General features: G+C 40.9%; 1 protein-coding gene across 14 annotated transcripts; it reads left to right on the top strand.

Annotated features, from left to right (window-relative positions):
• Positions 1-104,571: 104,571 nt before the first annotated feature.
• On the top strand, positions 104,572-225,887 carry RHOBTB1 (Rho related BTB domain containing 1). 14 transcript variants are annotated; one of them, XM_082721639.1, is made up of 13 exons: positions 104,861-105,086; positions 120,238-120,339; positions 163,197-163,247; positions 163,648-163,783; positions 187,760-187,961; positions 188,320-188,423; positions 205,851-206,036; positions 209,051-210,030; positions 211,654-211,772; positions 217,339-217,489; positions 220,417-220,505; positions 223,011-223,116; positions 223,673-225,887. In XM_082721639.1, exons 5-13 carry the CDS (start codon positions 187,770-187,772, stop codon positions 223,840-223,842), a joined length of 2,097 nt encoding a protein of 698 aa, XP_082577765.1. In that variant the 5' UTR covers positions 104,861-105,086; positions 120,238-120,339; positions 163,197-163,247; positions 163,648-163,783; positions 187,760-187,769; the 3' UTR covers positions 223,843-225,887. The 14 variants fall into 14 exon arrangements, with proteins under 14 accessions (XP_082577760.1, XP_082577770.1, XP_082577765.1 ...); XM_082721634.1 differs by lacking the exons at positions 104,861-105,086; positions 163,648-163,783 and adding an exon at positions 104,572-104,688; XM_082721644.1 differs by lacking the exon at positions 163,648-163,783 and having other exon boundaries at positions 104,858-105,086.
• Positions 225,888-288,358: the final 62,471 nt, after the last annotated feature.

Below are 288,358 nucleotides of genomic sequence, written 5' to 3'. Positions count from 1 at the left end.
TTTTAACTAACAATGGTAAAGAGTCCCCAGTGACCCAGGCAATAGAAAACACTAAGACACAAAGGGCTGCTTTAAACCTCACTTCTTCCAGTCTCAGCGGGAGTGTGTGGAGGAGTTTGGAATGGATCTGCACCAAAAAGCTAAGAATCTGGAAGCCAAGCAGCCCCTTCCCTAGGAGGCTGCCTGTTCCAGACATTCCTAAACACTGGTCCAGGCTGACCTGCCAACTTCCACCACTTTGCATACTTGGAAAACGAGCTCCTTTCCTCAGTCCCTTCCGCTTTGCCTCCTTTTTCACCTGGAGTCCACAGTCAAAAATCTAGATACTATAATTGTGACATTTTGAAGCGTGGTATCTTGAAGGGCATGCAGCTCCAAAGAAGCCATCCTATCCTTGGCTGGCTGTAAACAAATTCAGAATCCATACAACGATGCAAAACATTTATTTTCTGTTCTTATTATGTCCTTGTCACAAGGATGTCCAGAAGTCTCCATTCCTTGGGTCTCTTTCCTTTCTTTTCAACCTCTCAGCTTGAAAGTCTTGGTTCAGTCTGTTCTGTCCAAGACCAGAGAAATAGTTCCTCTCCCACTCTTCCCGGCAAGGTGAGGTTGAGCATGGTTACATTCTTTAGATCGGATAAGATAACCCAAGTCCAATCTCACTAATATGGAGAGCATGTCATGGCATGACCTCATAGGTTGTTATGCTAAAACAACTCTTCACACCAGCATAAGAACGGGGAGAAACCAAGGTGATAAAGGGACAGAAAGTGCCATCCTGCAACAAAAGTTTGCCTACCCACGATAATCTGGGATGGGAGACAATTTATCTCTACAACATAACCCTCTATGTCACACACAGCTTTACACCCACTTTTCCAGACCACTAAGAATTATTGCTGCTTCCCAATAAATGTGTCAAGAGTTGTCTACCAGTGACAGAGTTATGATTTAAGGTTAAGGCTTAATTCTGAAAAGGTCTGAAAACTGCGAAGTATGATAAAATAGATTAGTACTCCAATTTTTCACTCTTTCCCTATCAAAATATTATCTATCCATACCCTTCACCATGTGATTCTGCAATGCCACCTAGCAGAATATGCAAAATACATGCCACTCATCTTTCAACTTGGCTATGTGACTGCCTTTGGCCAATGGAATGTGAGCAGAAGAGACGGTGTGCCGGTTCTAAAAAGAGACCGTAAGAGGCATTGTTTGCCCCCGTAACCTTCAGCCCCTACCATGAGAACAACATATCCCATATTGAGGCTCTTCCTTTAGCTTGGGTCCAAGAATGAGAAACACATGGACCTGAGTCAAATGAAACAACTCAAACTAAACCAAACCTGGCCAAACTCAGCCAAGCCCAGCAGAGCCACGGGCAAACTGCAGCCTTCACGTAACACATGCAATAGATAAAATATCTCTTGTAGTAAAGCTACTGCAATTTAAGGCTTCTTGGTTGCTTGATACTCAATAGGTTCTGATTTGATTTTTGTAGACTGAAAATTTAAATGAATGCATGAATGAGTGAATGAATGACTGAATGAATGGTAAATTGTACAATCCAACTGGATAAGAGCAATCATAAAGCAATTTTGAAATAATTTTCAGATTAATAAACATGCATTTTTCTAAAGTGTACCATGTAAAACAGTTTTGCTCAAGATATTAAAATGTATTTCTTGAGAAAACTGTTATGCAGTTAAATAGGTCTAGAAAATCCTGCATAAAATACATCCCTTTAGAGATTCGTAATGCAAACTAACAACTAGAGGCTCTCAGAAGTCATGTGATAAAGAACCCTATTTAGCTTAATTTCGTACGCCCTAAAATTAATTGACCATCCACTCTTTCCCCTAATGGAATACCTATTAATAGTCCAGTTTTTTTCAGAACATGGTCTGTGTCTTGGCTTGGGCTGCCATAACAAAAATAGCACAGACTGGGTAGTTTCACCAACAGGAATTTATTTTCTGACAGTTCTGGAAGCCAGAAGACTGGTATCAAGGGGCCAACAATGGTCAAGTTTCTGATAGGACTGTCCTCCTGGTTTGCAGATGGCTGCCTTCTCACTTTGTCCACACTTGTCAGGGAGAGAGAGAGAGAGAGAAGGGGGGACCTATTCCTCTTCTTATAAGGCCACCAATCCTATTGGATTAGGGCACCACCTTCATGACTTCATCGAATGGTACATACCTCTAAAAGCCTTCTCTCAAAATGCAGCTCTATTGGAAGTTTCATCACCGTAGGTCTCTTGGGGAAGACATAATTCAGTCTGTAACAGTTTGGGAAGTACTGGTAAAATAAGGAGTGTTAATAGGAATGTAGCAAGGTGAGTTCAGTCCGTGTTGGTAGAAATAAATACTTTACTGAAGAGGTAGGACTGAAATTCGTCGGGGACCCAGAGGGAACTTAGCAAGTTACTAGAAGGATCTATAAAATGGTCCATTTTAAGCAGACACCCCTGTTAAATTTCAGAAGTCTGAGCAATTTGCTGGCCCAGGCATGTATACAACTTTAGATATTTTACAACCCCCACAAGAGGAAGAAATGTTTTTCTCCTCCCCTGGCAACAGCCCGGTTAATGAGTCTGTCACAAGTCAGCCAATGAGAAGCCATGACATTCCAAACCAACCCCCGCTTCATTACAGTGGACTTGCAGTTTATGACAGCCTTCACACTCTCCCTCTTTCCTCTATAAAAGAGCCTTCCTCTCGTTTGTTCTCTGATGTGCCTGTGGTTTTGCTACAGCTGCTTGCCCCACACTGCAATTTTCTGCTATTCCCAAATAAACCCACTTTTGGTGGAAAAATAACCAAGAGTTTAATTGGAAGATCAACAGTTTGTTTCCTTATTTATTTGTTTGTTTTAAGTTTCAGGAGATCATCTAGCACAAACTAACCTAATGTGATATAAATATGTACAAGGCTGAAAATGTAAATGCTCCTAGGAACCAGCATGGCAAATTACAAATGGGGAAAATCAGCCAAGTGTCAATGATAGGGAGGGGTGGGAATCATTACAAACTGGGGAATGCAGGCCCCATCTCTAGAATTCTAGTGAGCATTACCTCCTAGATACAAAAACTGAGTGCTGGCACATCTCCTCACTTTCCAAGTAAAACTGGAAATCTGGGCTTTTATGTAAACTCTCTAACTTTGAAATGTTGGCAACTAACTAAACATTTCTCAATCCTCTCCATATAGATACAATTATACTCCTCCATCTACACACACACACCCACACACACACAACTGTACACATATGTACACACACTTGCAGGACAAGTTCAGCCCAGAGGTCACCAGTTCTTAACCTGCGACAGATGCAATACATACGTATTGAATGAAGATATCAAAACTCTTTCTTTCCCTTCAGTTGAGGGACAGATACCAGAGAAGTCCTGATATTGGAGACCAGCAGCTGAGCTGGCCAGAATGGTACAGCATTAATTTTTATCTTTGTGCTATAAAAAGGAATGGCCACTATAATTTATAGAAATGTCTGAGAGAAGCTGCCATCAAATCTCTCTTCTCTGTTAAACAGATACTCCACAAAGGACCCTCGTCCAGATGTCATTATACATGGACTGGACTTCAGATGGCATGGACTTTCATGGCCTCGTTCAATGTCAAATTGAAAACAGTACTATTCTTTCCATACTCTTGATGGATAATACTTTGAGATGATGACATTAAGTCATGCATAAAAAGTTATACACACGGGACGCCTGGGTGGCTCAGTTGGTTGGATGACTGCCTTCGGCTCAGATCATGATCCCGGAGTCCCAGGATCGGGTCCCACATTGGGCTCCCAGCTCCATGGGGAGTCTGCTTCTCCCTCTGACTTTCTCCTCGCTCATGCTCTCTCTCGCTGTCTCTCTCTCTCTCAAATAAATAAATAAAATCTTTTTTAAAAAAAAGTTATACACACAATATTGTGTCATTAAGACTTAATTGCAGGATGCGTTTCATATCAATCCATACCTCTCACAGCTAACGATGGGTTCTGTCTCTTTCCTTTATTTTTTTTTTAATCCAGAATGGTTTAATCTGATGAGAGCATACCTTAATTGGGGAAAGAAAACTTCTACCAAATTTTGGAGGACACATTAAATTCTGATTTTTCTCTGCAAACTTTTGTTTCCTATACTCCCTGTCCCGTTGCTATCCCTCAACACCTCTTCCACCCCAAGAGAAAGCAAGATTTGAGGCATTGACAAAGTGCCTTCTGTTCACTTCTTAAAGAATTGACCTTCGGAAGGTCTTCCTAGTTCCTCTTCACTAGGAAGCTCCTCATCTCCTACTGGATGCCTGACCCTCTCTCCTCCACATCCTCTAGCTCTCTATGCCTACCTTGGCAAGGGACTTGCCCTAAGCTAAGCTGATCGGATTGTTGTAATTGAGAGTGGGATCTAAGAAACAGGCTGAGTTCTCCTAAATAGAGGAGATGTAAGATGGATATCTAAGGAGGGACTGTCAGTCAGATGACACAGCCTCAGCGCCAGAAGAGTGATACAGAGATATAGAGTAAAATGTGGAGGCAGGGAGAAAGTTCCAGGGACTAGGGCTCATGTTTCTTTCTTTCTTTTTTTTTTTTTTTAAGATCTTATTTATTTATTTGAGAGATAGTGAGAGGGAGCATGAAAGAGGAGAAGGTCAGAGGGAGAAGCAGACTCCCCATGGAGCTGGGAGCCCAATGCGGAACCTGATCCTGGGACTCCAGGATCATGACCTAAGCCGAAGGCAGTTGCTTAACCAACTGAACTACCCAGGTGCCCAAGGCTCATGTTTCTAATTGTGTCCTAAGGCCTGTAAGCTTGCCTGCCTTTCGGCTCCTTGAGACACCCCTGTGCCCTCATCATAAACACTCCCCTACTTCTGTTTTTAAACCAATTCGTCTCTTATTAGGGCCCTGATGAAGTCAACAGGAGGTCTAATTGCAAACCTTACCAACTTAATCCAGGATATTATACAATTTACAAACTGAACAACTCCCTTTTCAATTCAAAGGTGGCTAATTGGAAATCAAATGTATGGGACACCTTAAAAGGCCTCTTCCCAAATTCAGTTAAATTTTTATGGACAAAGTGAGCAGAAATACAACTGAATGTTTAATTGAAACAGGGGCCTCCTTGCTTCAAGCCTTTCTATTTCATACACAACACATTCAAATGCAGAGCTGCCATATCTCCTGATTTTTCCAGAGAAGTTAAGAGTCTGCAGCTAAAAGGCAGATAGAATGTTTTGCCCATCTTCTCCTGGATCAGCCAAAATGGGAAACCAGGGAGTCAGATGGGACTTGTTCCATGTAAGACCATCGTGGATTGCTACTGTACCCAAATCTGATACCATAAATTTGCTATGATTTATTCTGTATAAGAGGGTCCTGCCTTGGTTTCTTTTCATAAGGCCTCAACCCCACCCCCAACTCAACTGTAGCTTTAGATTTTTACTTTTAATTTCACCCAACTTTACTCTTAGCTTTATAATGACTTTAACTGTTCAATATTTAATGAACCAATTAATTAAATAACATTTATTATGCTGTAGGACAATGGTTCTCATATTTTAGTCTGCATCAGAATTACCAAGGGAGCTTGTTAAAAACTCCAGGCACCCACCAATCCAGAGATTCTGATTCAATAAGTCGGAGATGCAGGGAGCAGGAATTTCCTGCTACATCTGGTCTTGGTGACCAGTTGACTACATTTTGGGAGGCCTAGGCATACAGGATCTTAGGACACCATATGATTTGTACGCAGTAAAGACTGGCAACAGAGCACAAATGCCTAGGCCATTACGTACTAGCTGTGTGATTTGGGGCAAGGGATTAAATACTGAGACTCAGTTTCCTCATCTGCAAAATTAGAACAATAATAATAGTAATACTGGAGTCACAAGGTTGTTGTGGACAATGAGTGAGGTGACACAGGTGAAATCGAATGTCACGCTACCCTACCTGGGCCTCTGGCTGATTCCAGATGCCTCTTCCTCCTCCCAGAGACACTGGGCAAAAGGGTCAGCCTCTGCCAAAAGAATCTCGGGAAATTCTAGAAAAGTAGATATACCCCGCAGTCCATCCATGTCCTGGAGAAGAAAAGGGCATCAGTCTGAGGTAAAATGGGTGTGATGTGAGATATCCACCCCCCAGTCAACTCAAGGGTAAAAGACTGTGTGATGGGAAGAGAAACAAGAATGGTCACTATGACTGACGTAACCAAAAGTAAATAAATAAATAAGTCCTGCTGGGACAAGTGACTCTTTGCCACCTAAACGGTCCCATAGGTAGGACCATTTAACTGTGTGTACACAGATTTCACTGTCCTATTTATAGAAAAAAATGGGTCGCTGCTGGCCACTGACCTTTGCCAGCACAGGGTGACCACCTTAAATCAAGAGCTTGCTGTAACACAGCTGAGCTTAGCAATTTTAATGAGAAATCTGGTCCTGCTGGATTACTGTTCCTGGACCACATCTTGTCAGCAATTCCTCAGGAAATTATTCAACCATCCCCAATTGCAAAGAAACAGATGGCGTACTGGGAAAAAAATATATATATATTCTGAAATGTATGCGCTGGTAAAAAGCAAATTTAAGGACACAAAGGCCAAGGATGACACGAATACTAAAAGTACTTTTTCCTCAGAAAAATGGACTTGCGGATATTTTTGTTTTTCCTGTCCTTTTAAACTGTAAACTACACCAGTCATCAGCATGTGTGCTCAATGGAGAGATGTGCTTGAATTTTTAGAGCCGTTTAACAGAGACAGCTTGTTTTAATACTACGGAATAATACTGATCAAACGCTCTCATGGAAGATCAAGTTTTAAAATTGGTATTAATGCCCTGCTTTCATTCCTCTAATCTCCTATAACCAAAACTCCAGGATCACACTCTATTATGCCAACTGCCCATGAAGAAATGCGGAATTATTATTAAAAATTATTATGGCACCTGAGAAAATAGCAGTGTAACCCTCATGAATATTAAATCTCTTCATAATGATCAGTGTCATTACCATGAATACTAAATGTTACGAATTCATTGCAAATTGTGCTTAGTGTGAAAACTTGGCCTGTAACCAGAAAGTCTGAATTATACTTGGCAAATGCCTGAACCGATTTAAGTTATAAAAAGCAGGAAAGGGAAAACGTTGGACCTTCAGTCTCAGAAGCCAAAGGGTGTTAGGAATCTTGCAAAAGGAAAGCAAGTTGCCGTTTTCAAATATTTCATGTGACTGTTAGGATCTTCTTCAGAGTCCCCATATATGCTTAATTATATGCCCGCAAAGAAAAGTCAGAGAGAAGCGAGGAAGGAGAGACTAGTGCCTTTCGTTGTTCATCAGTCTGTGGTGGCTCCTAGATGGCACTAACTGCAAAGGTTAGTACTGCAGCATGTCACGGGAGTGATTCTGACCTTAGAAGACATTTGTGAGAAATAATCATGCTACGACAGAGCCTGCAGTTTTGAAAACTACGCCCACGTGTAGTCCTTGCATTTCCCACTGACGTGTTCTGCTTCAGTAACAGAAAGCCACATCTATACGAAAACAAACGTAAGGAGTGCTTTTTATGGTTAACTGATCACAAGCCCTCAGCCATGTGTTTTTATATTTGCATGACATTCAGGCAAATAAAGTGGAATGATTGATTCTCAAGACATTCCGAAAGCGAAATAACAGACGGAGTTTTAGGCAAAAAGATCCTAATGAAAATCTGATGGGAAAGTGGATCTTTCTCAGGGGGATTCTGACTGAAAACTTTGGGGGCAATTTATAATGAACCGAAGCCTACGTTTCATGAGCATGCCTTAATAGGGTCACTTACAACTATGTTCACTGAGAAGGTCTCCCCCCATTCTTGCTGAGTGATCAAAAATCACAGAAACCGGGCTTTAAGATTTCACATCAAAGCCAGGAAGCTCAAATCAAAATTCTCTTCTTGGGAAATAAGTTTTTAAATCCACAGATATTTAGTACCCTTCAAAACTAAGAGCATGTTCAACATCGGTTTTAAGTACTGTAATTTTACCCCAAAACCAGTTTACGATCCATCTGAAATTTCCTTTAAAAGATCCTTAAGATTTAAAGAAAGTTCTGATTGTAATTTTCTAAAACAATTCTCTCACCGTCTTCAACAATAATTCTTTAAGGTGATGAAGAGTACAGGACAGATGCTAATTTTGCCTCTGGGAATTTCAATGAAGTTATAGGATGGCACAGAAACTCAGAACAGCAGGATTTAACTAAACAGAACATCAATCAGTAAGGAACAGTATGGTATGCCTGGAATCCATTCAGAATGTCCTCCGGGCAGATTCCAAGATGTTTTTCCCCCTCTAAATTTAAAGTGTCGTAAGTAATGTCTTACATTCTTCCACTAATTTCTTAAATTATATAATCACGGCCAACCAAGTGGCTCCTGAGTATTATTCAGCTAATGATCCACTGGTAAAAAATTATTGGGCTCTTTAGAATAATTACTTTGTATTCTTGAATTCATCCGGTTCCTTTAGTCCTCCGACTCTCCTTGGTTTCAACAATACTTTCTCAGTAGTGTCAGAAGTCTTCAGAGTCTGAGGGAGTCAGATTAGAAGTACAGATAAAAATTCTTTATATGTTCCCAGAGAATCATGAATAATATTTCTAAGTTCAAAAATAGACCTTACTTACTTAATGAGGCAAGCAAACGGAGTGAAATCTTAAAGCAATACCATGAAGAGAGAAAATTTTCAATATTCCAGCTTAAATGAAGTCAAATGAGAGAGCATGATAAAATGGAAAAAAAAAAAGTTTGATTCTGGATCTTTCACGTAAAGTGAATGATTACTTCGTCTCTGGGTCTTCATCGGTAAAATGGCGAAAACTATACATCTTGCAGGGTTATTGTTAGGATTAAATGAAAGATTTTTTTTTTAAAGATTTTATTTATTTATTGGAGAGTGCAAGAGAGAATGCATGAGAGTAGGGGAGAAGAGGGAGAAGCAGACTCTACCTGAGCAGGGAGCCTGAAGTGGGACTTGATCCCACGACTCTGGGATCATGACCTGAGCCGAAGGCAAACGCTTAACCGACTGAGTATCCAGGCATCCCAATGAAGGAGATTTTTAAAGCATGTAGCACTGTGAGCAACACCAAAATATGTTTTCGTAAACACTTATTTCCCCAGGACTGGAATTCTCCTCACAAGTGTGATGTCTACAGAGACCTGAGGCAGAGCCAGCCATTTTCATTAAATCTCTTATTCATAAAGCCCACTCATTAAATAATAGCTTCTCTTCCTCGTCAGAGATTGCAGATTACAAGCAACAGATGCTCACTCAAAACAGCTCAAAGAAAGGAGGACAGCTGAAGGATATGGGGAAGCTCAAATGTTGTCAGTGACCAAGGCAGCTAGTCTGCTTCTCTGAGCCTCTCTCGGAGGCCTACTGGCCTCTTTGTGCTTCTCTCTGCTTGCTGCCTTCCCTCACCTGCTTTCTCTCTGAGGGCAAGATTTCTCTGCCTATTAAGGCACATGGCTGAAAACGCACCCCATCTCAGGCCTGCTGCTACGTGATGTCCGCGTTCAAGCACCTACCACCCTGTGAATACCCACTGTCTTTGACAACAGACTCTCACCACAGAAAATGCGGTCCGTCTCTGGGAAATTGGGTTTTTCTTTGGTACAAGAGGCTATGGCAGGAATGGGAAGCAGGAGAAGCAACTGCACCATGAAGCCCATGGCCCATCCTCTCAGCAAATACTATTAACTAGGGACAGTTCTAAAAGAAGGAAGAATGCACAAGGCAGGCACCTCAGAGCAGATCTACTCAATCATCTCAACAAGATGTCACTTTCTTATTTATCAAGAGGCTGGAGGCCTCAGTGAGACTGCAGCCCAGGACTGTTGGTCAGTGGGCAACTATAGTTGTCATGTCTCTCAAAAACTAGCATTATGAGCAATCTAGAAATGGCCTGTGAATTCAGGACCTGAGCAACCATGGAAATTCTCAACCACTTCCAGAATTAGAATATGGTGCCAAGTTTCTTGTCTTTGCTATTTCTTCTCCCACACATTGTAAATACCTCTAGTCACCCCCACACATATACCACACACACTCGCCCCACAACGGTCTACTGAAAAATCCTTACCTATCCTTCTTGCATGTGTCCTCTTCTCCCTCTCTTCTTTTTTCCCATCTACTTTCCTTTACAATATCCTCTATCCTTCTTTCATTTCTGAGTCCTTTAGCCCTCATTTCCAGAACAAAGTTTGGACCTGTACAGAATAGGTCATATAGTGGCGGCCAAGTTTTATAGAAAGATACCTGATGGGTATCAATATGTTTGACACTTGAAGCAAGAAATGTCACCTTCCTTTATTTGTTCTAAATCGATTCTGCTCTGATACTGATAAGGGAGCAGAAGGCAACCTGAGGACAAAGCACAAGCAGATACCCAGCAATCCCTACACCCCAAGTCCTGGGTGGGATACCTGTGACATTCTTCCAAGAAGCTCCCAACTATCTTAACGTTAATGCATTGCTAGAGGGAAAAACAACTTTAGCTTGACAATGGCAAGGCCTCCAGTATCTTGTAGGTCATCTTTAGCATATGAAAGTTCTTTTGAAACCTCCCTGTTTCCCTACCCCCAACTCCCAAGTATTTTATCAGCCAGCTCTCAGAATGCCCAGGTTGCAGCTTTTTCTGCCCAGGGGTCCTGTCCCCGATGTTTTAATAAAACCACCATTTTGCACCAAAACCATCTCAAGAATTCTTTCTTGGTCATCAGCTCTGGACCTCACCCCACTGAACCTCACCAGTATTCTTAAAACTACACCAATATTAAGGCCCCCGCTTTCCAGAGTGTTGATAAACTGAATCTCCGACATATTTACAGACGCCCTCCCTCTCTCTGGAGGATTATTAAATAATCCCAAAGAGTGTATCCAATCCTCAACATTGGAGAAAGAGGCCTCTGTCTTCAGACCATGGTGACTATCTTTGAGATGCTCAGTATCCAAGACACACACACAGATACACACACACACTAATACACCCAGGCCCTCTGAAGGCAAGTGTTTCCCCTTCCTCTTGCCGAAGCTCAGCCATGGGATCTTTTGCTATGGCTGGAAACTAGTGTGTAGCTTTTTCAGGCATTTATACTATCATTCCTGTCTGAGGTACAGCTATCTTGGGACGAGAGTGAGGAAATCCGCCTCTCTCCCTCCAAGGTCAAACCACATCTCCTTCAGCTCAAGGATGCCCCCTCCCTTTCAAACAGTCCATTCCCTTAGTGAGTCCAGATTTTCAAAAAACAAAGAATTGGTAACCTCCCCCTGAGGCCAATAACTGTCCAACTTCTGGGACTCCCAGCTTGCTTGCTTTATGGAAGGTAGACAAGAGAAAAACACCTCTCATTTATTTTCTGACTCTCTCATAGCCGTGAAAACAAGACAGATATTAATACCACTTGCTTTTGCAACTCCCTATAAGGGAAACTCTTTAAATGACTGCTTGAGGCCTCTTCCCAAGCTGTTGATTCCAGGGTCATTCTCCCAGAAGCTGAAGGCGAGCATTTCGACTCCCTGTTTGTTATAAAAGGAGTCATGGAAAGGAGAGAGTTCAGACAGCGGTGCTCTCGAGCAGCTAGAATACAGAGGTGACCACACAGACTTCATTTGTGACTAAGTAGTAACAGTACTTGTTACAACTAGCTGTTCTGAGAACTAAATGGGATGACACTTGCAAGTGTAACTCACAGGATAGGGTGCCTAAAAGCCAAGCGGGTGGTACTGAAACGCGTCACACGGGAAGTTTCTCCCACTGTATCATGAGGGAGCCACCTTCAGATTGGACTCTTACCAGTCAGTAAGTCTTCTTGTAAAACAGAGTTTAAAACATCCCTTCTTGAAGAGTAACAGCTTGCAAAGAGTGCTCATCGGAGCAGGGAGAAAAACAAAAAACCAAACAAACAAACAAAAAAAAAAACCAAGGTGAAGACAAAAGACAGAGACCATTCAAGTTACCTCCACAGTTCACCAGTAAAACCGGCAGCCAGCATTTTGCAAAGCAGATTGTCCATCTGGCCCCCCTTCCCCATCTCTCAGCAGAGCCAATAAGGGGTCCAGAAGCACCCCCAGGCCCGAGTCTGGGAGCCCAGGTCACACAAGGAAGTCTGCGAACTGATCTGATGTTGCCATACCTGAAGCAAAAGGAAACTTTTCTGTGTAAAGATAGGTTTCGGAAGCAAGAAAAAATCCCAAAAGGGAAGTCCCTGGAGGTGACAGGGAAGAACTAATGGCAAAGAGATGGCCTAGAGCCTGAAATATGCACCGCCAGGCAAGGCCGAGAATGTGGAACTAGGAGATGCTCCGGAGCCAGCCTGAGGGAGGTAAGGGTCCCTTTACTAGGAGGGTCCAGAGGTGAGCGTGGAGGACAGAGAGCAGGGAGGGTAGTGCTACGTGGGCTCCACAGACAAATGCAAACCGTTCGGTGATCTCAGCCATTTTAGAACGACTGATAAAATACAGCTAACATTTTTCTGCGCTGGGCAATACTTGAAGCATCTTGCACACTTACACATTTAATCTCACAAGACCCTGTGAGGCAGTTCTTTGTTGTCTCCATTTTATAGATGCAGAAACTGAGGCCTCAGAACTCGCCAAGAAGACACGGCTGAGAAGTGGTCGAGCTGGAATCCAAATCAAATAGAGGGGGTCTGTCTTCAGAGTTCAAACACGCATGTGGCTCTGAGGACATGCCAGGCACCCTGGAGGGTGACCTCATACTGAAAGCTCCCTACTACGTGCATACTATGGTAAATCAAGTACCAGTCTGCAGATATTCATACAAAAAACACACTGCTCCGACCAAACTGGTGGGATATGTAAGAACATTCAGCAGTTAGTTGTACGAGCCCTGAAGCAGGAAACAAATCGCAGGTCAGCCCAGACTCCGTGCTTCTAGAGAAGAGACTCACCCCTAAAGAGGACACACCCTGGACCAGCACAGGGCTTTTGGCTCAATCACGCTCATTCAGGATTATGACCGACAACTTGGTGAGGAGGAATCTGAGACTCAGATCAGCCCCACTGCAGAGCTCTTATTTAATAACCTACTATACAGAAAGGCAAGTTTCATCTGATATGTTCAACACAGACACATGTATACAGACACATATGTAAGGTTAAACACCACATTCTTACAGAATTCAATATGAGTTCTGAACCTCTTTTTAAAAAATAACAATACCCTGGGGTGCCTGGGTGGCTCAGCGGGTTAAGCCTCTGCCTTTGGCTCAGGTCAGGATCCCAGAGTCCTGGAATCAAGTCCCACATCGGGCTCCTTGCTCAGCGGGGAGCCTGCTTCTCCACTGGCCTCTTGCTCCCTCTGCTTGTGCTCTCTCTCTCTCTCTCTGACAAATAAATAAATAAAATCTTTTAAGAAATTAAATAACACCAAAAAAAAGTTAAAAATACAACTACCCTATGATCCAGCAATCACACTACTAGGTATTTACCCAAAGAATACAAAAATACTAATTCAAAGTTTTACATGCACCCTGATGTTTAGAGCAGCATTATCCACAACAGCCAAATCATGGGAACAGCTCACATGTGCATTAATTAATGAATGGAAAAAGAAGAACATTACTCAGCCATAAAAAAGAATGAAATCTCGCCATTTGCGACAACACAAATGAAGCCAGAGAGTATATTGCTTAGTGAAGTCACTCAGTCGGGGGTAGACAAATACGATAGGATTTCCCTCATAGGTAGAATTTAAGAAACAAAAGAAACGAACAAAGGAGGAAAAAGAGAGGGAGGCAAACCAGGAAAGAGACTGTTAACTGCAGAAAACAAATTGATGGTTACCAGAGGGTAGAGAGTGGGGGGATGGGTGAAACACGTGAGGGGGATTAAGGAGGGCACTTGCTGTGATGCCCACTGGTGTTGCATGGCAACTATCCTGGACACCTGAAACTAATATTACACTGTATGCTATCTAACTGGAACTTCAATAAAAACTAAAACAACAATAACAACACATATGCACACTTCTAGCACAGTGTCTGAATCTGGTAGGAAGTAAGCAAATTAACATCTGTTGGGAGCTGAATTCCGTATTAAGAGTAACTTCAGGAAAAAAAAAAAAAAGAAGAACCACCTTAGGCCCTTCACTCTGATTTAAACTCTTCATGCCACAGAAGCATTATGTATTTAATCCAAGTCTAAATTTTCTTTGAAGATCAAGAGCGAACCCTCCAACGGGCAAATATTTAATGAGAAGAGGAACACTAATGAAATTTAGATATTCTAAGAAGAAATAGTTCTGTGTTAAGGGACAGTTTAAAAACAGCGGAGGTGAGAGACTAGCACACCTGAACAGGAGTCCACATCTGGCACCCCAGCCCGAGAACACCTTGCAAAGTAAGCCATACTGCGGCCAGACAGACTGAGGACCACACAGGCGATACGGTGACAGACCAGGAGAGCCATTATTGGTGTCACTAGGAGACCTGAGCATTGCCGAGACAGAACTGGGGTATTCTGCCTGGATGGGTGTGCACAGACCTTCATGCTGTCAAGAATGCACAGAAGAAGGAAAACCAGAGATCAGAGAAATAGAGTGATGTTCAGAAAAATGGAAATGGAAGAACATCTCCAAGGCAGAGTAGTGATGTGCCCTGAAAGCTCAAACTTTGGGTTTTCAGACTCAAGTTCCAAAAGGATATGGGCCATCCTTTCAGGTGAGCTGATGGTGAATAATTATATCCTGTCTACACTTCTCAAATTAGATGAATTTTAAAATATTAGGCTGACAGGCACATTTCCTAGCAATCATAATTCAATATTTTGATGAAGAATTTCTCTGTACTTCACTAGTGCTTTGCTGGCTCATCTTTCTTATGTGGTTTGGACTCAAGGGAAAGGAAGCTAATGCTGAAATGCATTATTTGACCTACCAAGTAGCCGTGTAAAGAACTTTGGTCAATCGTAAAAATAAGATTTTTTTCTTACCTTTCTTTTGTTAAATAAAATGAGAGGCCTCTCAAGGAGGCAAATGGCTTCAGATGGCCACTTGTCTGTAGAATCCAGGCAGGGTAGCCAAACAAGCTAGTTCCAGATCTGGGTTTGAGGCCATCATTGCGTTGCCATGATGTGAATCCTGATCACATCGCCGAACTACAAATGATGTCCTTGGCAAACCTCCTGACTTCTCTAAGCATCTCCTTCCCCCTTTGTAAAACAAGTAAAGTTATTTTGTGGGGGGTTGGGGAGATTCTAAACCTAAACATATCTACGTGCAGTTTCCACTGATTCCAGAAGATTTAACTGGAGATCACATGGCCAAACCTGCCAATGAACACACCTTAAGGTGAAAACTGTACCCATCGACTCTAATGTCAGCACTGGAAGATGAAAAGGAGGGTTTGCTTTAAGAATAATTTGTTTTGGGACACCTGGGTGGTTCAGTCCATTTACCATCTGCCTTGTGCTCAGGTCATGATCCCAGGGTCCTGGGATTGAGCCCCTCATGGGGCTTCCTGCTCAGCAGGAAATCTCCTTCTCTCTCTCTCCCTCTGCTCCTCCCCTGCTTGTGCTCTCTCCCTCTCTAATAAGTAAATAAAATCTTTAAAAAAAGAAGAATCTGTTTTTCTTGGCATTTATTTATTACTTAATTTTTAAAATCCAATCTTCTAATTCCCACAACTGGGATACCAAAATAATATCTCCTATTTTGAAAATGGTAAAGTGCACAAAAAACCTGTATAAAAATTCTATGCACACCCAGGCCTCATAGGAACAGACATATGACAAAAATCTGCTTGTATCTAACAAACCCTCATTTCATTCAAACAACTGGATATTGCTCTCTTAAGAGTTTGATTGTTGGATTTAAGTGGCGCATCTGAAAGAATGAGGTTGTTAATTGGATTTAGAATGAATTCTATGAATAAATAAATATATAGCATTAATATTTTATTAATAATTATTAAGATATGTTGGGAAGACATATATTATACTAGATAACTTACTAATATATGTAAAGTATCCAGTACAATGTTGTCATAAAGCAAACACTCAGAAAATGATAACTGGCCTTAGTAAATACCCTGTGGAAAATAAAAGTATAGTTAAACTGGCAAAGTGCTGGCATGCTCTTTTGGAACATACCTTGGAACATGTCTTTTATAAACTTCAGCACCTGACATTCTAGAAGAAATAATTTTATTTCAGTGCGGGGGGGGGCGGTGTTTAACTTTTAAATGATTATTAGAAAATCCACTTATGTCAACTGTGGATATTTTTCAATCCCTAATAATCTTTTTAGGCAACTCTGATTTTTTTTTTTTTTAATATTTCAGTCAGCATATATACTAGTGTATTCTCTTTGGTTGATTTCAACAACCTATTAAAAACACCCAAATCTATTATTCTGTTCCTAAAAACATCATTCCTACATTTTTATGACTATGACTCTATTTTTGCTATAGAGCATACACCTCAATTGTCAGCTATTGCTTTCTGAATGCATCAGCTGGATAGAATTCATGGCTGCAAATTTCTAAATCACAATCCTTCACCTTTCAATAAATCTCTTGACTCACTTAATGAAAAATTATATCCTCCTCTTCTAGGACAATACATGGAAGCTTAATGTCATATGAAATCTTTGTATCTATTAAATCTTGTTTTGTATTCATCTCGCTAGAATATTGATAGCCTGTGGTCCTTCTGAACTTAGAGCCTAGAAAATGTCTTAGTTAAAAGTACAGTGGTGGCTTACATTTCCATATGGCATCTGCATTTATCTCCTCTCCCTTCTGAGACACCATCATACCGATAGTGAAAAAAAATCAGATAAACCCACAACAACAAAGAGAATGACAACGTAATCACCAACGAGCAAGAGATCTCAAAATTTCCGTAAGACAAAAAACAGATGGATGAGTCTGAGGACTAAAGGAGAAAGATGGAGAAAACCACAAGCAAGAATACTAATGAAGTAGACTGCAGTCAATAAGAGAAAACAGATTTTCCTTGGAATACTCAGAAACATCAGGTATGGCGGAGGACAAATTTAAAGAATAGGCTTGAAAGGAAGATTAACAGAGAGTCTACAGGTGGAATAGTCAAGACTCCTCCTCTCCCCTGCTCCCACCGGAACACAACAAAGTGAGATATTTATCTCCCAGGGGGAAACAGGCACCCTCTGGATATGCTGAATAAGTTATCTGTGAAGAGGTGGGGCAGTCAGTAGAGGAACCAACACCCCAGAGCAAATCCCTCATCCTCCAAGCATTCAGGAGTCCCAATGCCTTGTTTTTGCTTTTCTAGCCCCTTACCATTATTGTCTCAGTCCCCTTCACCAAGTTCCATCCACATACACAAGGGCTCACAGGCCTGTTTTTAATCCCACCCATGATGGCATTTAAGAATGGCTGAAACACGCAACATAAAGACAATAGGCAAAAATGACTGAAGATGAACCAGGATAATTCAGCGAAAGAGGACAAGAGGAAGGCAAAGAGAGAACAAAACTATGTCTAGTTGGTGTTCCCACAGAAGACTGAGATGGTATCGCAACCATAAACCAAGAAAAAGATGATATGAAAACAGTACAAAGACAAAAACAAACAAGCAAAAAACCCTCAGAAACCAAAAATTGTCACATTAAAAAAAGCTGACAAACACATTGTAATATTAAATCAAGCAACTCTCTCAGAGGGTAGGACAAAGACATTGAGAGAGAAGACATTGTTACACACTGACTAAATAATAAACATTTTTATTTATCTTCAATTCTTATAAATCAACTTGTAGACAAACTGCAGAATACTTTGCTATAACTGTCGATCAGAATTTATGGATTCTCAACCCACCAGGGTAAAAGGAAAGTTTGTAACTAACCAAGGATAAAATGGGATGAAGAGAGGTAGAGGAAAGCATGGGAACACTGGTTCCTTCACGGTGGGCAGTCAGTGAATATTCTCCATGATGATGCAACAAGAAACAGTAGCTAATTATTGTTGGGAGTCGGAAAACCCACCTACAAAGGAACTAGGAATGATTTTGGATAGAAGTGGGGAGAAAGATATAGAGGCCAGTATTATTAAGTTAGTTCTTTGTATATTGTAATACAGTACCAATAAACTAAGAAATTCATAAATTAAATAAATTAAGAAACAGCAATATGAGCAATTTTATATGAAGAAATAGAGAAAAAAATACATGAATGGACAAAAGCAAAAACAATGATCAGTAGTTGCCTCTAACAAGTGGGACTGGAGTAAGGAAACTATCAGAGACCAAGAATTATTCCTTTTCATTCTAAGTGTTTCTATAGTATGTGACATTTTAAACCATAAGCATTAAATAAAATGCACACATTAATTTTAATGCAGTGTTAGAAAAGCATAACAGCTTCTATCTACCTCAATTTCAAACCATTTGAGAGGCTGCCCTTTTGGATTTCTTCGGTGGATGCTCAACATTCCCAGCATTTCAGCATTGTGGGGGTCATTTTCTAGCCATTTTTGTATAAGACCATATTTACCCATTTGATAATGCAATCTATCTCCAAATTAAAGACAAGTAGTAGAGAGGATGAGCAGAAATAATCTCATCTGATCTACAGAATCAGATATGCTCAGGAAGGATTTCAGTTTTTATTTAGCCTTTGAAAATATGCTGAGTTCATTACAAATGAAGTAAACTCTTGATCATTTAGAATCCTTAACCAGAATTGCTACTTTGCTGAATTTTATCCAAGAGGAGAAAGGAAACAAACATGTACACATCTCTCTCCAGCTCTGATCTAGCAGAAAAATTTACTTCCCAGTATAGATTCATATCAATTTCCCTGGACTCACCAAGGTTCAGATAGGTAACATGTAGAACTAGAAGGCATTTTTTCCCGCTTCTTTGTACTTTTTAATATTGTCCCAATTTTGCAAAATGTAGACATATTACTTTCAGTAGCCGAAAAGAAAACAAAAGCTCTCGGGTAGTTGGTGGAGAGCTAGGAAGGAAAACTTGAAAGACCTCAACTATCAAATAAAGGGAGATATATTTCAATACATTTCAGTTCCATAGGATGTACTAATGAGGCAAAGAAAGTGATTTTGATTTTTACTTGCATGGTGAGACAGCTTCCTAAAAGAAGTTCTGGTCAAGGAGCTTGTGTCAACCTTCCCCTTCACTGAGCTTGGAAAGTGCTAAAATCTCTCTTGTCATAATTTTCCTCCCCATTTTCACACAGTTCCATGTCACCAGATTCATTTTTTTTTTATTTCATTGTGTGTACTGGGTTTATTTGTTTATACATTATAAAGGTAATTCATGCTCCATGCAGAAATATTAGAAAATAGTGAAAAGCACATTCAATTTTGCAATCTGCTTAGCAATTTATTGTGATGATTCTTACTTCGGGAAATAAATTTCTCCCAAAATTGATCAGCGGTTACAAAATTTCCTGGTACCTGTTTTATACTTTTCTTACTCTTTTATTGTTGGATATTCAAGTGTTGCCAGTTCCTGACTATGCTCAATAATGCACTGGTGAATATCTTTATACATACATTTTTGTACACAGCTCTGAGACTTACTTCAGAGAATATGAAATTACTAGAACAAAGGCTATATTTTTAAGTTCTTCATGAAATGTATAACTTAAAATCTTTTTAATTCATTACATTCATATTAATCCCCATCTTTGTTTTTAATCTGCATCATCTCATCCTTTCAGGATATGTCCTTATTAAATATATAAATATCAATTTTGAAATTGATACCTAGAAAAAAAGACTGCAAGAAAATACACCAAAAATACTGGAAGTAAATATACCAAAATGTCTGTATTTGACTCTGCATAATGACATTATGGGTGATTTTGTTATTTACCCTTCACAGAATTTCTCAAACTTTCTCTATAATCACATATTCCTTCTTTAATTTAAATTTGTCAACATTTATTGGTGAGGATGCAGAGAAAGGGGAACCCTCTTGCACTGTTGGTGGGAATGTAAGCTGGTTCAGCACCCTGGAAAACAGTATGGAAATTCCTCAAGAAGTTGAAAACAGAGCTACCCTACAACCCAGCAATTGCACTACTAGGTATCTACCCCAAGCATATCAATGTAGTGATCTGAAGGTGCACTTGCACCCCAACATTTATAGCAGCAATGTCCACAATAGCCAAAATTTGGAAAAAGCCCAGACTCATTTATTGATGATGGATAAAGATGATGTGGTGTGTGTGTATATATAATGGAGTATTACTCGGCCATCAAAAAATGAAATCTTGTTGATATGGACAGAACTAGAGGGTATTATGCTAAGCAAAATATGCCTGTGAGAGAAAGATAATTATCATATGATCTCACTCATATGTGAAATTTAAGAAACAAAACAGAGGATCATAAGGGAAAGGAGGGAAAAATAAAACAACATGAAATCAGAGAGGGAGACAAACCATAAGAGACTCTTAATCATAGGAAATAAATTGAGGGTTGCTGGAGAGAGGGCTGTGGAGGGAAGGGGTAACTGAGTGATGGGCATTAAGGAGAACACATGATGCAATGAGCACTGGGTGTTATGTAAGACCGATGAATCATTGAACTCTACCTCTGAAACTAATAATACACTACATGTTATTAGTTTAATTTAAATTTAAAAAATAATAAATTTCTCAAAATTTAAAATCTAAAATATCAGCAGTCATGTGTATAGTTTATACAGTGTCAATCTGATTCCATACCTAACTTCCTCTTTTAGCTTACTCTAAACTGCCCGTGGACCTTTGAGAGGATTACGTTCAGTTTTTTGAAATTGATACTTTTAATTCTCAGTTGAAAAAGTGGAAGCCTCCTCATCCAAATGGAACCAATCCATAGGCTTGGCTCTGTCAATCAGATTTTCTAATTCCAACATAGAGATTATCAATAGTAATTGGTAGGTTCTGGAGCATAAACATCATATAGGAAAGGGACCATGCTAAGTGAAATAAGTCAGTCAGAGAAAAACAAATACTATATGATCTAATTTAAATGTAGAATGTATTAAAAAAAAAAAAAAAAGAAACTAGTATTTAAAGAAAAAATTGGTGGTTTCCAGAAGCAGGAGGGATAGGGACAAAATTGTGAAAGGATCAAAAAGTACAAGCTTCCAGCCATGAAACAAATAAATCATGGGGACATAACGCACACCATGGTGACTAACACTGTCCTGCATATTTGAAAGTTGCTAAGGAAGTAAATCTTAAAAATTGTCATCATAAGAAAAAAAATTCTGTAACTAGGTGCAGTGACAGATGTTGGACTTAGTATGGTGACCATTTCATAATATCTACTAATCATCAGGTGTTGTGTACCTGAAACTAATATGCTATATGTCAGTTACATCTCAATTGTTTTCAAAAATCATAAAGCACAAGTCATAGAGTCAGAGTCAAATCCTCAGCCGAACAAAGCCTTCCACAGGCCGCAGATAGGGGACAGCAACACCCAGAAAAAGACAGAGGATGCCAATCTGCAGGGAGAAATGGAGGTATGTGCTTGGAAAGGCAGAAACACAAGGCTGTGTGTCCTCAGAAAGATACACAGAGAGATACCGCCATCTCCGATTTCTGGATCTCAGTCCTGTCCCCACAAATCCTGGGACAATTTCTTTTCCATCATGTATATTTAGGAGCTAGCCATTGTAGTCTTACCCCCCCCCCCCAAAAAAAGGGGAAAAAAAAGAAATAAATATATATAACAATAAACATATAAATAATAAAAAATGTATCTACATGAGTTTTTGTTCTTTGGGCCCACAGCCTGACTTGAGCACCATAAGACAATAACTTCATATTAAGTTTGGTGTGAGAACAATGACATTCTAAACCTGAAGGAGCAAAAGGGACTCCATGTGCCTCATTTCAGCCTCAATTTGGACAAATATTTATACGTGGCAGGTTTAGCATAAAATCTGAATCCTTATCTTCCTTTGAAAATGTTCCATAGCTCCAGCATCAGAGTGCCCCGCATTTCTGTGAGGCCTGAACTGGCTGGAGTTGCAGAGCTGCTGACCCCGTTAGACCCGCCCCCTGCGGCTCACATCTGGTGCCCCTGGGGATGCCCCTGCTTGGGCACCTTTCCTGGCCCGCCCTGTTCCTTTCCCCTACTGTGTTGGCCCCCATAGGAGTAAAAGTTCCTGACCCCCTATTCTAAAAGATCTACTCTGAATTTCTCCCTCTCCTTTGCCTGCTTCTGAAGGTCTGATTCCTGGGTTCTTTATACGAGTGCAGGCAAGGCTCTCTCCCTTTCCTGCGCCCCCACCCAAGCATCCCTTTTTAACTCAAGTTAATCGGTTGTCTTTAAAGGGTAATGCTGGTGCCTGAGGAACGAGGCATTTCATCTGCCTCAGCAGTACATCTGTAGCAAAGGATAAAAGCTAGAAAAATCAAAACTTCCTCATTTCTCCAGAAAACCTTTTTTTTTTCTAAATTAGACATATCCATTTTAGAAAAAAAAATTTTTTTCTGCAGATTCTTTGACACCACATCATTATCCCAAACCAAACACAAGCCATGAGGCTGAAGGATCTGATGAAGGATCTGATCTAAACATTAAAATTATTCATCTCCAATTATGAAATTGCCTGGTTTACAGGCCGATTAGATGGTGTGCATTTGGGAGCCCTGAAAAACTGTTTTGAAGAAGCAAACAAGGCATCATGGTATTTTGCCCTTTGGATAGCAACGCATGCAAGCTCAGAGCACCTGCTGGTTCCCAAGGCTTCTTTCCCCTTTCACGTGCCTTGGAATAACTCAGGGGCAGTAAGGATAACCACGTGGGGCCACAAAGGAGATAGTAATCTCCAAAGTCTTAAAAATGTGAGGTCCTCAGCTTTTGCTAAAAAACAGAGGAAATGTTTTTGGTAAGAGTGGATGCTTCTGGAAGACTCTTTGTAAAGAAGCAGAATGTTTTCTTTCACCCTTAATTTTTTTAAAGTTTTTCACCTGAACCATTAGCATCTTTCAAATGAGCCCAATCCCTGGCACGCTAACACATTTGACAAAATGAAGTCTTCGTTCATGAGACCGGAATGAGTTTTTCCAATTTACTTGAGTATAGGAGATTAAACCCGGAATGGAACGAATTCCAGGCTAATGAAGAATATCCCACCTTTTCCAAGACGAGGCTTGTAGGAGGCAGGAGGACAAGGAATCAACTATGCCACTGCTTCCATTTATCAAGATAACATCTTTCTTGGCAGAAACATTCCGAATTGTGAATTTCAAACACTAACTCAAATTAAAGGTGCAGCCAAGCTTTAACCACGGTCAGTATTACTCAAACTTTAACCACGTTATTTTCATTCTTAATAATAATAATAAATAAAATGGAATAATAGTAAGTAGAACTGAATACATAATAATAAAATAGGATAGATAACATTTATCCAATTCATCCCTCTCTAAAGTCTCCATTGGACACAAGGAAACACTGGTGAGCTGATTCAGCATGAACTGCCATTCTCCGGCAAGAATACTGAATGTTAACAAGCCTGACTTGGGATTACAATTAAAGGTTCATCTAAAAGGCACTGCACAAGAATCTGGAGGGAATCGGACCCTTTCACTGCACTGTAATGTCAGTCTACAACCACCTTAACATGATACACTGAATATGAAATGCCTGCTTGTATTCATCACTACGGAGATTTGCAAAGAACTTTTGATTATAACCCCATTTGAGGAAACACAGATTTGTTACTAGGTATTTGTTTCATTTTTAGCCAACTGAGAAATAAGGGACTCCAGCAGACAAGGAATAATAGTTAGGAGCCCCCTGGTATGACCCTGTGATCCCGGCCGGGTTCCAACTTTAGATATCCAAGAAACCTCTGGGCCTCGGTTCAGGTCTCCACTGAGGTCCAAACCCCAAAACCTCAGCCTCAGCCCACAAAGAAAGACATATCTATCCTCAGGAGGGAGCGCTTGTGACAAAATGTTAGGTATACTTTATTAACAGTAATGACTCCAGTGATGAGAAGGTGATTAAGCCAGTTCCTGATTTGCTAGAAAATAATCTTAGCTGACAGAACAAAGTGGTTTTTTTTTTTAAATATAGCCACCACTGTTTCTTCCCTAGCCATACTCCTTCGTCTATGAAATATCAGATCTCAGAGGGAAATTAAATTATAAAATGCCATTAGGTCTCATATGTCTCATTCAACAAATACAATCAGAGGGTACTAAGATACAGGTGAATGAATTTTCCAAATCACTTGAACTTGATGACATTAAGCATCAACCTTTTAAAAGCTTACCAGGTAGATATATAAATTATGTGTAATACAAATGTATATAAATTATAATTTTACAGTGTAATGTATATTAAAATATTTACGTATTAATTATATCAGTCACTTTTTTTGCCTTCTAAAACAAAAGGTATTGAACATGGGTGCTTCTTGATAACACAGGTCCCTAATCAGGAACTTGTGTGTATATGATAATCGTAGTATCCTAATATTGCCATGTACTTTGATTTGGCTTTAAAAATTTTTTTTTAACTTCAGCTGTTTGGTATCATTGCAGGGTATAGTCTTTCTCATCTACCCAAAATCTTTCTTGTACTAATTCCTTATTTCTAATTCACTACAGACAAATGGATTAGATTCTTGGAAGAGTGAATGTGTGTGTGTGTGTGTGTGTGTTATGATGGTAAACCAGCTTTTAAAGACTCTCCCAAGACAACAGTGCAGCACTTCAAGTTTCTGGAAACTACAGCCACATTTCTGACTTCTCAGAGCTCTCTTTCCTTGGTTCTTAGCTAAGCTCGCAGAGTCTATGTGGCTGGTTAGGTCATATGCTGATAAATGAAGTATTAATGAAGCATGGTATTATATAAATTCTTTTCAATTGAATATTTAAGAAAACATTTCAAATTTCAAGACTGGCTTACTTCCATCCCAAATTATGTAACCTTGAAGTGTAATGTAAATAAAATATTATTGAGTTTAAAGCTTAATATAACACTTAAAAAGCAAGGTATTAATCTGGGATCACAAATGTTTGGGGAGAGATAAAAAGGCCTCATATTAACACACACTCTTCTAATGACTCTTCAAAGAATTAAACCAGTCAGGCACTTCGAAGTCCCAGGTTGAACTTGTTGGCTTGTCCAAGCACACCAGGGCCCCAGCTGGAGATTCTGCTTCCAAAAGTCAAGGGAAGAGCAATACCTCCTTTGTTTTTAAACTTCCTTAGTTAATGGGGTACGAGGGTTGAAAACCACAAGGATCTAACCCCTCCAGGTTAGATCCCCTGCAAAAGCCCTTTCCTCTTACTAGATTACTATTTCTCCCCTTTCTCTCCTCTTCACCCCCCAACTCTGCTGTCCTCTTCTTCGTCTGTTTCTCGTCTCTCCTCCACCTTAGGCTTTGCAGAACTCCAGTGCTCTCTTCAACAACTCTTGGGTCTTTTTTTTTTTTTTTTAAGACACTAATATATCTTCTAAATTTACTTTGCTCAAAAGTAGTATCTCTCCAGGCGCCTGCATGTCTCAGTTCCTTGAGGATCTGACTCTTGGTTTCAGCACAGGTCTGATCTCTGGGTTGTGAGATCGAGCCCACACAGGACGGGGTGCTCAACTGGTAGTTTTACTTAAGATTCTCTCCCTCTCCCCACCGTCCACTTGTGAGCTCTCCCTTTCAAATAAATAAATCTTAAAAAAAAAAAAAAGGGGAGTATCTCCCAACTTCTGTGCTTTCCCGTCGTTCTTTATTTCCTCCTGCCTCATGTTATAGTTAACTATTTTTTACCTGCCTATATTCCCACTAAATTCTAAATTGGTTGAGGACAAAGATTATTTCCTATTCACCTGGATATCTTCCATAATGCCTAGTGAACCGTGGGCATTACCCCCCAATACACATACATATAATGTATATTTAATTAAATTGATGTTATTTATACACAATAAGAAAGAAAATATACTATATTTCTATGTGTTATTTTCAAAGCACTTCTATATCCATGGTCTTAATTTAAACATATAGGAACTCAATGGTTTAAATGAATCCAAAATGACCATTTATTATTTTACCTGCCCAACTTTCATTTACTTTTCTTCGGATACCAGTACTCAGATTTTTCCTGATGAATGATTCCTACACTTCTTTTATTCCAAATGATAAAAGGGTACTAACTCCTGCCCTGGTTCCACACATGGTCATGTGATAGACAGGTGGCCTGTTAGGACACAACATTCCCCAGACTCTGCTGATTGAATCAGGGATGAGTATGTGATGAAAGGAAGGGAGGGAGGAAGGAAGGAAGGAAGAAGAGGGAAGGAAGAAAGGAAAGAAGGGAGTGAGGAAGAATAAGAAAGGAAGTGGAAAAAACTGAATTCTGGGACTTCCATGAAATTGTTAAAAAAACAGCTCATTTCTGATGAAATTGCTGTGACATTAGGATGTAAATTAACTTAGCATTACAAGGGAAGAACCAAAAGGGAGGACAGCAAAATTGAGAGAAAAAGACAAAAAAAAAAAAAAAAACACCTCTTAATGACATCATTTGAACTCCTGGATCCAGCCATTCATTTTGGTAAGTGAATCAATGAAAAAGACTTTTGTACAGCAAAACAATCAACAAAATGTAATTACAGAATGGAAAAAAAATTTGCAAACTATACATATGAAAGGGGGTTGATACCCAAAATACAAAGAACTACAACTCAACAACAATCAATAAGTAAAATAACTCTATTAAAAAACAGGCAAAGGACCTGAATGGACATTTTTCTAATGAAGACATACAAATGGCTGGCTGTTACACAAAAAGGTGCTCAACATCAACAATCATCAGAGAAGTGCAAATCAAAATCACAAGAAGATATCACCTCACACCCGTTAAAATGGCTATTATCAAAAAGACAAAAGATAACAAGTGTTGGCAAGGGTGTGGAGAAAAATCTTCATACGCTATTGGTGGGAATGTAAATTGGTACAGTCATTATGGAAAACAGTATGGTGCCTCCTCAAAAGTTAAAAATAGAACTACCATATGATCTAACATTCCCACTTCTGGATATAAACCCAAAGGAAATGAAAACAGGATATTAAAGAGATATCTACTCTCCCCTGTTTACTGCATCATTATTCACAGTGGGTAAGATATGGGAACAACCCAAGTTTCCATCTATGAAAGAATGAATAAAGAAGAGGGATGTGTATCACACATGCACACACACACGTATTTATATGACTATTACTCAGCCATAAAATAGGGAGGGAAACCTGCCATTTATGACAGCATGGATGAACTTGGAATGCATTATGCTAAGTGAAACACACCAGACACAGAGAGATAAATACTGTGTAATCTCATATATAGGCAAAATCTACAAAAGTAGAACTCATAGCAGAATGATGGTTGACAGAAACCAGGGGAGATGTCAGTCAAAGGATACAAACTTTCCATTAGAATAAGTTCTGGGGAATCTAATATACACCATGGTGACTACAGTAACTAATACTGTACTTGAAATTTGCTAAGAGTAGTAAATGTTGCTAAGAGTAGTAAATGGTCTCACCAAACACGAACAAACAAATGATAGCTATGTGAGGTGATGGACATCTGAATTTACATGACTATGGTAAGCACTTCACAAGGTGTATGTATATTAAATCATCACCTTGTGCCTCTTATAGCCACATTGTACAACCTAAACACATAAAATTTGTATTTGTCATAATACTTTAGTAAAGCTGGAGGTGAAAAAAAAAAGCCACTTAAATAGGTTTCTCAAAAAAAAAAAAAAAAAAAAAGGTTCTGTTCACCCAAAGATTATTAATATCACTGGGAGTTAAGGTTGTTACATGAGCCATCTCTCACTCACGGAAGTTGAGATGGAGAAGGTTTGGGGGACCATGCTAGTTCTCCCTCTACCATCATGTTCCCCGTACCATTACTCTTCCTCAACACAGCATCATAAAACACCAACATTCCTACAGCAACGGTTAGGGAGAATAAGAAAACAACTTCCAAATTAACTTAGCCAATGGTTTTTTTCTTTTTTAAATACATTTTTGCTACAAATATATTCTACACAGTCGAAATAAATTGACCAAACACTGACATCTTTCACAATGTTACTTATCCACAGTATGGGTGAATATAATTACCCATTGTTCCCCATACTACTTTTTTTCCCTCATATTAACAAATTGTTTTGGTCTTTCCTTCCCAATTCAGGTGAATCACTATGCCATGTGACAAAAACAGAAATTACTCAAGCAGAATACAATTGTTAAATGAACAAGGACAAAGAAATGAAACAGATCAAAATCTATGTGGCCTAAGTAATTCAACAGCAGATGGTTCTAGAAATTCGGGCAGCCCTCAGTAGTTAAGAGTTTTAGATCTTAGCCCTAGGCAGGAGGAGGCTTGCTTCAGCTGCTTCAATAACACCTACCCACAGGGCGCCTGGGTGGCACAGTCAGTTAAACAGCTGCTTCATCTTGGGTCATGGGATTGAGCCCCACGTCAGGCCCCACATAAGGCTCTCTGCTCAGTGGAGAGCTGCTTTTCCCTCTCCCTCTTCATGCTGCTCTGCCTACTTGTGCTCTCTCTGTGTCAAATAAATAAATAAAATCTTTAAAAAAATAATAATACCTACCCATTATCAGCCCAGTTTATTGGTCAGTGGATCATCACTTGGCTTCTTCCATGAAGGGGAACTTAACAAAACAAAGAGAAAGGAAATAAACCTGGAGGCTCACATGAAGTGTTTGGCTAGTAGCTGCCGCAGCTGATAGGAATAGCATCTGTCTGTCTACTGGATAAAAGGTCAAGGTCAATCTTCTCAATATCCACAAGTGAAGTTGAAAAGGTCATGAAGCTTTGGGGATTAATTTTGTTTTGTTTTCCATTTGTCCATAATACACACAAACATACACACAGAGTCATTCTACATTATTTGCAGATTTTGTGTTTGCAAATTTGTCTGCTTACAAAAATTCATTTGTGACCCCAAAATCCATATCAGGGTGCTTGGTAAACATTTGCAGATGTGCACAGAGTAGACAAAAAATGTCAGCCATGCATGTTCTCACGCCAGGTAAACAAGATGATGCCCTGCCTTCTTACTGCAGCTGTCACGCTATAAAACAAGTGTCCTTTTCACGGTCTATTTAGTGGCACATTTTTCACATTTTTGTGAGGTTTTCTGGATGAATTTACTGTTTAAAATGACCCCCACGTGGAACACTGAAGTGTTGTCCAGCTTTCCCAAACACAGGAGGTTTTAATACAGCTTATGGAGAAATGTGTGTGGTGAGCTTTGTTCAGGTAAGCGGGATCATACTGTTGGATGTGAATTTAATGTTAATGAATCAAGAATACATGCTAAATAACCTGTCCCATAAAACAAGGTTATGTATTGATCCGTTAACAACAATGTTGTGACCAGGGCCTCATAGGAGTCTCATCCCATATTTTCCCTAGAGGCAATGGTTCAGTGACTTTACAAAACCTAACTAGCGCAAATAACGAGACTTGGCTGTACAAACATAGACAATAGGTAGATAGATTACTGTGGATGTACAAACACCTTTCATTGACATTGTGTACAGACAGACCTCCGTTCAAATAGTCATTTCTTAGGGGAAGGGCTGCATTACCCTTCCCATAGTCAAATGGACGGTCCAGAGGTCAAGCTGCGGTGAGAACATTCAGGGCCTGCTCCCTCCAGTTCCAGCAGATAGAAAGGCTATAAACACCTCGTGCAGGACCATCTTGCAGTGGACAGAAGAGACCAAAGAACTGACTTTGATCACTTAATCCCGGCTTTCCTCATGAGTTCCAGTAATGATATTCATGGAGGAACCATGGCAACAGGTTTCCTGAGAAACAGCAAAACAAGGTACAAGTACTAACCACCACCGTGCTCCCTTTCTCGGAACCTGGGTATAACCTTAGAATCTGCCCACCACGGGAGGCAATTATGGTGGCAGTCTTCGTGTCTGCTCCCTACCTCCCAAGGATAAGCAAGTCATTGATGTTTCTATCAAAATCTAACAGGTTGTAGTCGTGGTGACGAGTTCCATGGTCAGCGTTGCAGCCACACACATCACATATCTTCCAGGTAAAGCATGATGCAGGACAGTTGGAGAAAACACAGGAAAGTGCAAGGGAAGGCTAGTGCCTCTGAAAATCTTCTAAGGATAACAGGACCTTAATTAATTTGACATTTATATGAACTGATTCAGAGTTCCCATTGAAATCATGGAATGAGCAGTGGCAGGTCCAATGCCATGGCTCAGGCAAAAAGTATTAGCAGAGAAGCCTTTCGAAATAGAGTGGACTATTTTACTTTCTGTTTATTTACTTCTCTTTCAGTGGCTCTTGAATTAATAGCTCTTGAATTAAATGGAAGGTACCTTGTTATTGGCTGATCTCACCCTAACCTAACTGCCTGGCCTTAGGCGAAATCACATGGATCTTACTACTTTTTGTAGTATATTCCTTTAAAAAAAAAAAAAGATTTATTGATTTATTTATTTGAGAGTGAGAATGAGAGAGCGAGAGCATCAGATGGGGGAAGGTCCAAGAGAGAAAAAGACTCCCACTAAGCAGGGAGCCTGACGGGGGCTCGCTCCATCCGGGGACTGCAGGATCATGAAGGCCGTCACCCACCAGCTGTGCACCCAGATGCCCTGAAGTATATTCCATAATGACTTTTTCCAACTTGCTTAGGAAATCTGTTTTCTGCTAACAGAAAACAGATCTAGTCAACAGGTGGCCCCTGGATGTGGTATGGATACAGCAGAAGGGTTGCACAAGGAAAAGAGGGAGACAGAGGAAGAGAGTTGGAAGTAGAGAGACAAGCACCAGGGCTTAATTAGGCCCCTGCAATATTGTACCTAGTAGAAAATTGTAGCAACCAGAACATCTGGGTAAATATTGCATACTGAACCTATACATTTACACTTATTCCCTCCCTAATGACAAATTAGAAACACACAAGCCCAGCAATTCACAAGTTTCACTCATACTCACCAACTTTAAAACCAGTCTGTGTTCCCCTGTCCGCACTAGGAAGAGAAAAACTAAGGTAACCAGAATCATAAGAAAATTCTGTACATGAAAGTGGAAAAACACATTAAAAAAGACAAAGATGAGGGGTGCCTGGGTGGCTCAGGTTATGGTCCTAGGGTCCTGGGATCAAGCCCTGCATCAGGCTCTCTACTCAGCAGGGAGCCTGCTTCCCCCTCTCTCTCTCAGTCTATGTCTCTGCCTGCCAAATAAATAAATAAAGTCTTAAAAAAAAAGACAAAGATGAAAAGTGACAAAAATATTATCAGAAGATAACTTATAAAACTATCATGACAGTATCAGTGATAAAACTAGATATTGCATCCATCAAAGTACAGGGCACCACAAAAAGAAAAACCATTTAGAGAAATAAAAGAATGCCTGGAAATGAAAACTATGAGAGCAACAGTGGAAAGAATTCAACTCAAGGGTCAGGAGAGAAACTTAAGGAAATTTCCTAGAAAGTAGACAAAAAGGGCAAAAAAAAAAAAAAAAAAAAAAACCATGGAAAAAGAAGAGAAAACATCAGAAAATAAGAGAAATTGTCTAGAAGCTCCAGAAAGAAACTGCACAGACAAAAAAATAGAAGGGAAGAAATTATCAAATTAGTAATGTATGCCAAATTCATAAAACTGAAAGATGAACGCTTCCAGATTTAATGGGCTAATCTAGTACCCCAGGTAATAAAGAAGACAAATCAAAGACCCATCAATACATCAGCAAAAAAAAAAATAAATAAATAAAGCCTGTCATAGAGAAGAAATCAGGAATTGGATTATCATCAGAAGGCTCAGCATTGAGGGGGAGGAGTCAAGATGGCAGAGAAGTAGCAGGCTGAGACTACTTCAGCTAGCAGGAGATCAGCTAGATAGCTTATCTAAAGATTGCAAACACCTGCAAATCCATCAGCAGATCGAAGAGAAGAAGAACAGCAATTCTGGAAACAGAAAAACAACCACTTTCTGAAAGGTAGGACTGGCGGAGACGTGAATCCAAAGCAACTGGAAGATAGACCCCGGGGGCAGGGGCCGGCTCCCGGCAAGCAGCGAAGCAACAGAGCAGGACTTTTAAAATCAGGACTTTTAAAAGTCTGTTCCGCTGAGGGACATCGCTCCAGAGGCTAAATTGGGGCAAAGCCCACGCGGGGTCAGCGTGGCCTCAGGTCCCGCAGGGTCACAGAAGGATCGGGGGTGTCTGAGTGTCACAGAGCTTGTGGGTATTGGAACGGGAAAAATGGCTACAGAGACAGAGCCAACAGTAAGCTCACAGCTCGGTGTTACCTTGAACCAGCCACAGGCTCAGTGAGCTTTTTACAGTAACAGTCACCTTACAGGCAATACAACGGCACTAAATTCATATCTCTCAATAGTTACCCTGAATGTTAATGGGCTAAATGCCCCTGTCAAAAGACACAGGGTATCAGAATGGATAAAAAAAACAAAACCCATCTATATGTTGCCTCCAAGAAACTCATTTTAAGCCCGAAGACACCTCCAGATTTAAAGTGAGGGGGTGGAAAAGAATTTACCATGCTAATGGACATCAGAAGAAAGCAGGAGTGGCCATCCTTATATCAGATCAATTAGATTTTAAGCCAAAGACTATAATAAGAGATGAGGAAGGACACTATATCATACTCAAAGGGTCTGTCCAACAAGAAGATCTAACAATTTTAAATATCTATGCCCCCAATGTGGGAGCGGCCAACTATATAAACCAATTAATAACAAAATCAAAGAAACACATCAACAATAATACAATAATAGTAGGGGACTTTAACACTCCCCTCACTGAAATGGACAGATCATCCAAGCAAAAGATCAGCAAGGAAATAAAGGCCTTAAACGACACACTGGACCAGATGGACATCACAGATATATTCAGAACATTTCATCCCAGAGCAACAGAATACACATTCTTCTCTAGTGCACATGGAACATTCTCCAGAATAGATCACATCCTCGGTCCTAAATCAGGACTCAACCGGTATCAAAAGATTGGGATCATTCCCTGCATATTTTCAGACCACAATGCTCTAAAGATAGAACTCAACCACAAAAGGAAGTTTGGAAAGAATCCAAATACATGGAGACTAAACAGCATCCTTCTAAAGAATGAATGGGTCAACCGGGAAATTAAAGAAGAATTGGAAAAAAATCATGGAAACAAATGATAATGAAAATACAACGGTTCAAAATCTGTGGGACACAACAAAGGCAGTCCTGAGAGGAAAATATATAGTGGTACAAGCCTTTCTCAAGAAACAAGAAAGGTCTCAAATACACAACCTAACCCTACACCTAAAGGAGCTGGAGAAAGAACAAGAAAGAAACCCTAAGCCCAGCAGGAGAAGAGAAATCATAAAGATCAGAGCAGAAATCAATGAAATAGAAACCAAAAAAACAATAGAACAAATCAACGAAACTAGGAGCTGGTTCTTTGAAAGAATTAATAAAATTGATAAACCCCTGGCCCGACTTATCAAAAAGAAAAGAGAAAGGACCCAAATAAATAAAATCATGAATGAAAGAGGAGAGATCACAACTAACACCAAAGAAATACAAACTATTATAAGAACATACTATGAGCAACTCTACGCCAACAAATTTGACAATCTGGAAGAAATGGATGCATTCCTAGAAACATATAAACTACCACAACTGAACCAGGAAGAAATAGAAAGCCTGAACAGACCCATAACCAGTAAGGAGATTGAAACAGTCATTAAAAATCTCCAAACAAACAAAAGCCCAGGGCCAGACAGCTTCCCGGGGGAATTCTACCAAACATTTAAAGAAGAACTAATTCCTATTCTCCTGAAACTGTTCCAAAAAATAGAAATGGAAGGAAAACTTCCAAACTCATTTTATGAGGCCAGCATCACCTTGATCCCAAAACCAGGCAAGGATCCCACCAAAAAAGAGAGCTATAGACCAATATCCTTGATGAACACAGATGCGAAAATACTCAACAAAATACTAGCCAATAGGATTCAACAGTACATTAAAAAGATTATTCATCACGACCAAGTGGGATTTATTCCAGGGCTGCAAGGTTGGTTCAACATCCGCAAATCAGTCAATGTGATACAACACATCAATAAAAGAAAGAACAAGAACCATATGATACTCTCAATAGATGCTGAAAAAGCATTTGACAAAGTACAGCATCCCTTCCTAATCAAAACTCTTCAAAGTGTAGGGATAGAGGGCACATACCTCAATATCATCAAAGCCATCTATGAAAAACCCACCGCAAATCTCATTCTCAATGGAGAAAAACTGAAAGCTTTTCTGCTAAGGTCAGGAACATGGCAGGGATGTCCATTATCACCACTGCTATTCAACATAGTACTAGAGGTCCTAGCCTCAGCAATCAGACAACACAAGAAAATTAAAGGCATCCAAATCGGCAAAGAAGAAGTCAAATTATCACTCTTCACAGATGATATGATACTATATGTGGAAAACCCAAAAGACTCCACTCCAAAACTGCTAGAACTTGTACAGGAATTCAGTAAAGTGTCAGGACATAAAATCAATGCACAGAAATCAGTTGGATTTCTCTACACCAATAACAAGACAGAAGAAAGAGAAATTAAGGAGTCAATCCCATTTACAAATGCACCCAAAACCATAAGATACCTAGGAATAAACCTAACCAAAGAGGCACAGAATCTATACTCAGAAAACTATAAAGTACTCGTGAAAGAAATTGAGGAAGACACAAAGAAATGGAAAAATGTTCCATGCTCCTGGATTGGAAGAATAAATATTGTGAAAATGTCTATGCTACCTAAAGCAATCTACACATTTAATGCAATTCCTATCAGAGTACCATCCATCTTTTTCAAAGAACTAGAACAAATAATTCTAAAATTTATATGGAACCAGAAAAGACCTCGAATAGCCAAAGGGATATTGAAAAAGAAAGCCAACGTTGGTGGCATCACAATTCCGGACTTCAAGCTCTATTACAAAGCTGTCATCATCAAGACAGCATGGTACTGGCACAAAAACAGACACATAGATCAATGCAACAGAATAGAGAGCCCACAAATAGACCCTCAACTCTATGGTCAACTAATCTTCGACAAAGCAGGAAAGAATGTCCAATGGAAAAAAGACAGCCTCTTCAATAAATGGTGCTGGGAAAATTGGACAGCCACATGCAGAAAAATGAAATTGGACCGTTTCCTTACAACACACATGAAAATAGACTCAAAATGGATGAAGGACCTCAATGTGCGAAAGGAATCCATCAAAATCCTTGAGGAGAACACAGGCAGCAACCTCTTCGACCTCAGCCGCAGCAACATCTTCCTAGGAACAATGCCAAAGGCAAGGGAAGCAAGGGCAAAAATGAACTATTGGGATTTCATCAAGATCAAAAGCTTTTGCACAGCAAAGGAAACAGTTAACAAAATCAAAAGACAACTGACAGAATGGGAGAAGATATTTGCAAATGACATATCAGATAAAGGACTAGTGTCCAAAATCTATAAAGAAGTTAGCAAACTCAACACCCAAAGAACAAATAATCCAATCAAGAAATGGGCAGAGGACATGAACAGACATTTCTGCAAAGAAGACATCCAGATGGCCAACAGACACATGAAAAAGTGCTCCATATCACTCGGCATCAGGGAAATACAAATCAAAACCACAATGAGATATCACCTCACACCAGTCAGAATGGCTAAAATCAACAAGTCAGGAAATGACAGATGCTGGCGAGGATGCGGAGAAAGGGGAACCCTCCTACACTGTTGGTGGGAATGCAAGCTGGTGCAACCACTCTGGAAAACAGCATGGAGGTTCCTCAAAATGTTGAAAATAGAACTGCCCTATGACCCAGCAATTGCACTACTGGGTATTTACCCTAAAGATACAAACGTAGTGATCCAAAGGGACACGTGCACCCAAATGTTTATAGCAGCAATGTCCACAATAGCCAAACTATGGAAAGAACCTAGATGTCCATCAACAGATGAATGGATCAAGAAGATGTGGTATATATACACAATGGAATACTACGCAGCCATCAAAAGAAATGAAATCTTGCCATTTGCGACAACATGGATGGAACTAGAGCATATCATGCTTAGCGAAATAAGTCAAGCAGAGAAAGACAACTATCATATGATCTCCCTGATATGAGGAAGTGGTGAACCAACATGGGGGCTTAAGTGGGTAGAAGAAGAATCAATGAAACAAGATGGAATTGGGAGGGAGACAAACTATAAGTGACTCTTAATCTCACAAAACAAACTGAGGGTTGCTGGGGGGGGGGGGGGTTGGGAGAAGGGGGTAGGATTATGGACATTGGGGAGGGTGTGTGCTTTGGTGAGTGCTGTGAAGTGTGTAAACCTGTTGATTCACAGACCTGTACCCCTGGGGATAAAAATATATGTTTATAAAAAATAAAAAATTAAAAAAAAAAAAAGAAGGCTCAGCATCAACACCAGAAGACAAAATTCAAAAAAACAATAACGTCTTCAAGATTCAGGGTGAGGAATAATTTCCCAAATTCTACACTGTTCCAAATTATCAATTAAATGTGATCATATAAGGACTTTCTAAGTCTGAAAGTCCTCAAGAAATTTACCTGCTGTGGCCCATGCTCTAGAAAGTACAGGATAAAAAACATTCTCCACCAGAATGAAGAGATAGACCAAGAAAGACATGGAAATAAGGAAATTCACGATCCCACAAAAAAGCAAAGCAAAATGTGTCCTCGCATGGTAAAAAAGGGAAGTCCAGAGTGACCCTTGGGTCCAGGCCCACAACGGCAGCAAAAGCAAACAGGGCTCTCCAGAAGTTCCCTCTCCAAAAAGAGTAATTAAAACTGACATATTGCCTAATATGTTTCAATGTATTTAGAGTTATTTAGATGGGATAGTTAATAATACTATATTATATAGCTGAAAGTTGCTAAGAGGGGCGCCTGGGTGGCTCAGCCAGTTAAGCGTCCAACTCTTGATTTCAGCTGAGGTCATGATCTCAGAGTCATGGGATGGAGGCCTGTTTGGGGCTCCACAGTCAGGAGGGAGCCTGCTTGAGATTCTTTCTCTCCCTCTTTACCCCCCAACACTCGTGCATGTACGTACATACTTGCTTTCTTTCTCAAATCTTTTAAAGAAAAGAAAAGCTGCTAAGAGGGGTGCCTGGGTGGCTAAGTGGGTTAAACTTCCACCTTCAGTTTGGGTCATGGTCTCAGGGTCCCAGGATTGAGCCCCGCATCAGGCTTTCTGCTCAGCAGGGAGCCTGCTTCCCCCCTCTCTCTCTGCCTGCCTCTTTGCCTACTTGTGATCTCTCTCTCTCTCTAACAAATAAAATCTTTAAAAATAAAAAAAAAGAAAGGAAGAAAAGCTGCTAAGAAAGTGAATCCTAAGCGTTCTCACTACAAAAAAAGAAATGGTGATTATGTGACGTGATGAAGGTGTTAGCTGATGATATGACAGTAATCATTTTGCCATTTATAAGTACATCAAAGCATTATACACTTTAAACTTATATAATAGACTGTCAATTATATCTCAATAAAGCTTGAACATTTTTTTAAAAGAATCTTTAAAGACAAGAAAAAAGAGAGAGTTCTGTATGTGACAGAGTTTGGGGATATTTTCATTCATAAAATAAAGGACTAGACCAGCAGATCTCTAAATCCTTTCCAGCTCAAACAACCTATGATCTCTAACCTATGATCCCAAATTCTTTAAAGATGAAAATCTGTATTTTAGAGCCAAGGTCAATGATATATGGTTCATGCACTTACCCGGGAAATAAGCCAAACAGTAAGAGTTAGAAAAACATTTTATTTATATCAGGATTTTAAAAGTTGGCTATTTACCCAAGCAAGCTGTGCTTCCTCCAGTCAAGCCACAGCCCACCTCCTTGCCCTCTTCCAGGCACAAATGTATAACCATGGCCCCCAGAGAAGAAGCTAGATACAGGTGATGAGAAATGCCCTTCTAATATTGGCACCTTTCACAGACAGGCCACTGGTCTGCAAACTAAGAGAATTTAAGGATTAAGAAGACACTTCAGCATAAGACTCACATTAGCCAACTTATCTTTGCATTTGCTAATAACCAAGAATAAAATCTTATAAGTTCTTTAAAGTGTTCTACATAACTGAGAATAAATGCATATTTACTGTGAAATCTTTCTTTTCTCTTTGTTCTCCATACAATCCTAGGGATCATGCTGGTCCTACATTTCTTGTTCAGTAGAAGTGAATTTCCAACCTGCACGATGCATATAAAAGCAAGAGACAAAGAAACTTTTCATTATTTTTTCCTGGTTCCTGGTTTCTCTACCCCTCTAGCCATTACCCTTAGCTGTATCTTCCCATGGCCCCCCACTGCCTGATCCTAACTGCTACACTTCCTCCAACTCCCTATCATCTTTGGTGGGTCTCTGTCCTCAGATACCTTTTCCTTCCAAGATGATTTACAACCCTACTGTTCCTGAAGCCAGACCACAGAGGAAGAACCTATGAAGTCTTGGGACAAGGACAATGGCTGAGGAAACCCATTGAAACCTGCCGAAACCCACTCAGCTATTTCAGAAAATTGGGATAAAAGCTGAGAGTCAGTTCTGGGCTTCCCCTCTTCCTTTACTCAGAATCACCTCCATGATATCACGTGAAACCTGAGGAATCAGGTAACCCAGGAGTAAAGCAGTCAAAAGGTAAATAAATGACCCCATGTGCCTTGGCCTTGGGGAGATATTCATCTAAAAGTTTGCAAGACTTTGCATTCACATTAGAGCTTTATCTATATTTTTTAAAGATTTTATTTATTTATTTGACAGAGAGAGAGCAAGCATAAACAGGGGAGACCAGTGGCCTGTCCGTGAAAGGTGCCAATACTAGAAAGGTATTTCCTGTCACCTGAGAAGCAGGCTCTTCATTGAGCAGGGAGCCCAACTCCAGGCTTGATCCTAGGACCCTAGGATCATGACCTGAGCTGACGGCAGACATTTAACTGACTGAGCCACCCAGATGCCCCTAAAGCTCTATATTTTTAAATCTGGCTGAACTGGGATTCTAAACATTTGGGGCACCATCTACCCTAATTGTTTACAGCACATTAAGGGACAACTCAATGGCCGTAAAGTGTTCATGCTGACAACAGAGGGTACAATTTACTACGCTGGAGGAACCTAATTCTTCTAGACCAATATACCTGTGGACACAAAGCTTACATGAAGAAATAGTTAAAGTCCTTAACAGAGACTGCAAATTCACCTGCCTGGAGGAGTCAGGCAGTAACCTCAATGACTGGCCACAGGCAGGCACAGGAGAGTGGAGAACCATGGGGAACCAGAGTGAGCAGGTCCAGTCCAATGTGCAGCAAATACTTTGTTCCAACCAATTGCTATCATGCAACAGCATATGCCTCTTGTCACCCTATATTTTGTTCTTAAACCATACAATGTCCCAACTTTTGAAACACTATAAAGGAAAAAGAAAAATCTGTACACTTAAACCAACCAGATCCCCCCACTTATAGGGAGTCATGCAATTGTTATCTTTGCCAACCAAATGGCTCCTCGAGAAGAGAACAGGATCGGGACGGTTTAGATAGCCCTCTGGGAGACAGTTCCAAATTTCAAGGACCTCAAACGCGACTTCTAGCTGCACTTTGCTCTCATCAACGTCAGCAGGAGTTAAGAATTTATCAGATCAATTATATCAAGATTTTCAAATGGAGGTCTTCTTTTTATCTCTGCTGGATCAAACATTTATTTTATAATCCTTGGAAATATGGATGCGAGCCTAAACAAAGGATCCTGAATTTTTCTATGTAAGAAAATACTTGTACTAAATGAGGCCAAAAGAGACTATTTGTACATTGACAAAAGATCAGTTTTCTGTGGCTGGCATTAAAACTTTTGACATCAAATTAGGTAAAAGTGTCAGGAGGTGTTCTTAAAAGCTTGACTGCTTGGAAAGGATTTAGGGATACGAGTGTGCAGCTGGGTGTCAGGATGTTACTGATGTTTGTCTTCAGCCAGTGTTTGGCAGACACTGCTCCATAGGATAGGATTGTCCAGTCCCTTCATTTATCTCGAATTTTAAAATTAAATTAGTATTTTTAGTGGGGCACATGGATTAGAGGAGATCATGAGAAAAAGAAATAGGCTGGCAAGAGATAAAATTCAAATACCAAGCAACATCTTAAATTCAATTGCCTTGAAATAACCTAACAACAAGGTTAGAAAAGTTTAAACGTTTAAAGGGTCAAAGACTCAGAATCCTACAGCATCTCTAATTAGCCAAGTTCAGTTCACAGAAGGAAGCTATGCTCTCAAGATTAAATCCAGCTGACAATCCTGACCACTTCCCACTTAACCAGTACACCTGACTGAGCCATGGACGCCTTTCCTCTGCAAAACATCTGACTGATTTTACCCTGGGCAATTACCACTAGTAGGTTATTTTCTAGAAGGCCCACACATTCGTTTTATGTTCACTTTGAGTTCCCTACATTTTTCTCAAGTCAGTTTATGCCAGTTCCCTTGCTAGTTTGCAATTACATAATTTAATTAAATGTTACACAAACTGGTAAAATAGGAGTGGGGAGAGTTTGGGGTTTCTATGAAAACCTAGTTGAATGCTTTAGAAAGAGTTGATAAAGGCAAGACAATTATTATGGGTAAAATATTTGCGAAAGAGTGTGAAATATCTGGAAAAATCCAGACAGATTCTGCATTCAGACCACTTCAGAACTCCAGCTTCTAGCTCTGTTTTTAGTAAGCCGAAAGCAGGAGACATGGGAGACAATGCATTGGGATGGGCTGGATGCCAGGATGCGGAGTGAGCTCTCCTCAGTGCACTTACACTCGAAAGAGAGGCCCTTACTCATCATAATATTAGGGAACAACATGAATATATTTAAAATACATATATATTGTTTTCATGAGTCTCTTTTTTTTCTTTAATTTTCCTATTTGAGTCTAGTTGACACACAATGTTACATTAGTTTCAGGTGCACAACATAGTGATTCAGCATCTCTGTATGTTACCCTATTCTCACACAAGTGTAGCTACCATCTGTCACCACACAACAATGTTGTAATACCATTGGCCATATTCCCTATGCTGTATCTCTTATTCCCATGACTTGTTCACTCCCTAACTGAAGCCTATCTCTCCTGCTCCCCTTCACCCATTTTGCCCATCCGCTCCAGCAACCATCAGTTTGTTCTCTGTATTCATGGGTCTGATTCTGCTTTTTGTTTTGTTGTTCATTCATTTGCCTTTTTAGATTTCACATATGACTGAAATTATATGGTATTTCTCTTTCTCAATCTGACTTATTGCATTAGCATTACTTATGTCCTTTTTCAAATGGCATTATCTCATCCTTATTAAGGCTGTGTAATATTCGTGTGTGTGTGTGTGTGTGTGTGTACTGCATCCCTCTTATCCATTTCATCTATCCATAGACACTGAAGTTGTTCCCGTATCTTGGCTATTTTAAACAATGTTGAAATAAACATAGAGTATATCATTTTGGATTGGTGTTTTATTTTCTTTGGGTAAATACCTAGTAGTGGAATTATTAGATCATATAGTAAATCTGTTTTTAATTTTTTGAGAACCTCCCTACTCTTTTCCATAGTGGCTACACCAATTTACATTCCCACTAACAGTGAGGAGGAGTCCTTTTCCTCCAAATCCTCTCTAACATTTACATCTTTTTTATTCTAGTTATTCCAGTGGTTTTGATTTGCATTTCCCTGATAATTAGTGGTGTTAACTAATCACTAATCATGAATATCTTTTCAATTTACTGAAATATTTATTGGTCAGTGTCAGTCACATCAGATAATAGGGCTTTTACTATGGTCATTTCAAGCAAACATTATGTTCACTATGAACAAGGTAACACTTCTACCAAAATTTATGACATCTGTAGCCTTTGAGTTTTAAACTACTGTCAGGAGAGAAGTTTTCTCCTTAGGCTAACATCCTAGCATAACAACCATTTATAAAGTTAGCATTCCAGTGGACCAAAATCAAAGTAATACCTATGGAAACTCCCCACTATGAAGTTGCTTTTTTCTCCTTGATTTCATTAAAATGTATATGTTTGTTTCATAATTAAGACAAAGTCATAAAATCATTTTATATTATCTAAAATGAATTATGCTCTGTAAATCTGTGAAATATTCCTGCCTAAGCCAAAATTTTGAGAAGTAATAATCATTAGTAATTTCATGTGCCAGCCGTACTAATAAAGGTAGACATACCATTTACATTCATACAGTTATTTTTCACAGCACTTTATAACTGAGAAAATTAAGTGACAGAGATAATAAATAAGTTGCCTGCGTTAACTGTACATAATAATATGAAAGGCAATAGTCAGAATTTGGCCTCTGGTCTCTTAAGCTCCAAAACTGGAGCATCAACACAATGCTATCAAGAGCCCCCAAATTATATCAGTTTGATGCTACTCAACTTAAGGCTCCCAGAGTCATTAGAACACGTAGATTTTATCTTTTTTCAATGGCTCCATGTAATCTTTTTAAGTCACTGGTTATAACATGCAGTTACATAATTTAAAAGTACTAGATGGCCCTGCACAAAACTTACTTGGAACAGAAAAGTACACATACATATTACTAAGAAGAAAATATTTCAGAAAAAAAAAAAAAAGAAAGTACTTCAAAGAAAAGATATAAAAGGAATACTTTGGGGATTTTTAACTCATTCATACAAATACCTACTCTGGATTTATAACCAGCACTGAGAATGCAGAGGTGCCTAGGACAGTATGATTGTCCTCAAGGAGCTCATGGTCCCAGTGAGGAAGAGATTATTAAGCAGTTGTAATATGATAGCATAGGAGTTCTAACAGAGATCCATCCTAAACACTGCAGAAGCCAGAGGTGATGAAAACCCTCAACAAATGTCTGGAAGGAACATATCTCAATATAACAAAGGCTATGGATGACAAGCCCACAACTAACATCATATACAACAGTGAAATGTTGTAATCTATTCCTCTAAGATTAGGAACAAAACAAGGATACCCACTCTCATCATTCTTATTCAACAGAGTACTGGAAGTTCGTATGAAAACAATCAAGCAAGATAAAGAAATAAAAGGCATCCAGCACAAAAATAGACATATAGATCAATGGAACAGAATAGAGAGCCCAGAAATAAAACCACACTTAATGGTCACTTAATCTATGACAGAGGAGGAAAGAATATGCAGTGGGGAAAAGACAGTCTCATCAACAAATGGTGCTGGGAAAACTGGACAGACACATGTAAAAGAATGAAATTGGACCACTTTTCTACACTAAACACAAAAATAAAATCAAAATGGATTAAGGACCTAAAATGTGAGATGTGAAATCATAAAACTCCTAGGAGAAAACACAGGCAGTAATTTCTTTGACATCAGCTACAGAAACATTTTTCTAGATTTGTCTCCTCAAGCAAGGGAAACAAAAGCAAAAATAAACTTCAGGATGATACCAAAATAAAAAGCTTTTTGCACAACGAAGGAAACCATCAACAAAATGACAAGACAACCTACTGAATGGAAGAAGATATTTGCAAATGATATCTCCAACAAGAGACTAATATCCAAAATATATAAAAAACTTATACAACTTGACACCAAATAATAGTAATGATAATAACAATCTGTAAAAATGGAAAGAAAACCTGAATAGACATTTTTTCAAAGAAAGACATACACATGGCCAACAAACAAGAAAAAATGCTCAGCATCATTAATCATCAGGGAAATGGAAATCAAAACCACAATATATCACATTATACCTGTCAGAATAACTAGAATCAAAAAGACAAGAAACAAGTACTGAGAATGTGAAGAAAAAGGAACCATCATGCACTGTTGGTAGGAATGCAAGCTAGTACAACCACCGTGGAAGACAATATGGAAGTTCTACAAAAACTTAAAAATAGAGGGGCACCCGGGTCCATTAAGCATCTGCCTTTGGCTCAGGTCATGATCCTGGAGTCCTTGGATCAAGACCCACACTGGGCTCCTTGCTCAGCAAGGAGTCTGTTTCTCCCTCTCCCTCTGTCCACACCCCCTGTTTGTGCTCTTTTTCTCTTTCAAATAAATAAAACCTTTAAAAAATATATGATCCAGTAATTCCACTACTAGATATTTTCCAACAAAAGCAAAAACACTAATTTGAAAAGATATATGCACCCCTACATTTATTTATTTCAGCATTATTTATAATAGCTAAGATATGGAAGTCCAAGAGTCCATGGACTGATGAATGAATAAAGAAGAGATGATATATATATATATTTATATATTATATATTTGATATATTTTTATATATTTAATTTAAATTAATTTTTATATACTTTATATATAATTATAATATATAGGTATGTGTAACATATATATATAATGGAATATTATTCAGCCATAAAAAAGAATGAAATCTTGCCATTGCAACAACATAGATGAATCTACAGAGTATCATGCGGTCAAATAAGTCAGAGAAAGACAATACTATATGATTCCACATATATGTGGAATTAAGAAACAAAACAAATGAACAAACAAACAAAAAATGACAAAGGGGGGCACTTGGGTGGCTCAGTGGGTTAAAGCCTCTGCCTTCAGTTCGGGTCATGATTCCAGGGTCCTGGGATGGAGCCCCACATTGGGCTCTCTGCTCAGCAGGGAGCCTACTTCCCCATCCCTCCCTCTGCCTGCCTCTCTGCCTACTTGTGATCTCTGTCTGTCCAAAAAAAAAAAAAAAAAAAAGTGATAAAGAGAAACCAGACTCTTAAATACAGAGAACAAGCTGGTGGTTGCCAGAGGAAAGGTAGATGGGGGGATGGGTGGAAAACGAGAAGGGAATTAAGAGTACACTTATTATAATGAACACTGATTAGTGTATAGAATTGTTAAATCATTATATTTTAAACCTGAATCTAATATAACACTGGTGTGTATATCAATTATACCTCAGTTTAAAAAACAAACAAAAAAATGCATCCAAGTTGGGAAGGAAGAAATAAAATCTCTTTATTTGTAGATGATATGATCTTAGAGATATGATATATAATCTTAAAGATATGATTTTTTAAATGATTTTTTTATTTATTTATTTGACAGACAGAGATCACCAATAGGCAGAGAGGCAGGCAGAGAGGCGGGGAGGGGGAAGCAGCCTCTCCGCCAAGCAGAGAGCCCGATGCAGGACCCGATCCCAGGACCCTGGGATCATAACCTGAGCCGAAGGCAGAGGTTTTAACCCACTGAGCCACCCAGGGCCCCTAAAGATATGATCTTAAAGATCCTAAAGACTCCACCAAACAAACTCTGAGCACTAATCAATGAATTTAGTAAACTTTCAGGATATAAAAGTCAACATACTGAAATCAGTTGTACTTCTATCTACTAACAATGAAGTATCTGAAAAAGAAAATCCCATTCATAACTGCAGCAAAAACATTAAGCAATTAGAAATGAATTTAAGGAGGTGAAAGATCTGTGCATTGAAAACTACAAATCTATAGATTCAATGAAATCCCTATTAAGATGTTAATGAGATTTTTCTCAGAAATAGAGAAAACAGTACTAAAATTTGTATGGAACCACAGAAGACCACAAATAGCCAAAGAAATCTTAAAAAAAGAACAAAGATGGGGGCGCTACACTTCCTGATTTCAAACTATATTACAAAGCTATAATAATCAAAACACCATTTGATACTGGCATAAAAGTAGACACGTAGATGAGTGAAACACAATAGAGAGCCCAGAATAAAATCCCAGCATAGATGACTAATTAATATTCTACAAGGAAGCTAAGAATACCCAATAGAAAAAGGATAGTCTCTTCAACAAATTGTGCTGGGAAAAGAAGAATGAAATTGGGTTCCCATTTTACACCACTCACAAAAATTAATTCAAAATAAATTAAGGACTTAAACATAAGACCTGAAGCTGTAAAACTTCAAGGAGAAAACATAGGGGGAAGCTCCTTGATATTAGTCTTGGCAATGATTTTTTGGATCTGACACCAAAAACACAAGCAACAAGGCAAAAATAAGCAATACTACATAAAACTAAAAAACTTCTGCACAGCAAAAGAAATAATCAACAAAATGAAAAGGCAGCCTGAGGGATAAGAGAAAACATTTTCAAATCATATATCTGAAACTATATAAAGAACTCACATAACTCAGTAACAACAACAACAACAACAACAAAAACAACAACAACAAAAAAAAACAAAACAAAAAAAAACAAGCAATCCGGTTTAAAAATGGGCAGAGGAACTGAACAGACAGTTTTTCAAAGTAGACATAAAAATAGTCAACAGGTACATGAAAAGATGCCCAACTAGGATGCCCTAACCCTCAGTGAAATTCAAATCAAAAGTATAATGAGATACCATCTCACATATATTAGAAGGGCTATCATCCAAGGACAAGAGACAAGAAGTGTTGGCAAGGAAGTGGAGAGAGGGGAACTCTTGTACACTCTTGGTGGGGATGTAAATTGGTACAACTATAGAAAAAACATGGAGTTTCCTCAAAAAATTAAAAATAAAACTACCATATGATCCAGTCCCCCTTCTGGGCCTATATCCAAAGAAAACGAAAACAGGATAGTAAAGAGATATCTGCACTCCATATTTATTGCAGCATTTTCACAATAGTCAAGATATGAAAACAACCTCACTGCCCACCAAAGGTAAAGGAGATATGGTATATATACATATAAACAATGAAACATTATTTGGCCATTACAGAGAATAAAATCCTACCATTTGCAACAACATAGGTACATCTTGAGGGCAGTATAGTAAATGAAATAGGTCAGATAGACAAAGACGATTACTGTACGATATCACTTATATGTGGAATCTAAAGAAGCCTAACTCATAGGTACAAATAAAAATGGTGGTTACCAGAGGCTTGTAGGCGTGAGGATGGGGAGATGTTGGTCAAAGAGTATAAACTTCCAGTTATAAGATAAATATACCCTGGGGATCTAATGCACAGTATTGGATTTATAGATAAGAATACTCTACTATATACTTGAGAGTTACTAAGAGATAGATCTTAAATAGTCTCACCACAAAAAAAGAAATGGTAATTATGCAATGTGATGGATGTGTTAGCTAACACTATGGTAATAATCATATTGTAACATGTAAGTGTATCAAATCAACATATTGTACACCTTAAACTTAGACAATGTTATAATGAGATATACAATATTTACTGAAATATCAATTACAGGGCACTTGGGTGGCTCAGTCAGTTCCCCATCTGACTCTTAATCTCAGTGCAGGTCTTGAGCTCAGGGTTATGAGTTCAAGTCCCATGTTGGGCTCCACAATGGATATGTAGCTTACTTAAAAAAAAAAAAAAAAAAATATATATATATATATATATATATATATATATATATATGCACACACACATACATATATATATGCATAATATATATATTTGTGTAAATATATGTATGTATATTTGTGTGTGTATATATCTCACTTATATCTCAATAAATCTGAAAAAGAAATACAAAGAGGTGATAAATTTGCCAGGGAGTACACCACAGAAGAGTATTTTGTCACTGACCCTCTGCAATTGCTGGCACGTGGTACTAATAAAAATCAGATGACTTTTAGTTAGTTTTGTTTTGTGTTAAACTGCATTTCTGCCTATACTTGGGTGAACAGTTCCCACAACCATGACATTCCCACCCTGGCATGCCCCTGTGAATTTGAGCTAGGTCTTGCTAAACAGAGAAGACAGGGAAGGTCATTCAAAACAGAGACAGTCCTTTAGTTGAACAAGCCTGGTGGTATGAAGAAACAGGCAGGGCACGAAATTTGATATACCTAAGCACAGGGTACAAAGAACCAGGCTGATACAAAGACAATCTAAAGTCAAACCAGAACCGGAGCTGACTGGCTCAGGACACCAGACTTTAACCTACAGGCAATGGGAAGACTGGGTGATCTGATGTCCTAAGTTCCAATCCTAACTCAACCATTTAGCTACTACTTGATCCCAACACATGAACCTCTCATATTAAGGGAATCACAAAATGCCTACTTTAAACAGTTGTTAAGTGGACTGAAGGTGATGATGGATTTAATGCCCTGTATGGTATGATGCTCACTGAAGGAGTTTAAACAGAAGAATGACATGATTAAATCTGTCCCTGACAACAGTGTGGAGTCAGGGAGATGAATAAGGAACTCCTGTGCAACTGTAGGTAAAAGAAGGAGAAGATAATCTATTCCAAGTATCAATTGTAGTATTCGAAGCAGGAAATACGTTCTAGAGATATTTAGAGGAGGGGGAGGAACTAAATATATATCTCACTTGAAAATGTGAGATAAATGTGAAATGTGAGGTAAATGTGAAAAAAGGCTACGTGGATACATTCAGCATTTTATGAGCCCACCAACCAAAGCAATGATTCACATTATAGATAGATAGATAGATAGATAGATAGATAGATAGATAGATATAATGATTTCTTTCATTCTGTACACTTATTTATATCTCCCTCATAATTTAAAAAAAATGCATTTTGATTAAGAAGCCTCCGGGTCAGGAGTCAAGTACACCAAGTTCAGTTCTGACTCAGTCTTAGCTGCCTCTATGACCTGTGTCTCAACTTCCTCATTCAGAAACATGAAGAAAATATTCATTCTACCTAGTCACTGGATTTTTAAAAAGAAAGAAGAATATTATTGCCAACAATATTTCTAGTTTCATAATAGGTATTGAATTAATAAGAATGCAATTCTCTGTGGTTATATACAATGTTACTGTGGGGACCACTCTCTATGCTATTTTAGTAACTCTCCTGTAAGTCTGAAATTATTTCAAAATAAAAGTTAAAACAGTTATAAGGATGTGAATGTACTTGCAACCCATGTGTGAATCAAAATAGCTGTTCTCAGAGATGCAGTCTGTGGAGACATGGGGACTATTCAAGCTGAGTTTCAGGGATGTTCCCTGGCGGATTGAATGGCTGCCCAGGGACACACGGACTCTTAGAAGCTCCCTGTTGGCAGTATTCTGAAATCTGCTCTTGCCAAACCTTTCTTTTCATGTAAGAATGACAGCAAACAGCCAAATTAAATGGGAAATCTTGGGCATACTTGAAAGATGCCTTTGGAAAACGCCTGTGAGTAGCCATTTGTCATGGCCACCAAGCCCTGGAGATGCCGGGAGAGGACCAGGGGGCGTCACACCTCAGCTCATCTCCGAGAGCCTTGCTCACTTGTTCTTTCACACAAGATCAGAAGGTCTGTGCACAGTTCTTCTTGGAACCCAAGGCTCTAGCACAGGAGAGATGAGCATTTTTTTGGAAAGAAAAATTATGCCAGCCGCTATTAGCAGTTTCCCTTTCCCGTCGAGTGAAAGAGTTTTTCTTTTAAAGGTTTTCATTAGTAGGAGACATTAATGGGAAAATAAGGTTTGCCTGTGTGTCCTGCATGCTGGGTCCATTGGTATGAGCACAGAAAACTTAATAAAAGCCACCACTGCGGGCGCCTGGGTGGCTCAGTGGGTTAAGCCACTGCCTTCGGCTCAGGTCATGATCTCAGGATCCTGGGATCGAGCCCCGCATCGGGCTCTCTGCTCGGCAGGGAGCCTGCTTCCCTTCCTCTCTCTCTGCCTGCCTCTCTGCCTACTTGTGATCTCTCTCTGTCAAATAAATAAATAAAATCTTAAAAAAAAAAAAAAAAGCCACCACTGCATGGTCTACTCTCCTAACCAAAGAACCACCTTACTGATAAGGAAGCAGAAGTTGAGGAAAATGAGGTATCTTGCTAAGAGTCTCTCCTCTTAAACTTAGAAAAGTCTACTTAACTTCAGAACACCCATTCCTATCTAACAATATAGAGCAAGTAGCCGTGGATGGATCCAGGTAGAACTCTAAACAAGAAATAAATATGCACGAACAGCCATCATCAAAATGGACTTTCATTGCCCTGAAACTACTCTGGGGAGCCTAACCTAAAATCACCCACCCCCCCATCCAACCACAAGAAAAATAAATCTCCCACAAAGCAGAGCCCCTCCAAGCACGCATAATCACTGGATTATAATTCTCCTCACATACACACGTGCAAAGAAAGGTCTTTCGAATGGAGCAAATAATCCATTAAATACTCAATTAAAGCCATTTCCAGAATGTACAAGAATGTGATTTAGGTCACACACACGATGTCAGAAATACGGGTTGAATCTCATCAATCAATGAAGCGGAAGAAAATAAGATTGAAACCAGTTGTTTGGCTTCATGTAGCTAAAACAACTGTGCGATTAACTAAATTTTTCTCTTTCTAACTGGTTGTCATGGTATTGTACAGATAGAATCTTAGACTGAGCCTGCAGACAATAACGAATTTGTGACATTCTTCCTTGACCCTTATATTGCAATTATATTAGGGCTGTCATTCTCCTATGGCATAGAATCACAATACCGTCTCTTAAAAGTCTCAGCTATTTGGGGATGGGAAAGCCAAGGAGTTGGTGGAAGGCTATATTTTTAATCGTTTTAAAAGATGGTTTTATTATTTTCAAATATTGTACACATTCAAAATCTGATACACATGAGTACTAAAAATAAATTCAATTAAGACAATGAGAAAATGGTAAAAGTCTGCACTGCACAGTAATGTATCAAAAACATGCAGTTATTTCGGTGTACAAACATCAGTTGCTTTGCACTGGGATAAAGGCACTTTCACACAGTGAGAACCTCAATAATGCCAATAGCCATTAATATTTAGTGGACATTCGTGCTCGCTTCGGCAGCACATATACTAAAATATTTAGTGGACATTCAGAACAATCCAGAAGTTTTACATGTGTTTTCTCATTAAACCTCCTCATGACCATTTAAGATAGGGTCTAAGATGATCCCAACTTTACAAGCTTAAGAAGACTAAGTGCCTTGCACACAGCTAGCAAGGGGTGGGGCCCCCACCCATGAGACTCCAAGATCTGAAACTTAATTCACCTTGCACAGCCTCCGAGTACACACTCTACCCTGCCAGATGTCCAAAACGGATTCCTTCGGTTGCATTTCTTATCCATGTTTAGTCCCTGTTTCCAATGTCACTGAGACCCAAGAGCTCCTTTCAGATAAAGAATAAAGGGCCACTGCCACATTATTTACAGTAGCCAAACAGAGAAGCAACCCAAGTGCCCATCGGATGTGGAATATATATGCAATGGAATATTACCCAGCCATCAAAGAAAGAATGGAATCTTGCCACTTGTGACAACATGGATGGACCTAGAGGGCATTATGCCAAGTGAAATAAGTCAGAAAAAGAAAAATACCATATGACTTCACTTGTACGTGGAATCTAGAAAAGCCAACACAGATGAACAAACAAAGCAAGACAGAAACCCACTCATAGATACAGAAAACAAGCTGTTGGTTACCAGAAAGGAGAGGGGTTGAGGGCTGGGGAAATCAGCGAAGGGCATTAAGAGGTACAAGCTTCCACTTATAAAGTAAATCATGGAGAAGTAATGTACAACATAGGGAATACAGTCAATAATATTGTAATAACTTTGTATGGCTACAGATGGCAGCTAGACTTATCGTGGGGATCACTTCATAATATCTAAAACATCAAATCACTAGGACGTACACCTTAAAGTAAAAGAATAGCATATGTCAATCATACATCAGTTAAAAAAAAAAAGCTATGAAAAAGAAGCAGTTAACAATTTCAAAATGTAAAAACAACACTTGGAATCTAAAGCAACTAACAGAAACGCCCAACTCTCAAATAAAGACATTTTTATTTCAGCAGTAAAATACAGGATTTCAATCTACTTCCACCACTTTTAAGAGATCTATTTCTCCCTGATTTGTGGACCCCTTAAAATGAAGTCTTTAAAACAAAGAATAATGATTCTTCCCTGAGCCAAGGAAATTAGTGCTCCTTGGATCCACATTCAATCTGACCTTTTCTATGACATATTTTGGTTAGTGCCTTGGAGATGTACACAGCGGTTTTGGAAGTCTCTCTTCGGTCTCACTCCCTAGATGCTGCCCTGAGAAGATGGCAGCGACACCATGTGTGCCAGTGCTCTAGAGAGAGAAACAGATACTCAAAGAGAATTAAATCAGCAAACACACCACCGCCAGGGATTCTGTATCATCTGCCCCTAGAGGTTCAAAAGTGGAAGACTGACAAAGTATGCACCATACAATGTTGGCAGAAGCAACAACTCATTAACTTAGAACACAATCCCTAATGTTCATGACTTTAAAATAAAAGGAAAGGGCAATAATTTTTCATCTATAATGGGTCTGATAGATCACAGCCCTGATTTCCCCTCCCCACAGGATTATTAAGGAGAAAGTCAATATGAATATACAACAGAGTTGTGTCCTGCTTTCTTTCTTTCTTTCTTTCTTTTTGGCTAACTGGTCTTGGCTCCTAATTCCCAGCAGAATCAATTAACAATGCATAATTTTAATAGAATGCTTGAAAGTACAGAACTGGTGCTGTAAAAATTAATTGTCTTGAGCTGATTTCCTGTAGACACCATTAATCAATATTATGCCATCCCACAAGCAGCTGCTAGCCTTCTTCCCAGTGATTTGAGAGAGGAAGGTGTGTGAATAAGGTGACCACAAGTTCTGCAAGTGTGTAGGTGACATTTGAATTTTTCACATCCTGGAAGGTAAAATCCTGGAAAGAAAATGAATAGTTTTGTTTCTTAAGCTGAAGCTGAAGTTCTTAAGAAGATTTCAGAGTTATCTAGATTAAGTGATTTAATTAAGCAGGTACGAATGAAGATTTCTTGTTACAATGGTACCTAAAATTTCACCTCTTGTTTTGAAGCCCAAACTCTGGAAATTACACCCACTTATGTCAAGGACTATTGCATATAATCATTTGGTGTGTCCAGAAAGAAAATGATGCAGTTTAGATCACGGAGTGTGTTTTTAAATCTCTGGATCCACATGAATATTTGAAAACAGCATTCACTTTAGAATGACAGGAGTCCAGGCCTGGCTGTACCACCTCTTACAACATTGAGTAGGACAGTGTGGAAACTAACACTCCCCATCTTGGTATCAAGGTTGGAGTCATCTATAATGGGAGAGAGTAAGGGAATCTCTAAAGGTCCAGGTCTAAAGTTCCGTGATTTAAAAGCAAAAGCCTGGGGCACCCGGGTGGCTCAGTCAGCTAAGAGTCTGCCTTGAGCTTCTGTCATGATCCTGGAGTCCTGGGATGGAGCCCTGCACCCAACTCCCCACTCAGCAGGAAGTCTGTTCTCCCTCTCCCCCTACTCCTCCCCTACTCCCCCTTCCCTCCCTCAACTCACTCTCTCTCTCCAATTAAATATATATATATATATATATATATATATATATATATATATATCTTTAAAAGCAAAAACATAAATAAATAAATAAATAAAGATAAAAGCAAAAGCTTGGAGTAATTCACACAAAGATGGAAAACCACACATATTCTTCAATGAATCCTGACTCTCCTGGCATGCTCAGTTATCTAGGCCAATGTTGTCCAGTCCTGCAGCCGTGAGGCATGTGTGACTATGGAGCACCTGAGATGCACTGTAAGTGTGCAGCACACATCTGATTAGAAAGACTTAGTATGAAAAAAAAAGTGCAAAATACATCAGTAATTTTATATTTATTATGTATGGATACAATAATATTTGGGATATACTGGCTTAAATAAAATACATTATTAAAATTAATTTTACTCATCTCTTATTCCTGTTTCTAATGTGGCTACAAGAAGACGTTAGGTTGTTTATGTGCCTTACACTCTGTAAGTGGACAGCCCTCGGCTAGGTCCCGGCAGCTTAGCAGCTAGCAAAACGGACACATCCCCGGACGTATGGAACCTGCTCTCTAATGGAGGCAAGAGATAATAAACAAGCATAATTAATTTTCATAACAGTGCTGCGAAGATAATAAAACAAAAAATTGTGCCTAAATATTTTTCTTTAGATAAAGTGGTCAGGAAAATCTGTAAACCTGGGGGACATTTAACCTAAGACCTAAATGGTTAAGACATGAGAACTTGTCACAGATCTGTGAGAAGAATGGTCCTGGAAGAGGGAACAGCAAGCCCCAAAATCCTGAAGTGAAGCAGACTTGAGATGTGTGCTTTCACTAGACGCTGAAATACTTACCTTTATTTTTTTAAGCTCTATTTATATATTTGAGAGTAAAAGAGACAGAGCAGGGGGCAGGAGCAGAGGGATGGGGGAGAGAATTTCAAGCAGACTCCCTGCTGAGTGCGGATCCTGATTTGGGGCTCAATCTCACAACCCTGGGATGATGACCTGAGCCAAAACCAGGAGTTGGATGCCTAACTGACTGAGCCACCCAGGCGCCCCTGAAATATCATTCGGGCTCTAAAGTGGATTTATCTGGTACCAGGCATTGTTTTAGGAACTATCACAAATATCACTCCATTTCATCTTCTCGATGACTCTATATAAAACTATGACACAGTGACAATGGCGCAAATGAAGACACTAAAGCGCAGAGAGCGTGAGGGCCCTGCCCAAGGACTTCCAGCATGAAAGACAGTGGGGGACCAAAGCGCCCATCTTCATGCCTCAAATCCGCAGCTCTTTCAGTACAGTGTCCTCTGTCACCGTCACCCAAAGTACACAGCACAAGCAAAACAGATTTTCCAGCAAATGTGTGATGTCTCTGCTACCCTGCTCCAGCTGGTCTTTATTACTCAGTGGCTCATGGAAGGAGGAGTGAGTTTGGAGAAATGCAATCACCGCCATCAAGTGTTTGACAAGCCTCAAGTTTGCCCGCAGGCAGCACGTGTTGGTGTTTAGAAGGGGAGGAAGGCTTCATCCCTTCCCCCTTCTCCTCTTTTCCTCTTCATTACTGAGTGTTCGTTTTACTCATTACATTCTTTAATGGCTTAGCAAGCATTTTTGTTCCTGGTTCAGAGGACCTCAGAGAGATGGTGGAATAGTGCAGATCCACAAGTCGGAGGAACCTGGGTTTGCGTCATCTCCACCTCACCTCTTAGAGGCTGTGTGATCCTAAACTATGCAATCTCAGCCTTCTCTAAATCTCCATTTCTTCATATGGAAAAATGGCATTAAAGTACCTGCTGATAGGGTTGCGAAGGTTAAATGAGATGATGTGGAGCAAGTATCCACCCCAGGAGCTAAGGGCAGCCCCTCACAGAATGCTCTACACTTGCAGGTGTGAACTCACTTTAAAAGAGGCTACATTGCACTCGTCCTGGAAAGCTGAGGCACGGGGAGTTTGATCCTACTAAAGTCCTTGGGCATCCAGGGGTTAAATGAAGATGACCCTTTATCCTTTATTCTGTGATAGAACTGATATGTTTCTATAAACTAGAATCTCCTCACCTTGGGGCCCAACCAAATCTATTCTCTGTTTGGCATCATGGGGGCAATGGTAAAATTAGAAAGCATTCATTAGTCACTGAAACCTTTTCCTGTGACTAAAGAATAACTCCTTTTAGGAACTGACACATCCCCAAGTATATATAATCCTCAACTAAAGAAACTTCTGAAAGATTTATTTGAGATTCTGAAGGGAATGCCCTAATACTTTCAAATATCACTAGCTTCAAGCCTTTGTACTGCAGCTCTTTTTCCAAAAAGAGTACACAGCTTGAAGGTCTTCAGTGACGTCCTCTTCAGGTTATGACGCAGATGGCTAAGCCTGACTCCTGGGAAAGCGCTCCCTGCTTCACATGGATCTTAACCCGAGAAATTAGAGAAGAGGTTTGTGAACCATGAACTTATTGGGAGAGATGGTGGGCACCAAAGGGCACAGAGATATAACCTTAAACAATTTTATACCTACACACTGATGAAACACAAACAGTATCCCTACTTGGTACTGATTCTGTTTCTGGGACTTTGTCCTAGTTGCAATGATAACCAACAAAATTCAAATAAGTTCAGGGTGAGAAGCAGGATGTTTTCTCTCTTGTCTAATTGTGCAAGTTGTCCCAATGAGCAGATTTTTCTGTTAGGGAAGTGTCTGAACTTGTTCAGTCCCAAAGACATCCGCTCCATCCAAAATGTCTGACATAACCTTCTGTCCACCTAACAAACCACTTTTCTTATTTCTTTTTAATGCTAAATCATAATCTGTCAATTACCCACATACAGTTTTCCATAATAATTCCAAACTTTTCTGCAAGCACTAAATTTGGTGTAGAGTTTGAAAGGGATTAAGAGGTATTTTATTTATTTGCAGTGAAATGGGCTAGAGAAGTCCTTCAACATCAGGAGATGCTGTGGAAAGGGACTGTAACTTCCTACCACCCATGCCTTTGTCTCATCTGCCTGGGGGTTGAATTATGTAGACCACAACTGTGTAGAGTGAACTTCAAGAAAGTGTTGGTGTCTCCTTCCCTGAATACTGCTCTGCCTCCTTTTATAGATGCCTCAGAATGAAAGTAAGAGGGCATTTGTCCCAATTCCTTCTTTCTGGAGCTCTGTAAACTCTCTTGTAGAAAACTCTTGGGGCACCTGAGTGGCTCAGTGGGTTAAAGCCTCTGCCTTCAGTTCAGGTCATGATCCCAGGGTCCTGGGATCAAGCACCACATCTGGCTCTCTGCTCAGTGGGGAGTCTGCTTCCTCCTCTCTCTCTCTCTCTCTCTCTCTCTCTGCCTGCCTCTCCACCTACTTGAGATCTCTGTCAAATAAATATATAAAATTCTTTTTTTTAAAAGATTTTATTTATTTATTTGAGAGAGATTTATTGAGAGAGATCACAAGCAGGCAGAGAGGCAGACAGAGAGAGAGGAGGAAGCAGGCTCCCTGCTGAGCAGAGAGCCTGATGCGGGGCTTGATCTGAGGACTCGGAGTTCATGACCTGAGCCAAAGGCAGCGGCTTAACCCGCTGAGCCACCCAGGTGCCCCAATATATAAAATTCTTAAGAAAGAAAGAAAACTTCTAAGCATTATTTTAGCTCTTATGCACAGATCTAGAAACTCATACTTAGAAAGTATGTCAAAGACCTAGTACCAATATGGACCAATATGTCCGTAGTATAAATTTTTCTCATGAAGTGACAGAGATTTCTGGGACTGTTTTGGAAGACCCGTTTGTTTCTCAGCAGAGATCTGTTTCATGCTAAGGAATATATAGAAACTCAGTTCACTCCAAATTTGACCTTATATTCTAGGTAGAACATCTAACCTAAACTTGCAGTTTTCAACTCGACGATACCAAAGGACATGGACTTCCCATTTCTTTCCGAAGGCAGTTGTTCTTCCAGTTTATATGTCTACCTTGTTTCCCATTCCTTCTTATACCTCAATACAATTGGCTTTCCAAGTTGAGAGGTATGATTGAGAGGTCATTTACCTAAAATGTCCTATCAGAGTTATCCCAAGAAGGATGGAGATCTGGGACACACAGGAAGTGTAGACCATTAACGTTGACAGTCTGGCTGCCAGCCAACAATTGATTTCCCACCATCCTCCAACTTTATATCCAGGTAAAATACCTTTGAATTATTTTTGAGAAAGCCAGTGGGGGCAGGAGGCAGTGAAGAGGAGATAGGATATAATTCAGAAACAGAAAGAATCATCTAGTCCAACCTCATCATTTTATCACGAAGGAAATGAGGCACAGGTTAATGATGATTTGTCCAATGACACTGTGTTTGTAAGGCCAGAGCTTAGGAACATACTCCACGTCTCATGACTTCCAGGCTAATGTTCTTTTCCACTATCCAATTTACCAACCCCAGGAATAGCTCTGACTCTTATCCTAAGACTATCCTCCAGCTGTCCATAACAAAAATTTGGAAGACTCAGCATTGTGAACTGAAAGGACCTTTGATGTCAGACCTGGGGTAATGTTCATCTGTGGGTAACTTCCTGGGAAATTAATAGCAACTTCTCTGAGTCCCCGTTTTCTTATTGGTCAAGTGATACCTTTCGTGCCTGTCTGAACTGTGAAAAATCAAAGGACACAGGGAATGTGAAATTGCTATGAAAAGTGCTAAGCATAATGATTCTCCAGTTCAACTGACCTAACAGACAGAGCACTGGATGCCTGAGGAAACAGATACAATACCTGTAAAAAGTCTCCACATTCTAACAGATCTGGAGCTAAAACAAAACCTCTTCCCAGGAGCCCTGGAATGGGAGGAAAAAACAGAAAGAGAAAGGAAGAGGGGGGAACATTTCCCCCCTCTTCCTTTCCTATTCCTATTATGGTGTTATATATGACCAGCTGTCCTGGTTGTCATGATTTTAGCACTGAAAGACGCATGTCCTGGGAAGCCCTCAGTCTCAGGCAAACCTGGATAGTTGGTCACCCTGAAATATAATACTTCAAAAAAAAAAAAAACTAAAATGGGATCACATTTTATTTAATTATAGGAAATTTAAAATGTTTCAGTTAAAATTTTTTCAGTAGCCAGCTATGAACTTTACATTACCCCTCTTCACTGAGGTCAGAAAAGGTAAACCTAAGTAAAGGCTGAAAAACATATTTTTCTGCCTCTGATGGCCAATGGTTTTTTATAGAACATTGTACACAGCAGAAAAACAACAGCAAGATAAAATGGGTGGGTAAAGAGGTAAGATTAAAAAAAAATTAGAAAACGTCAAAAAACATAATTTTATAACTCTTCTGCTCTATCCAACCAACTAGTGCCTTGCATTCTCCCTGTCTGCATGGAAACGTTGAGAAGCTTGTCAAAAAGATGGTTCAAGATGGAAGCGTAGGAAGATCCCGAACTCACCTCCTCCTGGAGACACAAAAACATCTACAGTTAAACGATTCCCTATAATAAAACATATATTCCTTATAATAAAACAATTTCCTATTTAAAAAAAAAAAAACTGAAAACCAGATGAACAGCTCCTCCACAACAAAGGGCAAAAGGGCCAAATCAAAAGGTAGGAGAGACAGAGATGTAGTCTCACCAAAAACCTTACCCCCAGCATGGCAACCCACAATCAGGAGGAATCTCACAAATACAAACCTTCTCCCTGAGGAGCAAAGGGTTTGTGCCCCATAACATGCACCCCAGACCTTGGGACCTGCACCACAGAGACAAGCCCCCAAAAACATCTGGCTTTGAAAACCAGCAGGGCTTATATCCAGGAGATGCCATAGGGCTGTAGCAAACAGAGATTCCTCTCTTAAAAGACTGATGAATAGACTCATTTACCCTAGGACCATCATAAAATCAGCAGTTTGAAAAGAACCTAGACCATATGGAGCTTCATTTGCTAAGCTTAAAGCATCTGCCAGGGGCCGAGAATCTGTTGGGTTTCTCTCTGGGGCAGAGGTGCTGGCAGACACCACTTTAAAATTCTCTACCTTACCAGTGCTTGCAACTAGCAGTACCATTTTTGACTCTCCCTCGAACCTGTTGGTGCTGGAGCACATACTCACCCACACCCACCCACCGCCCATACTACGCCCGCGGGTCCACCAAAGCCACCCAGCAAGTACCCCACCTTTGCACTGCTCCTACAGGGCTGCCAAAATCAGTGGGCACACACAGCCCACAGGGATATCCTTGAGATCCCGGCTCTGATGGCCAGTGAGGGCTACATTTCTGGGTCCCATGGGTCTGAAACAATCAGAGAGATAGTTCTTGGCAGAGTACCACCTGCAGGGCACTACACAGACAGCAGTAAAACCCACTCTCAGTCTTCCCGTGAAAAAGAATGAGTTACTTATCCTAGAGCTTCAGCCTGGTGCCAGACTTCAGTTTAACATGCGTCTAGAGGTTATGGAAGTGCTGTCAGGGAACATAGGCTAAGGGATACTATTTTTGTGCTCTCCCTAGGCCTCACTAGAGTTCACTGGTACTTCCCAGAAAGGAGCTCATACACTCATCAGGAACCATGATTTTTGCAAATGTCACCAAGGGGACACCCTCCAGATCATATGGCCTGGAGATCCAACAGAGTTTAGTTGTGTTCCCACAGGACTATATATATTTGCCTACCTTGAAAGCTGCTGCCTGAGAGACTAATGTCCAAACAGCCTGAAAGCAGATGCTGATTGAAGGACCTTCAACAACCGGGACCTACCAAGAATAAATCAGGCACCTTAGAAAATCACAAAGGTTCAAGAGAGATAACCAAGAGCTATGCCAAGGTTTTTTTTTTTTTTTTTTAAGATTTTATTTATTTATTTGACAGACAGATATCACAAGTAGACAGAGAGGCAGGCAGAGAGAGAGAGAGAGGGAAGCAGGCTTCCTGTGGAGCAGAGAGCCCGATGCGGGGCTCGATCCCAGGACCCTGAGATCATGACCTGAGCCGAAGGCAGCAGCCCAAACCACTGAGCCACCCAGGCGCCCCAATGCCAAGGTTTAAAGATAAAGTTCATCTCCTATATGAGGCCACCCCTTCAAGACTTGGAGAGATAGGTGTTTCACAGTATATACAGAAACAAACACAGAGAATCATGCAAAAGGAAGAAAGAGAAGACTATGTTCTAAATAAAAGAATTAGAGAAAACCTCAAGAAAAAAACCTTAAATGAAATAGAGATAAGTACCTAATAAAGAATTCAAAGTAACGGTGTTAAAGATGCTCACTGAACTTGGGAGAAGAGCAGATGACTACAATGAGAAAGAGACTTCAACAAACTTCAACAAAGAGAGAAAATAAAGGAAAGACCAAATGGAAGTCACAAAACTGAAGAATACAAAAACTGAACTGAAAAACACAGTAAAGGGGTTCAATAGCAGACTAAATGAAGAAGAAGAAAGAATCAGTGATCTGGAAGATAGAACAGTGGAACTAAACCAAACAGAACAGTAGAAAAGAAAAAAGAATGTTTTATGAAAAAGTAAAGCTAGCCTAAGACAACATCAAGTGGAATGACATTTGCATGACAGGAGTTCCAGAAAGAGGAAAGAGTGAGAAGGGGGCACAAAATTATTTGAGGAAAAATGACTGAAATTTTTGCTAACCTGGGGAATCCAAGAAGCCCAGAAAGTTCCAAAGAAGTTGTACCCAAAGAGACCCACACCAAGGCAAATTATAATTAAAATGTCAAAAGTTAAAAAGAGAATCTTAAAAGCAGCAAAAGAGGGCACCTGGGTGGCTCAGTGGGTTAAAGCCTCTGCCTTTGGCTCAGGTCATGATCTCAGGGTCTCTGAGATTAAGTCCCACATCAGGCTCTCTGCTCATTGGGGAGCCTCCTTCCCCCTCTCTTTATGCCTGCCTCTCTGCCTGCTTGTGATCTCTCTCTCCATCAAATAAATAAATAAAGTCTTAAAAAAAAAAGATACTATTGGAAGTCCCAGCCAGAATAATTAGGTAGAAAAAAGAAAGAAAAGATATCCAAAGTGAAAAGAAAGAAGTAATACTCTCCCTATTTGTGGGCAACACGATTTGATTTTATTTTTTTTTTAAGATTTCATTTCTTTATTTGAGAAACTGAGAGCGTGAGTTGGGGGAGGAGCAGAGGAACAAGCAAACTTCTCACAGAGCAGGAAGCCAGACACAGGGCTCGAGCCCAGGACCCCAAGATCATGACCTAACCTGAATTCAGATCCTTAACCACTGAGCCACCCAGGTGCCCTGGCAACATGATTTTAAATATAGAAAATTCTAAAGATGTGACAAAAAAAAAAAAAAAAAAAAAAAAACCCTGTTAGAACTAACAAATTCTGGGACACCTGGGTGGCTCAGTGGGCTAAGCCTCTGCCTTCAGCTCAGGTCATGGTCTCAGGGTCCTGGGATTGAGCCCCACATTGGGCTCTCTGCTCAGCAGGGAGCCTGCTTCCCCCTCTTTCTCTGCCTGCCTCTCTGCCTACTTGTGATCTTTCTCTCTGTCAAATAAATAAATAAAATATTTTTTTAAAAAAAGAACTAACAAACTCAGTAAAGTTACAAGGTAAAAAATCAATGTACAAACGAACTGTCAGGAAGAGATGGTAAGAAAACAATCCTGTTCACAATTGCATCAAAAGGAATAAAATACCTAGGAAAAAAATTTAACCAAGGAAGTGAAAGGCCTGTATGCTGAAAACTGTAAGACATTTATGAAAGAAACTGAAAAAGACAGAAATAAATGGAAAAACACTCCATGCTCATGGGTTGGAAGAGTTAATATTATTAAAATACCCATATTACCCTAAGCCATCTATAGATTCAATGTAATCCTTATCAAAATCCCAATGGCACATTCTACAGAAAAAGAACAAATAAACCTAAAATTTATGTGAAACCACAAAAGATCTCAAATAGCCAAAACAATCTTCAGAAAAAAGAACAAAAGCTGACGGCATCATGCCCCTGATTTCAAAATATATTACAAAGCTATACTAATCAAAACAGAATAGTATTAGCATAAAAAGAGACACACATATCAATGAAACAAAGGCCAGAAATAAATCCACACTTACATAGTCTATTAATTTATGACAAAGGAGGCAAGAATATACAAATGGGTAAAGGACAGTCTCTTCAATAAATGCTAGGAAAAGTTGATGGCCACATGCAAAGGAATAAAATTGGACTGCTATCTTACACCATATATTAAAAACTTACTCCAAATGGACTAAAGACTTGAATATAAGACCGGAAACCATAAAACTTAAGTGATAAGCTACCTAAGGTCAGCCTTGGTATTTTTTTTAACCTGATTCCAAAGGCAAAGGCAACAAAAGCAAAAAGAAACAAATGGGACTATACAACATAAAAGCTTCTGCCCAGTGAAGGAAAGCATCAAAAAAAAAAAAATGAAAAGACTGCCTACTAAATGGGTGAAGATATTTGCAAATCAAATATATCATATATCCAAAATATATAAAGAACTCATACAACTCAATAACAAAAAAACAAACAGTATGATTTTAAAATGGGCAGAGGATCTGGACATTTGCCAAAGGAGACATACAGATGGCCAAAAAGTACATGAAAAGATGCTCAACATCACTCATCAGGAAATGCAAATCAAAACCACAATAAGATATCACCCCACACCAGTTAGGGCAGCTATTGTCAAAAAGACAAGAAATAAGTGTTGGCAGGGTGTGGAGAAAAAGGAACACTCCTGTACTGTTGGTGGGAATGAAATCTGATGTCACCACTAAAGAAAACAATATGAAGATTCCTCAAAAAATTAAAAGTAGAACGAACACATTTTCCAGCAAATCCACTTCTAGAGACTTACCAAAGAAAACAAAAACACTATGAAAAGATATATGTACCCCTATGTTCACTACAGAATTATTTATAATAGCCAAAATTTAGAAATAACCTAAGTGTCTATCGATGGATGAATGAATAAAGATGGGGGGGTAGATGGAATTACTACTAAGCCATAAAAAAGAATGAAATCTCGCCATTTCTTTCCTGAATGGATCTTGAGGATATTAATGCTAAATGAAAGAAGTCATACAGAAAAAGACAATCAAGGTATGATTTTTCTTATATGTGGAGCTAAACATAAAAACAAAACAAAATAAAACTCATAGACACAGAGAACTGATTGGTGGTTTCCAGATAGAAGAGAGTTTGAAGGGTGGATGAACCGGTTGAAGGAGATCGAGATACCATCTTCCAGCTATAAAATACATAAGTCATGGGGATTTAATGTACAACATGTTGGTTATAATAAGTAACAGTGTATCACATATTTGAAGGTTGTTAAGAATAGATCTTGAAAGTTCTCCTCATAAGAAAAAAAGATTTATAACTCTGTATGGTGACATATGGTAACAAGATTTATTGTGATGTTCATTTTGCAATGTATAGAAATATAGAATCATTATGTTGTACACCCAAAACTAATATATTTTTATATGTCAAGTATACTTTGACTTTTAAAAAGAAATTTTAGAAGTTTTAAAGAAGTTTGTCAAAGCTTAGTATCCAATATGTTACTTTATCTCACATTTTGCTCCCGTTTTTCTAAAAACTACAAAGAAATGCAGTCACTGGTTCCTGACAACGTGGAATATCACTGAGATCTCTATCTATTGTTTAAAAAAAATGCAAAACAGTAAAAGGCATTGTTTCAACTCTTATTTATTCCAATTAGCTTTTCTGGTCAAGGCCCTTTAGAGTGTGCATTCCCTTGGCCAAGACTGGAAAGAATGTCATATTCAATATTCTAAACTATTCATCCCCAATTCTGAATTCGGATCAGACAGTCTGCCTGAATATACACCCATTCTGAAACCTAGTCCAAAAAAAGGTTATTTTGTGGGGGGGAAGAATAACTTCTGTAGGACCGTGTGCAGAAAGATACCGAGATAAGCGCAAGGCTTTGGAAAACTTCTGGTGTGCAACCACATTCAGAGATTTCACCAAAATATTTATTCTGGTTCTTCCGTCTCTTTAGAGCAGATTTTTGACCATATGGCTTCAGGACATTTTCTCTATCTTCTCTTTCTCCCTCACCATCTTGTTTTCCAGTTCTGCAAGCACAGACATGTAAGAAAATGGCATGGGGTTTTCTTCTCTCAAAATATGGGGAAAATAAAATATGCTAACAAGTGGTACTCTTTAAAGGACTTACATAAAAAACCTTGCAAGGAACTCAATTGACATACAACGTACAGCAAGCCCCTGAGATTTCTTCCAGCATTATTCTTTCCACAATCCTTTTAGATCACATACAATTATGCCTACATGGAGCTAAAAATAGTTTTAAATTCTGATGAGGTATAAAAGCAAGATAAAATGACAGGCATGGTACACTTAGTAAAAATAATCAATAGTACCTCATATATCTATCCTTTCAAATCTCCTTGAGAAGAATAGTCTATATATACCAGAGTGGATTATTGGCAGGGGGAGGATAAGAGCATCTATCCATGATGAATTCAGAAGATGATAAGAAGACATTGTCTTTAAAAATAAATCCAGTAGCCTGCACACTGCACATCTCATCATCAGGCATATCTTTATGATATGCCTTGGGGGGGGGGGAGGTGTTCTGTTATGTTTATTTTTTAAAATATTGTAGCTATGGTTTGTTTCTCTGTGTGAAATCCCCATGTGCCTTCGGGGTCTGGGTAGATACACAATCTCATATTAACAGTAGTGATGGGAGCACTTCTTAAGTACAAAGTCCTATTTTACAAAGGTGAACTTAATAATCTGAATTACTATCAAGATACAGGGCGCCTGGGTGGCTCAGTGGGTTAAGCCTCTGCCTTCAGTTCAGGTCATGATCTCAGGGTCCTGGGATTGAGCCCCACATCAGTCAGTGAGGAGCCTGCTTCCCTCTCTCTCTCTCTCTCTCTGCCTGCCTCTCTGCCTGCTTGTGATCTCTGTCAAATAAATAAATAAAATCTTAAAAAAAAATAGTAGATACAATTCTTATACTTATCATACAGATGAGGGAACTGGGCACAGAGAGGGTAAGAGACCTGCCCAAAGTCACAGAGTTGGGAGGTACTGGAACCAAGATTCACACCCAGCGAATTTGGCCATGTTTTTCACCATGCCTCTTGGGTCTCTCAGCCATTTGCTGCCCATATTACAGACACCTGCTGTTTTCCAGTCCCTCAGAGGTTCTTGCCACGGCAGTACCTTTGCACATGTTCTCTTTATCCACAGAACTCTCCCCTGCTGGCGCCTTTTCCTCGTTACCCTCTGAGCCTAAACGCTGTGTGCTTAGGAGGTCTTCCCAGCAGCCCCTCTATGGTTAAGTGTCTCTTCTCCCTCATTCTCTCTTTCTGTTTCTTGCTTATATCTTTCTAGCATTCATCACAATTTGTAATTATTTTCTTTCTTGTTTCTGTCAGACAGCCCCACTGGAACATTCTCTCCTGAAAAGCACTGCCTATCCTGATCCTTGTAGTTTCCCCTGCACTAAGCACCGTAACTGCCTCGTAGTCAAAATCAATAAATATTTGCTGAATAAATGAATATTTTAAAACTCTCTACATAATCTGAACTAACCACCTAACTTGAGTTCTGGGGCTAACATGAAGCTATGTCCAAGTGTAGGTTTAGGAAAAGAGGTTCTGGGTCAGGATTATTTAGAGGGCCTCTTGCATAGTCCATGAATATGGGGCCAAACTCAAGACTTTTTGGACATCTGATCCCTGCAAGTGGCGAGGTCACGTTACAGCACAGCACTCTGAGTCAGCTGCCAAAGTCTTCCTGGACACGCACCAGGCAACTGGTAAATTCAAATCCAGAAGTAAAGGCTTGGCTGGAGGGGAGCCAATCCATGGCCCTGGTCCTCTTGTGCTGCTTACAGATGGATGTTTTTGTCTTCAAGTCTAACTTTTATACAAAGCCTATTTAAGAGTAGGGTGCTACATAGACAGTGAGGTCCCCAATTATTTCTGTCCCCCTCAGAATGATGAGTAGACTAGAAAGTCTCACTTCTCAAAGTATTACTACACAACTATCTATCTGAACTCTCAATCTGAATAGCCCCTAGTCCAGGGTCAGTTTGCTCTCAGCATCCTGCTAAGCCATGTCGTCCCTTTGCCTGTGTAGAAGTTGGTCTAGCCCCAAAAGAGCACAGTGACTATATCAGTCACGATCATGGCAAGAAACAGAGGGAACATTCAACTGGGGAATTTGAAGAGAATTTAAGTAAAGGAATTGTTTGCAGAAATAAGGTCAGGGCCTAAGGAAACAAACAAACAAACAAACAAAAAATGTATAGTGCAATACTCTAGGACCAGCAACAGTGAGTGCTTTTAGCATCCCTAGCCATAAAAGGGCAAGAGAAACCAGCAGTTCCAAGACAAGATTCCAGAACAGCTAGCTTGGAAGGAGATATATGGCATATGCCAGCTGACCAGGAGTTGTGGCCTTCAGAGGGAGGCAGACAGCCTACAGCAATGATGGCAAGGAAGAAGCAGGAGAATAAATACTCACACCTACTCCTACTCACACCAACCACTGATCCAACCGAACTGGGACCCAGAGTTTCTGAGAAGTCACATGACCAAACATTATGACCATGAAAATATCCCCCCATTCCCCTAAAAACCTTACAGTCTGCACAAAGTGGTTCTTCATGGTACAGACTTTGAAAAAAGCTGGATAAGAGGACTTCTGCTATCTCTTCCAGCTCTAGCTTTCTGCAGCTCTGACCAGTAATGAGTGGGAAGGCATAGGACATACGTGTCTAAAAGCCAAGTAATGGCGCTGTCACCTTGTGTTAACCAACATTACTCGTGGTAGTACTGCTAAAGTCCTGGGCTACTGGATTAACAACTGGTGGGGGGTAAGGGAGGGGGTCTTTTGGATAAAATAGTGGAAATTCATCCAAATTTCTTTTTTAAATGAGGCTGGAGGTTACTGAGAATTCACTAGAACCTTTTAATTGCCTTCCCAGAATCATGATTGTGACAAGGGGTTCATACCAGATGCACCTAAATATAATGAGACTAATTTGTAAGTGTTCCCATAATGCACTAACTCTGAAGGAGCTCGCTGTCAGGGGAAAGTTTCTTCTGACCTCAGCTAATGACCTCCTTACATTGTAAAGCCTGGAGAATGATAGATCTTGTAATTTTATCCCTGTTAATTTAACTGCAGATGCTATTCTCGGGCAACTTGGTGATCACAAGATTTGAAATATTGATAAGAGTCTATAGGACGGCAGTAAAGAAATAACGGTTTTTAACAGACTGTGAAGGAACTTACAGCTTGTTAAAGAAAACTGGCTGCGGCTCAAAAATGCATGGGAAACCGACAGAGTGGGAAGCATTTAAGATAGAGTCAAGGAAGTAAACCATAAAATTTATATTTATGAAGCCAGCAATGCCAGATGAGCAACAGGACCCAAGGTGGCTGAGTGTGGAAGGGAAGACATATATACGCCAGCAGAGAAGCAAAGAATATTAGAAAAATTAAAATTCACACGTAAACTAGGATACTTCACCACCTCACGTTTGCAGCTAAGAACTGCAGAGAGCGCTCCTTACTACTCCTCACTTGGAGGTAGCTCTGCCTGGGATGGTGATGGACCGCCCAGCACCCAGGCCATCCCAACGCCTGGGAAAGGTATTTCCTGGCGACCCCTGTAAGTCTCCTGGACCCTGCTCCCCTCGTTTCTCCACTACCCGGCTCCTGGGATATCTGTATATCAGAACTCCCAGTTGCTCTGTTAGGAAATTCAATTGCACAACCCACGGACCTGTGAAAGATAACAGTCTTTGTGAGAAGGCCTCGGAGTATAAGGAATGCTTTTCGTGCCGAATACATTTCTTTCAGGCATTGCCATGGGATGTTATTGTTTTGTTCAAGCTGTAACCTGCCCCTAATATACAGGGGAATTTTAACACCCAGGCAAGAGGGGAAAATGGTTGACAATTATCAGTTAAATTCCTTGCCGTTCTACTGAGATACAAAGTGTTATCTCTACCTCAGAAATGAAGAAACCAAAACAAAGAGGTTTCAGCAATGTGACCAGCCAGATGAGCTGTGGGCAGTTTGCAGCCAAGAGGGAGAAAACCTGAACATTCCCATTCCTTCTGAAGCCTTTACCCCTAGAACCAAGAAGGGGAACGAAGGAAGCAGAAACGGTCCCTTGAACTTCTCTCCCATCTCACTTTACTCACCGTGATTGACTGTCCTGGGCAGGAAAGAACAAGAAAGGGAAGTGTAAGAGGAATTATAAAATAAGTGTGGAGGAGAGGGGGAAGAGAGAGTTGGCATAAAAGTAAAGTGGCCCACTGGTGGATATAGAGCCCCAAATCTGTGCTGAGGAGCTCCCTGAGGAGGTGGTTCTGATCTGCTGGAAAGCGAAGAGATAGAACGAGCTCTCCTGAGGTGGAGTATCTCCCGAGGTTGAGCGTTATTAACACAAAGGCAGCACTATTGGACTAAAAGTCAAATGGGGCCAGGTTCTCATCCCGATTCTGCTCCTCTCAAGGTCTGTGTGGCCGTGAGCACAATGTCTGAAACATCTCCTGGATCTGGGGTCCTTTGCCGAAGAATGGAAGTCTCCCCCCGCTTCTATCTCTGAACCCCCAGGCTCTGCACCTCACTGAAATATATTTAAACCGAATAGCTAAGCAGAATTGAGCTCTCAGAGTCTCCCTCCATGCAGCTGACATAGGTTTCTGTGAGCCAGAAGCTACCCTTAGCAGCAGAAGCCCCCTGGATCTTAACCAGCATTTCTCATTTTGCTAAGTTCTCTGAAATAACTGAGTTCCTGTCTGTCATGAATTTGGGGCCACAAATTGCTTGCAAGGGACCCAGAATGAAAGTGTTCATACACTCCCTAAAAAATCAGGACAGAAAGCTGTAACATCGAAGAATCCTCAGAAGCCCCAAAATCCTCCACCGCTGTAATGGAGTCCAAGCATCTACTCCAAGTACCAGGACTCACCATAAATACAGTTCATAGACTATTTTTGTCCGTCTCTTTTCTGAAAGTTCTGACTGTCTTAGATTCAGTATTAAAGCTTTCCTTTGTTCCCTTGGAAAAGACACTGCCTGACAAGCACAGAGAAAAGTATAGTGACATGTTTTTATAGAACATATCACCAAAGCCTTATTACAAAGCTTGAAGCATTAGGTTTTTGAATATATATTTTAAATAAATAGAAAAGTAATGATGGGCTCCCAACAATTGTAAAATTAGAGGTTCCAACATTATTCTAACAGATGGCATCCTGCTTTGTGTTATCGTGTTCGAGTTAGCAACAGTCTTCATTATACAGAGATATTCTTCATTGTGCGATCCTCATAATAGGGATTAAGGAAAGGATATAAATGCAGTAATTTAGCAGATCTTATTGTTGGAAAGTGCTCATTTACTTCTAACTTGCAGCATGACTCTGTTGCTTAAAAAATGTTTTCCTGCTGTTTTGTAGCAGCAGGGCGAACACAACACATTGTTGTTAAGGTTGTTGATTCTAACTAGCTTTCATTAGGTATAAAAACCCATAAAGAATCAATAAATACTTTGTGTTTTTCTAAAGAGCATTCAAGGGTGGGTACTGTTAATGTGCTCATTGTGTCCAAACAGTATTAGCCCAAGAGAAATAATGAGTAAAAACATGAATAGAAAGTGGAAAATACTCTGTTAGTAATGCTTTCCATGCAATAAAGCATTCCAAGTCAATAATGTGCTTACTACTTACAGACCAGCACAATATTAAAGAAAAATCCCTTACATAACTGGCCATCTCTGTTTAATGGGATTTTCTGCACAAATATTACACAGTCCCTGAAGGCGCTATTAGCCGTTCATGGCAACTGTCCATCTTGATCCTATTCCTCTAAGCAAGACTTACCCATCCCCACACGAGGATAGTAACCAATTAAAAAAAAAAAAAAATGCCATGGCTTCTTCAGCTCTATCTCAGCATTGTCTATTCGCCCTGACAGGCTGATTACAATGCAATGAACACGTTAGGTGCTCAATAAATGCTTCATGTGTAGGAATGAATCCTCTCTAATAACTGTAGCCAAAATTGCTTCCTTCTGGTAAAGTTGGGCTCATAATAATACTACTTGTAGACAGTGGACTTAGACAATAAATTCATTGTTTATTATTCTAATCATTTTTAAGATCATAGGTCCTTTTGAGAAAATGATGAAAATAATGAACTCTCTGCCTAGAAAAATTTACACACACACAGATTTGATTTTACATAAAATTTTATGTGGGTCCATAAAACTTTTATTGCATAACCGATTCCAGGTTAAGGATCCCTGGCCTTCCAAAGCAACAAAATGATCCTGGAAATATTCGTGAGCAATATTGAGCGAAAGATGACAAAATTCTTTGCAATGTTACATGATTCACCTTTTAAGGACATCTTTATCTAGATCTTATTGGGCATTCTCATTTGGAGGCTAATCTGATTGTTTGCATCTCAAAAGAATTTTCAAATCTACCGAAGACAGTAAGTGTCCTGAAGCCAGGGGAGTCCTTATCCTTGAATCCACAGTCCCTGCCACAGAGCTAACCTTTGGTAAGTGTTTGATTTGTGTGTTGGATGAATATATGGTTCTCTTGCCATTTCTATAAATAGCTATGCTTCATTTAAGTGTTTGCAGTTAGGTCATTAAATGCTTGCATAGACGTGCAAAAAGCCTCTGTCAATTGAAGATTACTCAGAAAAGGAGATAAAGCATATCTCAAATTGTAATGTGAGTCAATGGGAAAAGTGATTTACTTTACAAAAATGAAATTTACACAAAACTAGTGCATAAATAAAGATCTCCTCTCTCTCTCTCTCATGAATAATTTGAGTCACCTAGTATAATTTATAGCCTTTGTCATGAAACCAATTTAAAGCCCTATTCCAATTTTAGTATGTCTTCTGTTGAAGCTAGCACAAATCCTGATGTGGGAAACTTGTCTGAATTGCATAAATTTTTTTCTGGAATAACGGATGTGAGCGCTTTAAACACTGGGCATTTTGTTTTGTTTTGCTTTGCTTTTTTAGCTCTGTGCTGAGACAGATTTTGAAATTTGCTACATCATTGTCACAGAGAATTCTCTTTATGTGAAGATTATATGTAGCTAGTGGCTCCAACTAAAGAAGTTAATAAGGTATTGAGGGGAGTGACTCTACTTTTCTGGAAATATTAGAAAATTCCAACCTCCCGATTTGGAGGAAAATATTCATGAGCAAGGATTTTTCTTACCCCAAGCAGGCAAACCTTATTACAAACTCCTTTATCAATAAGCCTCTCAGCTTTGAGGTACCGAACTGATTACCCGGGAATTTAGTTTCCTTTAAGTATTAATTAGTTTGCCAGGACTGCTATAACACAATATCACAGACTGGGGGGCTTAAACAACAAAAATAAATTCTGTTAGATGAGACTTCAACATATAATTTTAGGGGAGAGGCACAGTTTGGCCCATAATACTCTGAAATCCAGGAATCTGACTACTTGCCTCCACAGACCACCTCTGATTAAACCTATTGTCCCATATCAGGTCTAGAATTCAATGACTTCTTTCTGATCCCAGGGTCCATGGTGTCTCTGAAGCTATTAAATAATTACTTCCACTTACTTTTCTACCACTGCCTAAGGAACCAGGAGCCACAAAAGAGAGTTCTGTGTAGAATTCTGAGTGACTTGCTTCTTCTACTCATCTCTAAGTGCTGTGTGTGTGTGTGTTCTTCTTTTTTTTTTTTTTAAGATTTTACTTATTTATTTGACAGAGAGAGATCACAAGTAGGCAGAGAGGCAGGCAGAGAGAGAGAGAGAGGAGGAAGCAGACTTCCGCTGAGCAGAGAGCCCGATGTGGGACTCGATCCCAGGACCCTGAGATCATGACCTGAGCTGAAGGCAGAGGCTCAACCCACTGAGCCACCCAGGCGCCCGTGTTCTTCTTGATATAGACAGACAATGGACCTCCAGTTCCTTGTTTGCATTTAAGCAACAATAACTCAGTCACAACTTCACTGACATTGGCTGTGGCAACATTATTCTTGGTCTCCTCAGGCAAGAAAACAAAAGCAAGAGTAAACTCTTGGACTTCATGAAAATAAAAAGCTTCTGCACAGCAAAGAAAATAATCAACAAAACAAAAAGATAACCTACTGAATGGGAGAAGATATTTGCAAATGATACATCTGATTAGGGGTTAATATCCAAAATATATAAAGAACTTCTACAACTCAACACCAAAATCATCATCATCATCATCATCATCATCATCCAATTAAAAACTGGCAGAAGACATGAACAGATCTTTCTCAAAAGAAGGCATAACAGACAAATGAAAAGATGCTCAACATCATTCATCAGCAAGGAAATGCAAATCAAAACCACAATGAGATATCACCTCACACTTGTCAGCATGGCTAAAATAAAAAACAGAAGAAACAACAATGTTGTTAAGGATGTGGAGAAAAAAGAACACCTTCCTACTATTGGAGGAATGCAATTTTGTGAAGCCACTCCAGAGAACAGTACAGAAGTTCCTCAAAAAATTAAAAATAAAACTACCTTATGATCCAGTAATCACACCACTGGGTTTTTACCCAAAGAACACAAAAACATTAATTTGAAAGGATATATGCACTTCTATGTTTATTGCAGCATTATTTACAAAAGCCAAATTATGGGAGCCACCTAAGCGTCCATGGGTAGACAAATTGATAAAGAAAATGTCACACACACACACACACACACACACACACACAGAGGAATATTACTCAGCCACGAAAAAGAGTGAGAGCTTGCCATTTGCAACAACATGGATAAACTAGAAGGCATAATTCTAAGTAAAATAAATCAATCAGAAAAAGACAAATACCATATGATTCCACTCATATGTGGAATTTAAGAAACAAAACAAATGAACAAAATAAAATGAGAGAACAAAAAAAAAAAAAAACAGACTCAACTGTGCAGAACAAATTGGTGGTTATCAGAGGGAAGGTAGGTGGAGGGGTGGGTTAAATAGGTCAGGGGATTAAGGAGTATACTTACCATGATAAGCACTGAGTAATGTATAAGATCATTGAATCACTATATCATAAACCTGAAACTAATACAATACTCTATGTGAATTACACTAGAATTTTTAAAAATAATAATTAAAAATTAGTTAACAATAATTCCACTTACATTTGGGTAGAACTCTACATTAAGAAGATAACTGTGGAAGAAAATCCAACAAAAGCAACTGAAAAGCTATAGCCAAACCGAAGGGAAGAGAACTGTGAGAAAACAATGTTAAAGGAAGAAGGAAAAAGGATATTCAAAGGTTGCACGGGCTCCTTGAAGGATGTTCACCATAAAAAGGACATAGAGTTTGGAAATTAAGAAATCATTAAAAAATCCTAAGAATAGTTTCAGTGGAGCAGAATGGAATGTAGGAAGCCAAATATAGTTGTTTGAGAATTTAATAAGCAGTAGTTAGTCAGCATAGTGAACACCAAACAATATTTTCAAGATACAGAGAGAAATAAGATAGTATGTGGCTCAAAGGCTGGCCAGTAGAACATGAAGTACCAAGAAAAAAGTGTAAAAATGGGTGAAAGTGGTCATAGGTTCAGGATGGGGAGGAAACTTGAAGAAACTGAGAATTAGATTAAGAGAGAATATAACAAATAAAGAAAAAGAATATCCAAGGGATAAAGCACAGACCAGGAAACACTGAGACATTGTGTGGAAGACTCAGTAAAGAAGAAAGCACACATTCCTCCTTCCAAGGGCACATCAAAAAGAGAGCAACTGTCAGCATGGTGAGACCTTTCCTGAGGTTGATAATACCAGGCAATTTTAAGGGTTCCCATTCAATGACCATTTGATAGGACACACAACATGTTTCAGATGGCAGCAAGGAAAAGGAGGCCTTTTGGTAACTAGACTCATCTTCAAAACATCATCTTGCTAAAAAATTAATTAAGCAAAGAGACAATTCACCAAATTTATCAGCTTGTTTATGATTTCTTTCTCTTAACTGTAAGTCTACAAACTTAGCACCAGATAAGATTTTTCAGATTTTTGAAGATTTTTTTTGAAAAGTTTTTGTTGACTGATTTTCATTTTGTTCTTTATGCTACCATTTTAAGGAATATTTAAATCAGTCAAAAGCAAAGTGTCACAGAGTGCTTTCAGAAAAGTTTATTGAAATACCAGTAATCAAAACTTCAGTGTTTCCTATGGGGTTTTAGATTATACTGATTCTAACATACCTTACTCATCCTTTGCTTTGCCCACTGTCTGTCCTATTTGAGAGCCTTTTTCCAAAATATCAAGTAGGACCCCCACTGTCATTATTATAGCAATTAGTAACCAAAATTTAATAGGTGATATAGTTGATCTTATTGCTTCACAGTTACTTTCCATCCTAAAGAAAGTACAGTATCTCCAAGAAGCAAAGGATCAATGAAACCTCTCAGCTATTGCATAAAACTCACCATAAATAATTGCCCATTGTATTTGTGCATCCAATTCCATCACTAACATTCCTGCTGTGGCCTTCGAAAGCTAGAATTGTTTAAAGTATATGTCCATCACTAAGTGCATAGCTGTGCTATTTGGGCTCTTTATGATGGCTGGAAGATGCGAGTTTGGGATTTACCCCCAGGGTACTGGGGACGACCAAGGATAGCATCAGCTACAACATCACTGGGGTACCTGTGATTCTAAGACTGCGAAGTGTAATCGGCTCCACAGAAAGCTGCGACATCAGCTCACTGGAGCCCAGGAAAAGACCTGAGCTGGAGTGACCACCTGGGGGCACTTTTAACTAACATATTATTTCATCTCTCCATCACAATTTTGTATTTAGATTTAACATGCCTCAAATCTGAAGTCCAAATCACTCAGTCCTTTCTAGCCTCAGCCTCACTTTCTTCACATCTCTGAAGAGTTTCAAGCTTTTCTTTTTCTGCAAGTCATGCTTCTGGAGGCTTTACAGAGGAGCATAAACATTCACTTCCTAAATGAGTGCCAAGACAAATTTTGTTTGGGCCTAAAGTACATTTCTCATCAATGGATTATATATGCATATTTATAGAGTCCTTTGGGAACGGAAGAGGGTAGCTCTTGACCCACCCATTTCCATCATGGGCGTCATAAGAAATCTGGTGCATGGCTTCAGACCAGCATGCTGGGCTACCACACTCATGAAGTCAGCCCCCAAGTATGCAGACAGGACAGTTCTCCATAGTGCTCAGAAGCTGGAATAAGGCTTCCCAAGTTCAAGTTCTGGTCACTGATATGTTCGTATAACTTATTACTTAATATCATACATGTTGTTTCATCTCTTTTTGTCTTTGTTTTATCTTTCATGAAATCAGGTGAGAAATAGATGAGTTTGTGTATGTATTTTATATATATATACATATATATGTATGTGTGTATATATATATATATATATACACACACACACACACACACACACACATATGCACATTTGGCACTTCCTATATGTTCATGTTAGTGGTTTTCTCCACCCTGGAAAAGTCCCTAGATCACAGCTGAACGTCACACACTTTATTTTGTAAGTTCTTCCCTTCTTGTTTTTCACAAGGCAAACCTAAAAAGTTGAACTTAAATTTAATGCTAATACTTCTCTGACAAAATTTATTCATTCATTCAAGAAATATTTATTGAGGACATACCATATGTCATGCTTTGTAGAACGATAATTAAATGTAATGAAAAGAAGACAGTGTGGTCTCTACCCTCAAAGAGTTTACAGTCTAGCAGGGAGGACCTCAAACAATAAATAAAGCACAATGAGAGTGCTCGTGATGGGTAAAAGGAAGGAAAAGAACTGGTGTAAAACAGACATAAAATTCAAAGCTTCCATCAGTTTATGCCTGTGCTTACAGTCCGTGGCACCCAGAATAGCTGTTGGGCAAGAACAGAGGTACTTTTTTCTTTTCTGGACTAACAGATCCCCTCACAGAAATTAATCATGTCCAGAGTCAGTCCCCTTTACTAAACCTGTGTATGTCGAGGTAGCTATAGCAAGATGCACCTACCTCACGGGAGAGAATCAGCTATTAAGCAGTAAAATCTTTCTCTAAAAGAAAAGGCACAAGTAGAGAAAGAAGAGGGTGATATGTTGTGAAAAGGAGAGGGCAGAAAATGAGGAAAGATTAGAAAATACTCCTCCTACCCTATGCTCAGTCTTCTCCGCCCTGAAGCCACACTTTTGTGTTGTTTCTACAGCCTCACAAGCAGCCAGGAAGGCAGAAGAGTGGACTTCAAAGAGTCCTGGGCTCCTCCACACCACTGACTCCCCTTCAGTGGGGGCTTCACAGAACTCACGAGTCAGGGGAAGTTCGGATGCCTCGGAGAAGGTCATGAAGGCCCAAAGGAAACACCGATTTGCACTACAGGACTGGTGACCAACTGTCCCCGTTTGCCTGGGACTGAGGGGGTCCCAGGGTAGGAGACTTCCGATGCTAAAACTGGGACATTCCCAAGCTAACCAGGATGGTTGGCCACCCTAACAGTGGAGAGTCCCCCAAAACCAGGTATCTGCTTTCCACTGTGGAGCCCCTAGGAATGAAGGGTGGTGGTTAGATATGGAGGATCTCTGGGGTCAGACAACACATGCTCAAAACCAGATCCCATTTACAAGCTGTGGAACCTCGGGCAATTCACCCTTCCTCTCTGAGTCTCAATTTCCTCAACTTCAATGCAGTGACACAGTTGATAGGTCCCTGTAAGGATTAAATTTAAAAAAAAAAAAAAAAAAAAAAAGGATGGAAAGCTTTCTACACACTTCCTGGCATACTGTCAGCATTAGTTACTAAGTTTACTACTTGGTAGATCCTCAACAAATATTTGTTGAATGAACATATAATTGCATATGCTTTGACAATTCTATCATGTTTCTGACAGTTACAAAATGTTTTTTTTTCTTTAGAATTTGGGTATCATGGAGTAATGAATAGGACACCTCCCCCCCACTGCCCACAGATCCATCTCAGACCATTCCACACGACAGCTTTCCTTACACATTTCCACAATTCTTCTGAATCCGGTCATATTCCCTTGGAGTCTCTACATCCCACCAAGGCATGTCTTAAGCAGAAGGACCCTTGTCCTAGCAACAGATGAGTTGCATTCTCTCCAACCCTTCCTCACCTTCAACCCACTTCCTCAAGAGCACTGGTCTACTTTGTAATCATTACTACTGTTAACATGGGAAATATTTGGTTGACTCAGCTGGGATCCAAAGAGTGAACGGGATAGAAAGAAGACCGGAGGGGACGACTCACACTCTTTTGAGGATGTGGGGAAATGTATGGCCAGGAGCCAAGTCACATCTAATCTGTCAGGAGAGAGAAGTTGAGTTTCATCAGCAAGCAGGTTGGCCCTGAACCAAACCAAAAAGATCAATATGCCAAGGGGTTTGCTGTAAAAATGAAGCAGCCAACATGTATTATATGAACAGTTAAGTCTACCAAGGAAGGATTTTAGCTTCCAAAGTAAAAGATTTCTGGATTCCTAGGAAAATGTAGGAAGTAGAAAAGGAAAGATTTAGAAAAGCACAGAAAATACATTAAAATACTACCCATGTTTTTCAGTTCTTCTCATGTTCTTCGCATGTTAAAATTATACCACAATTCTATAACCCCACCCAAATTCTGATACCACCCTACGGAATCTCGTCCTCCCACATTCACACATACCCCTATCCCATGAACGTCACTGGTGTTGTGATCTGTGCAATTTGTGTCTCCTCCAACAGGAGTGATGCCAGTGGGAAATCGTGACTGGGAATCCATGACTGGTAGGCAGAGCACCAGACTAGGAGACCAGAAGTCATAATCTCAGCTCAATCCATTTGTCACTACGGCAAATCATTCCCTTCTTTGTTCCTGAGCTGCTCCAACTCTGAGAGGATCATGGTCATCTCTGTCCATTTCTCCAGTGGAGGGAACTCCTAGAGAGGAATGAGATCAAATGCACGGAGACACTGTTCAAAAGAGGAGAACAATTGCATACCTTATATTATTCATAATAAAAATTGGATTCATTAAGTCTGCTTAGAAGCCTTTGTCAAAAGGCCAGGGAAAGGTAATTCCTCTGTAATAATGCCAGGCCTTTGTACCAGCGAGGCTTTGGAAATGTGAAGGTATTTTTAAGCAATAGGAGGCGACTTCATAATTATTCTCTACTAAATATTTTCAAGAGCCTTGTTCAAGTCAGCTTTAACTTTATTTAAATAATCAGCTGGAGCTTTAAAACAGGTATTAATTTAAAAACTCCCTTTGTACAGCAGATATTATATAAGCTTATTCTTCCTTTATAAAGCATTTGGAGCACATTGGGAGAAACAAGTGGTTTCTGATTATAAAGCATATTGAAAAATACAACCATCATCAGATAGTCTATGTTGGATAAATAACACTCAATCACAGAAGTCAGCCAACAACTGTGGATACAAATATATTTTTTGAGTCATGCTGGCTATTAATCAGTGCTAACACCAATGAACAGAATGAAAAATTTCACCCCAAACTGACTGTTGAAGTGTTGCCCAGACTACTGCCCATTCATTCTCCATACAATTAGTCACATTGCTAGCTTCGATAAGGGTGTTTGCTTTCCTCTATCTTTTCTGGTTTGTTGTGTACTGAACAGCATTCTGTGGGGAGAGGAGAACTTCATTGCTTTCAATTCTGCCTGCGATTTGAAACTTGGCTGACATGAACATCACACCTGGAATAATAGGCGGGGCTGAACTCTAAGTCTTTTATGAGCCTATCAGTCCCGGTATATCGAGTAAACATTGTCGTCACTAAAAAACACACACTGTTTTCTGAATCACTGCGTCTGATAGCATTCTTTTGGAAGAATGTCAGCAGTAAGGGGTCAATATCTTAACCTTACAGAACCAAAGCCCAACTCACCATGTGACTGTGCTACTTAGACGTGCTACCTGTTTCTGTTCAAGTTCCTGACTGGTTGCTCCCTTCTGTGAGTGTTAGACACCAGACAGAATTAGCAATCCATGAGTGGTTGTTGGGGGAGTGCCTTTGCACAAGCTGAGTACTGATTTTATCCATGTAGATTTGGATGTGGATCCTCTTTGAGATGACATACTTTTCCTACACTTGAAGAGATTATGTGGGGAAGTCAAAACAAACGCTTGGAAAATTAAATGACCATGCAAAATGTAATAATGTGGCTGAAGTGCAAGACATGTCAAAACACAGCAACCGAGTAGATGCTAAAGGAATGATATTAAGACCAATGGGTTAGGTGGCTCAACCATCTGCCTTTGGCTCAGGTCCTGATCCCGGAGTCCTGGGATCGAGCCCCATGTCAGGCTCCTTGCTTAGAGGGAAACCTGTTTCTACTTCTTCTCCCCTCCTTGCCTCCCGCTCATGCTGTCTTTCTCACCTTCTCCATCTCTCTCAAATAAATGAATAAAATATTTAAGATTTTTTCTCTAAAAAAAAGACTAGTGGTTTAGAAACAGCGCTCTAGAAATCCCTAAGTATCCTGCTGAGGGGAGCGCTCAAGGCCGCAGCAGACAAGAAGAGAAGCTCCCTCCCAGCCCAGCCTACATTCCCACTTCTACCTCTACCAGAGTAACTCTTGTGTTTTTGGTTTTTGGTTTCCGTCTTTTTTTTTTTTTTTTTTTACTTTGTATAGTGGATCTTCACATATAATTTCACATCAAGAAAGGATCTTAGGGGCGCCTGGGTGGCTCAGTGGGTTAAGCCGCTGCCTTCGGCTCGGGTCATGATCTCAGGGTCCTGGGATCAGGTCCCGCATCGGGCTCTCTGCTCAGCAGGAAGCCTGCTTCCTTCTCTCTCTCTCTCTCTGCCTGCCTCTCAGTGTACTTGTAATTTCTCTCTGTCAAATAAATAAATAAAATCTTTAAAAAAAAAAAAAAGAAAAAGAAAGGATCTTAAATTTATATTTTTAAAAAGCCACTGAAATATTTTTAAATATTTTAAATATTTAAATATTTTAAATAAATTTTTAAATTTCAAAATCCCGTAGTGTAATCACTGTGACCTAGTGTGACGTCAATAGTTTACTTGGTGGGAGAGGACTGAAGACCTACCAGAAGTAGAAGATTTGGAGACTCAGGTTTCCAGGTTAGTGGTTATATAAAAACACTAAGATGCTTAAACAAGTGGCAGTCGCAGGAGCTGGTGAGAAGACAGCACCAATTGCCCACAGGCCATAGAGCAAGACAGCGAGGAGGGTGATTTCAGAAGCATCATCTTGGAGAGGAGCCATATCAAAATCCCTCCAGACAGTCATCATTTCATAGGGAGAATCCATGTACACAGATACAAGACAGATAACAGAAAGCTCAGAGGAGAGGAGGAGGTTTCCCAGTGAAGGGGCAGAGACTTGAAGGGCTGGACAGGGAGCCAATGTGGGTGGAGCTCCTGGCCCAGCTAAGGCAAACACCGGAGCTAGATCAGTTTCAGAAACCAAGAGCGAGAGTCGTGGCTTGCCAAGAAACACTGGAAACGCAAAATACGAGGACTGAGCCTCCTCTCCCCAAAATCCTTCACTCTTGAACGGAGTAGGCAACAGAGGAAGTTCTAGAAGATGCCCTGACACCACTTCTGTCTTCAGCCGACCTTTGGACCTAGCAACCAGGGAGCATCAGTTCTGCTCTTCTGACTAAAGAGACAGAGCTGCAGGAAGCCAGATGCGCTCCTCAGCACTTACAGCTAACGATGGCAGAAGCGGTGTGTATTATCTGAACACAAGTAATGTGTTTTTCTGAATTACACACATAGAGCAAAATAATATACAAACACATGCTAAGTGTTCTTGGGCTACAAACACAAAACATGGATCATTTAAGCATAAAAAATGATTAGAGGAATCCGGGAGTGTCTTGTAGAATTCAAAACGAGGAACAAGTCTTGGAGAGGACAGACTGGGGCTGAGACGTGGAGAATCTCAGCAGCAGAAGCCCAAGAGCCCCCTCCAGAGGGGCTGCCTTTAAAAAGGGTACAGCTTGCTTCCCTAACTGCATGACTCTAGTCACAGTTCTGCAGAGCCACCAGAAAGAATGACTAGCTGTCACCAGGGAGTTTTAACCCATCATGCAATAAACCTAGGGCAAGAAGAAAGGGGAAGTAAAGCTGGAGGCACTCTGTGAGCCTCGACACCTCCACAGCGTGTGGCCACCATTACTCACCGGTCATTACTCACTGGCCTAGGAGTCATGGAAGAAGCCACCTGTGGGGGAGTTCTGGCATCCAATGAACTCGGTCAATCAAATATAGTGGTCATGATGACCATGATTTTGAAGAACAGAAATAAAGCCAGTTCCTCTGCTCTAGACTGTTAAGACTGTTTATTGAAATGAATGCTCCTCCCATGGGTACTTATAACATGACCGTGATTCCCCCTTTACCGTACATGCTATTATAATTACCTATTTACCTTTTTTTTTTTTTTTTGGTCCCTGAACTGGAAGCATCTTGAATATAAAGGCTGTTTCCTGCTGCTCCTGTTTGCATCTCTAATGCAACTGTACCAGTTAGGAGATCGATAAACGTTTCTTACACACACATACGGAAATCGTGCCTGTCAGACCCTGGAAGGACGTAGCTATTGGTCCGGAAAGGGGCTTTTTGAGTAAAATAATAGTAGAACACTGGAAGATGAGACCTTGTGCTAAGATTCATGCCATGACTGTGGCTGAAAGACTAATTAGAAACCAGTCAATACAAAAACTGTGTGGGAAGCAGACCTCCACAACACAGGCTGAAGCGAACTAGCCCTTGGAGGTGGTCCTGGTCCTTATCCATCCTGGTTCCTAAGGCAAAGCTTGACTGATCTTACCAAAGGTTAGAGCTTTGTTCTATGTCATATGTGGAGTCCTCTTTTTCTTCTAAACATTTGTCCTAAAATTGGAGAATTAAATGGAGACGTGCTTTGTGATCCCCCCTGAGCTTCATCCTCTACCCCAAGACAGAGATTTAATATTTTCTTTTCTGTATAACCCATCACATCCCTAAACCATTTACATAAAGCCAGATTTCAGGCAATTTGATAACGTCTTCTACTTCTCAAGGGGGTTTCTTCCACTCTAGATGGAGAAACTTTCCTCTTCAAAGTCAAGAATCATATTAATCATACCCCACCACAGGTGGAATTCAATAATAGCAAAACCATCTCTAGCCTGGCTACCACTGAGGCCCACTGGAAACCATGGCTTCTTTGAAGAATGTTGCCAATACAGCTGACCCTTCCCCAAATACTAGCAAATATCCTGGTCATCAGTGATCATCCTTAGGGTTAACAGATCGTCTCACCCCATGGATCATACTCATACACTCAGAATTGTTTTAAGATAAAAGAACATGGGTCATAACACTACAAGCTCTTTATGCAACTTCTTAACAATACTCTTCATGCGAATTAATTGCCAGATCTTTGGAATATGATCAAAATCAAAGTCCCCTAGTGGCCAGGTTGAAGGTCCACAGCTGATGCAGGAAACAGAGAGCCAGAAGAAATTTCATCTGTCTTGGCAGGGACACACAAAGAGGGAATGGGGGTCAGAAGGCAGACAGCTTCTACCATAACATTAGCATCAAATAAAAGGATGAGGATATTATTAACTGTAGAATAAATACATAAAATGTAACAATATTTGAAGCCAAATAGTAGCTCTGTCCTTTAAGAAAGCATTATATTGCTTTCTTGGGAAGCATATTATCTAAAATTACAATAATTCAGATTGCTTTAGGTTTTTTCTCAGAAACATTTTGTTAAAAGATTGCCTTACATCATATTTGAAAAACATAAGCAGACTTTTACCAAATATAGAAACAAGGATCATAAACTGAAAATAGAAGCCAGAAGACAGACTCAGTGGAAACTAAAAGAATATTAACATTGCATTACACTTGGCAGTGAAGAAATGAAATATATAGTGATTTACTACCTTTACAAAAGAATAAAGAATTAGGTGAAACACTATTCAGGCTATCTGAAATCGTAAGACATGTTTTGGCAATAAGTAAGGAAGAAGATTTATTTAACTTTGGAGAGGGCTGGCAGAAAGGGACTAAAATGAGAAACAATAATATCACATATTAACTTTGTTCTTAAACATCTACATTTAATGTATCAACTTTGGCTGTTGTTATATGCCTTGGCAATTCAATAAAGTTACTGGAATGGAAAATTGAAAATTTTTATTGTGATATTTCCAATTTCTCCACTAGTGGAATAGTTTAATAGTAAGCCACTGCATATGTTTTCAGCATTCTCATTAAAATGAGTGAGCTATCATTTTTCTTTCTATTCCTAGTTATCAGCAACTTTATTTACCAGTGCATATTAAGTAGAACACAAAGCTCAGCTAACCATTTGCAGTTATACTCTGTGAACAGGCAAGTATTACCTACTGGAAAAGCATAAAGTTTTAGAGCTGTAAGGAATCCTAAGTGGTTTCATATTTCATGTTTCATAGTATCAACGAGGAAACTGAGGCTCAGAATGGTTATGTAACTTGTCCTAAGTCCACAGCTCGTCCATGGCTGAATAGATGCCATCCTCCTAAAATCTCCCATGACAGTAGACTAGCCCAGAATACAAACATTATTTCAACAGTAACCACTGAACATAGGCCTACACAGTCCTATGTGACAAAAAAGAAAAAGAAAGAGAAATGGCCAAAGAAGAGCCTTAATTTATTAAAAGTCTACTTCAGCCTTATCATAAGGAATTCCAGATTGCCAAGGAATCAGATTCCATTTATATTCATCCTTCCTTGGGAATGAATATTTTCCTTTTGGCTTTTATGAATGTGCCCCCAGTTTTTCCATGTTTTGATGTTTTCTAAAATGTCTCTGTGTTCACATCAGAGTCGAGTGGAGTCCTGATGACTCCCTAATTTGTAAGGTGATCTCTTCCTAAAGCTGCATTAATTCCTTTGTTGGTCTTTGCAGAATAAATCTACTTCTAATCCAGTACCTGCAATTAAGCTGCTCGTATAACCATTTATTCCCTTTTAAACAACAATTTGGGCATGTTTTCTTTGGCTCAGGCACTACATAAAACATTTATGTTAACTATTAACCCTCCTGAGGCAACGGACTTGATGGAAAGAGGAACAGAGTGGAGCGGAAAGAACCAGCGGTGGGATCCAGCTCTGAGCTGAGTTGTCAGTAAACCATGTTGCCTTGAATAAATGATTTATCTTCCCTGAACCTTTCTCTGTGTGAAATGTACGAGGTCATTTTCATGACCCCAAAGATCTAAAACCTTGCATTTCTAAATTAACTGTTTTTAAGCTGACCTTAACAATAGTTATTGCGCTTTAACCCTCAACTTCCAACTCACTAACTTCTGGTACATATTTCAGTCCCACCACTAAAAAGAGTAAATAAACTCCAATAAAATGTGATGTCTCCCTTACTATGCTGTGAACTCCATAAAAGGTTAATTCATTTTTATAGGCTTAGTGCCTGGTAGAGTTGACATTCTATAAATGTTTGATATATGGCTGGACGGATGGATGATTGCCACAGCATAGCAGTAAGGAGAACTTAAATGAAAGTTTACATTATCTCTGTAAATAGCCCAGAGGTCGTTATCCTGAACCTTATCAGAAGAACTAGCACTTATATGTAATTTTGCCTATTTATAGCATAATGTTCATAGTACGGTTCTTATAACCTGATCTCTTCTTGCCTAATCTTCTACTCCTAACTTCCCTTCTTGACAATAAGCCTTTTGAGAGAAAGATCTCTGTCTAATTCATCCCACCATTCTGTACCTACTCATTGAACTTATGAGGCTTCCATCAATGTTAACCAGTTAAAGGAATTTTAAAATTAGTTTTCAGTACAATAGTAGCCAAATAAGATAAATGACACATTTTGTACCAAAGTAAAAATCTTTTCAGGGAAAGGGTTTGGAGCAAGTTATCTACAATAATAAAATTCTGACTTTTTTTCTCCTTTTACCCTTTGTTAATTTCAAAATTTCACCCCCTATAAAAATCACACCTTCTTAGTGACTTTATTTTGCTTTGTATATGGTCAGGTCATAATTAACCTAATACAATTAGGTCTAATGTAACCTAGTAAGATGTCACAGGAGAAGAAGCACAAAAAGCTACAATTGAAAACAAGTTAGGACAGAGTTGTATTTGTACAGTTTCAGTTTACATGAAATCCAGTGGGAGGGCAAAAATATTCCCTGGACCTTGCATGCAAATTATCTCTATGTTGCTTCAATAGATTCTTTGTCAAATGTTAAGAGTACACAATTGAGAGTGATACATAATAGCACTAGAATATTGACTCCTGGTGGGATGTACTACCCTCTTTTGACTTATTACCCTGTGGATTACAGGATGTTTACTTTAGGAAGCTGTCTTTTTGTTCCCAGGCATGTCCATTTCTCTGGGTGGAAGAAGACTTTCCTTACAGTGGTTCTCTTTTTCAAGCAACACAAGTTTCTTGATTGCTATCTCGTAACTTTCATAGATTCACAATTTCATTTTGGCATAAACAATCTATATTAACACATACATAAAGTTAATATTTTCTAACTCAGTTTTTAAATAGTCATCACAATTCTAATTATGCTATTAATCCATTATAATTATACTCATTATTACAAATATGATTTGTTCATGGGGATCTTCATTATTATAAACAGTACATTACTGTTATAAATGTTATCAATAAACCATAATTGTTAGAAACACCCTTAATGTATTTACTATTTGTTTCATCAGGTCCCACATAATCCACATGCACATTTTTATGTCTGTATAAACTTCCAAGGAACCAGATCATTTCTTACTCCTAAAAAATTACTGTCATGTTAACAAAAATAATAGCTAAGAGGGGCTCCTGGGTGGCTCAGTTGGTCAGTCACTGCCTTGGGCTCAGGTTATGATCCCAGACTCCTGATGGTGAGCCCTACATCAGGCTCCCTCCTCAGTAGAGAGCCTGCTTCTCCCTCTCCCTCTGCCTGCCACTCTGCTCTGTGCTCCCTATCTCTCTGTCAAGTAAATAAATAAAATCTTTTTTTAAAAAATTAAAATAATTGCAAAGAATTTACTGAGTGCCTGTCCTGTGCCAGTTACTGTGCAAGCACTAAATGTTTTAACACAGATTCATCTCATTAATGTTCCCAAGGATCGTATGAGGTAGAAGCTCCCATTAGAACCATTTTACAGATAAGAAAACTAAGACTTATGTATATTAAATAACTACCCAAATGTTTAGAGATAATAAATGCTAGAGATAGAACTGGAACCCAATTTCACTCCAGATTACTGTGTTTGGCATAGCAGACGAACTTGCTCATTTTGGAAGATGCCTCACTTTTTATAATTGTATAATTATTTCTCTAAACTCAAGTTTACATATCATTTCCAATTTTTGTCTTAAATGCAAAAGTATATACAGAATGCAAGTTGAAATATTTGTAATAGATATTACAGGCTATCAAAAATATAATGAGCATGACTACTATGAAATTAGCAAATACACTATATCAAAGTAGAAGAATAATATAGTATTATATAATTATCAGCATAGTTTTCTGCAAATTTGCTAGTGTTGACTGATTAGTTTTATAGTTCGTAAACTCCACCTTAACAGCTTTTTCTTTTTAGTGTGTAAGGTTTAAAGTTTAATTTCTTTCCACAAAGATTAAAGGTTTTCTAGCTGCCAAAAGATAATAAGTGATTAAAAGTAAATTTAACCACAAAGCTTTTGATAGTACCACATTACATCCCATCCATTTATGAATTGATATTTGTAAAAAAGCAAATATGTAAAATCTGATATTCATTTCCTTCATTATTTTCCATTTGCTGTAGTCCAATTAGTATCACATTCATTAAGATTATGTGGATAAAAAAGATACGAGACTACATTCTCTCTGAAAGTTTAAAAAAAAACAAACTATGAGAATTTTAAAAAATATGCCTAACACATTATCCTAAGAAAGATAGCTTACAAATCATAAATATTTCCTGGCTTTATGACCTAAAGCCGCAACTTTTTGAAACTTAAGAGCCATATACTCCCTATTTTTAAAACTATGAAACCTAAAAAGTTTATTTACACTGGGAAGCAAGTAAGTACTTTGAGACTATGAGAATTCACCCAAAGAGCCTTTAGAACGAAACAATTTGCTCATTGTGATCGGTTTCACAACTGCTGCTGTATTTATAAATCAAAAGCTTCTTGAGGGTTTGTCATATTCAAGACCTATAAAGCACACTCTACAGGATATGTCCTCAAAGAGCTATCTTTGGAACTGTTATGTTTCTTTTGTCTGTTTTTAATTTTTGTGAAGATAAAACAGACACCTGTTTCACAATACTTAAAGGATTAGTATTTCTTGGCCTATTTTCATTACATAAAAATCCGAGTGGAGATGTTGGAACCATTAACCCAAATGTTCATCTAGAGTTCCTTATACTCAGACCTTCTGAGGCCTATGAAAGTACTACATTTTGGTTTGCAAAACCTCCTACTAAAATTTCCCTTCAGTTGAAATAGAAATGGTACTTATGAACATGGGTGATTTTCCATGAGTACAAGAAGAAACTGAAGAAAGGAAGCAGGGGTAACATGGTGAGTGGTATGAACTCAGGGTCTATTACAGGTGGGGCCAGATTGCAATAGTGGTTTTGCCACCTACTAGATACACAGCCTTGAGTAACATTTAATTTCACTAAACCTTGGTTTTCATCATCCATGAAATGGACGTAATTATGCCATTTCCCTAATAGAGCTGCACTTAGCAGACTGCTGGAAACAAAGCACATGTTCAATAAACGGTAGCTATCCTCACAGTTAGAGAAAAGGTGAACAACAGATAAAGCCAATATATCATTTTCTATGGATGTTGTAACAACAACAACAAAAAACCATAACAGAGATAGATTAGGTAGCAGCTGATCCTTCCCCGGTGTATTACTATAAAATGACTAAATTTGGGTTGGACTAAAGAAGGAAGTACAAGGATCTTTTATCACCATTAGCCATGCAGTTGGGAGAGATGTGCAATGAGTACTTGACCTAAGGAAGAACCACAGGCTCTGAGGAAACTGTGGAGAACCACTTGGTCATGGCTGAAGAGCTTGTATAAAACAATGATGCTTACAATTCAAAATTCTATGTACAAAATTCCTTACTTGAAATGACCTCAAAGATCCTATTGCAAGATCTAAATTAGGGTTACACCAAGGCAAGCAGGTTTTAAATATGGGAAATGACAATGTCGTAACCATTTTTCATACTTATGATTAACTATAAGAATGAACCACATAAAACTTCTTTTGAAAGTTAAAAAAAATTAAGTATCAATAATTTCATAAGGCTCAGCCTAATTTTCTGGGGGTTTTCATGATATATTATTCTAAGTTCAAGGTAGCTTTGCAAGTCTACCATAGCAGAATGTGGAATAGCTTAAAACTCTGACTCATTTCAGAATCACTACAAAATGGGGAGGTTAGGTAAAATAACAAACACAAAACCAATTTTCTAAAGGAAGCGAAGGAATGTAAGTAAGGTGACATTATGAAAGTAGACTTGGTTATTTCACATCTGCCATAAAAATGCATTTTTAGTCCAACCCTTGAGTAATCCTTGAACCACCAACTATGCTAGAGAGGCCAATAATCAAATTTTTCCAATTATAAATTTACAAAAATGTCAAGGTCTTCTTTTGAATAATTTTGAGTTTTAAGCTAAATCTCTTGTTTAAAAAAATTCAATTTCACATAGCTAGTCCACACTAACACAGGTGCCTCACTCACTCTTCCAGGGTACACAGAAAAACCTCATTTCCCAATGCACTTGTAGTTAGGTGGGACTGCAAGAATAGTTTGGTCCAACAAAGTGTGAGCAAGAAAATAAATATCACTTCTCAGTGCTGAAGAAAGGCAAATTCCCATATGGTTCTCCTTCTTGCATGGCAATAAGCAAGGAGGTGCTGCATTGAGATTACAGAGCCCCAGGATCAAAAGAGCTTGGATTGCCAAGTCACCTCATAGAGGTTAAGTGCCACAAAAAGACACCCAAACCCAATGGGTCTTTATTTGAGCAAGAAATGAACTTCTATTGTGTTAAGGCATTGAGAGTTTGGGGTTATTTGTTACCACAGAAAAGCCTAATGTAACCTAACTGGTAGGGACAATTTTGGAACAATCTCTAACCCACTAGTGCAAGTGGGCTCACCCCTGCAGGCAATCACACATCACAGTTGGATCTGGTAACAGACCAGACCTCCCCTGTACCCCATCACAGTAGTGCATCACAACCAGGCCAGGGGACAACCTGCCAACCCCTATGCTGCAACCACTTTGTGACCAGACCAGGTGACAGCCCCACTCACCCCCCCCCCCCGCCATGGCACTAGAGCCCTACTCAATCCTCCCATTGTAAATACAGCCCCTCCACAGCAGACCATTGGGCACAGTGGGCACAGGAGATACCCTCTGAGTGCCCAGCTTGCACAGAAAGGATTGCACTTCTGGGTTCCATATGACATTTCCTACACAAAGCTGCTCCTTTAAGACTAAGAAGTGGTTGATTTGCCTAATACATAGAAAAAATTCAGAGTCAGGCAAAATAAGGAGACAGAGGAATATGTTCCAAACAAAAGAACAAGACAAGACATAAAAAAAAAAAAGACATTAATTAAATGGAGATAAGCAATCAGAATTCAAATTAATTGTCATAAGGATGTTCACCAAACTCAGAAGAATGTACAAACCTAACAAGAGCCTCAACAAAGACAGGAAATATAAGAAAGTCCCAAACTGAAGTTTAGAGCTGAAGAATACAATAAATGAAAACATACTAGAGGATTTCAACAACAGCTCAATGAAACTGAAAGACAGATCAGTGACTGGGAAGATAATACAATATAAGTCACCCAGACAGAACAGCAAAAAGAAAACAAAAATTTTTTTTAGAGGGGATAACTTAAGGGACCTTTGGGAAAACATCAAGCAGAATAATATTTGCATTACAGGAGTCCTAGGAGAAGATAGGGAAAAAGGAACAGAAAACATACTAGAAGACATAATGGCTGAAATCTTCACTAATCTGAAGAAGAAACACACATAGTCCCAAAAAGCCCAGAGTTCAAAAATAGATGGACCCAAAGAGATCCACACCAAGACACATTATAATTAAAATGGTAAAAGTTATAAAAAAGAGAATCTTAAAAACAACAAGAGAAAAACAACTTATTACATACAAGAAAAACCTAGAAAAAATTTGAATTCCTCAAAGTTGTTGAAAAGTCAACAGACTTTTCAGCAGAGACTTTGCAGGCCAGGAGGGAGTGGCCCAACCTATTCAAAGTGCTGAAAGGAAAAAAGTCCAACCAAGAATTCTCTACCTGGCATTCAGAATTGAAGGAGAGGTTGAGTTTTCCAGATAAGCAAAAGCTAAATTCCAGATAAGCAAAAACTAGTTCATCACCACTAAACTAGCTTTACAAGAAATGTTAAAGGACTTCCCTAAACTAAAATTAAATGGCACTAATTAATAACAAGAAAATACACAAAAGTAAAAATCTCACTGGAAAAGGTAAACACGTAATAAAACTAGTAGACCAATCACTTTTAAAGGTAGCATAAAAATCAAAAAACAAACATAGTTAAATTAACTGAAACTATAATAATTAATTAAGGGATGCATAAAATAAAAGGATGTAAAATGTCACATCAAAAATATAAAACATAGAGGGGCACCTGGGTGGCTCAGTTGGTTAAGTGTCCAACTCTTGATTTCAGCTTAGGTCATGATCTCAAGGTCCTGGGATCAAGCCCTGTGTTGGGCTCCACTCTCAGTGGGAAGTCTACTTGAGGATTCTCTCTCTCTCTCTCTCTCTCTCTCTTTCTCCCTCTCCCAACTCATGCCCGCCAACAAATTTATATATTTATATATATATATATATATATATATATATATATATATATACACATATATACACACATATATAAAAATAACATGAGGAATATGTTCAAATTTAAGTTACTATCAACTCAAAACAGATCACTATATACATAGGAAACTGTACGGGAACCTAACAATAACCACAAAGCAAAAACCTGTGGTAAATACACAAAAGTAGATGACAAAGAGAACACTAAAGAAAGAGACAGCCATAAAACAATTAACAAAATAACAATAAGTAAACACTATCAAAAATTACTTAAAATGTAAATAAACTAAATTCTCCAATCAAAAGGCAAGGGGTGGGTAAATGGATTAAAAAAGGAGAGACTCATCTATAAGCTGCCTACAAAAGACTGACTCCAGCTGGAAAGACATACACAGACTGAACAAAAGAGAAGGAAAAAGATATTCCATGCAAATGTAAATGAAAAGAAAGCTAGTATAATTAACAAAATGAAGGATAAAAATCCTATAGTGGTCTCAATAGATGAGAATAGGCAAATTCAACATCTGCTCATGATAAAAATTGCCAACAAAGTAGGTATAAAGGGAACATATAAACATAACAAAAGCCATAAATGACAAATCCATAGCTAACATCAGACTCAACAGTGAAAAACCAAAAGCTTTTCCTCTAAGAGGAATTCCTCTATATTCCTTGCCTATTCCTATAAGGCAAGGATTCCCACTCTTATCACTTTAATTCAACACAATATTAGAAGTCCTGACCACAACAGTTAGGCAAAGAAAAAAAAAAAAAAAAAAACAATAAGAAAGGCATCCAATTTGGAAAGGAAGAAGTAAAACCCACTATTTAGAGATGACATGATACTACATATAGAAAACCCAAAAGACTCCACCAAAAAAACTATTATAATAAATAAATAATAAATCTATTCAGCAAAGTAACAGGATACAAAATCAATATACAGAAATCTGTGGTGTTTCTATAGTCTACCAAGAAATTATCAGAAAAAAGTTTTTTTTAAAAAGATCCCATTTTTTTTAAAAAAATCTCATTTACAATTATATCAAAAAGAATAAAAATACCTAGGGATAAATTTAACCAAAGGAGTAAAAGACCTGCACTGAAAACTATAAGAAACTGATGAAAGAAATTGAAGAAGACACAAATAAATGGAAAGATATTCCATGCTCATGGATTGGAAGAATTAATGTTGCCAAGATATCCATATTACACAAAACAATTCTCAGATTCAATGCAATCCCTATCAAAATTCTAATGGTATTTTTTATAGAACTAGGACAAATAATTCTAAAATTTGTATAGAACCATAGTACCCAAAACAATCTTGAGAATACATAAAACTGGTATCTTTCTCCCTCATTTCAAACTGCACTACAAAACTATAATAACCAAATCAGTATGGCATTAGTATAAAAACAGACATACAGATCAGTGGAGCAGAAATGTAAGCCCAGAATTAAACCCACACATATATGGACAATTGATTTATGACATAGGATCTAAGAATATACACAGAGAAAGAACAGTCTCTTCAATAAATGGTGCTGAGAAACTGGACAGTCTCACGCAAAAGAATGAAATTAGAACTATCTTGCTCCAAACACAAAAATTAACTCGAAATGGATGAAAGACTCGCATGTAAGATCTGACACCATAAGATTTCTAAAGAAAAATAAAAGCAGTAATTTCCTGGACATCAGTCGTAGCAAAACTTGTGTGGATGTGACTCCAAAAGCAAAGGAAACAAAAGCAAAAGATGAATGGGACTACATCAAACTAAAAGGCTTCTACACGGCAAAATAAACCGTCTCCAAAACATAAAACAGTAACCAAAACACAAAAAAAGTGTCTTCTCCTACTGAATGGGAGAAGACACTTGAAAATTATATATCCAGCAAGAGATTCATATTCAAAATAAATACAACTCAACGACAAAAAAGCAAACAACCCAATTTAAAAATAGGCAGAGAAATTGAATAGACATTTTTACAAAGGAGACATACACTTGGCCAACAGGCACATGAAAAGATGTTCAACATCACTAATTATCAGGGAAATACAAATCAAAACCACAATAAGATAACACCTCACACCAATTAGCATAGCTACTATCAAAACACAAACCACCACAAGTTTTGGTGATGTTGTGGAGAGAAGAGAACCCCCATCCACTGCTGATGGGAATGTAAATTGGTGGGGCCAAATTAAAGATAAAACTATATATGATCCAGCAATTCTTCTTCTGGGTATTCATCTGAAGAATACAAAAACACTGATTCAAAAAGATAAATGCACCTTTATGTTCATTGCAGTGAAATGTGAACAACTTAAATGCCCACTTAAATGAATGGGCAAAGGAGATATGGTGTAGATAGACAACAGAATACTACTCAGTCATAAAAGACAATGAATCCTCGCCATGTGAGACAACACAGATGAACTCTGAAGGTGTTATGCTAAGTGCAGTAAGTCACGTGGAGAAAGACAAATACCAAAGGACATCCCCCATACGGTGGAATCTAAAATAACAAACAGACTTGTGATCTCTCTCTCTCTTTATCTCTCTCTGTGTCCAATAAATATATAAAATCTTAAAAAAAAAATAAAATAACAAACAAAACAAAACAAAAGTAAACTTGTAGATATGGAGAACGGACTGGTGCCTACCACACAGGATTCAGATTGGGACGTGAGTGAAATGGGCCAGTTGTATGGTGGTAGACGATAACTAGACTTTCAGCAGTGATCATTTTGGAGTACACACAGATGCCCAGTTATAACATTGTACACCTGGAGAAAAAATTGGTAACACGAACATTCTCCTAGCGACCACCACCACATACACTCATTCCACGAAAGATTTGGTTTTGTTGTATGGTTTTGGATAGTTGGTGTGGTTTTAGGGAAAAGTTATTTAAGGTTTGAGGCTAAAAATTTGGAACTGGGAGCTAAGACAGACCTAAAACCCTCAATCATGCTTTCTAAAAAATGTCTACAGAGGACTGAATTGAAACCTCTGGAGGCCCACACCCTGGAGATATTTTGTGTAACCCTGATTCTTCCACCCACAGGTGACCTGAAATCACAAAGCGAAGTCCTATATATGTGTAAGGAATTCTAACAATGTTCTGACTTCTTTCCCATAATAATCATACTGTTCCTTCTTTTTCTTTTTCATTTTTTCAACATCAAAGATTAAATTCTTTTCAGTCGGGCTTTGTTTGCCCATTATTTGCTAGTGCCTATATTAAGTTGGGGCCAACCATTATCAAGTGATTACGTTAGGTTTATTTGACCTTCAAGTTTCAGAATGAAATTAGAAAGACAATAAATATAAGAGGATAGTTTACAGAATAATCAACTGGGCTCAATTATTTAGAACAGGATGCATGTAATATCCAAAATAGTTTCAAATATAACCAACAAAGTAATATAAGCTCTGGCTATGAAGACAATCTGTTTCTAGTCTTGCTCCTGGGGTTTTAAGCCAATAAGATTACCCATGTGCAATCCTGCCAATAAAAATGGACTCAGAGCACTCCGATCTCTCCCACTGGTGACACTTGTCTTAAGCCTTCTACCTTTGTTTCTTCCTTGTTTCTTGCTCTCATCTGCTCTACCCAAATTCTGACCTTTGGAGGCTTATGCTTTTGAATTTAATCAAAGACTTTGTTTCCTGGCTTTTGACCTCGGGATTCAGGGTATACTTGGCATCTAGCCCATCCTGTTCCTTTCCCACCTGAAGTAAAAGCATAATATTATAGCTACTATTTAGTGAGTAACTGTCATGTTAGGCTTGCGACAGGCATTTTATATACATCTCCTCAACTAATACCCCCAAAAGACTTCACTGATGAGTATTTTCTTAATATTTTATTTATTTATTTATTTATTTGCAGGAGTGAAACAAACGGAGATTGCAAGAGAGAGCATAAGTGGGAAGGAGAGGGAGAAGCAGACTCCCGCAGAATGAGGCTCCTAAGATCCCAGGACCCTGAGATCATGACTGGAGCTGAAGGCAGATGCTTAACTGACTAAGGCACCCTGGCATCCCACTGATAAGTACTTTTATCACCTTGTTGTGATTGAAGAATCCGAGACTTGAGAAAGCTTAGACAGCAAGAGGCCAGGATTTAAGTGCAGATCTCAACCCTATGCTTTTTTTTTTTTTTAAGATTTTATTTATTTGACAGACAGAGATCACAAGTAGGCAGAGAGGCAGGTGGGGGCGGCGGCAGGGGGGAGGCTCCCTGCTGAGCAGAGAGCCTGATATAGGAGCTCCATCCCAGGACACTGAGATCATGACCTGAGCCGTAGGCAGAGGTTTTAACGCACTGAGCCACCCAGGTGCCCCTCAACCCTATGCTTTTAACTACCGTTTATACTATGGCTACATCCATATTTTCATTAAAAATAAATATTTACTGAGCACCTACTATGTTCCAGGTTCTGTGCTAAAGAATGACTAGACAGATGTGAATACAGACAGGGACCCTAATTTCACAGCAACTGTGTTCTTGAGATCATATTTTAAAGCAGCAAGAGATAGTATCATTCCTGGAAGTGATAAGTGCTATGAAGAAAAAAAATAAGTTAAAGTGCTGGAGAAGGGCTGGAGGGGTGGATGGCAACATTAGATGAGGAGGATGAAAGGAACATTGGAAAGGAACTGATCCCTTGAAAATCTGGACTAGAAACATTCCAGGCTGAGGACATTCCACTCATAGGTGCAGAGTCAAGAATGAGGATGCTGTCTTCAAGAAACAGAAAGATGTCTGGTGTCACTGAGCTTAGTGACCCAGTCAAGGGCTTGGGGAGACATATGGGAGAGATGAAAATGGTATGCAGAGCCAAGTCCTACAGGGCCTAGCTCCCAAGGCTAAGAGAACTCAATCCTACACGCAGTGGGAACCACATCTGAAGGAAGGAAGTGACAGGAGTACAACGTAGTTTTGTTTTTTTTTTAAGATATTTATTTGTTTATTTGACAGACAGAGATCACAAGTAGACAGAGAGGCAGGCAGAGAGAGAGAGAGGGAAGCAGACTCCCTGCTGAGCAGAGAGCCCGATGCGGGACCTGATCCCAGGACCCTGAGATCATGACCCGAGCCGAAGGCAGCGGCTTAACCCACTGAGCCACCCAGGTGCCCGACAACGTAGATTTTTAAAGCACAGATAATGCACCATTTTAAAAAATGAATATGGAGAGAGAGAGACTAGAAAGACATTGAATGCATAAGGGACTCCAAAAGGCCAAGGGACAAAAACCCTAAAAGCAAATGGATTTTCTGTACCCTCTTCAATCAGTTCTATACCAGGAAATATGCAGTTCATGGGAAACGTAGCACCAGATTTTAATTTATCGTATTTAATTATATTTATGAGTATCATCTCTTCAGGTTGGGGATATCCTCCCAAGGTGAAATGTCCTCTCTTGTATGGCAACTGTAAAACTATGGTTTCAAAATTCAAGATAGCCCCCACAATAAATTCCAGACTCTATTGTTTCTTTTTTTTTTTCTTAATAATTTGTGATCCTGTTCTGTTTTTGTTTTTAGATTTTATCTGTTTGACAGACAAATCACAAGTAGGCAGAGAGGCAGCCAGACAGAGAGGAGGAAGCAAGCTCCACACTGACCAGAGAGCCCGACGCAGGGCTTGATCCCAGGACCCTGACTGAGATCACAGACCTGAGCTGAAGGCAGAGGCTTAACCCACTGAACCACCCAGGCGCCCTGCCTCTACTGTTTCTATTCACAAAGCATGTTATAGGTGGAAAACGAATACATGACCACCATAAAATAATTTTATTAAGCACTGCATATTGGGAAAGAGAAACATAGAGAAGCCTAAAGGACTTGTCTTCTCTTAATGGACAGAAAAAAGATGGTGCCACTTGTACAAAATATATCTGGAAAGACATTATAGCAATGTATTTTATCATCCAGTGTTTTCTTTTGTAATAAAGCCCAGAAGGCACAGTACTGTAAAAATAAAAACTTCACAAACTCTGAGACTTTGTTAATAAGAAAATTAAAAAAAAAAATTTTGGGGGGCGCCTGGGTGGCTCAGTGGGTTAAGCCGCTGCCTTCGGCTCAGGTCATGATCTCGGGGTCCTGGGATCGAGTCCCACATCGGGCTCTCTGCTCAGCAGGGAGCCTGCTTCCCTCTCTCTCTCTCTGCCTGCCTCTCCATCTGCTTGTGATTTCTCTCTGTCAAATAAATAAATTAAAAAAAAATTTTTGCACAATCCATGGAATTTGGTTATATAATTTATAAGTCACAATGATAGGACTATAGATAAATTTCCAAATTCCTTTCAGAAATATTCCTTTCCATCCTACTGCTACTTTCCAAGTTTGAGATGGGGAAAATATCCAAGTTAGATGAGATTATAATCAAATTTTAGCATTTTCTTCCTTTAATTCAGGCCATAAAATCTAATATTAGCCAGCTTATCAGGAATATCATGAGAAATACAGCTAACAAATTTAAAATCCAGAGTCTAGAGCCAGAAATTCAAATACAGGCAGAAAACACAAGAAATAAGGTGAGTTCCAGAATAAATATAAGTGTCCTAGAAGTTAACAAAGAAAAAATATTCAGCGTATTTTAACAACTAAACTGCAGGGTAACTTCATGCCCCTGGGAAAAAGAAAATCTTTATTTTCTCATAAAAGAATAAAGAACACACACATTTTGAGCACCATAAAAGCTGTAACTAAGGAAAGGCCATCTGGGCAACTAGATTGTCTTTACAATACACTCCTCACTATTTTATTTGGTCCTATTTTATGTACATCAGGAAATTAGGTTTCCATCACTCTTGAATATTTTCTACCAAACTATTAGATATTATTGCTAAGTAGTAACCAATAATCCCCACCAAGTGGTTTAAAGGACTCTGCCGGCCTGTGTCTTACTGATATTTTTATTTATTTTTTTTCATTAAGACTGTATTACCAAAATAATATTATTTTGTGAAGGTTAAATTTCTTTTTTTTTTTTTTTAAGATTTTATTTATTTGACAGACAGAGATCACAAGTAGGCAGAGAGGAAGGCAGAGAGAGAGAGGAAGGGAAGCAGGCTCTCTGCTGTGCAGGGAGCCCGATATGGGGCTCGATCCCAGGACCCTGGGATCATGACCTGAGCGGAAGGCAGAGGCTTTAACCCACTGAGCCACCCAGGTGCCCCTGAAGGTTAAATTTCTAATTAGGAAAACAGGAGCTGGCAGTGACTTAGTGCAGAGTTCAATTCTGAGACTCCCCAAGGTGAAAAATAAAATAAATAATATGAAAATAAAATAACCTCTAAGGTCTCCTCTCAACCTTTACTAATTGCAAAGGAAACAAATCTCTAAGAAAGAATGATCCCTTTTCCTTCATGGGCACCCTTTAAGTAAGGGTCTTTGGGGAATTAAAACACCCTGGCCTGCCAGACACATGTGTGTCTGGACATAGTGAGGCACAGTCCAAGGTGTCCCACTTTCTCTAACTCATACTTGCAAAGAAAATGACGTTCTCACCCAGGTCACTCTACAGTAGCATATCACAGTGAAAAGTACTCAGAATGACAAGTCAGAAGGTTTGGAATCTAGTCTTTGCCAGGATCCAGGGCTTTGACCGCAGGCAGGCCCTGTGGTAGGTATACCAAGCCTCAGCCTCTTTACTCATGCAAGGAGCTGTGTCAAGCCTCCTTTGATTCTCCAAATGGTATGGTATCATGATACTCAGCTAAGAGAACAGAACTAAACATACAGTCCTCCTACTAACGATATGCTGACATCGATCGTTACACAATGTTGTGGTGAGCAACTGAAAATTTACAAATTCATCCTGCAGATAAACATGTTAAGTCTTAGAGCGGGGAGAAGGGAGTCATTGAGAGCTTGAAAAAAATAGGGCAAACCTTTCTGGGGTGTAAGCAGTAAGAAGAGTTTGACTGTGTTTTCATATTATTTCAAACCTCAGGTTCTGTGGGTACGTTCCATTCTAAAAGAAAAGTCAACTAATTTAAAGAAGGCAGGTGAGTATGAAGTCAAACTCTTGTGAGTTGGCGTAATTCTAAACTAGAGTAGCAGGGTAAGTAATACTCCTAAGTAGACCCCAGACAACTTCTATCTGGCAAGTTTAATCTCCTCTGCCAAATTCCATAGTAAATTAAGAAGGTCTTCTTCTTATTTATCTCGAAATTACAAAATGATCACAAGACAGAAAAGAGAACAAAGATTTTTTAAAAGGTGTTGGATAGAACGCCTGGATGGCTCAGTCGGTTAAGCGTCCTCCAGCTCATACATTCAGGTCATGACCCCAGGGTCCTGGGATGGAGACCCACATCAGGCTCCCTGCTCAGCAGGGAGTCTGCTTCTCCCTCTACCCCTCCTCCTGCTCATGATCTCTCTCTCTCTCTTTCAAATAAATATGGAAGTAAATAAAATTTTAAAAGGTTCTGGAAAATCCATACCCTGAATAGGTATTCTCTGATTAAGAAGTTGGTTTTTACTTGTTTTGTTTTGTTTTTTTTCTTTCAGGAGCAGGGTTTTGGGTTCTAATGAATTATTTTACCCCTGGTTATGGAAATTAATGTTTCCAAACATTTCTGATAGACAGTCCATCAGTTAAACATGATCTGTATATATCCCCAATATTTATTCATCTATTAATTTATTAATAAGATGTATTGCATATGCCATTATACATTATAAAAACATAAACACAAATAGAATTGTTAAAAATCAATGATGAACTAGATCATACTTGTTATTTTCTTACTAAGTCACAGTGCTTCACATTATTAGCCTATGTCTCAAAGCGTAATATATACTCAAGGTAAGGCTCATTGGTAATAAAATTAGATATTATTCCATATTTCATATGTCTTCTTGATCATTTCATTGAGAGGCAGAAGCCGACTTCTGGTAAGACTGAATTAAGTAAATCATTAACATTTTTAACCTCCCATTATGGCAAAGAATTCTTACTATAATCAGAAAGCTTCAATTCCACAATTTCCTGTTATTTGCTTATGCTTGTACTATTAGCATTATCTTCTTTACAGAAATCCTTTTAAGACATTTTTCTATTTTGTGACTGCTGGTTTGGTTAATACTGAATAATAGAATCCTTAATTCCTTAAGTGAACACATATAAAATCAGTAAGATACAACACAATGGAAATGAAAAAAAAAGAAGAGTAAGAATCACATGTTAGCCCCTCCATGCTGTGAGATCTTCCAGTATTTTCTCAGAATACCTCTGCTAGGGAGCACAGGAGACCAACTGACCTATCAGCAACTAAGGTAGCCATATCAATCTGTATATAATATATTTGCAAAAGCTTAGGGCTTTTTTTTTTTTAACTAAAAAAAAAAAAAAAAAAAAAAAGGAAGTTTAAGTTTACTGCCCACAGCCTATTTTGGAAGTAAAGGGTAGAAGCAGCTGTGGTAGGTAAGGAAAGCTATTATCGGAAATATCTGATACTTTACTTGAATATCAATGGGCCATGACTATGTTCTAAGCACACTGTAACACAAGAGCCCTTCCCTGGACCAGTAGAAAGTTTTATGGAGTTTAGAGGATGTGGTCTCTTGAAACAGCATTTTTCACTGTGGTGAACATGACCAGACCATCCTTACTCCTATGAGCTTCAGTCATTCATGACCTCAGAAACAAGCTGTACAAGACTTTTGTTTACATTAAATACTTACTCTATTCTTGGTTCCAGATAAGATTAATCTTCAAACCTCATTATTCCAGGAGATCCTGCAAAGTTTGTTAATTGTCTGAAGGTCACACCATCACACCATTTCATTGCATTAGTAATCTTGAAATGATTGACTATAATGTATGAGTATAGATTGCATCGAAACTTTCTTTTACATTGTATGTAATTTATCTTAGTTGGCTAAGACTGCCATAACAAAATACCATAGATGGGATGGCTTAAACAACAGACATTTGTTTCTCACAGTTCTAGAAGCTCGGGAGTCTAAGATCAAGGTGCCTGTGGGCTTGGTTCCTGATGAGAACTCTCTCTATGGTTTGCAGTTGCCATCTCTGGGTGCTCACATGGCTTTTCCTCTGTACTACAGTGAACTCTCCAGTGTCTCTTCTTAAAAAGACACTAATCCTATCAGATCAGGGCCCTTCACTTATGACCTCATTTAACCTTAATTACTTCCATAAAGACCCTATTTCCAAGTTTGGTCACATTGGAGATTAGAGCTTCAACATACTAATTTTGGGGAGACACATTCAGTCTGTAACATAATTTATATGCTTTTAAAAAAATATATTGTATCTATTTGAGAGAGAGAGAGAGAGAGAGAATGAGTGGGGGAGAGGTGCAGAGGGAGAAGCAGACTTCCCACTGAGCAAGGAGCCCACGCGAGGCTCAATCCTAGGACCATAAGATTATGACCTGAGCTGAAGGCAGACACTTAACCCACTGAAGCACCCAGCTCCCCCAATTTATATGCTTTCTTTCCAAATATTTATTTTGTATCTTCTGCATGCATGACATTATAACCAAGTTGTTCTCATTCTAAAGGAGAGACAACAAACAATAAATGTGTGCATGTGTATGTGTGCAAATTATAAGAAAAACTCAAGTGGAATAAAGAGAGAGTGAGAGGGTTGCAAGAGGAGACTATTTTAGAAGAGGTGGTCAGGGATTACCTCTCTTGATAGGAGCATGAGGGAGCAAATATCTGTTACTGAGGAGTATGCCTCAGTAGAATATTGAGAGGAAGAGTCCAGGCTCAAAGACTGAGCAATGAGAGAACAGCAGAAAGACTAGAGAGGGTGGCAGGGTTGGGGAGGGGACAGTGACAAAGATGGAGGCAAAGAGAGATGGAGTGTCAGATATGTAAGGTTTTGGTGGTTAACTAGAGTCAAGTTTGTGTTGTCAAAATGGGAAGTGATTGAGAGTGATGGGAAGGGGGGCAGCTGGGTGGCTCAGCCGGCTTAGCATCGGCCTTCAGCTCAGGTCATGATCCCAGGGTCCTGGGTTGGAGCCCCGCATCCATCAGTCTGTCTGTCCATCAGTCACTCAGGCTCCCTGCTCAGCAGGAAGTCTGCTTTTCCCTCTTCCTCTACCACTCCCCAGGCTCACAGGCACATGCAAATGTGTTCGCGCTCTCTCTCTAAGTAAGTAAATAAAATTTAAAAAAAAAAAAAGTGATGGGAAGCCGTTGGTGGTTTTTGAGCAGAGGATTGATGTGAGCTAATATATACGCTTTTTGTTTTTTTTTTAATTTATTCATTTCTTTATTAATTATTTTTATTAACACATAATGTATTATTTGCCCCAGGGGTAGAGGTCTGTGAATCGTCAGGCTTATACACTTCACAGCGCTCAGCACATATACTTTTAAAGTGTCACCTTAAATTCTCCATGGGTAATAGAACATAAGCACAAGATTGAGAGCAGGAAGACAAGTACAGAGCCTTTTGCAGAAATCCAAATAGGCAATGCTGCTTTGGGAGAGTGGTAGTTAGGGTCAGATTTGGAAAACATTTTGAAGCTAGAGCTAATCAGGGTTTCCTGATGGACTGAATATGTGACATGAAAGAAAGGATAGCCAAAAACAAAACAAACAAACAAACAAACAAAAAACTAAAACAAAAAAAAAAAAACTTTGCAGCACTGAAATAACTCTAGAGTTCAAAATCAAAATAGGAATGTAGAAGTCAGAGCACTTAGAAGGTCTCCTCTCCTAGCGCTCCATACTTCCACACACTTTTCACAGGCACAATTAACTATGTTTGCACTTGCCTGTTTAGTGACTCTCTCTCCACCCACAGAATGTGAACTCCTAGATGGGAGAACTTGTATCTATCTGTCTAGTCCACCCTTATATCACCTGCACCAAGCTCAATGCCAGGCAGTTTTCCAGTCCTCATTAAATACTTTTAAAAATGAATGTATACCTTGATGTTTTAAAGAGAAATGTTGGTTAAAACAGCTCTCACCCTCTAGGATCTACTTTTTAAATCTTCTGTCCCCTGTAGTTACCAGATGCATGTACCAGGCCTCTAGAAACTAGTAGTTAAACCAAGCTGAAGGGAGTAACTGTGTATAGGGCTTGTTTTCCAAAGAGGAGCGTTGTTTAGAGTAGTGACATTCTCAGCCTACTTAGGCGTGTTGTAAAGCTGTTGGAGGAGTAACTCCACAAGTTCCGTGAGTGGAAATGTAGTGCTCAAGTCACATGCTACAATAAAAGGTTGTAACAAAAAAAAAAAAAAAAAAAAAGAATGAATACCAAAGTTTTGAGCAATCTTTAAATTACAGCTTATTAGGAACAATTGGAAAAAAGATGGAAACTAAAAGGCAATATATTCATTAGATGGCAGATAGGACTAGAGATTCTGTTTTCTAGCTTACCTTTCGCTATCATTTAACATCTAAGACAAAACCAATTTTATCTCACCAGAAAGATGTTGTGTCTCCTATCAGCTGGTGGTGACCTCATTCTTCTGTAAAGGGAGTTTTACCATGATCTGCCATCATAACTGCTGTTGATGATCCGACAACATATTATACATTTAATCTGCTTAATAATTCTTAGAAAAGTATTATTTCTGCTAAAAATAATAGATACTACTAGCGTTCCATAACTCAAATTCAAGCAAAATGGCAAAACTGAAGAGTGAGATCTACAGATAATTTCCGAATCTTATTTTCAATGATTGCAGACAGTCTCTCCCATAAACTTTTATACCCGCTGTTAAAAGCTCTTCAAAATGTTTTTGTTGCATTTCATTTTCACCCCTCCTCCATATAGCCAGGGAAATAAAAAAGGCGACTGAAGACAGGGAAAGTTCTGGAGATATGGAAGTGCGAGGTAGTGACCTATGTAATCCTGGTCACTGAAAGGTCTGAATTATCCAGATGAGACCATGCTAGGAGCTTGGGGCAGAGCTAGCATATAATGAATGTACTGGTTTCCAGCATTAAGTTTTTATTAAAAAATTAAGTTCCTTTAACCCTTCCACTGAAATGTCACTCGGCTGGGGTTCTGAAGGGCAAACGTGCAAACGGCTGCAGTAATGATAGGGAGTCTTTGTGTAAACTACCCAACACGACATCGAGTGATGTGTGGTTTGTGATGTCAGCAGAAACCGCAGATAGAATCGCTTGGGTTTCTATCCCTTGGCTAGAGAACGTCCCTACAAGAAAAGGCTGACCCTTGACTCCGCCAGAAACTTTCCCCAAACTTGGCCTTCACTAGTAGAAGGAGTCGCCCCCCTCCTGGCACCCCACGGGAATCCCAGAGGTGGGTCGTGGGGACGGCGACATTGGGGCGCGGTCCCTCCCGCCATGAGTAGACAAGGGCGGGGTCACAGGCGCTAGGACTGACCCAGACTTGAGGACCCCCCAGTGTAGGGGGTGGAGCTGGCGCCGCGGGGTGCCAGCTCCGGGGAAGAGGGGCGGGGATCTGAGCGGCCCAGGGCCCCGCCCGAAGGTCTCGGAGCAGGCCGCGAGGTGGGGAGGGCCCGGCAGCCCCCGCCCCGCAGAGAGGCGGCGGCCGGCCGCAGCGCGGTGGCCCAACGCCGAAGTTCCTGGCCCGCGAGGTGAGAGAGGGTGGGGTCGGGCGGCTTTACAAAGCCGGAGCGCTAGCCCGGCCAGCCGCAGGACCGCCAGACGTTGCCGCCGCGCCTCCAGAGTCTGCAGGTAGAGTCAGCGCAAGCGGGGCGGGGCCGCGTCTGGGGGTATGGGGGACGCGCCAGGGTGGGAGGTGTTACTCAGAGGGTCCCTCCATGCGCGCTCTCGCGGTACCCGCGCACCCAGGGGACGCGAGGTCTTGAGGCATCCCTTTGTACCCCTGGAAGAGAGGTGACCTGGTTACCTTACGCTGACCTCCTGACAGCTGCCCAGCGGCACTGAGAACGCACGGGGCCTCACAGGGTGTTAGCTTCCAATATACTTTGGGTGTTCTCTGCACCCTCCAACCCAACTGGCCTCCATCACACACACACACACACACACACACACACACACACACACACACCACGGAGGCGGAGGCCTGAGGGATTAGAGGGATAGAGACACTGTCACTCAGAAGAGATTAGAATCTGGGCAGGACGACGTGTCCATGCTGGAATCTTCAGAAAGTAGGTGCAGCATCTGCAGCTCCTCATTTCCAGCCCCCAGGTGATGCGTGATTGATTTTTCTTGGTTTGGTAGCTTTGAAAGCCCTAGGCTGTAAAAGGTTTGGGTCAACAATGAGACTTTAATCCATACAGGCTTTCTTTGCCCTGCTCTTCAACACCTTCTTATATCTGGAGGAGGGGTACATTGGAGGATCCTAAAAACTTTGCAGGGAATGTTCAAAGTTGCTAAGTGTTTTTCAATTTGTAACTTTTTGAAAAAGAAAATATAAACTTTCTTAGTTTGAGTTAGGTTTTATTTCTTTAACATACGTGCATTCATTTGGAAAGAACTGGTGCTGTCATTAGAGAGTGAGTCCAGTAAGTATGGCATCATTAGAACTGAAAATCAAGTTAACTCTATAGTTCTAGAAAAGTTGCTTCCTAATGTGTCTGTTTATGTGCTTTGTTACTGGGATGTGTCTTGCTGGGAATGCTGTCAATATCACCTTGGTGTCTTCTGAGGTTTCCCCTGATGTTGGCCACCTGACCTGGGACAGAGCCTAGTATGCCCCTTTCTCCTTGTGTTTCAGGTGGACACCAACCTGCTTGCAGACCTCTAGCCCTGGTGTCTGGTGAGGGGGGAAAAGTATCAAAAATGTGCTCTTGGCAAGTTTGGGAGCAAGGAGAATTGCAGTAGATTTTTTTTCCCCCATTAAAGTTTTCACGTATTGGCAATTTAAAACCCAAAGCATTGTTTACCACCTGTCAGACTCACTCGTAAGTGTAAGGATTAACTAATAAAAGATTTGTAAAATGCTTCCTGAATATAAAATTCCATAAATATGCAAAATAGTAATAATCCACCCATTGTTAAATTTATGTAGCTGCTTCTGCCATGCATACAAGATGATTTAGAATGCATGTTTCCTGTCAATTAAACAATGAGTTTAGAGTAAAATAATGAGTTCAATTCACATCCTGTGAAACTTTGAAATAAAATTTCTCCCATAAGGCAGCATCGGCAGAGAATCATAAAGTAAGCAGCATTTCAAAAAGTTATATATGGAATGGCACTTACCTTATGGCTGGGGGAAAAGGGACCCAGTAGTTGAACTTCCAAAACTAAGAAATATTCAGCCCTGGTTCAAGTGTGCCTGAACCATAAATATTCCCTCACATTTTGGGAATGTCTAAGGGGAGAGCAAACAGCTTTTGTGGGATGGCCTTAGAGCTAGCTGTCCGCTTTAATCCATGAAATATGCCTCTCAGTATTTTAAGGCTGAAGTTCAATCTGTGGTTTTGTTCACAATGAAGAAAATCCTCACAGTTACTTAGATAAATTATTCATTCTTCTAATACCATGGGCTTGGTTTTTAAGTATCCTTAATACCGGCAATCATTTTAATATCCTGCAGATAATTAAATTAATTTGTTCCCAGTGGATTGAGTGACATGTTAACATCACATTTTCTCTTTACGTGTATTTAATAATAGTGTCTCATTTTTCTGCTTACTGGTTTCCTAGAGTAAAACCTGTTTCTTATATGCTAATTGTAAGTACAAATATTACTAAGGATGGTCCTTTTCTATTTTATGAAGACAACTGTAGTTTTCCCACTAGCAAATTAAGCTGTGAGCAGAACCACAAATTTGGAGATGTTTTTCTTGACATCTTCCCACCTTCAGTGGCCTTTCCTCATTTCCTCCACTCAGCCCTCAGATGAGTAGCTGCTGAACGGGCCCCAGCCCGATATTCCAGAACTTCCCCACTGTTAGCACTCTTCCTTTATCCAAATCACTTAACCTCTGCCCTACTTATTTTCCAACAGTTTGGTTTGGGTGAAAGTGCACTCGGTGAAAAATCAAAGGAGTTTTCATTTACTGAGCACAGTGCCTATGATGTACCAGGCAATCAGCCACATTAGCTCATTCAATCCCTGTAACAATCTGATGCAGTCGATATCATCTGTGTTTCACACAAAAGAAAACTGGGTCTCAAAAAAGCTCTGGTACCCAAGGACGAGCAATTGATGAGTCAAAGAGCGAGGATTTGAACCAAAGCATTGTGGTGCTTCCTGCTACACTGTGATCCTGATCCCTCGGAAGAGCTCACATTCCAGACTGAGGCATGGAAGAGTTCTCCCATTGACTGGCCATTTGACCTCAGATCAGTCCCTTCAGCCCTTTGGGCTTCTGATTTCCTTTCTCTAGTTTTGAATTAAATTCCCTCTCAGAGATGGAAGAGACCTTTGGATGCCAAGCACATAAACAGCTCCTCCCACAGGATTCCAGAATATGCTCTTCCCTGCCCTGGCCTTTCCTCCAACCCCCTCCCTGGTCTCTTTTTCCTTCCTGCTGGTCGAAGTAAATATCGCCCCCTCCAAGAGGCTCTTCCCGAACACTCTTCTGTTATTTTCTATCTCAGGCCCAGTGATCCCTTTAAAACACTGATTACAAACTGCACTTATTTTACTTACACGTCTGTTTACATGTGGCTATTGTTTTTATCTTCTCCATCATTCCCCCATCAGACTGTAAGCCGCATGAGCCTGGAGCTCTTTCTGCCTGACTTTTTTCATTACTGTCTTCCCGGGGTCTAGCACAGTGATGCACAGCATATAGCTGTGATCAGTTAGTGTGTTTGAATGATTATGAATTATATGATTGTAATTATATAATGAATAATTATCTCCTGCAAAGGATATGTGCTAATGGCCGATATACTGTCCCATCCCTGGGAAAACCCAAATGAAGCATCATCAATCTTACACTCTTACCGTGAGCCTATTATGAATGGGGATCCAAGCACATTAATGGAGAAAACACAGCTACCATGGGACCCCCTGGACAAGCAGACACACTACATATAGTCCAAGCCCCATATTTTACAACAGAGAAAACTGAACCTCAGAATGATAACAGGAACTTAGGTTCAGAAGACACACTAGAGGGACGCCTGGGTGGCTCAGTTGGTTAAGCCGTTGCCTTTGGCTCGGATTATGATCCCAGAGTCCTGGGATGGAGTCCCACATCAGACTCCTTGCTCCACAGGGAGCCTGCTTCTCTCTCCGCCTCTTCCTGCTTGTGTGCACTTGCATGCTCTCTCTCTCTCTCTCTCTCTTTGACAAATAAATAAATAAAATATTTTTTAAAAAAGAAGAAGAAGAAGACGATGACGACACACTGGAGACCAACTAATGGTCCAAACGATTATTTTATGGATGAGGACCCAGAACATAAAATAGAGAACCTGTGCAACCTGGCTTCTAGACCAGCACACACCTCACCAAGCCCTCAAAAATCACAGGGACTACCCAGTCAACAGCGGCAGGGAGTGTTAGGAAATGACACTTTTTCTCCCCCCTGAAATCCCAAAGAGCCTTAGGTTTCCCAGACCAATCCTGGATAGCAACATTAGTACACAGTAGAACACTCTACTTCAGATAATCTTATTTTTTAAATTTTGTATGGCCTGTATAAATTTCAGTGACTCATTTACTATTTTAATGATCTATCAGGCAGCCTTTTAATACCTATCGTTAGTTTACCAGTTCTGTTTAAATGCTGCGGAGCTCCAAATGGCAAATCTACACGGCTGAGCATTTACCACTAGCATGATAGATTCAAGATACATTTAAAACATGATTGATATTTTAAACTCCAAATGATGATGGCTTGTTTTTAAGGACTAAAATAACTTTTCTTCTCTAACTTAAAGAGCAATCCTTGCTAGAGTATTACATCCCATTAAAAAAAAAAAAAAAAAAGCAGTCCTTAAACTTTAGAGGGCATAAAAATCATCTGGAAGGCTTTTAAAAACCCAGATTATTTAGAGCCTTTCTGCACATTTCTGAATTAATAGGTCTGAGATTGGTCCAGACAACTGCATTTTTAACACCTTTAGTGATTTTCTCAATCAAATAGTCTGAAGACCTCACTGTGAGATTCAATAATACTCTTAGTATGTTTTGAAATTTTCCTGGTTCCTTATAAGAGGATTTTTTAAAACAAAGGTAATTGGGGGAAAGTTCGAGGTGAAGCTAGCAAATAGTGTACTAGGTATGATGGGAATCTGTTTCCTTGTAGCAAAAGCCATATATATATAATCACGATATAGCTATTGGGTTTGATATCGCCCCCAAATCAAGAATGTTCCAAAATGTTTCTGTTGGACCACTAAAGTAAATCAGTAATTAGCAATAAATTTAAGTGTTAAGTTCTGTGAAGTAGTAATGAAGCCCCTTGCCCTCCAGATGATTATACTCAGTATAGCAGAGAGAAAAGATTTATATCCACAAAACATTCAAGGAAAGGACTGCAGATCAAGTACATGATGCCCGGTTAAATTTGAATTTCAAATACACAACAAATCATGTTTTAGTATAGGCATGTCCCATATAATATTTTTTTATTTGCTAAATCTGGCAACCATGCTCAGTGAACATTAGCATTTAATTGCATTAGTTTCCAGGACTTGGGGCTGGGTTGGGGGCCGGGTGGAGAGGGGATGGTAATGCTGAGCTTTGAGAAACTGATAAAAGTTCTGAACATGCTCCTGAGAAAAGTGCCCAATAGCACTTTCTAACACGACTCTCATAGTATTGCATAGATCCAGGCTGCCAAAGTTCTTGGGGACATCAGGATCTTTTGCAACGTAGACAGTAGAGGCCGGCTCTTCAAACTACTACTTCTAGGCTGGTGGGTCTAGAAGGTATCTTGCAAAAGTAGAATATGAACTTGGCCTTTTTTTTTTTTAATCTTAGATTTTATTTACTTATTAACTTGACAGAGAGCGAGAGAGAGAGAGAGTGTGTGTGTGTGTGTGTATGTGTGTGTGTGTGTGTGTACAAGCAGGAGGAGCAGCAGAGAAGAGGAAGAAACAAACTCTCCGGTGAGCAAGGAGCCCGATGTGAGGCTCGATCCTAGGACCCCCGGGATCATGACCTTAACTGAAGACAGGTGCTTAACCTACTGAGCCACTAGTGCCCCTGGACTTGGCCTTTAAGAGAAGGAGAATTTAGCTGGATTGTGGGTTTAGGAGACTTCTTAAGGCTTTGACAGAAGGCAGGTTCCCTTAGGCCTTGAGGATTTTTAGTAAGGAATATTGAGAAATTAGCTTGGACTGGTTTCTCGAAAAGTCCAGACTGTGGACAGCCTTAAATTCTGAAGGGTTTTAAGACTGCCTATATTGGGAAACAGTGTGTGCTTAGTGATGTATCGGTTAGGGATGAGAAGGTGATCAAAGGGAGATGGTAGAGTGAAATTGGAGGCGGCCTGGGATCCAGGGTCAATAGCCTGGTGTCAGCTCCGGTGTCAGCTCCTCCGTTAACAAGCTGGGAAGCCTTTGGTGTGTGTGCAAGTTCTGTGAGCCCCAATCTCTTAAACTGCAAATTGGGAATAATAATAGGGAGCTTCTAACAAGGTGGTTGTGAGGGTGAAAGGAAGGGCTTGGCACAGTGGGTGACACTGCATATTCAGTCGGTGGTACCTAACGCTAGAATACACGACCCTTGTTGTTGTTGTTGTTGTTGTTGTTGTTGCTGCTGCTGTTGTTGTTGTTGCTGCTGCTGTTGTTGTTGTTGTTGCTGCTGCTGCTGCTGCTGTTGTTGTTGTTGCTGCTGCTGTTGTTGTTGTTGTTGCTGCTGCTGCTGTTGTTGTTGTTGTTGTTGCTGCTGCTGCTGCTGTTGTTGTTGTTGTTGTTGTTGTTGCCCCCTTAGTATTTAAGGGGTATCAGCGGCCCAGGAGCCTACAAGAATGGTGAAATATTGTTTGATCTGTATTTAGAGAAAGCTTTAACATCTCCCTTTTCCAAGTTAAAATTTCATTATCAAAAAACAGTAAGCGCAGAAACAAGTTAGTAAAAGAATGTACTTTTAACTGAGGATCTTAAAGTAAATACATTTGACCCTTCCTGATTTTTCCCAGGAGAGGGAGTATTATGGACAATTTCAATCACATACTCCTATCCAGAATCAAGGAAACTTTAATTGCATGTGTTACTCTTTTTTTTTTTTTAAGATTTTATTTATTTTATTTATTTGACAGAGATCACAAGTATATGGAGAGGCAGGCAGAGAGAGAGAGAGAAGCAGGCTCCCTGCTGAGCAGAGAGCCCCATGCGGGACTCAATCCCAGTATCCTGAGATCATGACCTGAGCCGAAGGCAGCAGCTTAACCCACTGAGCCACCCAGGCACCCGCATGTGTTACTCTTAATAGCAGATTTGCCATCGTAACTCTCACATTAGCTAATATTTAAATTAATTTGCGCATGATAAGCTCAGACTCATCATTCAGAAAGTTGTTCCCCAAAGCCATTTAAACCGCAAAGCAGATGAGTATATCGGAGAGAATTCATGCAACACTCTGCCTTCTCAGAGTTGACTGATAATGCAGCAAATGGGCTCCTAGGGGCTCTGGAGTCCGACTTTTCAGGTTCCAATCCTAGCCATCTCCTGTGAGCAGCTTTGTGACCAGGCAAATCGCTTTGCCTCTCCAGACCTCAGTTTCTCCCTCTCTGTAAAACAAACCTCCTAACAGCCTTCCCTCCCAGTGCACGCGCACAGAGCTCTCACATGGTTTCTGGTTCCCAGTAGGCGTCCCACAGAATTCTGTGACCTCACTGTCCTCTTCATCTTATCAGGATGTTACTTCTTTAATATATGCATAAAGAATTTAATTTAGGAAAACATCTAATAATGTGGGAAATATTTATGATCTTTAGTCACCTCTTAATGTATTGCTTTACATGGTCAGGGCTATTGAGAACATTTTCCAAACCAGAGTCCAGGCTGCTTATTCCAAAGAATGTTTAATCCCAGTTTTCATGATGTGTCACTTTGTCCAGCTCATCCATCTTCAACTTTTACAGGGTGATTGGTGCTTTTCTAAAAAGCTTTGGGTTTCAAACTGTATATTAAAGCGTCTGGGCTCTAGAATTTACTTGGCTCATAAACCTATGGCACGGAACAATATGGGATTGGTTTACAGTACATTATAGTTACAGGTATGATAGTTATGGTTTATTTGGTCTGCGCTGAGCACCTTGAGGGCATCTCCCACAGTGCCTTAAAGATGGGAGACTCTTATTGAATGAAATTAATGTGTAACAAAATACCTCGTATTCTTTTTCTGAAGATACGTTTCCCTCACCTTAGGAAATCTAACTTTTAAAAATATGAAAGAGCTCTGACTTTCATGCATAAAAGCATGAATCTGATATTTCTAGACTGAAGTACTGAAAGTAAATTTGGAGATCTACCATTGATATTTCCTAGAAGAGATATCTATAGACTATAACACCTCCCTTCTTTGCATTAGCTGGTCCCTTTATCTCAAATATTCTCCCCTCGGATATTGCTTGTTTTATGTTCGTTTTTTTATAGTCTACCCTACCTCCACTAGACTAGAAGCATCCTGAGGTTAGAGGTCAAGCCTACACATTTATTGTTGTTTACTGCAATAAACAGCTACAGAGTATCTATTGCAGCACTAGGTACTTAGTGGGTAATCAATAAATAGGCTGTCAATTAGTTGAGTGTCAGAAGACCAAGATCTGGTCTTATGCAATTATTCCACTGCAAAACAGTAATCTTTTTTTTTTAATCTTTTGGGTCAAAACCACCTTTCAGAATTGGAATTAAAATCACAAAATGCCTCATTAATAAAATTTTACATGCTCAAAATTTTGCATATAATCTCAGTCCCTGGGCCTCAGTCTAGGAATCCCAGTTCTAAAGGTATATATGTAAATACTAAGAAAATCTAACTGAAATATTAAACTAAATATCACAAAAAATTTAATTACTATGAATACCAATGTGTTAATATTCATGCATCTATAGTAATAAATTATATGTTGCCTCAGGAAAATTCTACAACCCTCCAAAGGAAAAAAAAAAAGGCATCTATAAATGTTGAATGTTTTATTTATATGCTGGAAAGGATTTAAGGCTTATAGAGAAAGGCTAATAAAAATACATACTGTACAGCAATATAAAATATATTTCAAAGAGGTGAGAAAAAATGAGTCAAAGGAAAAAAATAAGGCTAAGAACATAAGATGGGGCCAGGAGAGAGATTCATACTCAAAATTTATGCCATGAAATTCAACACTCTTGCTAGAAGATAGTAACAAATTTTGTTCTCTGTTTTTTATCAACCAATGCAAAGGAGAAAAATATAATCAGTTATGTCCTGCAGAGGGTCATGTTTTATATATACTTTTATATGAATACATGGATATGTATTTAATAGCAAACTGCTTCTTAAAAGAAGGAAGTTTCATTATGATAATAAAGAACGGAGATTATATTTCCAATGTTCATTTGCGGCAAGTGTCCTTGTACCAGAGCCTGAAATAACCCATAATGAATGTCCAAAAATAACTGACACTTTGGATGTTTACATGAAGATGTTATGGCTTTCCTTGAAGGAGGAGACCTCTTGAGGTCAGTGAGGCCCTCACAGAGCTCAGAGGAGGGGTGGGGGACAGACTAGGAAAACAAAGGGTTTTCTGCATTGTCTCACACCCCATCAGTCCCTGCAGCAGTTCGCCCTTTCCACTGCTGCACACTATTTAAATATGATGCCTGAAGCTCTCATTCTCCCCTTGAAGGCGTATGCACCTAGGATGTTGTCTAACATTAAGTTATTCCCCCTAACCTTAGTTTCCTTGGATAACAGTCTGTCATAGGGACTTCTACGCCTTCTCTCTTTGAGAGAGCAAATACAATAACTAGCTTCTCAGAACATTATGTGGATTTGTGGCATTCTCAGAGGGGCTATAAATGGATTACATTGACAGCTTTATTTGTCATTCTTAAATGGAATGTGTTTTTCCCCCTTTGAGTTAAATCGAAATCAGATGGCATTTCTTATTTCAATGTGGAATGTTTTTACTCTCATAATTGCAAAATGGCATTCATAACTGATACTATTCTAATTTACAAAATTTGTGTTTTATTATTGGGGGGTTTCTATTTGCAAAGTAACTGAAGGAAAACAACTTATGCAACATTTTCGTTTTGCCTATTTATTGAGATCCTGATATAGTTGCTAGAATTTTGTCGCCATATGGAAGCAGAGACAATTATATTGCATGTAATGACATGGATTTTAGAAGCAAGGATATAAAAAGACATACCCAGCAGAATACCCACAACCCGGAGACTAAAACATTTTTGAAACCTCTTCTCTCCTTTGCCTCTCCAGCATGTCCCTGGTCTCAATCATCTCCTCCTTTCCTTATAATGGCTCTTGTTCAATATATGTAGAGGCAAATTGGCAAGAATAAGGTTGAAGGCACTATTTTCATACCTTAGCATATTTCTTATATGCTTAAACCAGTTGCTTTGGCCCAAGTGAAATTTTTCATTTAAAAAAATCCCCATCACTGGGGCACCCAAGTGGCTCAGTCGCTCAAGCGTCTGCCTTCAGCTCAGCTCATGATCTTAGGATCCTGGGATCGACTCCCACATCAGGCTCCCTACTCAATGGGGAATCTGCTCCTCCCTCTCCCACTCCCCCTGCTTGTACATGTGCTTGCTCTCTCTGTCAAATAAATAAATAACATCTTTTTAAAAAAATCCCCATCACTCGCATCAACCCACTACGCAAACTGTGTGAGAAAAGAAGCCCTCCTACTTTAATTTCTGAAATCCTCCAAAAGCTCACAATGTTCTTGTTACTGATTTCGATGCTGTGCTTATCTTTAGAATTTTCAAACACTACGCAATGGGTACATTTTTCACACTGAATTTATATGTGTTTATTTTCATGCTCATTTTATACACGTGTTCAATAAAGTCAGCTTTACCAAGCTAAGTGCCACTAAGTGCCAGACACTCTTAGGGTACAATGAATGGCTTCAGGTATCCCTGCCCTCATTTGGCCTACAGGCTGGCTGGTGGGGAAGAGAGACAGTAAAGGAATGACACAAATCGGTATGAAACGGAAACAGTTGTAAATATGCCACAGAGAAGAGATACAAGGTTCTGGAAATTGAGTCTAAATAACAGATGGCAGTCAACCAAAGAGTAGAGGCAGAAGGCATGACGTGGAAGGTGTGGAAAGCTATGACGTACAGCAAGAAGAAGAGAGCAAAAGCAATGGAAGAGACTGAAGGAGGATCACGTAGCCAGAGTACAGAGAGCAGGGGGGAATAGCATGAGTCTGCAGATCTGATAAGGGGCCGTCACTATGAAAGGCTTTTAAGCCATAGCAAAAAATATGTCTTCATCCTAGAACCAATGAGAAGGTTGGGAGAGGGGAGGGGGATTGTGGTGAGTTACATCATCAGATTGCTCTTTCAAAAGAACATTTCTGGCTACAACGCAGAGTATGAGCTGGCAAGGTGAGAAGTTCATGCAGACCAGTTGAACGTTTTCAGTACAGAGATACTGGTAATATGGCCTAGGGGAGGAAGGATGAGGTGGTGGTGATTTCTAAAAATGAATGGATTCAAGAGACAGGGAGGAGGTAAATTCTGTAATACTGACATGGCGCCCATTCGGAAGGGAACACTGGGGGAGGAACAAGTTTACAAAGACAGACGCTAAGTTCAGTTAGACATGTGGAGTTTGAATTCTGTAGGAAACATTAGAGGACAGAGCAAAAAGACTCTGGATTATGAGTGTGGAGCTTGTCAGAAAGCTCTAGGGTTTGGATGTAAACTTGTGACTCATCTTTAATCCATAGTTCTGGCTCGGACCGATATGATCCATAGATGGACTTGACTGCCTACAGGAAGCTAGCAGAGTGAGTAGTGGGGATGACAATCGTAAGGAATTCAAATCCAGCACAGCCAAGTAGTGAGTGGTGAGCTTGTAAAGGATGAAAGGAGTAGTTTAATAGAAGGAAACCCAGGAAATTGCTGGATCATGGGGGCTGGGGAGGAGGGGGGCAAGGGAGCAGGGATTTCATTTCAAGAGGGTGGGAGTGGTCAGTTGGCTTGAATGTGCAATATTGAGAACTGCTTTTCTATTTAGCAAGCGTGGAGAGTACCAATCAGGAGAGAATTGTTTTGAATTAAAGAAAAATCACTAAGTGATATGTATGGGAAATAGAGTTCTAACTGGGTCTATTTGCAGTCATGCCTATTTGAGAAGATTTCACACTTCCTATTTTACATCTCTCCTAACGGGATACCTAGGGAGCTAACACAATAGAGAAGAAAGCCATTCTGACATGTTGGTGACCACAATAGAGTGGAACTGGGGTGGAATTTGAGCACAGAAGAGTCTGAAGTCCTGGGTCTGAACTGGAGAGAAAACGTGAACCTGACAGCAAGGAATTTTATGAGCACAGTACTGCCTGTTCCTCCACCCAGGGATACGTGCACCCAGGGTAAATAAACCAAATGTTCATGAAACAGTATCACTTTCTGGCATCCCTGTTTAGATGGAGACTGTGGGCTGACACATCGCGCAGCCCGTTCTCTTTGGGGTGAGCGGTAGCCTCAGCTTCCCTCCCAGCACGGGCTCCACCACAACGGTCTGCGCATGCGGGAGTGGGGGTGGAAGTTAATACATCAGCCAGTGAGTTCTGTGATGAGGCAAAGGTCAGACTGCAGAGGTGTGCACTGCCGATGGGAGGTACGAAAAGGAAGATGACTATTGGTAATTATTTGCAGTAATTTGGCTCTAAAAGAGAAACAGGAGATTGGAGGGCAGCTGGAGAGAGGTCACTGGATGAGCAAGCACTCATTCAGTCAACAAATATTAAAATATCTTCTATGTGCCAGGCGCTAAGACAGGTACCAGGAAGGTATTTTCCAGCCCTAATGGGAGATCTTCCATAAACTATATTTCATGTGATAATCTCAAATGCAGAGTGACTCAATATTTTGTGATCTGATTCACTGGAACAAATGCAACATCTTCCCTCAGATATAAACCACCTTACTTGATCTTTGTAAAATGATCAAATTTGTGTTAAAATTTAAAAAGAGAAAAATAACATGCCCATCTGTACTTCTTTTTTCTCATGCTCTCTCCTTCCATTCCTTTAGTGTCCCAAATCTGGACAGTCTTGCTATTGTCACTTATTCAGAAAATATTTTCTAGAATGGTGTTCTTAACCCGACATTCAGAGCCTCTCATAGTGCTATTTGATGTTTCAAATATGATTTGATCTGTAATTTATAGAGCACCCACATGATGAAATATCGGCTATTATCCCCATGGAAGTTAGAAATGTGAATAAGGCAGAGTTTCCCTAGCTAGACTATAAGCTTTATGAGGGTTTTGGGGACAACTGTGTTTAGAGCATATAGTCAGAATACTATAAGTGGGATTTTTGTGGTAAGGTTACAATTAAGGATCCTTGGGTTTGCAGAGAAAGTTACACTAAATTCTTACACAAGAATTCAGAAATACCCCTGAAAGTGGTGATATTTGAACTGGATGTTAAAAAATGAGCATTTCAGACAGCAGAAAGTTAGTCAGCAAAATTACAGAGGCAAACCACTTTGTGGAGGAGAGGAAGAGTGAAGAGAAACAGTTTGGTATGGTTGGAGAGGTTATGTGGAAAGTAGTAAATGCACTGATCTGGGATATTGGGAAGCTCTGCTGAGGAGTGCCTAGACTTGATCCTAGACTCACTGGAAGTGTCAGAATTTTTCAAATAAGTGGAGAAGCATGATGTTTAGGAAGAAAACTGGGATCATCAGGAGAGCTGGGAACTAATGGGGACTGGAAGCAGAGAGTACCTCAGATGGGAGGCCACTGCCTGGATGGAAGATGGTAGACAGGGGATGAGTTTCTGCCATGGTGATGACCTTGGAATGAATGTCAAAGGGAAGTTGAACTTCTTGTGCTCAGAGTGGTCTTAATAAGTTGGATGTGTGTGTTTGGGAGGTGCAGTGATGCGGGAGAATGAAGAGGACATCACATGTTCAAGCCAGGGAGAGTGGCAATCCTACTGATTTTAGGGACAGAAAGAAAAGCAAATTCAGGAGATAATAGGGATGAGGATCCAGCCTAGAAAGCAGGAGAAAAAGGTATTCATTTAAGACATGTAAGCCATGCGTGTGCATGAAATTACTGTCAAGTGGAGAACCTTGAGGAAGGCCCAAATTTAAGGAAGGGAGAAGAGCCAGAAGAGGAAAATTGAGGAGTTTCTTGCAAGATTGGAAGTGAGATTTCAAGGAAGTCAAGAAAAAATATGGGGATCTCAAGGATGAGGACTCAAACTGTGATTTATTTCACCTATAAAGGTGATCCTGAACAGCAAGGGTTTGAAATGCACAGTCCACCTAGCAGATTTTTTTTTATAAATACAGTAAAGTACTATAAATGTATTTTCTCTTCCTCATGAATTTCTTAATAACATTTTGTCTAGCTTACTTAGTTATAAGAATACAGGACGTAATGCATGGAACTTACAGAAATGTGTGTCAATCAACTGCTTATGCTATCAGTAAGGCTTCCAGTCAATAGTAGGCTCTTAGTGGGTAAGAGCCACTAAATTTGGGGGGGAGTGAAAAGTTATATGTGAATTTCTGACCATGCAGGGTCAGCACCCCTTACTCCTGCATTGTTCGGGGGTCAACTATATAATCATCTGGTTGTATCTTTCTCTTCCTTTCCCTTCTGGATTGGCCCCGTGGAATGGGTGCAGCTGTCAGTCCTGTATCATGTCTAAGTTCACACTTCATCCTTGCAGCTCCATGCCCTATTAAGCAGTGACTGGCCTACAGTCGCCATCCATCAGTGACTTCCTTGGAAGCTCCCCACCCCCCAACTACTGAGAACATAACTTAAGGAAAGAAGCTCCGTGCATGTGTGTGTGTGTGTGTGTGTGTGTGTGTGTGTGTGTTAGGAAGGCACAACAAGGGGGAAAGGTTGGATGATTTGTTAACTGGGCATCAGTGGGTTTATATTTAGTATTTTCCTAATTCAGGCATCATGTTTGTCGCTAGGAATAATACAATTTTATGGCGATAATAACTACCTCCAAGCATAAGTAGTGTTTTGCCCTTCAGCTTTCATGGTGGGTAGTTAGGCCCACTTTGTTAAGTAGTTCATTTTATTTCACTCTTCGAATGTCGTGTTTTCCATGAAAAATTTTCCTGAGAATTTTGTATCAGGACAATTTCTTTGGGGGGCAGTAATGCATTTTCTCCTTTCTAACAATAGAAGTTATCAAAGAAATTATGTTCTCCTTTTATCTAAATTACCAAGAAATTCAAATCCAAATGGTAACTTAAATTATCTCAAATGTTGACCAATGTAGGTGGCATATGACCATCTTCCTTTTTTTACTCTCAACACTGTTATTTTTATTCATATTTCATTATTTCTGTACTTGGAAGCCATCCCAAATCCTTATGATGAAGAGTCAGGGCATAAAATAAATTAAACACTTCCACTGTTAAATAAATGTCTTTCCAGACATCATCTCCTTTGATCATCAGAACAAGCCATTGACTATATTATTACTCCCACCAGAGCAGTGAGGGAGTAGAACCTTGGTGAAGTCAAGGAAATAAAATTCACTCAGACAAGTACTGGGTGGGATTCAACCCTCGGTCTTCTTTCTCTTGTGATAGTGGTTGTTTCAGTCTATCTGGCTCAAAATTTGCGGGCAGCTGGTTGATGGGTAGGTGGCATAGAGTTGGCTGTGATAGCTCTAGTCCAATTGAGAACTAACTGCTGACGTAAGAAGCTAGTATTGTTTGGGGCAGTTTTCTTCTTTATGATGAACTAGTCCATGTTTCTGTCTCCTCCCTAGATTTTATAACATTCAAGAAGCACATGAAAGGGAACTCTCTCATCAAGTATTCTTGATTAAGTTATGAAAATGGAACGGAAGTTCATTCTCCCCCTTCGTATGGTAAGTAACTACTAATTGGAGTAAGATTTGCCTTTCCCCTCCTCCTAATTTCCTCTCAATATTTACAAAAGAAATGGAAATGCTTCTGGTGTGAAGGTAGCATGATTTATGAATCCTATCCAGATCTGTCTTCAGAATATTTCATTAAAAAGGAGAATTTGGTGAAATTTTGGTTTTTATAAATTCTAGTTTCATGTCTCATCTTGCTTAGAACTGGAGTCATTGTGAACCACATATGAGTTTTGATAATTAAAATAACATAACTCTTCTACCCACTTGATACACACTTTTAATTCTTTGGTGCAAATTGACATATGGATTCTGAAAAGTCATGGCCACATAAAAGAAAGATTTAGAAATGCCAGATTGCTGGGCAGTGGCATTTCTCTTCATTCCAAAAGCCCTAGTTTGGAGCAGCCACCCTTTTGGCCTGGCACTGACTGTCTTTAACTGGAAAAACATCTCACTTTGCAAGTGACAAGAACTGAGTCACCCCACGTGAGCATAATCAGCTCTTTAAAAAGGGCAACATTATTAAGGTTTTTCACTGGGATATTGTGCCTGCAGGACTTAAAATTATTTGAGACAGTTCAGTCCCTTTGTCCACCCACAAAATCATTTATTTTCACCCTTCATTGTATTTTACTTTTCTTTCTATGTTCCAACGCACGTTTAAAAGAAAAAGTCTATTATGTAAAGCTGTGAATATTCATTAATACATTTCATTTATTCTAACAAATTAGGAAGGTGGGCATTTCCGAATTTGTGGGCAGGCTGGATTAGAGATAACTCTCAAACAAATGTGGCCTTTATTCTTTAAACTTCATATAGTAACTCCAACAAAAGATTACAAAGTAAAAATCCTTAAGGAGATCTGTAATAATAAATCATATGAACATTTTGTTATTAGCATATAGATTGGATGTATGTAGGAGCTTGTAAAGTGCCTGAGGTTCACTGAAAATAGTTTATTCTGTGTCTAAAAAGTGTATGCAAGATTGAAAATAAATGTTTAAAACACCATATATTATCTACTTATAAATAAAATGTTTGCAAAAGCAAAGGTAAACGTCAGCCCAGCTCATGAAAAAATTATCAAAAGATTTAAATTTATTGAAGCCATAAATTAATGAGATATTACCATGTGTGCATAAATAACTTAAAGAATAAAATTTGCTGATCCTTCTCTCATATGGATATTTGTGCTAATGATTCAGGATCCTATTTACTCTATTAGTCCCCAAAGTAATTGCTTATTTGAAGAAGTTCTGTCTTATGGGTTTTCAGTTAATTAAATCCATTTGCATTTTATGCACACATTTTAAATTCTCAAGTCCTATTTTTCATAAGCTAGATTCAAATATGTTCATGTAATAATACCTCTCATTAAGGCATTAGTCTTTCATTTTTAAAGGAACTTTGAAAATAGCCATATGCATAAAATGCTTATTAATGAAATCCAATCAATATTTTAGAAAAGTCAACCCATTAAATGTTATTTTTTTAGTTTGAATTTTCCTATTTGTAATGGTGATTACTATGCTGAACCTACTTCCAATTTCTAATTTTTCGGTTAGCTTAATTTATTCAATGATTTTTTTTTTTTTTGCTTTGATTTTGCATGGCAGTTTTTAACATCTAGTATGCCTTTAGAATTACAACCAACCTTTTCCCAAAGAGTAGCTTTTTCAAGGTATATGCATATTAACTGGTTGATCTTGCCAGCCCGGTTAGGATAGCACTAAAACGTGAAGCAAAACTTTTCTAAATCTGAGGAACGGAGTATAACAATTCAGAAAATTAAGGCTATTTTTAAAAGTGTCATTTTCTCAAAGCTTTCAGATACTTGAGAAGTTGTGAATTAAAGTACACAAGTAATAAAAATTGTAAATGCCTTCATTAGATCCAAACTGCCCTAGCTTGGAAGCTTGAAGAAGCTACTAAATATAGGAGAGTGGAGGTACACAGAAGAGAGGTCAGGAAGAGCCATGGAATCCATGCCGTGTGCCCAGGCTCTAAAACCAAAGCGCATGGCAGGGCCAGATGCTGGGAAGGGCACCTGGGGGCACAATCTGGAGAGCTGACCTGAAACCCAATTTTGAAATCACACCTAACAGAACTATCTCTAGGTGGTTATTAGATGTTTGTCTAGTTTACGTTTATCTAAGCTTAGTCATTCCTCTGTGCAAAAAAGATACGGAATGCAGCGTCTGGATACGTTTAGGTTCCAATTCCAGCCTAAGATTATATCTGAATCAAATAAGGATAGAGTATCCTTATGGAGAAAAAAGAAGAGGAAGCAAGGGAAGCAGGGAAAGAGGAAGGATAGCCTGAAACCAAGATAAGTATGAGTTATTTTGACCTTCCTGGCAATATTGGACAATAATGTACTTTTGTTGACCTCTTATCATGAGATATAAGTATAAAATGGAAAACATTTTTGATATGCTGAAAGACTCATATGCTTTATAATAAAATAAACAAATTTCATTCAATTAAATCTTATTAATTCTTTGAAGCAATGATCTCTGTAAACTGTAATGCCAATAGTATCCTAAGAAGATAACATTTTCTTGGTAACTGGAATCGCCCTAAGGAAGCATTTCTTCTCATTTAGACAAAGTAGGAATAAAGCACTTGTATTACCACTTGTATAAATTTTTAATACTGAATAAAATATTAGTGTTTAGTGTAATATTGATTCTCAACATAATACTCCTCCATAATAGCATGCTAATTGGTTAGAATTAAATCAGACAGATTCAAAAACCCTGAGAACAGACCATCTAACACTTGTAATTTTTTTTCATTAGTTTCCAGAATTCCAATTAAAATGGAATTAATCTGCCAAATAAAAGGCCATGGTACAATAAAGGTTCCGTGCACTGTGTCACGTGCATGTCTTCCTCCTTCCCGGGGCTGCCCCCCGACGATGAGATCTAGAAGTGAGGAGGGTGGGAGAGGGCACATCATGACTTGTGGGTTCCACCCACACCATTAACAGCCTTCGCAAGAGGTAGGCAGCCTCTGTGCGTGTCAGCTCTCTCATTTCCCACGGGTGAGACCTGCGGAGTTTTACCTGAAATTTATAGAGCCGCAGTTTCCTTGTCAATTAAATTACTAATCTAACAGTACCAATCTCCTTGAGTTGTTGAGGAGGTAAAACAGAGATTCGTTGCAACTAGGGGGTGATTTTGTTTTTCCCCACCAGGAGACATTAAGTAATGTCAGGAGATAGTTTTGGAGGTCACAACTGGGGGCAGTGGGCATGATATGGGTGTCTGGGGAGTCCCAGTAAGGATGCTGCTATTCTGGATGCCCGGGACAGCCCCCCCAATAACAAGAAGTCTTCTGGTCCAAAAGGTCAATAGTACCAAGACTGAGAAACCCCAGAGAACAGTGACATCATGTCTGTAATGTCAGCATAATGTCTGACACACAGGAGGCCCTCAGAGAATGTCTGTAGAATTCCATTGTTATTGTCATTATTTATTTGACAGGGAACTCCAAATCACCCTCACCATATCAGGACTGAGTCCTATAAGCAATTCGGCAAGTCCACCACAAGTGGACTCGGTCATGCCTATCTGCTAGGTCATCCAGATGGTCTGTTCCGTTGTTAGGTGCCTTCAGGAATGGCCTGGCCCACTTAACACTGGACTGGTCTACCAAACTCACGGGCAGGATTGTACCAAAGTTCGTGGGCTATCCTTTAATTTTTACCTTCTTAGGAATTAGAAACAAATAGGAAGAGACAAGTAAAAGGTAACCTACAGTACCAGGGGACTATTACTTTTTAACTCTTGCTGTTAGAAAGGGCTCAGGAGTCTCCTGATGATCATTTCCTTTACAAAATAAGCTGATGTCTGGACAAATGGCTGGGAAATATGGTCTTCTGGTTAAAATAAGATCTTGACTATACTATAGGCAAGTATTATCAATTTCAAAATGAATCAAATGAGACAAAATAGTTTTAGCTTCATGTTAAAACAGTTTAAAGAGGGGAAACTGGCTTAATCCAAGACTTTCAAGGTCAAACAGACCTGAGTTTGAATTTCAGCTTTATAAACTTCAAGCTGAGTGACCTTGAATAATTTGCCTATTCTGAGCTCAGTTTCCTCATCTAATAGGCAGAAAATTATGTCATAGGATTCTTGAGAGAATTCAATGATACAGCATTTGACTTAAGTTAGAAGTGAATAACTTAAGTCAGTTTTGGAGACCATCATTGCCTTGGGGCTTTAATCATAGCCATTGGTTCTCCTCCTAAGAGTGGTAACTATATGTAGGTACTTCTTATTAACAGAGGAAGCTCAACATACATCCATTACCTCAACGAACAAAAAATCTGAGACTTACTTCAATAACAGTGATTTAAGAAGAAAAAAGAAAAGGTACATTTTATACCTGGAGTTTCCCAGTGAGAATTTTTTTTTCAAGGAAAAGGTGGATTTCCTAAATTAAAGAATGAATTGATGTGCACATCTTTCTGGCATATTTTAATATAGTTGATAATCCACTTTTTAATTAGCCACCTAATTATAATTCAATAGAAATTTCCCTAGGTGAATGTAGTAACCTACTTCAGAGAGAGAAATGGAGCTCTGAGTGGGCACTCCTACTGTGAATTTTGACACTTTTTTAGGTTCAATTTGTTCTAAGCCTAACTGGCTCAGGAGAGATAGTGAGAGCTCTGTTTCATAACCTAATAATTCTGACTGCCAGGAAAGTTGACTATAAGGCTAAATTCATCTTTTATTAGTATTTTTATTTTTCTCTTTTCTTTGTTCCCTGGAGAAGACCCAACTCTCTTTTTTTAATCTTCCCATCACTCAAATGTTTTAAATTTGAAAGTGAAAACATTTATGCATATTCTACACTATGGCTCCCTTTCTTGGTGCTTTGCTTTCTTAACTCAAGGTTCCCTTACTTTCAACTCCTGAGAGGCAAGGGACTGAAAGGCATGTGAGGGGACCATCTCAATGTCTTAATCCACACTTACTTAATTCCACAACCCAGAATGTGCTATTAATTAGCAATAGATGTTTGAATTTCCCAAACCCTAATGGTTATTTTTTTATCATTAGTTGCTTATGACCTTAGTTTAAAATGTTTTCAAACTCACCAACTGGTGTTATAGAAATGAAATTGATTGCTTTATTGAATTCTCTCGTCCAACCAGTTTTAGCTTTGTGTAGTTACAACTTCAATATGTTTACATATAATTGTAAACTATTGTCTCTCATTAATTTCTGGCTCATAGCCATTAAACGTATGCAGAGAGGAGAGGTGAACTGTTTATTTTAATTAATTGATCTCCTTGCTTTCACCCTTGCCTCCTGCAGTCTATTATCAATAAATTATGAGTCAGATCATTTTGTTCCTTGACTCAGAACTCTCCAGTACATCCATTTCAATCAAATTAAAAGCTAGAGCCTGACAATGGTCCTCAAGGCCAAATATGCCTTAGCCCACCATGACCACCACCTCCTACCCCAACTTCCACATTCACTCCCCTCCAACCACTCTGGTTTCCTTACAATACACCAGACATGTCCCTGCCTCAGGGCCTGTACTTGCTACTTCCTGTCTGAGACAGTCTTCTCCAGGAATCTACATGATTTGCTTCTCTTCAAGTCTTTGCTCAGATATCAGCTTCTTAATAGGATCCTCACTGACGACCCTTCTAAAAATGCAAATCCTTCCCACACTTCACTATTCCTTCCCTGGTTTATTTTTCTCCATAATACTTGTCACCTTCTAATAATTTCTATAATTTACTCATTTATCTATTTTCTGTCTCCCTCCACTAGAATGTAAGTTTCATGAGGACAGCAGTTTTTATGAGTTTTGACTGGTGTATCCCAAGTACCTACTCCAAAGCCTGGTATCTGGCAGGCAACTGATATATATTAATTGAACTGAAGTAGAATTACACACTTACTGACCTTATTGCATTTCCCTCAAAGCCTTTATTCACCTTCTATTAGCCTTTATCTCCTGCTCCTCTGCCACTATAGCTCCTTTAGGAAAACTTTGATCTCCAAACCCCCAGCTGGATTTTGGAAATGGAAGAAACAGTTTCACTGTGTTCCCTTTTGATCACTGATGAGCTTTAACTAGGATAAGTTTGCATTTTAGCCATATTCCTTTCCTACTAGATGAGGAGACTGTAATCACCAAAATGGTGAACAGACTGGGATAAACTAGATTCCTGATCAGAATACTCCTGTGTGAATCCTGGTCCAAAATAAAGGGGCAGGAGGAGAGAGATACAGATGGAAAGGCCAGGCTCTATAAATAGCCAAATGAAAGAAAATATGGGGAATTATTTTTCTTTGGACCTAGGTAGACTTTTCTTAGCACACATGTTCCTAGCACAAATATTAGATCCTTAAACATGATTCAAGAAAATACCAACTTCCTGATGACAAGAAAGCCATAAATATAGTTCATGACCGAAGATTAGTCACTGTTTGCTGGTGACACATGATACACTGGGGAAATTGGGCAATATTTCAGACATCTCCAGTCAACCATGTATCATCTCATAGTGGAAGATGAAGAGTATTTCTATATTAACAGCCCCTATAAAAGGAAGTGAGTGAAGAAACATCTGATGTGTTTTATCATTGAGAGTCAAAGGGATATTGAAAATGTTAAAAATGTGCTGAATAGGGGTGCACGGGTGGCTTAGTGGGTTAAAGCCTCTGCCTTCAGCTCAGGTCATGATCCCAGGGTCCTGGGATCGAGCCCCGCATCAGGCTCTCTGCTCCGCAGTGAGCCTGCTTCCCTTCCTCTCTCTCTGCCTGCCTCTCTGCCTACTTGTGATCTCTGTCTGTCAAATAAATAACAATTTTTTTTTAATTTTTTATTTTTTTATAAACATATATTTTTATCCCCGGGAGTACAGGTCTGTGAATCACCAGGTTTACACACTTCACAGCACTCACCAAAGCACATACCCTCCCCAATGTCCATAATCCCACCCCCTTCTCCCAAACCCCCTACCCCCAGCAACCCTCAGTTTGTTTTGTGAGATTAAGAGTCACTTATGGTTTGTCTCCCTCCCAATCCCATCTTGTTTCATTTATTCTTCTCCTACCCACTTAAGCCCCCATAATAACAAATTTTTTTTTTTAAAAAATGTGCTGAGCAGATTATAAGTTTGTACAAGTTGGTCTTCTAAACAATAAGACTCTCTTAAAAAACACAGTAAGAATAAGAAGAAAGGAACTATGTGCTGTGTTGTTTAGTTCTCCCTCCTTTCTCTGAATGATAGTTCTGGATTCGTAACTGAGAAACAGAAGCTTGATTTATCTCTAAAGCCTGTAACGTTCTGAGCAGTGAGATGGCCTTGAGACCCAGCCGCTTTGGGCCTTGCTGCTGTCCCAGCACGGGATTACCCTGGTTACGTAAACTGCAGGGACCCAACGTACTCACCCTGCCCCCAGGCTAACAGTGCTTCCCTATTTCAACCTGTCATTTAGAATAAACCAAAGCACAGAGCATATTAACAATTTCTGCCTGATTAAAAAATTCAAGCCTATGTTCCCTTCATAACTACCATTTCTGTGCAAGTGAAAGACATAAAGCTTTTTGGGAGAGGACTTTAAAAATGGGACCAGGGATGTGAATGGCCAAGAACTTTATCTTAGAAACGGTGGGAGTGAGCCACCAAAAAGTTTCTGACAGAACCCATGACTTCTGCCATGCTTTGCAGAATTCAGAAGACACATTAAAAATTAAATAAAGAGCCTCAGCTTGGTTCTGTGTATGCTTCAATAGGCAAAAAGATATATTTAATGCAGAGGGTGTTGAATCTGAATTAGTACAAATATTATTAATTTAATGTTCATACTGCATTTTATGGTTTATAAACTGCTCAGCAATAATTTTATATATTCCCCCTCACAGCACCACTGTAAAATATATCAGCATTTTATTTTTCCCATTTTATAGATGAGGCAACCTTTAATAAGTGATCTATTTCTTTCCTGTGCATATTGGTTAACTGGTAAATGATTAATTTATGTCTGCATGAACTTCATCATGCAGAGTATTTATTTTAGTGTGAGTTGGTATTTATTTTACCCGCAAAGCATTACAGTATCCAATTATATATGCATGTTTTAAAGGCAGTAAAGCAGCCAACAGTAGTGAATGCAACATTAAGTCAGAGATTTTAACTCCACAGTAAATTCTCAGTTAGGGTGTTTAAATCAACCAGCCCCCTTCCTCCCTGCCCTTATCCATGTGGGTTAGCAACGGCCTTTCTATAAAATGACCACATGGCACCCGTCCAGCGACACGGAAAAGATATGTTGAGATTTTCAGAGCTTAAAATCTTAACTGTAAAATTAAGAACCAAAGGTTTATAACTACATCTGGCAAAAGTGGAATAGTAAACAAACCCGATCATTGACACCCGCAGCTGTGGGCCTTGTTTCTCCCTTTCACTTTCTGGATCAGTTTTTGCGTCACTGAGAAGGTCTCTGTGGCTGCTAGTATGGAGAAATGCGGCCACACCGGAGTGATGCGTGAAGGTTTAATAAAAACGACGCTGTCCCCACAACTCTTAGCATTTGCATCATCTCTCCGAATTGCACTCTACTGAGTTGTCAGCAAAATGGCTTCTCAGTGGTTGTGGGATGGGAAGTCCAAGGTTCTCAAAATGCTCCCTAAGCGTGACCCAGGGATACCCCTCTAATATCATTTCATACTCTAATGCTGTAGAGGACAAAGACCAGAAAGTTTATTCATTCATAAGTCAAATTTTTAATTAATTAGAAGTATACTTTTCTTTTTCATAGTCATTTATAACATAATTTTCCCTTGTTTATTGATCTTAAGACTCTTAGACTTTGCCAATAAAGCTAAGAATTTTTTAAATTCATGGCAAAGATTCCAGCCCTAATTTCACATGCAAAAGTTTCTGATAAAGTCTAAATATTGGCATGTTAGCTGTCAAAGGCAGATGATTTAAAACACATTGTATATGTTGGGTACTTAAATGCTTCCAGAATCCAGAAATTGTCTCTTTCAAAATTAAAATGTACTTAAAGATCCAGGAAGTGATACCAATTTTGTGAAAATATTTTTATTATTAAAAATTTCATACACATTGAAATATAAACTCCATCACATCAGATCTACCAGTAAGATAATATATTATGAAGTAATATTTTTTTAGTTTGTGTGATTTGCTTTTAGTTTGTGTGATCTGTTGAACACTGTCTACTTATCAGGGCACAGACCTTTAAAAATAAATTTTTTAAAACAAGGAGCATTGGGGCACCTGGGTGGCTCAGTCGGTTAAGCGTCTGCCTTCAGCTCAGGTTGGATCCCAAGGGTCCCGGGATCAGCCCTGTGGGGCTTCCTGCCCGGCAGGGAGTCTGCTTCTCTCCCTTCTTCTGGCTCTCTACCACCCCCTCCCGGGTCATGCTCGCTCTCTCTCAAATAAATGGATAAAATATTTTTTAAAAATAAATAATAGAAGAAAAAATTAAAAAATAAAAACAAGGAGCATTAGTACAGAGGAGTATCATTGAAATACTGTCCTCAGGCTTCCTGCTTAGAGACCAGCTAGAAAAGGAATTTACACTCCAGTGCGCTGCTTTCTATCTCAGAGTTTGATGCACTTGGCCCTTAAATGAGCACAGTGGATTCTTTTCATATAACGAAAACTCGCATGTGTGTATAATTTTCATTACATGAAAATAAATATATATATACAGATATATAAATATATGTTATAAATGTATATATTTATATTATATATTAATATATATTAAATAAAATAAATATACAAATAGGGAGATTTTAGCCATCTCCTCTGTTATAAAAATAGAAAAAAAAGTGTAATCAAAAAAACTTTCCCAATATCAGAGTATAAGCTAAATGTATGAAGTACAGAAATTTCATCCTTTTAAAAATCCTTCCAGCTATTAAAATATCCAAATGAAATGCTATTATAGTTTTCCTTACATGCCACAGTTCCAATATCTAACACCTCAAAGCTTTTCCCAGTCTGAGACTTTTCCAATGGCATTTATTATTCCCATTTAGATTTATTTGACCCATATTGCAGCTTCTACTAAATTGGATATATCCTTTTCCCCTGAGAATTCAGTGTCCTCACATAGCCTTACAGAAGAACTGTGAATTTATATCACTTTCTGATGCAACAGTGAACTAAATGGGCAGAAGACCAGATAAGACTCCCCCACAACCCCCCCCATTTTCCACCACCCCTCACAGAACATGAAATACAAGTGAGCATCCCATTATTGTAAATGTTGAACTGGGCTTGATTCCCAGTTCTCAGTCTTGTAATCCCAGAATCCATTATTATGGTGTTTCTGTTTTCATCGATTGTCATCTCTTTATATAATTCTGTTAGCTTTTGCCAAAAAGAAACATTTCAAGAAGGGATTCTTATATGGAAAAACTGAAAAACAATGTTCATGCTAAGTAAAAGCACTTATTCTTTTTTAAAGAGAGAACTTTTCACCAAATATCACAATTTTCCAGAACTGCCTATATGGACAAGTTGCTGAAACTCAATCTAGCTTCCAGATAAAATCAACACAGCACTCACGCAATTGTTACCTAGCATTTCCATGCAAACTAATAAAAAGTATTTCAGCTTAAAATTTCAGCTGTTAGTCTATACTTAAAAACTCTGATAAGTAAATATTCTTGTCCATCAGAAGTTGGTACAGAAAAAGGAAATTCAAAGGGGTAAATATGGGAGGTGCCTTTCCAGCCCTAATGGGATAAGCAGATCCTGGCCCAAGATCAGGGATCTCTAGACCATGCAGCAAATGTATCCCTGGAGAGAGAAAAATCTGTTAGGTTGTCATGGCTTTGAAACATCAACCATTTACATTTTCCAGGTTATGAAAATGGTTCCAGGTTCCAGGTTATGAACCCAGATTCACTTGGTAATCAGTTCACTGATTAGAATTCTTCTTTTCAGATACTTGTATCTATATATCTATAGCTACAGGGAGAAAATACAGCAATCAGTCAATATAACTCATTAGTTTGATGGATTTATTTCTTATTGTAAGTCAATATATTGGCATCTTGTTCTAAAGAAGCTTTTTAATTAATGTAAATATTGTCAATGACATCATTTTAAAATCATAAAACTCTCAACCACACGTACAGAGGTAGAAAAGTTCCATTTCTGGAACACGAGACTAAAAGAGTCATCTCTCACCCATATTTGCTTTTAAAATATAGCCACTCCCATACATGCTATCACAAAGCCTTCCCCACCCCACAGGAAAGGGAACTGATGTGGGTAAGAAACAATAGGCTTACACACTGTCCTCAGAGAAATAAAGTTAACCTGGACAGGTTTACCCAGCCGGTGAGTAATGGAGATAAAACTCAGGTCTGATAAATGCCCCTTCAACTAAACTTCTGTCTTACTTAGAATCCACTAACAGCAACACAGGCCCTCACTAGGAGAAGCAGATCAATGTCCCCTGACTGCTGGAGAGTAAATACTGAGCCTTTTGGCTCTTTGCTCTAAACAAGTCTAAATCCCAGTCTAATGCTCAAAAGTGTGTTCTGTCCCTGGCACATTTATCTTTGTGGACATGTGGAAAAACCTTGCCTGGTCATTTAGCTCTACATATATGTTGGAATCATACTTTTAAATTCATGAAACACAAAGACATTTGTTCATAGTAAACTTAAAAAATCATCATATACTCCCTACCAGGGGTCTGGAAAAGCAAAGAGAAATAAATGATCATTATTTGACCAAGCAGTTTCGTAGCCGTCTTTCATTGTCTATTCTCTCTTTATTGAGTCTGGCTATATAGTTATGAGCCCAGTTCTCATTATAACAAAAATATTAATTGAAATATAGTTTTAATTGTTTCCAAGTATACATTTATAGTATTTTCCTAAAACTAAATCTGAAAAAAAGATCTTAAGCCCATTTAATTGGAGCTGGTAGGCATAGAGGTGAGGGAACTTCTAACTAGTTATGAGCTTAATGATACACAGATGAAATATTTTGGATTTTGATCATGCATGTTAGATATTAGGAATATTTTGTTTCTTGGGGTACCTGAGTGGCTCACAGTTAAGTGCCTGCCTTCAGCTCAGGCCATGATCACAGGGTGCTGGGATAGAGCCCCGCATTTGTCTCCCCTGCTCACCGGAGAGTCTGCTTCTCCATCTTCCTCTGCTCCCCCCTTCTCGTGCCATCTTTCTCACTCTCTATCTCAAATAAATAAAAATATTTTTTTAAAAGGGGATATTATATTTCCTGTTATGAGGGTGGATAGAAAATTCTGGAGATGATGTTTTCATCTTAAAGAATCATAGATATCAAATGGTTATTTATTAGGTCAGTTTGATTTCATTTAATGAGGCTGTCCTTCCATTTTCCAGTAAACGACTTTGCCTAAGCTAGTTCCAACCTTAAAACTTTTAAGAAAAGGGCGCCTGGGTGGCTCAGTGGGTTAAGCCGCTGCCTTTGGCTCAGGTCATGATCTCAGAGTCCTGGGATCGAGCCCCCCATCCGGCTTTCTGCTCAGCAGGAGGCCTGCTTCCCCCTCTCTCTCTGCCTGCCTCTCTGCCTGCTTGTGATCTCTGTCTGTCAAATAAATAAATTAAATATTTTTTTTAAAAAAGGCCAAACCAAAGAGGGCTACATAGACAAGACTCAAATGTAGTTTATGCTGAAATTTTTCAAAAAAAAAACAAAAAAAAGGATGATCACTTTTCTCTCTTGAATGCTATTTTGAATGGAGACAGGAAGATGAACTAAATGACCTCTTGATGATCCCCCAGCCCTGTGATTTTGTGATAATCTTTTAGCTTCCGGCATCTCATTTTCTCTAAACACTAAAATCTAATCTGCCCCAAGATATGAGAGTGTTTAACAGATGAAAACCTTTTAATGGAGGAAAGATTCTCCTTGTTTTCTTGGAAGTAACTTTCTTAACAATTGCTTACATTTATATTCAAGGCAGCCTATACTGAATCATTAAATCCAAAGAAAATCATAAAAGAAAAATTAGCAGACATATTATATAATGATACGCAATTTATTTCTTGACTTTTGCCTTTATTGCTCCACATTAGAAACATTTACTCCTATAGACGTGGTTAAAGGATTCATGAACTCTTCTGTCTTAAACCTAAAATCATTCTTGCTTTCTGTACCATAGTTGTTTCTATTTAAAAAGGAGACCTGTGTTAACACCAGTAGACATTTTACTTCCAAACAAGGCTGCTTTCTGAGCAGGGTTGCCATAGAGCAAATTACATCTGACAAGGCTGTTTAGTAAAGATTAGCAATAGTTAGATTAAACAGACCTTGAGCCTGCCATTTAATCCCCCACTACTGGTTGTGCGTTAAGCTGATGATGATACTTGGAGACACAACAATTAGGTTATTAGTTTTCATTACTTTTTAATCAACTGCTTTTGAACCAATGGAAAACTTGGGATATAAAGTAAAAAACAGCCCTCTCACATATCAAAGAGATGATCTCCTTGACTCTAGGTTCAGGTGCCAATATTATTAATAACATTATCGCTACTACTGATGATGATGATGATAAGAGCGTTCCATAAAAACTAGCTTCCCAGAGCCAATCTCTGGCAGAGCTGTCCATAGATTATTTATAGGGAATCATCACGAGTTCCCTGAAGTTTTACCAAAATAAAAATGGTGAGTTATGCATATATTCTGGGACATTTTTTTCTGATATTGACTAAGAGCATCCATGAATATTTTCACAATGAGTTGTTCAGCATTCAGTTGATTATTTTTTGTTGTTGTTTGGTCCAACTGCAGTTTGGATGATATAGAATGAACATAGAAAACTATAGCATTAATCTTGAACTATAAAAGCCCTATTTGTATTGTGACACAAATACAAATGTAAAGCAAGCAGAGAAAATGCTATGTAAGCTCTTTTCTGAGCTTAGTATTGTTAGAATATATTTAACTCTTGTGTTGTTTGGTAGTTTTTCTATTGCGTGTACCATAAGTGTAGGAAGAACTATACCGGACTCAAAAACGAGTCTGAAGTTTCATAGTGATCTATTTTTATAAAAAAAAAATATATTGGTTCTTCCAGTAAATGGGCAGCACTGAACAATTACCAAGAACCAGGGAATATAGAATTAATATTCAACATGGACCTGAGTTGAACTGATCAGCAAATATTTGGCATAAGGTGATTAAAAGAAAAAGCCATATATTATCATCATCATATTCCTTGTCTCTTGAATAAATAGATGTCTCATGGGTAGAGTGGTGGGTTTATTACATACCTAAAGAGAGTAACATTTGGTTGTGCCAAATATAAGCTGTGACTACCACTCACATCACCCAGTCCCACTGTATTCAAGCCTGGGAAGCCTTCTTTATGCAATGTGCATAACTGGGATAGAACTGCCAACAACCACAACCTGTGTGTTTTCTTCATTAGAGCAGTGAGAGAAGGGTTGGTATTGACAGTTACAGGCAGACAATCACAGATGACCATGCCCTTCTGCTAAATGACAGGACGAAGCAAGCTTCATCCATAGCACTGAATGAGCCGTCTGCCAGATACCACCAGAGACCACACTGGAAATGCAGTTTCTGGATGAAAGTTTTACCCAATTGGCCTTGTGTATACCAAACAAGCATTTACCCTAGTTTTCCCATTCTTAACCGCTGACATCAGTATGAGACTGTTAAAAATGTCTGAAGTCCTATAGTCTGCTCTCTGTGGCTTTTACTTGGGTATGGAGGAAGGAATTAAATGGTGTCAATTGCTCCATTTCCCCAGCTTCTTTTTTTTTTTTTTTTAAGATTTTATTACTTATTTGACAGAGATAGAGATCACAAGCAGGCAGAGAGGCAGGCAGAGAGAGGGGGGAAGCAGGCTCCCTGCTGAGAAGAGAGCCCGATGAAGGGCTCGATCCCAGGATCCTGAGATCATGACCTGAGCCAAAGGCAGAGGCTTAACCCACTGGGCCACCCAGGCACCCCCCGATTTCCCCAAATTCTAAAAAGTGAAAGTGACCAAAAAAGCTACGTCAATGTCATTGTACAATACATGGTTAGCAAGGGGCTCTAGAACTAAAGACTCTTAAGGTTGAGAGGAACCTTCAAGGTCATAAAGGACAACCCTACAGCTCTTCCGATGATTGAAGTAATGTTGAAACACCACTGATGATAGGAATGAGTCTCTTGACCTCCCAACCACAGACTCCCCTAGTTGATGGAAAGTCCTTACGTTTACTATAATGTGGCTCCCCGTAAATCCCCCTTATAATAAAAAATAAAATCTTTTGGGGTACCTGGGTGGCTCAGTGGGTTAAGCTTCTGCCTTCAGCTCAGGTCATGATTCCAGGGTCCTGGGATCGAGCCCCACATCAGGCTCTCTGCTCAGTGGGGAGCCTGCTTCCCCCTCTCTCTCTGCCTGCCTCTCTGCCTACTTTTAATCTCTGTCTGTCAAATAAATAAATAAAATCCCCCTTATAACCTTTGGGACTAATGAAATGTTTATGTCCTCTTTGATACCCTAAGAAGCTCCTTTCCAATGCTTCCGCATTCTCTCTGGTTTCCTTCCTAAATGCCCTAGACACTTTCCTCTGAACTTGGTCCAATGTTTTAATATTTTTCAAATTCAGAGAATGATCTGACTTGCACAGGATAAAATACAATTAGCAATAGCCTTATTCCAAGCTACTGGCTTGCCATTAATACTGAATTTGCTTTTGTGGCAACTGTATCAGAGGGATACTTGAAATTCCCAAGTGCTTCTTAAATAGCTAAGTCACATGCCCCACCTTCCCCGCCATCTTCTACCTGGGTTTTTGTCTCTTTGCTTTGGACCGTCATTTATTTCTTCGTCATTTAATTCCATTAATATTACTTCACTAAATGTGTTCCATCCCACCAACTCTGATTTTTTTTTTTTCATTTGGAATGGAGAATGTATTCTACTCCTATTATCTCACTTGTTCACTATGTAAAATCCTAACTTGTCCCATCAGAAATCCTACAAGCATTTTCTCTATAAATTTTAACACCTGATCTTTTAAAATGTTGACAATAATAACAGGACTGAGGCATCACCATTAGAAACGTCCTTCCAGACAGCCCCGATCACTCGATTCTATCCTCCAGGTGTGGCCTATTCCACAAATTGCCAGCACCCTGGATTTCTAGCTCGTATGTCTTCGTCTCAGCCTCACGGATGCTCTTCAAGGCCTCAGCAGAGAGCCTGCAGAAATCCAGTTCCCCAAGTTACCCCCATCAGTTCGTCCATTAACCCTTTCAGAGAAGGAAATGGTGCTCATTATCTATGTGATCTTGTTTCCGGTACCGTGACGAATCATTTGGAATCCAGCTGCGAGCCTTACCACAGTGATCTGAGGCTCACTGATATGTAGGTTTTTTGACGAATCAGATCCACATTTGCCGAGCCCCTGCTTCTGACAATTTGCCAACCTCCACTTCTCCTGTTTTCCGCAGTCCCTCAAAATGGTCAGCAGTCGTGTGGCAGGTTTCATTTGCTATGGGGACCTCAGCTTATTTGTTGTCCCTAGAACCTAGTGCAGTATCTAGAACACAAGAGACATCCTATTATCTTCAAGAATCAAAACACTCAAAACTTGGTATTTTGGTGGTGATATTCATATTTTAAAACTCTGAGGTAGGGAGGCACCTGGTGGCTCGGTCACTTCAGCATCCAAGACTCTTGATTTTGGCTCGGGTTATGATCTCAGGGTCATGAGATGGAGCCCCATATCAGGTTCCACCCTCAGCGTGGAATCTGCTTGTCCCTCTCCCTCTGTTTCCCTCTTGACCTCTCTCTTTCTCTTTCTCTCTCTCTCAAATAAATAAAATCTTTTTTAAAAGAGGAAAAAATAAAACTCTGAAATAGGAATCACATATGTCTGAAGATTCTATTCATTTATACATTACATTAGAATTTTGAATAGAACCAAGAACGGTCTCACAACTGATCACAGGCCACACTTACTGAACACCCTTCCGAATTTTCTTCCAATGATGGTAAATGACATTTCCCAGGTTTCCAGAAAGACGATCTGGATTTCACCTGGACATTTGGGCACTAGTATTCCTGCTGAGGCCCAGAGGGAGCAATATTTGAATTATTTGGGGGTGGGAAGAGGGAAGGATGGACACACTAAAGAGTATACGAGGAAGGTGAAGCAGGGCTTTGGAGAAGGGAGCTATGTTTCCAAGTCCGTCCCTTGAGGCCCCAGCCCTCTGGTCCCCTAGCCCTGCTCCCTTTTCCTGTTCTACTGCTCTCTGTTTTTCCTCCAGGGCTAAACTCTTAGCATCTGGCCCCTCCTCCCACTAGCACAATATAACCTACACCTTTCCTTTTACCAGACTCAGGGAAATTTAAGCCAGAAGGAAAGGAGAATTTCAGGTGGAACAAGCTTATTAAGTGGGTGATGATGACCAAATCTCACATTTCAATAAAGTCCTGGTAATTAATTGAGATTACTCAAAAGAATTATACAAACACCAACACTGTCTCTTTGCCCCAGGGTGATAGTCACTTCTAAGGGAGTGAAAAAGATGGACATGCAGGGACACAGCTTCGAGAATCCTCGAAGACATCCAGAATGTTGGCACCCTCTTCCCCTCTCTTGCCTCATCTCTTCCCTCTCAGCAACAGCAGTCTATCATTTCCAGTATCTCCTTGACACAGACAAAGAAAACAGAAGTCTTACAATTCTGTTCTTTCTGACCCATCCGTGTTCCCATTCTCTCTAAGCTGCAGGTCCATCTGCTGTTGGAACAGTGTGCTCCCTGAGCTTTCAAAGCAAACAAACAAACAAACACCATCACCACCACCGACAACAAAGTAAACAAACAGAAACCCTACGTGTCCTGACAGTCTTCTCAACAGGTCGCAGGTCATCTGCGGGCTTCCCTTTATATTTGCTATCCTCCTCTGGACAACTCTTTGCCTGACTTCTCCCAAGGCCAATTCATAGCATTCAGTCCTCTGATCAAGTCTTGCCATTTTCTCAGAGAGGGCCTCACTGACCACCCTGTGAAGCAACCACACTGTGTTGCTCCTTCTCCCCTACTCGGCCCGATTTTTCTTTCTTTTTTTAATTTTTATTTATTTTTTTCATTTCTTTTCAGTGTTCCAGAATTCATTGTTTATGCACCACACCCAGCGCTCCAGGCAATCCGTGCTCTCCTTAATACCCACCACCAGGCTCACCCAACCCCCACACCCCCACCCCTCCAAAACCCTCAGTTTGTTTCTCAGAGTCCACAGTCTCTCGTGGTTCGTCTCCTCCTCCGATTCCCCCCAACTCACTTCTCCTCTCCATCTCCCCATGTCCTCCATGTTATTCCTTACGCCCCACAAATAAGCCCGATTTTTCTTAAAAGCACCCTTGCTGTCTAGAATTAAAGATGAACTTTATTTGTCCTTCTCCCTCACTAGAGGAGAAGCCCTCCATGGACAAGGACTTGGCCTTGTTCGCATCCGTGTCCCCATTGCCCAGAACAGTGCTGCCACACCAAAGTTTCTCAGTAAACATATGCCCAACGGATGAAGTGACAGAAATACACAGAAAATGGAAAAAAAAATGTCACATAAGAACCACAACCAGAGTGGTTTCTTCTTTATATTCTACAACTTTCTTTCACTTCCGGATTATGTGCAACTAATTTCTCTAGGGCAGAAATGGCTTGTTTTATAGTAAGCCTTATTTTGTAGATTATAAATAATCAGAATTGCTTTGATTATCTGAAAGTTATTTAAGACAAGTTAAAATTATAGAAAGGTAAAATTTAAAAGAAATTGTTCATAATCCTAATACTACCAGAGAAAACTGGTCTTCAGAGTTTGGGGGTCTGTCTAGAATTTCTGCAAACTCCTCGATCTTTTCAAGGCATTTTCTCTTTCAAATTCTTATGCTGTAGAATTCTTCTAATCTGTTCCCTGAACTTTTAAAAATCTGTTCTCATAAATTTGCCATATTTGTCTGATATTTTTGAGAATTTCTATCCCTATCAATTTTTAAAACTATATTTTTATTGTTCTACAAAATTCCTGTTACTTCCACATGGCCAGCCAGTTTCCCCTTTACAAGATAGAATTTGATTTTTTTGAAATATCACTTCCCTCATGCATTTTCTCAAATTTTTAGACAATAAAATTGCCAACAAGGTGGGTCCGTAACCAAGCAGACATCCTGAATTTAACTAAAAATGAATTTCAGGATAGCTGGTTAGAGACCATCATCACTATGGTATCTCACAAAAAACACTTGTCTTAATTCGGTCTTAAGACTATCCTACCATTATGGATATACCATAAGAATTAAGGTAGTGGGAAAACACTCAGTAAAGACTTCCCAAGAAATCTTCATTCATTCATCCATTCAATGATTACTTTAGTGAAGAACCATTATGTGCCAAACACCAGATTGAAGCACTTGAAATACCAAAGTGAAGGCAAAGAATACAGTTGACCCTGGAACAACGCCGGAGAGAAGGGCAATAACACCCCACAGGGTCAAAAATCCACGTGTAATTTCTGACTCACCAAGAACGTAACTACGTTTAGCCTACTACTGACTGGAAGCCTTACCAATAACACAGTCAAGTAACACATATTTTGTAAGTTATAGTTATTCTATACTGTATTCTTACAATAAAGTGAGCTAGGGAGAAGAAAATGTTATTAAGAAAATCACATGGAAGAGAAAATATATTTACTGTACTGTATTTATCCAAAAAAAATCCAAGTTTAAGTGGACGCATGCAGTTCAAACTTGTGCTGTCCAGTGTACACCACTCAGGTAAAGCACAGCAATTAATTATTTTACAAATAGTTACCAAATACCTACTAGGTGCCAGGGGCAATGCTACGCACATAAGCAGAAAGGAATCCTCATGTCAAGGACACAGACACATTTGGGTTTAAATCTCAATTACATGCTAGCCTAAAAAATGCTTCATAACTTCATCTATAAACGGAGAATAAAAACAAGATTAAAGGACTACTATTAGACTCGAGAAATTAAATCATCCATGGTACTATAATCCAAAGAGGAACGAAATTCCCTATTCTCAAGATACCTGAAACCTCGTACATATTACACATAAAAACTAAGCATTTCAGTACTTGTTGAATATGATTAAATATAGGGCAAAATGTGATAGTGTAGTACTTCTTTGTACACCTACAATCCTTAATGTAGTACCTTATGAGGATCTGAGTACTCAACAAATGTCACATACATGACAAAGAAATGTTTTATAGGTAATTCTCCCACCACATTGCCCTAAAATGATGAAATTCTCTCTTAAGGCAAAATAAGGTTACTTCTAGAAATTTCATTTTAGTTAATCATATCAGTTCTCCTTTAAGATTTTAGAAATGAGAGAGCAGATTAATTTCTGCCTATAAAGTAGGATTATAATAGATATTATCTCTAGTTTTTCAAGTTTTATATGAAGAAGTTTGAGTGACCTGAGGGAATTTTAAATTGGACCTGCCACGTAAAAATCACAAGTTGATCTCTGCGCTTCACTTCAGATTACTAAAGCTTCTTTGTCCAGAAATAAGTAACAATTTCACAACTTTAGAAATGTTTACATATTCCCCCCCCCATACAAACTAACTTTATAAAGAAGGGCCGAAGGAGCTGGGGTTTCTGGTTTCAGCGGCATTGGAACCTAAAAGATGTAAGTATAAACAGTGACTAACATGTTAGTCACAGTAAGCAGCTGTTTCTTAACAGGACAAGAAAGAACATGTTTAAATTGCTGCAGGAAAATTAGGAGAGACAAAAGAATTTCTTATCTGCTAAAAGTAACTCTAACTCAGGTGATGCTAGGAAAGCATGAAACATGCAAATCTTTTTAGGATTCTACAGCTATCCTTGAAGTTATTTTAATTAGTTTTTAATTATGTCTTCCTTAATAAAAAGTGGATGGATGGATGGATGGGATGATTTTCTAAAGTCTTCTCAGATTTCTGGCAGCTAAAGAGACTTTGCTTATTTTCCATGTGTCCCCTAGAGGGCAGCGGTGGCCTAAACAGGAAAGGATTTTCTCAGTCTGGCTTAGATCTCCTCTGGCGCCAGCCTTTACTCCAGTCTCTACCATCCCTCCCAGACCTGTCTTCTGTAAGCAAACCTGAGTGTTTATATCTAAATACCTAACTAGCAAAATCATTACATCTTTCATACAATTTTAGAATAGGCAATGGCTCTAGACAGTTGGGAAAAAAATTATAAGATGTGTCAAAGCAAAGAAATCAAAGGGTTGGTTTTCTTTTCCCTTCAGTTGGTTTGAAACAGGCCATTGTATTACTGAATGCCTATTCATTTATTCAGTTGGGTGTTACCTAATATGGAAGAACCATGTGTCAGATGCTGCACTTACTAATGTGTGGAACAGAGAAGCTAATGCAGAGAACTTATACTTAAGAAGGGGATACTAAGTTACATGATCTAGGGAAGGATGACACAGGAATGTGTCCACCTAGCTATAAACTGTGGGGAGCAGTGTAACGTAAAACTCTTTGCTCCTTTTACAAATGTTCTGGATTTCTTTTGGAGACCCACAGTTCTGAAGACACCCTTGTCCTGTTCCAACAGAACACATAACTTTATATTTAAAAGGTGATGACGAACCACAGGAAGCTTCCTAAACAGGGAGGGAGAGCCTGAGTGTGCACTTTTCTGATGCTGAGGCTTTCTTTTTTTAGTTAATGTTGCTGTTTAAATATTTTATTCTGCACAGAGACATTTTTATGCAAAGGGTGCAACTTTCAAAAGAGACTTTGCAAGGGCTGCCCTAAAAGCCTCTTATAATACCTGTGAATTTATCTTCTGGGATCTCTTTTATTGTATTCGGATTATTTGCTGATTAAACTTCTTTATTCACTTTCATCTTGTGAAATTGGGAACAACATGCATTTCAAGTATGTGAAGAAAAAGATTAATGATGTCAGAATTATAATTTAGTCAATTTTTGCTGAGCTATTTGGGTTTTCTGTATGGAGCAAAGAGTAGTGAAAATGGTCTACCTCCATAGCAGTGAGTGGCCCTGAGAACTTCCTGCCGTAACTTTTAGTCAAACCACATGGTGTGGTTTGTTTGTGGGATTGCTTGTTTATGCAGATCACTCTGACTGGAAATTATACTTATTTGTGATATTCCCTGGGAGAATTCTACCATCATATCCATACCTGTGGTCTGCATTACAACCAAGACTTTATGGAGATGTTAGAAAATGGGACTTTCAGTCCTAACACTATGTCTGATAATCATTCATGACGTTCCAACTCTAGACTAAGAATGACATTATTTCCTTTAAGTACGGTGAAACTGGTAGATAGTTGAAGTGACATTGCTTTGAAGAGGTAAAGTAGCAGGATCATAGCACTGTGACAGTTAGACTGATGAAGCCAGGACCAACCCAGGAAGGGGAAAAAAATGTTACCACTGGACCAGGAACCACAACATATTTAAAACTATTTCTATTTGCCCAGAACCAACTAAACCAACTGTTATTTCCAGAGCTACTATATATCATCTTAAGACCTTATCAAAGGACAGATAAGTTTCTAAATACTTGTCAAGTGGAAAACTTCCTTAGAGGAAAACCGAAAATTGTAACTGTTTGAAAAAGATCTAGGCATTTACACTAGTATATTTTATGAGGAAGAGAAAAAGCACTATATAATTTGCTGCTTCCTGAGGGTGTGGAAACTTCCCCTAAAAGGGGGAAAAAAATTGTTTGTAGAAAGAGTAGGTGTAAGAGCCAATTTAGATTCCTAACTTTATTTTGCATTTGCAGTTTGAGAGCAGTCTATAAAATGGCTACTGGTAAACATAAATCATTCCTCTTTCCTCTGCTCCTTCTGTGAGCTTATGTTTGAAAGGAACATATAACCCTTGTGTATATTTTGATATGTTATCTGTTGTAGGAAAGTGTCTCCTTTTTCTTTTGGTAAGAGTTATACTGGATGCCTGAGATAACCAGATGATTTTCATATTGGTTCCAACAAGAATTAGACCACTAACTGCACTCACAGTAGTCCTACGCTTGGATCTTGGGGGCGGAAAAATGGCCAGTTCCTTTAAAAAATTATAAATGATCACTACATTGAATGGCACCGCAATAACACTTTCCTAGAATAACCTATGTTGCTTAGAATCTATAGCTTGTAAAAGCACTTGCACAGAAAGCAATGCATTTGAACTCATGCTGATCCTTAGGTAGGGGCAGTTAAGTCCATTCCAGACATTTCTAAGAATTAAGAGCTGGGGGGAGTTTCCCAAGATCACATAGTTCGAAAACAGCTGAGCCCTTTCTCAGGCAAGGTCTCCTCACTTGGAGTCTAGGTCTCCGGGACATTCCAGCCAGGCTGCGTTTACACCACATGGTTGCATTCATTTTTTTACGAGGCAGCCTGCTTATATGTTGATATAACATACACAGGGGTGCTGTTACTATATGCAGGTCTCCTTTTTAGGGAGGAGGCGCTCCTTTTTAGAGCCCCACCGGGGTGAGACAATGAATCCAGAATCTCACTGCTGGTGAGCGGTGGGGCTCTGATCCATGTGTGTCCAGGTCCACAGCCACACTGCAGCCAGAAGACCCCTTTTCTTTCCAGCGCCCTTACTGTTCTAATCTGGGCTTTTCACTCCCCTAACTGTTCTACTTTAAAACCCTATCAGGCAGGGGTGCCTGGGTGGCTCAGTGGGTTAAGCCTCTGCCTTCAGCTCAGGTCATGATCTCAGGGTCCTGGGATCAAGGCCCACAGATCCTGGGATCAAGGCCCACATCGGGCTCTCTGCTCATCGGGGAGCCTGCTTCCTCCTCTCTCTCTGCCTGCCTCTCTGCCTACTTGGGATCTCTGTCTGTCAAATAAATAAATAAAATCTTAAAATTAAAAAAAAAAAAAAACAAACAAAACCCTGTCAGTCAGTTCCATGCTAACTTTTGCCTCACTGCTGCATCTTTTTGCTGAATACAAGCCTTCCCATCTGACTCAAACTGGCCATGGCCCAGTAGCCCCTTGAGCATCAACAGAGGATAACCGAAATAATCCAGGAAGCTCCAGGGCCCTTTAAGAACGGCTGCTGGGTATGCCTGGGTGGCTCAGTTTGTTCAGGGCTGCCTTGGGCTCAGGTCATGATCCTAGGTTTCTAGAATGGAGTCCCACATCTGGCTCCTGGCTCAGCAGAGAGCTTGCTTCTCCCTCCCACTCTGCCGGCTGCTCTCCCTGCTTGTATTCTCCCTCTCTCTTAAATGAACAAATAAAACCTTAAAAAAAATTTTTTTTCTAAAAAAAAAAAAACAACAGCTGCTGCCCCTCCCCATTCTTTGCTTGACTGAGGGTTCTAAGAAAAAAAGGGGCTGAGTAAAGCACACTTCACTCAGAGAAAAGGACAGACTTATTGACTCCCCTACCCACAAAACCAACCCCAAGTCAATAGAAAAATGAGGAAGGGCTACAGAAAAAAAGTTTGAAAAAGACTCCACAGTCCTGCTGTCAGCCCTGTGGACACGATGTAGGGTTTCTTCCTGAAATGGCAAGTTCATGGGCATTGGAAGTGATAAGCGATAGAGTAGGAGCCAGTAGCACCCAGGGGATGGGCCTGTGGAAGTCGCCGAGCCCCCAGTACGACCCAGAAGATCACAGAAAATGCCATCCAGCTGTATCATCACAAAGTCTTCATGACCTGGGCTATGACTGCCCATAAATAAGAAAGAAGTCAGCATATGATAGGGCCATGATCCAAAATAATATAATTTAAATCTCTTGTGAATATTTTCAGTGTGAAGTATGGTCCAAGCAAGTCCTTCAAACTCTCAGATGGGTCCTATGAAAATGACTTTCAGGAAAAGCAGTCATTTATTTGATACAGTTTGTGAAGCTGCAAATGCAGATATTAAATTTCTAGTTCTTTAAGGGTACTCTGTTCCTGTGAGCAGCTTACTTACAACTGGCAAAACCACACGTCTGTCTAGGGACGTCAAACCCTGTTGGATTATTTAGATAATCATACTATTTGATTTAATTCACCGCCATCATCAATAGGGGGTTCTGGTTGTCAGATTAATTACTTTCTATGGAAATGCTATGGATGCATCATTTAATTAGATTTTTCACTTAGTACTTATCAGAGTATAAGAAATGCCATCATAGTTTTCTGCACATGGTAATGAAATCATTGGTACATTACCAAGATTAAATCATGAAAGAATATCTACCCTTCTGTTTTCCTTCCTGCTAAAATTATCAAACTTCTCACTGTACCACCTGTGATGACAGGCAGGCTATGCAGAATTTCAAAGCTTTCCGCAACACCTACCAATCTCCATGTCAGAACAAATTAGTGTTTCCAGTGTACTGTTTATCATTATGGCATTTAAAGGCTAATAGCTAATTCTTAAAAACATTAATAACATCTACTTTTATTGAGAGCTCAGTATGTTCAGCGAGTGTGTTAAGAGCTCCATTTACACGAGTGTATTGAATCTGCAGAGAAACACATGGAGGTTTCTTTACACGGATATAGAAACTGAGGCACAGGCCCCACAGATGGTAAAGGCTAGAGCCAGGATTGAAACCTAGATCTGACTTATTCTGTGGCCCACCTAGACGAGCCCATGTATTTCACAGGTACAGAAAAAGACCCAGGGGAGGAACCTGTCTTTCTGCAGGGCACATAGCCGGGTAATGGCAGACAAAACTAAGACTCTGGTTTGCCCCAGTTATGTTTATTGCCATGGGCCACTACAGGCCTGGGCTCTTCAGCTTTTTATTCTGCGTTATTTCTGTTACGGCATACAGCAGCCAAGCTCAGAGACATGTAAGCAGTATCCATTAGCGCTGCTGCTTGTGATGTGTGGAGCAATCACATTTTTAATGGACCCTGTCTGAGTCCTATGCTTGTCTGCATAGCTCTTAAAGAGGTCTGGAGTAAATCTATTGCTCACTTGGCAGTCAGCATTTGGCACTGTGCCTCAAATGGTAATGTTGGATGTCTGTGGATTTTGCTTTCTCCAATATCTCTGGAAACTTCTCTTAGAGAATGTCATCCTGTAGCTCCCCATTCCAAGGCCCAGTACTGTGACTGTGAGTGCTTCATGAATAGTCATTAACTCCAAACAACACAGGTCTGGCCCTGCCTTTCCCTTGCTTTAAATACTCAGATAAAAGGTTTTATCTTGAATCGGTGTCAAATTTTATCAATTACTTTATCTGTATCTATTGAGATGATCATATCATTTTCTATTCTACTAATATGGTGATTTGTTTTCCTGGGTTTTGAATGTTAAACCAACCTTGCATTCCTGTCCACTTGGTCTTGATGAATTATCCTTTGTTAAGTTGCTAGATTTGCTGATATTTTTTATTTCCTAATAGTTTGTTCAGGATTTTGGGGTCTGTGCTCATGATGTCCTGCTCAGGTTTTGTCGTGAGTATTAATGTTGGCTTCATCTTGATCCAGGTGGTGGTCATGTGGGCATTTACATATTATAATAAAAGGAGGGGCGCCAGTGGCTCAGTCGGCTAAGCAGCAAACTCTTGATTGATTGTGGCTCAGGTCATGATCTAGGGTTATCAGATCAAGCCCTGTGTTGGGCTTCATACTCAGTGGGGAGTCTGCTTGATATTCTCTCACTCTTTCCCTCTCCTTCCACCACTCCTCCAACACTCTCCCTCTCAAATAAATCTTTTTTTAAAAAAGTAATTGAACCCAAGATGTAGACATTGTACTGTAGGTAAATTACATCTCATTTAAATGCTACTTAAAAAAATCATTCCTATGGCTTCGCTGTGTCCTTAAGCAAAACTCATTAGAATCATATCCAAGGCTTCTGTTTGCCTGGATAGCTAGGTAATCTTTTGTTACATCACCTTGCCCCATGGCCACACAGACTCCTTTTAGTTCCTTAAAACTATTATACTCTTTCAAATTGTCAGAATTTTGTTAATTCTCTTCCTTCTGCACAGAATGACTCTCCTGTGTACCTCTTTCTCAACCTGTAAGAATTCTTTTCATCCTTCAAGGCTTAACATAAATGATGTTCCTCCCAGGACATTTATTAGAAGACTCTTTTTTTTTTTTTTAACCATTAGGGGTTTTTTTAAAGATTTTATTTACTTATTTGTCAGAGAGAGAACACAAGTTGGGGAACACCAGAGGCAGAGGGAGAAGCAGGCCCCACTGAGCAAGGAGCCCAATGCGGGACTCGATCCTGGGACCCCAGGATCAGGACCTGAGCTGAAAGCAGAGGCTTAACTGACTGAGCCACCCAGGTGCCTGTTCTTGGAAGATTCTGATGCCCTCCCCACCCACAAGCAGAAGGATTTGGTCCCTTCCCTGTGTCACCATCGCAATAGGCACTCCTACTCTGTGCTCTCTGGTGATGGTATGGTCGATGGCTGATATTTTGTGAGGTTTATCTAAAACAAAAATATCTCAGAAATTTGTATCTAGACAGTATTTTATTTTTTTTACTTTATTTTATTATTATGTTATGTTAGTCACCACACAGTACATCATTAGTTTTTGATGTAGACAATATTTTAATTCCAAGTTTTGCCTTAAAGATCCAGTTATGCTTACTCATCAAATAAAAATAATGGCGCTCCTCTAACCTATGTAGTATCAAAGTCCCAAACTCTTTAAAACCAAAACCTGTTGAGTTTCTTTTGTAAGACGGCCAACTCAGAAATTTTGGTTCTTAAATGAGAGTTTGACATTTTTAGAAAACTTAGGATTGCATTAGCACTCCTTATAATACACAGTACTTAAAACTAAATGTTTTCAGGCTTTAACTTTATGCATATAAAAATGGAATCCACAGGGCGCCTGGGTGGCTCAGTGGATTAAGCCGCTGCCTTCGGCTCAGGTCATGATCTCAGGGTCCTGGGATCAAGTCCCACATCGGGCTCTCTGCTCAGCGGGGACCCTGCTTCCTCCTCTCTCTCTCTGCCTGCCTCTCTGCCTACTTGTGATCTCTCTCTGTCAAATAAAATCTTTAAAAAAAAAAAAAAAATGGAATCCAGGCAAGTTCCCTATGATTTCTTCCTCAGAGGTGCTTGACTTTTCCACCTTCTTTAATTTGGCATTAGCCTTTTTACCCTGTACTGAGACTTTTAACCACATGTTCTGAGCGTCCAATTACCGACTTCTTAATCTGATTAACAGTGAAATCTGTGTCTGGTCTGGGAAAGCACCGAAAATATACTCACAAGTGGTGTCTGCTCACAGTAAGTCCTTCCACTTGGCAGCAGTACTGGACGACAGTTATGAATTTGGGATTGAATTTTTGACTTGGAATGCTAATCCCTGAACTCCTCTTTCTAGGGATGTGATCTTGCACAACTGACTGAACCTCTCTGTACCTCAGCTTTCCCACCTGTACAAGAGGGTAATAGTACCTCTCAGGGCTGCTGTGAGGGTAACATGAGATGAAGCATTCAAAGCACTGGACAGTATGTAGCCATGAGTGAGCATTCAGTAAAGACTGGCGTGTTATTACCACTGCACAAATTATTAGGAGTATTCTTTCAGTTCTCAGAACAGGATTACAAAATTTATGATTATCCAAAAACTTTGTTCCATCTTTTTCCCCCCCTTCTACTTAACTTACTCACTTGGACCTCCATTTTAGCATTCTCTGTATCAAATAGCATTTGATTCAGGTTGGCTTTGAAGATGGGAGGAGGCCAGAATTTGAGCTGACTCCTAAGATTTAGTGGTGTTACACCACAGCACCAAATTGTTTGAGAACAGCTGAATCACTCAGAAGAGAATTGAGTCCCAACTAGAAAACTTCCGTAGAATCCCACATGAAAGTAGTTCAATGTGTCCATTGAGAAAATGAATGACTCATTATGAATTTAATACCACGTGTAAATGAAAAATACCTCATCAACCCTGATAGCATAGACTTCATGTTTAAAATAACAACACTCTTGGGCACCTGGGTGGCTCAAAGGGTTAAGCCTCTGCCTTCGGCTCAGGTCATGATCTCAGGGTCCTGGGATCAAGCCCTACATTAGGCTCTCTGCTTGGTGGGGAGCCTGCTTCCCCTTCTCTCTCTGTCTGTCAAATAAATAAGTAAATAAATAAATCTTTTTTTAAAAAATAAAATAACAACCTTCTTTGCAAACATCAAACAAACTTGGTACACATATGGGTTCCTATCTCCTTTGCAATCAAAAAACTGGGCCCTTCTGAGTATCTGTCAGTGACCACAAGTTATAGACGACAAATTCAGACTTAGAGAATGCTAATACAGGGTCACTGCTTCTATGCTACCCTAAATAATTACAGTGTTTTATAATCAGCACTGCTGGCAATTTAAGGAATGTATTTTTGCTATGTAATGCTATGTAATGTGGCATGTAATGTGCTATTAATGGTAGCTGGCAATTATCTGTGGTTTGGGGTAACCCAGGATAGTTACTCCTTAAATAATTGACCACAATGACCCACATGTCTGCCTAATCAGAAGGAAGCCTCCATGTTAAGTTCATTGGAATGAATGGCCCCACCCACTCTTTTCTTTTTTCTTTTTTTTAAGATTTTTATTCATTTATTTGACAGACAGAGATCACAAGTAGGCAGAGAGGCAGGCAGAGACCGAGGAAGGGAAGCATGCTCCCTGCTGAGCAGAGAGCCTGATGTGGGGCTTGATCCCAGAACCCTGGGATTATGACCTCAGCCGAAGGCAGAGGCTTTAATCCACTGAGCCACCCAGGTGCCACTGTTTTCTATTACTTACTTTGATGCTTACAATGTGTATTCACTGGAACATGTGGATAACTGATAGGTATTCTAATATCAAAAGAAGAGTTCCCTCCTATCAGGGCATAATTCACTGTTACATATAAACATCCTGAGAAGTCTCACAATAAGAACTATAACTTTAAGAAGAGAATAAAATACAAAGTATTTCCCAAACTTGACCCTTTATAAGTAAATAAAGGACTATTCCCCCCTATTTACAGAGTTTCACTCAAGGTTCATCCAATATGATAGTTTGGGATATGCTACTTGGTTAATTCATCTACTGTTTACTATTAAATTCATTATTCAGTAATTCCAAAAATGCTTTTGTCTACTTTCTTTCCATCTAATTTTTCTCCCTGTTCCTCATCCTTTCCAACCCATTACATTGCCAGATTTAGCAAATTAATTAATTGATTAAAATAAAATAAAAACAGGATACCCAGTTACATTTGAATCTCAGACAGTGACTAATTTTTTAATACAAGACTGTCCCATACATTGCCTAGGACACTAGAATGTAATAGGGTGCCCTGTGTTTTATCTGGTAACCCTAACTCCAAGCCAAATGAGGGCTATCAGTCATTAAAGAAAATCAGTTTAACTTAGTAGTAAGTACATGCAAGGTACTCATTTGACACTTGCTGAATATGTTTCTCGAATCTTTCATGCTACAAAAAGTGTGAAGCACTCTTTGAGACAACCGTATCATTGCTCCTTTCATCATAATTTCAACACGAATAGTGGAATCACTTTGGAACTCAAGACTGAAATAAACTCTTTCACTCCAGTGTGAGCACTCTGATTTTATAGAGATGAAGAAACTGAGCCCTTACTGAAGTGACTTGACTTGCCCAAGGAAATTCTCCCGCAAGGAGTTGATGAACTGTAGTCTGGAGTCCTCATTACCTAACTCGCAAGCCAGTGGACTGGACTCACAATGAAGCCACCTTTACTGTTGCTCACTGTATGCGGTAGTGCTAAAAAAGGGTGATGAACTGGTTGATCAAGTGTTCTAAATTACAGTTAGCTCAGTTTACCTAATTAAGTCAGCTACGTTTTGGTAATGAAGTTTAATAAAATCATAATATAATGGAATACATTTAAATAAATGTAAAGCTTCAATTATACTAGATAGAAGTTAATGTTTCCTTTATGATTCAGAAGACACTTCGATATCTCCCGGTGTCTCAGTCCCCCAGTACTGTATAGTATGCAATAGTGCAAATTTATAAAGAATACCGGAGTGTCTTTTGTGTGCCTGTTTCTATTTATAAACTATTGTGCAGGATACATATGCCTGTTTTTATCTATTAGCCACCTCAAATGTATTATTGAGAAAAAACATCAAGGCCAGCAATTACCTCACAGTACAAGCAGTAGTGTTTATAAGAGCAAGAGGTTTTGTTTTATAGAAAGCAAAACTACCTGTATCCCAGTAGAGGATATATCATCTTTATTATTAAAAGGAGGTGTTGAGGACACCTGGGTGACTCAGTCAGTTAAGCATCTGCCTTCGGCTCAGGTCATAATCTCGGGGTACTGGGATGGAGCCCCATGTCCAGCACCCTGCTCAGTGGGGATCCTGCTTCTCTCTCTGCCCCTCCCCCTGTTCGTGTACACTCTCTCTCTTTCTCTCTCTCAGGCTTCAAATAAATAAAATTTTAAAAATATAAATAAAAAGAGATGTTGTTTGGATTGGACCCCACACAAATACCACTGTCCCTTCAGGTGCCATGTAACTTAGAAAGGAATGAAGTACACAGGGTTTTCAACAGGAATTCCAGATTGGCCAACAATTAGGAAGAAAGAAGAATCACTTTCAAACTAATGAATGCTTGTGTATAGAGCTTTTTCCCCCACTAGATAGAGTGGATATTCAAACATCAAGCAATACTCTTCACTTGGTAATTAAGAATAATATGCTTACTAGGAGCCTAAGTCCCTGCCTTATCTGTATTACCCATATATTTATATCAGACTTCATAATCACATCATCTGTTAAAAAGGGCTGGGATTTTTCTGCATAACCTTCCCCTCTTATCTCATCAACCTGACATTGCCAGCACAAGGTGAAACCATTATAGCATGGTACTTGTTCCTTTAGGAAGTAGAGCAATAATTTAATTTCAAAAAATATCAAGAAATGAGGTAGAGATTGCATTGTATATTTTTCCATAAATTATGTGCTTTCTGTGCCGTGGTGGCAGTGAGGCTAGGTCTCTCACAGACACCTGACCCCCAGATGTTGGCCAACTTGTCAAGGACCCTGTGACTCCTGAAGTTGTCAACTCATAAAGATGGGCTCTCTTCAACTCTTCTCAACCTTTAACCTACCTGGGGTTTCTAAAATACAAAGTATTGAGGTAGTTTCTGTAAGTTTGATGTCAGAGTTTAGGAGAAGCTGTAGCCCATCAGTGTTCCAATTATACAATGCAATGTCCTACACTGTAATCAGCATTACTTTGAATGAATAAGGCATCCTAAGTGTGAAGTCCTAATTACATCAAAGTGGAATCTTTCTCTATCAGGAGTTCCTATTTTAATATGAATAATATTTAAATAGGAGTTTGACCTGTGGCGAGTGACCTGACCTTTCTAGTCCTCCGTTTCCTCTTCTATAAAATGGGGATGATAGTGGTCCTTCCCTCACGGAGTCTTTGAAAGGAGTTACTATGAGTGTGAAAGCATTTAGCACCACACCCCCACACATAGTGGATGCTTACTCAATACTATCTAACATAATTATGGATTAAAATGTCCAGTGGCAATCTTGGTGTTTATTACCATTGTTTATGCCCGCTAGTACCTTCCCTGTTTATTACACTTTAATCTCTGCAAACCGTTTTTGTGATCTCAAAGTGCCTTTTCATGGATGACCAATGTGATGTCAGCAGTGATGACAGTGGAACAAATGAAATCATGAAGGGTAATTTTCCCTTAAAATGGCAGCTTTTTCACAAGTAACACAGGTGGCCGGTATATGTGAGTAGTTAGAAGTTGGAACTACGATGTTTTATACCAGTTTTATCATTCACCATTATTAAAAACCATTCACTGTGGGCTTTCTTGCCCACACTGCTGTTCAAGCTCTGTGGGTATGGAAACACAATGACCCTACCATGCCCGTTAGCACCACCCCAGTTTTTTCCTAAGACAGACACAAGGATGGGAAGAGAGATTTTGTGCCTGACCCCAGATTTTGTGGCCCCCAGGAGTCCACAACTTATGTTTACAAGCTAAGGGATTGTGCTCCTTCAATATTGATCTTAACCTGTTTAACTGCTTATATCACTCACATGTGACGCAGTTAACTACTTGTCCATAAAGGGGAGTTTACCAAGTGGTAAAGTAGAGGTCATGTGAAATATGACGGTAAACATAAATATTTACAGAACTCAGGAGAATCTCGGTTGTGTGCGCAAAGACAGATGTTCTCATCTCCAGGGACAGGAATCAGCTCCTCGGTGCTTTTAGATAAGGAACCATTATGAAAAGGCGACTAATGCCAACTAAGGAAAAGTCTCCATGCTTCAGCTTTCTTCCTAGGGGCTGACTGGTGAGTTGGCTTCCAGGTTACTGGTATTTCTAAAAAAAAAATAGTATTCCTTCGCAAGCGGTGTCTATGCATAAGTTAGTCTACTGTGCACTGAATTACCTCAGAATAGTTACTTTCACACGGTCTGTTGATCAGGGTTAGAATTCCGGGTTTGGAAGAATTCTCGTTCCCCCTCTACTCACAGAGAGCAAGTCACCCTCTAGGAAACTTCATTTCCCCATCTCCCATACTTGAGATAATAATTCTCAAGCTTGTCATGAAGATTAAGTGATATGTATATCAGAAATGCTGGGTAAGCAGAAAAATGTGATCTACGCATAGGCGAATTATTCTTATGAAATGGGCTGTGCGTGTGTGTGTGTGTGTGTGTGTGTGTGGTGTAGTCTATTTTTCTAGTTTCTGCATGTAGTTTAGCTCACTTCTATGAGGGAGAAAATGCAGCAGTTGCAAGTCACTGGCAAAGCAAAAACGTCAAATCTCAAATATTAAACTTCCTACTTAAAGAGATTTTGGTGGAGACTGTTATGTGTAATACTTAGAGTCAGCACTTGAAAGATGAGTTGTGTGAATGATATAGTTCCTCTGTGATTGATCTTTGGTACTCTCAAATCAAGGGGTACCCTGTGGGGCACACTGTTTTTAAACGGCCCCGTAATGAGTCCATTTTCACATTTCCCAGTGTGTGTAGGGTTTCATACTTCACATTTTCCACAAACATTTTTTCACTTAGTCCTCTTAACAACCTTTTAGAAAGCTATGATTCTTAGCCTAATTTTACATAGGGCACTTTGACATGCAATGGATTAAGGGTCTAGCACAGAATTACATGGCTCATTAGTGGGATAGTCAAAATATAATTTATTTTCATCCTGTTTCTACTACCTTTAATGTGTGTTTGGATTTTTTTGTTGTTGTTTTTTTGTGGGGTTTTTTTCACTTGTTTCATGAAAAGGAACACAGTTTGTATTTTTTGTATGAAACAGTTGGTCAGGCAAGATAGCCTTAAATATGCTGTGATATATAAATCTTGTCATTTGTTTTTAATTAAGTAAAGTTGAAATCTAGCATTAGCACCTTTTTAATATTATGAATATAACTTATTCCTGAAACAAATGTCCCTTTAACATGCAGATTTTTATCATATTTTTACTTTAAAAAAAAATCAAAGATACACATCATAATTACAGACAGTTGTGTTTTTCTTCTTTCTAGAGGTATGATATATGTTTTCATATTTTTATGAAAGAATCACACTTTTACTTTTAAAATCATATTTTACTTTAAAAAATCAAAGATAAACATTGCACATTAGTTTGTTGTGTTTTTCTTCTTTCTAAAGGTATAACATACAGATGCCTGGGCAGCTCGGTCATTAAGTGTCTGCCTTTAGCTCATGGTCCCAGGGTCCTGGGATCACGCCCCACATCTGGCTCCCTGCTTAGCAGGAAGCCTGCTTCTCCCTCTGCCACTCCCCCTGCTTGTGTTCCCTCTCTCACCGTGTCTCTCTCTGTCACATAAATAAAATCTTTAAGAAATAAAAAAATTTTTTAAAGCTATGACATATGTCTTCCAATTAGTAACACCGTACTAAACAAAGACGTAGAAAACCATAAAATCTGTTTACTACCTCCTCTTTCACATGCTGAGCTAGACCAGTGGAACACCATCTTAGTGAGAGAAATTTTGACAGGAAGAGAATGTAGTCAGATTTGTGGAGCTTGCAAAATCACATTTTTATCAAACTTACCCCAACCCAACAGAAAACCTAATGAATGGATCTACACAGAAAGATTTTTTTTTTTTAAGATTTATTTATCTGCTTTAGATAGAGCAAGCAGAGGGGAATGGGGAGAGGCAGAAGGAGAGACGATCACTCCCTGCTGAGCATGAAGCCCTACTCAAAGCTCAATCTCAGAACCCTGAGGTCATGATCTGAGCCAAAATCAAGAGCTGGATGCTTAACCCACTCAGCCACCCAGGCATCCCATACAGATTTTTATGTAAACCTGCACAAACACATTTACCATACTATAAGAAAAGAATACCTTTGTGTAGGTTTCCATCACAGGACCTAGATCCATTAGTGCCTGGTAAGATAGGAACTCCAATATGAAAAACCGTTTTGCCGTCATAGAAAAATAGTATTTAATTCTTCTATCTCTAAAAGGGTAATCACAAAAATTCCAAAATTAGAGCCACTAGATTATCTAGAGTATTCATGCATTCATCTGTCCATCCATCTACCTCCAGATGGTAGGTAGATGGACCCAGCTACCACAGATACCTTCTGGGTCCATCTATACTTAAATGGTGCTTCAGAAAAAGTTTGTTACAGAGACAAAGTCAGGACTGACAGTGATAACTGGACTACAAATCCAAGCCTAGGAGTTCATTTCCACTTGGGAGTTTTCAGGTAAAGAGTTATCTCTTCCAGTTGATTCCCACAGTCAAGACTAGCTTAGATTTCCCCAAAACAGTGAACAGAAAACAGAAGCTTCAGATATCTCCAGAGTTTGAGAAACACCCCAGGTAAATACCCAAGCAGTCAAAAAACTAACACAGCTTAGCCACTTGGGCTTAAGGGTTTTCAGGGTCTCACCCAGATGAAAAACGCAATAAACACATACAGATTCACAAAGTCTGCCTGTAGTATTTGGGACAGAAAGCTTTTGTGATGGCAGGTGTTTCCAGGTTGGTGATGTATGAACTACACGAAAGCTGGGGAAGGGCCCCTCCCGACCATATGGAATGCTGCGCAACATCTGGCCCCAGAGTAGTCCGACATCTCGGAGAAACAGCTACCGTGGCAGAAGCGCTAGAATTCCTGTATACAAGGAAAGGTCTCAGGAGACGCAGAAGTCCCAGGAGGGTCAGATCATTTCCTTCGTGGGCCTTCAATGCTTACTGTGAACGAAGAGCCCTAGAATAGAGTCAGTCTTACCTGGCTGTCACCATTCGCCAGAGCCATGCACAGCCTTTCCTGCAGACCCGGTAGCCCGGTGGTGGGAGCTAGAGCTGGCACGCAAGACGATCTGTCCAAGCAAACCGCCACGAAACTGCTGCTTGAGTCCAGGGCCCAGAGCCCTTCTTCTGCTCTGGAGTCCAGAAGCGTTTCTTTCAGAGTCAGAAAACCCCACAAATGTGGGCCAGCAGATCGACTGTGCCACCAGCCACTGCATCTTGACAGTGCCATGGTGGTTGGCTGTCACGAAAGCCGTCGTGGTGACTCCAGGAATCTGCACCAACAGCCGTTTTTTCACATCTTTCTACCAAACGCATCTGTACTTAAAACCAGGCACAGGGATGAGCGGATTCTCTCCCACATGCTCAAGCCTTAGTGGTACTGGCCCGTGAAATTTTTCTAACACCCGGAACTCGCCACCCAGGATACTCCCCTCTAAACAGCCAATGACAACACCAAATCCTACATCCCCGGAGGAAGAGACGGACTCCGCAAGGAGCTCCTCCTCTCCTGTGCCTGTGGCCTAACGCAGGTGCCTCGCCAGGCCTTGGAGGAAGAGTAGCGCAGGCGCAGGCGCTGAGCAGTGTCTGCGCCTGCGCAGAGGTGGGGCCTCGCCCCTTGGGCTGCAGCCACGTGCTAGCAGTTCTGTGGGAGTCTGTTACCCACCGCTGAAATGCAGGTGTATAAAATAATCTTGAGAAGGCTCTTTCTATAGAAGGTTTATGTAAGTCCTTGGAAATACTTTATGTAAGTATCTGAGACTCTTCTCTATAAAACTGATGGTAACAGAAATGTTGAACAAGTGGTTGAATTGAAAATAGAATGATCTTGAGGTCGTATTTAACTTGCAATTTGAGAATTCTATGATCCTAGAATATATTTTTGAAAAAACTCAGTAGTTTAAAAAAAAAAATCCAATTACAAAATAGGCCAAAGACATGAACAGATATTGCAGCAAAAAGAGGGTAGCAACAATGAACGTGGAAAGATGTTCAAAATCGTTAGCCATTAGGGAAATGAAAATTAAAACAAATGAGCTGTCCCTACAAAATTACTGAACAAGTGAATTAAAAATATAGTGAATGCTGGTGAGAATGTACATTAGTGGTGGGAATGTTTATGGTACTCTGGAACATAGCTTGATGGTTTCTTAGCATGTGACCCAACAATTGTATTCTTTGGCATTCATCCCAAAGACATAAAAACTTATGTTCATACAAACTATGTACAAACCTTTACAGAAATGTTATTGGTAATGGCAAAATACTGGAAACATCCTTCAAGAGGCAAACAGATGAAAAACTCTGGTACATCCATATAATAGAAATTTGCTCAGTGATAAAAAGGAACAAGCTAGTGATACAAGCAACTCCCTGGGTGAACTTAAAGGCCATTATGCTTAGTTAAAAAACAACAACAGTAACTATATGTTCCCCACTAATTAACCGTCTCAAAATGGCAAAAGTCTGGAGGTGGAGAACAGATTAATGTTGGGGGGATGCACATACAAAGAGGATACCATGTGGAAGTTCATTTGTGATAATGCAACAGTTCTGTGTCTTGTGGGAATTTTTTTTTAATTCTATGACTTTGTAAATATTTACCATAAAAGCCAGTCAAAAATGTCTACACTGCTTTTCTGCAGTGCAGTCCCAAAAGTGTTTAAATACACAGTATTGGTTTAATTAAGCTTAAATACCAATTTTGAATATTTATTAAAAGCTAATAGTATTGATTTTTATTAGCATGCAACAATTTTAGTATGCAAATTTAGATTATTTTATGGTAATAGCAAGAAGACCGATACATTCATGGCAGTGACTCCCAGGACTCTTTGTATTGTTCCTTTTCTCTCCTTTCCTGGCGGTATAATATAGTCTGTGCTTTTTGCTCATTTTCTCCCACTTTTCCAGAATCGGGGGTTTTATGTGTAAACTTTGGGGGCTACAAAGCACCACTGAAGCAATCTCTTCCTCAGATCACATTTTTTGTTTGGAAGGACTTCCTAGAACTGTGACTTTTCCTCTGCCTTATCTGAATTACTATTTACACCGATTTATTTTCCTGGAAGTTCTTCCTATCAATTTCCCTCAGAGGCATCAAACTGGATAGTCCTATAGTGACTGTTCTTTTGGGCCATATAAAAGAAGCCCCTTCTAGAAGAGCTGAGCCTCACTGCCTCCTGGGAATGGATGGCAAATGGTAGCCTGCTAACTGTGGGTATTTGCATAGGTATCTTTCTGGTCCTAGCACCTGCCTGCTGCTTAAGCATGGCACTTAACTCTTAATTCATAACTGAGAAAATGAAAGAAAGTGAAAAGAGGCAGGATGTCAAAAGCAGTTTAGTGATAAAAGAAGGCTTTGGCATAGGCTAACACAGGTACAAATGCAGCTGTCAAAATCTCAACAAAAGAAAAGCCTTACTTCTACATGCCTCAGTTTCTCATGTATAAAATTGTTAGGATGATAATAGCATCTACCTCATCCGTTGTTTTATTAATTGAGAAAATTGTTTTAAACCTCCTAGACCACTGCCTGCCATATATGCGTACTGCAATACATATTCATTCTGCTTCTTTCGAGTTTCTACCCTATTTCTTAGCCCCCAGGGCAGTTTGAAGAGAAATAGCTTGCAATAAAAAGGACTGATTGCTAGGAATAACAGGGTTAATTAACTTTTCCCAAGAAATGTGTTCCTGAAAAGAATCTGTATTGATTAAGCCTTTCAAAATGGGATCACTTTTAAATAGACTAAGGAAGTTTGTTTTGTGCCCAGTAAATGATTGCACCCTTTCATGTCTCTGTCTTGAAATTCTTAGAGCAGACCCCCATACCTGACTTCTCACTACCTTGTCTTCTGGGCATCTAAGATTATGGACCAATAACTACATTTCCAAAGACAGTTCACCGGGGATGGCTTAAATAAAGCTGACTACCCTTAAAAGGCTCCCTTTTTCCAAGGCTTTCAACATCTCAGGAACACAGTACCTGAGAACTCCTTGGGGACTGAGGACACACTGCTGCCCTCTTTGTTTCTCGTGGTACGTAGCGCCTCCAAACAGGTTTATTAAATGAATGAATTCCTTAAGGTAGCAAAAGACCTCAATACCTTTATCCCCAGTTACCTTTTTTTTTTTTTTTTTTAATAGGCGGGGAGTGAGGAGGTTTAAGGCACAGTAATTTTAGCAGACTAACTGAAAGCTCCTTGAGGGCCTAGGACAAGGCTGGTTGTGTGCACTGTGACTTTCTTAGAGCTGGACAGGGTATCTAACATACTGTGGGCACACAGTAAGTATTTGCTCTGTGAATGCATACACACTACCCCTGGCCCTGTCCGCAGAGGTCAGTCAGCCTTGAAGAGGGAGGAGAAAAGTTCACCAGGAGGGATGGACTGTCCTGGGCTTTCAAGAATGCTGACAACCCATGAACACCCAAAGCCAATTTCACTTCCTCACTCAGCCATTTGCAGGAGGTTGTAAATCCCCTTCTTCTTCAGGTGGGGGGACAGTCACGTCTTGCTTACGCCCCCTACGGGGACCCCAAGTCACCGTGGAAGGTAACCCAGAGGGGGGAGCCCGCCAGCACGTGCAGCTTCCCAGGAGAGGAGGAGGCTGGGCTAACGCAGTCCTTAGTCAGCAGCTGGGCTCGTTTTTTGAAACAAAAGCCAATGTCCTCCCTCGGAGTCGGCGGCCGGTCAGCCCCTAGGGAGAAGAAAGCCATGCTGCCCAGCCGGTTAGTGGCCCAACTTACTTTTCCAGAGCCTGGGACAAAGGGCCAGCAGTTGTACGGGTGTGGGTGGGACGCCGGGGACAGGGACGGGGGCCCCGATCGCCCTGACCCGACCCTCCCGGCCGCCTGGGAGAAGGGTCTCCCGTGCTCCGCGCATGTTCATCCCGGGCAGTCTGCCTCCCAGTCCCGGGCCCCCCGGGTCTGCGTAAAGCTGAGGCACCTTTGCCACCGGCGCCCCAGCGCACAGACACACCAGGCCCCGGTTTCATGAATGAAATCCAATCGTGTGGATATAAATAGCCGCGAAGGCTGCTAACGTCACAGTGCGAGCGGCGGCCGCCACGGCGGCGGAGCTCGGGGCCGGGCGCTCGGTTCCGCCCGGCTGGCCCGCCTGGGAGCGGGGTGGGGGCAAGAGGAGAAGGGGAGGGCTGGGGTGGGAAAGGGCGAGCCCCTCTCCCCCGGACGGGGAAGAGCGGCCGCGGCGCTGGGCGAGCCCGACAGGCGAGGCAGTGCCATGCTGCCTTTGTGCAAAGTTGGGCGGCGGGCGGCACGCGGCGCGCAGGGGTCCCGCACACCCGCGACCGCGCGCAGTCGTGGCTGCTGCTGAGTGGCGGGGACCCCCCCGCTCCCCCCAACCCTTGAAGGCGGAGAGAGCTCGCGTCTCGCTCGGCTTCAGGGTAGGTTCTGTGTCGTGAGTGCGCTGTGGTATGAAACTTACTCTTCGAGCAGCCGCCGCGGAGCCCCCACCGCCCGGGCCCCCAGCGTGTGGCGTGGGGAGGGGGGGCGCCGGGCCGCGCCACGCGGCCAGCAGCGTCCCGACAGAGAGTTGTGGGACCGAGCTGCTGTGGGAGCCGCCCTCGCCTCTCGGCGAGGCCGGGAACCCTCGCATCAGAGACAAGCAGAAGAGATTTCTAGGAGCGCCCGCACAGCCGCACCCCTTCTTGGAGCTGAGAAAATGTACAACAGGCACCCTTAGCGGGCTGGCTGCGCCAGGGAGGGGGTGGTGCCGCGTCGGCAAGAGGGCTCTTTTCCTTCGAAGAACAGTGGTGGGGAGCCGGAGGATTCGAAAAGGTGGATCCCTCGTCCTTTTAGAGCTTGCACCCCCTTGAGAGTTGACTGGTCGGTCAGCCCACAGTTTGGCGCTCCCCACCCCCAACCCCGTGTCTATGGAGTCTGTTGCGAGTTGCTGTGACAACAGTGGGAGCTGCCATGAGGGGCTTGCAAAACACCTTACCTTGTCTCTGTGTGCTCGGCTTTCGGGAAGAACAATAGGGAGGGGGGTGGAGAGGGGAGATACTGCAGACAAGGGACTCCAACCCCCTCTCAAAAAAGAAAAAAAAAAAAAAAAAAGGAAGTGGAAGAAAGGCACAACTATGTAAAAATATATCATTAGATCCTACTTTTAGCTGCGCCTTTTCTATCCTCAGCAGTATCAAACATCTCAACTGAGGAGCAATGTCAATATTTAGACTTGGACAAGCCAGAAAGTTAGAAGGGAGCGCCAAGCACAGGGTTTTGACTTGGCTTTGCACGTCAGCACACAAGCTGTGCCTTTCGAGCTGACTGTACACATTTGCTGGGGGGTTGGAGGGGGAATGGATGAAGGTTGATATATATACAAAGGCACCCAGACCAAGGAAACTCTAGGAAGTTAAGACCTGAAGAGTCGCCTTGACTTTGAACTCCCCCCAACAGTTCTGTTGGACCCTAGCCCGAGGCTCAACTTGAGATTTCTCCAGTTTTGGGCTCCCCCCTCCTCAACGAGGGCTGTGCTGCATATTCTACTCTGTACTGTGTATCCTCTCTAAACTGAAGAAAATATTGTTATTGGTAGCTCTCATCTTTGTATAAAGTCCTCTCACTATCAGCAGATATAAATAGCCAATAGGCTCTGTTCTTGTGACCTCCAGCAAGCTCTAGGCTTTTCTAAACATACATTCGTAAGTTTGTTTACAAACACTCTTTAGAAATTTGGAATTACATTTCTTTTCCAATAACTCTGTAGATGCCTAAGAGTCTCTGGTTGCTAGAAAATAAACACAAGTTCTTTTCAGTATAAATAATGTCTGCCTACTGCTCTGCAGGTGGAGTAGGCAGTAAATTATTATATTAGGTTGCCTCTGAGACTCCTGGATCATATTTAGACATACTAGTGGGAAAGGGATTTAACCAGTTCCTCTCAGTGTGGAAGACTTTGAATAACATTGGGAAGCAATAAAATCATGGTCAGCATTCTTCTAAACTTACCCATTGGTTATTTTCCCAAATTTTAAAGGTAGTGTAAATTTAAGTACTTGGGGCTGTGTGTGATCACAGAAGTGAAAAATAGGAACACAGGTACTTAATGCCATTGGCCCAATATCACAACTTATAAACTACACAAATATTGAATAGGGAAAAGTAGAATCCTTTCATCTCTTACTTATGATGATATTGCCCCAAAATGTTATTTTGGAGGAATATTAATAGTATGTCCATTTCTATGACTTCTCTATGGTAAAATGCCTGGAAGGTTTTCCTTGTTCTCATCTGTGGGTTCGGGCCAAGTGCTTTTTTTATATCATCCCCAAATGTTCAGAAATATATTTTCACAAATGCTACAAAATGTTAACCTAGCTATTTCAGGATGTGTTTGACCCAAAGAAATGCCACTTCGACACTGGCACTTAGCACAAGTAAAGCAGATTCTGCCCTTTGGGGATGGAGGGGGGAAAACTGTGTGTTGAAAATTGTAGCGGCTCCCCATGCGCTCCTGGCCAGCAGTAGGACTTACAAGTCTTTCTCTCTTTTATGTAGGTAAGTCCAGCTGTGAGCAGGGTGTTCCGTTCTTCACTTCCAGAAAGCCAGGTCAGTGTCTCGGTGCGAACCCGTGACCGTAGATGGATAACATTTTGTGTCTAATTCTGAGCATGGATTTCAGAACAGGTTTCTCAGTCATTTGTCTTAAAATGATTTGTCTTTACGATTTTTTCATGGACTTCGTTATGAGCATCACAGGTTCAGTGATTAACAAAGTTATCCTCTTTACTCCTTGAGTAAAATGTTACTAAAATGGGCCTTAGACTCGGTTTGTACTTTATGACTTTTTTTGGAGTGGTGGGGATCAAACGGATGTGAGAATCACTGAGGATGCTGGGGATCTGGGTGTTTGATAATTAAGGTTTTACTTCTATCCTAATCTTAGCACTCTAGAGCTAGAAGAAACTTGGCATAATAATAGCTCTTTTTTTTTTTTTTTTTTTTTTAGTATGAACCGAAGTTTGGATAGTGTGTTGTATCCTTTACATTTATGTTCTCATTCTGCATCTAAAACAAATACCCTATGAGGAGAAACTATTCTCTTGAGCTGCAAAAGACAGTTGAAGAATTGGAAGTTCAGAGAGGTTAAATAATTTATTCAATTCCTACTTCTAGGAAATGGGAGAAATAGTATTTTTTTTTAAATCTGCCTTACACTAAAACCTAGACTTTCTTCTCTAGTAGGGAAATTGGGGCCAAGAAAGGTTAAGTGAGTTGTCTAAGATAACTTGGTAATTACAACTAATATAATACCATGAAATGGCCCAACTGTTGCAAAAAAATAAATACCTTCTCTTAAATAAAATGGCATAATAATAAGTATCCTTGTGTACTTTCTGGCATAGTAGTAAGATTTCAGAAAGTTTTTATCAGGGGATGTCTGGTCTTAAGGATCTTACAAACAGATTTAAAAGGCAAGATAGTAAATATTCATGTATAAAAAATTAAAGGATAAATCAGATCATACATGCCAAAAGGCTGAATTGGGAGGTCAGTGGTACATTTACGAGAAGTTCAGCGTTTTCCACTCTATGAGATTACTTTGTAATTCCATGTTTGCATGGAAAAAATTTTAAGCACACATTTGGTCTGGATAGATGATAAATGAGTGAGAGTCTAGGAAAAGACAGAAGGTAGAATTTCAACCCAACAGGGAGAGATTATGCAGTCATCTAGAACTGCTAAATTACAGTATCTCAAACTCAAAGGTGTTATTGCTTCAAAAACTTTGTAACAAAATTGTGAGTTGTTTGAATCTTCACAGCATCTTTGAGAAAACATTACTATTTAGCATGATACTTTAAAGCACTCAATTCTTTTTGGAACCTTAATTTGTCTAAAATGTGCCATGTAGATAAATTTGGATGCATAATAGATAAATCCCAACCAAAGTCTTGAAAATGGCCAGTAAAGATTAAGCAGGACGTTTTCAGTTTTTACCAGGATTGACAGCCTTCTCTTCCCATCTTGTCTACTTTTTGTAGACTAATTTCTAACAGTTGTCAATCCTTCTCAGGGAGTATTATATGAAGGAGTAATAAAAAAATGAAAATTAGTAAAGAAAACCTTAATGTGTTATCTTTTTTTAAAATATACTGATATCCCCAACTCAAGCTAATAACCCTAAAAGCCTAATTAGCTAAGAGATACTTTTAAGCATTTAAGGGGTTGTTATAAAACTGTCCTATAACAACTTGTTCTGTACAAGTGGTTCTACAGTGTATCATTACCGAATAGATCATAGGAACACTGAGAAGATCACATTGCAGGTTAAGACCTCACCATCAACTGATACTTAGTTAACTGTGGCAGTGCTATGTCATAAAAATACCAGTAGAGCGACTATAAACCTGTAGTTATTTAAAAAGTAAAATTAGGGGCACCTGGCTGGGCCAATCTGTAGTCATGTGACTCTTAACCTTGGGGACCCGAGTTCGAGCTTCGTGTTTGGCACAGAATGTACTTTTTTAAAAATCTAAAAATAAATAAATAAAAGGTAAAATTATATGTTAGCAAGACCTTATAATTAGCATGTTGTCCCTAATAATAATTCAAATAGCAATCATTCGTTTGCTTTATTGAACTTCAGAAGGCTTTGGTTCATACGTTTGACCTATCTTGAAACATGGGTGGAAACGCTTGAAATCTTATTGTTCTTCACCCAGGAAATTTGCCTGTAGAAAACAGAGGAATTTTTTAAAATCTTTCCTATTGGTATTCTCTTAGAAAACAGGCAGTTCAGTCTCATTGTTTGAAGGCCTCACTCTTGCTTCATGTAATAGGGTTCAAAGATATGAATTTGGTTTTTATGTTCATCTTCTTTTCTCCACTCAGGCTTCCGACCAACCAACCACACAACACCAAAACAAAACTTGGAGAAGGAAGGAAACTTAAGTCACGAAAAGTGGCTTATGTTGTGTAGGAAGGGGCAGGGGGTGGGAGAGGGAGAGGGAGGGAACTTTGCTGGGAAGGTCAAGAGGCAGTTACTCAAATGGATGGGATGTGTATGGGCTGGTTAGTAATATATCAGCCTCCAAATTATTTTTTTCATTTATAAACAAAGTTGCCGCCTCCTCTTCCTGAAATCCTGTGTTCTTTGTGCACGTAGGGCAGAAACTGGGAAATAGGCAAGTAAAGAATCTGACATGAATGGTGGATATGACAGCCACTGCTTCCAGATGTCCCTGGACACTTCTGTCTCCAAATACTCCCTCCAGCTGTATCCGTCAAGTACATTAGTATGTCTCTAGTAAGGTTCCATCCACTAAGGGGTGAATTCGGAACTTTTACAAAGAAAGAAGGAGATGCCAGTACATACGCAAGAAACAATTTCATTTCTCCACTCTGCACCTGTGTTTATTTATTGCATAGACACAGGTTAATGCCAAGTTCCCCATGCTAATGAGGTTACCATCTCAGACTCGATTCCTCTGTGAAGAAAGTTTCTTTGAATTGTTAATCAACCATAGTCCAAACCCCTAATGGGCACTGGACTAACAATAACCAGTGATTATTATGCTCCTACTAGATGCCAGACATTTCACTGCATTTCAACTAAAATTATCAATTCCAATTTTACAGAAGCAAAAAAAAAAAAAAAAAATGGAACTCAGATATGTTAAATTTAAAGAGCTAACAGAAGGTAAAGCTTAGATTTGCACCCAGGTCTGCCTAAGAACTTGAACAAGTGTTTGCTTTAAATCAACTCCTGGAGGGCAGGGGAGAGAAATACTTTAAACCATTTCATTCCAGGTTATTTTTGCAGATAGTAGACACAGGAGTTAAATGATTATTCTTAAGGGGTTGTTTTGTTTTGTTTTGCTTTTGATCTAACTCGAACCACATAGACTTGTCTGGACAAATTTGTTAACTCTCTAGGTCATTTCTAATGTATTTTGACTAAGTCAAATCTTAAGCAGTTGAGTCATGGGAGGTAGAATCATGCATCCAGAAAAGTCCTTAGAGACACTTAAGATAATCTCATGTAAGTGAAAACACCTGCCACCCAGAGAGGAGCTCTAGCTTACCCACTCTCCTGGTTAGGAATGGATGCAGCTGGAAGTGAACCTGGGTTCCCAAGTCCTAGCCCAGCACTCAGTTCTAGTACATAACACGGCCTGAAAAGTGCCAAGTCTTCCAAACCCTTCCTATGACACACCCAGAAATGGGCGATAAGAGGACTCTAGCAGTGTAAAGAAAGATACAGTGGCCCCTAAGAGAAACCTCACTTTTCTGCACTGACAAGGGCTAGCTTCGCACTGACTCAAAGCACAGCAGCCCCACTCCCATCTCGTCCACCTTGTCTTTGTGGAACCCTCTGTTTTAATCAAGTATGGAGCTTTTCAATTTTGTCTATGGACTTCTGGCTTTTTACTAACTATGCTACAGGGAAATACGTCTTTGGACCTCATTTCTTTCATCTATAAAGTGGGGACAGTATCACATCTCTTAGAGAATTCTAGAGATGCTATGAAATCACACACAGGAAGCACATAGTTGGTGCTCAGTAGGGAATAGCTCTCTTCTTCGCTTTCCTAGAGTATTGCAAGGGAAAATGTTATTATTTTTCCCCTAAATGAACTTGAGTTGTTTGAATTCTGACGTTGCAAGGGGTTGGTATAGTAACCTCCTTTCTTGGGTAAAAATGCGCCCAGTGGTCTCTTGGGGTCCCAGTGGCCCATTCACAACTACATTGGACCTCCTTGCACTGTAGGGTTACCACGGTGTTCTTGAATGATTTTTATTGCTTCAGTATCTGCTGCAAAGTAATACCAAGCTCTTCTTGGGAGATTTGTGGCTCCCATTTCCTTCCAGTCACTGTTGAAGCATTGAACGTGTTTTCCACTTAGACCCTCACATCCCAGAGCAACTACTGTATTTTCAGCCAAGTAACTAAGAAATACTTCCAGAGAATATTATTGCCTGTAGAACATTTTTGCTTTCAATTTCAAAATACGTGAGACTTGCCTACCATCATTTCAATTAACTCGAGCGTGAAGGCCTGTCTGTGTTCTGGCCCTGTCTTTTCTTTTCGTCCTGTGTTGCTGACTAATCTATCGATAGGAAAAACATAAGCACTACAATTTCCCCTTTCACCCTCAGTGCCTGATAACTACCCTGGCCGAAATTACATCTCTGGGAAGTGTTTCATCACATTCCTCTCCCCAGCTGCCACGCTGGGTCATGTGGCACTAGCTGCCCTGCTTCGGGTTTTTGGAACCAAGTCTTTGGCAGCACGTCCTATTTGTCACGTACATGGAGGAAATCTGCTCTGATGGTTTTTTTTTCTTATTGGACTTTCTCCCTCTTTTTAAATTAATAATCCGAGGGGCCCAGGATCACCTTTATTTTCCTAGCGGCACAGTCTCCCTTTCAGTGTTTGCCAAAGGTAAATTGCAAGATGCGTGTCTTTTCTTGGGGTTTAGAAGTGGCTGAACCGTGGCTAGCTGCGCCAGATTACCAACTGCTAGATTGCCCCTAACCTGGTGACTAATCTCAAATTGGTTGTATAAATTTCACTTCACACCAAAGAGTTTGTTGTGTGTGTGTTGTTGTTTTTTTTAAGATTTTGTTTATTTGACAGAGAGAGAGAGATCACAAGTAGGCAGAGAGGCAGGCAGAGAGAGAGAGGAGGAAGCAGGCTCCCCGCTGAGCAGAGAGCCTGACACGGGGCTCAGACCCAGGACCCCGACATCATGACCTGAGCCAAAGGCAGAGGCTTAACCCACTGAGCCACCCAGGTGCCCCTGAGGAGTTTGTAAAGCAGTACTTCTCCGATTTATTGTGCATTCAGATCACCTGGGCATCTTGATATGGAGCGGATTCTGATTCTGGAGTTTGGGAATGGGACCTGAGATAATGGGTTTCTGTGAGGTTCCCCAGCGATGCCAAAACAGCTGGCCTAAAGACACCGTTTTGAGCAGGAAAGGTCTAAAGTCTAGGTGTTACTGTAGCTTAGGCTGAAACTCACGCCTTCTAGGCTGTAAGACTCCCACCTTATTCTGTTTGCTTGTTTCTTAAATCATAATAGGCAGTTGTGGAATCTTAAACATGGAAAGGAGGTACATACACGGCACTGTGCTAGTAAATCAACCAGCTCTCCCGGAAAAAAATAAGGCATTTATGTGCATACATAAGTCGAGTATAAATTTTACTGACATAAAGAATGTATGTAGCATACACTTTGCAAATAATAAAAAAAAATAGACAATACTCCTTATTGTAAATTCCATAAAGCCAGTTGAGTTTTACAGAAGGCTGGTTAGTTTTTGCTGAACCCTTTTATCCATAACCTACCTGTGGTACAATTGATGAAGGAGTGTAATTCCCATATAAATGTTGGCTGATATTTTCCATTATGTTAATAAGCAAGCTAGAAGTGCAACAACAAAGACATGTCAGAACTGTACTCATTTATCAAAGATATGAATAACTTCTCTGCTGAACTGGATAATAGCTTTTAAATGGTGTAAAGATATTTCCTTAAATGTACTATTGACAATATAACAGCTCCACATGTAATACACTTTTACGTTTAATTTGCGTTGTTAATATTTTTTTAATTATTTTCTTAAGACAGGCAACAGAACAACAAAGCAAGCCCTAAATTCTAGTGGTTGCCAATTTCTGTGGTGTAAAGACTCCCACCAAGGCCATTTTCAAGCCACCGTTGTGACTGAGTGTGGAGTTGGGGAGAGATGGCCCAGTAGCCCACTGCTATCCAACATTTACACCATACAGATAAAATTAGCATAAATAACCTCAAAATGTAGGTAACAGTAAAATGTAGTAAGATAATTAGAAAATGGTGAATTTTGAGCATTTAGGACCTTTGTTTTTAGTATAATTTCCTTAATCAAAACTGTGGAATGTAATTTTTAATACTGCGCCTATTTTATTTATGTGTTTATTTATTTATTGACATATAGTGACACCCAGTGTTACATTAATTTGAGGTGTACAACACTGACGTGACAGCTCTGTCCATTATGCTTTAACAGGCTTGCAAAAATCCTACAAATTTAACAACTAGTTCTGTGAGCTCGTGGGGGCTGCCTCCAGCCCACCGTTGGACGTAGATCCTCCCGTCGAGTGATTCTCAGCCTTTGCTTTCCACTGGAATACCCCCAGGAAAACCGTAACCTACAGTCAGTAGATCTTTGTTAGGGCCTAAGAATCTGAATTTAAAACATTTTTACTGACATGTATCTTATTTAAAGAAAAATACAAAAATCAGAAGTCTATAACTTAAATGAAATTTCATACACAGGTAATCAGCACCAACGTACAGAAACAGAAAATGACCAGCACCCAGCCGCTCTTTTTAAATCCCTAGCCAGGGCGCCTGGGTGGCTCAGTTGTTTAAGCAACTGGCTTTGGCGCAGGTCATGATCCCAGAGTCCAGGATCGAGTCCCGCATTGGGCTCCCAGCTCCACGGGGAGTCTGATTCTCCCTCTGGCCTTCTCCCCTTCCATGCTCTCTCTCACTGTCTCTCTCTCAAATAAATAAATAAAATCTTAAAATAAATTAAAAAAATAAAAAATAAATCCCTAGCCAGGCAAGGTATTCACTATCTTGGCTTCTAACACCATGGACTCACGGTGCCTGCTTTTGAACATTTACGTAAACAAAATCTCTTTAGTGTCTGGCTTCTTCCCCTCAATATTATGTTTGGCAGACTTATTCATAATGCATGTAGCAGGAGTTCACCCATTTTACCGTAGTGCTGTGTAGTATCCCATTATGACTGGAGCTCAATTTATTATTTATTTATCCATTCTACTGCTGGTGGGTTGTTTCCAGCTGTTTGCTATTATGAAGAGTGCTGTTAAGAATATTCTTGAGGCGCCCGGCTAGCTCAGCCAGAAGAGCATGTTACTCTTGATCTCGGGGTCATGGGTTGGAACCCCACACTGGATGTAGAGATTACTAAAAAATAGTGCATAAACCTTAGAAAAAGAGAATATTCTTGTGCAGGCAGCAGTGCTTAAAGTAAAACTAAACAGATTCCCCCAGTGATTCTAATAAGCCGCTGATCTCTTGACTGCCTTCTCTACAACTCCCCCTCCTCCCTTATTTCTCATATAATATGGCCAAGGCTATTGATTCTTTTGTGTCAATGTAATTTTAGTACCCTAAGCCATGAAGCTGTGTGTTTCCATTCATTACAGTATGTTCTCCGGGTTCTTTTCAATTTACGTTCACCAACTCCCCCTTTCATCAAGACACCGGCTCTTGTGCACTCTAAAAAGGGATGAGATTTGGCCTCACATCAACAGCATGGAGGAATAATAGATACAGGGGAGATGCAGCCAAGGCTAAATTTGGCAGCTGATCATTAAGGCTCCTGGAAAGAGGCTTCAAAGAAGGGGAATTGTTTCCCTTTGTGTATATCAAACAAAAATCAACAGTGAACCCTGAGAATATTTCAGATTCTCATATTTTTAAAAACCCATTTATTTGAAGTAGACCAGCAACTCTCATGTGAAAGAGAACTGAAATCTCTTAAAGTCTGATGACTTGATCTGGAAAGATTAGAGAAGGAGGTTTTTCCCTTTGGCTTCTTCCAATCCCTGGTGTTCAGCAGGTGTATTCTTGCTACATTATTCTATGCTGAGTAGCTGTGTGTGTGTGTGTGTGTGTGTGTGTGTGTGTGTGTGTTCGAGTCTATTGAGATGTTAGTTCCTTTGATTTAAGTCAAGGGAGCTGAATGACCGGGAGCTCCAGGATGATGATGTTGATGAGTCGGATGGCTGCTCCGTATTAAAAGAAAGGTTCCTAGTTTCAGCAGGCACTGAAAGGCATTTCACATAAACCTCCCAAGGTATGCAGAGAGGAGGCAAAGAGTGCACATGAATTCTACATTATGAAGAGTGTATGCTCCCACACATAAATATTCTAGTTCCTAGTTTTCCTACCTCCCCATCCCCATCCATTTTCTGTAAATTTTTTTGTTATAAAATTTCTTTGTTAAGATAGAAAAGATGGAATATATAGATAAGAAAAAAGAAAAAAATTAAATCCATTTACAATCCCAATTGGCATTAATATTGAATGTTTCTCTAACCTGAATGTTACTGTGTATATGTAGGTACATAAATTTTAAGGACTGGTGTTATTCTGTAAATTCTTCTGTCATCTTTTTTTCATTTAAATGTTTATCATGAACACATATAACAAAAAATGTACTCCTATCACACATTTTGGTTGGCTATATACTCCCCTTTTTTTAACCAACCCCCACCACCACCCCATCTGGCTAGATTTCTAAACTTGTTTCCAATATTTTGTTTCCACAGATAGTGGTGTATAACATTCCTTTAATGAAATCTTTTTGTCTCCCCTAATTATTTATCTAGGAATAAGTTCTTATAATTGGATGGAAGTTATGGGCATTTTAAAGTTATGGACATTGAGGGCCAGGTGTCCCCACTCCAGAATAATGGTATTATTTTCCACTCCCACAAACAGTGCCACATTCCGCTTTTTAAAAATGTACAATCTTGGGGCGCTTGGGTGGCTCAATGGGTTAAGCCTCTGCCTTCGGCTCAGGTCATGATCTCAGGGTCCTGGGATCGAGCCCTGCATCGGGCTCTCTGCTCAGCCCGAAGCCTGCGTCCCCCCTCTCTCTGCCTGCCTCTCTGCCTACTTGTGATATCTGTCTGTCAAATAAATAAATAAAATCTTTAAAAAAAATAAAATAAAAAAATAAAAATGTACAATCTTTCATGTAATAACTCCTACCTAGAGTTAGAGGGTATAGAAACATGTCCTGAAATTATTAACTGGAATCAAGGCATTGATGTCAGCCAGAAACTGCCAACAAAATATGAGATTTTAAAGAGTCTGTTTTTTGTCCACCAATACTTTTGTATTTATGATCCAGTTTTACTAAGAAATCCTTGGAGCGGGGGGGGGGGGAGACAGTTTTCTTCATTTGTCTGAATCAGAGCGTAACCTAATCCTAACTGGCATATTAGAGTCTCCTAAATGATTAAATGCAATTGCTTCATTGTCATCCTATGTGAAGGCTTCCCAGCAAGGGGTCTCTCTGGAACCAGAAGCTGACCCAGTGACATCTTTAGAGAATGCTTTCAATGGACATGTTACTACAGAGCACTGCAGAGACTTTTCATCATTAGGATGGATTATTAAGTATATCTAGTCTTCAGACTTGATATTAGCTTTCTCAAATGAGCACTTAGAACTCTGACATCTCTCTGAAGACTTAACCAGTCTTTTAATTATTAATTCTTGACAAAGCTTCCTGATCCAGCATTTAGCTGAGGTTCACACACTGACCCTTCAAAACCAATGCATGGTGTCTTCTGTCGTTTCAATTTTTTTAACTTAAAAAATATATATCTAAGTATAACGTACATAGAGAAATGTATACAGATCCCAGCCATACAGTTTGATGAATTTGTGAAAACTAACATACCTGTGTAACCAGCATGTAGTTCAAGAAGTCAGTATCACCAAGCACCCCACTTCCGGTCACCACCCTGTGGTACTCTCTGTGTCTTTGAGATGCTCCAAATTTTATGCCCTGGGTAAGTCATTCATTTATAGAATTTGATTTTTCACTGAACCCTTAACTCTATAAGAGCTAGCTGCAGTGAGTTTTGATCAGGCTATCCCCCTTGTAACTAAAAATATGCAGAGTCTGCCTTTCCAAGTAAAGATAACATTAAGTTTGTGCCCTCAATGTGCATCAATATTTATACATTTGTAACTTGCAGGTACACAATACATGCACCGCCTGGATACAAACAAACTGGGAACTTCTTTCTCCTTTTAATGAATGAAAAGCTGAATTATACTATATTGATCCAAACTTAAAGTATCTTAACTACAATTGATTGTCACAGAATATTTCAAGCGATATGCTTCCAAACCATTTCTTAAAATTGTTCATTTAAGTTACTATAATATTGCCTCTGAACACTCAAAATTTAACAGTCAAGAATTTTTCATCTCTTGTTTGAAATATGTATCTGTCCTGGGTGTCCACCGCTGTCTCTCTATAGGGTTCAATTTCTTTGTCAGATATTCAGCTAGATTACCATTTAGATTCCTATGGGGTTTTTTTCAGTTGAGAGCCTGAGTCAGAAAAAAACAAGTTTAGCAGCTTCATAAAGCTTTATAAATATATAATTCTGAAGAACAATGTATACACCATCAAAAATAATTTATTAGTTTTGGCTAATATCTGTACTCTTATTAGAATCAAGGGTTATACTTAGGTAGTCACTAGATTTTAAAAAGCCAAATATCTCTCCCATTATAGAATACAACTTGGAGGATATTATCCATCCATAAAAAGTAATGAAGCATGAATACATGCTGCAACATGGGTGAACTTGAAAGCATTGTGCTCGATACAAAAAGACAGACACAAAAGACTGCATACTGTATGATTTCATTTATTAAAATGTCCAGAATAGGCAAATTCATAAAGACAGGAAGTGAATTAGTGCTCAGAGGGGGAGGGGAGAACAGAATAGCTGCTAATGGGCCGAGATTTCTTTCTGGGTTCATGAGAATGTTCTAGAATTAGATAGTGGACATGGTTGTATAGCTTTGTGAGCAAAACAAAAACCCTGGAATCATGTACTTCAACAGGTGAGTCTTAGGACAGGTGACCTTTATCTCAATTTTTTTTTTTAAAAGTAATAGATTTTCATTGTAGAAAATTTGGAAACTAAAGGGAAGTAGAAAAGTGACAAGTTGCAGACCTGTTAACAGTCACTGGTACCTGTCGAGTATACTCCCTTCCAATTTACTTTCCATATATTGCTGCTGCAGGAAGAACAGCTTCCCTTTTGATGATGGAGACACCATTATTGAATGTTAAGTATTCACATATTGATACCCACCCATTCTGCCCCTGCCCCTGAAAATAAAAATGGGTGGGTCCAAGGAAGATCCATTTAAATAGCACAGGGGAATAATCATGGAGATACAAATGAGAGAAGAAAGATAGACTTGACCAGTTTCGAGGAGAGGTAGGACTCCTCAGGGACACGTTCCCGAAGAATCTTACTAGGAATTTTGCTGCAAAGTAGCTGATAGGTCACGTTAACTGCACCCCTCTATTCTTAAATACTCATTTTGTTACCCAGCTTTCCCAAACTCACATTTGTGCTTCTTTTAGTCATGTCACCGTGTTAAGATGGTACTTAGCGTGAAAGAGTGAAGAGGACCGGTTCTGTTCAAGTTACACATTTGCTTATTTTACCTAGTTTCCATTGACTGTTTTTTGGATCGCTTTCCTGCACTTGCCCCCGGATAGTGTAACATTAGCATTTCTCCATATGATTGCGAACTCAACATAAACATGATTTTGAAGAATGACAGTCTTAATAGATAAGACTTTTCGGGTGTTCTCTTGATGACAGGCATAGTGATTAAAATACTTTGCAAGCAATATCTAATCTTTACAACAACACATCCAACGAAGCAGTTATCCCCAGTTTACATATAAGGAAATAGAAGTTTAGAGAGATTAAGTATTTGGCCCAAGATCAGATAGGAAGTCTTTAATTGTCATAGATTTGGGTGGTTTTCATATTTTTCTTGTTCTTTATAAAGATGTGATAAATATATTTGGGGGTTTTTTAAAGATTTTATTTATTTATTAGAGAGAGAGAGAGTGAGCAGGAAGGAGAGGCAGAAGAAGCAGACTCCCCACTGAGCAGGGAGTGGGGACTGAATCCCCGGATTGAGTCCGGACTCAGTCCCCTGACGCTGGGATCATGACCTGAGTCAAGGCAGGTGCTTAACCTACTGAGGCATACAGGCACCGCTAAAACACTTTAAAACATGTTCTGTTTATGAAGTCATTTTTTTTAGATGGATGTATCAGGAAGTATTTTTTTAAATTGCTGACAGGTTCAGGTTTTGGTTGTTGCTGTCAATAAAACCTTCCCTTTTAACTTTTTCATTTATTTTTTTGTTGTTAGGTGGTTTGGTTGATACCATCTATGCTTTGGGGGATTTTTGTCCTTATGGTGGGTTAGTTAACTATAAATGTGCCAAGAACACTTGAAAAGAAAGTACACTCTCTTATCATAATAAGTTTTCTTTTTTAATGTGAGATATCTGTTCGTTTATCACTACTTTTTATGATATTCAACCCTCCATGTGTTGCTTTTCATTTTTGCTTTCTTAACCTGATGTTGATCCTGATTATCTCACACATGTCACTTATTTTCATTAATTCCTCCTTCTAGAGCTTTTCATTTTATTGTACGCCTTTTGGTTTGTGAAGATTCATTATTACTGTTATGCTTTTACTATGAATTGCCTTTTTTTTTTTAACTGCCTAGATTCTCTTTTACAGATAATTTTTGTATGCCACATTGAAACCAAAATCAAAATAACAATGAAGGCAACTTTTATATTTTCAGTTGGTTTTGGTTTCGGTTTTCATAGTCCTTTTTTTTTCCTCCTTCTTCTTCCTTTTTTTTTTTTTTTTTTTTTTAGCATGTTGTATTAGTCACCATACAGTACATCATTAGTTTTTGATGTAGTGTTCCATGATTCATTGTTTGTGTATAACACCCAGTGCTCTGTGCAATACATGCCCTCCTTAATACCCATCACCAGACTCACCCATTCCCTCCACCTTCAGTTTAATTCCTGGAGTCCATAGTCTTTCATGGTTCTTCTCCCCCTTCATTTTTCCCTTCCTTCTTGTAATGTCTTCCTTGATATTCCTTATGTTCCACAAATAAGCGAAACCGTGTAATTCACTTTCTCTCTTTGACTTATTTCACTCAGGATAATCTCCTCCAGTCCCATCCATGTTGATGTAAAGTTGGCTATTCATCCTTTCTGATGACTGAGTAATATTCCATTGTATATATTGACCATATTATCTTTATCCATTTGTCTTTTGAAGGGCATCTTGGCTCTTTCCATAGTTTGGCTGTTGTGGACATTGCTGCTATGAACATTGGGGTACAGATGGCGCTTCTTTTCACTACGTCTGTTATCTTTGAGGTAAATACCCAGTAGTGCAATTGCTGGGTCATAGGGTAGTTCTATTTTTAATTTTTTTGAGGAAACTCCACACTGTTTTCCAAAGTGGCTGCACCAAATTGCATTCCCACCAGGAGTCCACAGTCCTTTTACACTGAATTGCTTTTTTTTAATTTGAATTATCTCTGGGTGTTTTGTCAGATATCTTTGAGTAGTTAAATTCCTTAAAGAAATCTTGAGTTTTTGCTCCCTGAGTCTTTTGGTATCTAAAAATAGCTTTATGTTCCCTTTACATAAATAACAATTTGACCAGATTCAGAAACTTGTGATTAGGTCTTTTTTTCTGTGAAGGCTCTCTTTGTGTTTTTCTACTGTCTTAAAATAGTGTAATGGTGAAGTGTGTGGTCATCCATATTATTACTTCTTTATAGGAAGAACTGTCTTTGACCACTAGTTTTAGAAGGTGTTTTTTTAAGGTATTTGTAGGATTATTATACAGTCTTTCTGGCATCATGTTTTCAGTGTTTTGCTGAAAACTCTATAGATGTAGAGACTCCTTTTCTTTTCTCCTTTAACCCGCCCCATCCTCCTTTTTGTATTGGGAAAATTTTGTTCTCTAAAATCACACTTTACTCCAGAAGCCATGTGGTATCCTGGGGACTGTTTATCAACTGTCAGCCTCTGTATCATCTTCTGCAACATCATTTTCACATGGCCTTCCTCCTAGACTCAGAGCTTCTCATGTTTTGCCTGCCCCTTATTAATCTGCTCTACTACATTGTCAAGGCTATTTACCATTGTCACTGTGGTTTTTAATTTGGCTGTCTTGTGTTTCATTTATACGTGGCCTTTACTTGTCTTCTTGCCCCCGATAGCCTCCTCTGCTGTTAGTTTACACACCTGCATTATTTTCTTTTGCATGATCAACTACATGGTTCAGATTTTTTTTTTCTTCTGCTGTTCCTTCTAGCACGTCTACTTCCACAGAAGACCTCTCATCTAGGTCTTTGGCTAACTAACTGCTTGTCCTTTTCTGCATGTCAGGGTTTTTTATGGACCATATGTTGAATGGTCTCTGTTAACTTCATCCATGTAGAAGAAGATTTCTGGTGGCCAAGGATTGAAGTATATTCAGTGCTTGGATAACCAGGGCTCTGTTGGAGACCAAGGTAGGGCTCTGTAGGGAACCCACCCAGTTCCAGAGTGGACAGGCCAAGCTATTCAGTATTGTATCGGTCGACCTAAGAAGAGTAGTGAGGAAAGTTACCGCTGAAGATATGCCAGTGGTCAGTCTTAGAGGTTGTACCCCACCCCCATCCCTCTCCCCTTAACAAGATCCATCACTTCTGTTGCACTGTCAGAATTGAAACTGCCTGGGTGAGCAGGCTGGGGGAAGAAAAACAAAATGAAATGAGTCTTTTCCATGCTTAGTGCTATCTACCTGGCTCATCCTCAGTAAGGGCCAGTCATGGGGACTGCTCCTTTCCCAGGACAGCATGCATGGTTCCTCGTGGCTTTCCATGATTTTCCATGGCTCCACAGCCTGCTCTTCCACCTGGGTCCCAAGTCAAGTCAGCTCTCATTACTCTAGACCACAGGTATCTGGTGAAGAGCGTCTTGCTTACCCCCCAGCCCAGACCTTTTCCCTGTAATAATGGGCAGTCTGCTGGTCCTCAGTGACTTGGCACAAAGGCAGTGAATGTGGCAGAAATCCTTCCAACTTCTGGTACACGGTTACTCCTTATCCTAACTCTGGTACTATTGTGGACTCTGCTGTCTGTGTAGTTAATTTCAGTGAGGCCCTGGATTGGGAGATCCAAAGCACATATTCTTCCAACGGTGTCCTGCCTTCAAGTCCAGCTAATTGGCTCTTGTGACGTCTTCTAGCAGAGACTTAATTTCCTCATTCAAGATTCACTTTCAGGTCAATGATACATCCTTCTCCATAGGGAGTGGGTACAGGTGCCTCCATTCTCCCCTTCTTTCTCAGCCAATTACTGATCTCACCCAAAGAGTTAGAAATCCCTTGAATGAGGATGTTAAAGTCCAAAAGTTGATAGGAATTTTATGAGACCCTTATACATAAACATTACTAAGATTCATAAATTGGCTCTAGGCACTAGAACACAATAAATGATCACATTCCTTCTTTTATCCCCCTAAATGAATTTCAGCCCTAAGCTCCTGCCTGCCTGTATTGAGGCTCCCTTTTGCCCCCTACCTTATTGTTTGGTGGAGGGCCCTGGGCCTTGGTCCCTGGTGTTCCCATGGTTACTGATGCTCTTCCTGATGGGGAACCACGGCTGGTGTGATGCCATCTGTCAAATGCCGCTCTCATGATGGGCCACACAGATGTCCCTCAAGGTGTTCCTCTCACTGACTGTGGACTTAGCCACATGCTGCTGCTCTCGAGGCCACAGGCTTAGCGATCAGTCACCAGAGCTAGCTGAGTGCAAGTTCACTGCCAGACCCAGGTAGAAGGTTTCCTGAGGAAGGTAGAACAGCAATACTTTTAGATTCAATTGAGCAAATATGAATTGAAAGCCAGGTATGGACAAGGCATTGGAAAGACTTGAGGATTTAAAGATGAATAGCAGTCTGTTGTCAAAAATGCGCACTTAGTGAGATGGAAGCAAGTACATACGTTTCCGTGGAATAGTAAATATTACAAATCAGAAGTTGGCAAATACCCTGGGGACAGTATAAAGGAAGAATGCTCTAAGTGCATCTTTTTTCCAAAACGAAAATTGTGTTTGTCTACTTTCCTTCATCTCTGCTGGTTCCTGGTCCAACCATTCCCCCTGGAGGACCTGGGAACCTCCTAACGGGCCCTTCTGCCACTGCTCCCCACACAGCGACCTCAGTGATGTCAGGGATGCTTCTCAGAAGCACATCAGACGCTGTGACTCCTCTGTCTGCAACCTTTCAGTCGCTTCTCATTGCATTTAGAATAAAACCCAAGTTCCCTATTGTGGCCTGAAGGCCACATGTGATGTGGCTCCTGCCTCCTCTCCAACCTCACCTCTCCTGTTCCCCTGCTCCAGCTCTGGCAGGCCTGCCTCTCTGCCCGCTGGTGGCTGGGCCCTGCTCATTCTTCAGGTAGCAAGAAGGTGGGGCCTTCTCAAAGAGGCCTCCCTTGTCCTTCTGCAGGCCTCCCACCCATCATTTTCTCTCATAACACCCTTTCGTTTTTCTTCAAGGAATTTAAGTCAAGTTTATGACTACATCTACCTGTTTCTCTCACCTGACTGAGAGGGTCCATGAGAACAAGAACCACACCCAGCTTGCTTACCACTGTATACCTGTACCATAGGACTGGCGCTCACTACATGCCCAGTGCTATTCTTTCTTGAACTAATTAAGACTGCCTGAGTCCTAAAGGTGCAGCACAATTTCAGTGGTGGATCAGGGCCATGAGAAAGGACATCTGAGCAGAGTGACAAGAGCAGAGTCACCGAAGGAAATGTTACCTGGCATATTTGCAGACAGAAGTTACCCAGGATGTCTAGAACATAACACACAGTTTACTTGTAGTGGTTTTGAAACCTATCCTGAATTTTTTACGCATCTTTTAAGCTACATGTTTTATCCGTCCTTTATTTTTCAACTGGGGCAGCATTTATTAAGGGCAGTGGATAGATAGCAAGTTTATTTCTAATCCTGGCTCACCTCCCCCACTGACATTGAGTTTAAAAAAAGAGAGAAAGGGTGTGATCTTGTGTCGGTCCCCATTATCACAGGACGCTGGTGAGGATAATGAGTGGATGTTTAAAAAAGTACCTCTGTATTATCTGTAATCTTAGATTTATATGCACTGTCCTTTCTGTTACTTAAATTCTTTTTCTTTCTGTTTTTATCAAAACTTTCAGTTGAAAAAAATACTGTTGATTTGAGCGATGAAAGGCAATTTTATCCTGGAGATGTATTTCTGTAAACTTTTGATTTAGGGAAGCGCAGCTCAACCCGACTGTCTCTTTCCCAGATCTGGACCCACTCTCCCTTCCAGCTGAGATGTTTATATTATGCACAGAGCAGCTCCCGCCTGCCTAGGACTGGTGATTAAGAGCTCAGGATAATGAAATCTGCAGTCGGAACTTGGCTGTGGGCTATGGTTATTATGCAACTCTTAACATTTCTCCTTTGTTTCTGTCAATAATATAAAATTCCCAGTTTTTCTTTGTGAGCTCACTCTTCAAATACACTACAATGTGTTCCACCAGCATTATTTAATGACCAAGTTAAATTATTTCTTAAAGTTCAGATTACATGCTTTTCTAAAGGTCAAGAAAATTTAGTGGCTGTGCGACGCCCCGTTCAAACCCTCTAGGAACAACTGAATGAACTGAAAGTACAGAGGCCCCTCTGTGGCCCTTAGAGTTTTGTCTCTAAACAGACTGCTTACCATGCTTTGATTCAAATAGCAAACATAACGAGAAACACAACACAGGTGATGGTAAGAGATGGTGTGTTCCAGTGGGGAGTGGTTTGGAGCAATTGGAAGATGCCTAGTAAGATGTTGTGGACAAATGATAAGTCTTCCCTGCCCACCCTCTCTAATATCTGGATTTCTCATGGTAGGAATAACTCACACCCGGAGCAGGACTCAAAGAGTGGCTCTGTACTCAAATGCACCTAACCAGGGGAAACCAGAGTATCTTGAACTTTATCAGCCATAATGCCTTGGAATTATTGAATTATGGAGAGAGGACTGTGATGGTCATTTATCCATAGTGTGATTGATCCACTGTGAATGTGCCTGACCCTTCCTAAGAGCCTGGGTCTTAAAAGAGGAACAGGACATCAGGAAGGCCATCGTCTCAAGCCTGAAGGTGGGAACAGGTACCACTCTGGGAAGAGAAATGATTTGAAAAGGAGACCTGGGCAGCTGAGCTCACATTTGGCTGTGTCACTCTTTGGCTTATGGTTGTCCCTAGAAGAGAGTCACAGGTAAATTGGGGGACCTGTGGACCCGAATGAATAGACAAAAGAAAATTTACTCAAGTAGGGCATGGTATACGCTTGCATTCCAAGTACTTCGGCACATGGTAGTACCCCAGAAACACATAATGATTCATTAAGGGCATGAGATGGGCACTTTGAAGGTGTAGCCACAGGAAAAATACAAATTTCACAAACTACCCTTCTATCTTTTGCTAATATAGGAAAAACTGAGTGTATATGTGTCTTTGTGATTGTAATTCTCCTAGAACCATTTACTATACAAAGGAGGAAGTAAATCAGTCTATGTAGAGGCAGGGCAATTAGGAAAACTTTTTAGAGGTGGTCATATCTCACTGAATAAGGTTTTAAGTAATGAGCAGAATTTGCCAGGCAGACAAGAAATGATATAGAGGGTTGACTGTGGAATAATATGTGTAAAGGCACTGAGGTGGCAAACAACATTTAGAATTTAGGAGACCATTTTGTGTGGCAGAAGCATACTGTCACTGTTGTAAAAAATTACTGAAGGGGTGCCTGGGTGGCTCAGTGGTTTAAAGCCTCTGCCTTCAGCTCAGGTCATGATCTCAGGGTCCTGGGATCAAGCCCTGCATTGGGTTCTCTGCTCGGCGGCGGGCCTGCTTCCTCCTCTCTCCCTCTCTGCCTGCCTCTCTGCCTCCTTGTGATCTCTGTCTGTCAAATAAATAAATAAAATATTTAAAAAAAAAAAATTGCCGAAAATTTGGGGCACCTGAGTAGCTCAGTCAGTTAGGCATCCAGCTCTTGGTTTTGGCTCGGGTCATGATCTCGGGGTCATGAGATGGAGCCCTGCCTGGAGTTACTTGGGATTCTTTCCCTCTCCTCTCCCTCCCCCTCTGCCCCTCCCCCTGCTTGCAAACGTATGCGCCCATGCTTGTGCGCACTTGTGCGCGCTCTCGCTCTCTCTCTTTAAATAAATAAATCAAGTCATTCTTAAAAATTACCAAAAACTTGGTGGTTAAAACAAACCAAATTTATTATCTTACAGTTCTCGAGGTTAAAAGTCTGAAATGGGTTTCATTGGGATAAAATGAAGATGTCGGTAGGCTGTGTTCCTTCTGGTGGCTCTAGGAGAAAATACATCTCCTTTTCTTGTCCAGCTTCTAGAGGTCACTTGCATCCCTGGGTTTATGGCCCTTACCTCTTTCTTCCACATAAGAACCTGAGTGCATGCACTGGACCTACCCAGACAACCCAGAATGACCTCCTTAGGCCAAAGTCAGCTGATTAGCAGCTTAATTCCATCTGCTTCTCCAACGCCCCATGCCATGTAATAGAACACATTCACGAATCCCAGAGATGAGGACATAACATCTTTGAAGGACATTATTCTGCATACCACACATGCAATAAAGATGTGGAGGGTGATGGGGAAGAGAAAGTTGGCATGATCCACCAGCCCTAGGTAGGAAAGATCATCCATCCAAAAGGGACCTATATAATCTGATACTTTTTTTTTAATTAGAGAAGGTGTCAAGGTCCTGGTCATTTTTCTAAGGTGTAATGGGTGTGTTTCAGTTAATTACTAATATACAACAAATCACCACAAACCTCAGTGGTTTAATACAATAATTTGTCCTTTCTCATGAATCTGTAGGTTGGCTGGTGATTCTCTTAACTGGGTTCACTCATGAAGCTTCGTTCAGCTGGAGAGTTGGCCGGGCCGGAGGGTGCAAGGAGCACACTCTGGCATGTGGTGAAACCATAGGCAGGGCTTCCTCGATTATTCTCGCTGTGAATTCCATTCCTCTGCTATGCCTGGCCAGCTTTTTTACACAACAGCCTCAGGATAGCATTCCTGCAGCGTGAGAGCGGACCTGCAGGGCTTCTGGAAGCCTTGACTCTGGGACCCGCACAGCATCACCACCACATTCTCTTGGATTAGGCCATAGTCACAAAGCTAACTCAGATTCAAGATGGTGGGAAATCAGTTTCGTCTCCTGATGAGAGTTGCCATCATGACCACATTTCCCCTAGTGAAGAGAGGAGTTTTTACTCTAAGAGTAGGATTTTGAAACTCAAGATTTCAGGGGTAAAATGTATCTGGCCGACAATGTCCAGCACGTGACCAAGAGAAGGGCTCCAGGAAAGTGCAGAGAAGGTCACTGGTGCCGTAGAGGTGGAGGGACTGTGGGGCTAGAGTGTGGGACACATCACCCTATGGACACAGAAAGAAGGCTGAGTTGGTGGTAAACATGGAGGAGGGACATGACATCTGGAAGGTGATCATAATCATTGTGTGGGCACCTGGGGCGACTGGGCAGCCTGGAGGTCATGACCACAGTCTCTAAGCAGTCTGGGGGACGGTAGGCATCAGTACCCAGGGGCTGGCATCCTCACCGAGTCCTCTCTCCCCAGCCCCCACACCGTCCTGTTCACTTGCCATCTTAAAAAAACATCCCTCTCTGACACCCAGAACGTGCAGATACACTCTTTAGCACCTCATGGTCAGCGTCCATGTCCTGAGGACTCAGTGAAAATATGAAACAAAGTTCTAGTCAGTTTTGAGTAAGATACAAAGCTGCCATAGTAACAGGTTACCAGTGTCAGTCCTTTCTAGCTTTTCTTTTTTTTTTTTATTATACTTTCTTTGTTTCCTCAGATATGGATCTAAGGGCAAAAGGGTGTCTTCCCTATCAGCAGTCGTCATAGTGGTGAAATTTATTAACAGACTTAAGTGAATAATATTTATTGCTCTCATTCTACATAAATAAAAATCAGAAACCAGATAGTCATTAACCAGATGGTCCTAAGAGCTCATTCAACCATAAGAGTGCTACATAGGAATAAATTAGAGCCCATAACAAGTAAAGAAGAATAAAATTGCATATTTTTATCATTCTCACAATTTAATATTTGTTTATGTGTAACAGATAAACAATCAGGTTATAATACACATGTAGATGTATTTTCAGATTACCATGAAATAAAATTTCTACCCGAAAGAAAAGATTCTCAGTATTTGGAAATCCAGAAAACCCTTCCTGGAACTTCCAGGTCTCAAGTGAGTGTAGAATTCTGCGCTGCCTTTTGTCTCCCTTACTTGTTGTCCCCTTAAAATCTTGGTTAAATGTTCTCCCCTTTGTACGAGGCCCAAGACCTTTGGCAGTCACTTCAGTTTTGAGCAGATTGCTCGAGATTAGAGGACTCACGGATGTTATTCTCACCTTTGACACAGAAATTCTTCTTAGGACTGTGCATGAGATATGTCTATAAATAGTAATGATATTTTTGTAATCATAGCCTTTATATAAAACCAGGAGGGCTTTTATCCCCTTCAGAGTAGTCTTCTGTGAAAGCTACATAGTTATTCCACCAACTCTGTCATGATTCAAATTATTTGGGGGGGTTCCTTTTTGGTGACTGCTCTCAAAGCTAGTTTACAAGCCAACAAGAAAACCAACCATGTATTTTTTGCATCTGTTTCAGTTTTGACTTAATCCAAACATGCCCCCAAATTTTAAGGATCGGCTCTCTATGACTTTATATCTGCTTAAAAGAATAAAATTGACTTTCAAAAGAGAAAGGTTTTCCACCACTTAGCACAGTCAAAATAGTATACCTCAGGTTCCGGAGTTGTGGGGCTCTGAACAGATCCTGCTTTTCTGGGCACGGGGTGCCCCTTGGTAGTATCACCACAGAAACATATCCAGTTTCTTATCAATAACTACCGTTACCATTTTTATTCTAGAATCTGGAAATACCCCAGAAAAATATATTTAACCTACCTTTCCAACTGTATTATCGTTTAGCTAATTACCTCCAACTCCCATTCAGAACTTTTTCTGCCTTCTTTGTGTAACATCAGGTACTCTCCAGCTTATACCTATGTTTTTAGTTTTTCGATGAATTACTCCTCAGTTACCCTACTAAAATGTATCCTTTGTATAGATGTTTGTGGTTATTAGTGTTCTGATTCTGCATCTAACTCTGGTTTTTCCCCTGACTCAGTTCAGGGTGTTCATCTTCATCATCACCATTAGAATCTCTGGGGTCATCAGTGTGTCGGCTCCGTCAGTTCCCCTTCCCCTCACTGCTTGAGGAGACCGGTGCTAGAATTCCCATTTAACAGATGGGGAAGCTGAGGCTAAAAGCACACGTGGCAAATGGCTAGAAAATGGGGAGACTAGGATTCACACTCACATCCCTTCAAAGGCAGGGATTTTCTCAACCTCAGCACTCTGACATTTGGGTCCTAATTATTCTTTGTGATGGGGAACTGTCCCTTGTAGTGTGTTTCAAAGCATCTCTGGCCTCTACCCACTAGAAGCCGGTAGCGCTCCCCGACCCCATCGTGACAACCAGAAATATCTCCAGACTTTGTTAAATGTTCTCCAGCAAATACTTAAGGACCGCTGGTCTAATCCCAAAGTCAGCATGGTCTAGATTTTAAAGAGATCAATTTGAGGAGTCACCACACATGGGTAATCATCAGAATTGAATTGGAGGTTTTCTTAAGCCTCTTTCTTACCCAAGACCTTCAGAATCTGCATTTGCCAGGTGGGGAACAGGTATTTTAAGTCTCTCTGTGGCATCTGAGCCATAGACCAGATCCTAACCTCACCACACATCTATTCTTTGAATCACTCCACTCAATTCTCACCGAACAGTCTCTAGCCTCAGGTTTAACACCTCCTGTGATGGTGTTACAGGAGACAATCTCGTGTTCAGATGGTCCTAACTGGGAAAAGGTTTTCATTCTATTTAATAACCTTCTTTCTGTCTCTCCCGTCACAATCTTAATCTCATATTAACCAAATCATCCATTTTCTCCAATCAGATGATTTAAACACTTACTGAGTCCCAGGTGTGTATCAAGCCCTACTCTGAACAGTTTCTTGACCATCGTGGCCATTAAAACCACTATCAACTTGTTAAAAGTGACGAGGTAGGGGTGCCTAGGCGGCTTAGTCGGTTAAGTATCCGACTGTTGATTTCGGCTCAGGTCATGATCTCAGGGTCTTGAGATCAAGCCCCGAATTGGGTTCCACACTCAGCAGGGAGTCCGCTTCCCTTTCTCTCTCTATCTCCCTCTCTCTCTCTCTCTCTCTCTCTCTGTCTGCCCCTCTCCTGTGCACACACACTCTCCCTCTCTAAAATAATCTTTTTTTTTTAAGTGACTTATCTAATCAGGTTTCTCTGTTTAACAATAGACTTTCTCAAAAGGGCGATTATAATCCATTAAAATCTTAAAATGTTACATGGTTGGTCACCCATCCAGCTTGCTGCCGGGAAGCAGTCTGCTCTGGATTTTATGGAGCTTCCTGCCCCCAGGAGGGCGGGGGTTGGGGGTGGAGACCTGGCAGCAGCTTTTTCTCCTCCCTTTGACCGCTCACTCAGCAACCCTCTTAAACCTTTTTGATGGTTTCTAGAACATTCCAAACTAGCTCCTCATCCTGGCTAAATCATTCTTTACCATATGCTCCAGATTTCTTGGTGAAAACAGAGAATTTTAAAATCTGTTGCTTTATGGTGCCCCTCTTGAGAATACCATTTTTATGAATTTGATTAATTAAAATCGGTAAATGAATATAAATTAATTTTACAAATGTATCAAAATTCAGTCTTACAGTTTACCCTTCTTTGAAGCCGAGGAATCCTTTCTGCTTGCCCTTTGGATCCCTCTCGAAGTCACGGTGGTAGTGGAGAACCTCCATTAAACTGCCTTTCAGTGGGGGATTTGGGGTCGGGGGAAGATTGTGATGGTGTAGATGCTAATATTGCCAAGCAGCTCACACCCCGATATCTAGGGTTAAAGCTGCAGGTGACCGGTCTCTTTCATGGGTCCACATGAGTAGCTAGTGAGCTATGAATGTGTGCCAGCGATCCTGACTTGCCTGGTTGGATTTTCAGTAGGCAGGTTGTGTTTGGAGAAAACCAAGGAGAAAATAACATGTTAACGAGAATAAACCGTTTGGGGTCAAAATAACAATCCGGCCGATGTTTTTGTACTCATGTGAGACATAAACAGAAAACTTGAGTTTGAGTTAGGTTTCGTATGAACTTCCGAACTTCGTGCTTATGCTTGGGCACCTCCGGAGAAGTGGCTGGCTGGGCACCTCTTGTCTCTGACTGCCCCGTCCCTCTCTCCTTACAGAGTTTTATAAATGGACACTGACATGGACTACGAAAGGCCCAACGTCGAAACCATCAAGTGTGTGGTCGTGGGAGACAACGCCGTAGGGAAGACGCGCTTGATCTGTGCCCGAGCGTGTAACACAACCCTCACGCAGTATCAGCTGCTGGCCACCCACGTGCCTACCGTGTGGGCGATCGACCAGTACCGAGTGTGCCAGGAGGTAAGGTGTGCAGAGCTTCTCTAGGCTGCTCAGAGCGCGTCCCTGCTACCGCCAGGCTGACTCTACCAGGGGGTCGGGGGTAATTAGTGCATGCAAAGTCAGGCTAATGTTCTTGGTGCCACCAAGAGAAAACAAAAGCAGAATGTGCCATTGGGAGTCTGGCTATCGTCTCCTGAATGAGGGGGGTGAGGGCTGTTTGAGTCGAGATTCCCAGAGGAGAATTTGGACTTGGCTCGAGTCCTGTTGGATGAGACGAGAAGACGCATGTGGGACAATGGGCCTTGAGGGTGCTCACTTGGGCGTCCTCCTGAGGAGCCTCAGAAGGACGCTGAGCAAGAATGCGCTCTCTCTCCTGCAGGTCCTGGAGCGGTCCCGGGATGTTGTGGATGAAGTGAGTGTTTCTCTCAGGCTTTGGGATACTTTCGGCGATCACCACAAGGACAGGCGTTTTGCATATGGCAGGTAAACCGAGGCCGGTGCCGTGCTGTTGAGCTTGAGCACAATTTCCTTTCTGAAACCTGCAGCTGCTTCATAGATCAACAAAAGCCACAACACGTGGCCTTGAAATGTGTTGGGTTCTGTACTGTGTTTAAGGAAAAAGCAAAAAAAAAAAAAAAAAAAGTATTATCTTCTGATGTCAAGAAAAGCAGTCTGCCTTGACACTAGGTCCCTCCCAGGACATCCCTCGTTGAAAACAACCAGTGTTGGCTGAACTGGGACGATTTCTAGAGGATTCTGGTGTGCTCTGGCCCTGGGCTGCTTTGATTGCTGTTTTCCTGAGTGGTACGTTATTTACCTTTTGCTAGATTCTTTTAAGTTATTTTAGCACTTGGCCACCCCACTTCAGAAGGTCTCTTTGGTCTTTTCATAACCATATTAGCAGAATCTGGTGTTATTTGCTTTGGGCTTTGTTATTCAAAAAGTCTATTATTTTTATTTGAAGGTCATTTTTTTTTAAAGAAAGAAAAATACCTCTGAAATCCTTCACAAGGCACATTTCCAAAATGAACTGAGGCACTGATGTCTAATTTTACATTAAAAATCAAGGAAACATCCAGTAAAATCCCTGCAGTGATTCTTGGACACTGATATGACAAGGAACATGGTCAAAGTGCCTGAAGTATTTAGGAATTTCTTCTTGTCACCCTAACTTAAGGTCTCTCGGTGAATGTTAAAAGCTATCAAAATCTAGATAAGGACATTTTCTTACTCCTTAATTGTAAATTAACACATTTGATCTTAAGGTTAGAATTTAGGTGTCACGGATCCCTTGTGCCTTGTTGACATCGAATGTCATGTGACCTCACAGGACTGGATTAGGTACTCAAGGCCTTGAGCTCCTCCTTGGTACTGAGATAGACATTTCTAAAGTTACCTCTCTTTCTTCAAGCCAGTAGCTCTCTGAAGCCTCTGAACAGACTGTGACGGGCATTTATCCACGTGGTCTAAAATACTGAAAAAAGCTGCTAAAAGTGTCGGTCCCATCCCTAAGAAGTTGTTCACACACTGAAAGACTGCCATTTAGACCAGTTTGTTCATGGGGACTCAGCAGAGAGGGGTATGGGAAGTAAAACACTAATTTTCAAGTCCTCTGGGTCATGAGGAGTTTTGAGGTTAGTATTCAGTGTTGTAGGCACTTTCTTCTCCTTGAATTTCCTGTTCCATGATTTCCTTTCTTTCTGTGGCGGTCGGTCACGTGACTCCATCAGTTCCGACTGCATTGTTCTGCTCCCTTGTCTGTAGTGTTTGGTTCTATCAGCTCTAACCTGCTCCCCCTTTGATATGGAAACAGGAGGTATTTTTCAAGCCGAGTCTGATCCTCCAAGCAGATGCAGAGGGGTGTCAGGACACAGGGTGTTTCTGGCCCAGCTCTCCATGGCTCTCAGTTTATGTGCTTGTTTGTACCTTGTGTTCCCTCTGTCTTCTCCAAGCCTCCGCAGCCTGCAGGCCTCCTGCCGCAGACCCCACCACGGGTAAAGAACAAATCCCAGAGCTGTTCTGTCCCAGACTCCAGCATCTTTCCATATTGCTAATTATGGGATTCCACATCGATGTGACACCAAAATAGTACATTTTGTGGAAGAGTCTGGTAGGAATAGGAGTTTCTCTTACTTGGGATAGGGTTCAGGCCACCGCATTTCATTGCTTTGCAAGAGCTGATTAATTTCTTTGTGACTTCCATTTTTAGCTTTCTTTCCTTCAGGAAGGAAAAAAAATCCTAATTATAATTTTTGACAATCAGTTTGGTTTGCACACCTGCTTTTTGATGGATGTTTTTTACTGTGCTTGGTGTGAATGACGAATTAGAGGGATGTGATGTATTCCTTATACCTGGAAATGCATTTAGAACCTCTTTAAAATCATTCGTTTGATTCTTGTGGTGATAGTGAGCAAAACCAAAGTTGCCTTAGACCTTTTCCTCTCCTTCCTGGCACCGGGGTAGTTGGTAAGTTGTCCCCTCAAACATTCTCTGGCATGGACAGGCACTGCTTGCAGTGTGGATCCTGTGGTTCAAGGTGCTGTTGGTCTGCCTACTTGAATCTGTAATTTTCCTAGCATGATGGAACTATAAGCAGAAGGGCATTTTTCAACCCATTTTTTAACCAACCAGAATAATAGTTCCAATTTATCAAAAGCTTACATGTGCCAGTCTAAATGTTAGGTGCTTTGCCAACATTATTTCAGTTAATCCTTTCAGGAGCCCTAGAAGGCCAGAGATGATTTCCATGCTACAGCGGAGGACAAAGTTGAGTTCTTTTACAACCATAACTTGCTCAAGAGTGAGTTTCAGAAGCAGAGTCAAACCCACCTCTGCCTGACTCCTGGCCCCCACTCCTTCTTCCGTGCCAAGCTACCTCAATCTCACTATAAACAGATGCAGCTAGAACCCACCCCCACATTGATGAGCTGGGTGTCTCTTTGCTCTTCCCTATTTGTTCAAAGGCTTAGAACTAGAAGAGATCTTGGGCGACTGGGTGGCTCAGTCGTAAGCATCTGCCTTCGGCTCAGGTCACTATCCCAGGGTCCTGGGATCGAGTCCAGAGTCAGGCTCCCTGCTCAGCAGGGAGTCTGCTTCTCCTTCTGCTTCTCTCTACCAGTCTGCCTACTTAGGCGTGCTCTTTCTCTCTCTCTCTCTGTGTCAAATAAATAAACAAATAAAATCTTACCAAAAAAAAAAAAAAAAAAAAAAAACTCAAGTCGATCTCACAGTGTCACCTGGTTGACCTCTCTGCTTCAGGAAGAGAAATCATCCACCCAAGGAAAAACATCGAGGATAGGAGTCCTTCTCCTATTGGATGGAGAGGAAAGACAGCAGAGCGGCTTCAGCACCCCAGCACAGAGCACATCTGGCATCTGTCAAACCCTCTCTTGTCTGGAGTAAATGACTCCAACTCTCTCGTAGCCTTTCTTCCCACCGCCTACTTTCTGTGCACTTTGGATGACCCTTTGAAGCTCTTCGCTGGATCTTTTAAAATATCAAGAACAAAACTGTACCTAGTAACCATGACTGTGATTAACTGCTCCTTTTTGGCAAGAAGACAGACTCTTTTTAAAGGGCTGTCGCTCCAGATTTTCTCCCCAGAACCGTTACAAGGATGAATGTTCACAGTTAGGTACCTGGCATGGAAAATACAGACAGAGAGGATGGGCTCTGGGCCCCCTGCCCCTCTCCTGTAGTCACACCACACATAAATAATTACCGATTTTATTGTTTCCTTTCCTCGAAAACCTCCACCATTGATATGACTCAGGATCAAATAACCTTCAGACACGTCCTAAAGCCTATGAGGCTGGAAGTTAGGGATAAACAGCAGCGAGGCTTCCTGTGAGCCAGGCCTGTGCCCGATGCTCTACCACTTCATTCTTGTGGTGACCCTGCAAAGTAGGCTCATTTCACAGTTGAGCAAACAGGCGCAGAATGGGGCCAAGGTCAGTCAGCGAGGAGAGAGGAGGCTGGAACTTTTCCTGTGAGTTCCGCCTGACTCCAGAGCCCGCATCTTCCCTCTCCACCGTGTTGTGGCTGGAAATGGTGACTGAGGACCAACTTCTCTTCAGGGCACTCCTAGTCCAGGCTGATGTCTATGCTGCTCTGTGTGGATAGGGAAGACCAGCCTTCTCCCGTCTACCATCAGCTCTAATATGCCATTGTGCCTCTTCAGTTCTTTAATAGGTAACAAACAGCTTATTTCCTTAAATAGCTAAACATGAGTGATCTCACTTTCAGTAAACATGGTACATCCAAGTGAGCTTTTTGAAAGGGAGGAGAAGCCCTGTGCACTTTAGACGGCATGCTCTCCCCTAAAAATTTAACTAACGTACCCAGAACCTTGCCCTTACACCCCGCAGGTTCTGGGCATATTTTCTGTTCAGCCAGAACTGATTGATTAATACAGATTATTCTTTCACACAGGTTTTTCTCAAATGTTGTCAGTTCCTGTGAGAGGTATGGTATGTGTTTTAGATGACAGCATTAATCAGAGCCATGGTCTGTGTGTGTCTATTTAGGTCTGGTTTCACAGTGAAGGCACATGAAATCAGATACACCATGAATACCTCCCGTTTTGAATGCTCGGTTGAGGCTCTTTTAAAAATTCAGGACTATGGGTGACCAGTGTTTATATCTTTGTCTAGGATTGGCTGTACTTGTGGTTAATGGCAAGGGGAAAAGTAGGAAGCATCTAATGTGTCTAGAAAGAGTGCTTTGAATTAGCTCTTCTTGTCCACGGCAGGTTATAAACGCTGGGCCAGAAGTAACATTCAGACGATGATTTCAGCCTGTTGGACCGTGAAATCTATCAAGTGGAGTTGGGCCTGGGCCAAGACTAAGCTGAGGCAATAAGGCACTCACCTCCGGCATAAAATATAAATAGTAATAACTTTTAAAAGATAGGATCCCTGATTTTTTTTAATTTTTTATTTTTTTATTAACATAATGTATTATTAGCCCCAAGGGTACAGGTCTATGACCTGATTTTTTTTTCCTTTCTTTTTTTTTTTTTTTTTTAATTTTATTTATTTATTTGACAGACAGAGATCACAAGCAGGCAGAAAGGCAGGCAGAGAGAGGAGGAAGCAGGCTCCCAGCTGAGCAGAGAGCCCGGTGCCAGGGCTCAATCCCAGGACCCTGGGATCATGACCCGAGCTGAAGGCAGAGGCTTTAACCCACTGAGCCACCCAGACGCCCCTTTTATTTTTTTTCAGTCTTGGTAGGGTTCAGCATGGCACTATTACTGGTCCTGACTTTATTTAAATTTTTGATACTTTATTCACCGTGGATTTTTTTTCTATTTTTTTTTTTTTTAAATAAAGCAGGCATCTGGATTACATAGTTTTTTGGTACCTCGTTGAACTTTGCATCTGAGATAAAAGCGTCCTTCTCACTCTCAAAATCCTTTTCATCTGAGTCCTGGCCCAGATGGTAGACTTGAGACGCAGGCAGCAAAGGAGCAAGAGGAGTAAAGTTCATAATGTGCATACTATATGGAAAAGTAACTCAAATCGCACTTCTAAATGTGGGCACCAAAGGATCTGGGGAAGCTGTTGCAACCTCTGTCCTAAAGCTATTTAGTCCTGTGTACTGCTGTGGCCTAAAGAACTAAGATTTGCCCAGGTTATAGAAAACAGGAGAAAGGGGGCGCCTGACTGGCTCAGTTGGTTAAGCATCTGACTATTCAGGGCACCTGGGTGGCTCAGTGGGTTGAGGCCTCTGCCTTCAGCTCAGGTCATGATCCCAGGGTCCTGGGATCGAGCCCCACATCGGGCTCTGCAGGGAGCCTGCTTTCTCTTCTCTCTCTCTCTCTACCTGCCTCTCTGCCTACTTGTGGTCTCTGTCTGTCAAATAAATAAAATCTCTAAAAAAAAAATAAAAAGCATCTGACTATTCATCTCAGCTCAGGTCTTGATCTCGGGGTGGTAAGTTCAAGCCTTCTGTGGGTATGGGTATTCCACAGTCCCTACTGAAAGAAAGAAAGAAAGAAACAAAGAGGGAGGGAGAGAGAGAGGGTAGGGAGGAAGAAAGAAAAGAAAGGAAGGAAAGAGAGAGAAAGAGAAAAGAGAGGGAGAGAGAGAAAGGAAGGAAGAAAGAAAAAGAAAAGTAGAAAGACCTGGAAGAACAGCTAGCTGGACCAAGGATCAAGAATAGTTGTTCCTAGGAGGTCGGACTAAACTGCAGGTTTGAGCAGGCCTGCCCATGCTGGTTGTTCCGATGTCAGAGTTCTAGGGAGAGGTAAATCAGCAAATTTTAGCGGGTCCCTGGATGATTATAAAGCAGGTGGTCCTCAAGCCATGCTTTGTTACCCACGGCCATGGAATCATGATTATCGTGCTCTTTAATGAACCTCAGCCAAAAGGGAACAATCTCTTAAAGATTAGAGACAGAGCTTTCGAGTGAAGGAAACTAGGGGAAAGAGGACATACTGTGTGATTCCATTTCTGTAACATTCTGGAAAATGCAATCCATGATGAGAGTAGACCACTGGTTGCCTAGAAAAGAAGAGGGAGGGGGAGGGATGGATTATAAAGGGACACAAGGAAACTTTGGAGGTGATGGAAATGTTTGTTATTTTGATTGGGATGAGAGTATTGAGTGCATATGTATGTCAGAACTAGTCAAACTGAACCCTTTAAGTGTGCAAAGTTTATTGTATTTAAATTATATCTCAAATATTTTTTCAATAAAAATATTTTTATGGACAGTCTAATCTATGAAATGTGAGGAAATGTGCATGGTAGACTATATATGTTTTCATTATTTATAGAACTTAAAGTTAATTCACATTGAGAATACAAATCATTTGTGTGAACTTAGGGGGGAAATACGGGATCAAATCCTGAATAGATGACTGTGAGAAATGGAATGGTTCTAGAATCTCAAAGCTCAACGATGGAACACTTATCAAATTATCCCCAAACCAGGCTGACTCCCTTTTCCCAGAGATAAGCCCTCAGGCATGTGGATCAGTCTGACCAAGGGGCCTGTGTCTTTGGCTGTGGTTCTGTTTGTATCTTTTTCTAAGAAGATCCATTGGCTGAAATACCCTGTGATAACCTAATAGAGGACTTCACATTCCCTGAAAGTTTCCCGTTTCTCCATTTCTCACTCAAATAATAACAATGTAGGCTTTTGTGCTTGGTTCCTTCTGGAACTGGGGAGGGCAGTGATAACCTGTGGGAGTATACAAATGACTTTGTCCCTTTCGTACTCAGTCACTCTGGCTGAGGATTGGGTGCAGAGGTGGGCGAGGAGTGACCTTCCCCTGGGTGAGGTCGCTGCCCATTTGCTTGAGAGGTGCCATCCCTTTTTGTTTCTCTGGACTGAGGCCCAGCCTGCCTGCCCAGGCTCATCTCTTGCTCCAGACATAACAATATTTGCTGTTCTGTGTTCTCTGTGGCCAGTTGACCCACAAACGTGCATTATATCCACCTAGAAATCACACCCCTGCTCACCTATTTTTTTTTAAAGATTTTATTTATTTATTTGACAGACAGAGATCACAAGTAGGCAGAGAGGCAGGCAGAGAGAGAGAGGAGGAAGCAGGCCTCCTGCTGAGCAGAGAGCCCAATGCGGGGCTCGATCCCAGGACCCTGAGATCATGACCTGAGCCGAAGGCGGAGGCTTAACCCACTGAGCCACCCAGGCACCCACTGCCCACCTATTCTTTACCTAGTTAATTATCACAACTATTCTAAGAGTTTAGGACAAGAGTCACAAACTCCCACAAGTCCCCTTCGTACTCTCTCCCCTTCCCTGTCCCCTCTAGAATCCAGGTGAAATGTCTCTCCCTTATGTTCCACAGGGCACCCCGGCAACTCTCTAGCATAGCCATGATCATACTGTCTGAAAATTGGATCCTTCATCATCTTCTTCTGGTGCCCTTATGCTACGGCTCCTGGTATCTGTAAGACAGGAATTTGTCTGTTTACTCTCTGTCTCCGGTGCTGGGGGCCTGGCACAGAGGAGGAGCTTCATAAATGTTAGTTGAATGCCTGCATGAATCTGTCAATCAGTCTTACACATGGCAGGATCTTATGAGGTATTTACAGGGAAGTCTCATCGTAACAAACTCCCAAACTGTTTCACTAGGTTGAATTTTATATTTGCACTTTCTTATAGTAAGAAGCACAAATCATGGACCACGGTGAGGGTGAGATGGATGGAAAACTGGTGCCTAGCCTCTCCTTAATAGATGAGCAAATGAAAAGATGGGCTGTGAGGCCAGGAAAAAAAGGAGGGAGATAAACTGAGCCACCTCCCCAAAACCACATTTCCACCCCAGATTTTTCGATTTGTGAATTCTTTTCATAAAGCCTTGCTTGAGTGATTATTCTTTTTTAAAATATTTTATTTGTTTGTCTGAGAGAGCGCACAAGAGTGAGAGAAAGAGCGGAAGCGCAAATTGGGGGATGGGGAGGGAAAGTAGAGAGAGCAGGAGAAGGAGAATCCCCGCTGAGCAGGGAGCCTGCCTAGGGCTCAATCCCAGCACCCTGGATTCATGACCTGAGCCGAAGACAGATGCTGAACTGACTAAGTCACTCAGGTGCCCTTGAAGGAGTTTTCTTAAACAAAATTATATGTATTAATACTTACAATTTTCCAATTGTAGGTTTCCTTTCTGAGTGTCATTTCCAAGATCTTTATAAGCATCATTTTTTAGTATATTTGTTTATCTAAACACCTTAAATCCATTTGACCAACAGTGAGGACATGAACTAGAAGAATCGAAGGTGGATTATTACTGCTTTGTGCTTATTCAAAATAAATAAACAAAAATGTATTCTGCCAAAGGCATGCAAACAATTTGAACACTTAAACGTGGTGGAAATATATAGATTCTGCACCAGAACACTCAAGCCCAGGATTGCAGTGAAGCCAGATCCTCCAGCGCCCAGAAAAATGTGCCACACTCTGTACCGTCCTCGGTCTGCTGTCCCCACACTGTCTTCCTGCTCTGAACTGGTGTATCTTCTATGGTGACCAGAAGACAAAGCATCAGAAAGCTGGGGTTTCTTGGTCCAACAGAGCCCTGTCCCTAGGATGAATTTGTCCTTGGGAAACAGTACTGCCAAATGAGATAGCAACAATACTTGATTGATGGCTGGGGTCACTCGTGTTCCAGGACCTGGAAGGATGCTGGCTGCTCCCCAAACACTGTTCACGAGGCTGGGAAGGACAGCCCCTTGCGGTTCAGGAAAGCGTTGATGGCCCACAAGGTGCCATAGAAACATGACAATGAGTCCACCAAATTGGGTAAAGAGAATAAGGGACTATTAATTAATGATAAATTAATAATTATAATTAATAATCAATAAGGCATTGTTCAACATATTAATGTCTTATGTTCTGTCTTCTTTTTACCTTTTTTCTATTACTACTTAACTGGAAGCTTGACAAGTAGGGTCAAATAATACCTAAGTGCGTTGACTTTTTATCAGTTTGTGGTGTTTCTTTTTTTTTTTTTAAACATTTTTTTAAAGATTTTGTTCATTTGAGAGAGAGAGAGAGCAAGCACAAGCAGGGGGAGAGGCAGAAGCAGACTCTCCACTGAGCTGGGAGTCGGACGTGAGGCTGGATCCCAGGACCTGGATGTCATGACCTGAGCCGAAAGCAGACGCTTAACCATCTGAGCCACCCAGGTGCACCCCAATTTGTGGTGTTTCTTTACTGGAATATTCTGACGAAGAAATATATTTCAGCCCATAGAGTTTTCCCTTTTAAATTAAGTGGTAAGAAGAAAGAGACTGTTGAGTAATTCTGCAGTGTCTTCAGGGGATAATTCTATCACTAGCTTTCAGCAGTTACATTTCAATAAAGGACACAAGCTGGGAAGCCAAAAAGAAAACCTCTCTTGATAAGAATGTTCTGTCATTCTTTCTAGTTGCAACATACGAGATATATATATCCTTGGTGACTTCGGAACCCATAATCATGTTTGTCTGACAATAATTGGTACTGTAAAGTTTACAGGACATTTTCACAGATATTTTTCTTAATGCATTTTATCAATAATCCCATCAATAACTTTTAATTTTGGCCATTCATTAGGTGTCCAAAATCATTCCACCAGTTTATTCTCTCCCTGGAACTCCCGTGTCCCCAGCCTAGAGAATATAGTCAGAAGGACCAAGTGCTGAACTAGAGAAAGATAAAGCAAATTAACAAATTGTCTTTTCAACTTATCATCTTGGCTAGTTTACTGAATTTGTTTGTTTGTTTGTTTTTGTTTTTGCTTTGTTTTTTTTTTTTTTTTTAAAAACAAGATGGTCAGGACACCTGGGTGGCTCAGGTGGCTAAACGTCTGCCTTTGGATCAGGTCATATTCCTATGATCAAACCCCAAACTGGGCTCCCTGCTCAGGGGGGAGTTAGCTTCTCCCTTTGCTCCTCCCCCTGCTTGTGCTCCCACGAGCTCTCTCTCTCTCAAATAACTAAATCTTAAAAAAATAAAAAACAAGATGGGCTGTGAAATGGAGGGTGCTCCCTTCAGCCTGAATTCTGTGTTACTTACCGAAAGTAACCGGCCTGCTTCTTTATGCTTCCTTTGCTTCTGGAGATAATCTAATTCCATGAAGAGATCATTAACCCATTATTATCTTGGCGTGAGGTGGGGTAAACGGATTTTTTAGATAAATTCCAATAATTTAGAAATACATATTAACTGGTTAATCTCTGCCGTATACCAGAGATATGACATGGCTTTCAGCCCTGATTGTCTGAAGAAATACAATAGCTCACAAACTGCTTTTAGCTTTTTATCAAGACCCTAATGTATTCCTTAACTGACTTATTTGGGGCCTCACCTCATTTCCTTTAGACTTTAGAACCGCGGACACGTTCGCATCTACATCTTTTATCTTTCGATACCTATAAGGCCTTTTTATTCTCTAAACAGTCATTGAGGGCCTCTTTTGTCGCAAACAATGGTGTGGCACACAATGGGATCAGGACAGACTCTCTGAAGAGGAAACTTTCGGTCCTCCGGGGAAGACAGCAACAAATAAGTACAATTCAGTATTAGCAACGCTGAGCTTCAGATGTCCATACCAGAACCGGGGAGAGAGGACTGCTCAGGACCAGCACTCTGGCACCATTCTTGATTCCTCTTGCTCGCATCCCACTCTCGGCCCCTGAGCAAACCCTGCCCGCTCCCCCACCCCACCCCACCACCCCGCACTTATGTACGGAACGCGACCAGTTAGTTCTCACCACCTACAGCTGCTCCCAGGCCAAAGTCATATCATCTCTCACGTTTGTTACCTTTTCATTGGTCCCATCCTTCTGCCTTTTCACCCCCGACAGTCCCCCTCCTCTACCCCATGACTAGTCAGTTCTCATTATAGCAGTGGGACAGCCCTGTTGAAACATAGATTATATCATGTCATTTTGCTCAAAAACCCTAACAGTTCACCAGTTCATTCAAAGTAAAAGCCACAACACCAGGAGACCCTACCTACCTCTGTCCAGCAATATCTCCGATCTCAGCTGCTGCTTCTCCCCGCCCCATCCTAAGGGAGACATCCTGCCTCAGGACCTTTGCACTAGCTCTTTCCTTTTCCACAGTGTTCTCCCTCCAAACAGCAGCATGTTAGCTCCCTCACCTCCCTCAGGTCTTTACTGATGTGTCTTCTGCTCAGTGAGGCCTTCCCTCGTTTCCGTAGTCCAGGAGCATCTTCTGCTCCCTAATATTTCTGTCCCCCTTCCCTGCTGTATTTCCTGTCTGGCACTTGTCACTACCCAACACACCACATAGCTTACATATTCTTCTTGCTTGTTGTCTCTGTTTTCCTCCAGAATATGTGCATGAAGATAAGCACAAGGACAGTGATTTGTGTCTTTAACTAATTGCTATAACCTCAGTGTCTAGAAGAGTACCCGGTATATAGTATTTTATCAGTTAATGTTGCTGGAAGAGGTGATTGAATGATTGTTTATTGCTGTTGGATAACTGACTTTACAAGTATCTTTATTGATTCAAGGAGGATTGCTGAGAGGTCTGGGTAAACTCCCTTTCCTATTCTGGTGGAATGATCTTGCTAGTCACATTTGTTTCAAAAGAGTCAGGGAGGTTAATCCCAGAGACCTCCCATTTGGCATTCAGGCTGACATGGAGGCTTGCTTCTATCTACAACTAATCTTGCTCTCAGGAGAAAAAGTGAAGAGTATGGAAAGTTCCTCGGTCATTTAGCTTCAGGGAAAGCCAAAGAGGAATGAGAATGAGAGGTGGTATTGGGAGGGAATTTATTGCCACAATTTTACCTTCTCCTATTAAGCAAGCCTTCTTTATGTCAGTGCTTCCTGCTCTCATTGACCAGGAGTTAAATAAGATTGCTTAAACTATTTCTTCTAATAAATTACTTGTGCTTCACCCAATTTCACATGCATTCAACTTTTTCTGATGATTATGTGAGATGTAAGAATATCCTACAGGGAGCATGGACTGCTAAGCAGAGAAAATGGGATGTTGAGTGAAAAAGAGCCCCTTTCTACTGGATGATATCCCAGAACCTTCTATAGCAGGATCACTGTCCCCCGTGATATTTGTATCATGATCGAAGAACCAACCATTTTGAAGACTCAAATTTTATCTGTCTCAGGGTTTGGTGCCATTGGTGGGACGTTGATCTGGCTTTTCTGCCCTTAAGAGTGTGCATTGCTTTGGCCTCAGTTTTGGAGGGTGGGGGTAGACCAGTTTAAAATGTTGCTTCCTACTAAACATGCAGTTACGGGCCTGGAAGAAATAGTTGCGCATGCTAATCACTCCCAAATCTGGATATATTGCAGGGTGTTTTGACAGTTTTCCCCACATAACATCTGTACTTAAGAAGCCTCACTGCTATTGGTAAAGTATTGACTTGATTTCTCTGCTCACATCAGGGCACTGCATGGTACTGCCCTGCTCTCCCCAGATCCCCTGCCAGGCGCTCCCCTACAGACCTCTCCATCTTCCATGAGTATGAGCTTACAGAGCCATTCATCTCCCAATGGTTATGTTCACCAATCACTGACAACTCCCTCTGCATCTCATACACACCGGGCTGCTTCCCTACTAAAACTTTCCAAAGCCACGTGTGACACATTCCCTCTCTCTGCCATGCTCCCAGCTGTTTTGTGCTGTTTTGATTTGTTTGCATAGCGCTGTCAGACTATATGCATGAAAGGTGTGTTGTTGACATGAATGGTTTTGAAAACGTTTCTGTAAAGAACCTACCTAGGTTCCAGGGGGAGAAGGAAGCTTGAAGTCCCAAAGGGGGAGGTCAGGGACTCCTACTTGAATCTTGGCCAGAAGGGGACCTGGGCGCACTGGAAAAGGAAAAGAAGCCCATTAAAATGTGATCATGATCTCTACCAAGATGGATATAGGGGTCTCTACTAAAAAAAAAAAAGAAATGGCAGGCAGTACTGATATGTAAAGAGGTAGGGTCCTACCATAGAACAAGACTTCAAAGGTTATGTTAACAAGGGGATACTTCCAAGTGAAACTCAAATAAATAGAACTGTTGGTTTACTCTTGGTCACCAAGTATGCGTCAGCAAGAGACAAGACCAGAACTGGCCACGGGAGAAGGGCATTTGGCTGTCCCACTCACAGCTATCTGGAGGACGAGCTGGAACTAAAGAACCTTCACAGTGGCCTATCAGATTCGCCTACGGTTAGGGTCTTACATAAAGGATAATTTGGGTATTTTTTTTCTTCACTTCACTTTAACCAGATAAGACAACACAAGGCCTACAGCAGCTCCCGGGCCGGACAGTGGTGGCAAGGTGGATAGGACCAGGAAAGGCGAAATGAACCAAGAAGATAAGAGCACTTCTGTGATAGAAAGGAACTTGGGAAATCCATTCTGAGCAATTCAGTGTTATAGTGATGGTCTACCCATTTCAGCCACTTCTTCAGAGGATGAGTTTGGTATTTTACATTGGAAAAGCAGTTTACCTTTTGGTTGCTTCTCTGACCTTTTCCCACCATGTTTGCTATATTTCACTGTAGACATTATCAAGATAGACCCGGGGAACTTGTATGGCCTTTGCTGTTTCAAGTCTAGCTTGAGCTGAGATATGTGAGTAAGATGAACTGTTTTCAGACTTTTTTTCTTGCATCCATCAGCAGAGATTGGTCCCAACTTTACACGGACTCCTTTGCCAATTTTTTACATGCTCTCTCTGGCCCATGGTCTCCTTGAAAGATAACTGAAAAAAAAAAAAAAAAAAAAAAACCACGCTGTCCTGTTTGTTTAATATCTGAAGAAAAACTGATACAACAGAGGTTGGCTTTATCAGCTCAAGCATTTTTGGATGACTCAGGCCCTCTACCCTTCCCCACCTCCCACCCTTCTCTGAAGAGTCACAATTGTTTCAACACACAGATTTCCTTTGGATTCTTTTTTACTTAACTAATCAAAACATTACTCCATGGGCATTACTCGATGTGCTAGTACCGTAGTGAGACTTTTATATTAGTATCTTCCCCTTAAGGAAAAGAAATTACATTTTTCTCCCCCAAAATAAACATTCCATAGGTAAGCAACTGAGACCCTGCCCTCTTAAATCCTTTGTAATCCAGGCTTTCTTTTAAAAAGCCACTTAGCTGGGTCCAAAAAAAAAAAAAAAAATCTAAACATCTTCCTACCCCTTCTCGATACTCGAGTTCTGGAGTTTAGAGTTCTGTCTACTCTGTGCTTTGCTTCTGCATTTTCCAATTCTTGTGCTTTCTATTCCAAATAGCTGTAGGACGCCATTTAAATCCTATCAGATTCTTTTTACAGCTGAAATAGGAACCCTGAGGTCATTTCTGGGCTAACCCTGCTGCATAGTATGTGAGAATGTCCTCATCACACCTCCCCCTCCCAATTATTTTTAAACTCAGCCCTTCCAAGTAAAAAAATATAACAGAGCCACAGAAGTGGAAATGCTAGAACCTGCCTTTTTCTTTTTATCTTTCATAGGCATGGCATTTTAAAACATGAGCTTGTGTCAGACACTGAACAGTCTCCACACAGGAATGAATGTTTTGATTAAAAGTTATTTAATATCTCTAGGTCCTTGGAATCCTGCCTAAAGCTGGAGATATTCTTAGCTGCAGGTCTCGTGCCTTCCTTGACTAGATAGAAAAGCGGCTCAAAATCTAGAGGGAATACGTGGCATTCTCAAAATAGTTACTTGATTGTATAGGTGTTTATATCACAGAGGATCCTGCTGTGTGAAGAGTTCGGGGTTCGAAAAGAATATTGGGCTAAGGAGGAATGTGTCAAAACTGCATCTTCCCATCACTCCATCCATCGCCACGTCCATTGATTCCCAGCCTCTCCGTTAAAATCAGGGTCAGGGTACTGCATTGTTCAGGCAGGCCTGAAGAATGGGATTCTCCATAATTAATTGGTACATAACGTTTCCTTCACTTGCATTTGTATTGAGATCAACAAGGGTTAAACCCAAAGACACTGAAGCAAGTTGGTAGGTAAAACAGGATCTTATTTTTTTTTCAACTGTTTTCAGTGGACAACAATGGCGATGCAGTCTCCTAGCCCCTAAATGTGCATTAATAAAAGGAAAAAAGAAAAACTTTATTCCAAGGACACAAATAGAATTTCGATCCAGTAAGTTATTCTAGCTTCAGAGGTAGTATGGCTCTCGGTACAACCTCTTCTCTTTAACTATCGTCCTTTTGAGGCAAAATATTTACGGAACATCGAATTATTTTTCCAGCTTTCCAACAGCATTTCATGCATTGAGATATTGATGTGACACAGTTAGAGGTTGGGCCCTCCGGACCTGTATTGTGTGATGGCATTAAGCGACTATCATCAAGAGATTCCATTTTTTCCAGCCCCCAAGGTCCTGTCTGTACTTGTTTACAGGTCAGCTGAATAGTAACCAGTATGTGTTCAGTGGCTTGAGTGTTATCACGGTAACCTTGGCAACCGAGCCAGCTCTGATTTCAAAACCTCACATGCTGTATCATAAAATTAGATAACAGAATTGACATTTAGCTACATGTCTGTCATATAAATTAAGCTTTGAGACTATTTCCTTTATAGCCATGTGCTTCAATATGGAAATGGGCACCAATTAGAACAATATTATGCATATACATACTCTTCCACATTTAGGTGCTGGATACATTTCCTCAATTCCTTCTCTATAATATTGAACCTCACAGAATGCCATGTTAATCTCACTGTGCCAAAATTCGTGGTGGCTTTGTTTTATGATCGGGATGAAGCTTAGAGAGGAGCTGCATCAGATATCCTATATAAATAGGATTATGAATAATAGAAAACTCAGCTCCTAAAAAATGTAAAATTCAAAGCATTCTTGGCTTTCCCTGGTACCGCTATTTATGCTGATTAGAAGTAAGGCTGTGCACAGAATATTCCACTAACTAAATCAGAATCCCAAAGACAAAACATGCTTCCCTTTCATTTATATATTTATGCATATTTTTACACATAATAATATATTTTCCAGTGTCTACGAGTCTCTGATAATATCTATTTCAAGGACATTCTAAACATGCAGATTAATACATCCATCCACTTTGAGTCCGAGGTCCTCTTTTATAATTTGTAAATATTTTAATCTCGGGATTTTCCCCTCTGTTTGCTGGGGTCTGATGCAGTTTTTCTGGGATATAAATTTAAAGATTCAACTTGTGAATTACATTTAATGTAAGCACCCTGCAGTTTTCTGCATTGCAAATGATTATTTTTAGAAATTTTATGGTTGCCTGGATATATTTGTTTGTCTTCATTGATATGTAGGGGAGAAATCTCATTAATGATTTAAAAAGAAGGTGTTTTGATTCATCGACTTGATTCTTCTCATTACATAAACAATAAAGGCAATAAATTAACATCTAATAAAATTGTAACAGCTTATTTCTGAATTTAGCTGCAAGATAGTCTTGAATCCTTGGGCATAATTTTTCCTATTCTTTCTAGTCTTCTGCCTCAATGTTTTCAAAGTCACCATTCAGCATATTTTAACCTAGAATGATTGGTTTGTAATTCTTATTAAAATACCTTTTAGCAGCTGTCAAACACCATAATTGAACAACTGTTTTGTAAAACGGTTCTTTGGCTTCGAGAATGGTAAGTTATTATATAAAAATAGAAGATCCCTCTGTCAAAATTGACTATAAAGTACTTTTTTCCTCTCCCCACTTACCTGCTGTGTGTCATATACAACATTTGAGGAATCTGCTTCCGACATTCTCGTGTTAGTCATCCACCTAACTCTTACCGGCTTTCTGTTAAATATGACCTTCTTGTCATATCCCTAGTAAGGAGTCAAAATCCCTGCAAATTCAGGACATTTTCTTTTCAGAAACAGATAAGTGGTTGTGCTCTTTACATGTGTGCTTAAGTGGGAAGAAGGGCAGAAATCCTTCTGTGTATTTGCTGACCCTGGACTGCAAAGACCTGTTAGGTTCTCAGTAACATTTAAACTGTTTGCTTTATCTCATTGGGTTGACTCATCATGGCCTTTATGTTTAAACGGGTAAAAGGTAGTTTTTATTGTTTTATTTTATCTCGCAACTATTTCTTGTGATGAACAGAAATAGTTCCGCATGTTGTGGCTCCAGGACTGGATCGAGTTTGGGTAATCATCTGTACTGTAAAATAACATCATCAGAAAATTCGCGATACATGGGCGTTCCGCAGTGCGATATGACAATAAACTCAGGCTGTGTTGGTACTGGAATGTGGGGGCTTCTCAGGCTGTTTGCATGACTCCGAGATATATTTTATATCGTGGTTTGGTTTGGTTTGGTTTTATTGTGACATGATACGGCCTTAGATGGATTGGTGGGGGGCGTGGTGGAGAAGGGAGGAACCATAATGATAAAAGACAAAAGTGAGAAGGCAATACAGCTTCTTTTGTGATTTCCTTTTAGGTCTGATGTTGTGGTCCTCTGTTTTTCGATCGCTAATCCCAATTCCCTAAATCATGTGAAAACCATGTGGTATCAAGAAATCAAGCACTTTTGCCCTCGCACACCTGTTGTCCTAGTTGGCTGCCAGTTAGATCTCCGCTATGCTGATCTTGAAGCTGTTAATCGAGCCAGACGCCCTTTAGCAAGGTAAGCCAAGGGACTCCGTGTTTCGCTGTGCTGGTCAAATTAAAATTTAGAGGTAACAGATGCCTCTGCAGTCTAGAATTGCATTGGTGGTGGGACCCCATCAATCAGCTATGTTAGCTCATTAATCCTGACCCTTCTTGGGCTCACCATCCCCTTGTAGGTAAGGAACCTGTTTTTGTAAAATGGTGGACCAATGTTGGAAGTGAATTCTCCAACCAGTGACATGGGGTGAATAAAAGTGCCTTGAAATTTGTAAAACATTAAACAAAACATGGGCCACTCATAATAATGTCATTCTTGATATTATGATTATTATAGTAAAGTTAATGATTGTCCAGAATGATGAGCCACAGTTTCTGGTCCCGGGAATATCGGGTTCTTGCAAATACACACACCCAAGTGTTTTCAGTCTTCTCTTTTTCCTCAGTCCAACCTCTGAGAATATTTCATTCCCAAAACGGCAGTGTCTGGTTTTTTAAAGTTCTATGGACCTGTAGTTGCAAAACAGCCACACTGTGTTTTAAATTTAAATGTCTCTAGCGGTTATGTTTTTTAAAGTGCCACAAGTTTAAAAATCTGCCTGAAGGAGGATTTGTTTGACTCTGTATAAAATGTGGAATACCAGTTTTAGGGGGAAATAAGAGTTTTTTAAAACCCATCCTTCCTCCATAGTCCCTTCATAAAAAATAATTTTATATAAATATATATCTTATGTTTTATAACATTTGTTGCTGAAGAGCCCAAAAATGTTGATATTAATATCTTCCTTTGTTGTTTGCCTAATAGGCTAATTAGAAAAATTTAGTATAGAAGCTTTTTATACTCTCACAGCAAAAGCAAGTGGTGCTTTCTTTGGACAATTTCTGACGTTCTTGGTGTATTTCAGATAAATTTTCGGAAAACCTTTCATGTTGGGTTTTCACAGTTATTCTATTAAATGCATGGAATAGGCATGCATGTCAGAAGCCACGTTGGGGGGCGGGGGCTGGCGGGGGACTCAGAGTGAAAGAGAGTACCTCTGGCATCCAGAACTTTCCGTGGGAAAGAATTGGCCAAGATAATCAGTCCTCACAACCACAGACTGGAGGAGACCACAAGACTAGAGAAGAGTTATGGGCACTAGAGGATGCAGAGGGAACAGTCCCTTCTTTAGGGCAGCGCTGAGATTTCATGATGGAGGTGACATTTGAACCTGAGCCTTGAAGAGTGTCACCAGTTAGTAATTTTCAGGTCAGCCCTAGGAGCCAGGAGCCCAGAGGAGCCAATGTTGAAGTTAATCCCTGCTTCTGCCTTTACAACACCCTACCATTTTTCCTTGTGTTCCATCCAGGTCTTCAAATCCAAAGTCTTAACTATATTTCTATACTATATTTTTCCCATGTGTGCCTGTCACGCACATGACCTTTGGCTTTGAAAGCCAAATATGTACCTGGGAAGATCCATTCCTAACAGAATGTCTCAGAATCAAGAGTGTGCTTGTGAAGAAAATCGTATCTTGCCCACATTCCAGAATCTGTCTTTTACCGTGTTATGCCATAGTCACGGCACTTCTCGCTTGCACTACTTCTACAAGTTTGGCCTCCCTGGGTTTGATTAGATTATAATGGGCCTTGTGTGCCAGCCTAAAGGCATAGCCTGTGGTGCATGGGCTTTGTGGAACCAGAGGAAATCTTGAAAAAGAATTACAGCTGCAAGTCATACTTGTGTTATGTAAGGATTTTTCCTGCCGCAGTGAGCGCTCTGGCCTAAAAGGTGGAGAATCTGAAGACAGACAGGGAAGAGGCTAATGTACTAGTCCAAGCGAACGAGGATGAGGGTGTGACCGCAGACGAGGAAGAGAAGAGAAGCAGTTAGACATGAAAGGAGGCTCACAGATGTGATGGGAGGGACTTACTGGGCTCTTGGATGGGGACTATTTAACCAGTCTAGAACTACGGGGTTTAGACTCTACTGGCTTGGCAGAGGTCTGTCGACAACTTGCAAATGTGACCCAAGGCAAAACCTGAAAACTCCCTGCCTCTGTTTCTTCAGAAGGTGGATGAAAATTGCCCCCGTAGGGTTATTGTGAGGCTCAAATGAGAAAAAGCATATGGATTCCTTGTAAGGTTATAACGCGAAATGTAAACATAAGGTGCTAGTGACCAAGACAAAGGTGGCGAGGGTGGTGATTGTGGTAACATCTAACTGTGGGCCAGGTGCCATACTGAACATATTATCTCATTTTAACTTCTCAGGAGTCCTTTCAAATATAGGTATTTACGTTATTATTCCTGTTTCACCAGTGGGAAAACCAAGGCTTAAAGAGTTTAAGTACCTTGCCCAGGATCATATAGCTAGTAAATATGGCTCAGACTTCAGTTCCCGTTGTTACTACTGAAAGCATTTTTTTTTTTTCCTGCAGACTTAAATCCTTTAGGTTTGGAAAACTTGAGGTTGATAGATTTTCCAGGGCCTTATTGAAAGCCTGTTGGGGGTGGGGCGTGCCTGGGTGGATCAGTTGGTTAAGCCCCTGCCTTCAGCTCAGGTCATGATCCCAGGGTTCTGGGATACAACCCCATGTCCAGCTCCCTGCTCAGGGGGAAGTCTGCTTCTCCCTGTCCCTCTGCTCTTCCCACATCACTCATACTTTTTCTCTCAAATAAATAAATAAAAAATCTTTAAAAAAAAAAAAAAAAAGACTTGCACAGGACTTTTTTTTAATATACATTTTTTAAAGATTTTATTTATTTATTTGACAGAGAGAGAGAGACAGCGAGAGAGGGAACACAAGCAGGGAGGGTTGGGAGAGAGAGAAGTAGGTTTCCTGCTGAGCAGGAAGCCCGATATAGGGCTCGATCCCAGGACCTGTGGTCATGACCTGAACCGAAGGCAGACGCTTAAGGACGGAACCACCCACCAGCCCTACCTGCATAGGACTTTAAAGGTTCAGTTCTACTAGGTGCTTTGGTAGGCACTCATTACCATTTTTTTCCTAAAATGAGGCCGACTGTAACTTTTTAAATCCTCCATTCTAGGCCCATAAAGAGAGGGGATATTCTGCCCCCTGAGAAAGGCCGGGAGGTTGCGAAGGAACTCGGCATACCGTACTACGAGACAAGTGTCTTTGACCAGTTTGGCATCAAGGATGTATTTGACAACGCAATCCGAGCAGCGCTGATTTCTCGCAGACACCTGCAGTTCTGGAAATCCCACCTAAAGAAAGTTCAGAAACCTTTACTTCAGGCACCATTCCTACCTCCAAAAGCCCCTCCGCCGGTCATCAAAGTTCCAGAATGTCCCACCACAGGGACGAGCGAAGCTGCCTGTTTACTGGACAATCCTCTGTGTGCCGACGTCCTGTTCGTCCTTCAGGACCAGGAGCACATCTTTGCACATCGAATTTACCTCGCTACCTCCTCTTCCAAATTTTATGATCTTTTTTTAATGGAATGTGAAGAAGCCCCAAATGGGAGTGAAGGAGTTGGTGAGAAGGAGAAGCAGAGTAGGGACATCCAGGGGCGGGCTTGGAGCCTTGACCCTGACGAAGAGAGGGAGGAAGGCTCGCCCAGGACCCCACAGACCAATCAGTGGAAGTCCTCAAGCCAGAACCTGTCCCAGCAGGAAAGTCCGGGGCTGGAAGGCGAGAGCTCGGTTCCAGAGACGCAGACTTTGTCAGGCTGGAGCAAGGGGTTCGTCGGCATGCACAGGGAGATGCAAGTCAATCCCGTTTCAAAGCGGGTGGGCCCCATCACCGTGGTCACGATGGACTCCTCCGTCCAGCCAGGCCCTTTCCGGACCCTGCTCCAGTTTCTCTACACGGGACAACTGGATGAAAAGGAGAAGGACTTGGTGGGCCTGGCTCAGATTGCGGAGGTCCTCGAGATGTTTGATTTGAGGATGATGGTGGAAAACATCATGAACAAGGAAGCCTTCATGAACCAGGAGATTACGAAAGCATTTCATGTCCGGAAGGCCAATCGGATAAAAGAGTGTCTCAGCAAAGGGACATTCTCAGGTAAGTGGGTCCAACAGTAAAGTCATCAGTTCCGTTGGTTGTGTTTTATTAAACATTAGCCATACATGAGTAGGGCAGAGAATAACCATCACTAACATGTATAAATGCTAATTTTTTTTCATTTACCCTTCTAGCTTGCATGTATCCATCTATTTCGTTCTTATCAGACTTAAAGGCTAAAGATTATTCCATTTTGTAGATGGGGAAACTGAGGGACAAAGAGTTTAGGTAACTTGCTCCAGGTTGTACGGATAGTAAATGATAGAGGCAGGATTTGCACGCAGGCTCTCCTCGGAAGTGTCCTGGTATCCCAGTGCTCCTCGAAGGTAGGTCACCTTGCCCCTGCACCTGAGCCTGAACCAGATCCAGTCAGCTTGATGCCCACGATTCCCTTTCGGGGTCCTTTCCCTGACCAAGTCTCCTCTCCACTGACCCTTGTGGCCCTGAAATCCTTGAGATGATATTGGCAACTCTCTGTGTTCCCATCAGGAGTGTCTCATTTGCCCACCTCCTCTCCTTTTCTTTCTCACACTCCTCTACCCTGCTCTTCCACATTTTCCTCGCCCCTTCTTTGTCCTTGATATCCAGGCAGTCGGCTGCCCACAGCATCCTCACACAATTGCTTGCACGGACTTATACTAAATTCTGAAATTGCCCTTTGTGTGTGTGTGTGTGTGTGTGTGTGTGTGAATTTCATTGTAAAAATGTGACTTGCTGACTTTTACTTATGTGGACACTTCTGTTTTGTCCTTATCGTTCTTAATGCCTGTCCTGATAATACACGTTTAGTACTGTACATGTAGTCATCGATTATTGAGTCTGTTCATTAATTTTAAAGCTTATAAATAATATTTACCTGAACATGGACCATCCTGAAATAGAAGCCATCTTGAAAGCTAATGAAAAGCAATGCTGCAAACCTGCAGTAAATTAAACAGTGTACCTTACGTGGAATGAATTGAATCACCCTCCCCTTAATGCAGAGGCACAGTGACCAAATAAAAGGGGGAGCATCATGTCGATTGTCTGAAAGAAAGAAAGAAAGGAAAGAAAGAAAAAGAAAACTATAAATAAGATTTAGAGATAGTTGGAAACTTTTGACCAGGAACTAAATAATGGATGAAATTAGGGAATCGTTGCTAATTGTCTTAGGCATGGTAATGATGTGATTATCTAGAAAAACGTTCTTATTTTTAGAAAACTTGTGATCAATTAGTTTGCGGCGTCGTGCTATCTGTTGAAAAAGTGTACACCTCTACACACACATTCGCTATCCATACATACACACAGCGAAATTAAACAGGGCAAAATGTTAACAACGTAGTGTTTCTTCCGCTGGTCTTTTATTTTGGAAATTGTTCCTAGTAGGGAGGAAAAAACATCCCTCTCCTTCATGTTACTGTATGGTTCAGAGAATTTGCGTTGGGAGCTTAATCTTTAATCTTAAATGTTTACCCCCAGTTCTTGGATGACATAGAAGGAATAGGGTGTTCAAAGGTGGAGGTTGATACAAAATCACTAAGTAAAGCTATGGAAGAGAGAGTATGAGATGTGGGTTGACGAATATGGGGAGAACTGTCCGCAAAGCTGGCTCACGGTTACATTTCCTCAATCCCTGGGCAGATGTGACATTCAGGCTGGACGATGGAGCCATCAGTGCCCACAAACCGTTGCTGATCTGTAGCTGCAGGTGGATGGCGGCCATGTTCGGGGGCTCATTTGTGGAAAGCGCCAACAGTGAGGTATGTGCCTTCTGAAAAGTCCACGTGCTGTCTTGATGCAAGTGGGTGTGTTTCCTTAACCGGATGACTTCCGTTCTGTAACTGCTTCCCTGAACCAGTTCCTTAGGCCATGTCTGAGCATCAGGTCACCCTCTTCATAACTTTGCAGTTAGGAAAAGCTGTTGTCTGGCTCACTGCTTTCATTTGTAAACCATGATCCATCGGCTCTCCTTTTTAACAAATGTCAAATCTTGCTTTTTAACAAAAGCAACATACTGTCAAAATCACATACAACAGGGGCAGAGTCCATCTTCCAGAAGTTTAAGACGTGAAAAGCTTCCTCAGTCACCTGCATCCTGGGCTCAGCTAGCCCCTGACCAGACAGCAGGGTGGTCAGAAGTCACCTCTCTGGGCCTCAGTCTTCTCCTCTGCCCCACAAAGGTCACGAGGGATGGTCTGCTGGAGCAGCAACGCTCCTCGAGGTGGAGCCCCAACCTGCCTTCTCCAAGGGTTTGTTAACTGGAAGGAAACCGTAATGGAGCCAATGGTCACTCCTCTGAACACGCCTCCCTTAGGTCTGGCGGAAGCCACTGAGTCACCTCCCCGGCCCTGGCCCTATCTCCAGAAAAAGGCTCTTCTTAGAGCCGACCAAGCAGCGTCTTGAAGACCTTCCATGTTCATCTTTTTACGAACTCAGTCGGAAAAGAAAGAAAAATTCCACTCAAGCACTTCTAACTTTAGTCTACAAGAGCAAGCATTTTTGTTGAGTTTTGAAAGTATTTTTTAACCATCTTTTTTTAAAAAACATGGGGACACCCCATCAAGTTTATTGTCCTAAGGGGCTTGTTTTGCATATCTCAGCATCTCTCCACACTTTTAAAAGAAATAAGGAAAACAATAGCTAACTTTTCGAAAGGGCACTCACCCCAGAAATCTGAGCACCCCTATTGTGACCCAGGAGACTGCATTTGCATCTCCGAGTAGGGAAGCAGAATCCCAAACCCGGATGGCTGGGGCCGAGGAGGTCACTAGGCCACCTCCTGCTTCCAGAACAAACTGCAGCTGCTCCTAAACCAAGCCCCAGCAAAAGGCTGTCTGCTGTGTGGGGGGTAAGTGTCAGAATTATCCAGATCACCTCTCCTGGTGTCTACCAGCCTTTCTGAATCAGGAGGTCCTCAGCTGTAGCTAAGAAAGTCTTTTCCCAGCCATCAGAGGGGTTTCAGAGCCTCGTCCCCGAGACGGCAGCAGCATCGTGGGGGCTGCCCGATGAAGGATGTGGGGTTCAAATCCTGAGTTCTCCATTTACAAGCTGTGTGGCTTTGGGCAAACGACCCCTTTCTGAGCTCTGATCTCCCTGTCTGGAAAGCATGAGGATAACCCGCACTGTGGAAGCGAGGTGCAAAAGTCGGTCCTTGCAAGTCCCCCTGGGACCATTCAGTAAATGTAGCTGCTGTTAGTCTTATTGGGATGTTGGTGGGGTTAATGCTCTTTCACTCTTACTTCCAAGAAAATCTGGGGAAGCTGCCGATTAACAAAACTTGATCCAAATGGCATTTCACCTGCTGCCGTCGTCTCTGGAGATAAAAGGCCTAGGGAGGCTTGCTTGCCTTACTTTTCCGGCTCACTGGAATATGTGCCCATTGTACGGCAGAGCGCCCGCTATTAACAGACCAGAGTAGTTGATCAAGGTCAGGAACCCAGGCACAAAGGGACACTGTCAGAGCTGACCTCACAAATGCTAATCCCCTTTATCCCTTCCCAGAATGGACCGTAATCGTCTCCAGATTAAAATGTGCAGGAGAGGTGACCAACACAAAAACTTGGCAGTGAACGTGAACGCACACATATACGGTGAACAGCCTCTCCCGGCGGGGTCCCCTGTGGAGCATGACCTCCTAGAAAGACTAGGTCGTTAGCCCGGTGGCTGAGACTAATAGGTATGGATAGCTGGTTCTACCCAACTTAGAAGACAGAGACCATGGACCCAGGCAACGAAGGTCTGTGCCAGATCCCTGTAGCCAGTGTGTTGAGAATGTCATAAGCTGTTGACACGTGTGCCGCTGCCTGCCCCTTCCCTTGATTTCCCCTGTAGACTGTAATGGTTCTGTCGTTAGGAACTCTATTCCCACCTTGACCTTGAGCAAGCAGCCGATCTCTCCAAACCTGTGTGCTCCCCTATGAAATGCAGGATAACAAGAGAAGCGTCTTCAAAGGCAGCTAAGTCAGGAGAATACATGTATAAACATAGAATTCGGTGCTTGAAACATCAAGAAATATTGGTGACTATTGTCCTGGAGGGTTCTTGCTCAGTTCTTTCCATGAGGGATTAAAAATCTTTGTCCCCTGAAAGCCCTAACTTAAAAAGCCCCCAGATCCCTTCCTAAACTAGCAAAGTGTGGTTAGAGGGATCATGGGGAGGGAGGAATTTCAGTAAAGATTTCACGACTAATATGGCCTTGTATTGGCACTTGGGATCTGTCCTTTTCTAGGGCACCCATTAACTCTTTATTGCCCTGTGAAAAGCTGACTTTCCCTTCACAGTTCAGTATTTTTTTTTTCATTAATAGAATTCTCATGCATATCCAGAAAGGACTAAAATATACATTGATGTTACTTTAACATTTTTTGTCACTTAATATTTAAGAAGACATTGTATTTCACTTATATTTTTCTCATTACTTTTAATGTAGCAGTAAGCATAATTCTCTCCCCAGAGGTACTCAGCAAGTGATTCATTAAAAATGCATGCCTGGCTTGTAGTAAGCAATGCTCTGGGTTTGGAATACTTTCTCATTCTCTATGAGACCGCCTCTAATTATAAGCCTAATAGTCTGAGCTGATCTTCACAATTAAAATTTTAAACCAACGGAACTGGAATATGGGAAGTTGTTTAGGATAGCATTATATTCTCTTTGCTGACTTTTTTTTAAGGTACACCCAGCAGGTAGCATGCAAAATTCTTAATTCCATCTCTTATGTAGCTTTATGTTATTTTTAAAAGTTCTATGAAATGATCTCTCCATTGTTATACATAAACATTAAAATCACAGAAACAGTCTTTTTTTAAAAAATGAGAGGAAAAGGTGCAGGTTCTGAACATGGTTTTAGGTTATTCTTATTCGCTCTGAGGATCCCAACCATTATTTGCCCAACAAAGCCATCGCTTCAGAAAAACTGTTAGCATCATGTTATGCAAGAGGGAAAGAGCAGGTCATGGATGACTACAAACGTCAGAACACGCTGATGACATTGGGAATTATCAGGGCGAGGCTGCTTACAGGAATCTGTCATCTCCTGCTGCCAGGAATAATTTCTTCTCACTTAGGATGTTCATTTTGTCGTGACTTAGAACACACTCTTACCAAAGAACGCTAAGGTAGTCCAGGTATCTTCAAAATCCAGAGTCTCGATGAAGAAGAAAAAACTGTGTCACCGCTTCCAAATCCCCCCTCCCCCAGATAACATATGAGGAGACTGAGGATCAGAGAGGGCGACTGATTTGTCAGAGGTCACACCCATCCTAGTGACAAACCCCAGGGCCTACCCCAGGCTCTTCCCTTTCCAAGCCACTATTTTCCAAAACAGCAGACATCCCCATAGCGGAGAGCGGGTGTTCACAGAAAGCTCTGAAACTATTTATATTTACGATCACTAATACTTTATAGCACTTAGGACTTTGTAAAATGTATATACTTTTCGCTATCAAAATGGTCCAGATTTTAAAGTTTCACAACTTCAACTGCCTATAAAACTGTACTAATCCAGATCTGAGCTGTATAAGATAAACGCATGTGTCGACGTATATGTACGTAAGCATATGCACAAGTGTGACTGGTAACTGATATTAGAGTCACTGGAACAGCAATTAATTACAATACAATGGCTTCTTTGTTTTCAAGTAGCCTCAGTAACAGTTACTTCTTGCCAGGTTGTATCTATTGTCAAGACTGTGCTAGAAACTTGAAATGATGACACTTGTCAGATCTTTGATGGTTATAACCCCTGCAGCTTATGTACCAGATCATAATTGTTCTCTTTGACTATGAAAGGGAGTGGATGTGCAATTTTCTTACTAATTCTGGGAGGTTTAGGGTGGGGTAGGGGGGCCTTCCCTTTGATACATTAAGAGAAAGCTCGGTCTGCCAGGATGTTCCCTCTGAGGTGGCTGGTGACTATGCAGGAGGATAATGTAGGTCATCATAGCTTAAATGAATCTGGAACACGGCCCAAGAAAGCATTGGCCAAAAGCCCCATGTAGATTGTGCAGGTAATATATATGTAAAGAGAAAGATTAGATATATAATGTAGATATAATCATGTGTAAAAGAGATATACTCATATATCTTCATATGGTATATAGAGGTTTATTAAGTACCAGCAATAGGCAGCTAGTAACTGTTCATCCTTTTGAACATAGAAGTCTAGTTCTTAAGAACTGTTAGTGAGATATGGTACTTTATTATACCGTGACCCAAACCTTTGCTTCCTTGCCATGAAGGGTTTCTTGTATGACACAGCAGTCCTGAGCAGAGACCTTAGAATTACACTCCCTAGGTTCACCTCCCAGTCACTTACCAGCTTCGTGACCTTCGTTACCCTCCATGAACCTCAATTTCCTTCCCTGTAAGATGGCAAAAATAATAGTTTTTTCTCCTAGGGAGAAAATCAGGATCCGAGTAGATACTGTGTGTGGGAAGCTTGGCACAGTACCTCATGTGTAGGAGGCCTTCCATTAAGGTTAATTTTTATCATCATCGTGATGCCAGGAGTCAGTGGCAATGGGGCTGTTCTGTACTATACCAGGACACGTCTGTGGGGTTCCTTTGAGTCCTCGCTGCTAAGATCCCTCACCCCGGCACTCTAGCACACTCTAGAGGGTACCTGTATTGGCGAGAACTACAGGTGCTCAGGAGGTCTCGAGTTAGGTGACTCCTACAAAGGAGAGTTTACCAGTCCCAACCAACCCTTCCCCGCATGTGCCAGGCAAGGAGTTCTACAGATTCTCTGAATCTACTGATAACTCGATAATGTTCCAGTCATTTTGAATCCATGCAGTTGTGCCATAGGAAAAATAATGAAGTGTGTATACTGTGTTTGCACATACTGATAGAACGTTGGACTCAAGCCAGTCACTGTGGCAACTAGGGTTGCTCAGCCCGTGTTTTGACATCTTGGAGAGCTGGGCTCTCTCGTGTGTCAGCAACAGTATGGTCGGCAGCTCCCCCTCACCTGTCATGTTGCTAGGAGATTTCTTTCCCCACAATAGGGTATTAGAAGGTACTTGGCAAGGAGAGCCCATAATGTCATCATACATTTACAGCCCATTTGTCTGATTTATGAGTCCAAATAGCCATTTAAAAATTCCAAATCAGGCTTTGTCGGGCAGCCCCACTCCTTTGTCATCTACAAATCAAACTGTTATGTTTAAAGCAGTAAATAGCGAAGGACTTCGACGCGCAGCCTCAAAGCAGGTGTCCCAGACTTGCCGATACCAGATTGTAAGGTTGGGATATTTATAAGCAGTAGAGCCTGGAAATGCCCCCACTGCTTTCTTCAGCAGAGCTGAGCTTCTCAAATAACATTACAGGTGTATCTCCCGAACATAAACAAGATGTCAATGCAAGCGGTCTTGGATTATCTTTATACCAAGCAGTTGTCACCTAATTTGGACCTGGACCCACTGGAGTTAATTGCCTTGGCTAACAGATTCTGCCTGCCACACTTGGTTGCACTTGCAGGTAAGTGTGAGGACTCGGGGCCATGCAGGGTCTGGCTGTCAAATTTATCAAAATCACATTTAGGCAAAAATAACATTTCCGGGGAATAAAAATTAAATTTTTATCACCCAATATAGGATTGTCCTGTGCAGGGTGATATAAATTGATCAAATGTTATCAGACAGCCCAGTTCAATTCCACAAATGTTTCTTAAGCACCTCTTTGGGGTAGACCCTGTAGGGGGGACACAGTTATCAAGAGGAGTGATGCGTGGTCCCTGCCCTGGAGACCCACGCTCTGTGCTCTCTGCCTCATTTGTGGGCCGTGGGATTGGAAATAAAACTACTGTGTCCATGTTATTCCTCTGCTGGGTGCTCAGACACAGTCTTTCAGAAGAGCAGAAGGAGACCGTCGTGGAGAACGTAGGCTGCCGAACCAGACTGCCCGGGTTCGGATCCCGACTCCGCCGTTTACCGGCTGGATGGCTTCACGCTTCACCACTCTGTGTCTGCTCTCGCTCTCTCGCATGGGGATCATGTTATTCTCCCATAGAGTTGTTACAAAGATTAAGGAGTTAAGATATATATAAAGTTCTCGGAACAGTGTCTGGCACCTAGTAAGCATTATGTAAGTGGGTTTTTTTTTTCTTTTTTTAAGCTATTTTAGAAAATGTTCTGACATTGTCAAGAGCATTTTGGGAGAAAGAAGAAAGGGGGGACTTGGCTTCCCTTCTCAGAAATCCTATGCATCCTTTCTGGATTTGTTCAGTTGTTAGGCTGAAGCAGGTCTGCAAAGGATACGTGTGTATTCTTCACGTACCTGTTTCTTAAATGTCAGCCTTCAGCTTCCTTCACGAGAGGGCTCAGTTAGCAGGCTGGGTGTTTGTCACTACATTAGCTGACTCCTTCTAGCCATGAAAGCAGAAATAGTGGCAGTTTGGGTCACTGGCCTACCTGTCCCCACCCACAGCAAAGTGCCTGAGCGTATTAGCTTCCCAATAAACACCTGTCGAATCACAAGTGAATGAAAATGAATGTTTGAACAAACCGACTGGTCTTTCAACACTTGACTTTCCGGTAGTGTCCTTAAAAAGGAATGTATTTCTCCGGACTCCAGGTTTCTGCTACGCTCGTCCGGCTGGAGACCCAAGTCCTCTCCCTGCCTCACTTCTTCCCCCACTGGTTAGAAAGACAGAAAGAGCTCGTCGAGGCACTACTGTTCAAGTAGAGGTTCTGATCCGTTTGACTCTCCAGTGTTTAAGGTTTATCCTTTGAGGATGAAATTGATTTTTTTTTAATTATTTATTTATTTGAGAGAGAGAGAGCATGAAACAGAGCATGAGAGGGGAGAGGTCAGAGGGAGAAGCAGACTCTCCGCCGAGCAGGGAGCCCAATGTGGGACTCGATCCCAGGACTCCGGGATCATGACCTGAGCTGAAGGCACTTGCTTAACCAACTAAGCCACCCAGGCGCCCCTGATTTTTTTTTTTTTTTAATGGCCCAAAACAATTTGGAACCAAATGTGTTGAGCAGGTCTTGTGATTAATCTTGAGCTCATGCCGTTTTTGCTTAACCATGAAGTAAAGGTGAGGAAAACGCAGGACTGACCTCTGTGAAAGGAACTGGATGAAGGAGAGGTTCTGGGGTGAACTGCAGACTTCCATGGCTGTTTCCTTTTGTTATTAAAAGCCATTACTACTGCTGTGGTTACATACACAGCTGCCTAAGATGATCCCTGTCATCATTTAAAATGTTGGGCAAGTATCAAGTATTCAGAACATGGTTTTTAAAACATCAGTTTCTAGGGTAAAAATGCATTGCAAGCCAACGTGTTAGGTGACTATCAAGAAATGTTGCTGTTACCTAGAATCAAAAAGCCTGATGCCTTCTTCGGAAAATGTAGTTCCCAGTAGTTCTTTGTCAATCCAGCAGACGAAAGCTGAGCCCAAGAAACGGTTCCCATCTAGATATTATATTGACCCAAGCACGTAGAACAGAAGGTAAGCAGGGTCAGGACAGTTTACTGGATGAGAAGAACAGACAGAATGCTAGAAATGAAAAGAGTGCCTCGACCTCAAGGAGCTAGGAACGTGGGCCTAGGCTATACCCACATGCGTCAGTCCCAAAGGCAGGAGACCACTCTGTCTCAGAACCACAGTTTAAATTCAGCTTAGAAGTCCTGGGCACAGCTCCCAGGCAGAAGTGGCTCTCCCAGCTAGATTTTTTGTTACTTCCTGTCGAAAGCTCCCCGCTCGCCCTCCCCACCCCCCACCCCAGTCTTTAGAATCTAACAGGCTGAACAATATGTCACCCATCTGCAGCTGTTGAGAAAGACATCTGCGTTCACATTTTGTTAATTCCCCATATGGATTCATTCCTGTCACTCAGTCCTTCCACTCTTAGAGACTATTGAGAATTGGAGTGATACGAGTGGGAAAACCATCAAATGGGAAGATGCTGGAGAGTCTAGAGGATTCTAAGAAGGCACTGGATGGACTGTCTAAAGCAACACTAGCCAACAGAACTTTCTGCAATGATGGAGATGTTCTGTGTCTGCGTTGCGCAATACAGGTGTGGCTGTTGAGCACTTCAGTGTGACTAGTATGGCGGAGGGTGTGACTTTTTAGTTTTATTCAGTTTTAATGTGAGTTTCAGTCTGCTCATCTGGCCGGTAGTCACCATACTAGACAATGAAGGTCTGCAGGAGTCCAGCTATTCCAGAAGTGCCAACAAGTGTCCCAGAGTCGTCGGCGCAGTGGCCCAAGACCAGAACTACCCATGCCGAAAGGCCCCCGGCACAATGGGCCCTGAGTTCCGTTCAGATGTGACTGCCCAGAGCCGTGTCACATGTTCTTCTCCTCTTAGGTGGTCCCGGACAAGACTGTCTAGGTGAGGTGTCTGGCTTGCAAGGGTATGGTTCAACTTTCTCCTGTTCCCTCTCTTCCCCAGAGCAGTATGCTGTCCAGGAGCTGACCAAGGCCGCGATGAGTGGCGTGGGCATTGACGGGGAAGTGCTCTCGTATTTGGAATTGGCCCAGGTTTGTAACAATTTGCCTTTCACCTTTTAAGTGTGTTCAACCAGTTCATTTAATGCTGATGAAACATTCCGTGGTTGCATCTGTCTAAATAAAGATGTCACCACTGAGTCACAGAGGTCCCTGTGTACACTGAGAAGATCTGAGAGTTTCACATTTCATGCACCATTCCCCCTGCTGGGCCTCGTTTGAGAAAACAACACGGACCCTACCCCACGCCAGCCCCATTGTCCCCCGAGGCACCAGCTTCACATGTGGGAGAACAACTTGGGGCATGATAGGGGAAGGTTCTCTCTCTCCTTGTTTGAATTCTTGGACACATATTGACCAAGATCAGATGGTTTCTAGAACTCCATGAAGCCCTGTAATGCCCCACCTCTCACTGCAGTTCTCCTGGGGTTTTCCAAAATCAGTATTTGTTAGTATCAATATGGTGATTCCATAATCCCCGTAAATACTTGCACTCTTCCAGAGGGGCCCCAAGATCCGACTTCAGCTTTGTCACAAATAACCTACTCAAAGTATGAAGCTAAACTCTGCCTCAGTTTCCTTATCTATAAGGAGTGAGGATGATAATTCACATCCTATCAGCCTTACAGATTATCTTGAGAATCAAGTGGGAGACAATGTTCAAGAAAAGCGGGGAAGAGTAGAACCCCTCACACGTGCAGGGTGCTTCGTTCCTGGCATAGACTTACTGACAATGAGTTTACACTCGGAAGGAAAGAAGAAAACATTCTTCAGTCCTCTTTTCAGCCCACTGGGTTTGGTTTTTTTTTTTTTTTCTTTGCTCCCTCTCTGTTAGGGCCTTGGTTTACTAAGCCTTAGATCAGGTGATTTGAATGGATCTTTGTCAATCAAGGGAGGGGAGGTGGCTTCAGAGAGAGGAGAGAGGCACGTAGCAGGCCAAGTTGTTATTCCTTCTGTGGCCCCAGGAACAGTTCAGACTGAAATGGGGAAAAGGCAGAATCGGACTTAACAGCAACCCGCTGGTTCGGACTTACACAACAAGTTTTGGTTGTTTTCTCCCTCTTGTGTCCGGCACCGCCCGAGACAAAAGGACAGGTGGCTATAAATGGCAGATTCTCTGCCCTTAAGGCAATCATAGACAGGAAGAGAAATAGAAAGAAGCCCACAATATTAAAATCCAACAGGAAAAACAGCCTTAGAGAGGTGACAGTCTCGAAACAGGTCCCGGGCACAGTTTATGACTTGTGCTGTCTCCCGTGAGTACTGCTCCTGCAGGAAAATGAAATGACCCAGCATTGCATCTAGGGCCTATGGACTTGAGATTGTGATTTGCAGGTGTGTGTTTGCTCTGGGTCCCCCACCCTGACAAGCCTCGGCAGGAAGAGTTCAGGATGGAGCCTCTGCGAGACCCTCACCTGCTAGCATGCCGGGTTTATTTAACCATCAGCGTGCGGACAGGTGGAACCCAATCTGTCGCATTTTCCAGTGTCCATGGTATAAATACGCCCGCCTGGCCGATTTGAACAACATGAAATTGCCGGCCTCGGGGTAGGGAATAAATGGGCACCATTGACGCTCTTGGGCAGGTCCAAGCCGCCTTCAGGACACCAGTGCCCGAGTCTTACTTTCAGAAAGAAATCTGATCTCAAGAGTCCTAAGCTGGAAGCACCAGCAAAAATGATCCGTAATGTTGGGGTTGCAACTCTCAGAGTTTCTTGAATTATTTTCTGAGGACTGCTTTTATATGGGCCTTTGTTCACAGCTGAGATGTGGGCCTCCGAGGAAGCACCCTGTAAGGTTTCAAGGTTTCGCTTGATGAAAGAAACCCCAAGACCCACAAACGGAATGGATAGCTGAGGACACAGACAGAGCGTGGGGTGGGGTGGGGGAGACTTGCCAAATCTAGGGAGGACTGGGGAGGTGACTGTGGCATTTTGAGCACCGAGTCTGTTTTGGTCACAACTCCCTCAGCTGCTCCCTCCCCCCGAGCATCTGCTCAGAAAGGAGACGACGTGGTGAGTCGGGTCCCTGCCCCCCTGCCCACACCACCCGCTCTTCTTATGTAACCAAAGGACAGGTACAGGACAGTCACACATTCCTCAGTCTCCTCTTTCGGGTCTTTGGCCCCAGTAAGGCAAGCTCTGACCTGCCACACAGAGCGCTCCACGTGGCTTCCTTAACCAGAGTCCGTGTGGGTGCCCTGGGGCCGGCTGGCACCTTCCAGAGGCCAGTCATGTATCACTCTCAGGCCAGCGGTGGAGGAGGCTGGGAGGCGAGGGGTTCTTTCAACTCTTGATCTGATACGGTGATTATTTTTGGTGCACCTGTCACAGGAGTGAGGAAGGGGGGTGCCAAGTGCTATATTAGGCTGGCATTGGCGCCATAGCCAAAGTCATTAACACGGTAGTCAAAACAAGAGGTTTGCTGAATCAGTTGCCCGTGCCCTTTATCTCTGTCACCCCTGGGGGGCTGATGATTTCTCTGCAGGCCCATTTTAGAAAGTAGAGTTTGACCCCCTTTTTGGTCACTTCCCTGTAGTTCCACAACGCCCACCAGTTGGCCGCCTGGTGTCTGCACCACATCTGCACAAACTACAACAGTGTGTGTTCCAAGTTCCGCAAGGAGATCAAATCAAAATCTGCAGGTGAGACCGCGGGTGCCCACTGGTCCGGGTCTCATTGCCTCTGACTGAAAGGTTGACCACCTACCTCCCCATGCCCCTGAGCAGGTGTCCAGGCAGCAGGCAGCTCCAGGAGAAGTCCCTGTGATTGGCTGGCCATCCCTTGCCTGTGACATGACACCGAAATTGTGGGGTGGGGATTCTCTTTGACAAACTTCGTGCTTGGGAGGTTTGGGTGGAGTGGGATCCAGGGTTCCCTGCTGCAGAGCATGTGGAAGTGGTGGGCTCTCCCTTGTCTAGGGAGCCCTGGAGAGGAGCAGGCTTCCGCTTAGAAACCAAGTGGTCCTGGGTTCAGGTTCTCGGTGCCCAGCTACTTCGGGCAAATGATTCTAACTCTCGAAATCTGAGTGTCACAATCTGCAAATGGTCCTGTCCCTGACCCCTAACCCCCACACACTGGCTTCTTGCGGGGGAATGTACATGGGAGCATAAATGAGAAGCCTCGGCACAGAACCTAGAACATAGAAGCCCTCAACCAACAGCAGGCCTCACCATCTGCATCCTTTTCCTTCTTCCCCAGACAACCAGGAATACTTTGAGCGGCACCGCTGGCCGCCGGTGTGGTATCTGAAGGAAGAAGACCACTACCAGCGTGTGAAAAGGGAACGTGAGAAGGAAGATATTGCACTGAATAAACATCACTCGAGACGAAAGTGGTGCTTCTGGAATTCGTCTCCAGCGGTCGCATGAGGAGCAAGAGAGACAAAAATCAGTAATCTGACACACCACTTTTAAAGGCACTACTGTAAAGTTAGTCGTATCATTAGCGATAAGTCGTAGTTCAGGTTTCAGGCACTGATCTCCCTCCACTGTTGTGCATTTATAACTTTGTTGGGATCAAAGCACGAGCTCCCCACCAATGAGCCTGGACAAAAAAGGGAAGTTGATGCTCACTGCATTCCTTAAACTCATATGTATATTTTTTTGTTAGAAGGCTTAATAAACTTTAGTCCGTTATTCCGTTTCTTTTTATACAAAGGAAAAAAAAAATCCAGCTTTCATGTTTCAGAGTCCAAATTGGAAAATATTTTTATATGATCTCTTGTATTTTGTTGAAATGAAAATACTATGTATTACTTTATTTTACGGGCCACTAATTAACCATGAAGTTCGCCCTGTGATCCTCTTTGCCCACATGACCACCAGGCATTATTGCATAATTAGAGGGTTATCCTCTCGTTGCAAAGTACAGGGCTGGAATGAAATTCCCCCGAGCGCAAGTTAGAGAGCGTTTAATCTTTGTTCTGCCGACTAACACCGGTGTAATTACCAAGTCAACTCCAAGAATGTGTATTTTACAGTATTTGCCGTGTAAGTGCTAGTAATTATATGGTTCTCTGTGCCATGTAAAATATAGTAATACGGAGTCTTCTGTTGTTTCAAATGTCCAGATTCAAACGGATAATCTTTATAATCATGAGAAGGGCTCATTCAATCCCAGCATTAGCCAGGGCAAACCCACCAATGGACCTGAACACAAGAGCGAACCTAAGAGCGTTGGTGTCTGGGTGGCTGCGGGAGGGTTTGCGTCTCTCCGTGTTCCTGGATCTTGCCGTGCTTCTGCGTGCAAATTCTTCAAAGACTTGAACTGAGATGGGCAAGGGGAGGGATCCCCGGCCTTCGGCCCGTCATCTGCAAGCCCGTCACATCTCACTCCGGAAACAGGCTTCCTCAGGTCCCTCACCTGCAGCCAACTTCACTTTGTAAGACACGCGTTTTTAACTCTTCCCAGGGAAAAATCCAGGCCACTGTAGCAGTAGGCTGAGGCAGACCACCCACTCCCGCTGAAGGTCAGCGGGGCCTGTGAAGGCGCAAAGCTGGAGGCCGGGTCGTCTGCGGTCCCTGCATTCTCCAGCGCGGACAGGAATCTTATTCCAAGAGTCTAGGAAATGGTGCTATTGTGAGTGAGTCCTGACCCTTTGTCGTTCGGGGTTTTCAGTGTTAAAATAGAAAGTACCGAGCAGGGGAGCTTGGGAGAGGCAGTCAGTCATTGCTTCTCTGTACATTAAAAGGTTACAGCACTCACGCGGAACATTTTAAGGCCACAGCGCCGCGCCTGCCGTGGGATGTGGCATGGCGGGGACGGGGCCGATTTTGTGGGGAGGTCAACGTACTGATGCTAAAGGCTGTTGATTTTTTTTTTTCCCTAGCTTACAGAAGTTGGAAAAGAGACAGTTGAGTCCAAACCCCAATGTCGACAACCATATGCATTTGAAAATCTATCCAGATGACAGATGGGCGTTTATTACTGGCAGTGGCTACACACCAGACCCAAGAGTCTGGAGAGGCCCAGGAATGCCTCACCCTCTCACGACAAAGGAGAGGGCAGTGGAGTAGAAGTGGATGGTTGTAAATGCTACTTTAAGTTTTGATCAGTAGGATTGTAAATCGTTAGCAGAAGGAGAAAGGAGACAGAATGAGAGGATAAATGTCAAGACTTGGGAAGAATTGACATATATCCCTTCATAAAATGGTAGAAGTTGATTTTTTAGTGAGTGGTGAGAGTTGAATTTATACAACCAAAGTTTCCATGTGATTGTAATCTTGCCAAAACAGAATGGACACATAAATGAACCTGGGGTATAAGCAATAATATCCACCTAGTGTTTGTTATCAGCTACTGTAACCAAGTGGCTGGTTCATTTGGTTGATGCTGATTATGGCCTTTAACCATGGTGGTTTGTGTCGTGTTTTTTTATTTCCCAAAAAGCCAATAAAATTGTTTAGCTATAAAATGCCTCCTCTTTTTTTTTTTTTTTAAAGACTACCAAGATACCATGCATGTGACTTAAATAGCTTTTTCTCAAAACTGTCAAAACCATAAAGGTGCTGGGTCATGGGGGCTATGTATGCTTCCATAACAAGGCAGCATCAGTGACTGTCATCTCTGTTTTCAGTACTGCCAGTAGAGTTTCCAGCGCCACCATATACATGAGGGATCTGGCTTCTTGCTCTTGGATAATAGAGTTATGCCACTAGCTATGGTAGAACATTGGAAGAAACAGAAATGATGTCCATAGCCGAAAAGACTTATTATAATCTTGATTTTGGACAGTTCTGCCAGCAATGATGTGAAAGGTTGCATCGTGGGCTCATGAAGTTGATCTTTTTTTTCGAAGCAGATCTAAGAAAGGTTTTGGGGAAATCAATTTTTGGACTTCTAGGTCGCATAATGTTTACCCAAACTCAGGGGGAAGAAGGGTCTCCAAGCAGACCTCACGGGGGCACTCTTCTGAGTGGCATATTCCCAAAACTCCATGGAAGGGGGTCGACATTTATACAAAATAACAGCAGAGAAAAGACTGTGAGATTTCCAATGCCTTCCCACATCTTTTGGAGGTTTGGTGGTCCAGATCACGGCACCATTTACATAACGCGTACCAGTGGAGTCTTACCTATAGAAAACACTGGTCTAAATTTCTCCCAGAGCAATGCCTGCCAAATCATCAAAAGTTTCAACAACCCTACACTGGCATTAGAGAAACCATAAGTCCTACTGGTTTCAAATTAACTCAAGTATTTTCTTAATGGACATTCAGAAACAAGAACCCAATGTTTCTAATAATTTTTTTCACACTTGCTCCCATTTGCATGGTGTCTCAGTTGAATTTCATCATTGTGATATTCACTTCTACTAGTCAGAGGAAAAAATTAAGTGAATCCTGAGTTTGGAAACTATTCTGTGAGCACAGCATTTCAGAAATAAATGCTGTTCAGCAAACTAAAGATTTACCAGGTTTGTTCTTGAATTGGGTATTTATTTAATCAAATACCCTAATTGGATATGAGTGAGCAAGTAGCAGTAACTCCTCTTTTCTTAAAAGAATGTGACCAGGGGTACCTGGGTGGCTCAGTGGATTAAAGCCTCTGCCTTCGGCTCAAGTCATGATCCCAGGGTCCTGGGATTGAGCCCCACATTGGGCTCTCTGCTCAGCAGGGAGCCTGCTTCCCTTCCTCTCCCTCTGCTCGCCTGTCTGCCTACTTGTGATCTCTGTCTTTCAAACAAATAATTTTTTTTAATGTGACCATTGCATTAAAAATATAAAGTTAGCCAAGGAGAATGTGTTTGTGTTGTATGGGCAAAGAAGGAAGAAGCAACACAACAGAAGCAACAGAGGGAAAAAAAAAAAAAAGCTAAGGACAATTTAAAAAAAAAGGAAGAAAGAAAAACAGAGAAAGACAACTGACCAAAGATAGAGGTTGCATTAAGCACTCTGAGACACAGACGTAGTATCTTTCTTCCAAAATGCTGTTCTTTTTTTTTTTTTTTTCCAACGGAACAGTATTCATTGTTTTTGCACCACACTCAGTGCTCCATGCAATCCCTGCCCTCTCTAATACCCACCACCTGGTTCCCCCAACCTCCCACCCCCCGCCCCTTCAAAACCCTCAGATTGTTTTTCAGAGTCCATAGTCTCTCATGGTTCACCTTCCCTTCCAATTTACCTCAACTCCCTTCTCCTCTCCATCTCAAAAAATGCTAAGTTCTGACATTATTTCATCTCTCATGACTTACTTTCAGAGGAAGACTTCGCTCTCTTAAATTTCCAATTAGAAGGCAGGCAATGTAAGGGCCCCTGGGTGACTCAGTTGGCAAAGTGTCCAACTCTTGATTTTGGCTCAGGTCTTGACCTCAGGGTCATGAGTTCAAGTCCCACATTGGGCTCCCAGCCTGAAGCCTACTTAAAAAAAAAAAAGAAAAGCAGATAATGTATGCAACAGGAAAAGGTATTGTGACCTGAAAAGGCAACACTTCTGGAAAAGCTGTGCTGATTCCATCTGCCTAGGTTTGAAAATTCTCTCTTGTGCTGAAAGCACCTTTAAATTGTGTGTTTTTACTTAGGCAACTTAGATGCATGGTTTTTCACTGAGCTCCTGTGCAGGTGCCTCATCAATTAGATATCTTCAGACTATAGTCAAAATATGGAAATAATTTAGGAACAGTAATTCTTGAGTGGAAACCAGTCAATCATGCAGTTGTACAATCACAGACATGAAAGCGGTAGAAACAATGGTGGGAGACATGAAGTGACTTGTCGGCCATAGTTCCTGTTGCTCACTAATGTTTCTAGGACCACACCATCTTGGTGACTCGATATCCAGTAGAATGTAGATGTAAAGGTGGTACCCAAATGGGGCCCCATGGAAGGAATATTTCAATTCTCTGAGTCTGAATACATTCTCAACCCCAAAGACTGAAACAGTTAGACTTTGCAAGCAATCGATGAAGAAAGGACTTTTGATTCACTTCTCTCTGCTCAGACACCCACTGTGAAAATAAATAAAGGAAACCTCATTTAAAATGGGAGTCTGGATGAATGGATAAAGAAGATGTGATAAACACAGAGACACACAATGGAATGTTAGCCATCAAAAAATGAAATCTTGCCATTTGCAGCAACATGGATGGAAATAGAGTTGTGCTAAGCGAAATAAGTCAATCAGAGAAAGACAATTACATGATTTCACTCATAAAGTTAAAAAAGAGGAGCATAGAGGAAGGGAGGGAAAAATAAAACGATGTAATCAGAGAGGGAGAAAAACTATAAAAGACTCTTAACCGTAGGAAACAAACTGAGGAATGATGGAGGGGAGTGGGTTGGGGGAAAGGGTTAACTGGGTCATAATGTAACTTAATAACATTAAGAAAAGCCCTTGATAGAATGAGCACTGGGTGTTGTATGCAACTGATGAAATCACTGAACTCTACTTCGGAAACTAATAATACACTATATGTCAATTCATTGAATTTAAATTAAAAAAATAAAAATAAAATGGAGTCGGGAAGCAGGGGTGCAACCTGCATAAACAACAGAAAGAATTATCTTGGCAAGAGGACATTTCTAACATGGGAATTTCATCTGTCCCCTTTAAGAAAAACAAGGACGTTCCCTCTGTGTCCCAGCAACAACCCACTAACCTCCCACCTGCAGCCAATGAGAAAACATCACAACCTTTAATGCATCTTCTCCAATGAACTATGGTTTAAAACAATGCACTTCAGGGGCACCTGGGTGGCACCGTCAGTTAAGCATCGCACTCTTGGTTTCAGCTCAGGTCCTAATCTCAGGGTCCTGAGATCAAGCCCTGAGTTGGGCTCTGTGCTCAGTGCGGAGTCGGCTTGAAATTTTCTCTCCTTCTCCCTCTGCCCCTCCCGCTGTGGGCTCTCTCTCTCTCTTTCTCTCTCCCCCAAAATAAATCTTTTAATAAATGAACAAATAAAACAACACTCTTCAATTTCCTCCTAAAAAGCTGGCCTTTCCGTTGTCTCTCCCAATTGCCTGTGGTTCCTCAGAGCTTGTATGTGCTGAATGGCAAGTCCTCTGCTATTCCTGAATATACACATTTTGCTAATAAAATCACTGGCTATTTTATTTTTATGGTTGACACAACCAAGGGTGCCTGGGTGGCTCAGTGGGTTAAGCCTCTGTCTTCGGCTCAGGTCATGATCTCAGGGTCCTGGGATCGAGCTCCGCATCAGGCTTTCTGCTCAGCAGGGAGCCTGCTTCCCCTTCTCTCTCTGCTTGTTACTTGCGATCTGGTTACTTGTGATCTCTGTGTATCAAATAAATAAACAAACAAAAAGCTTGACACAACCAAAGTTAGGGCATCTCTTTTTATTCCCTCCCAAACTAATAAAAAGAAACATCCCTTTGATTGGATGATTCATGGTAGTTTCGGTTAGAATGGGTATTTCCCCAGAGGGTGTTAAGCTTAACCTTTGTGTGAAAAGATCCACAAACTCTAAATTTTGGTCATCTAAAAGGGAAGTCTGAGGTTTGGGTGCAGATTAAGTTACTCGGCACAGTGTCTGGCCCACAGTAAGCACTCAGTCTATGAACCTGTGACCGTCGAGGTAAGAAATCCGAGGGAGGACAACACTGTGTGTTGAAGGATAGAACAATGTGGACTTTTCCTCATTTTTCTTAAAACAAGTGCTTGCTTACTTACTAGCTGCTTACTGCCTCACAACAGTGATTTAAAAACTAGAAAATAAGAATAAAACAAAAATTAGAAAATAAGAGCTATGGGAAAGTTAAAAAAAAAAAAAAAGCTGGAAAAACAGGTAGAAGGGGCATGGACAAGGGTGTAGAACTTTCTAAGAAGCTTCCCCCTCCCTGCGTCAGCCCTTCTCTGTGAAATAAGGGCGGCACCACCCCAAGACCAAACTTGGCTGAGCCTCTGATTCATTTAGAGCACTTTCTTTTTCATTCCTTCCAGCCAAATTTTTTCTTTTTTTTTTTTTTTTTTTTTTGGATGCAAAGAGTCTAGATAACCAGGCTCCGCAATGCCTCTGAGGCCTTAGCATGCTCTGCTTCAACCCTACAAGGCCCTCCTCCTTCCATATTATCCAGTCCCATAATATGTTCAATATATGCCTTTATGTGTGTGGCCGTCCTTATATACACTGCTGTTTCAAGCATGTGATCATTACATAATTTGCACTGATCAGCACACTGTAGCCACAGAACCCTGTGCATCCAGTCCTGGGCTTCCTGGGGCTGCATCCGCATCTCACTCTCCAGTCCCACTGCTGATGGGAACACTAGCCACTTCTCACTCCGGGGCAATGCCAACGAACCACCTTGCACACACCCTGGGGTCGAGATCTAAAAAAAAAAAAAACAATAAACAGATTCTAGGACTCACTCCAGATAGAATCAAAGCCTCTGAGCTGATGGACATGTATGAGAACTCACTGGTGAGTGGACTGGGTGATGAAAATCCTTCCTTGCACTCCACTGAAACCATTCTAGAGAACTCAAGACTAAAAAAAAAAAAAAAAAAAAAGCAAAACATTCCAACCCAGCCCAGAGCCTGGCTATCTTCTGGCCCATCAGAAAAAGAAATGGGGCTTACCTCCCTGCCACAGGAGGGGTTTAATGAGGCACTCTGGATGGTGGAAGTTGTTGCATACTGGGATGAGTTCATCATCTCCCTCTGCCTCTGGCATTTTGTGTCATGTGACCCTCATGAAGGACAAGGGAACAAGATGGCATCTCAAGGGGCACCTGGGTGGCTTGGTGGGGCAGGCCTCTGCTTTGGGCTCAGGTCATGATCCAAGGGTCCAGGGATCCAGCCCTGCATCAGGCTTTCTGCTCAGAGAATAGTCTGCTTCCCTTTCTCTCTCTGCCTACTTGTGATCTCTCTCTCTCTCTGTCAAAAAGATGGCTTCTCAAGAGCCCATTGAACACCAACATTCCTGATGTTTTGCGTTTAAAGAATCCCTAGTGATCTGGCATGTACACTCATGTCACGTGAGGTCTAAAGAAAGAATAACATGCTAGTACAAATTGGATAGATTGTTCAAACTGTTCTGGGAGACTTTCAGATTCTTTATGACTCTTGATATTCTCTGGAACATATCAACTCAAATATGAAACTTCCCTTTGTCCTAGTTTCCTAGTCTACCACCCTGGATGGTAAATCAAAAGCAACACCTCTTAGTTCATCAGACGGAGAGTGTTCAGACCATTGTGATTTCTCCCTCAGCCCTGCCCCCACTGGGATGCGGTGACTTCACTATCACCACTGCTACAATGCCCTTTTACCCTATGAACTGCAGATATTTCTTTAAAAACAAGTAGTCATACTTAATGGCCAAATATTTGACATTTTCAACTCTTAAAGAAGTGGGCTTACCCATCTTTAATGACAATAATAATTTGGACTACCTCCCCAACAAATTCTGTACTCCTAGTTATCGTTGCTCTCATTTTGCTTACATTTCTGTAGACAGCCCGGGCGGTGAGGGCTTGGTATGTTAAGATGAGCTTTCACATGCTCTTTCAATCTTATTCAAGTGTTTCATCATAATGCCGTCATTTGAGTTGATGTTCCAAACCTTGACACCAATCTACCAGAGTCCAGAAAACTGCTGTGAGGGTCATAATAATAATAATTCACATTTTCATATATATATATATATATATATATATATATATATATATATATAGTGGCCAAGCACTATAATAAGTGCTTACATAGAGTCATCTCATTTAATTATCACATTACCTTGTGGGGGAGGTAATGGGCTCCCCAGAAGCAGACCCTGAGATGAAGATTCTCATTGGAGGGATTCACTTAGGAAGTGCCCTTAGTTCGCCAATAAGAGAGAGGAAGGAAGGAGGGAGCTACAAAGCTGAGCAGGGACAGTTTCAGGTAGTCCCACCCTTAGCCTGATCTCAGTGCATGACTGGAGGAGAAACTGCACCTCAGGGTTGGCTTTCTTATCCCTGCAATGGTGCAAAGGCTAAGTGACCCAGGCTTGGGAGGGGAAGGAGGTAAGTGTAAACCCCTGGCAATTTAAGGCTGTCAACCATTGGAGAATTGAGGGAAGTAGCTCCAGAAGAATACAGAAAATCCTCCCATGAGAGTCACAGGTGCGGGCTGTTAAAGGTAAACAGAAGAACAGAGGTCATGGAGGGAGACTCAGAAAACTAAGAAGTACCCAAGAGTATCGGGGAGAAGAGACTCATCTGCCCATTAACCTCTATTTTGAAATTCTGGAAAAAACACCTGGAAAATTTGATGGGCGTTTCACAGGCTGGGGAGTAAATATGGATGAAAAGCTTCACATCCTCTTTTTTCTGTGTCAGAAAGCTACTGAAATCATCTTGAAGACCACCAGAAGATAAATTCATCTTGATTAACTTGCCAAAATTAGAGAATCTCAAACATAATCATCCTCCTTAAAATGTACACAAGACCTTATTTGAAAGGACATCATTGAATTTTCCCTAGATTGTGCAAAACAAATTTAATAATTATTTACTTGAACCTAAACAAATTTCTGCCACACAGCATTTTATAGACTTACAGCAATTTCTGGAAAAGGCCCAGGATAGCAATTCTGATTCTCTCTCAACATCCCCATCTTCTCCCCCTGCACCACCACAGCCTGACACACACACACACACACACACACACACACACACACAGAATCAGTCTAGGAGAAAGGATCACAGACTAGAGATGTAAGAGATGTATTCCAACTGCTTGATTTTATAGCATTCACGACCTGATTTTCATTGAGCCCACTTGAGGTAAAGTCATTGCCTAACCTAAACATTGGCATCTAGACCTGAGTCCTGAGTTTAACAGAGCATCCCTACAAATGCCCACATGCTAAGGAACCCTTCCAGCTGCAACCATAGGCAGTGTCTCCCCCTGGATCATTGTTCTGATTTTATTCCAACAGTTCTGTGGGGGAAGAAAATGGTTTCATTGATCTGTATATCTTCTTGTAACTTACCAACGAGGAGATACAGCAGGGGTAAATATCCAAGCCCCTCCCACTGGCATGACTTTTTGATTTCTTTTCATAGTTTGGGTTGTTTCTGATGGACAGATGTATTCGTAACAGGGATGGATGATGTCTGTGTGTGTGATGGTCATTTCTGTTGAAACTAGCTCTTTCCAAAAAAATGGAATTCATCTGCTGTTTCAGAGAGGATGTTCTTCTTGATTACGCTTGTCCTGAAGCAAAAATGATTGCATTCATAGCCAATTAGGACATATCTCTCCTGTCTTAAAAACACTTGGCATTAGTGAGGCCCTCACATGACAGCCATGAAAGCATGCTTCTATTGACAATGTCTTGACCCAAAATCCACCCAGGACGTCAGGGCCTTCCAGGTTGAGGATTATCCCAGATCTCCTTTCTCCTAAAACAGATCACCCATTCCCAGCAAAAATCTGTCAACTGGGTCCCTTTGATCTTCAAGTCTGGAGGAATGCATTCCAGCTGTCACTTTTCCATTCCCCTTCTCCCTCACCCTTAGCCTGACCTGCTTCTAGGCCTGGCCCTGTAGAAATTCCATTTGCCCCACATCATACCAAAAGCAAGCAGATGATGCAAATGAAGGTCTGGATGCTTTGTGGGGGGTTAGGTGAAAAGGTTAAATTTTCAAATCCTAGTAACCCTAAATCTCTGGCATCAGAGCTGACTTTTTTGTCCACTGTTCTCACAGGGAAGTAGTTTCCTTTCATTCAACCTTCAAAATTTCTTGTACTACTATGCAAAGTATTAACCTCTTATCTTGGAAAACCTCAGGATCACATGCTGATTAAGTCCTCCTCCTACCTCGGCAAAGGGTTGATCTGATGCTTATTACAAATATTGCAATTAATCTAGGATTTTTGAACTTCTACTATGTGCTAAAAATAATATGTGACTCAGTCTGTGGCCCCAGAGAGTATCTAGTGTCTGGTTGGACATACCCAAATAACAACAATAAAATAATAAATAAATGTCAAGATTAATGCTATAGATCAAGTATAGGAACCAGGCTTAATGTCTGCTAATTCAGATCAGTAATGAATGACTGTGTTAAGATGTATTCTGAGCCACAATCCAGGCTCTAGGGCAGAGAGGCTGGGGCTGCTTACCAGTGTCTAACACAACTCTGGGAGAATTAACTAGTATTTATCATCAAGCTTTATTCCACAAACATTTGTTGCATAGATAACTATTATGTATAGGCACTTGCCCAATACCAACGTCCCTACATTCCACTGTGAGAGGCCTGCAGTGGAAACCAACAAATACATATTCTTACCAGATTAAGTGCTATAAAGAAAAAAAGAAGAGGATAGAAAATAATCAATAATAACATTTTAGGCCAAAATAGGTGAAGGTAGTCAACACATACAAACTTCCAGCTATAAACTAGGTAAGTCCTGGGGATGCTGTGGACAACATGGTGACGAGAGTCAATAACAAGGCATTTTACACAATGGAATATTACTTGGCCATCAAAAAGAATGAAATCTTGCCGTTTGCAATGATTTGGTTGGAGCTGGAGAGTATTATGCTAAGTGAAAAAGTCAGTTGGAGAAAGACAAATACCATATGTGAAATTTAAGAAACAAGCAAAAACAAGCCAAAGGCAAAGAGAGAGAAACCAAGGAACAGACTCTTAACTATAAAGAACAAACTGATGGTTACCAGAGGGGAGGTGGGGGCTGGGGATGAGTGAAATACATGATGGGGATGAAGGAGGGCACTTGTGATGAGCACCGGGTGTTGTATGGAATTGCTGAATCACTATACTGTACACCTAAAACTAATATAATTTGTAGGTTAACTACAGTGGAATTTTAAAATTTAAAAAGAAAAAATAATACTGTATTCTGTATTTTAAAGTTGCTAAGATAGTAGATCTTAAAAGTTCTCAATACAAGAAAAAAATTTTGTAACTATTTGTGGTGATGGATGTTAACTAGATTCATTGAGGTGATCATTTAGCCATACATACAAATATTGAATCATTATACTTAAAACTAATATGATGTTCTATGCCAATTATATCTCAATTTTTAAAAACAACATTCTAGACAAAGGGGGTCAAAGAAGTGCTCTCCAAGGAGGTATTATTTAAGTAGAGACTTGAACTAAGTGACTCATAAATTTGGAGAGAACATGGCTTCACAATGTTTGGAGTATCAGCTATGACCTGGAAGCCAGGGGAAACTAAACAGCCAAGGATGGAAGCATCTGAAGGCAGCTATATTCACATATGCATGGTTAATGCTGGCATTTGACTAAGACCTCAGCAAGGCTATTGACTAGGACAACTATGGGGGGTTTCTTCATGCCATCTCTCTGCCTGGGCTTGTTTGGGCTTTCTCACAGAATGGCAGCTCACCATTGTGAGCATCCCCACAGAAGAAGGAAGAAGTACATGCCTTTTTTTTATTTAGCCTAGGGAGTCATGTAGTGTCTCTTCTACTATACTCTGTTGGTCGAGGCAATCAAAAGGTCTGTGGAAGTTCCAGTGGAGAGAGCACACATTCCACCACCCCATGAGAGGAGCGTCATGGTCAACTTGTAAGAACAACATGGGGAATGGGGGACACCATTGCTGCCACGTGCCACCATATTCGAGAGTGGAAGTTGGATGGTTTCTCACAGCTGACATTTGACTGGATGGAGAAAGAAGAGATAAAGAGGTGATGAAGCATTCTCAACACCCAAAGGGGGAAAAGGGTCATGGCTCAGAGCAAGGAGGAAAAGCTTTGCCACTACTTACTTTATTATTTGACATTTTCAACACTCGAAACTACTGCCAGGGCCTTTCCTGCCTGACTCCTACGTGAAGTCGTGCTCATGGAACCATCAGGAACTTTCTTCGCCTCACCCAAGCTCATCACGATGGCAAGAGGGGCAGCACCATATTTTAGCAGCTTCAACTGTCTGAAGATTACTGAGCCCCGTGAGGCCCAGCTATTTTCCTGTTGGATCTCCCAGGTAAGAAACATCCCTTTAAAGGCATGTTCTCTCTCTCATTCTCCTCACACAGACTCCCCAGAGAGGGTCTGAACTTCAATATTCTTTTTCAGTGGAGAAACCAGAGCGCCTGAAAGTCAACATGAAATACCAACGGGGTGGTGTGAGGGTATCTTGAGTTGGTATAGCACCCTGGATGATTATAATGGTCTCTGTCCTAACTCCCTTCCTGACCATCTCCGCCACTCCTCTCCCTTGCCTATTGTGCCCCAGACCCACACGCTCGGTCTACAAATGAGAATGCAGACCCAGAGGCGTGAAAGAGCATCCGGAGTTTCTAGAGTGTCTATGCTCAGTGCCAGAGCAGGGACTCGCCCCACCTCAGTTCTCCTTCACTCATTCCACGTGCGCCCTCCATTGGCTTGTGTGTTTACTGGATTTAGACAAATATGTTCTCAAGTACTCAAAGGTAGACAGCAATGGCCTTGTGCTCTGTACCGAATGCTTTTGTCCCCTGCCCCCTAAAATTCGTAAGTGGAAACCTACCCCCCACCATGGGATGGCATTGGGAGCTGAAGCCTTTGAGGCTCATGAGGATGGAACCCCGTGAATGGGACCGGTGGCCCAAGACAAGAGACCCCAGAACGTTCCCTCCACCCTCCTGCCGCGTGAGGACACAGAGCAAGGACAGCCATGGGCCAGGAAGGGGCTCCCACCAGACGCACAATCTGTTGGTACCTTGATCTCAGACTTCCAGCCTCCACAACCATGAGAAATGAATTTCTGTTTATAAGCCACCCTGTCTGTGGTATTTTTGTTATGGCAGCCCAAGCGGACGAAAATACCATGAGAGTTCTAAAAACAGGAGGAAAAAAAGAGGAGATGAAGAGCCTTATTGGATATTAAAATATCTAAGGGGCCTTCACAATTCAAGCGGTTAATACCAGTCCAAGAACAGACAGGAGAATGGCCCAGAATAGAAAGTACAGAAATAAACACACGTGGAGTATGTTTACCCTGTGATTCAAATTGTGCTCCACACGGGTGGGGAAAACACGGGATTTTTAATAAATGGTGTTGAGACCATGGACAGTCATTCAACAAGAAGAAAGGAAACGCATCTATACTGCCACGTCATTTGTGGCTTCACAGATCTCAGTGTAAAAACAAAACAAATAGAACCACAGAGCTAACACAAAACTGTGGGTGAATCTCTCAAGACGAGGACAACATTCATGACTGGTTCCAGGCTTCTGGAAACAAAAGAAACAAGGGAGAGTTTCAATTATTCAAAATGAGAAATGTATCCGTGAGGCTCCTGAGGACCCGAGGGTGTGACCTACCCCAGCCAACATCTAGTGGGCATGAGCCTTGCACACCTATCTGTCCGTGTTGCCCCTCGTAATCTCTCAGGCTTCTGAGAACCCCCCACCCCGTTCTGTCCCCAAGTTCGTGTCTGCAGGCTGTCTCTCACACCTACAGAGCCGTCTTATCACTGCGTCCGCGAGTGTCAGTTTCCAGGGTTCTGTGAATGAAACGCACGTCTCGTCTCCACCTCCCTCGCTGGCTCAAGTTTAAACCGGGCTGGGACTCTGAAGTCATCCAAAGTGCACCAGTGTCGCAGTCTGCAGGTATAGGTAACACATGAGCCCCGAGTCTGGCAGAGTGGGGCTCCACCTTTTGTTCTCTGGAGACACGAGAGGCGAGCTGGATGCTGTACGTCTCCACCCCCGCCCCTGTTTTAAAAAACACCTCATTGGGAGGGATAACAATGACACAGAAAACCACTGCCCTGCCCTCAAGAGTCTCGGCAGCAAACAGGGAAATTAGGAAGATGGAAGGGAGGAAGACACGTTCGTGGTCAACCAACCACTGGTCTTTCAGGAGGAACTGGTGCGAACCAAGTAGGATATCCTCAGTCCTCGATGCCAGTGTGTACGGAGGGGAGAGACGGGAGGACTGGAAGCAGAGTGACCCAAGTTCCACACTGCCAAGGCAGAGGGGCGGAGAAAGAACTGGTCCCCAGCCTCTCCCAAACACCAAACATTTCTGTAGGCAGTACTTCCTGTATACAGTGGTGGACGGCACAGCCCCGGGGTCTGCATTTTCACTTTGGGTGAAGACTCTGAACCCCTGGGGACTCCCCTTCAGCTGGGTCCTGGCAAGCATGCCCTCGGGCACTGTCATATTGGGGAATCTGGTGTATGGTGCTTGACGTCCTGATTTTTAGAAGATGAGTAAAAATAAACGTACCGTTTAGTTTTAACTTTTGGTCAAGTTCCTCGAGGTCACAAGGTGGAAATACAGACAGAGTCCAAAGCTCACAGCCAGGAGGGTTTTCTTGCAAGTGTCCTCAAGCATACAGCGCAGGAGGGGGGTGGCGAGGAAGAAGATCCGGAGAGCATGTAGTCCCCCGGCCTGCCCCTTCCTGTGGTCCCTGGTGGAAGAGAGTGCTACACGCAGAAACCAAGCAGCTGCTCTCAGCGTAGGATCTGGTCACAAGCAGCAAGGGCTCTGAACAACAAACCAAAATGGAAACTTTCTGCCAGTGGCTCCCGAGCTGACCCTCACCAGTTGAAGAAAACGAGGTGTTACATTTTCTTTTCTATTTTTTTTTTAAGATTTTATTTATTTATTTGACAGAGAGAACGAGAAAGAGAACACAAGTAGGCAGAGCAGGAGACAGAGAAAAAGGGAGAAGCAGGCTCCCTGCTGAGCAGAGAGCCTGATTCAGGGCTCTATCCCAGGACCCTGAGATCATGACCTCAGCTGAAGGTAGATGCTTAAATGACTGAGCCACCCAGGCACCCCTGGGTGTAGAATTTTTTCAAGGTTTTTGCAAGCCATCTGACAAATTGGTAGCTTGTGATGAGTATGGGAGTATGTATACCACAGAAATGAGAAAATAGATCAGAGCCACGTGCCTCTGTGTGTGTGTGTGTGTGCGTGCACACACATGTACGTGCATGTGTGTGTGTGTGTGTGTGTGTGTGTGTGTCATGTCCATGATTAAACATTTGCCAGCACCCCGCTGCCTTCTTCCCGTCCTTTGGGAATATAACACATTTGGTGCATAGAACATGTGGCCATCACCTGCATAATAATGGAGGACCCCAGGCGCAGTGATGGGTATAGGTGCCAGCCTCAAACAACCGGTAGGCAGATGTCATCAACAAGCAAGGTGATTCAAAAAAACTTAGGATGTCATATGTGAGCCTGTGTGAAACACTAGGGACCCCCAGGAATTACCTGGGAAACTTCCACAGGTCAACCAATCCAATGTGAAGCTCAAGGGTAATGAGGCCTCCTTTGAACCCACAAGCTAGAGACTTCAAGGTTGCAGTATATGTTCCTTCTCCATGTGTTCAAACAGATTTCTATGTGACCTCTCCTTGAGTCCTTCTGAAGACAGGGAACTCACTGCTCTCCGTGTTGATCCATCCCATTCTTGGGCAGCTCTAGTTGCTGGAAGTTCTTTCTCATATTAAAGCAGAAGTTTGTTTCTCTATCATTCCCCCCTTCCAGGATGTTTGCTCACTGGGATCTCCCAGGGCTGCTCCAGTGGGCACCATATGGGGATGCTCTCCAGTTCCTATGGACCTATGAGACCATCTTCACCACAATGCCCCTGGAGCTTCTCCCCTTGCCCATGATGCCAGCGGGGAGGGTCCTCACCCAAGTTTGCTTGTGCTCTCGAATATTCCACTTCTAAAGGCTCTGAGGAGAAGACCACATTTTGCCAAACCGTGTTTCTCTCTTCCCTGCCATTAAGTGTGATCTCCATCATTCCTGAATTCTTCCAATATTCCTAATGCCAGAAGCTGCCAGAACTGACTTTGCAGAGTGCTCTACAGGCTATAAGATACACTCATCTGTTTATCTGAGAGAATCCTACCCTGGGCTGGGTGTCAGGCTGGGCTAGGCCATGCAGGGCATTGAGTTTCTGGGCCACATTGTCATGAAAACCATGGAGCTTTGAGACAAGGCCAGAGACCAGGTGGTCTCTGGGGCATAGCGAACAGAGGCTTCCTCCCCAAGGGGGTCTCAAAGCCTTTGCCTGCACTGGGTAATGAGACTCCAAAGGCAACTGCCAAGTTCTACTCTGGCTAGCTTTCAGCTGTAGAAATAGTCAAACAATATTTGTGTAAATGGATTCCATTGAGGAGGATAAGTCTTCAAATAGGTGTCCCTCTCTAGGCTCGACTTCCTCTGAATAAAAGGCATTGGCGGGGGAAGGGGTGCGGGGGGAGGCTTCGCAACCAGAGTTGAACACTTGAGTTCAAACACCGGTTCTGCCACTAGAGAAGAGACCCCAACCCTTTCAACCTCTGTTTTCTTGTTTATAAAATGGGCTGGTGTGCAAATGAAATGGTAAACCCATTCAGTTGGATGTGGCCCTTACGAACACGCCCAGTAATGGTAGTGTCCTCGATTACCAAGAACTTCTTACCAACCTCTTCTGAGCATTAACGAGGGCTTTCTCCATTGACTCTGCAAAGTAAATTGCTGCTGAATTGCTGGCCCTTGTAGGAAGAATAATAAGAGGCCCCTCTCCCAAAAATATCTATGGCCAACTCCCCTGAAATGATCCGTGTTTGTTACTTTCGCAGCAAAGGAGATTTTGCAGAAGTGATGAAGTGAAAGTCTGTGAGGAGGAAGAGGACGCGATCCCAGACAATCTAGGTGAGCCCAATGTAATCCTCAGGGTCCTTAGAGGGGAAAGCAGAGAGGTGAGGGTCGGAAAAGGAGAGGCAGAGATCGGAGTCATGCAAGACAGAGTGGCAGAGGACAGGCTGTAAGCTTTGAGGCTCAAGGAAGGGGTCATGAAGCAAGAAATACAGGCAGACCTCTAGAAAACGAAAAAGGCACAGAAATGAATTCTTTCCTTGAGCCTCTAGAAGGAACTAAGCCCCGCTGACACCTTGATTTGAACCTGGTGAAACCCATTTCAGATTTCTGACCTCCAGAATTGTAACTGAGTAAATTTGTTTTAGTTCGTTTTAAGCCACTGCATTTGTTATAGTAGGAACAAGAGGCTAATACAGCCCCTAATCCCTCTTCACCCTAAAAGATCTGCCAATCTCACCCTCAAATTCTAGGAGATCCCCAGGACCACCCAGCTTGGTTCTGGCCCCGCGGACTAGCAGAGCCGCCCAACCCTGTCGGGAGAAGGGAAGAAGAGGAGGGGGGAGCTGAGTCTGACTTGGGACAGAACCACAGCAGGTAGCACTGAGTGCCTAAGTACATTACTCGTTCCCCCTTCACCATGAATCTATAAGGTAGGTACTCCGCATGCCCGTTTCACAGATGGCAAACTGAAGCACAGACATGGTAAGTAATTTGCCCAAGGCCCATACCATTAGCAAGTGTCAGAGTGCGGATTTTAAGCCCGGAGGCCTTATTCCAGAGTCTAAGCTTTAAACCACTGCTCTACACGGTACAAGACCCACACCCTGACAGTGAGCTGCAGGAGGGGCCCTCTCAGGGCCTCCCCTCCAGAGACCCAGCCCCAGGATGACTTGAAATTCAAAACAGCAAATTTCTGCTTTGAAGAAGAGGTTGAAGAGCAGTTGGAAAGAAAGTGGAAGCCAACCTCCCAATCCCATATCTGAAATGCTGTCAGAACCCAGAAAGCTTTCCAAGATGCTTGGAAAGGACTTTTCGAGATAGAGGGCTCTCTCACAACCAGATCTCTCCCCTCCCATGCCAGGCTTTGCTTTTTGCTGAGATCCGGAAAGAGGCTCCAGTCCTCTCAAGGTGGCCAGGCTGGTGTGGGGGCTCCACAGAACAGGGCACCTGCCCCTCTCTGGGACACAGCAGGGTGGCTCCAACATCAGGCCAGAAGAATGCAGGGGTGTGGCTGATGGGTTCTGAGAAGAGTTCCTATTTGAAAGGTGCTCAGAATGTTGCCTGGCCAAGAGTGAGACTACGTAAGCATGTGTTTAATTCATTGAGTTTCTTTCCCCTGGACAGAAGGCTGCTGGAGGAAGACTTACATAATGCAGTGCTTCTCAAACTTTAATACACACATACATCACCTGGGGATCTTGTTAAGATGCAGACAGAGTCCACGATTGTGAGGTTGTGCATTGTCAAGAGGGGATGCAAATCCTTTTGGTCCCTGGACCAGACACTGAGCAGAGATAGCTTATGGCACAGATAGCACAGAGCAGGAGGCTGATCTCACCATGGAAAGGGGCCTTGAGGGCCCAGGGTGGACCCTGAGCGCAGCTAGATGTCTGGACTCTCGAACCCTTCTCCCTTTCCGGACAAGTAGCTTTGGGCCGGAGGCACAGCTCAGCCTGGCCAGGATGGTAGCAATGGGCCATTTGCACCGAAGGCTGGCCATGTCTCAAGCACGAGAGAGGCACTTAGCCAGGAGGCCATGGAAGGAGCTGACCAGTAGAGCTTAAACCCTTCAAAGCCTCCGCATCCCCTAACAGAATAAACACTGAGTTCCTTGGGATTCACACCCATGTCGGCACCACTCAGAATCCTGATCTCCTTTCCACCACACCACATGGCTTAGGCAGGCAGCCTCCTACTCGATCAAACACCGTCTATCACCAGGAAGTCCCTGCTGGCCTTTCCGTCTCCGACAGGGCGGTCAACCACACAGCCCCGTTGGCGTCCCCCGTGCTTCTCCAAGTGCGGTCTGCAGCATGGGCACCGCCTGAGAGCCTGTTAGAGACGTAGACTCTCGGGCCCCACCCAGACCGAGGGGATCAGAGGCTGCTTTTTAACAAGGCCCCGGGCAATTTGCACACACGTGGAGGTCTGAGAAGCACTGGCCTCAGCCACTTCTATTTCTGGGTTTGCCTCTCCCTTCACACTCAGCCCCCATCTCAACTTCCCTCTCCCAAGCGGGTCAGCCTGACCTAGATACGAGTGTAAATTTAGCCTCCGCTCCGGCTCTCCTTGGTTACCTCTCTTTTCAGAAGCTTCCAGTCCAGTCCTCATCTTCCCCTTTCAGGGCCAATTCTGCAACCCCACCCCTTAGCAAGCTAGCCCAGAATCTGTCAATAGCCTTTATTCAGGAATCTTCCTAATAATTCTTTTCTTTCTCAACAAGAAATCATTTGCTGGAAGGTTTACATTGTGTGTTGGGTTTTCCACGCCTGCCCCCGAGATGGCCCAGGCACAGGAGGAGTCTGCCTCGGTGGGACGAGAAGGGAGGCCACCACTAGGGGACAGCCCTCTGTAGAGCTCATGTCCTTACAGCGCTTTGGATCATAACACAGAGAACACAACACGATCGGCAGCTAGCGGCTGCTGTTCCTCCTGAGGCCCCGGCTGGGCTGACCAGGTCATCCCAGGGCAGGCGGGCTCATTCCTAGGAGGTAATTTGACTAGAGAGCCAGCCAAGGTTTCCTTTAAGGCCCCAAGGGCCTGAAGATACATTCCTAACTTCACCTGGAATAATGAACGATCCTGCCCCCTCGACACTCGCTATGATAACAGCCTTCACAGCTCCTCACCAGGATCTCTTAGTTTGCATTTTAGTCTTTAATGCAGGCTATCAGTTCCTCTCAGAACATAAAAATACATGCAGACACTGTAATATAAATACAGATACTTTTATCAAAGCAGGTAAAAACGAGTCCACCAAACAGAGCTATCACAGATCACATGTGGGTCTGTGTCTTTCCTGTCTTAGTCCTATAAATCTAAATATACACTCCCTGATTTTTACGGGGACGGGGGGACATTTCCCTTTTTGCCATTTTTAATTTTTTTTTTAAGTAGTCTCTCTGTCCGTGTGGGGCTTGATTTCACGGCCCAGAGATCAAGAGTCACATGCCCTATTAACTGAGTGGGCCAGGCGCCCCTGCCATTTTTAATTTTTGATACCCTTATCATGTGGCTTAATAAAGAGTTTATTTATCAAACACTTATTGAGCACCAATTAAATATCAGGTGATAAGAACATAACAGTGAATCATCGAGGGCCCCATGGTCTTGCAAAGGGACAGGCAGGTAAAGAAACACACAGTGAAGTCAGGCCTGCAGTAAGGGAATATACAGCATATGAAAAAAGAATCCTTGGTCATGAATGGCAGGATTCCCCAGAGAATCCTTAATGCAGTGACAATTTCAGAAAGTACTGAATAACACATCCCCTCTAAGATAAAAATCATTGTCACTTCCCTATATGTCGTGTCTTATGTCACCTGTGCGTTTATGGTGGCAATGTATTTTTGTGGTGTTTTCCATATCCATCCCATTTCCAGTAACAATACGTAGATTCCCAAATCTCTTGAGAAGTTACCAGCAATCCCCTGCAGTTCCCATCATTACCCCGGTTCCCGATTTGTAGCACTTTTTTTCCCAGTAGGTTCAGGATCGGTGCCAGGATGACCAGGATGAGATCCTTGATCCTGGAGAGCAAGATCCACGAGGACTGGGGTAGGTGGCATGGGGTATAGGTAAGGGCGGGAGGAAGGTTCACCCTGGTGCAGCAGGAGGAAGGTTCACCCTGGTGCAGTAGGTCTCAGAGTCTGCACACCAAATCAGGGGTCCACCACTACAGCTATGAGAAAACAGCCCCCGGCAATCATCCCCCCTGTGCGGATTAGGAGACGCATGATCTTAGACATTCTGACATGGTTTCCTTGTGGCCACGTTGGTCTACGTCTACACACTCCTGGATAGGGAGTAGAGTGACTGTTTAATTTATCCGGTGGCAAGGGCTGATGTTTGAACCCAAGTGAGCTATTCCTGTTGTCAGACTCCCAGGAAGGGGTGGCTCCACAGACGGGAAACTCTAAGTCAGACAGTGAACCTTGGGTGGGAAGGACAATAATCATCATAATAGTACGAGCAAAACTAAGTGAGACATTGATACATACCAAGCACTATCCTGAGTCCTGTACACCTACTCATTTAAAGCTCACAAATGTGTGAGGTAGTACTCAGCCCTTTCAGAGATGAAGAAACAGAGACCCAGAGAAGTCAAGCCCAAGGTCACCCAGCTAGGGCAGAGTCCATCCCTCAGGCTCTGAACCAGGACACCACACTGCCAGCCCGGGGATTCTCAGCTCTTTGCACCACTCGGAGTCTAGAATCTAAACTTCTAGGAGTCCCCGCATGCGGGAAAGAACCTCCAGATGGAGTGGGACAGATGGCTTCTGTCAGTAGGAGGAGCTAAGCAGGAAGCAGAAAGTAAGCAAGCGATTTCTCTGAAATTCTGCCCCACATATTACCAGGCCTGACCCCAGGCGTGCAGAATCCCAGTCTCCAGGGGTGGGGCCCGGCATCCTTCCTGTCATTCTCTCCAGCAGTTCTGCCGCACCCAATCCCCACAGCAGCCTTTAGGGACCGTATGAGCAGACGACACGCTTTTCTGTGTATCTGCTTCTCTTCATTTTCAAGCGTGTCAGAAAGTCTCAGAAGATTTGGGGATGATTTAGAGGCCAGGAGAGAGGAAGCAATTAGTAAGAATTTCTCCAAGGGGTAGATAAAACTTACGGATTAAGATTTAAACCTGCCTGGAACTGGAGGGGCCCAGGGCCTGAACTGACAGAGTCAGATGGGCAGTGTGGTCCCACACCGTGGTCAGACTCCGTTCTGCATGAATGGTATTATGGAGGAACAGTGAGCTCTGCCTCTGCTCGGCTTTCTGTCTTACCACAGGCACAAACAGAATTTCAGAGCTTTGCATAGTCTTAACTGGAATCACATCAACACCCAGTTTCTATCTAAGTATATGGGAATTACATATTTAACAAAAATGGTCCCTAAAAAGAAGATAAGTTGATTAAACCTAACATATGAAATATTATGGTAGAAAATCATTGTATCTCATGGTGGCATCTATCAAGCCATTCTTCCATCTCCCAGCACATCCTAACCACCTATCATCAGTGGAATCGTGTCCTCCTAAAAGACGTTGATGTCCTAACCCCTCAATACCTGTGAAAGCCTTTGCAGATGATCAAGTTAAGGTGAGGTCATTAGGGGGGGCCTTAACTCAATATGACCAATGTCCTTATGGAAGAGGGAAACCTGGACACAGCGACAGACAGACATACAGAAAGAACGTCACGTGATACATGAAGGCAGACAGCAGAACGACACATCCACAAGCCAAGAAATGCCAAAGATCACCAGCTAGCCACAAAGGCTAGGAAAGATGGATGGTACACACTCCCCCTCGGAGCCATCAAAGGAAAGGAAACCAAACACTCCGACCCTTGAAAGCACTCCTCGGGGGTACTTTGTGGCCACAGCCCTAGCAAACAAAGCCAAACCGTACCACGTGACCCAAGCTGTTACCACCCAGCGGGACAAGTCAGATGATGATGACCCTCTTACTGAGACAAATTCCAAAGTGCGCCCAGTTTTGAAAAGCAGATTTTAGAATCATCATATCCTCAATGAGAAAAGACATAGGAAGAAAGAGACGGATGGGAAACAGTCTCAAATTCTCCATGAGCCACTGGCTGTCGGCAGTCCGGAGATGAATATTTGCAGAGAGAAAAACTCCCGGTGAAGGTGTGCAGCCATAGGGGAGGAAAAATAATTTTCTCTTTATACTTCTAGGGTCTTGGATGAGGCTCCTCTGTAATAAAAAGAAAGATTACCAGGAGAAAAACAAACAGAAGTTTAATAACATGTACACCCCCTATATATATGAGAGAAGCCCAGGAAAACTGCGGAACTCCCCAAAATGGCCCAAGCCCCCACCTTAAACACCATCTTCAGGTAAAGGCAAAAGAAAGATGTTTGGAAGGGGGGCAGGAAAGTCCAGGTATAGGAGGTTACCAGAAAAAGCAGGTAAACTAGGGTGTGGTTCTTATGCAAATTTATGTCAGTTGCCTTCTCCATTAATCAGTTTTGAGACATCAAAAAAAAAAAGAGGTCATCCTCTTCCAGGTACAGGCAGGGAGACACCCTTCCAAATGGAGATTTCCCTTATCAATGTAAATGTAGTTTGCAAAAGGTTAACTTTTACTTGGTTTTCAGAGCTTCTCCTGTGTCTGCAGTTTCTTAAAAATAATCAGCCTAATGGGGCACCTGGGTGGCTCAGTGGGTTAGGGCCTCTGCCTTCGGCTCAGGTCATGGTCTCAGGGTCCTGGGATCGAGCCCCGCATCGGGCTCTCTGCTCCACAGGGAGCCTGCTTCCTCCCCTCTCTCTCTCTCTGCCTGCCTCTCTGTCTGCTGGTGATCTCTGTCTGTCAAATAAATGGGTAAAATCTTAAAAAAAAAAAATCAGCCTAAAAGAAACTTATATCCAAGAGACATATTTGGGGGTGGCAAATTCTTCTCTCCTCACTCCAAATCCCAATGTTGTCTGATGAGCTATATTCATCACATGTAAGGTACCAGAATTTCTTTTTCTGACCCGAGTTTTAAACTCCTATGAAGGTATAGCTGGGGTGCAGGGGTGTGAGAGCCCCTGGCTCCGGGGGTCCCGTCCCAAACAGAAGAGGTTTGGCCACTCACCATGGCCATAACTTAAAGGCAGAGAGACAAGCGGTGGTGAAATAAGAGAATGATTATTTTCAGTGAGACCACTACTGGGAAGACAGCAGACTATTGTCTCAAGACTGTCTCCACAGTACTGAAAATGCTTCCTGGTTTATATAAGGAAAATGTGGGACAAAAGTGAGTAGGTACAAGCAGGTGGGCAGTGAAGGTCAGGTGATCACTCTCCCTGGTGGGGTGTTGCTGGCTTAGGACGTCCTTGCTGCTTAAAGGGTTGGGGGAATGTCAGGGGATGATTTAGCTGCAGGCTCTTTTGCCAAGAAGTAAGCTGGAAGGAAGCTTACTGGAAAGTCTGGGAATTAGACTTGGATTCCCAGTAATTGGAAAGTCTGAGGTCAAAGGGAGGTAGTTAGAGCCTTCTTTCCAAGGTAAGGATTTTTGTTTATTATAATATCCTCAAAGCCAGAGAGACTTGACTCTCAGTATTTGCTCAAGAAATTCTTTTTTAATAAATATACATCCTCTTTATTTCCTTTAACGCTTACAAGCTGTTCTTAGCTGTTTTAGATCAAACTTGAGCATGTGCCCCCTAATACTCATTTAGTTCTTGTAAATATACACGGTACTGATAAAACATATAATGTTTATGTAAACATACTATTGTACTTATAAAACACCCATAGAAATAGAAATATCCAAAAGATAAGATGAAAAATAAACATAATTGGAGGTTCTAGCACATTCTTCTAAAGATGCAGGGGATGTTCTTATGCACCCCCAAGAGTTCCCAACCACTACCACCACTGTAGATCATTTCATAACACAATCCCTGCTCCCACACCCACTTTGCCACTTCAGCTGGCTTTGGTAGGAAACCAGAGTCACAAGAGGGAAAATGCCTCTTTTCAAAGGGAAGAAGGTCCTGGGTACCTCTCAGGATCACACCCACGAAAAATGCAAATAGTGTGTTCAAGTGGTTTGGTAAACAGATTTCTTTAGCAGAGGTCCTCACAGAGCTGACAATACGCTAATGTGCTTTGTTGGGCCCCCAGAGGAGACTGGAGTCTGGTTCTCTTTAAACAGAGACTGCGAATTATATAAACTAGGAATATGGGATAATATGACTCAGCTTCTCTAAGGCTCCTTTAGCACTGATCAGAGGAAGGGATCTTCTTTTTACCCACAACCTCCTTGAGGGCTACATCTCAACTTACTTGATCATGGAACTCTTTTCAGCAAGTTCTTATTAAATTTTGAAGGAAATTATATTAAGACTGAGGTAACCAGAGAAACAGTTACCAGAGAAAAAGTAGTAAATAACCTTCATTAGAAACATTCCATTTTTAATTCAAATATAACTAAAATTTTTGTTCACTTAAGTTAGTAGTATAATTACTTTCTTGTAACAAATTTTCAAAAACTTGTAATGAATTAGTCATTGGTAATCTTTAAGTCTTAAATACAAAAGAGAAGAAAAAACATAAGAAAAAACATTTTGCTCTGCTCACAATTAAAGAAACATAATTTAAGAGATGGCTATTATTAAATTAGAGCTAAGAGAAAAGAGAGAAAGACAAAATGCTGATGAGTACAATGGATATGCTGGTCTGATACATTGTAGCATTTTATTTCATTGGAAGGATGCTTTTGTAGAGTAATTTAACAATATATATTCAGAGCCAAGAAAATGTCCTATACCCTTTTACCCATTACTCCCACTTCTTAGAAGTAATTCAGAGTCTGGAACCAGGACAAGAGATGAAGGAAAGGCACTTTTCACATGAATATGTTTATTGTTTTTATTTCTAATGGCAAAAATTGGGGAAAATCTAAATGTTTTAGCCTATAGACAACAGTTAAGTAAATTTTGGCCCATCTCCTAGAAGGAATACCATGTAACCACTAAAATTTTAAATTAAAATGTGGGATATGTAACAACATAAGAAAAAACTTATTTTATAATAAGAGAAAAAAGCATGATAAAAAATTGCATAACAATATGAAAACCATATGCCCACAAAGGATTCTAAAAAGATGAGTTTTTGGTAAGATTATGGATGAATTTTTTTTCATTTTTCTAAAACTTTGTAGTATTAATTATATTACTTTAGCCTTTAAAAAATATTTTTAAGAATATAAAAACAGTTGGCTGCCAGAATACCAGTATACCACAAAGAAGTATCCATTTACATTTCTATTTATTTTTTTTAAGATTTTATTTATTTATTTGACAGACAGAGATCACAAGTAGGCAGGGAGGAAGGAGAGAGAAAGAGGGAAGCAGGCTCCCCGTGGAGCAAAGAGCCCAATGCAGAGCCTGATCCTAGGACCCTGAGATCCATGACCTGAGCCGAAGGCAGAGGCTTAACCCACTGAACCACCCAGGTGCCCCTCCATTTACATTTTTAAACCCAAATGAATTTCTGACAGGGTACAGAGCACATTTTTCAGATTTTCTCCCAATCATCTGTAATCTCATTAAAATTCTACTAAATTTCCAATGATACAAATTATCTTTCAACTTTAGATAAATATAAGCATTTCTGGTGCCCAACACGATTATTTTAAGTAATTTTACAAAATCCATTCCGTTCTTGCTGCACCTGGTAATTAAGTTCAAACATCCTGAAGAAGGCCGCCTCATCTCCCCTAGGCCCAGAAAGAATTTCAATTGCCAATGAAAGCTTCCAATTAGCTCAAAACATAAAATTACAATTTACTTTTGATATTTTTTCCTCTGGGCTAATTTTTTTCTTTTTAAACCACTCTTCTAACCTATATTGTAATTATGCCTGCTCAGTCTAATGTGAAGCGTGCCCTCTGTTCACACCCGGCTTACTAACCCACAACCTGGCTAGTTAGGTCTTGGAGCCAGAGTTTGGTTCTGAGCTGCTCCAGGGAGAGCTGCTGGGGAGAGGGGGGTGTGGTGGACCAAAGACCTCCTGATGGGGGGTGCAGGGTACTGAGGACCTCCTGATCTCCATCGCACCTGGAGCCCTGTCAGCTCTTCACTCTGCAGGTGATCCCTCAAATAGCCATTTCAGCTTTTCAAATGCGATTTCCAAAATGGCCCACATTGTCATTCCGGGCCTGAAGGTAAGTAACATTGAAACCAACTTCCCACCACAGGGGAAGCAAGTAGCCAGGCCACTGTGGCCGGATAAGTCACGGAGACATTAGTTTGTTTTTCCTGTAACCTTCCCTCTTGCTAGTTTAAGCAGATGACCACACCCTTCACAATTCCTTGCCTCCCCACCTCCCACTGAGAAACAGAAACCTGGCTGAAGTCGAAGTCTGTCTACATACTGAAATGGTTAAAGATACAAATCATCCCTGAGAGAAATAGGAGAAAGCATAGGAGAAAACAGCATCTGAGAGGAGTGAGAGTGAGGGGGAAATCACCTCCCCTACATAACAGCTCTCCCCATCTCCACCCTTCCAGGCCCTGGGGACAAGTGAATCTAGGAGACACAGCCCCAGGGATTCTGGGGAGCGGTGCAACTGTGGTCACCCAGCCCCATCTTTGCTCCCAGAGGCAAGAGCACCTATACACCTCTACATGCATACCTACATCTATATTCAGTAAAGAACATTCTAAGTATCCTCTCTGTGCCTGACAACTTTTCGGCCCCAGGAAAATACATCTCCCCATCTCTTGTTCTACTTCTTCAAATTAACTGCATCTGAATGTCATGACATTTTATGGGCTGTCCTGACAAAGTCAAAGGGGCACAGTGCTTGCGAGTGTGGGGAGGACTGAAGAAAAGAAAGAAAAGACAAGTTAATTTATGGGTCACATCCTTTCTTTCAATTGGTCTGAGCGCAGTAAATCTTGCAAAGGAAGTATTAATTCGCAGAAGTGTCCAGCATTCTTTTTTCTTGCATTTCTTCATGTCCCAAATTATAATTACAAAGAAAGCCAAGAATTACAGAGGAATTTGCAATGTTTACACATGGCAGGTGAAAAACATTTTACAATGTTACACGACTCACATTACTCAAGTCTTTACACACCGGCTAGATGATTATATGCACAAAATGGGTTCCTAATTTAACACAGTGCAACTAGACCACTGGATACTAGAATTGTGAATAGTTTTTTTTTAATTTAATAAGATTTAATTAAAATTCCAAAATTAATTAAAAGTTGAAGCTATATTTATATATCTTTGATATAATTTTTGATATTAATTATAACAGGCATTAATTTTTTTATAGATCATGTTTAAAACCTAAAAGCAAAATAAATGTTTGAAAATATACAAATATTGCTAATTTCTTAAAATTCACATTATCTTCATTCTATATTTTTTGGTGAAAACATATTCAAACTTCATTCTTTTAATCCATTAGATCGTCACTATACTAGAACATAAATTATGTGAAAACTTTAACTGTAAGTGATTTTTGCTGACATAATAAAATAAAAATAAACTGTATGGAATAAATAATTAATAATTAATGGCATATATATATATATGTATGTTTATTTTATAATTACTCATCTAATCATCACCAGACCACTAAAAGAATGCTCAATCGTCCTCAAAATATTTTTAAAATTCATTTGTCTTTGAATATTTGACAATTTTCAATCATATAAAAACTAAAGCTTTATTTTTTTTTTTTTAAAGATTTTATTTATTTATTTGACAGAGAGAGATCACAAGTAGGCAGAGAGGCAGGCAGAGAGAGAGAGAGGAGGAAGCAGGCTCCCTGCTGAGCAGAGAGCCCCATGCGGGACTCGATCCCAGAACCCTGAGATCATGACCTGAGCCGAAGGCAGCGGCTTAACCCACTGAGCCACCCAGGCGCCCTAAAAACTAAAGCTTTAAACATGTTTTAATTTGGTTATTATGAAGATATATCTGTCATGGTGGAAGGACAGAATATATCTTAATGACCAGCTTGGTACCTTGATATATGACTTCATCATTTTTATTTTTATTTATCTTTAATAGGAGAAGATCAAATTTAATTTCCTATGTATGGGGAATCCACCTAAAAATGAGATTTCCATGACTTCACCATTTTTAGATATATGGTATAAAACCTCCATGCTCTGCACATGCTTCCTAATAGAAGCCCCAGAACAGAGTCTCCGGTTCTGATTGGGTCACATGACCCTGTACCTTTGAGCCATTCTCAATGCTGCATTGGCTAGCCTGGAAAAGCCTGCCCTAGAGTCTGGGATAGAATGGGCTCCACCTGAATGTAAGGCAGTGAGTGTGGTAAGAAGGGTTGTTTTCAGGGGCAGATCAAGTTGTGTGAGTTCTAACAGTATTTCTGGTGGGGAGTGCAGGACCTGGGGAGATTTTTAAGAAAAAGAAGACTAGGGGCACCTGGGTGGCTGAGTGGGTTAAGCCTCTGCCTTCAGCTCAGGTCATGATCTCAGGGTCCTAGGATCAAGCCCTGCATCGGGCTCTCTGCTCAGTGGGGAGCCTGCTTCCCCCTTCTCTCTCTCTGCCTGCCTCTCTGCCTACTTGTGATCTCTGTTAAACAAATAAATAAAATATTTTAAAAAGAGAAAAAAAAAAGAAAAGAAAAAGAAGACTATGGCTATGGGGTGCCTGGGTGGCTCAGTTGGTTGGGTGTCTGCCTTTGGCTCAGGTCATGATTCCAGGGTACTGGGATCAAGCCCTGCATCAGGATCCTTGCTCATCGAGGAACCTGCTTCCCCCTCTCCCTCTGCCTGCTGCTCTGCCTGCTTGTGCTCTGTCAAATATATAAAATCTTTAAAAAGAAAAAGAAGATAAAATAAAAATTCAAAATTAGATACTGAAAAAAAAATTTCAAATGAGAAAAGAAATAATAAATCCCAAACCCCCAAAAGCTGAGAGATAACACAATCATCACAAAATCCTTCCTGACATAGCTCTGTAGTTGTTTTGGCCCACTGCACTTTTTGGCTGAATACTCTTTGATCACTTCTTCATACAATAATGACTTCAAAATGTCATTTTTTAAAGAGAATAGAAAGATAATTCAGTTCTACTTCTACCATGGTTAATCAATATTTGGGTTTTTTATTACTGATAGATTTAAAATGTTCTTTTGGTTTCACAGTGTGGTACTGGTGATTTTCTGTGTATTTTTATGATTATTGCCAAATTTGGGACGTTTCTCAAATTTCTTGTACATATGAGCTGGATCTTTTCAAGACATTTCAAGTTTTCTTGTCCAAACTTGACTCATCTTAAATACTCTGAATTTTGACACTCATTACCAGTTGCTGTCAGCGTCCCCACCCTTTTTTTTAAGGATTTTATTTATGTATTTGAAAGAGAGAGGGAGAGAGAGCACGCACACACTAGTGAGGGAAGGGGCAGAGGGAGAAGCAGACTCCCTGCTGGGCTGGGAGCCTAATGCTGGCTGAATCCCAGACTGTGGGATCATGACCTGAGCTAAAGGGAGACACTTAACCAACAGCCACCCAGGTGCCCCTCTGTGTCTTTTTTAAAGTTTTTATTTTAATTCCAATTAGTTAACATACAGTATTATATTAGTTTCGGGTGTACAATATAGTGATTCAACACTTCCCCTCAACCTCCTGTGCTCATCACAGCAAGTGCCCTCCCCAATCCCCATCTTCTATTTCACCCATCCCCCACCCACCTCCTCTCTGGTAACCATCAGCTTGTTCTCTATAGTTCAGAATCTATTCTGTGGTTTGTCTCTCTCTCTCTCTCTCTCTCTCTTTTTTTTCCCTTTGCTCATTTGTTTTTCTCTTAAATTCCATGTACGAGTGAAAACATACGGTATTCATCTTTCCCTGACTGACTTATTTCACTTAGCGTAATTCTCTCTAGCTCCATCCACATCACTGCACATGGCAAGTTTCATTCTTTTAGATGGTGGAATGATATTCCATGGTATAAACATCCCGCCTCTTCCTGATCCATTCATCGGTCAGTGGACATGTCAGTGTCCTTTTGTGTGGCATCAGCCATGACAGTGAGCAGGAGAAGCCACCCCAGGAGTCAGGGATCACATGCAGGTGCCCGGAAACACTGAACTGTAACTGACCATGAACCACAAAAATACGTCCATTGAAACACAAACTAAATGTATTCCCAACTCAACTTCCTCTTAACTGGGTGCAGTTACCTAGAATACAAGGAATTTGGGGAATGAGGAGGATCGGAAGGGAAAGAGAAGGGACTGTGCAAATGACAGGGTTGGAGGCTGAAGTTTCAGGAGCTTCCCGATGTCCCCATCCCCAGTGGGACTCCAGAGGAATTCTGATGCTGTTTCCCTAAGAGGGGGGAATGGATTCTGGCAGGCCAAAACTGTAGCTGTCTACTACAATCCCTTGGCTTGTATACCTTCCATCAACTCCATTTATCCCCCTACAACTAAATGTATCTTCTACAAAAGATTTTTGGTGCCCTCAGTGGTTTCTGCTTTTGCTCTGCTCTGCTTGGAAGATCCTGTACCCCATCTTGATCTGACCAAGTCATTCCCATCTCACCAGGCCCAGCCCAATTGTTGTCTTTTTTGCCTCTCATCTCTCTGTCCAGAGGCTCTCAAAATCGTTTCCTTGCAACATCAACTCCTTGAGATGTGCTATCAAAAGTGAAAGAAAGAAAGAGAGAAAAATAAAGAGAAAGAAAGAAGGAAGGAAGGAGAAGAAAAGAAAGAAGAAAGAAAAGGAAAAGGAAAGAAAAGAAAAAGATTTTTTTGGAGAGAAGTTGCATGATTTTTCTCTCCCTGTCCCTTCCGCCATCAGTCTCTCCCTCTGATTTCGAAGGTGTACTAGCACTACAGCTCTGAGAAGTCCTGAACTGGAAGAATAATTATTACGGAGAGCTTACTCTGGATCGGGCTGTTCTAAATGCTTTCTTTCCGTCTCATTTAATCCTCCCCACTTAGTCTATAGAATACATTGATTTTACAGATAAGGAAACTCTAGTGTTAATGAATTTGACGGAAATCACGTGATCTGTCAATAAAAGATCCAGGCTTAGAACACAGATAGGCTTAGCCAAGGTACTACACTGCCGTTTTGATTTTGCTTAAACCAGGGCTCCCCAACATTTTCAATCCCAGGCCCCCTTTCTGCTCGAGACTTATTAAATCACCCATAAAAGTAGGCTCCACCCCTCCACCCCACATCCACCACCCCCCCACCCGCTCCCCTACCCATTCCCCCGTGCTTCAGCTACACCGGCCCCAGCCCCGCCCCCTTCCTCCTCTTGCAGAGTCATTTGTGAGTTTCTCCTCTCCTGCAGCAAGAACCTTTATCGTAATCATGTCACCTTGATCACGTTTGGGGGACCAACCTTTCCATCTTGTCTGACACCCAGTAGGTATTCAATACATATTTGTGGACTGAATACATACTGATAGAGTTTTAAATTTTCCCAACTTGTACTTAACTTCAAAGGAGTTGGAAGCTAATCCAACAAATTAAATGCTAACTAATGGAAACTAGAAGGCTTTATACAACTTTTCCAAGTCTTTTTATATTGTTCCTCTTCTACTGTTTACCAAGAGAAGAAGGAAATTAAAAAAGCAACTACAAGCCCTTTTAATAGCCAGACTTAAATTCAATTTGGAATCAGCACAGAGAAATTTTATTTCTGAAGACCCTTAACTGAAAAGAACTGGAAAATGTATTAAATAAAACTCAGATGAGAATCAACCACAGCCTGATATTAGCATCTTTGGAAGAAGAAATACATAGCAGCATTCTTAACAATGCCTAGTAATTCCCATAGCATAGGGACAAACTAATACTCATTCTGAATGACAACATCTCAGTTCAGGTTCTTGTCCTCCAATCTAGAATAAACAAGGAGCACTCTCTGAATGTCTTACTGTGAAGAGCTACCAGTGCAGAAGGAATTTTAATTTCAGAAGATTCAAGTTCAAATCACGAGTTGTTGTCTCCATTTCAATCACAACCCTGGTATACTTCTGATTGGTTAAAATGAATATATTTTTTTTACTGCAGAAAAAAAGAAGAATTGAAGCAAATTGGCACAAACACTTTCAAAAACTTAATCCAAACACATTTTGGTACCAACATAAATAAGCCTCGCCCAACTTTGCAATGTCTTTTAAGATAACAAAAGGGCTTATCTTAAAACTTCCTTCCATATTATAAATATATCACGTATCACAAATCCACATTACATTATTTTGGTTGCAAGAAGCCAGTCCAAATATTTAATGTGGATAGCTCTGAAGAGCAAAATTCTCTGCAGGTAGCAAGATGTTGATCAGAGCTGCCTGCCAGGTAGAAGCCCCACTGTGAAACCAAATCCGCCCTCCCCAAGGCCTCTAGAACGATCTCGCCTCTGCTTTGCTTTTGGCCATTCAGTGGCTCACTAGTACCTCCAGAATAACGTCTAGACCAACAAGCCCCACCAAGAGCCTGAACTCTTCTTTCTTCTGAAGCTTTATTTCCTGCCACTTTCTCCTTATAGAACCACATCAAGTTTCCTGCATATGCCTTTTTATTTTATAAATGGTTTTATTCAAAATGCCAGACATCTTCCCTTGTTCTCAGCTGTCCTGTCTACTTCCTCTGACTCTCCCTGCCTCTTTAGCCCAAAACCCTATCTACCAGTCAAAGCAACGCTTAGCCAAGCAGTGCTACTCCTAGATCTATACCCAAGAGAAATGAAAGCATATCCATTTTAAATATGTGCAGGAGCACCTGGGTGGCTCAGTGGGTTAAGAGTCTGTTTTTGGCTTAGATCATGACCGTAGGGTCCTGGGATCAAGCCCAGTGCCGGGGTCCCTGTGTAGCTGGGAGCCTACTTCTCCCCCTACTTGTGTGCTTGCTCTCTCTCTCTGTCTCTCTCTCAAATAAATACATAAATAAATAAATAAATATCTTTTTAAAAAAAGAGAACATTTTTTTTAAAATAATGAAAAAATAAAAACCTGTGCATGAATGTTCATAGCAGCTTTATTCATAACAGCCCCAAACTGGAAGCCCAGTTGTCCATTGACGGATAAATAAATAAAAAGGTGGTCTAGCCATACAGTGGGATACTACTAAACACTAAAAAAGAATAAAGCACTGCTACATGCTACAACACAAATGAATCCTGAAAACATGAAAGCAGGGACGCCTGGGTGGCTCAGTTGGTTAGACGACTGCCTTCGGCTCAGGTCATGATCCTGGAGTCCCGGGATCAAGTCCCGCACCGGACTCCCAGCTCCATGGGGAATCTGCTTCTCTCTCTGACCTTTTCCTCGTTCATGCTCTCTCTCACTATCTCTCTCTCAAGTAAATAAATAAAATCTTTAAAAAAAAAAAAAAAACACATGAAAGCAAAAGAAGCCAGTCACAAAAGACCACATTCATTTTCTTTCTTTCCGTTTTGTTTGTTTGGTAATCTCCACATTTAATGTGGAGCTCAAACTCATGACCCAGAGATCAAAAGTTGCATGCTCTACCAACTGAGCCAGCCAGGTGCCCCTACAACATTCCATTTACATTAAGTGACTAGAATAGGTAAATCTATAGAGACAGAGAGTGTATTAGTGATTGCCTAGGGCTGGAAGCATTGGGGCAGGGCAAAACACCTGCTCACCAGTGTGGAAATACTTTTGGGAGGTAATGAAAGTGTTTTAAAATTGATTGTGGTGACTGTACAACTCTACAAAGATACCCAAAGCCATTCAACAGTATACCTTAAGTAAGTGAATTATATGGTATATCATTTATCTCTCAGTAACACAGTTACAAAAAACAATGCTCGTGCCTCACCACCTCTGGGAAACTCTCTCTGACTTTTCCTAACCCAGTCTGTCATTCCAGCTTCTCATTACCTCTATCCTTGATGCACGAAATTCATCATCAATTTATCACAATTACGAGCAGTCCTTTCCCAAATACTTCATACCCAGTTCTTTTTTAAAATATTTTCAACAAGCGTGTGACATAAGTATTATTGGCATATCACTTTGCAACCAGGCAGTTTCCAAAGTGTTTTATCAACCCACAGGACTGTTTTTCAGACAGAAGTTACACTATGGGACCCACACACCTCATTGGTCCAGTGGAATTTGTTTTTTATTTGATTCAAAGTCACAATGTTTTGTTTTGTTTTTTAATTTTTAGTTATTTTAGTTAGTGAACTTACAGTGCAATATTGGTTTCAGGAGTAGAATTCAGTGATTCATGACTTACATATAACACCCAGTGCTCATCACAAGAAAGTCACAATGTTTCTAAAAACTTCAGTTGACAACATTTTTTAAATCTGGAGATTTTTTTTTGACAACCTGTTTTGAAATTCAGAGGACCTACTAATAAGATTCGATCATGGGGCACATGAGTGGATTAGTTGCTTGAGTTTCCAGCTCTTGATTTCAGCTCAGACCATGACCTCAGGGTCATGAGATCAAGGCCTACATTGGGTTACCCACTCAGCAGAAAGTCTACTAGAGATACTAGAGATTCTCTCTCTCCCATTCCCTCTGCCCCTCCCCTCACTAGCTCTCTCAAGTAAATAAAAAAAATCTCAAAAAAAAAAAAAAAAACAGTCCTGTGGGTTGATAAAACACTTTGGAAACTGCCTAGTTGCAAAGTGATATGCCAATAATACTTATCTCACATGCTTGTTGAAAATATTTAAAAAAAGAACTGGGTCAGGCGCTGGGTGGCTCAGTGGGTTAAGCCGCTGCCTTCGGCTCAGGTCACGATCTTAGGGTCATGGGATCGAGTCCCGCATCGGGCTCTCTGCTGGGCAGGGAGCCTGCTTCCTCTCTCTCTCTCTGCCTCTCTTTCTACTTGTGATCTCTCTCTGTCAAATAAATAATAAAAAGAAAAAAAAAAAACAAAAAATCAAAAACAAAACAAAACAAAAGAACTGGGTATGAAGTATTTGGGAAATGACTGCTTGTAATTGTGATAAATTGATGATGAATTTCGTGCGTCAAGGATAGAGGTAATGAGAAGATGGAATGACAAAACTTTTCAACCTGAGAAGCCCTCTCCCACTTGCCACAGTCCTTACTTCTCCCTGTTGTCTCCTAATGGAGCTCGCTTTACTAACTGAAGCCACCTGCGCAAGGTAGCATACTACAGTTTGTAAACAATAACAGTCCAAGGGCAAGAACCATGTCTCATGTCTGCACTCCCGTACACCTAGACAGCACCTGATAAGTGGCACTGGCACAATAAATAACTCTGAATTGCTACTTTTCTTACTTTACATGGGAGCTGTGTTCTGGAATGTGTTCCTGAACTTTTTATTTATTTATTTTTTCATTTTAGCAGCTAATAAATCCCAAGGACAGTCTTGTATTGGACCATTGGTTGAAATCATTTCAAACAAGGTCAAATCTAGGCCTTCCAAGGAAACACAGGGGGAGGTAAGATCTCACATACAAAGCCATCAGCAAGTGGTAGTAGATATAATTAACAAAATGTAAGGTGTACAGATTATGGAATCAGATGCCCCGTCACTAGCCCAAGAAAAGTTCAAGTTTAGCACATTTTAGAAAAATTACATGTATATAAACAATAAAATCTTACTAATTTTGACTATCTAACCACAGCTAGTCTGGCCCAGTGTAAAACTCACCTAATACATCTTCCATGAGTGTATATTTGCCAAGCAAAGTAGGCAGTCTAAATGGAATTTGTAGGAGTTGGTCTAACATATTTAGCAGGAAAGAAAAAATTAAGGGTTTTATTGAATCTGCTATTGCTCATATGCAAATTATAGTGATTAAAGCAAATCTTCAGTTATTTCGAATACTTCCAATAAGACCCCTTGAAACATTTTATTGGCACCTGGTACTGACTTCAGGACTATGTACTGAACTCAGTCAACCTTAAGTGAGTTCACTGGTAGTGCAGAAAATTAACCCACTTTTACACCCACAGTTATATTAATCAGGTACACACAGAGAGGTACAATTAATCACGCACACACATCATACACACATCTAAGCTAAATCTATAATCTATCAATGCTTTTGCAGAAGTATATCATTTAAATTTTTAAATATTCATACTCAGAAAATTAGAAAAAGTAAACATTGCATATTCCCAACCACACAAAGAAACTTAACATTTTAGTACCTTTCCTTATAGTCTTCTTCTGATGCATATTTTTGCATAATTTTAATCATAAAGTAAATCACTTTTTGCATGTTGCTTCCCGTTTTAAATTATAACTTAAGCTCCTTAATGGCTGCATAATATTGCATTGTGTGTACAGACCCTAATTTATATAATTAGGTTCACTATTACTGGACGTTTAAGTTATATCTTATTTTTCAGATTTATTAATAATGCTGTAATTATCTTTCAGTAAACAACTCTTTACATATTTTAAATTATGTCCCAAGGGTAAATTCCCAAGAATAGAAGTACATTGTTACAATCTTTCTCTGTATTTCCAAACTTCCCTACAGGTTGGATTGATTGCTACTCCTACCCGCAATGGGGGTTCACTAATACATTTTCAACTGAGATTTTTCTCTTCCGGATTATTTTCTTCTTTTCTTAAGATTTTATTTATTTATTTGAGAATGAGGGAGCGAGAAAGCACAAACAAGGGGAGGGGGAGTGGAAGAAGCAGACTCCATGCTGAGCAAGGAGCTGGATGCAAGACTCTATCCCAGGAATCTAGGATCATGACCTAAGCCAGGGACAGACGCTTAACCGACTGAGCCCCCCAAGCGCCCCTCTTTTCAGTTGATTTACAGGACTGGCTGTAGACACTCTGGAGAAGCTAGAGAAGAATGTCGGTGGTGTCACATCATTTACTTTTCATTCCTGTCCACCTCTCACCTCCCTCCCTGTGCCCCCTTCCCCTTCAGGCCTGCAGTGCCCCTGCCTTCTCCACCCAAATCCCTACTGGACCTGCACACTCCAGTAAGCAGCTAATTGCTGGAGCCAGATTTAGGAAGGAATGGCTAAAAGAGGAGGTGAGCTCATTTTCGAGAGGATCTGCGTCTGCAATATTCCTGGGAGCTATAAAGCTGATGAAAGTCTTGGGGGCAGCCAGAAACTTCCCAGGGCTCTTGAATCTCACCACATAGAAGGCTGCTGGCCCGTTTTGAAAGAATTGTTTCAGAGAAGGAAAAAAAAAATACAAAAAAAGAAAGAATTGTTTTCGTTTTAATGACCTTTATTTATTTTCCTGATTATAAAAGTAATATATGCTCCCTATTAAACATCTGGAAAAAATTACCTCCGAAAGAATTAAGAAAAAAAGCAAAATCTCCAGGATTGCATCCCCAGCTCCATGTGTTTGGTTGAAAGCTTCCGAACACCCCATACCCTCACCTCGAGCTCCAGTGGAGTCTGTGGCCCATGGGGGGAAACTGGGGCCTGCCTATTCCTTTTGGATCAGCCCCCAGAAATTCGTATTCAACCAGGTCCCTAGAACTGGAACCAGAAAAGGTGACAATTATCCCATGTCAGCTCAAAAGGCTTTGGGAAGCCCAGACCAGCAGCTCTTCCTCCTCCTCACCTAGAAGATAGCACGCTTCCTGTCTGTGTTCTGAATCCGGTGGCATTTCCAGGAATTCAGACTTTCCTCTCTCTGCAGAGGAAGGGACAGTTTAGAAACCCAGGCTCTTCAGAATGGGAACTCCATTATGGGCATACATGTCTCTCTCTATACTGTTTCCCTTGAGGAAGGTTACCAAGCACCTTCTGTTTTGCTTCTGGTTTGTAGTACTTGTGGTGAGACATTTGACTGAAGTCAGGTTTCTGACCTTTTCTTATGCAACTTAGTTTTCCTTGGATTCACACACAGCCATCAAACTACTTTGCTCTCGTGAGGCAGTGTGGTGCTGTATAGTTAAGGGTATGGGCATAATAACCGGACACTGCGTGAGTGCAGCCATGAACAAACAGGTACTTTGGTCCATGGCTGGGGCGATGGGAAAAGGTACACGTTCCTGGGAACACAATTTGGTGTTATCTACCAAAATTACAAATGCATATAGTCTTCCATTCAGTAATCCCACTTCTGGGATTTCTCCTGCAAATAGACTGCACACATAGGAATAACCATGTGTTTGATATTTACTGCACATTTATATTATTTTAATTCTGTGTTAATTTGCATTTGAATTATGTATTATAATTGTATGTTACATATAAGTATACATCACATATTCATATATATATATTCACACACTATATATTATAGCAAAAGATTTAGAAATAACCAAATTATAGTTAAATGCATTACAGTATGTTGGCATAATGGGATACTATGCAGATGTTTAAAAGCAGGAGAACCCTCTACGGATGTAGTAGACACTTAACACTAGATACAGAGATATGTAATTCATATTTTGTGACAGAGAACAGATTTTTTATAATATGTGATCTTATATACTCATGATGTATCTTCACATGTTATATAAGAAAGGCAGCTCAAGTAGAGGTTAAGAATACAGACTCTGGAACCAGATTACCTGGGTCTAAAGCCTGGCTCCACCTCTTCCTAGCTGTGTGATCTTAGGCAAGTCACTTAACCTCTCTGTGTCTCAGTATAATCTATAAAATGAAGATAATTATAATTCTTAATACATGAGGTTGATGAGAGCATTAAATGAGTTAATAGTCATCAAATGTTTAAATCTGGGTCTGGCACAGAGCAGAGAAGCAGCACGTAACTGTTAGTTACTTTTATATTCTATTAAATGAAAACAGCAAAATTTGGGGATACAGAATATGCTACCTTCTGTGTATGAAATGGCAGGAAATAAGAACTGGTTTTGTATTTGCTTTTCTTCTCACAAAGGAGCCTTGGAAAGATACATGACAGTCTAATGAGAGTGGTTACTGCAGGATGAGAGGGCATGATATGGACACAGATACGAGCATACTCTTTAATTGTATATCTTTGAATATCGTTTGATGTTTCCGAACCATGGATTTAGTGCCTACTCATATAAAAGTTACTTTTTTACTTCTTTATGTCTGTAAGTTTTTATTTAGTTCCAGTTAGTGAACACACATTGTAATGCTAGTTTCAGGTGTACAATATAGTGATCCAACATTTCCATACATTACCCCATGCTCATCACAACTATGCTTCTTAATCCCTACCCCCTATTTCCCTCCAGCCGCCACCCACTCCCCCTCCCACTTTGTTTTCTGTAGTTTAGAGTCTATTTCTTGGTTTGCCCCTCTCTCTTTTCTCCCCTTATGCTCATTTGTTTTGTTTCTTAAATTCCACATATGAATAAAACTTCATGGTATTTGTCTTTCTGCGACTGACTTATTTTTCTGAACATAATATACTCGAATTCCATCTATGTCATTGCAAAGGTCAAGATTTCATTCTTTTTTATGGCTGAGTAATATTCCATTACACACACACACACACACACACACACACACACCACATTTTCTTTATCCATTTATCAGTCGATTCACACTGGACTGTTTCCATAATTTGGCTGTTGTAGATAATGCAGCTATAAACATAGGGATGCATGCATCCCTTTGAATTTGTTTTTTAATTCTTCAAGTAAATACTCAGTAGTGCAATTGCTAGATTGTAAGATATTCTATTTTTGGCTTTTTGAGGAACCTCTGCACTGTCTTCCATAGTGACTGATCCAGTTTGCATTCCTACCAACAGCGCATAAGAGCTCCTCTTGCCCCCAAAAGTTAGTTTTTTAAAAAGGAGTATGGGGGCACCTGGGTGGCTCAGTGGGTTAAGCCGCTGCTTTCAGCTCAGGTCATGATCTCAGGGTCCTGGGATCGAGTCCCGCATCGGGCTCTCTGCTCGGCAGGGAGCCTGCTTCCCTCTCTCTCTCTCTCTCTGCCTGCCTCTCCATCTACTTGTGAGTTCTCTCTGTCAAATAAATAAATAAAATCTTAAAAAAAAAAAAAAAAAGGAGTATGGACCCAGGAGTATGGACTCTAGTTCTGCCACCCACTAGCATCAAGACCTGGCACAGGATTATAAAGTTTGTGACTTCTTCAAGACTGAGATTCCTTTCTCCATAGAAATCTTATCCACGAGAAACTGAGATACACCAGGATGTGTTTGGTGTAGGGCTGGCCATGGCAAATGCTCAGGAAGTATTAAGAGCCACAGGTAGTACCTTTCTCCAGGTGCCCCAAACACACTTACTCTCCTCCAGCTGCTGGCATTCTAGAACCTATGACCAGACTCCCTATGGATGGAAGAGGAAGGCCAGACTTAGGGATGAAATCAGAGCAGGGTTCAAATCCCAGCTAAGCCCATTAATCCTAACAGCATGGACTCATGCAAGCAGCCTCAGTTTTCTCGTTTGGAAGGTGGAGAAGATGGAGATGATGATGATGATGTTGATGGCCACCATCTTGAAAGGCTGTTGTAAGGACTGCAGGAATGCAGCTCCATTTTAAGAAGTATTTGTTTGTGAAGTGGGAAGCTCCAGGTCCATGGAAGTCACCGGGAGGCAAAAGACAGGAGTGGTTGGGGGAGAGCTCCTGCGCTGCCCCGTGTTGTAGGCGGCGTAACTACTAAAGGCTTATTCCCCAGTCTTGTCCTCTCTTGGCCTCCTGTGCGACAGACAGCCTCTGTGGTGAGTGGACCTGCTATCATTCTCAGTGACGCTCACTGGGACAATTTCTATGTAGGTCTCCCGTCAAGAAAGACCCTGCAGGTGAGCTGCACAAGTGTGACGGCCGTCCGACTCTTGGAGCACCTCCTGGATGCCAGACATTGTCCTTGGCATGGAAGCTCTAGGCACAAACAGAGCAGACGAGGCCCCAGTTTTCGAAGCACCTACACCAGTCTGAATCCTGTCTCCACCATCCACCAGGACCCTTCCCTCAATCAACATGATAGCTGTTAGGCTGAAAGAGCCCTGAGGATCAAGGTCCTGGGATCCCAGGTGACCCGATGGCTTGGTCTGGCATTCACCGTAATACAGATATAATGTCATTGCAGAATGAACCATAATATCATTTTGATGTCTTTGCAGACTTTGATTCTTTTACTCTCCCTCTCTCTGAGAGCCATGTGCGGCTCCATGTACTCCGGAGTCAGGTTTTTACTATCCTGGATGTGAAAGGTCACATTTTTGGCAAGACCTGGATAAGCAAAACCCCATGTGTGTCTATAAAACTAAATGGTAATTCCAAAGTATCTCTTACTTAGTATAAGCCGGGATGTTTCCCAGATTTTAAAGTATATAATTTTAAATTCATGATTCTTTTGAGAAATGTAGGAAAGTAAAATAAACCTCCCCTTTAAATAGAAGTGCCTTGGGGAAAACAGGGTTTTATGTAAATAGCAGCAGGTGGTGACGTAACACTATTGCCAGAGCCCCTGTCAATTCTGGAGTTCTCTGAGGGGGCTGAAAGTTTTCTAATTTTCCTTTAGTTGCAACTGAGACATCTCTTTCTCTGGGAAGAGCTCTTCCTGTGATCTTCCCAAGACTGGTTGGCCGCCCTTCCTTTGTACACCCTTAGCAGCCTGAATCTTTATCTAACGATTTTGATAACCTTCATTACCTTGTTTAAATAAAGTTCTCTTTTACCCTTAACCTCATATGCACAAAACCGGTTGAAAAATAATCCTTGGTTTGTAATGCATTATTGTCCCTGCATACTCGACCCTGTTTTATAATCAGTTTTTAATTTTGTCTGTGTCTATATTTATCTATAACTGTACTGCCCAGTAGAAATATAATGGAAACTGCATATATAACTTTAAATTTTCTAGCAGCTCTTATAAGAAGTATAAAGTAACAGAGGAAATTAATTTTAATGATGTATTTTACTTAAACTGATATATCCAAAAGATGATCACTTTAACATATGATAAATATAAACATTATTAATCAGATTTTTACATTCATTTTTTCTGTATGAAACCTGCAAGATCTGGTATGTATTCCTCATTTACAGAAAATCTTAATTAAATCTAGTCCCATTTCAAGTGATCAATAGTCACATAGGGCCAGTAAACAGCACAGATTTATAATATGACCACCCTCTGAGCACACATGAGCAAAACAAGAACTAAAATATTACCGATAATTTACAAAATCCTATAAACTCTTCCTTCATCCTTCTTCTCGTCAGCTGATCTGCTGACTCAATCCAATGTTCAGTTCATGGAGGACAGACATGTACATTGTATCGATGCTTGTGTTTTATTGTCATCTCAAGGTGTGGTCCCCAGACCCTGGCAGTTCCTGAGACACTTTCAGCTCAGAATATTTATATAATAATATTAAGACGTTATTTGCTTTTTGCACTATGTTGACATTTGCACAAATGACAAAGGCAATGGTGGGTAAAGCTGTTGGCACCTTAGCACAAATCAAGGTAGTAGCCCCATATCGGATAGCAGCCACCACAATCTTCAGTGCTACTCACTTTTGGTTTAAAAAAAAAAAAGTGCAGGGGCACCTGGGTGGCTCAGTGAGTTAAAGCCTCTGTCTTCGGCTCAGGTCATGATCCCAGGGTCCTGGGATTGAGCCCTACATCGGGCTCTCTGCTCAGCGGGGAGCCCGCTTGCCCCCCCCACCCCCCAGCCTGCCTCTCTGCCTACTTTGGCTCTCTGTCAAATAAATAAATAAAATATTTTTTTAAAAAAAGTGCAGAGGAGTCTGGGTGACTCAGTCAGTTAAGCACCTGCCTTCTGCTCGGTCATGATCCCAGGGTCCTGGGATTGAGCCCCGCATCCAGCTCCCCGCTTAGCGGGGAGTCTGCTTCTCCCTCTGCCTCTGCTCCTCCCCCTGCTAATGCACGTTCTCTCTCTCTCACACACACCTCTCAAATAAATAAATAAATAAAACATTTTTAAAAAATAATCAATCGATAAAAATTTAAAAAGATGTTCTAATTTTACTTTAAAATATCCCTAAGCAATAAAATGTATTAATTTTATTAAACCCTGATCCCTGAATGCCTTGAATGCCTGACATTCTGCATGACAGAAGGGAACCGTGCCTATGGCTCTCCGCTGCACACCCAGATAAAGTTGTTGTCCCAGAAAAGCACCTGTGTCTGAGTTGGGAGCTGAACTAGCGGCTTTTTTCATGAAACGCCACTTTTGCTTGAAAGAACAGCTGACAGACTATGATTATTCAGAATTGGGAATTTAGTGGATATTTCCTCAAAATCAATGAAGTAAACCTGTCACTTCAAAGAAAACAAATGATGATGTTTGTTGCCAATAATAAAAATTTGAGCATTCGAGTGAAAAATCAAATTCTAGGAAATTTGGATCCACCGCTCTGAATTTCACAGCTTCTCAATATCTATACATTTTTCTGAAGAGGTCAGCTGTGATATTAACAAATGTGATTTTGTTGTTGTTGTGATTCTTTAAAGAGGTGACAGTATTTTTTTTATTAATTTATTTGAGAGAGAGCATGAGCTGGGGGAGAGGCAGATGGAGAAGGAGAGGCAGACTCCCCACTGAGCAGGGAGCCCTATGCAGGGCTCTATCCAGGACCCCAGTATCATGACCTCAGCACAAGGCAGACTCGTAACCAAGTGAGCCACCCCAGCACTCCAAGAAATGGCAACATTTAAAAGACACGTGTAATTCTCCCTGGGAGTTACTTTACTTTCCAAGTGACTAGTGTATGATGTTAACAAAATCATGCATGGGTCAAAGATCCATTTAGAGTGCAGGATGAACCAGCAGATTTTACTCTAACAGAGAACAAAATGTTTATTGATAATGGTTTTAGATTTTACACTGCAGCTAACCTTTAAGAAACTATCACTCACTGAGTTTTGGCATAATATCAAAGATTATCCTCAATCATGTGAAAAAGCTACTAAAATACCCCTTCTTTTTCCAATTACATACGCATCTCTTTTCTTCAAACATTTCAACCAAAAACATTGCCACAGATTGAATCCAGAAGCAGGTATGAGAATCTAGGTGCTCCTTATTAAGGTAGGTATTAAAGAAGTTTGCAAAAATGTAAAATGATGCTATTCTATTCATTTGTGTTTGTTTGGGGGAAATAGAGTTATTTTTTATAAGACATGTATTTTATGTTACTATGTAACAGGTTTATCATTGTTATTTTTAAATATATTGATAAGTCAATATTTTTAAATTTCTCAGTTTTCATTTCTTTTTTTTTTTTTCAAGATTTTATTAATTTTGAGAGAGAGAGAGAGAGCACTTGTGTGCAGGAGCAAGGGGGAGGGGCATAGGGAGAGGGAGAGGCAGGATCCTGGCTGAGCAAGGAGCCAGATGCAAGACTCCATCCCAGGACCCTGGGATCATGACCTCAGCCTAAGGCAGATGCTTAACCCACTGAGCACCCCCAGGTGCCCCTTAGCTTTTGTTTCTAATACAGAAAATACTGATAGCTATAACTAAAATTAAAAAAAAACCTCTTTGAGACCCTCAATATTTTTTAAGAGTGAAAAGTATTCCCAAGACCAGAAGTAGCCTAGCACATTTCATACTCTTATATTTACCTCATAAATTACATATATCTGGGCGCCTGGGTGGCTCAGTGGGTTAAGCCGCTGCCTTCGGCTCAGGTCATGATCTCAGGGTCCTGGGATCGAGTCCCGCATCGGGCTCTCTGCTCGGCAGGGAGCCTGCTTCCTCCTCTCTCTCTCTGCCTGCCTCTTTGCCTACTTGTAACCTCTCTCTGTCAAATAAATAAATAAACCTTTAAAAAAAATTACATATATCTATAATAGTTTTCATAACATGCTTTCTGCCACCCTAACAGGCAATCAAAGTTAGTAACACCAGTGATTAATCAACATCGTGTACTTCCCCATGTAATGTACTGAGAAAGACACCACAGCATTGCTATGGTATTCTTAACAAAGACACACATCCTAAATCTAATCATGAAGTAATATCAGACAAACCCAAACATTGACATTCTACCAAATATTTTTCTCGTGCTTTTCAAAAATGTCAATATCAAGACAGACAAAGCAAAACCAAGAAATGCTTTCAGCTGAAAGGAAACTATAGAGGCATGACAACTGAATGCCACATATCATCTGAGAAGTTTTTTTTACTATTAAAAAAAAAACTAATGGTAGTTGGAAAAAACTGAATAAAGTCTGTAAATTAAATAATATTGTCTTAATGTTTATTTATTTTGATCATCGTATAGCAGTTATGTATGGAAGAGAGTGTTCTTGTTTTAAGGAAATAGGCAGTGAAGAGGGGAAAGTATCATTTCTGCTATTGACCCTCCAATGGTTCAGAAAATAATATAAGAGCAGAGAAGAGAGAGAGAAAAAAGCAAACATAGTAAAATGCTAATATTTGGAATCTGGAAAAAGGAAATTCAGAAATTCTTTGCATTATGTGTGCAAACTTCTTTTCGAAATTACATCAAAATAAGGAGTTAAAATGTAAAATGGATGACTCACTTGGTGGAGTATCTGACTCTTGATTTCCCCTCTGGTCATGATGTCAGGGTGATGGGACTGAGCCCTGTGTGGGGCTTCGTGCTCAGTGCAGAGTCTGCTTGGGATTCTCTCTCTCTCTCTATTCCTCCCCGCAGCTTGCACACTAAATAATTAAATAACTAAATAAAATCTTTAAAATAAGGAATTAAAACGGAAAAAAGTTCACTAAATGAATGCATACATGAATCTTTTCCTAATACTCCACTTTCTTCAGCTTCCAGCTTTAGAGGTTAGAAGGATTCAACAGGAGAAAGCAAAGTGTCCTAATGGTTATTATTGTATCATTATCTTGTTTGAAGAATATGTGCTCAGAGTGTCTCCAAAATTTACCTCTCTTTGTAATATCTCTTGGAAAGGGTCTTTAGGCCCCTGAAATTGACATTTTGATGACGGGAACTCCCAGTTATTTTGTTTCTACTTTAACGGCTGGGGGGAGGCTCGTTTTGCCAGCCTCTAACTCAGACCAAGAACAGGCCAGGGCAATTATAAAACCGCTACTCGGGGAAGCAATCAGAAAGACACTTGCACCCACTCTTCACTTGAGCCCTGGGGAGTTAGGACAGTTTCGGGGGGGCGGGGGTGAACAGCAGCTGCTCCTCCCTTCGCGGAGGCTCCAGACGCCAGGGAAGGGGGTGGGATCTGGTATCCGTGGCTCTTTGTTCCACTTCTCTGGTCTGAGAGCGCTTCGTTTGTGGCTTCCCCGCTTTGAGGGTGAAAGAGGAGCCGGGCCAGCTAGGATTGGCTGAAAATGTGTGTGGTTAAGAGTCTAGCCCTGGGTATAATTAGAAGCAGATCTTAAGAGGGAGAGAAGGGCTTTTTTAAAAACCACACGCTTGCAGTCTTCTCTTAATTTCAGGTCTGCGGAGGTAGCCTCCGCCGCCTCCCCCTAGTGGTCCCAGGGAGGATCGCGGCGGCCAGAGGGACCATTGTGTTTCTGACCCGGCCTTTTCCTGCTCAGGCAAGGCCTGTGAGGGGTCCTTTCTTGTTTTAAGAGCGAAAGTCTTAGAAAGCAGCTAATCTGGGGCGCCCGGGTGGCTTGGTTAAGTGTCTGCCTTGGGTTCAGGTCATGATCTCAGGGTCCTGGGATGGAGCCCTACACTGGGCTCCCTACCCTGTGGCAAGTCAGCTTCTCCCTCTCTCTCCCTCTGCACCTCCTGCCTGCTTGTGCTCTCTCTCTAATAAAGAAATAAAATCTTTTTTTAAAAAATCCTTTAAAAAAAAATAGAGTCGCTAATGTGCCCTGGGTTAAGTACATTAAAATCTAAGGAAGTTAAAGAAATTTCTTGAGGGCACATGGACAGCAGTGAGTCCCCTCTTGGGACAGCCTGAAGTGGAGCCCACAATCCCAAAGCCATACTTAGAAGAAAATACAGAGCCCTTCCCTTTACTGTGCGGCCGCCGGCAGAGCCCTGCATACCGCACCCATCTCATTTCCTACCATTCTCCTAGGCTCCCTGGGCTCACCCTGCTCTGGTGTCAGCGTACAGCGTCACTGTCTCACATTCAGTTCTGCATTTGTGCATCTACTCGTTGTCTGTCTTCCCTTGGAATATAAGCTCCACGGAGACTGTTCATTTGCCACTGGAAGCGCCCAACACCTGTCACGTGGTACGCGTCCTCACTCCCCATGGCCGTTGTAACAACGTTGATGGATTAAAAAGACAACAATGTATTCTTTTACATTTCCGGAGAAAATGTACAAGGAATTTCCTCCGGACTTTCCGGAGGCCGGAAGTCCGCAATCAGTTTCGCTGAGCCAAAGTCGAGGCGTCGCCCAGCCAACCTCTAGCGGAGGCTCTAAGAGGAGAATTAGCTCTGTCACTTGCAGGTTCTGGTGGCTGCCTGCATGCTGCGGCTGGTGGCTGTTTAACTACAATCTTCAGAACGCTCTGTCAGTTCTCACATTACCTTCTCCTCTGTGCGGGCATCAGATCTCCTTCTGGCTCTCTCTTAGAAGGATCCTTGTGGTGGCATTCAAGGCTCCCTAGATAATTCAACCAAATCTCCTTGCAAATCAGGAAACTGAAGTCCATAGAGATCAGTGCTGCTGGTCAGACAGCTGCTGGTTGTGGTTGGGGGGTTTGAACCCAGCCCAGGACTGCAGGACCCTACTACCCTGTACAGGAGTCTGGTGGGCTCTTGTGCTTCTATGGGTCGTGCTTACAGATGAATCCAATGAACTAAATCCCATGGTAGCCACTGCAGAGATACAAGGAAATCAAGGATCGATCCCTGTCCTCCAGAATATATCCATTTATTTGGGAAGAAAAGGCATAAAGCCAGAACATGAAAGGGCTTCTAGAAGCTTGTGATGTCATTTCTTAATCTAGTGGTAGTTGCAGTAGTAGTGTGTGAAACAGTTTGTGAAAATTCATCACTATACACTTGTAATTTATGTACTTTCCTATGTATATATTCTATTTTGGAAAAGGTATAAAAAAGAAGGCATAAAATCCAGACTCTGGGTAAATAATGTAGGGGCTGCAAAAGAGGCCATAAGGCAGTCCCTATAGCACTGAATGTCTGGACACTTCCCTAGCCTTCAGACTAACTGCCTGATTAATTAAGGACTATGGGTAGGAGAATGAGGGATTGAGATTTTTTTCCAGGGCCTTTTCTATAAAAATTCCCAAGGTGAGCCCACCTCAAACTCAGTTTGGCTATAAAGCATCTTAAGTAACATTCTAAAATGTTACCAATAAGGATTAACACCCCCTCCCACACACACACATAAAAGAAATCTATTATCTCATAAATTTAAAAAATTGAGCTAAATAATTTCTATTCCTTTTCTACTGCAGGACTTGTCAGAGCCCTTAATATATTAATGTGAACTACAAGCCTTCCAGAGACTTTTTTTTTTTTTTCATTTTTCCCCCAAACTTATTTTCCTCTACATTTTTTCCCCAGGTTTATTTTACTTTGGAATACTTTGTTTGTTTCCTTAACACTTTTAGGGTTAATGTTCGAAAGAACAAATTTGAGGAAGTGCTATTGTAGAGTACTAATGTACAGACCCATTTCACCCAAAGATCACAGATTTCAGTTGTTTTCAGCTGAAAGCCATCTTTGAAATCATTCCATAAGGTCTTTCAGGGCTATGTTCACTGTCACTCAACAAGCCCGGAGAGTTAGTTCAAAAGAACAAATAAAATATCCCATAACCTAAATGTCTGGATAAATGGTGGGGGACAGAAGACAGCTGAGGAGCAGAGGAGCATTGGAATGCAAAGAGAAAAAATTACAATGACTTGAGCTCCAGATCATCCTGAAAAGTCATGCATTAAGACACTTTCAATTGCAATGAATTACAACCACAAGAGTAGAGTAGTTTGGTTAAACAAAATGATTCTTTCCTATGAGGATACAAGGCTTTCTCTGGAAACCAGAGAGAAAGACTTTGGACCTCAAAGACACATTGGAATTGGATGCCACAAAGCACCCTCTCTGCCAGGGCTCTTCAGTGCTGCCTTCACCCTTACTTCTCTTGGGACACCTATGTGTTTGCTTCTTGCTTGACAGGGAGGAAAATATGGTGACCCACAATTTCAGACTTTGCATGCTACTGTCTGGTCATCTGAAGAGAGACTCAACTGACTCAATCCCAAATTCCTGATGAGGGATCTGGGTCAGGCTGCTAGCCACTGTTGAGAACATTGGGTGGTCACATCACATGCCAGTTGCACTAGGACCACATGACAAGAGTGATGCATGCAGACACCTGCATACAAGTGGGGGGCCCAGGAGAGCATCCATTAGATGTCTATTCACATCCAAGGATTTGCTGTGTTCCCAGTTGCTTTCCTAAAGCACTTTCTTGCCTTCTATGCAAATTATGCATATAATTTTTGTGCTGACTTGGGAACTTTCAGTCCTTCAGAACCACGATCCAGAACACCAGGTCTGACTACATGTAAATGTGCCTTATGGAGGGGACACGGCAAACCGTGCTAGCTAAATGTGAAAACCATCTTACCCAAGTAACATGAGAGCAGCTTGCATTTAAGAAAAAGAATGATTTGTTTCTTTCCCCTAAAATTTGAGTCCGTGAAAGGAAATTTGGTTAATTAACAATATTTGTTTTTGGAAACTGGTTATTTGAAGCTTCGCTGGGCAGGATTTCAGTTGTTTTCAGCTATTACATCCTCCGTATTTAATGCCATCATTCTGAAAATGGATTGACTTCAGAAGTATTTTTCTCCTGCTTTGGAGATTTTGCACACTGGCCCAAATGGGTTTTTATTTTCCATTTTAATTTATACAGGATAAATACAATGTTGGACTTCTTTGGAGTTAACAGTTTCACTGTGCAGATGTTTCTTGAAAGCCTTTTGAATTCATAGTGTTGGTTTTAAAAACATTTTTTTTTATTAGCCTGGCTGCGTGCCAGGAAAAAAAAATACTATTCCATTTTGCATAGAACTGTAAGATTTTCTTTCTCTGCTCTTTCCCCACCCCCAACCGGCTACAGGATTCCTAGGATTAAAAAAGCCATAGTGACATCTTGTGGTCAACCACTAGAGACACAGCAAAAAGGGGTCATGGTAGGATGACAGATGTGATCTAGTTCATTCTCCCACAAGTATTTCTCAATTTACTTTATTTGCTTTTTATTTACCATTTGGCTCAAGTAAATCACCCTAGATTTCCAGGTTGTTGTGTTTTATGGAAAATATCAACTTTGCCCCCATAGAAAGAATAAACATTATGTTCTGGAAAGGAAAGGAAGGCCATAACCCTGGCTTTTTGTCAGGCCCCTTGTAAAAATAGTGTTGCGCAAGCTACTCAGTAATGAGTCTGAAAAATATTCAAAACTTTTTCTTAAAAAAAGGACAAAAAACAACTAAGAAACAATGATTTTTTTGGTAACGGGCTTTCATTATTCTCAGCTCTCAGAAACTAGCTGATGGTTTGCTCACTTCATTTGTTTAGTATTTAAATGAAAATGTACAAACAATAACTCTAATCTTTTTGTCCGCTCCCTAAGTAGTGTCAATGGAGATAAAATCTGCTTGCCTAATTCTTGACTTTTAAAAGAAAAATGTACTAAACATTATGCAGTAGTAAAAAACTACTTTTAACAGAAACTTCCTGAAACACTGAAGATGTGATATGTTTACAAAGACACCAAATTATATGTAACGTATGATCCAATTATATATCAGTGTGAATATGGGTGTACGTGTCTACACAATGTGGCTGTAAATGTCACTATCAAGGTCCATGGAGGAGGGTATAGACACAGAAACAAGCCCAGAAGGAAATATAGATACTAAGAAACATTTTCTGTTTCATGACATTATAACTAATATTTGTTTTCTTATGTTTTCACCATTTTTTGTTTTTTCTTAAATGAGCATATACTAAAATCATAATCTGGAAAAATATTCAGCACTTTTTCAGAAGAATCAAGCTTCTATTCGTTTATATGTAAATATCCCCATTTGAGGATGACCCAGAAGCATGAAAAAAAAAAAAATGCCTGTGCAGTGAGATGCACAGCAATGGGCTGAGACGGGAGACCCAGAGTGAGTGGGTCACCAACCAAGCGCAAGAGCTGAAATGCTTAGAATTCCAGAAACAGAAAGGCTTCTTCTGTCTTTAGGTGCCTTCTTTGTGGATCCAGGGGAACAGCGTCTCTCTCTGGCATGTAAGGCCACTCACTGCTGGAGAAGTTTGCCAAGAGCTTCAGAGAAACTGTGAAGTTTGTCTTCGGTTCAAAATGTGCCTCAGACTATTTATTCACTACATACTGAATGCCAGGTGCTGTGCTAGAATCTTGACATATATTATTCTAATACTGACAATTCCACAAGGTATTTATAAAGGTGAGAAAAGCGAGAGCTGGAGAAATTAAGTGCCCCAAATCATACAACCGGCAGCCACACTGATGTTTAAACTCAATCTCTTCGGGCTCTAAAGCCCATGGTCTTTATCCTACACCTGCCTCTCACCATCCTTTTCAGCAGATGAACAACTCCACATTCACCTTTAGTGTCTCAGATCTCCAGAATCACGAAGCCAAATTTTTTTTTAACTTTGGTCATTCTTTTTTATTTTTTAATATTTTTATAAACATATAAGTATTATTAGCCCCAGGGGTACAGGACTTTGAATCACCAGGTTTACACACTTCACAGCACTCACCATAGCACATACTCAGCCCCATGTCCATAACCCCATTACCCTCTCCCTACCCCCCCACCCCCGGCCCCCCTCAGTTTGTTTTGTGACATTAAGAGTCTCTTACGGTTTTAAGAGTCATTGAAATATCCCAAGAGGAATCCCTAGCAAGTGACCCTTGAATCCCACTGTCATTGGTAAATACCTTTATCCACCTGCTTCTCATCTTTCCATGGAAGGAGAGGTTTTCTGCTCTACCCCCAGGAAAGAGTGGTAAATACTTCTGGTTGCCTCTCTTCCCCATCACTCAGTCAACTCCATAGGTAGAGAAGTGTTATATCTGATTGGTGATATTTATGAGTTTTTGACATCCATTGGATCACACTAACCAAGTGGCAGGACCACTGCACAGTAAAGGCAACACATACAATGCCATCAGTCCTCTCTATGTTAATCAATACGTTATACAAAGACAATAATACATTATCTGTTTAAGCTGAATAAGCTGACTCTGGAGTTTAAATGGAAAAATAAGCAAGCAACAGTGGTCGAGAAAATTCTGAAAAAGAATACTTGTCAGATTTTTTTCCAAATAAAAAATTAAAACCTATTATAAAGCTATAAAATAAAAAAAAAGGGAGGTAGAGGTGAAATGTGAAAAAAATAAAAAATTTAAAAAATGCATGGTACTGATACATGAATAGGGAGATTAAAGAAAGAAAAACAGAAAGTCCAGAAATAGACCAAAAAACATGTGGAAATTTAATATGTGATAAGTTTAATATGGTTTAAAGAATAATATCTCAAATCAATGGGGAAAACATAGATTATTCAATTAAAGGCTTTAGGTCAACTGATAGATTATTCAATTTTAAGGTTTACATGGCCATCTAAAAATAAAGTTGGATCCCATACCTCACATTGTACACCAGGAAAAATTTCAAGTGGTACAAAAATGTAAAAGTTAAAAAAAATAGTATATTACAGTTGATATACAAAACCATGGAAGAATTACTTAATAATCTCAGAATGAAGAATACCTTTGTATTTATGACATATATAAAACACAGAAGTCACAATGTTCTGCAGGAAAAAAAAAAAAAAAACAATTGACAGAACTGGAAGGAAAAAATATTTGCAATAGACTCCATGCTGGTTTACCTAAGTATTAAAAGAATTCCTAGAAACCAACAAGGAACAAACCAATGGCCCAACTGAAAAACAGGGAAATGATACGAACAAACTATCCCCAGCAAAGAAAAGTCAAATGAGTGTTAAAACATGAAAATGGGCTCAACATGATTCACAGCCGGAGCGCAAGACACTTGACAACTATTAGGAAGTATCATCTTGCACCTACTCCGTTGGTGGAAATCAAACTTCAGTTGGTGAGGGTATGGGGAAGCAGGCCTTCTCCTATACTGCTAATGGAAGTGGGAATTAGAACCACCTCTAGGGCAATCCTCAAATGCACATATCCTTTAACCTCTTCAAGAATTTCTAGAATAGGGGCGCCTGGGTGGCTCAGTGGGTTAAGCCGCTGCCTTCGGCTCAGGTCATGATCTCAGGGTCCTGGGATCGAGCCTCGCATCGGGCTCTCTGCTCAGCGGGGAGCCTGTTCCTCCTCTCTCTCTCTGCCTGCCTCTATGCCTACTTGTGATCTCTCTCTGTCAAATAAATAAATAAAATCTTAAAAAAAAAAAAAAGAATTTCTAGAATAATAGATGCTCTTATTTGCAAAATAACCTATGTACACATCATTCATTGCAGAGTGTTTAAATAGCAAAAGGCTGAAAACCTCAACAGAATATTTGTTAAATAAATTATAGTACATCAGAACACTTGCACAGCTATTTAAAAAAAAAAAAAAAAAAAAGATGGGGGCACCTGGATGGCTCTGCCAGTTAAGCGTCTGACGTCAGCTCAGGTCATGACCTTGGGGTCCTGGGATGGAGTCTCGCTTCTTGCTCAGCAGGGAACCTGCTTCTCCCTTTCCCTCTCTCTCTCTCTGTCCCTTCCCCCATTCATGATCTCTCTCTCTCTCTCTCTCTCTCAAATAAAATCTTTTTTAAAAAATTAAAATTAAAAAAAAAGATGAAACACTTTATAGATTGATATTGATAATCTCCAAGATATATTGTTAAGGTAAAATTCAGGGCTTAAAATAGGTGGGGGATGTTCTATCATCTTTGTTACAAATCAAAAAGGAATATACCGGATATATATATCTACTTAGAGGTATATAGTCTATCACTGGAAAAAGTGCTGATTGTGCTCAGTTAAATATCTAGAAAGAATGACCTGAGTGTCCATTTCACTCAGAATGGTGAGATTTTCATAATGCTCAAAGCTGTGCTCTCCACCCAAAGACCCGGGGACAGCGACAGCAGAGATGTGGGAGTGATACTGTTTGGGAGGCCTGAGCACTCCCTGACATGTCCTCCAAAAGGGGGTGCTATTCAAAACATATGAACTTTTATTTTTATCTTAATTAACTGACACAAATTTGCCATTCTAGTCAACAGCACATTTACATTAGTTTTCTTTTAAGATTTAATTTATTATCTATTTATTTGAGAGAGAGAGAGAGAGAGCACGAGTGGGATAAGGGGGCATAGGGAGAAGTTGACTCCCTTCAGAGTAGGGAGCCTGATGCAGGGCTCGATCCTGGGACTCTGGGATCAGGACCTGAGCCCAAGGCAGACAGACGCTTAACTGACTAAGCCACCCAGATGCCCCTGTTTACATTACTTTTAAGGTGAAAATAATTATTTCTTTTTCTTCAAGGAAGAGGCACCCTATGGAGCGAAGGTCCCAGATGCCCACAGATATCTGAGCCTTCTCCCAGTTTTGGTAGCATCAGACAATCACTTAAGATCCATCCTCAGATCTTTATTTTTTTAAGTATCTAATTGTTCTTTCATTTCTTTCTTTGATAATGAGTTTTTATTGAAGTGTAACTGACACACGATATTAGTTTCACGAGTACAATATAGTGATTTGATTACTGGAATGCATTGTGAAATGGTCACCACCAGTTACCATATGTGGTCACACAAAGTGAAGACACCGTTCCTGCTTGTATCCCCACTGCTGACCTTACTTCCCCGTGACTCATTGATTTCATAACAGGAAGCCGGTACCTCTTGATCTCCTTTATCCCTTTTGCCCTCCCTCCCAACTCTCCTCCCCTCTGGAAACTACCAATCTGTTCTCTGCATGTAGGAGTCCCGGTTTTGTTCTGTTTGCTCTTATTTTAGATTCCACTTATAAGTGAAATCATGTGGCATGTCTTTTCCGTCAGATTTATTTCACTCAGTACAATAATGCCAAGTTCCATTCATGTTGTGGCAAATAGCAATATTTCATTACTTATGACTGAGTAATATTCATATGTGTGTGTGTGTGTGTGTGTGTGTGTGTCTTCTTCATCCATTCATCTATCAATAGACAATCAGGTGGTTTTCATATCTTGGGTATTGTATATAATGCTGCAACGAACAAAGGAGTGTATGTATCTTTTCAAACTAGTGTTTTCATTTTCTCCTAATACCAGATACCACTTCAGATAGAAATCCAGAAGTAAAATTGCTAGATCATATGATAATTCTATTTTTAATTTTTTGAGGAACCACCATACTGTTTTTCACAGTGGCTGCACCAACTTATATTCCCGCTGACAACGTATGAGGGTTTTCTGTCTGTCATATCCTAGCCAGTACTTGTTTTTCTTGTCTCTTGATGCTAGTCATTCTGACAGGTGTGAAGAGATATCTCACTATGGCTTTTATTTATATTTCCCTATGGATTAATGATGTTGAACATCTTTTCATGTATCTTGTCCTTCTATATGTTTCCTTAGAAAAATGTCTATGTAGATTCTTTGACTAATTTTTAATCAGATTTTTTGTTATTGAGTTGATGAGCTTTTTATATATTTTAGACATTAGCCCCTTATTGGACATATGATTTGCAAATATTGGTTCCCATTCATAATGTTGCTTTTGGGGTTTTTTGGTTATTGTTTTTGTTTTGTTTTGTTTAAAGATTTTATTTATTTACTTATTTACTTGTCCGAGAGAAAGAGAGAGAGAGAGCACAAGCAAGGAGAGTGGCAGGAGAGAAGCAGACTCCCTGCCGAGCAAGAGCTTGATGCAGGACTCGATCCCAGGACCCTTGGATCATGACCGGAGCCAAAGGCAGCGGCTTAACCAACTGAGCTACCCAGGCATCCCTGGGTTTTTGTTTTATTGATGGTCTTCTTCACTGGACAGAAGCTTTTTAGACTGCTGTAGTCCAATTTGGTTATTTTTACTTTTGTTGCTCTTGCCTTTGGAGTGACATCAAAAAAAAAAAAAAAAAATCACTAAGACCAATGTCAAAGAGCTTACCGCCTATATTTTCTTCTAAGTGTTTCATGGTTCCAGGTGTTAGGTTCAGGTCTTTAATCTACTTTGATTAAATTTTGAGTAAATTTTTGTGTATGATGTGAGATAGTGGTCATTTTCATTCTTTTGCATGTATCTGTCCAGTTTTCCCATCACTATTTATCGAAGAGATTGTTCTTTCCTCATTGTATATTCTTTCTTCCTTTCTTATAAATTGACAATATATTCATGGGTTTATTTCTGGTCTCTCTATTCTCTTCTTTTGATTTATGTGTCTGTTTTTATGCCAATACCATACTGTTTTATTAGATACTGTAGTACAGTTTGAAACCAAGGAACGTGAATCCTCTGGCTTTATTCTTTCTCAGTATTGCTTTGGCTAGTTGGGGTCTCTTGAGATTCTACACAAATTTTATATTTGCTCTAGCTCTGTGAAAAATGCAGTTGGAACTTTGATAGGGATTGCATTGAATCTGCTGGTTGCTCGGGGTAGTATGAACATTAAAAAGGTAATTATTGGGATGCCTGGGTGGCTCAGTGAGTTAAGTGCCTGTCTTCAGAGCTCAGGTCATGATCCCAGGACCTGGGATCGAGTCCCATATTGGGCTCCCTGCTCAGCAGGATGCCTGTTTCTCCCTCTGCCTGTCGTTCTCCCTGCTTGTGTGCACGTGCTTGCTCGCTCTCTCTCTCTGACAAATAAGTAAATCTTTGAAAAAAACAATTTAAAATAAAAAATAAATAAATTTTTCCATAAACACAGAATATTTTTCCAGGGGCGCCTGGGTGGCTCAGTGGGTTAAAGCCTCTGCCTTCTGCTCAGGTCATGATCCCAGGGTCATGGGATCAAACCCCGCATTGGGCTCTCAGCTCAGCAGGGAGCCTGCTTCCCCCTCTCTCTCTGCCTGCCTCTCTGCCTACTTGTGATCTCTCTCTGTCAAATAAATAAATACAATCTTTAAAAAAAAAAAAAAGAATATCTTTCCACTTATTTATATCTCGTTCAATTTCTTTTATAAATGTCTTATAGTTTTCAGTGTATAGGTCTTTTCCCCCACCCGGTTAAATTTATTTCTAGGTATTTTACTCTTTTTGATACTCATTTGATAAATGGGATTTTTAAAAATTTCTCTTTCTGGTAGTTTGTTATTTGTGTTAAAAACAGAACAGATTTTTGTACATTAATTTTGTATCCCAAAACTTTACTGAACTCATTTATTAGCTCTGACAGTTTTTTGGTAAAGTCTTTTAGGTTTTAGTATCATGTCATCTGCAAGTAGTGACAGTTTTACTTCTTCCTTTCCAATTTCGATGCTTTTTATTTCTTTAACTTGCCTAATTGCTGTGGCTAGAACTTCTAATGCTATTTTGAATAAAGGTAGCAACAGTGGACACCCTTGTCTTTTTCCTGTTCTTAGAAAAAAATATTTCAGCTTTTTACCCAGAGGTATTGGGTAAATGATATTAGCTGTGAGGTTTGTCATTTATAGCCTTTATTTTGTCTAGGTACATTTCTTCTATACCTACTTTGTTGAGAGATTTTATCACAAATGACTACTGAATTTTGTTGAAAGATTTCTTCTGCATCTATTGAGGTGATCTTACGGTGTTCATCTTTCATTCTGTCAATATGGTGTATCTCAATGATTGATTTGCAAATGTTGAATCAACCTTGCATTCTTGAAATAAATCCTACTTGATCATGGTGGATGACTCTTTTAATGTATTGTTGACTTTGGTTTTTCCAATTTTTTGTTAAGGATTTTGTATCTATATTCATCAGGGATATTGACCTATAATTTTCTTTTTTCCTTTTTCTCTTTCTTTCTTTCCTTCATGTGTGTGATATCCTTGTAGGGCTTTAGTATCAAGGTAAAGCTGGTCTCATAAAACGAGTTTGGATGTGTTCCCTCCTCTGCAGTTTTTCAGAAGAGTTTGAGAAAGACGTATTAAATTTTCTTTGGATATTTGGTAGAATTCACCAACATACTCACACCTTTACCCACATTTTTATGCTTGATATTTCCTCCTGAATTCCAAATAATAACAAAAATAACAGATTTGTTGCACATCAGGCACTTTGATTAAATGCTCACAGCAATGCTAGGATGTAAAGATTATTACTATCCTCATTTTTAAAATGAGGAGGAAGAAACAGAGTGATTGAACGTCTGACACTACACAAGCTAAAAAGTAGAAAGGCTGAAATTCCACCACAGATTGATCATTATTTCTTTCTCTGTATCTAACAACTGCCAATTCTCTCTATACTGTTCTTAGTCCCCACTTAGGACTCTGTCTTTATTTGGTTCTCTTTCTGGTCTTTTTCCTTGGCATATTAAACCTTATTCCTTTGGCTGCAGTGTCTACAGATTCTATTGGTTTTTATCAAGCCCAACTGCACATTGGACTTTTGGGAAGATTTTAAAACAAACTATGATCAGAATTCATCCCCCAGATGCTATACTTTAACTGGTCTAGGATGGAGTCTAGGAATCAGAATTGTCAACCACTTACCTCCATTCCAAATGTGTTTCACTCAACTTTATACCCCTGGTGCTTAGAAGACTTTCCCTAAATGTTGAATGAATGAATGAATGAATGAATGAATGAATAGAAGGATCAGAGATGAACAAATGAGCAAACTTTAGGGGGAAATTAGCAATAATTGACAATAAGACAAGAGCAGTTTTGAAAGACCCGGGTTAGGTGGAAGTTCATGATAAATGCGGAGTCATTTTGATCTCCTCTGGGAGGCTGGAGGAGGAAGCTTCATCCTATAACCCAGTCCAGAGCCCCACACAATGGAAAACTATAAATAGCAGCTCTCGATCACATGAGGGTTATGTAATACAAGGTTCAGAGACCACGGTGGCCTTTATCACTCAGGCTTAAGTTGCACTGAAATGGAAACTCAGCTAATGCCCTCTGTATTAATTTCTCCAAAAGATGAAAGGCTCGCAGCCTTTGCCCAGACCATAGATTGGCCCATGTTAGGGGCAGGATTCTGGGGCCTTCCTTGCTAAAGAACCCCTGCTGTCTTAGCAGATAACAAGAAGGCAATTTCAGTGGAAGAATTATTTTTATTTGCAAAGATATGACCTGATTTTCCCCTGATCAAGGGAAAAGGCAGGACATATCAGCTTTTCAGACACTTGGAAACACTGGGTCATGAGCTCCAGAGAGGAGTTAGATATGCAAACTTGTATGTACAGTTCCAGGGAGGTCACCCCTGCTCATTCCTCCAGTGGAGATTTGCCAATCATCCGAAAATCTTTTGCAGAACACCTACATCCACTGTCATTAACTCCATTAGAAGGGATTTGTCATCTTCTGTAAAATGATAGGGCACCCTCCTTGCCTGGGAAAGGGATCCCAGAGCTACCCCTGAATATACAATCAACTCTTACTGCTTAGTAAAGGGGACCTTGGAAATAAATTTTTCTATGAGGCAAAGAGTAAGAATATGGTGACAGATACTGATCCCATATTCTCCTTTTCCTCTCTGACGCACAGCTGGCCCTCACTTCCCGGCTGTCCTTGCAGTTAGACGTGGCCACGGGACTATGTTCTAGCCAACGGGACGTGGGAAGGGAGGTGTGCCACGTCCAGACCTGGCCATGCCCATTTCTCCATGTCTGTATCTGCCTTCTGGATGGAGACGCCCCCTAGGGGAATTGTGGAAACCCTGAGTTGAAGATACAAGAGCACTGAGCTTGGATCCCTGAATGATGGCTTTCAGGAAAGCCATTCTTTCATAACTTCTCATTACCCTGTGCTGCTATCAGAGCAAGAAATAAACTTCTATTGTGTTTGAGCCATTATATACTAGAAGGTCTATCTCTTACAGCAGTTAGCCTTCCCTACCTCATCATGACGCTAGCATCAAGGACAGGAGTTCCTCATTTGCTTTGGACAGGAAGGAAGAAGAAATCTATCCCTCCTCTGTTTGTGTTAAAGACACAGTCTGGTACTGTCTGTAGGAACTTACTTGAACTCTATACTCTAGAAACCTTGTATAATTCTTCTCAGCCATCAGGCCAAATCCCAAGTCAATGATGTTGGAAAGCTTCCCAAAGGAGCCTTTCAGCAGGAAGGAGAAGCAGTGTAGCTGTGGCTTTAGAGCACTGACTCTGAATTCTTGATTGTCCACCCCATCAATAAAATACTACTGAGCACATATGTGTATTTATTGATTCACAAAATATGTGTGTGAGCTATTGTGTATAACACTAACACATCTGAGAGCACATAAAACATATTCCCAGTAAAAGAAATGTTATAAGTATACATCAAAATATTTATTTTCTGTGCCCCAAATTTTTACACCCCCATGTGGGGCACCATTACCTTCGATCCTGGTCCCAGAAGAGAGACCTGGTCTTCACAAGAGTGATTATGGCATCAAAAAGAGATGAAAACCTGCTGACCTGTGATTTAGCTAAGAGATACCTTTACAGAGCTGTCCCCTGGTTGTGTCTAGGTTGGAAGTGTGGATTGCATGTTCTCTATCTATTGAAGTCTGTTGCCCGAGTAACCACAAGAATCAGGTGGAAACAGAGCTCCTTTAGGGGATAAGTCATGTTTTATTTATCTGTCCTCCTCTAGGGCTAACAGGGTGTCTTACACTGAGGACATACTGGGTACCCAGTGATACCTGTTAAATTCAACCATGAATGAGTAAATGACTGAAAACATTGAATGGATATGTGAAAAATATTTTAAGCCACAGGAAAACTACAATGAAGGTATAATTCTCACTTGTCAGTGAAATATCTCCATGACAAGGGAAAAGCACATCTTCTGCCTTGCCTTTAACTCAGTACAAGTTCTACTTTCTCATCAAGAGTGCTCTTCAGAGACCTTCAAGGTCTAGGAAGGTATCACAGATGCCTGAAGACCAGCCAAAGCAACAGGGGGAAGTGGTGGAAACAGGATAAGTGGAACATGCATAGGGTCTAAAGAGGGTGTCTATGTTTACTTCTCATAGACTATGTTTTCTTCTCTGCGTGTCGAATGGTTTTGCAACATGTCTCATCAACTACATTATAAACCTTAAGAGGCCTGGGAATGTAGGCTGTTTCTTCTTCTGTCCCCACAATGGTCTGATGGAATTCAAACTAGACTTGGGGTCCAAACCTCCAACCCAACTCTCTTACTTAACTAGCTACACGGCCTTAGACTAAGCATTAACCTCCATGATGCTGTTTCTTCAGCCAGCCAATGAGAATAGCACTACTTGCCTCAAAGGGATGTTCAGAAGAACAGACAAGACTTGCAAACTGGGATACTGTATATAAAGGTAAGGAATTACAACTAAAACACAAGTAGTGAATAAATACCTGTTGGAATGCTTTGAATAGAAAGGGGATATAATTCTTTACAGAATCAGTATGTGCCTCTGTTTAAGACTTCTTTTAAAAAATACCGTCTATAGAAAGAATATATAGAGAAAAAATTTAAAAGTAGAGATCAAGTTAACACATACATCAACACAATACATTGTTATCACTAATGAACTTGAAAATTTTGCACTTTACTATTTAAAGATGGATAAACAAATACTGATGGATGTTTTTCTACTTTACACTTTAAAGTATATGTTAATCCTGGGATGCCTGAGTGCCTCAGTTGTTTAAGTGTTTGTCTTTGGCTCCCAGGGTCTTGGGATCAAGTCTCCCCCTGCCTGCCTCTCTCCCTGCTATGCCCTCTCTCTGACAAATAAATAAATAAAATCTTTTAATAAATAAATAAGGTATATGTTAATCCTGTTTGTGTTTTTGTTTTAAAGATTTTATTCATTTGACAGATAGAGATCACAAGTAGGCAGAGAGGCAGAGAGAGAGAGGAGGAAGCAGGCTCCCTGCTGAGCAGAGAGCCCTATGTGGGGCTCGATCCCAGGACCCTGAGATCATGACCTGAGCCAAAGGCAGAGGCTTAGCCCACTAAGCCACTCAGGCACCCAATCCTGTTTGTGTTTTATTGGACATGTAATGGATCTATTATAAAATATTGGTTCCTAAACACTAGAGTAGTTGTCACTTAAATAGTGACAACTGGGTAGTAGAATTACTCTTAAATTTTATTTTCTTCTTTGTGTATTTATTCCCCAAATTTTCTTTAATAAACACAACATACCCCTTTTTTTCTAATTCTGAAATATCAAAAAAGAAAAAAAATCACCTATGGAGTGATGGCTGACCACAGATTTTTTAAATTGTGGTCAAAGAAAAAAAAAATCATGATAGGAGATAAGGTAAGGAAAAACTTATCAAAATGACATAACCAATTTGTAGGGAATATCTAATTAAATTAAAATCTGATTGAAAATTCTTGATCAAGGAGTGACTGAATGGCTGTCAGTTAAGCATCTGACTTCAGCTGAGGTCACGATCCCAGAGTCTTGGGATCAAGTCCCACATGGGGCTCCACACTCAGCAGGGAGTCTGTTTCTCCTTCTACCTTTACCCTTCCTCCCACTTATGCCCTCTCTCTCACATAAATAAAAACCTTAAAAAATACAAATAAATAAAATAAAAATTCTTGATCAAAACCTCTTAGCTCTGTTGTGTAACAGATCTGCTGTGTAAAAAAAAACAAAAACAAAAAACAAAAAACCTAATATTCTATCCTTGTGTAAGAACAGGGAAACGTAACCATATACGTTCATTTTTGCTTGAAATGTTTGGGGAAAGGTGTGGGGAGGGGTGTGAGATGTTGCAAACCCCATATGAAGCTAAGAAGCAAAACTTTGTGTACTTTTTGTTATACTGTTTGAATTATTAAAATACCATATGCGAGTAATAACTATTCTAAAACACGAGTATCATAAGAGTTCCTGACTTTTATTCTGGGGAGTCTGTCCTCATAGTGGGTTTCTGCTAGAGGTCGCCATTGCCAGTGGAGACATAAATGTGCGGGCCTGTGGGGCCAGGGAAGTTCCTCAGCCTGCTAAGCAGTTGTGCTTGGATCTCTCTGCTTCTGGGGGAGCACAAGGCTCCAGCTCCACGTTGCCTGTGTGCTTTCTGTTCCAACCCAGCATGGCTCTTGGTTGCCAGTTGGCTACATTGAACCTAGCTGGTTACATTGCAGGGACTTGCCCCCTCCAGTAAACTTTCTAAGCCAGGCTCAGTGTCACTAAAAGAAACTAGGCTTGTGTGAAACTGAGTCTGAAGTACAGTCGAGCTAGAAAAGCCTGGGAGGTGCCCCAGTGAAGCCTGCATTCTCCAGGCTCCAACTAGGGTCTGCGGCAAATACTCCCTCAAACCTCCTCTCTCGAGTCCATCCATCTAGTCTAAAGGGAAACACCGTGTGGTTCTTGAGGCCCCGTCTGGTCTGGGGGATTTGGATTGTAGAAGTTTGTCGAGTACAAGTCATCTGGTCATACAACTAAGCTCATGATTGGTGGATCTTATCTTTTTTTTTTTTCTTTCTTTCTTTTTTCAAGGTGGATCTTGTCTTATCAGTGATGTTCCATGCAGCTCAGAAAAACATAATTATAACTTTGTGAGAACCACCTTAAAATTAGAAACTTCTATGAAAAAAAACCCATCCACTGAAAAATGGCAAGATGGGACAAAGAACGGGAGAAGATATTTGGCACACGCACAACCAACAAAGAATTAGCATGTCAACATAAACAACTCCTGTAAATCAATAAGAACCCAAAAATCTAAAGGGGCG

The sequence above is a fragment of the Mustela nivalis genome, assembly GCF_964662115.1.
Source record: "Mustela nivalis genome assembly, chromosome: 2".
Classification (NCBI taxonomy): Eukaryota; Metazoa; Chordata; class Mammalia; order Carnivora; family Mustelidae; genus Mustela; species Mustela nivalis.
The sequence above is the reverse complement of the archived record's forward strand: the minus strand, read 5'-3'. Positions and strand labels throughout refer to the sequence as shown.

What these genes read in the sequence shown, in the direction of transcription:
- RHOBTB1 (XM_082721634.1), top strand. Translation starts at nt 187,770, where the DNA reads ATGGACACTGACATGGACTACGAAAGGCCCAACGTCGAAACCATCAAG. An exon ending in AGTACCGAGTGTGCCAGGAG is followed by an intron (nt 187,962 to 188,319) that starts GTAAGGTGTGCA and finishes TCTCTCCTGCAG; the next exon opens with GTCCTGGAGCGGTCCCGGGA. An exon ending in TGGAAAGCGCCAACAGTGAG is followed by an intron (nt 211,773 to 217,338) that starts GTATGTGCCTTC and finishes ATAACATTACAG; the next exon opens with GTGTATCTCCCGAACATAAA.